At 44.1% G+C, this 288,358-nt stretch overlaps 1 protein-coding gene and 1 long non-coding RNA gene across 5 annotated transcripts; one reads left to right on the plus strand and one right to left on the minus strand.

Annotated features, from left to right (window-relative positions):
• Window positions 1-81,057: 81,057 nt before the first annotated feature.
• Window positions 81,058-206,635, plus strand: IGF1 (insulin like growth factor 1). Of its 4 annotated transcripts, none has more exons than XM_063927794.1 (4): window positions 81,058-81,361; window positions 87,955-88,111; window positions 203,978-204,159; window positions 206,284-206,635. In XM_063927794.1, the coding sequence occupies exons 1-4, from the start codon at window positions 81,299-81,301 to the stop codon at window positions 206,341-206,343; spliced, it is 462 nt and encodes a 153-aa protein (XP_063783864.1). In that variant the 5' UTR covers window positions 81,058-81,298; the 3' UTR covers window positions 206,344-206,635. The 4 variants fall into 4 exon arrangements, with proteins under 4 accessions (XP_063783864.1, XP_063783866.1, XP_063783867.1 ...); XM_063927796.1 differs by lacking the exon at window positions 81,058-81,361 and adding an exon at window positions 86,410-86,512; XM_063927797.1 differs by lacking the exon at window positions 81,058-81,361 and adding an exon at window positions 86,421-86,518.
• On the minus strand, window positions 82,733-88,451 carry LOC134932934 (uncharacterized). The gene is made up of 4 exons (XR_010179537.1): window positions 88,014-88,451; window positions 86,279-86,539; window positions 84,488-84,653; window positions 82,733-83,166 (listed from the first exon to the last, which is right to left on the minus strand). It is a non-coding gene; the product is annotated as an uncharacterized LOC134932934 (long non-coding RNA).
• Window positions 206,636-288,358: the final 81,723 nt, after the last annotated feature.

Genomic DNA, 288,358 nt, shown 5'->3' on the forward strand with positions numbered 1-288,358 from the left:
ACCCCTGACTTACATTTTTCTCCTTTTGAAATGTTTTAGAAGGTGGCAGTTATTATTGACTGCCAAAGGGTGGACTGTCAAAGTCAGAAAAATGTCTCTATGCACGTTGCCATATTTGCACCGCACACTGGTCCGCGCTGCGCATGCGTACGCTCTCCCGTGAAGACGCATACCCGCAATAGCGTGCACCCGCGGGCGCACGGTATGCGTATTTACGGTAGAGTTTATGTAGTCGTAGCGTGCGACTCATTCGTTACATATTTTCACAATTAATGTAGTTTGTAGATCATGGTCCCTTTGATAGATTCTGAAAGTTTGGTTAATATAGAATGTCCCTGAGCAGAGGAATCCCTCTTTGTATTGTACGAAGGGTCTAACAGGAATCATACAGCAGTGTTTGGTACCCATCGGAAGAGTATTTAATTAGCGATATTCCGGTGTTGGTTTGGAGCGTATTAATCGCTCGTGCGAATAGTTATGGACATAAGAAGTTATGTCCATTTTATTTGTTCTTACTTAGTCATGCATCTGAACAGTTGGAGACAGGCATCAGTGGGTCTCAAATGGCTCTTTGACCTCAGAGATCCCCCAAACAATAGTTTGCATGTTAAGAGGGCCTCATATCTACACATGCATAAGGTAAACACAGGAATAGTAATTGAAGATCAATTGTACTCCAAATCAGTATCTTTCCCGCAGACGGAGTGCAATAGCCTTTAATTACACTGAGCTTTGAGACTCAATGAAGAAGGCCAACACCTGTGTTTACAAATGGGGCTGGATTTGTATACAGGAAAATAAGGGCTGAGACGTCATTGTCTCAACTGAAAGTGGACATCATGAATATAGAACAGAACCCAGACAGGATTCTGTTTTATATTCGCCAAACAATAGCTCTCCAGAAGACAGGAATGTGTTAGTTATCACCCATTGTTTTGCATAACCAAGACCACTGATACAGTTTACCTGTATGAATCAACCTATGACCTTTGTTATAATGCGAAGCCGAGTTCCTGCGTCCAATGGACAGTGAGACTGTAGGGACCATTAGATTGCATTGTGTGAGTAGCATAAAAGACGGGTCTGTGACATCCAGCTTTCACTTCTCTTCAAATGGTTCTCATTGCTGATAATCAGGAAGCTGGATGTCCAGAGGCGCTTGCGATCGTTTCCCCTTGTGCGTAAGTTTCTCTCCGTAATCATTGTCTTACTGTGAGCCAATTTCTCTCTCTCTCTCTCTCTCCTTTCTCTTTTCTCTCACATCTCCCCTAGACTAGTATTGTATTGTATTAGATAGTATTGTATTTTGGTTAGGAAGTCTCTGTTATATTGTAGTGTATCATTTGTACTGTTATTCTCTTTTTACAAGTATATTAGACATAATACAGTTAATAGGCTTTGGACCCTAAACCAGCATCTGTGTATTTCCTATAGTGTTAAGTGTTCACTTGAGCGTCGGTAACGCTCAAGCAGCTTTGTAGTTAGTCAGGTTACACAAGGTTGCACTTACACCCTGTATTCACATTAAGGTATTCTGTGTATATCATTGGTATAAGGTTTAGACATAAAGGTATAGCGTTGTGAGCGTCTGCGCCGCTGGTGATCTCCTCGTGGTCTCGAGCGAACCGCTACGCCATAGCGAATCATTCTGTCCTGTAATCTCTGGGCCGTGAGCGAACGTGACGCTTGAGCGTCTCGCCTACGGCTGAGCGATCGTTACGCAACCAGCGTACCCTTACGGTACTTCTTAAGTAAACAGCGTACAGTGTTCTTAGACTTCATAAAGGGTTGTAAATACATAAAGGAATTCTGCTTTGTTATTACAGTCACCTCCCACCATCCAGAGCCATCTGCAAGCAGACACATACCAGACACAACCAACTTTATACCCCACACAGTACACATTACTTACTGCAGCTGATCGAAATCATCCACTCATCCATCCGCGGCGTACGTCTCACCTCAATGCGCATGTGTCAACCAACACTATATGCTCAATGTACTGCAGCAACGCGACGGGACGTTCATGCGTTCCATGGCGCCAGGGGTTTCCGGATACAACACGTGATCACCCTCATCCCACCAATGTCGTACACGCATATGCGTTCCACGGCTTGGTAGGCCCCCAGGTGTCACATGACACATTTCCTTATCCCCACAACAGACGAATCATAGCAAAACAAATAGATAGGGCCGTTGCCATGGTCACCCCGCGATGGATACAACAGACTACCGTCTCAGTGTATCCTCACGAGGAATTACCTAGGCACTGTCACCCAAAAGCTGTTGTGTAATAATACAATTGGATCCACCAATTCAATTTGAACATGCTATACATTATTATCGGCAAGATAGCACATCAGACGTAGGTGTGAGGAACATGATCATGCAGCCTAAACAATAGTATGTAATATTAAAAGCATCAATAAATGCATATCATAATAATATATGTCATCAAATGTCTGCTTGCAGAAAAGACTACTGGATAGTGATCCCATCCCAAAATGCAATATGCAAAACATGACAATCCACAATAAACAAAAATATAATAAATAATTAATCTTATATAAGGCCATGAACCCTAATAAGGGCATATCCTATGCAGAACAAGTTAAAGTATCCAATCATGGTTCAGCACTATAAAAAGCACCGAAAATTGTTACTCTCATTTAAGCCCCTAGGGGACTTAGTGTCCAATGAATGAATCCAACGAGATTCAGATTGAAGTAACTTTCTTCCTCGGTCTACACCCCTAGCCAACTTGGGGATATGGTCTATGATCATGCACTTTAGTGCTGCAAGTTGATGTCCATTTTGAAAAAAATGCCGAGCCACCGGTTTATCACTCTTTTGATTCAAAATTGCCTGCCGGATGGAGAGGCGGTGGTTCTCCATCCTCTCCCTAAAGGTAGTAGTGGTCTTGCCCACATAATAGAGTCCACATGGGCATAGTAAGATGTAAATAACAAAGTCCGATGTACATGATGTACATGTAACTTGATGTTTAATTGGGATTTTTTTCCCGGTGTGCGGATGAGCAAACACTTTTCCTGTTAGCATACTGTTGCATGTAGTACATCCAGAACATCTAAAACAGCCCGTCCTACGAGTAGTGAGCCAAGTGTCCTTTGGTTTGTTATTGAAATTCTTCATAGGTTGCATCAATATTTGTTTCAAATTCGGGCCCCTGGAAAAGGATATTAGTGGCTTCTTCACAACTTTTTGGAATGCTTTATCGGTGGCAATAATAGGCCAATGTTTTTTCACCGAACTTGCAAATATTGGAGCATTGATATCATACTGGGTAGTAACCACCATTCTATCCATCGTTTTTAAACCTATAGGTTTTTGTCTACCCATAAAAATAAACCGTGCCCTTTTAAGAGCCTTTTTGATCATTCCAGATCCATATCCTCTTTCCTCAAACCTGGTAGCCATCTCAGCAAGCTGTACTTCACGTAAATCAGATTGTGTGTTGTTGCGCATTACGCGTAAAAACTGAGAAATTGGCAAACCATTTTTGAGGGAACCAGGGTGATGACTCGTGGAATACAAAAACGTATTCCTATCCGTACTTTTACGGTACAGAGTAGTTCCTAACCGATTTCCATCCCTGAACACCAGAACATCAAGGAACTCTATTCGGTCAGATTGAACATTAAATGTAAAACGAATGGGGCTAGAAAGCCCATTAAGTTCAGACACCATTTCCATGAAACTTTCACAGGAACCCTTCCATATGATGAAAATATCATTGATATATCTATAATAGTGCAGAATGCTGGGACCGAATCTGGGATAGATGTTAGTCTCTTCATACTGGGTCATAAATATATTAGCGTAAACAGGCGCCAAATTCGAACCCATCGCGGTCCCAGCATTCTGCACATAAAAAGAATCTGCGTATTGGAAGTGGTTTTGTGTGAGGATGACCCGGATCATGTCACACACAAAATCAACCGGAGGACCACAAAACTTAAAAGCAGACAATGCTCGTTCCACAGCCAAAATACCAAGATCATGGGGTATGACAGTGTACAACGGTGAAACATCCAACGTTGCAAACACATATTCAGCTGGTTAAACCTCTATTTGAGTGAGCTTATTCAAAAAGTCCCCAGTGTCCTGTATGTAACTCTTACTGCTAACAACCACAGGTTGCAATAAAAAATCTACATACTTGGCTAATAGTTGTAATACCGAGTTTTCTGCAGATACTATTGGCCGACCTGGAGGCCTATCGGCTGATTTATGTATCTTAGGGATACAATACAGTATCGGGGTAACTGGATGTTCAACTGTGAGAGCTCTCACCAGGTGCTCATCCAGATATCCACTGGTTAGACCTCTTGCCAACAAGGCATCAACTTTAGATTTTATATCATACATTGGATTAGACCTTCTCTTAGAATAAGTAACAGTATCACTCAATTGTGTTAAAACGTCATCGTGGTAATATTGATAATCAAGCACCACCACCGCCCCACCCTTGTCCGCTGTGCGTATTACAATCTCAATGTTGTTCTGTAGAGACTTAATAGCCATTCTCTGTTCAAAAGATAAATTGTGATAATAGTTTGACTTTCTAGTGGACCCGTCCAAATCGTTCTCAACCATCCTTAAAAAAGTCTTGATGCTTGAATTGGCTGATACAGGATCAAAGCCACTAGATTTTTTCAAACAAAATTTGTTTGTACTCACATCAGACTCCAATATGTCTTTGAAAAATTCCCTAAGCCGCAGTTTACAGCCTAGTTTGTACAGATCCACACGAGAGTCAAACTCATCACGTCTAAACGTGGGCACGAACGAAAGCCCTAAAGATAACACAGATTCCTCAGCTGGAGACAATGTATATTTTGACAGGTTAAAGACATTATTAGTATCCATCACCTCCTTCGTCTTCCCCTTCTTCCTTTTGCTCCGCCTTGTGCGGCCCTTCCGCCCCTGTTGCCACCAATCCCTATGGGATCCAATTGAGCTCCTAAAAAAGCCTGACCACTAGGGGGCAGCTGTTCACTATTCTCTGTTTCAGAGGATGAATAGGAGGAATCAACAGTGAATGGTATCCTGTGCTTATTGACCGGAAAACGCTGTCTAGATGTTCTCAAAGACTCCCCTGTGAGCCATCTGTATACCGTATGGTTGCGGTAGTCATTATGAACAGTCTCAAGCTTATTTTTCTTGAATGTTATTAAATCAGTCCTGTACCGGTCGATCTGTGCAGTAAGTTTTTCAAGCCACTTTTCAGATTTAGCATCAGCAAGTTTAGATTGGTGATGGGTCCTGAAGTTATCAAGGTCAATTCGAGTACGTTTTAACTCATTCCCAACCTCCTCCACTACCAACAGAATTAAATCAAGGGAACACTTATTTAAAACACCACACCATTTACTGCAAAAACTAGGGTTGGTGCGCCCAATGGTGGGAATATTATGAACCCTGAAACCACGTGGGATCTTTTTTTGTTGGTAGTAGTCAGACAAAAATTGACCATGGAGGACTAAATCTACTTCCCGTTTACTCAATCTTAACAATTTGTAATAAAGGTCTACTGCACTATCAGCCGGTACATGACTGAATTCCTCCTGCTCAAATAATACTTTTTCTGCGTCATCGTCTGTTAAACTAACCTGTGCATTCTCCGCTAAATTTTACAATTCTTCGTCAAGTAACCTGGCTCCTTGTGACATGATTCAAGGGACATCCACACCGGTGTGAACCAACAGATAAATGCAGCTATCAAATACTGACCAGATAGAGTTCCCCTAAATGTTCATGCAAAAAGCCATAGAGACAGCTCCCAAAAAGGCCATAGCCTCAAAATAATGATAAAAAAAACTAAACAAATAAACCAAAACTATAAATCAAATAAACAAATAACATAGCAATAAATCAAAAACATAGCAAACAATAATGATTGTCAAATATTGCACAATACCCTAGGCATATTTAAATATCAATTCATAAAATGAGCATAAGGTGCTAAATGTAAGGAGCTGATCAATAACCAGCACATTAGATAAAGCCGTATATAAACATTTGCACACTTTTAAACACTAATAAATCCAGGTGCTCCCTATAATCTGTTCCTTAATGGTCCAGTAAAGATATATTTTAAAAAAAGAGGCACTCAATCAATAATAATATATGAAAAAAAGTCTTTATAAATTTCGATCAGCTGCAGTAAGTAATGTGTACTGTGTGGGGTATAAAGTTGGTTGTGTCTGGTATGTGTCTGCTTGCAGATGGCTCTGGATGGTGGAAGGTGACTGTAACATGTTGTGCGGGTCTTGAACGGTCCACATGGGACCGAGGTCGACGGACGTACTGGTTTGATCTTTTCATGTCCTCTTAATAAGCAAACACTTTTTCATCAAAAAGCACTTTATAGTGCTGCATTTGTTGTAAATTATACTCAAGATTTTTTGCTGAGCCACCACCATCAGTGTGATTCCACCCGAAATGCCCGTTGTTGGGTGAAAATAAATTTATAAAGACTTTTTTTCATATATTATTATTGATTGAGTGCCTCTTTTTTTTAAATATATCTTTACTGGACCATTAAGGAACAGATTATAGGGAGCACCTGGATTTATTAGTGTTTAAAAGTGTGCAAATGTTTATATACGGCTTTATATATATATATCTATATATATATATATATATATATATATATATTTCACTTCAAATAATGTTTTAAACTGCTAACAAAAATCGAAGACAGCTGAGCTCTACCACAGACAGACAATGGGATTAAGTCAAACCTAAAGAAACTACACAGAATTGAAAAGCTGTTCATAGAACATGTACTGTACATAAACATGGTCATTGTCCTGAACGTTAGAACTGTGTCCCTACAGAATCAACATAAAGATTGTACTTCTGGTCAGTATTGCATTAAATAAACATTCCACGTATTTCACAAAATGTTCACGTTCAATATAAACAATAATTTATGTCATTAAAGTAAATTTCATCCTTCTGAAATGTGTTAAAATAAATATTGCATCATTCAGTAAATAATCCCCAGGACATGATTTAGCAAAGTAAAGGAAGCAACTCAGATGAAAAAGAAAACAAGAAAAAAAAATAGTTTGAGGTATGTGCTTTTTTGATAACATAGCCTGCTGTACTTATGAAGAAGCAGTGAGTATGTCTGGTCTTATTGTTTGTCTTCATCGTGTATGCATACCTCCCAACATGACCCTCCCCAGGAGGGACACAATGCTCTGCTCCTGTACTTTCCTCTTAATGTATCATTGCCGGCACCTGTGTTGATCAGGTTAATGGATAAGAAAGGTGTTTCACCACAAGTGAGGGCAATCATAAATTCAGAGGGAAGTCCAGGAGCAGAGCATCCTGTTCATCCTTGAGAGGGTCATGTTAAGAGGTATGTTATGACTTAACAGTATTTTGTAACTAACCCCTGTATTATTCAGGTGCTGGGCCTTGTTACCTACATTAACACACACAGGCTAATCCTGAAATTAGTCCTAATGACCATCCACAGGATCACTCCTAATTTGGTCTCATACATGTGGATTGTTCTGGATGAATAACTGTAACACCTGGTAGTAAAGTTGTCAGGTGATCATAAACAAAGGTAGTTGGTGAACATCTACAAATATGCCAGAACATCCAAATGCTATAAACTTGCTGATATTGGGCCAACCAGTGCATGTGTAATCAGCTTTATGCTATCCAAATGTTCCTTATAGTCTCTCATTTACTAATGCATAATTCCAAACAACCCATATATTTTTCCTTTAACGATTTCTAAATGATTTGAACTCTACTTATTCCTGACAACCTCTCCACAGCCTACACATACTTCCCACAAGCCACCAAGAATACAATTTCAGAAATACTTTGGGTTGATCACTTTAACCTCTCACTTCAACCTATACAATATGTAAATAATTGTATGCAACAGGGCATTGTGATAGACACAATGTATCGGCTATTGTTTCATTCATATCACATATGTAATTTATTTATTCCAAATATACCATTATACACAATTTCTATACCCTATAATAACTTTATATGTTAGATGGAATGATGACACTCTTTGTACTGTCCTAGACAGAATGAAGCTAGCAGCAATTGTGGACACAGATCTCAAACACCAAATATGTTTCATTGTTGTTGACTTCATCAGGGATGGTGCAATGATGGATGGTGTGGCTACTTCCAATTAGTATGAAAAGTCCAATTAAATATCACGACATGTGATTAGATGATCAATCACTTGTTGATAAAGTGAATAACAACTCCCAGCTCTTTTAACAGAGTATCAATATATCCAACAAGCGATACATTGAATTTTCAACATAATTTAGGATCCATGTGCACTGGTCAGCAATCAGATAGTGTTTGAGCTTGCATTCTGTCTAGGATGTTACAAAGGGTGGCATCATTCCATCTAACAGGTATGGTGGTACCAGACCTCCAGCTACTTAGTGCAAAGAAAAAAGTGACTATGGGCCTAATTCAAGGTTGATTGCAAAACAACATTTTCCTCTAATGGGCAAAACCATGTGCACTGCATGTGGGGCAGATATAACATGTGCAGAGAGAGTGGGGTGTATTTAAACTGAAATCTAAATTGCAGTGTAAAAATAAAGCAGCCAGTATTTACCATGCACAGAAACAATATAACCAACCAAAATAATCTAACTCTCTCTGCACATGTTATATCTGCCCCACCTGCAGTGCACATGGTTTTGCCCATTAGAGGAAAATTTTGTTTTGCAATCAACCTTGAATTAGGCCCTATATATACAGTAGTATTGAAAGCTTTTTTATATATATGAAATAGTTTTTAATAAAATTGTAATATGATGTTATTATAGGGTAATCAGATTGGAATAAGGTTATATTAACATTCATATTTGGAATAAATGGATTACATATGTGATAAATTAAATGATAGCCAATACATTGTGTTCATCACAGCACCATTTTGAATGTAATTATTTAAGATATTGTTAGGTGGAACTCAGAATGGTGGGTTCTATTCAAGATCTTTAAAGATCTATAGTGCCACTTTTGTTAAGAGGATATTTAGTTAATTATACTAAAGTGCATTTGGGACTACATTTTCTATTAATATGATATGTGTTCATCTCTGTGATAGCAGTCAGCACTATAGAAGTAGCAGCATCAAGTGCTTCTTGACTACAGCAACCTTTGGCTAGGTGTAGTATGAGTGGCCGGCGGCCAGGATCCCGGGGACCAGCATACCAGCGCAGGGATCCCGACCACTGGCATACCGACAGCTGGGCGAGCGCTAATGAGCTTCTTGCAGGCAAGGTAGCGCGCTACGCACGCCACGCTATTTATTCTCCCTCCAGGGGGGTTGTGGACCCCCAAGAGGGAGAATATATGTCGGCATGCCGGCAGTCGGGATACCGGTGCCGGTATGCTGGTCGCCGGGATCCCGGCCGGCGGCATACTGAATACCACCCCTTTGACTAGCTCATCAGCCTGGTTACCTAAGGCACAAATGTACTTACTCATATAGTGATTAATACTATTTATCTCCTATATATTTGCCCTGTGACTCTGTGCTTGGCCCTCTAACGCTGGGTGGAGTCACAGTGGTGGGCGGAGTTAGCAGCTCCTGCCCTGTGCCAGCACACCACTAGCAGGACGGAGCCGCAGACACATAATCCGCCCACCAGCCAGAAGCCACCAAGGCATGTACACCCCACACTGCCAGGTAACCATAGACCCCTCCCGTGCCACCTACACCCCAATGCCACTCGTACCACACACACCAAACCCCCCTCCAGCAGCTCCCACATGCAGCCACTAACAGCCCAGACACCCCCGACCCCGACGCCTGCATACCTCACCAGCACACACTGCCCAGCCTAACCCACCGCACCAAACCCACCCGTCGCACAAGCCCACCTCCCACAGCCATCCACAGCAGGGACACGGTGGCCGGGCCCCGCTGCCCACACCACGGCTGACCACACAGCCGCAGCCCGCACCACCCCTCCCGCCCTCCGCACACCCCCAATGCCAGCTCCCGCACTGCAACTGCGCCTGGGACCCACTGTCCCGCCAGACGCCGTCCGCACAACAGACGAAGAGAGTGCAGTTATGGATCAGCATCACCCGCGCCTGCAACTGCTGCCACCGCCGCCATACACATCGTGAGGGACGGGTGGTGCAGGAGAAGGCTTCATAGCCCCCCTGCGCCGGTACAGACATCCGCTGCCTCCTCCGCACACCGAACACAACGCTGCCTCCCACCATCCCCAGAGACCCGGACTGTACACCAAAGGGACTGGGCTGCCGGCTCCACAGGCCAGAGACGGGGGACAGCGCGCCTGCTACTGTGGCCGCTACACCAACTTCACAGGTGAGAGAGAGTGCACAGGCAGCTCCGCCTCTCTGCGTCCCCTCCCTGCCGCCCGCGTCTCTGCATCCCCTCCATGCCGCCAGCGTCTCTGCGTCCCCTCCCTGCCCCGCCTCTCTGCGTCCCCTCCCTGCCGCCCTGCATCTCTGCGTCCCCTCCCTGGCGTCCCACGTCTGTGTCCCCTCCCTGCGTCTCTGCGTCCCCTCCCTGCGTCTCTGCATCCCCTCCCTGCCGCCCCGGCTCTCTGCGTCCCCTCCCTGCCGCCCCGCGTCTCTGCGTCCCTTCCCTGCCGTCCCGCGTATCTGCCTCCCCTCCCTGCCGCCCCGCCTCTCTGCGTCCCCTCCCTGCCGCCTCTCTGCCGCCCCACATCTCTGCGTCCCCTCCCTGGTACCCTGCGTCTCTGCGTCCCGTCCCTGCTGCCCCATGTCTCTGCGTCCCCTCCCTGCCGCCCCGCGTATCTGCCTCCCCTCGCCTCCCTGCCGCCCCGCCTCTCTGCGTCCCCTCCCTGCCGCCCCGCCTCTCTGCGTCCCCTCCCTGCCACCCCGCCTCTCTGCCCCCTCCCTGCCACCCTGCGTCTCTGTGGCCCCTCCCTGCGTCTGTGTCCCCGCCCCGCATCTCTGTGTCCCCTCCCCGTCAGGGCCGTCTTTTCGTATGGGCTCAATGGGCTCTTGCCCAAGGGCCCCAGGAGTATAAGGGCCCTAGGCTGATAGCTGAGGGTCCCCTCTTTCCAGGGGTACCAGATTTTTGAAAATCGGCCCTAGGGAACCAGAGATATCTGACTTCAAAGCAGTGGTCCCCATCCAAGCCTGGTAATTGCTCTTCCCAGCCAGATATCTCAGGCTCTGTATGACTTAGAGTTTTTATGAGGGTACATTTCAAAAGCTGAGACTCTCCCCTTTCAGTGGACACTAGCAGTCTGTCTCTACTGTGCCAAGAGCCAGAGATATCAGCCTTCAAGCAGCTGGTCCCTGCTCCAGCTCCACACGCCTAACATGCAGTTTTATATATTTGTTGGTGGATTGCTCTGGCTCCTGAACTCTGATCTCCAAGTCCCCAATACCTCCTGACAGGTGAGACACTCTAATTTTTTTTATCCCATTCAAAGCTAAGAATTTTTTTCCAGGAACTTGAGATATCTGTAGTCAAGCAAGCTGCTGTCTGACCAGAAAATGATAAATATTAAGCCCACTCCACTGTCGACCCCTCCCTTACGTATTAAACACCCCATACCACCCTGGAAGTCATGTATCGGGGCCCCTCCATTCAGCCCAATGCCACCTTCTACAGTTTAGTGTTCTCCCTCCCGCCCCATCTGTGCAGTAAAGGAGTAATTAGCAGAAATTACTGCTCCAGGTCCTACATGCTGAGCGGAAGATAGAACATTCCATACCGCCCACGGGACATCAAAGCTGCCGCTGATAGCACCCCCTCCCATAGAGGATGGGTAGGGGCCCCAGTGCATTGCTGTGCCCAGGGGCCCACACTGCTGTTAAGACGGCCCTGCTCCCCGTCTGTCTCCTCCCCGCCGCCCCGCGTCTTTGTGTCCCCTCCCCGATGCCCCGCGTCTCTGCAGGTGTTAAAGGGGCGTGGCCCCTTCCGACGGTGTGAAGAGCGCTCGTAGGGCGCGATGAAGCACCTAGTGTTCCTATAATACTCCCATGTTGCACTATTCTGCCCTCACCCTTCCTTTTAGAATATCCTCATTATGGTTTGTTATATCCATAGAGTGATATGATCAAAAAGTACACTGTGCTGCTTCTGTTGAGAATATATTGCCTTAAATCATTTGAAACCATTATTTTAACTGCCTACACTGGGTGTAAATAGTAGCTCTCACTAGAATAATTGTAGTTCTATTTGGATCAGTCTTTTTTTACATTTTGCCGATCACCAACTCTAAGACGGGTTTTCATAAATCACTTGTGAGTTGCCAAGCCTTCTCTCTTGATATCCCATTAGCACTCCTGTTGTATATCTGAAACATTCTATTATATTACTGTGTATCATGCAAAAGAGACTTTTAAATTAATTAGATACAGTAGTTCTGTTGCACATAATCACATGTGTTACGGTCCGGGTAATTAGACAGACATTCTTACCTCTCAAGTGCCTGTCCAAGCTGTCACTGCGCTCCAGGTCCAGTCGCTATCAGCATTGTCTGCGTCCACTGCATGGTGTGACAGACCTGCATTCATGTCTAGGGTCACTTGGTAACATGGGCCCTCATTCCGAGTTGATCGCTAGCTGCTTTCGGTCGCAGCGCGGAGATTAGGTGAAAAAGCTGCATTTCTGCGCATGTGTACGGGCCGCAGTACGCACACGTGAAGTACTTTCACACAAAACTATGCAGTTTTTCACAAGGTCAAGCAACGCTTTTCTGTCGCTCTGTTGATCGGTGAGTGATTGACAGGAAGTGGGTGTTTCTGGGTGGTAACTGGCCATTTTCAGGGAGTGTGCTAAAAAACGCAGGCGTGACATGTAAAAACACAGGCGTGCCTGGGGAAACGGGGGAGTGGCTGGCTGAACGCAGGGCGTGTTTATGACGTCAAAGTAAGAACTAAACTGAGTGAAGTGATCGCAAGGTAGGAGTAGGTTTTGAGCTGCTTAGAAACTGCATGAAAATTTTTCCGAGCAGTTCTGCTAACCTTTCGTTCGCACTTCTGCTAAGCTAAGATACACTCCCAGAGGGCGGCGGCCTAGCGTGTGCACTGCTGCTAAAAGCAGCTAGCGAGAGATCAACTCAGAATGAGGGCCATTGTCCCCACTGCTCTACAGTATCATCAGCCCATCATGTCTGACTCACAGTCTCAGTTACCCGCGGCTTCCATGCCGCCGCAGCCACATGTGATACAAACATAGGCCCTCATTCCGAGTTGTTCGCTCGCAAGGCGAATGTAGCAGAGTTACACACGCTAAGCCGCCGCCTACTGGGAGTGAATCTTAGCTTCTTAAAATTGCGACCGACGTACGCGCAATATTGCGATTACAAACGAGTTAGCAGTTTCAGAGTAGCTCCAGACTTACTCTGCCTGTGCGATCATTTCAGTGCTTGTCGTTCCTGGTTGACGTCACAAACACACCCAGCGTTCGCCCAGGCACTCCCACCGTTTCCCCGGCCACTCCTGCGTTTTTTCCGGAAACGGTAGCGTTTTCAGCCACACGCCCCTGAAACGCCGTGTATCCGCCCAGTAACACCCATTTCCTGTCAATCACATTACGATCGCCGGAGCGAAGAAAAAGCCGTGAGTAAAAATACTTTCTTCATAGTAAAGTTACTTGGCGCAGTCGCAGTGCGAACATTGCGCATGCGTACTAAGCGGATTTTCACTGCGATGCGATGAAAAATACCGAGCGAACAACTCGGAATGAGGGCCATAGTTTCCCTCCTAAACCAAACGTGGGTGCTGCCATGTTTGGTCCGGTCACCTGATCCCAGTGAGCCTATCCTGAGCATCCTGCTGTCCAGCTGATTGTCCCAGCCAATCCCCACACACTGGCTGCTATAAGAATGCTGGGTAAGGACTGTCTAATCGCCAGTTCTATGATGGTCATACCCTGTATGGTTGTTTGCTCTCAGCTGCTTCCAGGTTATCTTGCTCCAGGAGATTCCATTCTGCCCTGAGACCTGAGTTCCATCCAGCTTGCAGCTCTGCCTGGCCCATCGGTGTTCCACCATCGATCTCTAGCTCCATCGGTGTTCCGCCATTGATCATCGGTGTTCCCATGGCCGGATTGAGCCTTAGGGGTGCCCGGGACACTAAAGACAGGGGACCCCAGCATTGACAGATCCAGCTGGGGGTGATGAGGGCGATCGCCCACCGTAACACATCGACACAGCCCCGCCCACTTGATCCTGCGGGCAGCAGAGGTCACGGGAGCTGAGTGCTATGGCCGGGACCTGGCCTCATTGACAGGGCAACTGAGACGGCACCGGGAGCCTGACGGAACCACCCAGTGTGCCCTTGCCCCTGCTTGTAGTGGCAGCAGCAGCACAACTCTCCGCGCCACATCCTTGTTCGCTCCTTCAGCCGCGGAGGAGCTGCTGCCACCATGTCTACCAGATCGTGAACCACACAGACACCCGACAGGTGAGAGGCAGGAAGAGTACGGGAGTGCTGTGCTGGGGAGAGCCAGGGCAGGACAGACAGGGGACCTGTCCCGGCAGATGGAGGAGGAGGAGCGCTGCATGGACGGAACTCTATCCTATTGTGTCTGTGTATATACTTTATAGTACATCACTAGTGTTACTAGGTGTTCTGTGTGCTGTGTATCACTAGTGTCTGTGTGTGTGTGTGTGTGTGTGTGTGTGTGTGTGTGTGTGTGTGTGTGTGTGTGTGAGAGAGCATTGTATGTATGGTGTATCACTAGTGTGTGTGTGTGTGTGTGTGTGTGTGTGTGTGTGTGTTAGTAGTGTATGTATGGTGTATCACTAGTGTGTGTGTGTGTGTGTGTGTGTGTGTGTGTGTTAGCAGTGTTTGTATGGTGTATCACTAGTGTATGTATGTGTGTCAGTAGTGTATGTATGGTGTATCACTAGTGTCTGTGTGTGTTAGTAGTGTGTGTATGGCTTATCACGTGTGTGTGTGTGTGTGTGTGTGTGTGTGTGTGTGTGTGTGTGTGTGTGTGTGTGTGTGTGTGTGTGCAAAAACGCACAGCAGCGATCAGGTCTGAATTACCCCCATAGTTCAGCCATTCATTACACTTCACTGGGTCACTGGCAATATCTTCTGTCTGCTCTGAAGCAGGGACGACCAAAAGATATCACTAACATGCTGCAGGAGCATTTAATCATCCCGACTCATGCAGGTGTGTACCCGACTTAACAGTGTCAACACATTTAATCAAAAGCATCTTTGCTATTATTTCAAGTCATTGCGTATCATTTATTTGTATCATTCCTCAATGTATAGTGCAGTGTAATATATAGGCTTTAATTGCCATGACCTGAATTAACAATTTGTTTGTCATGGATATTTATTACACAATACTACATAACTATACTAGAGATGAGTGGGTACGGTTCCCTGAGCACTGAACCCCCCCAAACTTCACGCTCCAAGCTGGTATTTGAGCCTGGCTTGGGACTCCCTGCCAGACTCGGAAACCAGAACAAGGCAAAACGTCATCATCCCGCTGTCAGATTCTTGCGGGTTTTGGATTCCATATAAACAGCCACGCGTCACTGCCATTTTCACTCCGGACTTGGAGAGTGAGGGAGACAGACCTCTGTCTCTCTGTGGGTGGTGGCATCAGGTGGCGTCAGTGTGTGCTCTGTAGGGGTGCTGTTCCTGTCACTGTGGTGTACCTGTGCTGTCCTGGCTGGTGTTTCATGTGCTGTTAAGGGTGCTGCAACTGTACATGGGTGTTACTGTCCTGGCTGTCACTGTGTTGTACAGGGGGCAGGGGCACTGTTGTGCTGTATGCTGTAAAAATTCAGGGGTGCAGTTGTTAAAATAAAAGCACACTGGTCCTGTATGCTGTGAAAATACAGTGGTGCTGGTCCAGTCTTGTATGCTGTAAAAATTCAGGGGTGATTCTGTTGTTCAAATAAAAGCACACTGGTCCTGTATGCTGTAAAAAGCATAGGGGTGCTGCTGTTAAAATAATATTACACTGGCCCTGTATGCTGTAAAAATAAAGGGCTGCAGTTGTTCAAATAAAAGCACATTGGTCCTGTATGCTGTAAAAATATAGGGGTGCTGCTGTTAATATAATATTACACTGGCCCTGTATGCTGTAAAAATGATGGGGTGCAGTTGTTCAAATAAAAGCACACTGGTCCTGTATGCTGTAAAAATATGGGGGTGCTGCTGTTAAAATAATATTACACTGACCCTGTATGCTGTAAACATTCAGGGGTGCTTCTGTTCAAATAAAAGAACACTGGTCCTGTATGGTGTAAAAATTCAGGGGTGCAGTTGTTCAAATAAAAGCACACTGGTCCTGTATGCTGTAAAAATATTGGGGTGCTGCTGTTAAAATATTACACTGGAACTGTATGCTATAAAAATTCAGGGGTGCAATTGTTCAAATAAAAGCACACTGGTCCTGTATGCTGTAAGAATACAGGGGTGCTGTGAAAATAAAGGGGCACTGTTCTGTGTGCTGTAATAATAAAGGGGTGCTGTTCTGTGAAATGAAGAACAACAATTTGGAGGAAAAAATTGTGGAAGAACAGGAACCACTTCCAGTTCCTAGTACTAGTGCTGAAGCTGCTGCTGCCACCAGTCATGACATTGACGATGCAATTTCATCAACGTCGTCTGCTAAGGCCGATACCCAATGTCATAGAGGGCATGTAAAATCCAAGAAGCAAAAATGAATAATCAGAAAAAAAAGAAATTACAGTATCTGACGAGAAACGTAAAATTGGCAATATGCCATTCACGACACGAAGTGGCAAGGAAAGGCTAAGGCCTTGGCCTATGTTCATGACTGGTGGCTCAGCTTCTCATGAGGATGGAAGCCCTCCTCCCACTCATAAAATAAAAAAATAAGCTTTTTAAAGCACAGGAAAACACAACTGTGCATTCAGAGATATCACAAATCCCTGAGGTGAGTCCAAGTGTGTCCGCGGTTGCGATGTCTAGTCCTGACCTCTCCAAGACTGTATGGAAATAGGAGGCTCCTACCACTGTTTGCTCACCCCCTGCAAGTACTGGGAAGAGCACCACCAGTCCAGTTGCTGATATTGAGATTGAGGATGTCACTGTAGACGTACACCAGGATGAGGAGGATATTGGTGTAGCTGGCTCTGAGGAGGAAGTTGATGATGAGGATTCTGATGGTGATGTGGTTTGTTTGAATAAGGCTCCAGTGGAGACACTTGTTGTCTATGGGATGAGAATGGCCATTGTCATGACTGGGCAAAATACCAAAAAAGCCACCTATTCGGTGTAGAATTATTTCTCCACAAATCCGGGCAACAAGTGTCAAGCCATGTTTTGCCTTTATCAATCCGTAATAAGTAGGGGTAAGGACGTTAGCCACCTAGGAACATTCTCCCTTATATGTCACCTGCAGCGCATTCATCAGAAGTCACTGTCAAGTTCAGAAACTTTGGGTAAGAGCGTAAGCAGTCCACTGACACCTAAATCCCTTCTTCCCATTGTACTCAAGCTCCTGCAAGCCACACCACAAACTCCCTCAACATCAATTTTCTCCTCAGTCAGAAACATAAGTAGTCCTGCAGGCCATGTCACTAGCATGACTGACGAGTCCTCTCCTAACAGGGATTCCTCCAGATGATCCTTGAGTGGTACGCCTGCTGCTGCTGCTGCCGCTGCTGTTGTTGCTGCTGGGAGTCGATCATCATCCCAGAGGGGCCGTCGGAAGACCACTTGTACTACTTCAACTAAGCAATTGATTGTCCAACAGTCCTTTGCGAGGAAGATGAAATATGACAGCAATCACCCTGTTGCAAAGCGGATTACTGAGGCCATACCAACTATGCTGGTGTTAGACGTGCGTCCAGTATCCACCATTAGTGCAGTGGGATTTAGACTGTTAATGGACGTACTGTGTCTCTGGTACCAAATCCTGTCTAGATTCCACTTCACTAGGCAAGCATTTCCCGGACTGTATAGGGACATTAAGAAAAGTGTCCTCAGTGTCCTGAAAAATGCGGTTGTACCCACTGTCCATTTAACCACGGACAAGTGGAGCAAGGCAAACTAAGGACTACATGACTCTGACAGCCCACTGGGTAGATGCATTGCCTCCCGCAGCAACAACAGCAGTGGTGCAGTAGCAGCATCTCACAAACACCAACTCGTTCCTAGGCAGGCTATGCTGTGTATCACCGGTTTCCGTAAGAGGCACACCGCTGAGAACCTCTTACATAAACTGAGGGACATCATTGCACAATGGCTTACCCCACTCTCCTGGAGATTTGTGATATCAGACAATGCCACCAATATTTTGCATGCATTACATCTGGGCAAATTCCAGCACGTCCCATGTTTTGCACATATAATTAATTTGGTGGTGCAGAATGTTTTGAAAAATGACAGGGGTGTGCAGGAGATGCTGTTGGTGGGCAAAAAAATTGCGGTCTAATTTCAACATTCAGCGACTGCGTGCCGAAGACTGGAGTGCCAGCAAACACTCTTGAACCTGCCCTGCCATCACCTGAAGCAAGAGGTGGTAACGAGGTGGAATTCAACACTCTATATGCTTCAGTGGATGGAGGAGCAGCAAAAGGCCATTCAAGCCTATACATCCACCTACGCTATAGGCAAAGGAGGAGGATTGCACCTGACTCAAGCACAGTGGAGAATGATTTCCATCTTGTGCAAGGTTCTCCAACCCTTAAAACTTGCCACACATTAAGTCAGTTCAGACACTGCAGGCTTGAGTCAGGTCATTCCCCTCATCAGGCCTTTGCAGAAGCAGCTGGAGAAATTGATGGAGTAGCTAAGACGGACGTAAGAAGTATGTGGGACTTGTGGAGCCCTTCATTTACTTTGCCAGGATTCAAGAGTGGTCAGTCTGTTGAAATCAGAGCACTACATTTTGACCACCGTGCTCGATCCTAGGTTTGAAGCCTACGTTGTATCTTTCTTTCCGGAAGACACATGTCTGCAGAGGTGCAAAAACCTGCTGGTGAGACAATTGTCAACTCAAGCGGAACGTGACCCATCAACAGCTCCTCCTTCATTTACTGCCGCAACTGGGGCTGCGACAAAAAGGATAAAATTTCCTAGCCCACCTGCTGTCAGTGATGCAGGGCAGTTAGGAGCAAGTGTTGACATCTGGTCCAGACTGATAGACCTGCCAACGATTACTGACATGTCTACTGTCACTGCATATGATGCTGTCTCCATTGAAAGAATGATGGCGGATTATATTGGTGACAGCATCCAAGTAGGCATGTCAGACAGTCTGTATGTATACTGGCAGGATAAAGAGGCAATTTGGAGGCCCTTGCACAAAATGGCTTTATTTTACCTAAGTTGCCCCTCATCCCCCCCCCCTCTCCAGTGTGTACTCCGAAAGATTAGTGCAGCCTGTAACCTTGTCAGCGATCGGCATAGGAGGTTACTTCCACAAAATGTGGAGAAGATGATGTTCATCAAAATGAATTATAAATTCCTCCAGGAACACCTTTGCCAGCAATTGCCTCCATAAAGTACACAGGGACCTGTGATGGTGGATTCCAGTGGGGACGAGTTAATACTCTGTGAGGAGGGGGATGTACAAAGTGAAAGGGGTGAGGAATCGGACGATGAGGGGGAGGTGGACATCTTGCCTCTGTAGATCCAGTTTGTGCAAGGAGAGATTGATTGCTTCTTTTTTGGTGGGGGCCCAAACCAACCAATCATTTCAGCCACAGTCGTGTGGCAGACCCTGTCGCTAAAATGATGGGTTTGTTAAAGTGTGCATGTCCTGTTTATACAACATAAGGGTGGGTGGGAGACCCTGTCGCTAAAATGATGGGTTTGTTAAAGTGTGCATGTCCTGTTTATACAACATAAGGGTGGGTGGGAGGGCCCAAGGACAATTCCATCTTGCACCTCTTTTTTTTTTTTATCTTTGCATCATGTGCTGTTTGGGGACTATTTTTTTAAGTGCCATCCTGTGTGATACTGCAGTGCCACTCCTAGATGGGCCAGGTGTTTGTGCCGCCCACTTGGGTCGCTTAGCTTAGTCATCCAGCGACCTCGGTGCAAATTTTAGGACTAAAAATAATATTGTGAGGTGTTCAGAATAGACTGGAAATTACTGGAAATTATGGTTATTGAGGTTAATAATACTATAGGATCAAAATTACCCCCAAATTCTATGATTTAAGCTGTTTTTGAGGGTTTTTTGAAAAAAAAACACCCGAATCCAAAACGCACCCGAATCCGACAAAAATTCGAAAGGGAGGTTTTGCCAAAATGCGTCCGAAAACAAAACACGACCGCGGAACCGAATCCAAAACCAAAACACAAAACACAAAAAATGTCCGCTGCACATCTCTAGTGAAGAGCCACCCAGAAATGTAAAAGATGCCAACCGAAGTATTCATATGTCTTCTTATGCACTCGCAGATGTGTGATCCATATGCAGAAATCAAGTACCGTAGAGAAATTCCGTTTGACCCATGCATACGCAGGATATATGAGGCAGTAGTCGCAGCGGCACAATGTTTATGATTGCAGCTGACCTCAGAGGCACGCCCCAAAAACAGCCATGACACTCCTGCTTTTTCCCAACCACTCCACACAAATGGCCACTTCCTATCAATCACATTTCGGTCTTCACGCAGTTGTCCGATAATCGTCCGATTTGCTATTTAGCAATTTTGCAACTGAAGCTGAATAAGGCCCCCGGTACAGTAAGTGCACTGTGAAAGTTCATAGCACATTTTGATAATAATGTGTGATTGAGGCTGTTTTAGGCTTTTCAGGCTACTATGAATGCCCCCCCTGTCATCTTCTGCTCGTCAAGGAAGCCAGAATAACTTCTGGCATTGGCCATCACAGCAAGAGGTGCCAAACTCACACTAATAGATATTTCAGATCCTTGTATGTTCCAGGCTCCAGTTGATTTCCATATTAAGGGTCACTCAAAAATCAGTTCACTTGATAAGTTCCTAGTGGGGTTTGACCTGCTTAGAGATTAGTCAGATCCTGACATGTAGCAGACAGAGAGGAGGATGGGGGGGGGGGGGGGTGCGGGGGGGCTTTCCTCCCCCCTGGTATGCCCCCCAGCACATTGAAACAAACAGCAGTCTGTTGTTTGTTTGTGACCCCTCCCCTTTTCTATAACCTGATATATAATTATCTCCAGGAATGATTGGGCAGCTAACACTGTTTGTCTGTATGTGTGAGAAGGCATTTGGAAGGCAGTTGGTCCTTGTAGTACTAATGAGAGATCCTGGGTAAGCTAGCCCTCTGTATGCATTTTGTATGAGCCTTTATCATGAGGCCTTACTGTAGACAAATCACATGGCCCTATGTGGGTACTGCTATTATGTAGTGTTAGGACTGCTGATATCGGATAAGCCTTGACACGACCAGCAGCTAAACATGTCTTTGCAAATGCATGTGACCAATTTCTCTGAAATTATACAACCAGATAGGTTCAGGTATTGTTACAGGTAATTTTCAGTGTGTTAGGGGGATATATCGGGGGGGGGGGGGGGAGGGGAGAGCACACCCCCTCTCTTTCTGCTCTTTGTGACCCCTCCCCTTTTCTAGCACCTGATATATAATTAACTCCAGGAATGATTGAGCAGCTACCACAGTTTGTCTAGTTCCTGATATGTGTCTAGTGGAATGCCTATCTACTTACCTCAGTTTCACAACTTTCCTTAGAGGCAGCATTTGCCAGCACTTCATCACATGCTGAAGACCTTTCCCGATCTCAGGCTGGAACATTTCTGCATGAGGGCACAGTGCTGGCAGTCACTACTGCAGTTGCAAGTGGATTGCCATTACAATCGATAATGCAGGCCGCCCATTGGTCTTCCAGACATACCTTTCTTAAGCACTATTGGAGACCATCCAATCATCAGAGGATCCAGTTTCTTAGAGCCACACAAAGGGTCTGGTACTCTGCCCATCAGCTGTTGCTATGTGGCAAACATCCCAATGAACAAACAGCAGTTTTCAGGAGTTTATGACCTGCAAACTTTTTTTGTTTTATTTAATAGGACTGCCAACAAGCAACAGACAGGTTTCTCTGCTGATTTTGCTTTGTTCTAATGCCTGATATATGATTTTCTATTTAACAGGCACTCCATGATAGAAGTCATAGGTGCAGCCAGCTAAAGAAGAGAAGCTCTATACCATTATCTGGGAAGGTCTAGTTTCAGACTTTTTTCCTGAAGTTTTACATTACATCAGCGGGAAACAGGCACAAAAAGCATTCTATGATTAATCAAATGTATTCCATTTGCTGCTCAGATTTGCAATTATCTTTGCCCGAGCTCTACCCATCCTATTCTACATTGCATTTCCAGAGTTCTAAGTTATGTTTTAGCCATTTGGAAATACATTTTAAATTAGTGATCCAAGCTGAATAATGCACTTCACTTCCTCTGGGAGGTAACAAAACATAAGTGGTTTGACAGTCGCAATGTTAAAGTTTAACTAGCCAGTATGTGTTGATTAAGAACTCACTGCTTAGATCCCTAAAGATTGAGATGTGAGAAACCTTTCAGTTAGTCTAGAAGCTGGATGAATTTACATCTGTCTGAGGGGAGGGGGTGGGGGGCAATGTGTCAACAGTCGGTAATGTGCAGTATAGAATGGATTCAATACTGTATTCTTCAAATACACACATGACTGCTTGGCATCAAATTTTTGTTTGCACAGATTGTAAAAACTGCAAAACTGGAAACACAAAATAGGTAAATATAAGAGCCATGCATGAAATCAGTACGAGAGCAATAAATACCATGTGCACACATTCACACCCACTGTTGTCAAATGAACAGTGCTCTCTCTCTCTCTCTCTCTCTCTCTCTCTCTCTCATTTTGGAAATTAACTTTTTCAAGTTCTTTTTTTTTTCTAGACATTTATTTTAATCTATTCACTGTTTCTTATTCAATAATATATAATATAAACACTGGAAGGCTGTTATTAGTAGAAAACACAATTAATAGTTAGATAATATCAATCTTAGATTTTGGAGATTGTTGAAGTCTAATTTGTCACGTTTACAATTTTGGAGCTAGTATTATTACTAAATGTAGGTGTCCTCAAAACCACGGTTGCATCTCTCTGACTATTGTTATGGTTTACTAAACAACAACATTTTGATGAACAGTGAAAAGAAGCAGTAAGCTCAACCACTGCCAATGGCAGAACTTGCAGGTGGTGGGCCCAGGTGCAAACATATGTTTGGGCCTACTCTCCTCTAGGGAGTGAAAGAGGGTTACAGGGAGATGAGGAGAGGCAGAGGCTGACTGTGGGAGGCAGGGGGAGATGCAGCGGGTGACAGGGAGATGCAGGGAAAGACTGGGAAAGGCAGATGATGACATTGAGAGGCAGATGGTGACAGGGAGAGGCAGAGGTTGACAGGGAGAGGCAGAGGGTGACAGGGAGAAGCAGAGGGTGACAGGGAGAAGCAGAGGGTGACAGGGAGAGCCAGGTGGTGACAGAGTGGCAAAGGGAGAGGCATTAGGTGACAGGGAGAGAAAGTGGATGACTGGGAGAGACAGACAATTAAATGGGGAGGCAGAGAGTGACAGTTAGATGCAGAGGGTAACAGTGCGAGGTACAGGGAAAAGCATTGGGTGACACGGAAAGGCAGTTGGTGACAGGGAGAGGCAGACAGTAACAGAGAGAGGAAGAGAGTGACAGGGAGAGGCAGATGGTGACTGGGGGATAAGTACACAGTTTAGTGCATGGCGACATACATATCTGTTGAAAGGCACTAATCTGGTCTGCAAATAGTTGCTCTCTGTGAGTCTGGAGGTTGGTCAGTAATTTATGAGTGTAAGAATCCGGCCAGGGCCAGTATTTACTAACAATCCGAGTTTGTCCGATTTGTGTTTTTTTTTCTAAGTCCCAATCCGGGAATTCACTAAGCACCAATCTCGGCAGTGTTTGGACTATTCGTAATGGTTTGAATGACAACGTTCACAAATACGAATGAATAGACCATCGGTCAAACGCGGCTGTTATTACATAGAATACGGGAATTCACTATTCATTCGTATTTGGGAGTTAGTCTCTGAGTGCTCAAATACGGTCGTATTTTTTTGCGATTCGTTAAAAAAAGTGGCAAAAAATAGACCTGCTTTTTTCAGTCGTGTTTACATGTGTTGCAAATAAAAAATTACTCACACCTGAATTAGGATGCCTATAAAAGGATGTTAGGCCCATTTCAATACACCTACACTCAGAAATGGCAGCAGGACTGTGGGCCAGTGACATTTATTAGGGGGTGCACCGCCTTTTCGGTGTGTCTAGCACCGCCTTTTGGGTGTGTCTAGCACCATCTATTGACGGTCAATGCAATATAAAATATCCACCCTTGTACCAATCCTAATAAAGCAGATACATTGTCAGATGTTGTGGTGTGCACCAAACTGTTAGGTTCCTGGTGCTCAGAACAAGGGAGATGTTCATGAAGTGAGTCCAGAGCACCAGGACGTAACGCTGGGAAAGGGGAATGGAAAGGGAATAGCCCCTGGCGCCCTAACTCTGTTGTCTCACCCGTGCTATCGGAAATCCCTTGCAAGACTATGGTTTCTTGAGCCCTTGGCAGCCACGTTTGAAGGGCGGATTATGTCTGCCCAACTCCGGTGCCCCCCGGTCTTAATGAGAGACAAAGGGAAATCCGAGGCAGAATGATAACAAGAGGACCTCTAACTAAGCAAACAGGCCAGGGGCTACAAGCTAACTAAAAACCTAAAGTATGTGCGGAGAAACCGCCAAAGGAAAAGAACAACAAAGGAAATGCTGATCACACGCCGACACAATACCTTTGTGTACCGGCGGTGACAGCATAAGCAGAACCCTCTGCAAAACACCAGGGACAGAAACAATAATGGAATACAGCGGCCTAGGCCAACGGACGCGGGAGAGCCGCTACTCACGGAACCGGTACGAATACTGGCAAACGGACAGGAACTTCTAATGCTGCCGACACCGACTCTCAGAACTGGAGGACAGGCAGAATCCCAAACGACAGACCGGTGGACACCAGGAAGCCAGAAGACTTGACCAGGGACAGGCAAAGCCACTGGAACTCAGGGCAGGAACGCCTCACAGCAGGACACGGGATCAGACACAGGAATCGACACAGGGACTGACACAGGAATCAACAGAGGGACTGACACAGGAATCAACACAGGGACTGACAGGAACCAGCTCACACTTCAAGCAGACTGCAAACCAAGGAATATCACCAGCGTCTGTGAATTGCAGTCAGCCAGCATATAACAGAGAGGCCTAATTAATAATCCCATGCAGCTGCCCTGTTGCATGATTCCAAACTGACAAGATGCAATTAGCAGCCAGGTGAGGCTGAACACATGTGAACAAGCTGCAATTACACAGACTCACCAGCGGCAGCAGACAAGAGTATTCTAAAACAGAGCAACAGGAAATCCTGGCATGCAAGACAACTTTAAAAACATAAAATAGGAATGAACCACTACCTGTGGTTCAAAACAGTATCCCCTCCTTAAGGGTGAGCTCCGAGCACCCCATGACACCCACGGGGAACATAAACAGAAGTATAACATGAAATACAGAACAAAACTGCAAAACAGGAATGAGCCACAGCCGTGGCTCATAACACAAACAAACACCTCTGGTGGCACTCACTGCAATTACACTGCTCCTCCTCATCCTGGTCTGGCTCCCCCTATCTTTCCCCTGCAAGCTGCAGCAGCTTACTTACAAACCAGTCACTCACTGACACTGACAGTCGCAGACTAGTACTGCTGCTGCTGGAAAAAAAAGTGACATGTCAATGCGTGACACGTCACTCATGCTGCTGCCGACCGCCTGCCAGTATTGTATTTGTTTTCCTAATGGGAACGCTGGCTGCATGCTGCGCCTCATCAGTGGCTGGCGTTGGCATAGCATAGAAGGAGAGAGGTGGGCGTGTGGCGGGTGTGACGAGTGGGCGTGCGAGCAGCATGATGTAATTACGTCACATTACGCTGTTTTATTACACGGAGATGGAGCCGAGAGTTTGAAAGCCGGTGACAGTGGCACCCTTGATTAACCCAGGCGTCCAGTCAGTAATGCAGTCCTGACAGGGTGCAGCGCAGAGGAGACAGTAATCAGCCTGCTCGGCGATCGCTGCATTAGGCATGTGAGATCGGGGTGCCGAACAATTGGGGTCATTACGAGTTGTTCGCTCATTGCCGATTTTCGCTATACTGCGATTAGTAGCTTACGGCGCATGCGCAAGGTTCGCAGAGCGCATGCGCTTAGTTATTTTACACAAAAGTTAGGTATTTTACTCATGGCATAACGGAGCTTTTTCATCGTTCTGGTGATCGTAGTGTGATTGACAGGAAGTGGGTGTTTCTGGGCGGAAACTGGGCATTTTCTGGGAGTGTGCGAAAAAACGCTGGCATTTCTGGGAAAAACGCGGGAGTGTCTGAAGAAACGGGGGAGTGTCTGGGCGAACGCTGGGTGTGTTTGTGACGTCAAACCAGGAACGAAACTGACTGAACTGATCGCAATGTAGGAGTAAGTCTGGAGCTACTCAGAAACTGCTAAGAAATTTCTATTCGCAATTCTGCTAATCTTTCGTTCGCAAATCTGCTATGCTAAGATACACTCCCAGAGGGCGGTGGCTTAGCGTGTGCAATGCTGCTAAAAGCAGCTAGCGAGCGAACAACTCGGAATGAGGGCCCTTAGGGGGTGCCTGTGCGCACCAGGCAACCCCCCTGCGCACACCAATGGCCAGTGATCTTTTGTGTGCTGTGGGATTCCTCAGACTCAGACATCAGCCTTTAAGTAACCAGGGCCAAGAAACTGAACATGGTCAGCAGGTTGTACAGGTTCCGCGGAGGCTGCGCAGGCCTCGTTATTTTAGGGGGCGTTTAAACTTGAACGCATTGTCCGATGATAAGGTCATACAGATGTTCCGTCTAAATCGTAACAACATTTTCCGTCTGTATGACCTTGTCAAACTGGGCCTAGACCCTGAGACAGCACGCTCTCGCTCTGTCTCAGGCCTGCACAAACTCCTGGCTGTGTTGCACTTTATGGCTACTGGCAGCTTTCAGGCTGTGTCTGGGGATGTCATAGGAATCTCACAGCCCTCATTTTCCAGAATCTTAACACAGGTGATGTATACCTAACTACCTCTTCTGTTTTGTGTTTGTTTTAATTTCTCGGTGGCCAGTTCTGTCCTAAAATCTCATGTTTATTGTTCTTTTAAATATACACACAGGTGTTGGGTGTTTTGCAGCCCCACATCGAGGCCTCAATCTGCTTCCCTACCCAGGAGTCTCAGTGGCATGCCGTCAGGGTAGATTTCTATGAGCTGGCTGGCATGCCCAATGTGCTTGGAGCCATAGATTGCACACACATTCAGCTGAGACCACCTAGGGGCAGGCAGCACATATATACAAACCGCCATTTCGAACACTCCACAAATGTGCAGGTGGTGTGTGATGCAAATCTCAAAATAATGAGTGTTGTTGCTGGTTACCCTGGGGGCTGCCATGACTCCTTCATCCTCAGTCAGTCATCCCTCTTTGACAAGTTTGAGGACGGACAAATGCCAGATGGATGGCTGCTGGGTATGTAATTTGATATGTGTAGGCCTGCGTATACTTTGTCCAAATATAGGTGCAGATGTATTAACCTGTAGAAGGCATAAGGAAGTGAGAAACCAGTGATCTGTGCAAGGTGAGAAAGGCACCAGGCAATCAGCTCCAATATGTAAATGAACATTTAAGAACAGATTGTCTGCTGCCTTTATTACCTTGCACATATCACTGGTTTTTCACTTCCTTATGCCTTCTACAGGTTAATACATCTGCCCCACAGTGTGCTACTTATGTGTTGCTGTATGTTAACATGAATCACGTTACTATATCTATATCTGTCTTTTAGGTGATGGAGGATATGGCTGTTTCTCTTGGCTTCTAACTCCATTGTCCCGACCTGATACCCCTGCTGAACACAATTACAATCATGCACATAAGTCCACGCGGAATGTGATAGAAAGATGTTTTGGTGTGCTGAAATCTAGGTTTCGGTGTCTGGATAAGTCTGGTGGCCTTTTGTTGTATAGTCCCTCCAAGGTGACTCAAATTGTGTTCTGCTGCTGCTTTCTTCATAACATGTGTTTGCAACAACATCTGCCACATGTTGAGGAGGAGGAGGAGGAGGAGGAGGAAGAAAGCAGCCAGCAAGCAGAGGAATTAGAGACATCTGGTGATACGTGGAGTACAGATGTAAGGAGGCAGGTTAGGCAGGAGATCATCAATCGCTATTTCTAAGGTAAGCTTGGTTTGCTTATTGTTAGGTTCCTGGTGCTCAGAACAAGGGAGATGTTCATGAAGTGAGTCCAGAGCACCAGGACGTAACGCTGGGAAAGGGGAATGGAAAGGGAATAGCCCCTGGCGCCCTAACTCTGTTGTCTCACCCGTGCTATCGGAAATCCCTTGCGAGACTATGGTTTCTTGAGCCCTTGGCAGCCACGTTTGAAGGGCGGATTATGTCTGCCCAACTCCGGTGCCCCCCGGTCTTAATGAGAGACAAAGGGAAATCCAAGGCAGAATGATAACAAGAGGACCTCTAACTAAGCAAACAGGCCAGGGGCTACAAGCTAACTAAAAACCTAAAGTATGTGCGGAGAAACCGCCAAAGGAAAAGAACAACAAAGGAAATGCTGATCACACGCCGACACAATACCTTTGTGTACCGGCGGTGACAGCATAAGCAGAACCCTCTGCAAAACACCAGGGACAGAAACAATAATGGAATACAGCGGCCTAGGCCAACGGATGCGGGAGAGCCGCTACTCACGGAACCGGTACGAAATACTGGCAAACGGACAGGAACTTCTAATGCTGCCGACACCGACTCTCAGAACTGGAGGACAGGCAGAATCCCAAACGACAGACCGGTGGACACCAGGAAGCCAGAAGACTTGACCAGGGACAGGCAAAGCCACTGGACCTCAGGGCAGGAACGCCTCACAGCAGGACACGGGATCAGACACAGGAATCGACACAGGGACTGACACAGGAATCAACACAGGGACTGACAGGAACCAGCTCACACTTCAAGCAGACTGCAAACCAAGGAATATCACCAGCATCTGTGAATTGCAGTCAGCCAGCATATAACAGAGAGGCCTAATTAATAATCCCATGCAGCTGCCCTGTTGCATGATTCCAAACTGACAAGATGCAATTAGCAGCCAGGTGAGGCTGAACACATGGGAACAAGCTGCAATTACACAGACTCACCAGCGGCAGCAGACAAGAGTATTCTAAAACAGAGCAACAGGAAATCCTGGCATGCAAGACAACTTTATAAACATAAAATAGGAATGAACCACTACCTGTGGTTCATAACAGTATCCCCTCCTTAAGGGTGAGCTCCGAGCACCCCATGACACCCACGGGGAACATAAACAGAAGTATAACATGAAATACAGAACAAAACTGCAAAACAGGAATGAGCCACAGCCGTGGCTCATAACATTACCCCCCCCCCCCCTTGAGGAGGGGTCAAAAGACCCCAAAATTCAGACTATCCAGAACAAGGGATACAAAAAAAAAAAACCTGACACACTGGTCTAACAGACAAGAAAACAAAAAACAAGCTGTAGCAACAACTTGTAACAGTGCCCTCCCCTTGATGGTGGCCACTGGACACAAGACAAGGGGAAAAAAAAAATCTCTCTTTTTTTTATCAAGGCAAGAGTCAAAAATTATTTATTTTTCTTCTTCTTCTTTTTACAAGGCTCTTTAGGTCTGACCAAGGTAATTCCCCAAACATTGTCTGAACTGATGGTACCACCCAGCAAGGCTGCGTTCAAATCAGAGACAGGTCTCTTACCCTTGGGAGCTGAACTTTCTGGTAAAGTACTATTATTAGAAGAAGAAGTCAAAAAAGCACATCCTGCAGTCAAAACAACGGGCTGGGACTCTTGTGCCGAGTTTACAGTATTTGGTGGACTCTCAGCAGACAAGACGGGTGACTTAGAGGAACCTGAACCAATTTCTTTGTAACCATATCTTTTAATAATTGCATCACAGAATGCTAGGGGATCCTGAAGAATGGGATCTTCAGCTTTCATTAGGCTGGTCGCCCACTCAGAAGGCTCTCCTCTAAAAGAATAAATCAGATAGAGCCCAAGGTTTTCTGAAGTGATGCCCAGAAATGGTCTAGACAACATAATAGTGTAATAGTGTTTGAAAAGCGCCAGAAATTGGGCTAAGTCCCCATCAAAGGTTATGGATGTTGAGATATCAGAGTCAGGATCTGTTTCCTTCTCATCTGACTGACTGGAGTGCTTTGCTAGGACCTGGTCACTATTGACCTTACTCGAGGCTGAGACTCTCTGAACCCCACCCGGGGCAGTGACTTTCTGAACCCCAACCGGGGCAGTGACTTTCTGAACCCCAACCGGGGCAGTGACTTTCTGAACCCCAACCGGGGCAGTGACTTTCTGAACCCCACCTGGGGCAGTGGCCTCCGGGAACCCCGCTGGGGCAGTGGCCTCCGGGAACTCCGCAGGGGCAGTGGCCTCCGGGAACCCCGCTGGGGCAGTGGCCTCCGGGAACCCCGCTGGGGCAGTGGCCTCCGGGAACCCCGCTGGGGCCAGCACCTCGGATTCTTTTACTGGGACCGGGCCGTTGGCCTCCCTGACTGGGATCGGGCCATCGGCCTCCCTCTCTGAGTCGATAATTATCGAAAGTTCTCCCGGGACTATGACTTCCGGGACTTTTGCTGAAGCAATAACGTTCAGATCCTCCACTAATGCAATGCTTCTTAAGTTCTTTCCGGGGGAAGCGACTTCTAGACCCTTCTTTGGGGCTGCGTCTCTCGAGACCCCACTTGGGGATATTACTTCAAAGATCCCTTCAAGGGTTTTGCTTCTCGAGTTCCCCTCAAGAACTATGGTTTTAGAGACCCTTTCTAGGGTTGCGCTTTTCAAGTCCCTACCTGGGGTAACAGCTTCTGAGACCCCTTCCGGTATGGACACCTGAACTATAATATTTGATGTCCCTCTATAAGCTAGGGCATCGGGTACCGCTCCAGCACTCTGGGCATCGGGTACCGCTCCAGCACTCTGGGCATCGGGTACCGCTCCAGCACTCTGGGCATTGGGTACCGCTCCAGCACTCTGGGCATCGGGTACCGCTCCAGCACTCTGGCCATCGGGCACCGCTCCAGGACCCTGGGCTACGGGCACCACTCCAGGACCCTGGGCTACGGGCACCACTCCAGGACCCTGGGCTACGGGCACCACTCCAGGACCCTGGGCTACGGGCACCACTCCAGGACCCTGGGCTACGGGCACCACTCCAGGACCCTGGGCTACGGGCACCACTCCAGGACCCTGGGCATCGGGCACCACTCCAGGAACCTGGGCATCGGGCACCACTCCAGGAACCTGGGCATCGGGCACCACTCCAGGGACTTGCAACTCCGCTTCCACAGGAACCTCAAGAGAGGAGAGAAACATTCTCTTTTGATTCCTGAATTTATAATGGGGCTCCCTTGCCCAAGGACCCCAATTATAGGACAGAGAGCTTTTTTGTGTGGGTTGTGTGACAAGTACCTCTGCCACAGTAGAGACAGGAGTAGGTCTTGTATCATGACTCAACTTGGCCAGAGGGCAAGACTCGTCACCACACTTTGGCTTGCGCAACTCACAGGTCTGCAGATAGTGGCCTAAACCCCCACAATATAGGCATAAGTTTAAGTTTCTGCGACGCAGACGCTCCTCTTCTGAGAGCCTGGGCCGCAGAAAACTTTTAAACCTTTTCTCTTCAATTAAACCAGAGGATTCTCTTGTCACCATACTGTGAACAAGAGTCTCTTTAGAGATAGATGTACTCTCAACGACTTCTGGCAAGATGAGCAAGATTTTAGTCAGAAGAATTTGCAGTTGCTTTAGGGATTGCTGCAAAACTTCTAGTCGCTCTGGTCTCAAAGCACTGAATACAGAGTTCAGGGCTGCGAGAGATGCCTGCAGGGCTTGCATAGTAGACATAGGAGGATTTAAAACTAGACAAGACAAGACAAGACAAGACTAAATTTTGCTAAACAAAACAAGACTTTTTTTTTTTTTTTTTTTAAACACCGGACTGGATTCTAAACACCGGACTGGATTCTAAACAACGGACTGGATTCTAAACACCGGACTGGATTCTGCACACTGAATTCTAGACAGGACTGGATTCTAAACACCGGATTGGATTCTGCACACTGAATTCTAGACAAGACTGGATTCTAGACTAGACACTGGACTGGGCCAAAAAAGAAAAAAAAGTTTTATTTCTTTTTTGTGGTAAGGCTGGTGATAATGTTAGGTTCCTGGTGCTCAGAACAAGGGAGATGTTCATGAAGTGAGTCCAGAGCACCAGGACGTAACGCTGGGAAAGGGGAATGGAAAGGGAATAGCCCCTGGCGCCCTAACTCTGTTGTCTCACCCGTGCTATCGGAAATCCCTTGCGAGACTATGGTTTCTTGAGCCCTTGGCAGCCACGTTTGAAGGGCGGATTATGTCTGCCCAACTCCGGTGCCCCCCGGTCTTAATGAGAGACAAAGGGAAATACGAGGCAGAATGATAACAAGAGGACCTCTAACTAAGCAAACAGGCCAGGGGCTACAAGCTAACTAAAAACCTAAAGTATGTGCGGAGAAACCGCCAAAGGAAAAGAACAACAAAGGAAATGCTGATCACACGCCGACACAATACCTTTGTGTACCGGCGGTGACAGCATAAGCAGAACCCTCTGCAAAACACCAGGGACAGAAACAATAATGGAATACAGCGGCCTAGGCCAACGGACGCGGGAGAGCCGCTACTCACGGAACCGGTACGAAATACTGGCAAACGGACAGGAACTTCTAATGCTGCCGACACCGACTCTCAGAACTGGAGGACAGGCAGAATCCCAAACGACAGACCGGTGGACACCAGGAAGCCAGAAGACTTGACCAGGGACAGGCAAAGCCACTGGACCTCAGGGCAGGAACGCCTCACAGCAGGACACGGGATCAGACACAGGAATCGACACAGGGACTGACACAGGAATCAACACAGGGACTGACAGGAACCAGCTCACACTATAAGCAGACTGCAAACCAAGGAATATCACCAGCATCTGTGAATTGCAGTCAGCCAGCATATAACAGAGAGGCCTAATTAATAATCCCATGCAGCTGCCCTGTTGCATGATTCCAAACTGACAAGATGCAATTAGCAGCCAGGTGAGGCTGAACACATGGGAACAAGCTGCAATTACACAGACTCACCAGCGGCAGCAGACAAGAGTATTCTAAAACAGAGCAACAGGAAATCCTGGCATGCAAGACAACTTTATAAACATAAAATAGGAATGAACCACTACCTGTGGTTCATAACACTTATTTCATTTGTTTTGTAATCATAAATAGATGTTTTGCCTTTTATTTCCCAAAACCATTACTCAGAATGTGTCTGTCTCCTTGACACATACAAACATACCCTCGCTTTATGAAAAACAAATGTCGCATGTGTATTGTGTGTATTTTTATTCATAAAACAACAGATTATGGGTGGCATGCATTAAGTCTGGATAAGTGATCGTAAACTTGCAGTGCTAATTTCTTACAAACCCACATAATCCATTTAGTATTTCACTTTATCATTGTGTGTAATGTCCTAATGCACAGGTTCCCAAACTTGGCCCTCAGGACCACACACACAGTGCATGTTTTCACGTAACCCAGTAGAAGCACAGGTGTATGAATTACTCACAGACATATGTTAAAAGGTTCACAGGTGGAGCTAATTATGTCACTTGTGATTCTGTGAGGAGACCTGCAAAACATGCACTGTGTGGGTTCCTGAGGGCCAAGTTTGAGAACCTGTGTGCCAAAAAAACACTCCTCAACATATAATATGTTAGCCTTGAGGAATACATGTGTCCCTATGTGTGATGCACCATCATATTTAAGACACACAAACTTACTGTAATCAGGAATAATTTGTTTCCTAATGTTTGATGCTGTAAACTTGATGATGTGTAAGTAAATACACAGTTTGCCACACATATACGTTTTTATACACATTCTTTGATTTTTGATGTAAAAGTACATATTTGTTTGTTTAAGCATCATGTGTAAAAACATTCTAACTAATTTTTAACACACACAAACATGGCCCAACAATACTGACATTCATTTTGACAATGTTTTTAAAAAAAAAACAAAGGCAACATATTACAAGTTTTTTACGCAACTCAATTGTGTTCTTCTTGTAATGTTGTATAGAGAAGAAAGCTAAAATATGTATCAATAACATTGTAATTTGGATTGTCTGCAGGAAAAGAGAATGATTGGAATCTAGAAAGAGTAATGATTAGAAAAAAATCAAGTGGTCTGTTTACTTCCTGCTAAAGACATTCTGCCTGGCTGCCAATTATTGTGTCTGCAGGAAAAGTGAATGATTGGAATCTAGAAGGAGTAATGATTATAAAAAAATCAAGTGGTCACTTTTCTTCCTGCTAAAGACATTCTGCCTGGCTGCCAATTATTGTGTCTGCAGGAAAAGAGAATGATTGGAATCTAGAAAGAGTAATAATTAGAAAAAAATCAAGTGGTCAGTTTACTTCCTGCTAAAGACATTCTGCCTGGCTGCCAATTATTGTGTCTGCAGGAAAAGAGAATGATTGGAATCTAGAAAGAGTAATGATTAGAAAAAAATCAAGTGGTCAGTTTACTTCCTGCTAAAGACATTCTGCCTGGCTGCCAATTATTGTGTCTGCAGGAAAAGAGAATGATTGGAATCTAGAAAGAGTAATGATTAGAAAAAAATCAAGTGGTCACTTTACTTCCTGCTAAAGACATTCTGCCTGGCTGCCAATTATTGTGTCTGCAGGAAAAGAGAATGATTGGAATCTAGAAAGAGTAATGATTAGAAAAAAATCAAGTGGTCACTTTACTTCCTGCTAAAGACATTCTGCCTGGCTGCCAATTATTGTGTCTGCAGGAAAAGAGAATGATTAGAATCTAGAAAGAGTAATGATTAGAAAAAAATCAAGTGGTCACTTTACTTCCTGCTAACATGTATGTGTGGCTCCATCAACATTTCCCTCCTCCAATACAAAAAAAAATGGTAAAGAATAAATGTGCGTACAAATGTTTTGTTTTTGTTTGTAGCACTTATAATTAATGATGTTGAAAAAAGTGTCAAGGAGCTAAGTGTTTTATTTTTTTCACCAAAAATACACTTACTAACTATTTTGAGTTACTTATCCCAAATGTCTATCTTGTATTTTTTTCACGTTTTTTTTGGTGGCTGCTTGTCCTGCCCTTTGCCTTTAGTACTGTCATGTTGTCGTGCTCTGGTGGAGCGTCTTGGTGGTGATGAGACTGGCGTGATATTTGGAGTAGTCGTACCAGAACTGCTGCTTGTTTGCTGTTGGTGCATGCATCTGAGTGTTTCATTCAGGTTAGTGAGGGTGGCATTGAGTTCACGTGTAGCAGCATTTTGATTGTCCACTATTCGGAATAAACTTTCATTAATCTTTTGATTGTTTTGAAAAATGCTCATATAACTTTGCTGTTGTCTGTGCTGTTCTTCCATTATGCGCTGTAAGTTGCCCATGACCTGTGTAATGTCTGTACGCATGAGTTCCATGGTATTGCCTATTCTGGTTGTTTGTTCATTTTGTCTACTCAAATTTCTTGATATTCTTCTGAGGTGAGATGGTAGGCTTGCAAACATTTGTGTCTGCTTACGCAGGCAATCTTCATTAGTGGCCTGCTGTCTAGCCCAAATGGTCCAAAACACCTGATCAGGGCCTTGTGTTACAGAAGGGCCTTGTGTTACAGAAGGAGAGGGGGATGCTGCAGCGGCGCTTACTACCAATAACATAGCGCTGCTGCGGCTCCCTGCTCCCCCTCTCTCCTCCTCCTTCTCATCTCACTGCCTGCACCGAGGGAGCAGCACGAGGAGCCTGTCAGCGGGGAGAAGATAAGTATATCCCCCCCCCCTCTCTCTCTCTCTCTCTCTCTCTCTCTCTCTCTGTTTCTCTCTGTCTCTCTCTCTCTGTCTGTCTCTCTCTCTCTCTCTCTCTCTCTGTCTCTCTCTCGGACACCGCCTGCCGCAATGTGTAAAAAATGGGATTGGCTGCCGCAATGTGTAAAATGGGGTCCTGGCTGCCGCAATGTGTAAAATGGGGCAAGCTGCCGCAATGTGTAAAAAGGGTCTATCTGCCGCAATGTGTAAAAAGGGGGACTGGCTGCCGTAATGTGTAAAAAGGGGGACTGGCTGCCGCAATGTGTATAAAGGGGGACACCGTCTGCCGTAATGTGTAAAAACGGGGACGCTGTCTGCTGTAATTGTAAAAAAGGGACGCTGTCTGCCGCAATGTGTAAAAAGAAGGACCGGCTGCCGCAATGTGTTAAAAGGGAGACTGGCTGCTGTAATGTGTAAAAAGGGGGACTGGCTGCCGCAATGTGTAAAAAGGGTCTATCTGCCGCAATGTATAAAAAGGGGGACTGGCTGCCGCAATGTGTAAAAAAAGGGTCTATCTGCCACAATGTGTAAAAAGGGGGCCTGGCTGCCGCAATGTGTAAGAAAGGGCCCTGGCTGCCGCAATGTGTAAAAAGGGACACTGCTGTAATGTATAAAAGGGGCTCTACCTGGTGTAGTGGCGCTACTGTGCAGCGTAATTTGAATAATGTAGACTACTGTGCACCGTAGTATGAATTGCTATTATTTTGTGGCCACGCCCCTTCCCTGTGAAGCCACGCCCCTAGAATTTTTTTTTGCGCGCCCGCGGCGCGCACTGCCCCTCTCTTACATGGGGGGGGGCGCGCCACCGTCGTTTCTTGCACACAGCGCTAAAATGCCTAGTTACAGCACTGATAGAGAGTACCCCTTCCCATATCTTGTGGCCTGGAACTAAAATATAGTTTTACTATCAATTTGTAAACAGTCAGGTTGCATATCTCCTATATAATAGCCCAGATCTGTGACTTTGTGATTCATTTGCTAACGCTGGGCGGAGTCACAACACTGGGCGGAGTTAGTCAAATGAGTCACAGATTTGGCCAAATCTATAGGAGACTAGGAGCAGAAGCAGATGGTATGGGCATGGCACAGGCAGGGGTGCACACCTCCCAGCTTTCTGCAGGAGCTTTCTTCAGGCAGAAGGAGGGACACACACTTGGAGAAAAGGGGGCGTGGCTTAACGGAGGGCCCCCGTTTTCGTCAGTGAGGGGGCATGCCCAGCGCTCTGTGAGCTGCTGGCATGCCCCCAGGGGCTGATTATGAGTCCGGGGGGCCCAGGGCACTTGTGACAGGGGAGCCCTATCTCATTGCTGTGCCTGCTGTGGGGTTGGGGGCGTGGCCTAATCGCGGGACGCGCGGCCACGCCCCCTTACGCAAATTCCGATTTTTATATTTATTTTTTAATGGGATTTTGGCCCCTCAGCTAGGGCTAAATCCAGAGGAGGTGGTCGCTCCCCCCTACACACCCGCACAGGCAGAAGAAAGCAGGAAGACTGCTGCCTCCCTGTAACACCACAGACCTGCCAAAACGTAGCAGCGTGTGCTGTCTGTAGCACAATGCTGCCGTTGTTGCTGGCAGGACGAGGGGGGAGCTTCTGAGCTGGGACAGAGCTACTCCAGCCGGGGGGCCCCCTAAAACTGTGGGGCCAACGGTACGTACCCCCTGCCCCCCCCCCTTAATCCGGCTCTGCTGCTGGAACCCCCCTTAATCCGTACCCCCTGATGCCCCCTCTCCCTCTGTCTCCACTATTCACTGCTGCTCTGCTAAGCAGAACACCGAGTACAGGAGCTTTTCAACTGCCCCCCCCCCCCACCGCGGGACGCTGCGACCCACGGGTGGGACAGCGGGACAGACCCCCAAAAATGGGACTGTCCCACGAAAATCGGGACAGTTGGGAGGTATGGGGGTGTGTGAGGGGTATGTCATACAGACAGACAGGCACCGGCTCACTGTGTGCTTGACCCCCCACATCGGCATACTCAGCAGGGTCTCTCTGGCGCGGAGGAGCGTCACTTTCTGGCACACTCCACGCTTCTTAGCTGCAGTTTTGTGGGGCACATGCCGCTGTGCAGGTTCCGTACTGCCTCTGTTATCTCCAGCCCCGGCAACCCCACCGCTAGCTGCAGCGCTGCCACCCGCAGTGAGGTGCGCCCAGCTCATTCACACACTTTAGCTGGCGGGTAGCGCTGCAGAAATCCGAGCTGCTTGCAGGCTCCGACCCACTCCTCCCTCCAGCCACAGCGTCTCCAGGGAGCTAACCAGTCACTCCCAGTCTCCCCTTACCACAGTGCCCGGCAGCCGCGAGGTCCACGCCACGTGCATGCTATGACCCCCTCCTCCCTCCAGCCGCAGCATCTCCTGGGGGCTAACCAGTCATTTCCAGTCTCACCTTACCACAGTGCCCGGAAGCTGCGCGAGGTTTGCGGTGTGTGACTGAGGAGGGGGGGAGGGATGCGGACGGGCAGAAGAAGCAGGACTCCAGCCTGAGAGAGTCAGCCATGCCAAGTCTCCAGCAGCAGCAGATCCCAACAGGTTGGAGTGGAACAGCAGCAGCCAGCAGCAGTGACTCCGGTAAGACACATCTGTCTGTCACCACTGTTTTGTCCCTAATACCAATCTCTCCCGTGCCCTGTGTTCTGTCATGTCCCTGTCACCCCTGGCCTTGCCCTGCCACCCTTATCCTGGCCCTTTCACCCTTATCCTGGCCCTTTCACCCTTATCCTGGCCCTGTCACCCTTATGCTGGCCCTGTTACCCCTATCCTGGTCCTGTCACCCCTGTGCTTGCCCTGTCAACTCTATACTGGCCCCGTCACCCCTGTCCTGGTCCTGCCGCCCCTACCCTGGCCCTGTCACCCCTATCCTGTCCCTGTAATTTCTGTCCTGGCCCCGTCGCCCCTGTCCTGGCCCCGTCACCCCTGTCCTGGCACCGTCACCCCTGTTCTGACCCTGTCACCCCTGTCCTGGCCCCGTCAACCCTGTTCTGACCCTGTCACCCCTGTCCTGGCCCTGTTACTGCATACCCTCCAACTACCTTTTATGGCATGTACAGTACCCGCAGCGCCTCCAGACCTCTCCCCAATGCACTACACCTCCGCACCTTCCCCTCCACCACATGCGGCACTCCACCCCTCCCCCACATGCTGTGCCTCCAGACCCCCTACAACACCCGTGGCTCCCACTCCTCCGCCCCTTCACCACCCACAGCACCTCCAAGCCCCCTCCACCATTCACCCCCCTTATATGTCTCCCCCCACACCTGCCCCCCTCCACCCACAGCATCTGCAGACACCCTCCTCCATCCGCGGTCCCCCCCTCACCCACCCCTCCCCCACCAATGGCACCCCCGCACCTGCCCCTCCACCACCTGCAGCAGCTCCAGACCTCCTTTCTCATCCACTGCACCACCCGTACCTGCCCCTACCCTACCCATGGTGCCTGCGGTCCCCTACCCCACCCCCGGCACTCCCGTCCCTTCCCATCCCACAGCACCTCCGGAACCCTTCACCCATCCACAACATCCCCACACCTGCCCCTCTCCCACCCGTGGCACCCCTGCTCCTCCCCCACCTGCAGTGCCTCCGGACCCCTCCCCCATCTGCATCCCCCACTCCTCTGCCCCTCCCCCACCCGCAGCACCTCCCAATTCTTCCCCATCCGGGCCCTACCCCCACTTCTGCCCCCCCTCCACCCGCAGCATCTACAGACACCTTCCGCAGTCGTCGTCCCCCCCCGCACCCGCTACATTCTGTACATCGTGCCCTGCAGGTGCTGTTCACGCCGTCGCAAGGGGCTGCGCCTCATTCACCATCGTACGCCCTTTCATTGTGCAATATTTAACCACTAACAAAGGAATGCAGGTAATACTCCATATAATACAAATATTAAACCCCAGAAAGGCATGCAAGGGTTAAGGGGGCGTAGCCCCTTGCGAAGGTGTGAAGAGCGCCCGTAGGGCGCGATGAAGCACCTAGTAAAGCATATGTGGAAAAGTCTGATGGAATATAAATAGCATATAGTTAATATTATACAGTAACTAATTCTTAAATGCCATCTGCCCCACTCCTTATATAATGTCTAATTAATGTGTGCAAACTGTTACCTTTTATGTATAATTAATGTGTGTTTTTGTCACATGCCCCCTTATATGTTTAATAAATTTGTGCCACCTCCCATCCCAACATATATATATATATATATATATATAATTATGTTGTGCCCATGGGCTCCCCTTATATATTTAAGTTGTTCTCCCTGCCCCCCCCCTTTATATTTAAATTGTGCCAGCTGTCTCCCTTTATTTAATTATTGAACTTGCACTTCCTTTCCCTCCCCCATTTTATATTTGTCTAACTTGTGTCCACTGTCCCCATTATATACAGTAATGTATTTATTTAACTTGTGCCCCTTGTCTCCACTAAAATATTTTACTTGTCCTTCCTGTACTGTCCCCCCTTATATATTTTGTTAACTTATGACCCTGTCCCCCCTTAGATAATATATTAATGTGTATTTTAATTAATTTGTGCCACCAGCCCTCCCCTTACATATTTAATTACGTTGTGCCAGCTGTCCCCAATTTTTAATGTGTACAATATGCTTAAGTTGTGTCCCCTGTCCCTCCTTATCTAATATGTTTAACTTATGCCCCCTGTCTCAGCTTAATAATATATTAATGTGTGCTTTAATTAATATATGCCACATGCCCCCTTTACATATTTAATTACGTTGTGACATCTGCCCCCTTATATATATTTATTTAAGCTGTGCCCCTTGTCCCCCTTATATATTTAAGATGTGCCTCCAGCCCACCTTATATAATATATTTATCTTGTACCCCCTTACATAATGTTTATTTAACTTGTGCTTCCTGTGCTGTCCCACTTTATATATTTATTTACCTTATGCCCCTTGCCCCTTGCTTCTGTATTCATTTAAGTTATGCCCCATTTGCCCCTTACATTATATGTTTTGAAGTTGTTGTGACACCACCCCACCACCTTCCTTCCTCTTCTGCTGTCCTGTCCCATTCATTATGTGCTGCTCCACACCAGACAGAGTGAACAGGGAAAAGGGTCAAGTGCTACCAGTGTCAGCAGCCAGCAGCATGGTCTGAAGTGAAGGATGCACTCTGCACTACCGTTTCCTGTAGTCAGCGATGTGATTTCAGTCAGTGTTTAGCCATGGTAGCAGCTAGACCCCCTTCAGACAATGTAGCCTATGTTGTCATGAGACCACATGAACCAAGGGACATACTAAATGAACCACGATGGCAGGGGGAAAAGCAAAGTCGGTCGGCTACCATTTTTATTATCCTGGTCAACATCTGTGCCCTTTAGTAATCTGTGGCAAGCAATGCGGAGTGGAGCAAGCCACCAAGCCTGATGTGTGGCGAGTGTAGCGAGCCTGCAAAGGTACACTTTGAGTCACCATGTTACACTTTGGGTACCATGTTCTGAACCTTTCTACTCTAACCATTGAGGTTCACATGGTTTGTCCCATGGTTCATGTGGTCTGATTCCGTCTGAAGCAATATTCACTGAAGGTGAGTTCAGCTCCAGTCAGAATGTGTGGACAGCAGAGGGATTCTGCACCTCTGCAGAATCCTAGACACAACTGACTGTTATTAGTTACTGATGCAGGGTCTGGAAAGCTGTGTGCATCTGATGGGCCAGGGCTAACACTGATTGACAGTAGACAGTTACATCACAAAAGTGACATTATTATCTCTACGTTGATTATGGGGGTTATCCAGAGTTGTTAGCAAACAAAAATAGTTAGCAATTGGGCAAAACCATGTTGCACTGCAGGTGGGGCAGATTTAACATGTACAGAGAGATTTAGATTTGGGTTGGTTATATTGTTTCTGTGCGTGGTAAATACTGGCTGCTTTATTTTTACACTGAATTCAGTTTTAACACTCCCCAACCAAATCTAACTCTCTGTGCACATGTTACTTCTGTCCCACCTGCAGTGCAACATGGTTTTGCCCATCAGTGTACTTTTTTTGTTTGCTAACAACTGTGAATAACTCCCTATGCTCAAACTGACCTATTTTCCCCTGACTCCTCCCCCTCTGTCTTTACTCATGTCACCAGCTGTCTCTCTACCATTGTCTTCTGGATATCTCAGCAGTTCCTTAATGGTCTAAGGAGATACGTTTGTCTCTTCTCCAGTGGCAGTTGCAGTGCATTCTAAAATTTAAATAGGGGAGCCACACCAACTGCTAGTGAGTCCCAGACAACAATGTTTGGCAGTGATTTCGGTGACAGTTGGTGTGGCTCTCCTATTTGAATTTTGGACTGTGCTGCAACTGCCACTGAAGAAGAGACAAACTTATCTCTATCTCCAGAAAACAAAATATCACAATTTCCAGATTTTAGTTTAGATAATTATGTTTATTAAATAGTCCCCTAAGACTGAGCTCATCATCTCCCCATCTTCTTGAGTCTTATGCATTCCTATAATTTCACCTTTGACAACCTTACCTTCCAAAAGGCTCTAGAATCATACCCTTACCCTGGTTGAAAAAAAGCTCTTTATCCACTCACTAGTTAACTCTCAGCTAGTTAAAACCTCCTCTTTTTTGGCATTGTCGACTTCTACCTCTCTACACTCCAATTAAATCATCAAAATACTTAATTAATGTAGTCATTTTTCACTGTGTCACATTACCACTTACTGGTGTTCTATGTATCCTTTCTGTTTATGTCAAATCTCATATTGATGTGGTGATTGATGTACAAGCAATCATTAACTTTTGCAGGGTACTGGCAATGGTTGTGGCTCGTTGGGTTGACAGTAACTAGGTCGACAGTAGTTACTGTCGACAGTCAGTAGGTCGTCCACTATTGGTCGACAGTGACTAGGTCAACACATGAAATTGGTAAGACACGGTCACTAGGTCGACATGGAAAGGTCGACATGAGTTTTGGGGGGTAAGTGTAATTTTTTTCGTAAAGTGACTGGGAACCCCAATTAGTGCACCGTGCCCTTCGCATGGCGAGCTTAGCTCGCCATGCTTCAGGCAAGGTGCCTTCACTCCACTACCACCGCGTTCGGCACAGGTTACTATTTCCAGTCGTAGTCCACGTGGATCGTAAAGTATGAAAAAGTTCCGATTTTTTTTTTCTTTTAAAAACTCATGTTGACCTTTCCATGTATCGACCTTTGCCATGTCGACATAGTGACCATGTCGACCTAATGACCATGTCGACCTAATGCATGTAGACCAATAGTGGTCAACCTAATAAGTGTCGACCTAAGCGTTGTCGACCTAAAGACCGGATACCATTGGCGATAGTCTGGCAAAGAATAACTTCCTCCAAAATATGAACAAAGTCAGATGTTTCTCTTGAAGTAGGAGGAGCATGTTCTTATGAGCATTTTTCAAAATTATTTTGAGCTTGAATGGTCCTCCCGTGAAACCACGCCCCTTTACGTAGGCCACGCCCCTTTTCGAGAGCGTGTCCCTCTTACTGCAAAGGGCAAAGTTGGGAGGTATGGTGATGTAACTTATCTTATGCAGTTATTTCCTCCCTGTATGGTATGGGTTTATTCAGTGGTGCAAGTAGAGAAAATGTCTCATAGGTACTGTGTGCGCAAAAAAAAATGGGTGTGGCCAAATGCAACATAGGGGCGTGGCCAATGAAAATGAGTGCGTGATACACATGTGGGGGTAGGGGCAGATACACATATGACCCCAATAGTGCCAGATACGCGTTGCCCCACAGTGCCAGATATACATTGCTCCACAGTGCCAGATATACATTGCCCCACAGTGCCAGATATACATTGCATCACAGTGCCAGATACACAACTGCCCCCACTGTGTCACATATACATTGACCCCCAGTGCCAGATACAGAAATGCCCCCACAGTGCCAGATATGCCCCCAGTGCCAGATACACATGTCGCCCAGTGCCAGATATGGCCCCAGTGCTAGATATGCCCCCAGTGCCAGATACACATGTCCCCCCAGTGCCAGATATGCCCCCAGTGCCAGGTACACATGCCCCCCCCCCTCCCCTGCTGCTCACTGCTGCTGCTGTCCTGTTTCTGTGTGTGAGGGGAGTCTCCGGCGGTAGTGCGGGTGTCTACCTTAAATTCAGCACCGATCCATGAGCCAATCAAAGCTTGCAGTCCAGCAGCCAATCAGGAGTCTTGGTTGCCGGTCCGCGAGCTCTGATTGGCTCATGGGCCAGTGCTGAATTGAAGGTAGACACTGAGGGGCAGGAGATGTGCATGCTGCGGAGGGAGGGAGGGAGCGGCAGCCCGTCGGCGGTGGGTATGGCGTACCCAGAGCCAGCGCTACCCACTCAGCAAAGGGATGCAGAGCAGGTAGGCGCCGGCCTGGAGAGGCGCTCTGCATCCCTCCTTCTATACATGACTGATGTTGCCGCGCTTGTCACACAGGCAGCATTTACTAAAAATAATTAAGTGGCCACCAGTTATAAAACAAAACAGTGGGCAAACCAAACCCCCCACCCCAGTGTAATAGAAGCAAGCTCCACCCCATTTCGATCAGCAGCGCCTCATCTCTCGCTGCTGCGGCTGGCCCCTCCCCGGCTGCTAGGAAGCCCCCAGCTGCGGGCGGAAGTGCGCTATTGTGGTTCTCAGCTTCGTGGCCGCCGGCACCAAGGACACAGGACACGCCGGAGACAGAAACGCCGCATCCTGGCTCAGTAAATATGCACAGCAGGTGAGGTCACTGGGCGGAGGAAGGGAACGGGGGCACCCAGAAGTCCGGTACCCGGCAGATACCACGTTAGTCTCCAATACACTGATAATCGTGAGGGGAGCGGATCCTGCGCCCTCTTCTTACTTCTTACTGTGTCACCCTTGCTTCGGGCCCTTCCTCTCTGTGTTCTGACCCAGCTTTGTGTCTCTACCTCCCCCTTTCAGTGTCCTGTCACTGTGTCACCCCCCCCCCGTGTTGTCACTGTGTCACCCCCCCCCCCCATTTTGTCACTGTGTCACCCCCACCATGTTGTCACTGTGTCACCCCCTGTATTGTCACTGTCACCTCCCTGTATTGTCACTGTCACCCCCCTGTATTGTCACTGTGTCACCCCCCTGTATTGTCACTGTGTCACCCCCCCATGTTGTCACTGTGTCACCCCCCTGTATTGTCACTGTGTCACCCCCCTGTATTGTCACTGTGTCACCCCCCTGTATTGTCACTGTATCACCCCCCATGTTGTCACTGTCACCCCCCCGTGTTGTCACTGTGTCACCCTCCCGTGTTGTCACTGTCACCCCCCCCGTGTTGTCACTGTCACCCCTCGTGTCCTGTCACCCCCCTGTATCCTGTTACTGTGTCACCCCCTCATCCTGTCACTGTGTCACCCTCAAGTGTTTTGTCACTGTGTCACCTCCCCCGTGTTGTCATTGTGTCACCCCTTGTGTCCTGTCACCCCCCTGTATCCTGTTACTGTGTCACCCTCAAGTGTCTTGTCACTGTGTCACCCTCAAGTGTCTTGTCACTGTGTCACCCTCAAATGTCTTGTCACTGTGTCACCCACAAGTGTCCTGTCACCGTGTCAGCCTCAAGTGTCCTGTCACCGTGTCAGCCTCAAGTGTCCTGTCACCATGTCACCTCCCCGTGTCCTGTCACCGTGTCACCTCCCCGTGTCCTGTCACTGTGTCACCCCCCCCAGGTCCAGTCACTGTCACCCATGCCCGGCGCTGGCCTTGAGAGGCGCTCCCCACACTGCGTCCTTGCTGATACTGTATGCTTTTGCTGCCGACTGCCACTGTCTGCGCCTCTTATACTGTATGACGGGCAGCAGCGGCGCCAACAGCACGGAGAGCGGTGCCATTCTCCTTCTTTCTGGCTCCCTGCCTTCTTGATTGTGCTCATAGGTAAAAGTAAGGGGTGGTCCGAGTGTGTACAGGACCTCCCGTTAGGCATATCACTAACATCAGCTGTCCGCCCAGTGAAAACAAGGAACACGACTACAGTACAGCAGTTGCTCTGGGTCACACTTCAGCATGCGTTGTCCCCTTACGAGTTAAGGGAGGGAGGGCGCAAAATTATAGTTTGCAGGAAGGCGCCGAACACCCTAGCACCGGCCCTGGGCGTACCCATAGCTAAATTCTTAAGGGTACGCCGTACCCGCCCACTTGCACCGCTGGGTTTATTGGAGACTCTCGCTGATGCTTTTACCACTGGGCTCAACAGGCGCGGATCTCCTGTTCCCCATTTGTCTGTTACTGGTGGTGGTTATCAACAGCGCGACCGATGGTATGCAGCTCTCCACTCCCGATCTGGACCTGTATACCGGGACAGCAGTGGTGTCGTGCACGTGCGCTATCTATCCGACGTGCACGTTTCACCTGGGTGGCTTTGTCTGGGACTTTTCTACATTCAGTCAGCAAAGAACACGGAAATCTACCCTGCTCCTATGCAGAGGTGGTTTAAGAGAGGAGGGGGCCCGTGTGCAGTCTCCGATAGGGGCCCCTCCTCTCCAGTCATGCAGTAGACTCTGGCATTGTGACAGAGTCTACTGAGCATGCGCAGGTCTCTTGAAACATGGTGCCTGCACCACATTCTCCGGGACATCTCTATTGTGCATGCGCAAATCACCGGAAAATAGCCATGCAGCTATTTTTCGAGTGATATTTGTCGCTCGGCAGCCAGCGCTGGGCGGACAGAGTGGTGAGTATAATTAATGGAGTGTGTGGTGTATGGAACACTGCACTCCTTGCATCCATTATAGATACACCAGTGCTCCTATGAATAGAAACATTTTGCTCCACTGCAGATCCAGGATCTTTACACACTAAACCACATACTTAGCCATGTAAGCAGCGCAGCCAAGCATGCTTAGCCATGTAAATGGACACAATTGTTCAGAAATTTATATCACAAAATACCAATTGTGTTCTGGGACCACAATTTTTCAGCTTTATAAGTGAAAGATAGCATAATGTGCTTGCTTGGGATTGATGCATGATTGTATCAAGATAAGATAAATCTTAATACTGTACTGTTTCCTCTGAAATAACACTGATCTATATAATGTAATGAAATAATATCAGAGATGTGTAGTGCGGTTTACTTGGAAACTTAAATCGCCCGAACTTCCACTACCTGAGTATTTCCGAGTCTCAGCTCTGAATTACCCGCAAGACTCGGATTCCAAAACAATGCAAAATGCCATCCTCCTGACATCAGATCTTACTTTTGGATTCGATAAAAGTCCTTACCTCCTGGTCCAGGTGCCATTTCACACAGAATGACGGAGAGAGGGTGCGGGGTGGGCTGCAGTGTGATTAAGGGCTACTGTGACTGTTAGCTAAGAGCTACTCTGACTGGGATTAGGGGCAGTTAGATACTGTGTAACCTCAGACTCGGGGGGGAGGGGGGGGGATTTTACTTGTGTCCAGTGTCGGACTGGGGCATGAAGTGCCCACCAGGGAAATGCAATCACAGGGGCCCACTAAGGGGCGTTGCCATATTCTGGAAGGGATGTGGCAACGTGACCAGAGAGGAGTGGCCAGCCATTATAGGCACCACCTAGCATAGTATATAAAGGGCTCTTCCTCTCTGCCCACTTCAAGCTGTTGTGTATGTGCCTGGGTTTCACTGGGAGAGAACAGTAGTATATGTGCCAGATACAAATAATGACCCAGTAGTCTGTCAGATACAGATAATGACCCCAGTAGACTGTCAGATACAAATAATGACCCAGTAGTCTGTCAGATACAGATAATGACCCCAGTAGACTGTCAGATACAAATAATGACCCAGTAGTCTGTCAGATACAGATAATGACCCCAGTAGACTGTCAGATACAAATAATGACCCAGTAGTCTGTCAGATACAGATAATGACCCCAGTAGACTGTCAGATACAGATAATGACCCCAGTAGACTGTCAGATACACATAATGACCCAAGTAGACTGACAGATACACATAATGACCCCAGTAGAGTGCCAGATACATATACGCCCCCAGCAGTGCCAGATACACATATGCCCCCAGCAGTGCCAGATACACATAATGACCCCAGTAGAGTGCCAGATACATATACGCCCCCAGCAGTGCCAGATACACATACGCCCCCAGCAGTGCCAGATACACATATGCCCCCAGCAGTGCCAGATACACATGTGTCCCCAGCAGTGCCAGATACACATATGCCACTAGCAGTGCCAGATACACATACAACCCCAGCAGTGCCAGATACACATACCCCCCAGTAGTGCAGTGCCAGATACACATACGCCCCCAGCAGTGCCAGATACACATACCTCCTAGTAGTGCAGTGCCAGATACACATACCCCCCAGTATTGCAGTGCTAGATACACATACCCCCCAGTAGTACAGTGACAGATACACACACCCCCCATTAATGCAGTGACAGATACACATACCCCCAGTAGTGTAGTGACAGATACACATACCCCCCAGTAATGCAGTGACAGATACACATACCCCCAGTAGTGCAGTGACAGATAAACATACCCCCCAGTAGTGCAGTGACAGATACACATACCCCCTAGTAGTGCAGTGATAGATACACATACCCCCCCCTAGTAGTGCAGTGACAGATACACATAACCTCCAGTAGTACAGTTACAGATACACATACCCCCCCAGTAGTACAGTTACAGATACACATTCTGTCCCCACAGTGCTGCTCATATATATATATATATATATATATATATGTGGCACACTGAACAGCTCACAGTAGCTGGTGGCTGGGACTGCCGCTGGCAGAAGCTCCCGATATTGACAGCACCGGAGGACTCCCTCATCTGTATCACCAGAGGACCCCCTCAGCCTCCTCCCACTGGTGATGCCTGCTGACCGCACTCACCAGCTCAAGAGCATGCCTCCTCCTCCTGCGGACTGTGGTGGTGGAATCCACGGCGGGACTGTGCAGTGCAGTGTGATGTCATGCCGCTGCTAGACATCATGACGCTACAAACCCACAGTGCTCCTCCGGGAACAGTGCCTGCCACCTAAGTCCCATCCCCCTGTAGACATGGGCGTGGCTATCAACTGGTAGGGCCTACCGGTGGATCCCTTGGTACTCTGGCAGGCCAGTACGAGCCTGCTTGTGTCTCACCTGTGCACACCCAAGATTAAACACAGGTGGGATCAATCGGACATGGGTGCTTTTTTCAAACTTTAACATGGGAATTTATTACGCTCCCGTGTTTTAGGCAATCATGGTTTTGATGGTGTATGCATTCGTGTTTCATGGCATAGCCAAACACTCCCAAACATGAAGCTTGCACAGATCAGTCCTGGTTCAAAAAAAATGCAGGGGGAAGATTGTGTAACATTTCCCTGTATTTATTGAACCAGCACTGGGCTCTTGGACCAGTCCTGGCTTCAAAAGTTTAGGCAAAAAAGGATGTAGGGGTTCCCTGTATCTTTAAAACCAACACCAGGCTCAACTAGCCAGGGAGATAATGCCACAACCAGGGAACAAGCATGCATTGACCCCTGTGGCCGTAGCATTAACCCCCCCTTACTAGTCAGGCCTGGCCAGGGTTTCCTAGGGGAGTTGGGTATCCACCAATAAAGGGGTCCCCCGTCCGGGGCACCCAAGCCCAGGGCTATCCCCATCACCAATGGGCTGTGGGTGCGAGTTGATAGCATTTCAGTGAGCTAGAGTTGTTAAATAATATTGTCATTTCCCTACAGTTCCCAGCAAGCCTCCCTGCATGCTGGTGCTTGGAAAACCATAAAATCCAGCATGTGGGGCATTAAGGGCTCACTTGTACCTATAGTCCACCTATAAAAGAAACATATTGAAAAAACAATACACGCACACCATAAAAGTACATATTTAATAAATACACCTACACACTCACACATACTTACCTACACTCCCTGTAGTCATTCTCTTGTCCAGTAGCATCCTAGTTAGCTGTAAAAAAAAAATTATACTCACCTATCATTTGTGTAGATCAGTTCCTCTTCATTTCAAGTAGACATCCAAGGGGTTAAAAATAAAAATAAAATGCAATTCCCAAACCAAGATGGACACAAGGAAGTGTATGTGTTAACACATACACTTACTCTTCACAAATGACAAGACCCGTGGTAGTACTGTCATTATAAGACAGAGGTTCCCAAACGCGGTCCTCAAGGCACCCCAATAGTCCAGGCTTTAGGTATATCCATGGCTCAGCACAGATGGTTAAATCAAATTGACTAAGGTGCTAATTAAGTCACCTGTGGCCAAGCATGGATACATTTAAAACCAAGACCGTTGGTGTGCTTTGAGGACCGTGTTTGGGAACCTCTGTTATAAGAACAACAGCCAATCAGTGGGTGCCTTTGTAGGAGCAGCCCACTGACTGGCTATGAGCAGCCACACTGTCAATCAAACCTTTCCCCATAGACTTCAATGGTGGGAAACCTCCATTGAAGTCAATGATGGGAACCACTACATTGTATCCAAAGATGGGAACCACATGGTTGATCTCTAGTAACCTTGTTGTTCCCATCATTGGATATAATATAGTGGCTCCCATCATTGACTTCAATGGAGGTTTCCCACCATTGAAGTCTGTGGGGGAAGGTTTGATTGACAATGTGGCCCCTCACAGACACTCCATAATAGCAGATCACTGACTGGCTGGTGGCTCTTATAATGACAGGACTCACGTGGGTCTCATCATACGTGAAAAGAAAGTGTATGTGTCAACACATACACTTACTCGTGTCATGGTTCTGTTATTGCGTTTGTTTTTTTTAGCCAATTGGATGCCTACTTGGGATGAAGAGGACGTGATTTACACAAGAGGACATGATCAACACAAGGGATAGGTGAGTATGGAATTTTCTTTACAGCTAATAGGAATGCTATTAAACAAGAGGACCGAATGGCTACAGGGAGTGTAGGTAAGTATGTATGAGTGTGAGAGTGTAAGTGTTTTTATTAAAGTTCTACTTTCATGTTGTGCGTGTACTGTTTTTTTTTTAGATTTATTTTACAAATGGACTTAATTGCCCGCATGTTGATACTTGTAGTTCTCCGCTTGCATAGGAGGCTTTATTGGGGGAGGGGGGGGTTCCCACACCTCAGGAAACACTGGCCAGGGATGACTAGTTAGGGGAGTTAATGCTACGACCACAGGGACCAATATACACTTGTCCCCTGACTGTGGTAATACCTCCCTGGCTAGTGAAGCCCGGTACTGGTACAGTATTTAAAATATGAGGAACCCATACTTCTTTTTATCCTTATATTTTTTAAACCAGGACTGGTCCAAGAGCCCAGTGCTGGTTCAAAAAATACAGAGGAACCCTACACAATTGTCCCCCTATATTTTATGAACCAGGGCTAGTTTAAAGTGCAAGGGGCTGGTTATGATTATGTGAGGGGGGACCTCACGTAATTTATTTATTTTTTCAGTTTTTTAGCAATTTTCATGCCATTTACATAAACAGAGAGCACTTCACAGATCTCACTGATCTGTGCATGCTTCTCTAAACATACTGCTGAGGGAGATGTCTTTTTGAAAAGTATATTTTGGTCCGAGTTTGCACAATTCACGGGTGTGTTTGCAAACATGGGGGGTCATTCCGAGTTGTTCGCTCGTTATTTTTTTCTCGCAACGGAGCGATTAGTTGCTAATGCGCATGCGCAATGTCCACAGTGCGACTGCGCCAAGTAAATTTGCTATGCAGTTAGGAATTTTACTCACGGCATTACGAGGTTTTTTCTTCGTTATGGTGATCGTAATGTGATTGACAGGAAGTGGGTGTTTCTGGGCGGAAACTGGCAGTTTTATGGGAGTGTGTGAAAAAACGCTACCGTTTCTGGGAAAAATGCGGGAGTGGCTGGAGAAACGGAGGAGTGTCTGGGCGAACGCTGGGTGTGTTTGTGACGTCAAACCAGGAACGACAAGCACTGAACTGATCACACTGGAAGAGTAAGTCTCGAGCTACTCAGAAACTGCACAGAGAAGTCTTTTCGCAATATTGCGAATCTTTCGTTCGCAATTTTGATAAGCTAAGATTCACTCCCAGTAGGCGGCGGCTTAGCGTGTGCAAAGCTGCTAAAAGCAGCTTGCGAGCGAACAACTCGGAATGAGGGCTATGATTCTAGGCAGTTTCCCTGGTTTCAGTGTTGTCTTTGCAAATTACATCCAAGTTTGGCCAATGGTGTATTTGATCATATATCTATGTCCACCCATGTTTTGAATATCTATTTCATGCAACACTTTCCGTGTTTGTAAAAATGGGCAAATACTCCTGTGTTTGTCAAATCGGGCAAACATGGAGCTTAGTAAATTTACCCCTCAATGTCATCGGTGAAGGGCTGTGGGCTCCAGTGTGATTAAGGGCTGCTGTGACTGCTTATAATTAAGATCTACTGGGACTGTGATTAAGGGCAGATGGATACTGTGTCAAACCACAAATAATCTAATCAGGTGCAAAAATATGTATTAAAAAATTATAAATTATATACTTCAATTAAAAATTCAATGATCACTTTTGATAATCTCATTAGAGCATGCTGTTCCCTAACAAGCAACTCTGAATTGTTTAAGAAAAATAGTTACATATAATAAAATGGTATTCATTAAAAGAAAGTGCATATAAAACAAATATAACAAGTTATTTAATATTCTCATTAAAACTGTGAAATATAATAAAACAGATTATACTATCCATGATCAACGGGAGTCCAAATTAATATAGTATATTAATAAATCTGAATTATGGACAGGTCTACTCCAGAAAGAGTCTTTAATAATGCTGGAGGTTAAAGTTCCTTGGTTCAGTTAAGTGGAGCATTAAAACCAGATTATTGGCGTGATGCAATGGAGTCCAAGCTGAACGGAGGTGAGGGATGCTGGACGATCTCGAACATTTTTTTTAAAGAGACAATCACTTACAGTTACAAGACACGGTTTTGCCTTGTAAGTGTTTGCCCCTTTTAAAAAATGTCCAAGATTGGCCAGCCTCCTGGACCTACAGTGATCTCAGACTCCATTACATCCCGCCGAATAACTTTACCCACTTGCATAAGCCTGCTGATTGGTATTGCCAGAAAACACCCAGCGTAATGAAGCAGTTACTTAACAGTCCTGTGAAATCCAGACATTGGCAAACAATCAGGCCTGCTCTATGCTCAACCTCCCCTGCTGCAGATGTGACCTACGGGAAAGGCAGCTGGATGTTCTCTTACCCTGGCCGGGTTCCAGTGTTGCAGTGTAGATGTTTCACGTGATGATAGCGGGGAAGGAGACCATGGCCGTTCAAGCAATCCAGCGGGCTGGCAAATACCACAGAAGGACTGTTAAGTAACTGCTTTATTACACTGGGCATTACCTGGCAAACATCTACACTGCAACACTGGAACCCGGCCAGGGTAAGAGAACATCCAGCTGCCTTTCCCGTGGCAATACAATTCAGCAGGCTTACAGAAGTAGGTAAAGTTATAATCTCCTTTTAATGCTCCCAGTCTCAGCTCTGCACACTCGCGCACCAGGACTCTGTCTCTCAGTCTCTGTGTGCCACACTCTCCTCACTCTCTCTGAGATGGAGGAACAGGAACTAACATCATATAACTCCGCCTCCAAGTGACTCCTGGCACTAGAGGTCTAACAGTAGGAGATGCACCCATTGACTGATACACAGAAGGAGACAGGTACAGAGCGCACCATATCCTAACACTCCCCCTCGCTCAAGACTGTCTTCGGTCACAAGTTTAAAGAACATGACATTTTATCAAACACATTAATAAAGTCACTCCTGTAACTGAAAACATAACGTGAAGCAAAAAATACTAAGAATAAATCGACAGTAACCATATTCTAGTCCACATTCCATCAGGAATGCAAGTAGCAAGTGTAATGACTGTCCTTTTGTCAACATGTAGGCAACATTTTCTTCACTTGCAACATATTCCACATTGCCGGACTTGTTTTCCACCAATTCACAAATGAAATTGTCTTATACAAATGTGCTTAGACCATCCATGATGCTTTGTGCTACAAGAAAGAGCAATTGCTCCCTTGTTATCAAACTTTATGTTGATGATCTCACTGTGGCAAGGAAGACCTTATTCACATAAAGTCTTTCTTATCCAAAGCGCCTAATTTTGAAGTTTCTGTGAACGCCATGTACTCTACCTCTGTTGTAGAAAGGGCAACTGTGGGTTGTTTCCTACTTGCCTAGCTTACGGCTACGCCTGCTAGTGCAAACAGGTATCCAGTATAAGAACGTCTATCATCCTCATCTGATCCCCAGTAGTTGTCACAGAATACTTTTAAACTGGTATCTGATGATCTTGCAAATTTCGGCTTTAGTTAACTTGTACCTTTGAGGTACCTTAATATTCTCTTTACTGCAATCCAGTGTTGTCTCCCAGGATTATTTGTGAATTGGCTTGCTCGACTCACTGCATGTGTGATGTCTGGACGTGTCCCAATGCTTGCATACATCAAACTACCAATGGCATTTTGATAAGGGATTTCTTGCATTTCCTCTATATCCCTTTTGCTGCTTGGTGACATGGCCTTGACCATCTTTGTGCTTTTATCAATGGGGTTACTTACTGGTTTCGCATCTGTCATTCCGTACTTGGAAATGATTGCCTCATTGTATATTTGTTGGTCAATTGTGACAGTTCCCTCTTGCAGGTTTTGTACAATTTTCATACCTAATAGATGATTTTCAGGGCTTAGATCTTTCAACTTGAATCTTTGTTTAAGCTGGCACTTGATGTCAGTGATGTGATCTTCTTGACCTGCCAAAAATAAATCATCCAAATAAACAGCTATAATGAACAACTTTTCTTTGATAGTTTTGTGGTATAGGCAGTGATCAGTCTCTGACCTCACAAAGTTAATTTCTAGTAACGCTGCATCCAACTTTACATACCGGCAATGACCACTTTGCTTGAGGCCATATAGCGACTTCTTTAAGAGACAAACCTTTCCAGTTTGGAATATGTTCATATCATAATGTTCAGGTGGTTCCATATAAAATTCCTCTATCAATTCTCCATTAAAAAATGCAGAATCAAAGTCTAGCTGATATAACAGTAGATGATGTAGTGTAGCAACAGCATTCACTAACCTTAAGGTGCTATACCTTGCGAATGGTGAGTAGATCTCTCCGTAATCGATTCCATACTTCTAGGTATATCCCTTGACAACAAGGCGGGCTTTGTAATGAGTTACTGTCCCATCTGCATTCAACTTCTTGCAGAAAACCTACTTGTTTTTAATTATTTTACAGTCGCTTGGTCAATCAACCATAGTCCATGTACTGTTATCATTTAGCGCTGACAGTTCTGTATCAGTTGCTGACTTCCACTCTTCCACTCTGTGCTTGACTTTGCTTCCTGTATGTTTTGAGGTTCACAGTAAGCTATGTTTGCATACTCCTGACTTATTGTCTGCTTTGACACTATCAGATTCAGACACGCTTTCTGCTGTTTGTACATACAATAATACATTTTGTTGTTGCTCCACTGCTCCAGTTAGTGGTGCTGTCTCATAGAATACCACATCTCTGGATTTAAGAAGACGTTAATTGTAACATCCCAAAGTCTGTATCCTTTGCTTTCGTCGCAGTATCCGAGCATTATACATTCTATGGATTTTGGATCTAGCTTTCTCCTTTTCTCCTTTGGTATATGTGCAAAAGCTTTACTCCCAAAGACATGAAGATGACTGATACTTGGATTTTTCCTGTACCATGCCTCCAGTGGCATTTTTCCTTTGACAGCCACTGTGTGTGCACGATTCTTTAGGTATACTGCAGTAGATACTGCTTCTGCCCAAAACTTCTTTTCCATGCCAGCATTATTTAACATAGTTCGTGCTCTTTCAACAATTGTGCAGTTTGCCCGCTCATTCACACCATTCTGTTCTGGTGTGTAGACAATTGTTAGCTGATGCGTTATGCCATACTTCCTAAGGAATGTGGCTAAGACTTTATTATCATACTCTCCACTGTTGTGTGATCTCAGGCTCTTTAGTTTCAAACCTGTCTGATTATCCACCAGGTTTTTGTACTCAACAATTTTGATGACCAGTTCACTCTTCTATTTAAGAAAGTACAGTGTGTCATTCTTGTGGTGTCATCAATGAGAGTCATGAAATACCTGTAGCCACTGATTGAGTCTTCCTCCATTGGACCACACATGTCTGTGTGAACTAGAGCTAACGGTGTCTCTGCTCTAATATCTGAATGTGGAAATGGGTTGTGAGTGTGCTTGCCTTTTATGCAACTGTCACACATGGGTCTTTCAGCGTTGCTTACTTTGATCCCTGTTACCATTCCATCTAGCAGTTTCTGGATGTTGTCATTACCCAGATGACCCAAGCGTTTGTGTTACAGCTCCATTGACTGTTTTTCATCAGTAGCCATCATTGCAGAACACTACACAGTGTCCAGGACATAGTTGATTGCACTGGGTTGCTGAAGCAATAACTGTCCCTCTTTTATTCTGCACCATACACTTGCCCTTCTGAAATTGGACTTTGTAGCCTTTTTTTCTCTAGGACGCTAATAGCAATGAGATTACTTCCTAAATCAGGCACGTACAACACATCTTGGATATCTGTAACAACTGTCTCACCTCTAATTCTTAAATTCACCATGATTGTCCCAGCTTGTAATGCAATAAGGCCTTATTTCCAATCCCTGTAACTGTAGTGGGAACACACAGCGTTAAAGAACTGAACCAATGTTTATTGCAACTGAAATGTCTAGTGACCCCCGAGTCCATGCACCAGCAATCCTTCCTGTGACTGTCTGCTACATTCAATGCTGACTCACCTGGCACATCATGCTGCTTCTGCGCACCACTGAAATTTCTCATCTTGCAATCTGAAGCTTTATGTCCTATCTTGTGGCATACAAAACACTTGAATTTGGGCTTTTTGGACTTTCTGCCCTTCGTGATCAATTCAGAACCCTCAGCTATGGTCTCGATGGCAATACGCTCTTGGAACTGCAGCAACTTGGCTCTTACAATCTCCGTTGTCAATTTAGTTTAGTGTCGTTTGACTCTAACGCAACCACCCAAAAAATCAAATTCTGGCATCAGAATCTGTAACATAGCCATTGCGACTTCTTCCTTGTCCACCGGTGCCCCCACAGACGCCAACTTCTGAGTTATCGACAATAACTTATCAATGTAATCGTTCATGTCCTTGCAGGCACTTAGTTTCATTCCACATAGCATGCATCTTAAACCTATCCCTCTCATTAGACCTTTATCTTCATATGCATTTTGCAGGGCTGTCCACTTGTGCTTAGCTGACACTTTCCCGCTGACTATTGAATAGACATGCTATTCCACAGCTAAACCTATTGTCCCGATGGCTCTGTCTATGTCATCTAGGTTTGAACTTGTTCCCGGGTCTATAGTTGCCTTCCACAACTCTTCCTGCTTAAGCCTCATCTCCATGACAAACTTCCATGTAGCATAGTTCTCTGAACCTTTAATCTTAGCAAAGTTCATGCTGTGTCATGTGCTATACATCCTTTCTGCACTTGTATAAAATGTCACTTTAAACTGTGTCACTGTAATTATTCAACAGCACTCAGGGGGTTAATTTTCAGGCACACGTGGCCTGTTGGCAGAGTGTACTGGGCTATCTGGTGCAGTGACGTCAGTCCACACACTAGATGACTTAAACAGTAATGCAGGTTTATTTAGTGTACACATTTGACTCAGATGTAACAAATCAGGAGCCCATATACGTATCACACAAGGTAACAGCATTAGGTAGTGGTACTTATCAGGAGATGTCTGTTGTGGTGAAGCATGGAGGACTGCACAGCCGTGCAGTCTGAGTCACACTGTAGAGAAGATGATGCATGCACTGGAACACTGTGAGCCTCTGTAGCTGAGATCTGCTCCCAGTCTCAGCTCTGCACACTTGCACACCAGGACTCTGTCTCTCAGTCTCTGTGTGTCACACTTTCCTCACTCTCTCTGAGATGGAGGAACAGGAACTAACATCATATAACTCCGCCTCCGAGTGACTCCTGGCACTAGAGGTCTAACATTAGGGGATGCACCCATTGACTGATACACAGAAGGAGACAGGTACAGAGCGCACCATATCCTAACAACTCTCAGTCAGACTGTGACATTGGTGAAGGGCTATGGGCTGCAGTGGGATTAAGGGCTACTGTGACTGTTAATAATTAAGAGCTATTGTGATTAAGGGCAGTGGGATACTGTGTCACCCTCAGACTCAGTGTCATTGGTGAAGGGCTGTGGCCTGCAGCACTGTGACTGTGTCAGAAAAATCATCATTATAAAATATAAAATAAAACATGTGTCTTGTTGATAAAAAATAACATTCAGTAGGTGTCACCATTAATAAAACATGTGTTGTTGTTGTTGTTCAGGGCAGGCACTATACTTAAAAAATAACGTTCAGTAGGTGTCACCATTAATAAAACATGTGTTGTTGTTCAGGGCAGGCACTATACTTAAAAAATAACGTTCAGTAGGTGCCACCATTACTAATAGCTCTCTGAGTCCATATGGATCAGTCGATAGAAGAGCAGGAGTAGCACTAGTACTAGTGCTGCGCAGGGCTGCCAGCAGAAATTGTGGGGCCTAGAACTGACCAAATAGGCAGGGCCCCCCATCAACTCAACTTCACACCCTCCACATCCACCCCTCCCCCTTCCACTCCACTACCAGGGGAGGAGTAGTGGAAAAAGTAATGAGGAGCTGAATGGGGCACTTCAGGGGAGAATGGGTGAATGACCTAACAGAGAGGTGGCTGGCTGGCTGACAGGATCACTGGGGGTAGGGGTGATCTTAGGGGCACCAGCAAGGGAAGCAGGAGCAGATGGGGCATCTGCTCTGAATGGATGACTTTTCACCCCCTCTCATCTCTACCCAATGTGCTCTTTTCTGTTTTTCTCTCACTACTGAGCTTACAGGCTGGCCGCTGGCTGGTCTAACTGGTGGGGAGCCACACTGGAGCATGTGGCAGACAGTGTGTGTGTGTGTGTGTGTGTGTGTGTGTGTGTGTGTGTGTGTGTGTGTGCATGCAGGGCTAGGCAGACGGGAGCTGGAAGGAGTTGTGATAGGGGTGTCACCAGCAGCCAGCCCCTGCTTCCGGGTGCCCGGAGGCTGAGCGCACTTTGTACAGTATATGGATGCAGCGGCTGCTCACTGAGCACACCCCCCTGCCTAAAGCTGCAGCTATGTTATCAACCTCTGGATCAGCTGCTGCAAGGATTAAGCCCCCTGGCTGTCCACCCCTTGGATGACAGTCCCAGCAGCACTCTCCTGATGGCTGTCCTTGAAATGTGGCTCCTGCCAGTCATCATGATAGTATGTCAACATCTACTAAAGGTGGTCGAGGGGACAGAAAGTTTAAGAAAGGGCACCTGAAATCTAAATATTTTACAATGTAATGAATAGAGGTAGAGGTGTCACCTTTAAAACAGACAAATCAGTGCACAAAAAAAAGAACACTAAGGCTGAAGAAATAACTGTGTATTTACAAATCTCTGAGAAGACATTTATAATTGTACTCATAGAGGATCCTCCTTCCAGCATTTCTGCATGCTTTGCAAATATGGGGATGAGCACAAGTATAGATTGTAATATAATAGAAATTGAAAATTCCATTGTGGAAGTGCAACAGGATGAGGGGAATAGTTGTGTACTATCTGACATTAATGAGGATGTTGAAGACATCTGTACCCTTTGTGAGGCCAAAGTTAGCAGAGGGACATCTAGGCACCTCCTCCCTGTTGCATCATTTGCAGCTAGTTTATGCAACTTATTCAACAAAATTATAATAATTTGTAAATTAATAACCAGTCCAGTATCAGTTACCAGCATTTTGTACCAGCACATGCAATCTCAACCACCAACACCCTCATCATCAACCTCCTCATTAATGATCATAGGTGGTCCTTCCAAAAAAATGTTTGTGGGAGCATAAACAAACCCTTCAACTCTTCAACCACAAAAGTGTAGTGCTTGGTTTGTTAAAAAGAGCATGTCATTTTTAATATACAACAAAAGGGTGAGTGAGAGGGAGGGTCCAAGGACAATTCCGTCGTGCAACACTTTTCATGATGGGCTGTATTTTAAGGGGGCATTGGGGACAGACATTTTTGGACAGACAAACATTTTCATTGGCTATTTCTCTAATACATTATTAATTTGTAACACATTTTTAACCAGAAAAAAATTAGAGATGTGCGAGTTCGTATTTACTCAGTTCTTAATGCCAGAATTAATGTCAGTTCGGATTTATCCAAATTTTTCTTATTGGCTATCCAAAAAACATAACATCCAAGAGCCAATAAGATGCCATTTTGACAACCGGGTAAATCCGAACCAGCACATATCTAAAAAAAACAATGTTAATACAGTAGCCAAGGATTCCTGACAAGGTTTGAAGAGCAATGTTAATAGCCAAGGATTCCCAACAAGGGTTAAAAAACATAGGAGGCTGACCAACTGGCCATACTACCCCCCCCCCCCCTCCAAATACCACCACCTCCTCCTCCCTCATACATTTTCTTATTCAGTCAAGCAATTAAAATAAATTACATTAACTAACTTAATAATATTTCCTTCCTTTACCTGCCTTCCACTACATATATGCTTCACCTCCATTTCCCTGTTCTGCCCTGTGGCCTCTTCTTTTCAAAACATGAATTCTATATTGTTGTATAGTTTATTAAACTACCATGGGCCACTGCTCTGTTGCAGCTTTTGGTTAACAATACTGCTATCTGTGACTTAGTAAAATTTGACTGGAAATTAATGTTATTGACATGATTTTAGTCCCACTTGAAGGCTGCAGTGTCAGGCCATATGGGGGCAGTGGGGAGACGGTGAATAGATGCTGTGTGCATGTCACAGTGTCTATTCACAAGAGACAGAGGGACTGGGGTTATGCAGCAGCTCATAGAGTGTTGGGCATGCCCCCACAGTGATGAAATATGGGGGCGTGACTCACGATCACAGCTTTCCGTAAAGCTATGCCCCCTTTTGCAGTGGCCATACCCCGTCCCGGCTCCATGTTTCAAAATGTTGAAACACTGAGTAATGGCCCACCACCTCCATTAGGGGTCAGGCTCCAGACTGTGCACTTAAATTATACATTGTTAATTTATTGGAGGGTCAGTTGCATGGTTGAGCAGGATCATGGATGGACACAGGTGCTTAGTTCACTTCTAAAGAATCTACACCAAGATTCACCATCCTGCCAATCAAAGTAGACATTTTATTATTAGTTTGTATTTATTTATTAAGTTTCTTACATAGCGCAGTAAATTATGTTTGGGTAATAACAGAATCACATAGGTAGGAAGGCCCTGCTCGCAAGCTTACAATCTATAGGGAAATAGGCATTGATACACAAGGGTAGGTGTGTTATGCACTCCAGTGCCTGCAGGAATGTACTGGTGTTTGAACTGTTATGCAAAACAAATGGACTTACAGACAGACTGGGGAATATGACATAACGTACACAGAAGGTGATAGGGTAACAAAATACACACAAAGTGAACAGAGAAGCCCAGAGGCTAAGGAACTGGGTATCTCCCTTGTATTAGAACTGCTCAGATGAGAAAAGCAAGATGTTGTGTTTTAATACGTAGAGAACCCGGAATGCTGTTGCTAATGGCAACAGCAAAACCCTAAAGGGTTACCAACGGGTGTGGCAGTAAACTCCTTGGTCAGAGATGGAATGATAGACACAAGGAGAGTCTCCACAATCCTAATTCTCACTTGCAGTGCACAGGTTCACCTTACTGCCACTAAACTGACCCCTGACACCTAGCAAAGTGAGACAGGATTAGACAGGCAAGTCTTAGAATACAGCCGCAAACTTGCTAAGTTCACAGAGTAGTAACAGAACCCCAGCAAGCTAAACGACTGACTCCAGTCTTACTGCTAGGTCTGGATTGGCAGAGTGTAATACCAAATCCCCAGGCCTATTTGCAGTAAGCAACAAACAAATACAAAGCTACACAGTACTGGCTAACTTTCAGAAACTGACTAACCAACAAAGATTCAGCAGCATCTGCTTACCCTGAGAAGAGGCCTTATAAAGCAGGTGCTGTCCACGCCCCACTCAGACCTCACAGACTGTGAGCACAAAAACCAGCACCGGATCCCCTGCCATGCACAGAGCCTATAACCACTGCACAGCAAAAGACCCGAACCGGAGTATCAGCTGCGCTCAGGTCACTCCGCTAGCACTTGTCTCCCGGTTGCCATGACGACGTGGCAGCACAGGGCAGGAGACCCTAACAGTACCCCCCCCTCTGACGAGGGGTCAAAGAACCCCTACCACCGGGTTTATCGGGGAACTGCGAGAAGAAAGAGCGTATCAGTCTGGGGGCATGAAGATCACAACTGCGCACCCACGACCGCTCCTCCGGGCCATACCCCTTCCAGTGCACCAAAAATGACAGCCGACCCCGAACCACCTTGGAGTCAAGAATCCTTTCAACAACAAACTCCCTCTGGCCACATATCAGAAGAGGGGAAGGTCTTCCACTGGAAGAAGGATTACTAATCGCCCGTTTTAAAAGGGAACAATGAAATGTTTTATTGATACCCAAAGAACGGGGCAGATCTAACTGAAATGCCACCGGATTGATAACCCTGGTGATCTTATAAGGGCCGATGAACCGGGGGCCTAACTTATGAGATGGCTGTCTCAACTTCAAATTCTTGGTAGACAACCAGACGAAGTCTCCTAATTTGAAGCTGCAGGGTCTTTTCCGCTTATCAAAAACCCTTTTGGTCACTAATGACACAGACACAAGGGCTTTCTTCACTTTCCGCCAAATACCTCTAAGGACCGAAACCACAGAGGAACCACCAGGCATGGAGTCCAGGGGGTCCAAAGAATTGGCCTTAGGATGATGCCCATACACACAAAGGAAGGGAGAGATCCCTGTAGCAGAGTGAGCCGCGTTGTTATAGGCAAACTCCGCCATGGACAGATGAGCAACCCAGTCAGTCTGACACTTGGAGACATAACACCTGAGGAACTGCTCCAAGGACTGGTTCACCCTTTCAGTCTGCCCATTAGACTGCGGATGGTAGCCCGACGACAAGCTGACAGAAATCTGGAGATCGGAACAAAATGCCCTCCAGAATTTGGCCACAAACTGGGATCCGCGGTCAGAGACCACATCAAGTGGCAACCCGTGGAGACGCACAACATGCAGCATAAATAATTCAGACAGGCGTCTGGCCGATGGCAGCCCAACCAGTGGAACGAAGTGCGCCATCTTCGAAAACCTGTCAACGACAACCCAGATGGCTGTCATCCCCGAGGATTTGGGCAAGTCCACCACAAAATCCATTGAAATGTGGGTCCATGGCTTAGATGGGATAGAGAGTGGATGTAATGGGCCAACAGGAACCCCTCTAGGAGTCTTATTTCGGGCACAGATGTCACATGCCCGAACCCACTGATCCACATCCTTAGCCACCGAGGGCCACCACACCGCCCTAGATAGCAACTCCCGAGTTCTGGCAATAACCGGGTGACCTGCAGACTTCTTGGCATGGAATTCCAGGAACACTCGCTGTCTTAACCTAGGAGGCACAAACAAAAGACCTACCGGAAGGTCTGGAGGAGCCTGCTCCTGTGCTCTAAGGACTAATGATAAGAGGTCCTGGGTAATGCCCACTTTAATACATGATGGGGAAACAATGGGCAACGGCTCCTCGGTGGTCTCCTGGATTGGAGCAAAACTCCGCGAGAGCGCATCAGCCTTGATGTTTTTTGACCCAGGGCGATATGTTATCAAAAAATTAAAGCGAGCAAAAAACAAAGCCCATCGTGCCTGCCTGGCATTGAGACACTTCGCTGACTCTAAATATGCCAGATTCTTATGGTCAGTGAGAATTGAGACCACAAACTTAGCCCCCTCAAGCCAGTGTCTCCACTCCTCGAGTGCATCCTTAATAGCCAACAATTCCCGGTTACCCACGTCATAATTCATCTCGGCAGGCGAAAATTTACGGGAAAAGTAAGCACAGGGATGAAGGCGATTATCAGACACTCCCATCTGAGAAAGCACTGCCCCAATACCCATCTCAGAGGCATCCACCTCCACCACAAAAGGACGCTCTGGATCTGGGTGTCGCAGCACCTTGGCCGAAACAAATGCCCTTTTGAGACGGGCAAAAGCCGCTTTAGCCTCACAAGACCAGTGAGCAACATCCGCCCCTTTCTTAGTGAGTGCCACCAAGGGCGCCACTATAGACGAAAATCCAGCGATAAATCGTCTATAAAAATTCGCAAAGCCCAGGAAACGCTGAAGCGCCTTCAAACTAGTGGGCTGCACCCAATCCAGGACTGCCTGTACCTTGGAACCCTCCATTTGGAAACCTTCTGGGGAGATAATATATCCTAGAAATGCGATTTGCTGAACTTCAAATTCGCACTTCTCCAGCTTCGCCCCAAGCCGGTGGTCTCTGAGTTTCTGGAGGACTAAGCGTACATGCTTCCGATGTTCCTCCAGGGAATGGGAGAAGATTAGGATGTCATCTAAGTATACAACTAAGAATCTATCCAAATATTCCCTGAGCACATCATTCATGAAATCCTGGAAGACTGCCGGGGCATTACAGAGCCCAAAAGGCATCACCAAATATTCATAATGCCCTGAGTGGGTATTAAAGGCAGTCTTCCATTCATCCCCCTCTCTTATTCGGATTAGATTGTACGCACCGCGTAGGTCAATCTTAGAAAAAATGGTGGCAGTACGAAGCTGGTCAAACAAGACCGAAATGAGAGGCAGTGGGTATGAGTTTTTAATCGTGATACGGTTCAATTCCCTGAAGTCGATGCAGGGTCGCAACGAACCGTCCTTTTTACCCACGAAGAAGAACCCCGACCCAACTGGAGACTGTGAAGGTCTGATAAATCCCTTAGCCAAGTTCTCCTGAATGTACTCTGCCATAGCCTGAGTCTCAGGACGTGACAGGGAGTACAACCTGCTCTTGGGAAGCTTAGCATTTGGCAACAAATCAATGGCACAGTCATAGGGGCGATGGGGAGGTAGTACCTCTGCAACTTTTTTGGAGAACACGTCCGCAAAATCTGCATAACACCCTGGCAATCCTGGCAAACTTAGCTGCGAGAGCCTGACTGGAAGGCTCAAGCAACTCCTGAAACAATCAGTACCCCAACTAAGAATCTCCCCAGAGACCCAGTCAAATTGAGGATTGTGGGCCCTTAACCAGGGTAACCCCAACACCAATGGGGCAAAAGTACAGACAGTCACATAAAAGGACAATTTTTCAGAGTGTGTGGCTCCAATAAACAAAGAAATCTGGCTAGTGCAAGAGGTAATTTTACCTTGGGAAAATGGTTCCCCGTTTAACCCACAAATCTCAATTTCCGATGCCAAGGGTACTAAGGGAACAGAGTGTTTCAGGGCGAATTGGCGGTCCATAAAAACCCCGTCGGCCCCACTGTCCACAAAGGCCTCAGTCTTGACAGTTTGACCGAGGATCTTCAAGGTCACCGGAATAATAAAAGTCTTCTTGGGAAATTCTGACTTCTGGCCTGACAGGATATTTCCCATCACCCTCAGGCCCTGAAGTTTTCCGGCTTTTCTGGGCATGATACTACCACATGACCTTTATTCCCACAGTACAAACACAACCCCTGCTGTCTCCTCCGCGTCTTCTCACGCGAGGAGAGGCGGGTAGCCCCAATCTGCATAGGCTCCTCGGAAAATTCCTCAGAGTCTGAGGATCCCTTGGGAAGGAAGGAAATCTCAGTCTCCCTTTCAAGCCTACGCTCTCTCAGCCGTCTATCCACCCGGATGGATAACTGCATGAGCTGATCCAAGCTATCAGGCAAGGGATATTGTACCAGTTGGTCCTTTATCTGGTTAGAAAGACCTCTTCGGTACTGGTGTCTCAGGGCTGGGTCATTCCACTGGGTATCATGGGCCAACCTCCGAAACTCCGTACAGTAAACCTCAACTGGCCTTCGCCCTTGCTTAAGGATCGAAATCTGAGCCTCGGCTGAGGCCGTCTTGTCAGGGTCATCAACATGCCCAGTGCCGTAAAAAAAGCATCAACACTTTTAAGCGACGGACAGTCAGGCTGCAACCCATATGCCCAGACCTGTGGGTCTCCTTGTAGCAAGGAAATCACTATGCCCACCCGCTGAATCTCCGACCCAGAAGACTGAGGCCTAAGCCGGAAGTATAGCTTGCAGCTCTCCTTGAAACAAAAGAACTGCGAGCGATCTCCAGAAAAACGATCCGGGAGATTTACTTTCGGCTCCTTAACCCCTGCAGGTGCTGCTGCTGCGGGAGCTCCGCCAGCAGCCTGGGAGGTGTGCATTTTAATGGACAAATCATTAAATTGTCGAGTCAGGACCTGCACCTGATCGACCACCTGTTGCAACGTATTTTGAGGGGTATGCTCCATATTCCCACAAAATTTCAACAGGAGTATTAGGCTGCTGAATATGTTATGCACTCCAGTGCCTGCAGGAATGTACTGGTGTTTGAACTGTTATGCAAAACAAATGGACTTACAGACAGACTGGGGAATATGACATAACGTACACAGAAGGTGATAGGGTAACAAAATACACACAAAGTGAACAGAGAAGCCCAGAGGCTAAGGAACTGGGTATCTCCCTTGTATTAGAACTGCTCAGATGAGAAAAGCAAGATGTTGTGTTTTAATACGTAGAGAACCCGGAATGCTGTTGCTAAGGGCAACAGCAAAACCCTAAAGGGTTACCAACGGGTGTGGCAGTAAACTCCTTGGTCAGAGATGGAATGATAGACACAAGGAGAGTCTCCACAATCCTAATTCTCACTTGCAGTGCACAGGTTCACCTTACTGCCACTAAACTGACCCCTGACACCTAGCAAAGTGAGACAGGATTAGACAGGCAAGTCTTAGAATACAGCCGCAAACTTGCTAAGTTCACAGAGTAGTAACAGAACCCCAGCAAGCTAAACGACTGACTCCAGTCTTACTGCTAGGTCTGGATTGGCAGAGTGTAATACCAAATCCCCAGGCCTATTTGCAGTAAGCAACAAACAAATACAAAGCTACACAGTACTGGCTAACTTTCAGAAACTGACTAACCAACAAAGATTCAGCAGCATCTGCTTACCCTGAGAAAAGGCCTTATAAAGCAGGTGCTGTCCACGCCCCACTCAGACCTCACAGACTGTGAGCACAAAAACCAGCACCGGATCCCCTGCCATGCACAGAGCCTATAACCACTGCACAGCAAAAGACCCGAACCGGAGTATCAGCTGCGCTCAGGTCACTCCGCTAGCACTTGTCTCCCGGTTGCCATGACGACGTGGCAGCACAGGGCAGGAGACCCTAACAAGGTGTTATTCATTGCATAATGGCTTACAAAGGGCAGGGGGTCCTAGTTTGCACACCATAATTAGGTAATGAGGTGCTTCTCTGCTTGAGACTTAATACAGTATACAAGGGGAAAAAGGTGCAGGTGAACTATCTCACACTAGCTCAACCTGTAATAACCAGAGGCATTTGGCTTAATCCTGGCCAGGGCTATGAGCTTACCCACCGTGCCAAGGTAACCTCTCACTGAGTAAATCCCTAACACTAACTATATGGTTCAGGTCTGGGGGGGGGCAGGACCACCCCAGAGCCACCAAGCCAGACAACACCAGGGCACCGCACGAGTGATACAAATAAAAAGTTAAAGAAGTTGGAGCAGCTGTTGATGCATGTGTGAGTGATGTGAGGCGTGAAAGAAAATGATGTGAAGGTGTTACATATATATATATATATATTTAGAGTTCCAATATGACCGGCACTCCAAACAAAAGTTTTAAATACCTGGGTGCCCTCCACGGTCCAAACGGAGCAAACACAGAGAGAGAGATACTGGCGGCACTCCACGGGTTTTCAAAAAAGGTGTGATTAAACAGCACCTGAAACGTTGACATTTAAAGCTTGTGTAGCTGTCTCTTTTTTGAAAACCCGTGGAGTGCCGCCAGTATCTCTCTCTCTATATATATATTTATATATAAAACAAACTGTAAGTGCCATAGTGTATTGAAATAAGTGTTAGATTGTGATGCCCCGAGGATGGCCAGCCACGGCAGGCACAGGGAGCCCCACACCCCAGAGAATCCCCCCAATATTGACTACCATAGTAACAAATGTAGGAGTCTTACCTCAGTGTGCTCACTCCACATATGTAGATCAGAGTGCTGGGCTATCTATTTAAAATCAGTGAGGGGTGGGTGGGGCAGGGTGCTAAACTAAGCTGAAGGTATCTCATGCCTTCAGATATATGTATAAATACGTGGAATCAGTTACAAAGGGAGGAGGGCCCTAGTTTTTACACCAAAATTAGTTAATTAGGTGCTACTTTGCTTGAGACTTAATACAGTATACAAATGCCTCTGGTTATTACAGGTTGAGCTAGTGTGAGATAGTGCACCTGCAACTTTTTCCCCTTGTATATTGCATAATGGCTTATCAGACTGCAAAGGTTCTTGGTGGGCTGTATGAATGTTGGCCAGAGGTCAGAAGGATAGGAAAGTGAAGAAATAAAAAACATGTGAGGATATGTGTGGACTGTACAGTGGGGAGGCAATTGTATAGCAAAGTTTATGAAGATTATGTGGGCGGTTCCAGAAATTGCTAAGCTTACCTAAAGAGGTGAGTTTTCAGGAAACACTTGAAGGTTTAGAGACTAGAGGAGAGTCTTATTGTGGGTGGGAGGGCATTCTACAGAGTGGGTGCAGCCCAAAGAAAGTCCTGCAATTGTGAATGGGAGCGAATAATGAGTATGGATGAGAGACATAGCTCTTATGAAGAGCGAAGAGGTCGGGCTGGGAGATATTTTGAGATAGGTGAAGAGATGTACGTTGGTCTAGTTTGGATAATGGCCTTGAGTGTGAGTAAAAGTATTTTATATTGAATATGGTAGAATACAGGTACTGACAGAGTGGATCCGCAGACGATGAACATCTAGCAAGGAAGATTAGCCTCGCAGCTGCATTCAGAATGGATTGTAGTGGTGAGAGTCTCTTTTTGGTAAGACTGGAAAGAAGACTATTGCGGGAGTTAATGAGGATCATGCATTAGAATTTTTGCATTGTAATATGTAAGGTATGGTCGTATTTTGAATATGGTTTTTAGATGCGTGTAACATGATTTTGAGACAGATTGAATGTGGGGAACAAAGGACAGTTCAGAGTCAAAGATGACAACTAGGCGGCAAGCTTTTGGGGTAGGACTGATTGACGTGCTCTCAACAGTGATAGAGATATCAGGTTGGTAACTACTATTGGTAGGTGAAAATATCATTAATTCTGTTTTGGAAATATTAAGTTTGAGGTGGTGAGATGACATCAAAGATGAAACGGCAGAACAACATTCAGTGACACTGACCAATAGAGATGGTGACAAATCAGGGGAGGATAGGTAGATGTGGGTGTCATCCATGTACAGATGATGCAGAAATCCAAAAGAGATGATTAGTTTGCCAAGAGATGTGGTATAGAATGAGAAAAGCAGAGAACCTTAGACTGAGCCTTGTGGTACAACTGATAGAGGTAGCGAGGTGGATTCAGAGAAGTGGACACTGAGAGACCGATTAGGGATGTGTACTAGGATGAGAACAAAGAAAGGGCTGTGTCCTCTAGACCTAGGAATTGTAGTGTTAGTATGGGAAGAGAGTGGTCAACAGTGTTAAAAGAAGCAGAGAGATCTAGAAGAATAAGAAGTGAGTTATGGTCTTTAGACTTAGCAGTGACCAGATCATTCACTACATTAGTCAGTGCTGTCTATGTGGAGTGTTGGGAACGAAAGCCTGATTAAAGTGATAAGTTGTGCGAGTTAATAAAGAGTGTGAGACGACTGGAGGCAAGTCTCTCAAGTAGCTTGGAGGGGCATGGGAGCTGAGAGATGGGATGGTCGATTGAGAGAGAGTTAGGGTCAGATTTTTTTTTAGAATGGGAGCAATTACTGCATGTTTGAACAGGGAAGGAAAGATACCAATACAGAGAGAGATTACAGATTTTAGTTATGGTTGGGATGAGCACAAGTGACAGAGCATTATTTATTTGTGAGGATAAAGGATCAAGAGGAGAGGTAGTAGAGTAGAAGGATGAGAAGAGCATTTATACATCATCTTCATTTGTGGGATAAAATGAAGAGAAGGTGCCAGGGAGTTCAGGTAGTCAATTGAGCAGATAACTGGCTGAGGAAGAGCATACAATTTCATCTCGAACCTTATCAATCTTGTCTTTGAAGTAGGAAGCAAGATCTTGTACATTGATAGTGGCTGGTTGGTTGGATGAGGGAGGGTTGAGAAGTGATTTAATAGTAATAAAATTCACTTGGACTTAGGGGCTTGAACAGAGATGAGAGTTTGGAAATATGTTTATTTGGCAGTGTCCAGGGCATTACAATAGGAGTTGCAGATAGTCTTATATGTGAGGAAGCCACTTGGAGCATTTACGACACTGACGTTCAACTTTATGTGAGAGTTTTTGTAGGTGTCTTGTTAATTTAGAGTGCCACAGTTGACAAATAGGCCTATGTAGAATGTTATGGGTAGCTGGAGCCACTTCATTAAGGGCTTTTTCTAGAGTCTGGTTCAGTTGAAATACAGCCGTCTAAGAAGTGAATGCAGAAATAGGTGAGAGCAGTTGTTGCAGACAGTTGGAAAGTTCTTGAAAATTGTGTTAATATTTCTGCAGGTTTGAGAATGATTGAAGGACTTCAGTGACAATGAGTCTGAAGTAATGGAAAACATGCAGGTGATAAGGTTGTGATCCAAGAAAGGGAAAGGAATGCTAGTGAATTCAGAAATTGAGCATAGTCTGATGAATACAAGATCAAGGCAGTGGCCCTTCTGATGAGTAGAGGAGTCAATCCATTGGAAGAGGTCAAGAGAAGAGGTTAGAAAGAATAGTTTGGAGGCATGAGCAGCAGATTTCAGCTATCAATTGTGATATTGAAATCACTTATAATGATGGTGGAGATGAGGATAGGAAGTCAGGAAGAAAAATTTTCCAGAAATTGTTTGGGTTGCCAAGGTGAGTGATTGATAGCTGCAACACAGAGAGAGAAAGGAGTGTAAATCACTTCAAATTATGTGAATGTGAATGATGGGACCAGTGGCAGACCTGTGTATGTAAAGGATTGGTATAGCAATATTCCAACCTCACCTCCTTTGTTATTGCCAGGCCTGGAGGTGTGTGAAGTGGAGATCATTGTTTGACAGTGCTGCAGGGAAGGCTGTGTCTGATTGTGTGAGTCATGTTTCTGTTATAGCCAGCAGGTTGAAGTTGTTAGTTATGAAATGGACATGGATGGATGTTAATTTGTTACAAACAAGCGTGGATTCCATAAGGCACATTTTAGTGATTTGGAGGGTGATGGGAGAGATGTGCCTTAATGCAAAGGTGTTCAAGATCACCAGAGGTGTGGGATGCCGGCCGATCTAGGGCATTTTTTTAAAAGGAGTAATCACTTACAAGGCATGGTTTGATAATATAAAAAATATTAAGTTAGAGAGCCCTTGGGAAACAGCGATCATAATATGGTCTCATTCTAAATAAGTTTCCAAAAGCATCAATATAAGGGTTCAACTAAGACCTTAAAAAAAAAGCAAATTTTGCTATGTTTAAGTACTCTCTAAAGGACATAGATTGGGATAAATTGTTTAAAGGTAAGAGCACTGCAGAAATGTGGAAACCCATTAAAATGTTGCTAGACAAATTTACACTTAAGTTCATACCCATGAGCAACAAAGGCAAGATTACCAAGTGTAAACCAATGTGGCTTAATAAGAAGGTAAAGGTAGAAATGGATAAAAAGAGGAGAGCATTTAAAGCGTTCAAATCTGATGGGAATTTGGAATCTTTCCACTACTACAAAGAATGTAACAAAAAGGGAAATCAGAACTGCTAAAAGAGAAAACGAAATGCAAATTGCTAAGGATAGCAAAACAAATCCTAAAAAGTTTTTTTTTAAGTATATCAATGGAAAAGGGTAGAAAGATGACAACATATGACCCTTAAAAAGGGGCGGGGGACTGCTCTGAGCAGACACATAAACAGCCAATCAGCACCTTTTTATGAGACCCGGGTTGAATATCCCAGGTCAGAGGCTTTCACACCAGGGTCCGACCTGTATTTAACCCTTCTTTTAATCCAGGTTGAAATGCAGGGTTGCTCGACCCGAGTTATTCACTTTGGCGCTTTCACACTGCACCTCAACCCAGGTTGACCCGTGAACAACAAACCAGGAATAACTCAGGTTATTTTGGCAATGTGAAAGGGGTATGAGAGTGTAATAAAGTTGCAATTATTAAAGTTAAACATTTAATACCTGTTTACTGGTGATGTTCAGCTGTTCATTTCAAACACTTAGGGCTGGATGTAATGATGCACTCGGATGTTTTTTTTAAAGCGGCAATCATTTACAAGACTAAACCATGCCTTGTAAATAATTGCCGCTTTAAGAAAATCTGAGTTCAGCTGGGAACCAGCACCTCTGGCCAACTTGGACATCATTACATCCGGCCCTTAGTGTTATGAACAATTTGTGTATGTGAACACACATTGACCAGCACGGCTGACCCTAGACTGACCCTAGACTAGAAATACTAGTGAGTAAAATGTTTAGTTGATGAAAGGTGATGAATTACACTGTATTTGACAATGCAAACATCAGCCCAGTATTCTTCATTAACTGTGCCTCACTGAGCAAAATGGGTAATGGGTGGATATTAAAGTAGACAATGGGATGAGAGTCAAGACAAAAGATATGGGACTAACAGGGGCATAAAGGCAAATTGGCACAGATTTGCTGCATGATTGTTCTAAAAAGAAAAAGCCAGTACAAATAGTTATAAGCAAGGATGAAAGTTTTTGCAGTGACCAAACAGGGGAGTTCAGTGTTGAGCATCCAGGTTGTAGAGACAGCTGGTTTCTGTAATGGAGAGTTAGTGAACTCACATCTGTTGCTTTAAATCAGTCCTTCTGTAGTTGAGATTGTTTTGTTTTTTACATTTTCTCTTTCTGTTCTCCTTTGGTTTAACTTCGATATAATGCTGAGATTATATTTAAAATCTAAAGTACGCTTTTAAATGTTTGCACTTCTAATATTATTCTAGCCAAAGGCCTTCCAGCCTTCTAATGACCCTTAAATAGAGAATGACCCTTCAATAGGGAATAGAAGGCATATGTATGCAATGATATCAACTCCCAATACCCTCCCACTAGAATGGCCGCAACAAATGACCTTTAATAAAAAGATAACATACAGTAGGTGTCTATATGTCTATAAACTACAAAAAATATGGGTGTGGTTCATAGGGTCGACCATACTTAGGTCGACAGTGTCTAGGTCAACAGTGACTAAGTCGACACCTTAAATAGGTAGACACAAGCATTAGGTCGACGTGAGCAAGGTCAACATGACAAAAGGTCGACATGAGTTTTTTAAAAATCTCTTTGATGTTGTTTTCTTCATAGAATGACCGGGAACCCCAATTAGTGCACCGTGTCCCCTGACATGGCTCGCTTCACTCGTTCCCAATCGTAGTCCACGTGGATCGTAAAGCAGTGCTTAAAGTGGTCCTAGAGAGGTGGTGGAACTCACCCCCCTTCCCACGGTGCCCATGTAATAAAGGTATTGTGCGCGCAGCAAAAAGGGGGTGTGGTCTCAAAAAGAAAGGGGCGTGGTCACACAATAGTAATAATAGTAATAATGTACACAGTAGTAGCACCCAAGTGTAAATTTTGTAGTGGGGGTATGGAAAAGTAAAGGTTGTAATTATGTGTGCGCCGATGGCGCGTGCGCTCCTGAAAAGGGGGCGTGCCTTCAGTGTAGTTTACCACACCATATACCCCTTATACCAGGGCTGGCCAAACCAGTCCTCGAGATCTACCAACAGTACACATTTTCCAGACCACCTAGCTGGTGCACAAGTGTAGTCATTACTAATTAAGATGTGCTGCATTCATTCCTAACTGACAATTCTACAGATCTCCAGGAGGCCTGGAAAACATGTACTGTTGGTAGATCTCGAGGACCGGTTTGGCCAGCCCTGCCTTATACACATTATGCACCACAATAATAGGACCCCTTTCACATTATAGCACACAGTATGAGCTGAAATTCACATTATACCACACAGTATGAGCCACATTCATATTACACCACACAGTATGAGCCAAATTCACATTACACCACACAGTATGAGCCGAAATTCACATTATAGCACACGGTATGAGCCGAAATTCACATTATACCACACAGTTTGAGCCAAATTCACATTACACCACACAGTATGAGCCGAAATTCACATTATAGCACACGGTATGAGCCGAAATTCACATTATAGCACATGGTATGAGCCGAAATTCACATTATAGCACACGGTATGAGCCGAAATTCACATTATAGCACACAGAATGAGCCGAAATTCACATTATAGCACACGGTATGAGCCGAAATTCACATTATAGCACATGGTATGAGCCGAAATTCACATTATAGCACACAGTATGAGCTGAAATTCACATTATACCACACAGTATGAGCCACATTCATATTACACCACACAGTATGAGCCAAATTCACATTACACCACACAGTATGAGCCGAAATTCACATTATAGCACACGGTATGAGCCGAAATTCACATTATAGCACACAGAATGAGCCGAAATTCACATTATAGAGTGACAGGGAGAGTGACAGCAGGGACATGGAAAATGACAGCAGCAGGGACATGGAAAGTGACAGGAGGGGCATACAGTAGGGACTAGGGAGAGAGAAAGGCAGCAGGTTAGATTACCTGTTTAGCAGCGGCAGTGGTCTGCGGTGCGGTGGATGAGTAGGCTGTGGTAGGCATGGAGTGGAGGAGGCTGTGGGCCTCGGAGATAGTGCGGAGGAGGAGGCTGTGGGCATGCAGAGGTCTGAGGGCAGGGCGGCAGAGGAGGCTGAGGGCGGCTGCAGTGGATCTGATACAAGGCTGGCTTTATTATCCCTGCTGCCGCATCGAGCTCCTGTGACCACGGCGCTAATATTTCAAAACTGCTGCGGTCCGGCAGCCAATCAGTAACAGATTTGAACTAGTAGCGCCGTGGTCACTGGAGCTCGATGCGGCAGCAGGGAAAATAAAGCCAGCCTGGTCCCAGATCCACTGCAGCTGGGAGTCTGGAACCAGGGCTTCCAGTGCGGCAGCGATGGTAGGGGAGGAGCAACGGAGGGCGGACCGGGAGCTCAGCTTCTCTGTTGGCCCATACAGTAATGCCCACAGCAGTAGCACCCCTTATACTATGCCCACAGTAGTAGTGCCACTTATGCAATGCCCGCAATAGTAGTGCCCCTTATGTCCCCAGGAGTGGTGCCCCTTATGAAGTGCCCCCTTTACAATGCCCTCATTAGCAGTGCACCCCATCAGTAATGCCCTTAATGGTAATGCCCCTGTGTAGTATTGCCCCCAGTAGTAATGTTACATGTAGTAATGCCCCCAGTTGTTTAGCCCCCTGTAGTTTAGCCCCAGTAGCCATGTCCCCACTGGTAATGCCCCTGCAGTTATGACCCCAGTAATTTACTCCCCCCCTTTAGTTTAGCCTCCCAGTGGTAATGCCCCCAGTAGTTTTGCCCTCATGTAGTTTGCCCCATGTAGTTTAGCCCCCAGTGGTAATGCCCCCTGCAGTTGTGCCCCCAGTTGTTTAGCCCCTGTAGTTTATCCCCCATGTAGTTTGCCCCCGTTAGTAATGCCCCCGTAGTTTGACCCCTTGTAGTAATGTCCCCCTGTAGTTATACCCCCAGTAGTTTAGCTCAGGTAGTTATGCCCCCTTGTAGTTTAGCCCCCAGTAGTAATGCTGCCAGTAGTTTGCCCCTTTGTAGCTTGCCCCCTTGTAGTTTGCCCCCTTGTTGTTTGCCCCCAGCAGTAAAGCCCCCCAGTAGTTTGCCCCTCTGTAGTTTGCCCCCTGTAGTATAGCCCCCCCAGTAACAGCGCCGCTACTAGTACACATATGGGAGGGGCGGGGAGAGAGGCACCATACTTACCAAGCCCCGCTCCCGCCGCAGTCCTCTCTTGGCGCCCGCTCCTCGGCACTGTGAGAGAGATGTCATGACGTCTCTCCCATAGCGCGTACTGACAGAGCCGGAGGCAGGAGCTCAGTACTGAGCTCCTGCCTCCGGCTGCCGCTATGCGGGGAGAGCCGGGCGCTGCTTATAACAGCGGGCGCCTGGCATCTCCCTGCAGCGCCGGTACATCGGGTTAGGTGAGCCGGGGGGAGGCGGAACTGCGTTCCGTCTCCAAGTGGAACTGACGGAATGCAGTTCCACCCCGTTCCGGCTTACTTTAACCCCTGTCGTAAAGTATAAAAAAGTTTAAAAAAATGAAACATTGTGAAAACCTCATGTCGACCTTTTGTTATGTTGACCTAGTACATGTCGACCTAGTAACCATATCAAACTAGAAACCATGTTGACCTAATGCATGTCAACCAATAGTGGGCGACCTAATGACTGTCGACCTAAGTGTGGTCGACCTAGAGACCGGATTCCAGAAAATACATCAGGATGCAATACTATGCAGTGATGCTTGAATTTTGTTTACCCATAATAGTTTTTAAATCTGGACTATATAAATACAAGACATGTAGCAAACACTGGAAGTATTAGTAATTTACCTGTAGATGACAAGAAGAGAGGAGGCGTCACTTCACAATCAATGTCAGTTATGACACAACCTGTTCCTGCCTATCGTTGGTTGTGGGTTTTAGCACAGGGAAAACAGTTCCAGCCAGTGCTTGGAATCATATATTACAGATGATGCCTTCCTCATCATGGCTACATCTCGGCGAAGTTGCGCCTTGTTAGAAGTGACCGCGTGCATGTCTAAAGTGCGCCCAATTTACAATGAATGGGGTGGCTAAATACGCAGCTTGGCATGGCTAGAGAGCAGACGCGCCTAGCCACACTGAGAGTGCTCATCCGCCGCAGATGTAGCCACATTGAGCATGACTACATCTGTAGCTCTGAATTTATTTACTAACCTACAATTAAGTAAACCCAGTGGTAATAGCTTAGTTAGTTGCATTGTTTTTACAATGGCATGTATTTCACCTTAATTAGACCTAATTCAGTTCTCATTGAGTTTTAGACACTGGTTGGTCAGTACCAGGGTCCCCTATGGCATGTACAGTGCAAGAATGTGGTATATGTAGATCACCATAATTTGCTTAACTATTGCTAAATTAAATAATGCATTACCAGAACTATGGTATATTCATTACAATGCATTGCTGTTATCAATCTGGCACATTATCATGAATGCACTATCAGTATTTATTGTATACTGTATGTTTATAAAGGGGCTGGAAGCATGCATTCTATATATGTTAGTCAAACCTCTGTAGTGACCACAGCCACATCTGGCTGGCAACATGCCTTAAGCATGCGCCCCTACCACTGCATTCTCTGGGGGACCCTTCATGCTTCAACAATGGCTAGTAATAAACTAGGCGCATATTCTAATTCGGTTGCTGCATCTCAAGCTGTGTTCTATTGCTTGTGCAGGGCTGTCTTTTTGTATGGGCTCAATGGGCTCTTGCCCAAGGGCCCCAGGAGTATCAGGGCCCTAGGCTAATAGCTGAGGGTCCCCTCTTTCCAGGGGTACCAGATTTTTGAAAATTGGCCATGTGGAACCGTAGATATCCAACTTGAAATCAGTGGTCCCCATCCAAGCCTGTTAATTGCTCTTCCCAGCCAGATATCTCGGGTTCTGTCTGACTTAGCGTTTTTATGAGGCTATAATCCAAAAGCTGTGACTCTCCCCTTTTGGTGGATACTTGCAGCTTGCATCTACTATGCCCAGAACCAGAGATATCAGCCTTCAAGCAGCTGGTCCCTGCTCCAGCTTCACACACCTAATATGCAGTTTTAGATTTTCATTGATGAATTGCTCTGGTTCCTGAACTCTGATCCTCAAGTACCCAGAACTTTCTGAAAGGTGGGACTCTCTAGTTTTTTTTATCGCATTCAAAGCTAAGAAATATATTTTCAGGAACTTGAGATATCTGCAGTCAAGCAATCTGCCCTCCCACCGGAAAATGATAAATATTAAGCCCACTCCGCTACCCACCCCTCCCCTACGTATTAAATACCCCCTACCACTCTGGAAGTCATGTACCAGGGCTTTTTCATTCAGCCCAATGCCCCCATCTGTGCAGTAAAGGAGTAATTAGCAGAAATTACTTCTCCAGGTCCTATAAGCTGAGCGGAAGATAGAACACCCCCTTACCGCCCGTGGGACATCAAAACCTCTGCCGATAGCACCCCCCACCCCTACCGCTGGAGGATGGATAGGGGGCCCAGTGCATTGCTGTGCCTACACTGTTGTTAAGATGGCCCTGTGTATATGCGAACATACACTAATTTACATGCTTGTACCTTTATACTAATGCATGCTCATTTTATTTCCAACTCTACAACTGCTCCTTGTGTGAGGTGTGTGTTACTTTCCATCTAAGTGTAACATTTGCATAGTACATAGCATTATTTTTTTAAATGTTATTGTTAATTTGCACAATATTTCCTACAATCATATAACATGCAGTTTCATCAGCCATGTTAGTATTACAAATATACAATGTATCACAAGGTGCACATGACGTCGCATAAGAAAGCGGCTTTGCTGCTCCATCATGTGGGGTCATCCAAATGGGGATCAGTATGAGCAGGGGTCTATCGAGGGTGGCTCCGGTGGAGCGCGAGCTCTGGGCGCTGGAAAAGTTAGAGGGCGCACTGCCACCTGCTCACCCCCTCCTTCTGCCCGCTATACCACGGGTCGCTGTACAGGCAGCCACTGAGCAGGAGGAGGAGAAGTAGAGGGGCGCACACTCACTCGGACTCAAAGTCTAGGTAGGGAGCAGGGCAGGTCAGAGGAGACAGCAAGAGACCATAACAGCCAGCAAATGCCGGAGCTCTGCTGCCCTCTTTATAGGTATCACTGTCTGCTTGTAACTGTACAGCAGGGTAACTTCTGTCCTGCTACACCACTCTCTGTTCTGCCTGTTGCCACACCTGTTTCTGCTCCAGCTGCTGCAGCACCTCTCTTTGTCCCAGCTACTGCAGCATGTCTCTCTGTCCCAGCTATGCAGCACTTCTTTCTGCCCCAGGTGCTGCAGCACCTTTCTCTGCCCTGGCTGCTGCAGCACCTCTTTCTGCCCCAGCTGCTGCAGCACCTCTCTCTGCCTCTCTCTGCCCTGGCTTCTGCAGCACCTCTCTCTGCCCTGGCTGCTGCAGCACCTCTCTCTGCCCAGGCTGTTGCAGCACCCCTCTCTGCCCCAGTTGCACCAGCACTTTCCTCTACATTAGTGCTGCAACACCTCTCGCTGCCCCAGCTGCTGCTGCTGCAGCACCTCTCTCTCCATTATAAGCTGAAGAGTGACATGTATAAGCAGCTCTACTGTGGCATAACCTCCCCTATATTTTTGTTGCGCTCCTTTGGCACACAGTGTCCCTGTTTTAAACATGACGGGCACCCAAAAGAAACTTTCACCCTGAGATCCACAAGGTCTATGACTGGCCCTGTCGCCAATTTTGGATTTTTCTATATTTTTTCTTTTCAAATGTAATATTTACCCAATTCAGTACAGGAGAGGGGGTGCCAAATATACTGTTGCTCCGGGCACCAAGGCACCTAGCTACACCTCTGAGTATGAGATACCTACAATCAAAATCAACAACAATTGACCGATGGTCAAAATACTGACATTTAAAATGTTGACAAAGTCAAAATACGACATTTGAAATGTCGATAGGTCAAAAAGTTGACATGTGTTTTTATTATTTTTTGTTGCTGTGTATGCTGACATAGGTCGACATGGACACCGTCTAAGTGTACCACGTCCCCACGCATGGCTCGCAGTATGCTTCGGGCACGGTGCCTCGCTGCGCTCAGCACACTATTATATTCCCCCTCTAGGTCCACTGGGAAGAACAAGTCAGTGTAGATGAAAAAATCATGAAAAACTCGTGTTGACTTTATGACCTGTCGACATTTTAAATGTTGATATTTTGACCATGTCGGTATTTTGATCTTGTCGGTATTTTGACCGTTGGTCAATGGTTGACGGTATTATGACTGTTGGTATTTTGATTGTAGGTAAATTGATTGCATCCCTTCCAAATGTATATGACCTCCTTTATATCTAGCCAAATTCAGGCTTCTAGGCAACCTAGGTATGTAGGGTTAATCTTCTGTAAAGCAATCAAAGGCTATCCCTGAACGTAACTGGAAACCATAGTAACACAATGGACAAAAGTCACAGCATACCACTATAAAACTCTATAACTCAATGGTTAAACATTGCAATGCTGTACAATATAAATAGAAAAAAAAAGCTGAGTTGAGCTTTCATGTACTAACTCAGTTAAGGCATATGGATGACATCATAGCCTGTGAGCGCATACTGACGACCAGCTGCTATTAGTTAAATGATGCTGTTATTGTTGTTTCATATACAATGTAGGTTCAATATTTGTCAGACGTTTATTTTTCTTGGAATAAAAAAATCTCACATTTCTCATGGCAAGTAATGTGATTTCATATGGCAACTTATTATTGTAATGTTTATAAAAACAATGAAAAAAAAAACATCTGTTATCCCTAGCAAAGAGTTACCATGACATGTTGCATGTTGCAATAAAAATAAATTTTAAGTCATCATATTTTCCTTCTGAACTTTTATCACTGTGTACGTCAAACAGACTGAACTGATTACTTGCAGAATATTACCTACATCATGGGAGCTTCATAAGAAAAAGATGTGAGGACAGGCAGCAGAATGCAAGGCAGCAGACTCTTCTGTAGGCTTTTTTTTTTACTATGTCACTAAAGTGCATTCTTTTAAGTAAAAATAAATATGCTTTGCGATCCAGTCCTGAAATGCTAAGGTATGATGATGTTATTTGTCAAGCAGCCCAAAAAAGTCCTCGCTCAGAAACTTGCCAGAAGAGGGAGAGAGAGAGAAAACAACTGTTCTCCCAGCTGTTTCCTGTCTACAGTGTCTGTAAATGTAGATAAATGTGAGGATTTTCTGTAAATCCTTCTTCTGTTTGCTAAATCTGACTGTCACTGCTAAAATCAGAGCAGATCCTACGCAATGGAGTAAAGTCCTAATATTCAAATGTGACATAGCTCTGAATCTCTCTCTGGATTTCCTTTTTTTTTCTAGTTATCACAGCTAGCAATCTCATTTCAGACCCTGTACTTAAAGAAGCCATGGAAAAAAACAACTGTCTCTCAACACAATTATTTAAGTGCTACTTTTGTGATATCTTAAAGGTAAACTCATTTCTTATTTCATCTAATTTTTTTTATTATTTCTAATTAATGGAAACATTGGATGTGTCTCTCTCATTTCTAAGAATGCTTAAAGTAGACTCTTTCCATCCCATCTGTCATAGAGCTGTGGTTTTAGCATTAAAAAATGCTGAATGAGCATTTGTTGCATGTGATCCACAATTGTATAGATAGATAGATAGATAGATAGATAGATAGATAGATAGATAGATAGATAGATAGATAGATAGATAGATAGATTGTTGCTAATGTACTATACTGTAAATATTATTTAATGTATGCACTCCTTAAAATTCTTATGGATAACATGAATAATTGACAATTAAATGATTTGCATATATTTGCATTATTATGCATATATTTTGATACTTGTGCATAAATGATATAATGCAATGTGTTACACCTGTGCAAGAGCATTCCTATTGAAAGTATGTATACACTATCTTGGCAAGTGGACAAATGATTTTCCAGTTACAGTACTTACCAACTTTACAATATGTCTGGGTGCAAAGTCTTGTAAAATAGAAACATCCAGATCTGTCTTTTAGAATATTTATAATTAGTGTATTAGTTTCATTTGTCTACTTCAGGACTAATATTGCTGCCTGGAAAGCATTTTCACCTGCCTTAAGTGCAAATGCAAGTTTAGGATATTGAAATAGTTAACAGAACAATCTCTTAGTTCTTGATATTCCCTGAAAGCTGTGAAAATGCTTGCAGATGTGTGATTTAACATCATTTTGTAATTATTCACCCTGTTAGTGGATCATTTCCACTGCTCACATTGGGGTAAATTTACTAAGGTGGGAGATTTTTAGAACTGGTGATGTTGCCCATGGCAACCAATCAGATTCTACTTACCATTTATCTAGCTGCTTCTAGCAGATAATAGATATAATCTGATTGGTTGCTATGGGCAACATCACCAGTTCTAAAAATCTCCCACCTTAGTAAATTTATCCCATTGTAGTGGTTTCAGAGGAGAAGTTTGTTTATTGCAGTGTGAACTGTTCATGTGTTGCATTAAAGATTTTAAGGCTTTTATTCTGCATCATTTATATCTTTGTATTTAAATACATTTCATATATTTGATCTAACTGGATTTAGTGACCTTTCTAGCAGTTGCTGGCCAGGCTTCAAGTTTCCTTTCTCAGCATAAAAAAGTTTATGAAAGCTGAAGTTTTCTTTTTTACATAGTTGGAATGCGCTAATGCATTGGATCAGCCACTTCAAGTATTCGCTTTAGGCCCAATCCATAAAACACGTGATCACTGTGACTGCACATTTGTAATGTATTTGTTTTAGGCACAAATAAAGTGACAAACATATTGTAATGATCATTAAAACAGAGTCTTTTATCTTGGCTGCCAGATTTTTATACTGTTCTGTTTATTATTCGGAATATGGAATGATGATATTTTTTTATTTGAATCTGAGTTAAAAATGCTTAAAGTCAACATTAACTATTTCAGTATGTATGTCCTCTTATTGCGATGCAAGTAATAGAAAAATCTAGAGTAATGGCTGAAAACGTACAAAGGTCTGATACTGTACAACATGAATGTAAAGTTGCTGAGTGTAGCATGTGTAGTGTAGAATGTGTAGCGTGAACCACGTAGCGGTCAGAATGTGTAGAGCACAGGTTCTCAAAGTCAGTCCTCAGGATCCCCAACAGTTCATGTTTTCCAGGTCTCCTCACAGAATTGCAAGTGAAATAGCTTCACCTGCAGTGGCAAACGCAGGATTTCTAAAGGGGGGTTTCCAAATGCAATCCACAATCTCCCACTCTGTAGAACATGGAATACAGCATTAATATTTAACACTATAGAATACACTATAGAATAGATGTTCTAAGTTATAGACTGTATCAAACATATTTAAATAATATAAATAAGTAGCCAGGAAACGGTTAAATATACTATAATAAGTAAATATACAAATATAATAGAACAAGTACTGCACTTTCTAAGCACACATTCTCCCACCTCATGGTAAGGTACCTGTGTCTTCTTCCTGGTAGCTACTATCTGTTCCAGGTCACTGATTGAGGACTCACATCCATACACACCGCAATATGGTAGAAGAAGCTGCTACCACTGGGCATCTGCAGGAACTATGCTCTGTCCCTTAAACTGCATGATGTGGTGGCAGCTCTAGTAATCATATTATATACCATTGCTATTGTTGTCATAATTTGAGCCACTTCCCAAGAAGAGGGGGTTTCCGGGCAACTGGAACCCCCCTCCCCTGCGTTTGCCTATGACCTGTGAATCTCTTGAAATGTGTCAGTGACAAATGAATACACCTGTGCACCTGCTAGGTGACCTGGGAAATATGAGCTGTTGGGGGCCGTTTAGGATTTACATTGGGAACCACTGTTCTAGACACTACAGTACACTTAACTTTCCACATTCTATACTCTACAGCAGGCATTCCCAACCGCGGTCCTCAAGGCACACCAACAGTGCAGGTTTTAGTGATCTCCAGGCTTCAGCACAGATGGTTAAATGAAAATAACTGAGCTACTAATTAAGTCACCTGTGTTCTAGCCTGGATATCACTAAAACCAGGACTGTTAGTGTGCCTTGAGGACCGTGGTTGGGAAACACTGCTCTACAGAGTAGAGGTTGGAAGACACTGATGTACAGTATATACTGTGCAGAATGCGGAAAGCTAAGTGTAGTCACAGTTTCCAAAACGCTGTCATTACAGTTCAGATTTTAACATGATCCATGCTTGAGCACAAGTGACTGAAATAGTACCTCAGTCTATTTGATTTAACCATCTGGACTCAAGCATGGATATCCTAAAATCCTGCACTATAATGGCAGAGTTTGGGAATCTCTATAGGGGTGGTGTATGAAACACCGGCTAGTGGGATGCTGGCGGTCAGGAGACCAACAGCGGCATCCTGACAGTCTAAATCCCGACATGGGTCAATAAGTAGTCTCCCCCTTCCCTAACCTAACCCTCTCTTTTGGGTGCCTAACCCTACCCCCACTCCCTGCACCTTGAACCTAACCCTCCTCCCTGCACCCTAAACACCCTAATTCTCCCGAGGATCACCTAAACCTAATACCCCACCACCACCCCTGGCATAGTACTTACCCTCCGTGTTGTCTTGATGATCAGGATCCCGACAGTCGAGATTCTGGCATCGGTATCCTGGCCCCTTTAGGGATTCTGTCAATGGCATTCTGTTGTGTGTTGGGATTGCAGCACTGGTATCTTGTGTGCCGGGATCTCGGCCGCCGGGATTGTAATGGCATCCCCTCTATAGTGTAACAGAATGTGTAGTGTAGAACTTGTAGAACACAGTGTAGAATGCATAGAGTGTACATTGTGTTATGTATAGTGTACAATGTATAGTATGTAACATATGTATTATACAATGTAAGATGGATAGTATGGAATGTGTAATATACAGCGTAAAATGTGTAAAGTATGTAATATGTGTATTATGCAATGTAGGATGGGTTGTGTAGCATGTGGAATGTCCAGTTTATGTTGAGTGTGTTTCCATCACCATGTAGTATAAATTTAAGGACCCCCGTACATCAGTTGTCAATTGGTGCATTTTGCCAATTTGAAGATAATTGTGCAAATAAATCTGCAATGTATGGGCTTCACAGATTGCGGATTCAGACCAAAAATCGATTGGGACTGTTAAATCAGGTTGTCCAACATGTTGGATTTCACAGATCACTTAGTGCTGTAGATTGCTAGTGTATGTAACAATCAGCAGATTTACAGGGGTGGTCTTCTGTATGCCGAATGTCGGGATCCCGGCGCACAGTATACCGGCGCCAGATTCTCGACAGCCGGCATACCGACAGATATTCTCCCTCGTGGGGGTCCACGACCCCCCTGGAGGGAGAATAAATAGCATGACGCGCATAGCGCGCCACCGTGCCCGCAGCGTGGCGAGTGCAGCGAGCCCGCAAGGGGCTCCTTTGCACTCGCCACGCTGTCGGTATGCCAGCGGTCGGGCTCCCGGCGCCGGTATGCTGGTCGCCGGGAGCCCGGTCGCCGGCATACCATACTACACCCATTTAGAGACCATTTCTACTAAACTGATGGGCCTTTCCAGACTGTCAAATCTGTATTTGCTAAAAATGATCTGCAAATCACTGAAAATATCTGTAATGTGTGGGCGTAGATTGGTTGATTGGGAAATCTTTAAATCTGTGGAAATTTTTTTTTTTTTTGTGATTGCTGATGTATTGCTAATGTATTGGTGCCTTTAAACTATGTCTACACATCCTTTTTCAGACATAGAAGACTGAATGGGATCAAGTACTGTTAGTGGAGTGACTAAGTTGGAGTCACCCAGTGCGGATTCCTCATGTGTGCCAAACATGCGCATGAATGGGAGGTGGCCTCATGTCAACAATGCCACACCCACTGGAATATGATGTTTTGAGGGCATGACCATGCATCATGCCCCTGTTATCGTCATGCTGGGGGCTTGTCCAGCTCTCCTTGAATCTAACCCCCGCCCCCTTAGTGACGTTACTGACAATTGTAGAAGAATGTGAAATATGTCAGTATTATTTCCCATGCTATTTCACACTCTAAGAAAATGTCAGACATGGCCTTACAGAGATTGACTAGTAGTCCTGAAAGACAATGTTTTGCCTGTCTGTGGCCACTAATACCCCTTTTCCACTGCAATACCGGGATGCACCCGGGACCTGTACACGCGTCCTTCCTAATTGAGATCCGGTATGAGACCTCTTTCAGACCAGCAGACCAGCCTGGCAATATTTTTTTCCTGAGGTAACTTTGGCTGAATTAATGTTGGTCAATAACACACTTTAATGAAGGTCATTTGTTTGGAGAAGAACAGGTTTGCGCAACAGGGAAATAATAACAAATAAAGAGAAGAGGATTTAGTACCTGGTAAAATGGGCCATGTTAAAAGTTCATCTGCTGGGGAAGGGTCATTGCAGTAACAAGTTGCATTGCACATGACACGGTCTTCAATTATTTGCAAAGTTAAAGGCCACCTTCTTCAAGTTTTAATGCCAGACAGGTACCAGCCACTCCCAGACAGACAGCTAACTTCTGTATGTGGGACGGTTTTTCTGTGACATACAACATCAGCAGCAGTGCAACACTCCAGTCTTTCAGGTAGCTGTAAGTCACATTTTTTTGCACCTGTGGAGAGGGCAATCCTGATATAACCATGGGGAGAATGTCACTGGACACTGCTGGTATGATTATATAGGCACTGGAAGAAGTACACAGTTAAATAACTTTCCCTAGTTTCCAGAGACACTCCTACTCTAGGTTTTAAAGCTGTGTCCCTTTCAATCTGTGTTCTCAGACTGGCCCCTATTTTTCAATTCTGACTAAGTAGGTTAATCTAGACTGTGAGGAACTTGATGAGTTTAGGTTTGCCTGCTCAGTGGGGAGGTATTCTTGAAAATTATTTTAACATTTTGCCAAGTATGGAAATTGCTGTTATAATCATGTCAAGGGTACAGTAGGGCCCTACTTGTATAATAATAGTTAGCTAATGCTGATGTATCACTAGTGATAAAATGGGTAGTCACTGGATATATTCATGTGTTAGCAATACTGTTATAATGAGGGTTGGCCACAGCTGCTACTATGATGTACGGAGAATGGATTTCATAATATGTGAAAACTGTTATCATAAATATGAATAGGCACTGGTAATATATTGTAGAACACTGGCAGTATACAATATATTGTAGAACACTGGCAGTATATAATGTATTGTAGAACACTGGCAGTATACAATGTATTGTAGAACACTGGCAGTATACAATATATTGTAGAACACTGGGAGTATACAATGTATTGTAGAACACTGGCAGTATACAATATATTGTAGAACACTGGGAGTATACAATGTATTGTAGAACACTGGCAGTATACAATGTATTGTAGAACACTGGCAGTATACATTACAATATATTGTAGAACACTGGCAGTATACAATGTATTGTAGAACACTGGCAGTATACAATATATTGTAGAACACTGGGAGTATACAATGTATTGTAGAACACTGGCAGTATACAATATATTGTAGAACACTGTGAGTATACAATGTATTGTAGAACACTGGCAGTATACAATATATTGTAGAACACTGGCAGTATACAATGTATTGTAGAACACTGGCAGTATACAATATATTGTAGAACACTGGCAGTATACAATGTATTGTAGAACACTGGCAGTATACAATATATTGTAGAACACTGGCAGTATACAATGTATTGTAGAACACTGGCAGTGTACAATATATTGTAAAACACTGGCAGTATACAGTAGGAGCACCTCTGGTACAACATTGTGTGGAGAACTATCCCTGACACAGTTATAGAATTGTCCTCAAGCTTGCTACCCTGAATAAGCATGAGTTCTTCTCTTAGGACATAGATTTTTGTCATTATCTTTATTGTTATCCATAATTATTTTACAGCACAGTATATGAAATTAGGAAATATTATACAAGTATATTTTACAGAATGCAAACTTAGCTATTAATGATGGTTAATGTTATCATATGTCATTTTTTTATTATTATCATTTGGCAGGTTAAAATGCACACGATGACCTACATTCATCTCATTTACCTGAGCTTATGTCTACTCACCATAAGCCAGTCAGCGGCTGCTGGTCAAGAAACACTCTGCGGTGCTGAATTAGTGGATGCCCTTCAGTTTGTATGTGGAGACAGGGGCTTCTTTTTCAGTAAGCAGTTTTTTTCTTATTTGTTTCCTTAAACTTCAGTGTATGTTAAATGAAATCCTATATAAAGTTCAGATAGCCCTATTAGGGAAAACGTGACAGAGAAGGGCTGTGAAGTCTAAAGGGATAGCGCCCTGTAGAGTGGATGGTTGGAAAGTTTTAGAGTGGGTGACAAGTACAAATAAGTGGCCCATGGCACCACACCATAGGCCCAAGTTTACAATAATGGGAATATGGAAAGTGTTCATTTACAACCCATAATGTTGTGGAAAGTTGGGAGGTATCTACAGATCATTGCAGCTCTGCATAGCACCTGTCACTTGTCACGGCAATGAAGGGTGTTTTTAGTAGGGGGGAGGAGGCATAAGAGTTTGGAAGTGAAGGATATGCTTCCAGCGATACGTGGCCACACCCTGGCGATGTGTGCTCATGAGCCTTCTCAAGCACACATTGTGGGAGGTACTGTATGTAAATGAGAGAGGGGCTCAGTAACTGTTATACCCTGTTTGCCAGCTCTCCACTGGGTCTTTACTTGCTTTTGACACCAGAGTGGGATTTTTCAGCTCAGTCATTAGACCATTAATTTTTCCTGAATGAATGATACATTGATGAATGAATTCAAAATTGGGGCTTATTTAACAAAATGGTGCTACAGTATGGCATAAATGTGCTTTACCTCTGAATGTGTGTGCATGTACATGTGATAGAGAATATAGATTGTAAGCTCCACTAGGGCAGGGACTGATGTGAATGGCTGTGTATTCTCTGTAAAGCGCTGAGGAATATGTGTGTGCTACTGTATATAAATAACTGGTAATAAATAAATAATAACAACCAATCAAATGATAAATATCTGTTGCTAAGGGGTACAGCAAACAGTGCACTATGTTATTACTGCACATAAGCCTTATTGCTTTCTTTAGCATCCCAGTGGAAGGAAAAGATACTTTTATTTTCTGTGTATTGCATAAGAGGGTTCCTGGAACCCTGGACTTCACAATGCACGCAACTTCTGTAAAACTGGTCTGTTGCTCCCTGTTATCACTGCTTTCCATATGGAATTCAATATGTCTATACATTTTAAAAGAATGCAATAACAGTGTGAAGCTTATTAAAACATATTTTAAAATGGGGCAATAAAAGTTTCTATTTTAATAACCTTTACAAGAGCCGAAAATGTCCTTTTGACTATGTTACTTTTGTTTTGTTTGTTTCTGTGGCCCAATATGATTGGTTTACAAGTTTACAGTCACCAGTTTTGTGTTTTCATGGAACTGCAGGACCAATCTGAATCACAAATTTCTTAATTGTGTTGATTAGGGATAAAGGGGGGAATTCAATTGTGGGCAAAGGGTGTGAATTTGTGAATTGCCGTTGCTGTGGTGTTTAAACGCCGGCAATGGCAACCCGACTTGAACTTTTCACCCAGCCAATTCGCCCCCAATTTGCTCAGAAGTACTCACTACCTTATGTGGAACAAACACTTTTGAGTGAGATCCTGCAGCCATAAAGTGTGGTGGGTGTCCTGAGAATTTGCCTGGGCAAACAAATAGCCGCAAGTGTATTCCTCCCATGCTCTTTATAAAGGAATATCAGAGGTTGGTATAACATGATATCAGACATGGATAGGAGAGAGCAGTACAGCTCCAGATATGCCTAAGCAATGTAAGCATGTTTAATTACACCACTGTGTACAGTCCTTTTATTGTACAAGTGTCCAGGCAGTACTCTCCACTATGTAGCCTATGCTTACCCTTCACTCTGTCCTGAACCTCATAACTCAAAGGCTATGCCATGAATATTTTTCTAGTTCGCAAAATACTTAGCTAGATATGAATGTTCACTTATGCATGTAGTAAAAATAATTATACATATTTTTGCTCTTCTTCATGTGACATTTTTCATGTAAAACAATGTACATACCTTTCAGTCGGTTTTATGGCTCCTTATCAAATACAAGAGGCCAAATACTGATGAGCTAAGAAAGATAATAAAAATGAGCTGTTACTAGGAGATCACAACTGCTCACAATGGGCACCCAGCAAGCCATAAGGGTAAACCTCAGCACACGTGCTCTTTTCGTGATACCATGCACCTAGTCTTTCCAATTGCACCTAGTTTTACTGGGAGCTATATGGAATTATGGGCCAAAATGGTGGCAGTATGCAAATGGATTGCACAAAGAATGCAAGTGCTAATAGAAGCACATCTCAATGGGTTTTCCATTTGCTATTGCAACTGACATTATTATTATCAGAACTTAAGGGTCATACACACGGAGCAATACTAGCTCTATATCGTTAGCAAAACTAGTGCGTATCGTTCCGTGTGTATAACCAACGATGAACAATACGCGCTCCTGCAGATCGTTATTGTTGCAATAAATAGATTGTGCATGCACATAATTTTGCCTAGAAACTTGACTAGATAGTGCACAACGTTACGTATGTATGGTACATAATGATTAAAGCCAACAATACCAATTTACGTCATTATACCCACTCCATCATAGCTTGGTTTCTAGTATAGACAAAATCGTTCATAGCCAAAATCACTCCATGTGTATAGTCAATATCATTGGTTCTGGACTGGAAATTCAAGGGAAATCGTTAACCCAAAATAATTCATAGCCAGAATTGCTCTGTGTGTATGCACCCTTACACCTACTAGCTTAGTAAGTGGTATGACTGAAAAAGGCATCCCCTTGACATATGCACATCCCATATATGGTGCAATTCTGGATACACCGTCAGTGCACACTCACTAGACACACACAACACTACCTGAGGATGGTGCTATTCTGTTAATACACCCAGTTGCTGCTCAGAAATGCCCATTTACGGATGGGAAGAATGGCTGAGTTCTGCCTGACCCAGATCACCTGGCAATATGCAAAGATGCATAAATTCACTATAGCTCATGTACAGTTTGAGTACACTCACTAGACACAGCCGCATTCAGACCTGAGTGCACCTAGAATCAGACCCTATATCTATAATAAATCTGATAACACATGGCATATCTTCTGTGTCCTCTTCCTAACATGAAAGCTATGGAACAAAGCACAGTAATATGGCGTGAGTAGGGGATCTCTGTATAAAGCTTACAATTACAGTCAAACCTCAGAAAACATCTGCTGAAGAAGTCCCTATGGTGATTGCCATTAATGCTTCAGTTTAAAAAAACCAAACCATATTTTTCAGGTTCATAACGAATATAATAATAAATAGGCCCTTATACCATTTCATCTCATGTTTTATTACAGTGATTTGTTTGCAGGAATCATTCACATATATATATGGGGTATATTCAATTCATGTCGGATCCTTTCCGACGGTAAGGATCCGACATGTGTGTATTCAAAGCACCGCCAAATCCGACAGGTTTGGCCCATTCCCAACAATGGTAATCCAACTTTTTTCAAAGTCGGATTGACATTGTCGGAAACGGGGCTAAAACCTATTGGGTTTGGCCCCGCTTCTGGAAATACATGTGGATCGGCGGCTTAAGCCTCCAATCCGCGTGTATTCCGGCAGGCTTCCGACAAGTCGGATTTCACTACTTGTCGGGAAAAAAGGGGCTGCATTGAATAGGTCAGAACCCCTTCCAACCTAAACCTGTCAGAAACTGCCATCTTTCCAACAAGACGGCAGTTTCTGACAATAATTGAATACTCCCCATACTGTATATATAAAAATGCAGCTCTTGACAAAATCCGTTATTTATAAATACACATGAAGTTTTTTAAATCTGGAAAGTTAAGTGCCCAAATTCTACACATACAAGGAAACATCCTAAAACACCAGCATTACATTTGCATAGTATGTAACATTACAGATGCATATAAAAACTAAGATGAGTAGATTACCAGAATTAACATACTGTATGTGCATGCTTCACAACACGCACATCTAGAAAGTGAATATGTGGTATTCATTTTCACTGACTCATAGTGACTGTAATTGTAATTTTTCACTATAAGTACTAGTGATTTTCCTGATCCATAGAGGAATATAGAAAATGTGGCCGCTATATACTTTTAAAGCTGGTCATAACATAGCCAATAACTTTAAATTTATGGCTCTTTATAGAATTCATTACCATCTTAAAGGAGGTGATAGGTGAAGAGCTGGCGTGTGAAACTACAGAAGTACAATATGCGTTTGAAAGCAATCAGAGATGCAGACTTGGCACGATGCGGATGGGTTTTTTCCTAATTCTTTTAAAGAGTGATCATTACATACTTGTTTCCTACCTGTTTCCTGTAATGTATTAAAACACAGTTGGCCTGATTGTGAGTCGCACATAACACGGTAGCAGTTATGGACTCTTCCTGTGATCAGAAGTACTATGCAAGTATTCATACTCCAGTATTCTGAGTCAGACAAATCTACAGACCCTCATTGCCCACAGCCCTCCAGCTGGGAGAGCAGCTGCCATTACTGGTAATGGGACTTACACCTACCTCATGCTTGTTGCAGAGGATCCGACTGATGGTGTGAAGTTGGCATACTGTCATCTCATAGTAGGTCGTAACTGTCTACACTCCTACGACATGTTTAAGGTATGCTTTTCCTATGTGTTGACCACTTTGTTGCTGCCCAGTTACCAGCTAGTAACATCCATTTATGTATCTATCTATCAATCTATCTATCTATCTATCTATCTATCTATCTATCTATCTATCTATCTATCTATCTATTGAGTATTAATTACCTGGGCCCGGGCCTTTTGCCTTCCAGTCTGCAGCACTGCAGCATCTCTTCCCAGACCACTACATGCTGCTGTGTGCTAGGCAGCAGTGGGTCCTGGGAGGCTGCTGCTGCTGAGTGCAGCAGTCTCCTCTGTCTGCAGAGGGTATTAGCGATCGCACTGATCATGTCCCCTCCTGAATCTGTCCCTGGTTGAGGGATGCACAGCGCCCCCCCTGTGCAGGCCGGCACATAGTACTTTATTCAAGGTTATTTTTTTTAAAAAGGGGCACAGCCACTCCTCCATGATTAGGACATGCCCCTGCATTAATGGGGCCACAGCAGCTTCTAATTCAGGTTACTCACCCTCACCTACAGTACAAAGCTCTTACTGCACTGCTTTATACTCTACATTAAGCCTAAGGCTGGGTACTCACAGTGCAATTTTTTGCACTACTGTATATCGCACACTATCTGGCTAGAGTGCAATATAGTGCACTATATCTCACTGTGTGTACGCACTATATTGTATGCGACATAGTTTGGTGCCCACTACCGCGGGTCGTATCCAATGTTCTATTTCCGATGAACATGCAGCTCAAGTATAGCGAGACAGTACACTAGCTAGTGCATATTGTACCGTGTATGTGACGTAAGATTTTGTATCTGATTTTCGTCATCACAATAAAGTGAGAAGCCATATCTTATGCTATATCTTATACTAAATCTATTGTGCTAAATCTTATGCTATATCTTACCATGTGTATGCACTATTTCGTATGTTCAGGAGCTCAGGGATTTTCAAGGGAAATAGTGTAGGATATCTTAATATAACCAAAAACTTGCCACAGCACACGTGCCAAAGCCGCACTGTGCACATGCAATGATTTATTTGCGATAGCGCAGGCAGAGAGGATTTACTCCCAAAATGAGTGACAGGTAGTCAGCATCTGGAGGAGGTAACGGGTAGGTGGCTAGAGAAAAGCAGGTGTCTCGAGACCATTTTCTGGGCGTGCCAAAATCAGCCACGGAAATTTGCTCGCAGCTGGAGAGCCCACGTCGTCTTAGGAGAGCCGCTCTGTCTGAGACAGCATAGATTTACTCAAAAGTTCATTGGTCAATCAATCTGCTTCCGTTGTTTCCATTTTTGTACATAAGCGGTAGATGTGAGATGCTGGCATTGGGCTTCTCTATTTACAAGGTGAAATTAGCATAATTTAGCAATTGCACAGCTAGCAAAATCACATATGCGAATGTATTTGCGTTCAACTCTGAATCATGCCCTATGACTGTTACTAATTACTGCTACTGGTAACACCAAAGAGGTCTAGATCTATAGTATGAGATACTTTCTAGTAAAATACTTTTAATTTATAAACATAACAATTCTTCTGAGAATTTTCATATACGTCACATCTGTTCTTGGAAAATGTAATTGCAAAGCAATGATTTTTTTTTTTTTTTTTAACTGTGAATTTATTTTATCTGTAATCTGACAGCTCACATGGAGGATGTTTGAATTATGAATCATACAGCATAGGGTCAAATAAAGGACTCTTTCCATCTTTACTGATAAAAAAAACAGCTGCATATTTATTAAAACATGTTTGAAAAGGGCCAGTATTTGGGGAGCGTAAAGAGGGCAACAAACTGAGTTTAATATTTTATATTCTATATTTCCATTATCATTATGTGTATATAATTGGTTCATGGACATGCGGTGAGGTAAATGGTTCAGGAGGCACTGGCTAGTACCAGAGACAGATTTACACACAATATATGAGCCAAAGTTTTCATGTGGGCATTATGCACAGGTGCAACAGTATATACATGTGGACATTATACACAGGTGCAGCAGTATATACATGTGGGCATTATACATAGGTGCAGCAGCAGTATATACTGCTGGAAATCCGGTGAGTTTTGATCAGAGATGTACGGAAAGGATAGGCAGGGTAGGCACTGCCTCACCTACTGTACCATAGACTTTTTACTCTAGAGTTTTGACTATAAAAATTATTAGAATTAAACAAAGAAGATTTTTCTAATATGTTGGTTTATATGTTAGTTGACATGAAAGACTCTGCCTCACCTGCCTCACTCCACCACACGTCATTGTGATTGGTTCTACCACTGGTTCACTGAAAAAGAAAATAGTGGTAGTAGATTGCATTCTGGTACTGCTGATGAAAGCAGGAAGCACTCTCCTAGGAGTGTAATATTAGGCCAACACAAAATGGTTGACCATCTTTTCTTTTGGGTGTTTTTTTTTTGTTTTCACTTTTCTGCCACAAAAAAAGCCATGCTTGCCATGCTTTGGACAAGGTTACTATTCCCAATTGTAGTCCACGTGGACAGTAAAGTATGGAAAAGTTGAAAAAAGAAGAAAAAGAAAAGAAATTGTATCGGCCATTGTCATGTAGACCTTTTGAACCTATCGACCATTTGAACCTATCGACCTTTTGGCCATGTCGATCTTTTGACCCTGGTGACCTAATTCATGTCGACTCCTTGTGAGAGTTGAAGAGCTCAGATTTGCCACCATCTTAGTTGTCACATATCAAATTTTACCAGTCATAAATAATGATCATACAGTGGGGGAGATTCAAATGTTTGAAAAGTCAGTTGGGAGTCTGTTTTTTCCTATCTAATAGACAGGAAAAAACAGACACCCAACCGACTTTTCAAACATTTGAATCTCCCCCAGTATGTCTTAGAGGCTGTCAGAAGAGGTTAGCTACATTTTCAGAACTGTTCTGTGACACCTTCGCACTGTGCTGTATTTATATGTATGTGTTTACACCTTAAAGAGTAATTGTTATGTTGCATATAGCCGTTAATGCATATCAATAAATTTCATTTATTTTACAACTGTGTATTCTTTAAGTGTGCCCCCCCCCCCCAAAGATAGTTTTGTTTTTCTTTCTCCTGTGCATGGTATAATAGTCATAAGAATTGGCTCTTACATGCAGGGTTGGACTGGCCCACAGGGGTACAGAGGAAATCCCCGGTGGGCCCCAGGCCCTTCATCCTCCTCTAGGGATCAGGTTCCAGATTGTGTACTTGAATTATACATATTTTACCTTATACTACAAAGATCTATTATGTATTTTCTAACCATTAGAGATCCCATGCACTCTCTAATGGTTAGGAAAACCAATGGGGCAGCTGGCCACACTCCCCTTTGTAGACTGGCCACGTCCCTAAACATGGGCCTCTACAACTGCATCCCCCCGGTGGGCCCTTCATGCTTCAGTCCGACCCTGCTACCATGGTATACTAATCACCAGAATTGGAGCTCACATGACATACTGCCGCTTACATGGCAGAATGGGCACTTAAAAGTTATATTAATCAATAAAATCGGCTCTTACATGGTATAATAGTCACAAGAATTGGTATGTGGATGGTATACTGGCCCCAGAAACAGGATTTGCATGATACATTAATCAGCTAAATTGGTATCTGAATGGTAGACAAAATACCAGAATTGTAGCATGTAGGATACAGTATACTATCCAGCACAATTGTGGTCTGTATTACATACCAGTTACCAGAATTGGTATCCGCTTAGTATATTAGCCACACAAATTGGTTTCTCCATGACATACTAGCCCTTAGAATGGGCATCTGCATAAATATCTTATCCACTAGTGCTTGATTCTTTGTGGTACACTGACCTTTAGAATGGAGGTCACTATGGCATACTGGCCACCAGAAAAGGACCTAGGTGTTGTTTCATAAAATATTTTTTACTTTCTATGTTCAAAGCCTAATATAAAATATAGAGTGCTCCCTCTTTTTTCCACCACTCCCCTTTACAGCATCACATTCACTTACCATCAGGCATATGCCTTGCACAAAAATGCAATCATTTTTATTATCACGTCATGATAACAGATCCTCCTTATATCCACTGTTATAGCACTAGTTTTATCCTGTGTTTTAAGCATATGGTATAGAAAGGAACACTTGTTTAAGTATACGCAGTACATGTATCCATTGGGTGGCTTTTTTGTCAGGATCCAGTGAACTGGGCTGATGTACCAGATTAAATCACTTCCAATGTGATGCTAAATTGAGTGGAAAATACTGCAAAAGAATGATTACTTGACATGATTATTTAAACTACTGTCAGTTTTATTCATATTTAACGCATTGTTTAGTCTCTCATTGGCAAAAGTCATCTAAAGAAGCACTTGGCAAGCTTAGAAATGATTCTTGGCACAAAGACTACTTTTACTTTTCCCTAGACTGAAAATACCAAGAAAAACCCTTGTATTACTTAACTTCTGGCAATTTACTCTCTGCAATTGGACACAAGTTTCTGCATATGGTTTTATACCCATTTCTGTCACAATTAATTGCTTTGATTAACCTTTGTGGTCACTGGGCCAAATTATACAGTTGACAGAGACCACACAGTATTTTAATTAAAATCATTTGCCTTTCTGGTCATACGTATATTTAAGTGACCTGCATAGCAAGTATTTTAGTGGAAAAGGATCAATATTACACATGTGGGAACTGGAAGCAAACATTAATAAACTGAACCCAGTGTTACAATTCCCTTTGTACATGCTGTAATTCTGCTGTTATTCACGACATGAAGAAACATACATCAAAAAGACTGAGGCAACAAGAATTAAGTTCCTCTTAAGTACTTTCCAAGGAACACTGGAAATCATTTTTCATGTTGTCATTCTTTCCTGGAATGTGAGAACTGTAGTGTACTGGTATGGAGTGTAGCAGTCCTGGTGGAGAAAAGCTCACTGAGTTGCTGAACTATGACTAAAGTAGGATGGGAAAGGACAGACCTAGGGCAATATGTAATATCCGGCGATGTGCAGGCTGTTCGGGAAGTTTTGTGAAGTTGCCCGCATTTTTAAAGCGCCAATCGTTTACAAGGCAAAACCAGGTCTCTGTATGAATCAGCCAGTCAGTCCACATAGTGCATTTCTGCTAAGTCATGAGTCTATACTATATGTTCTGTTAGAGAATCCCCTTTCTCCAGACATGGCAAACAGTTATAGAAATGTGACAGAGAGAATGATGGACATATTTAACTAAGAAAAAAACACTACAGTTATGACATGTATTGACTTTGAAAGAAAGTACAATGGAACATGCTAGCGCTACATAAATGTTAATAAATAAATTAATATATAGATGTTACAGCCAAGAATTATAAAACCTCTTGGTGTCACTGGGCCTTTCAAACAGCAGTGGAAATTTGAAACAAATTGTAAAACCAAAAGCTATATTATGCATTTATTTTTTTTCCCAGTGGGGGCAAATTTGTTATATTGTTTCTATGAGGGCCAATATGTGTGTTTTTTCCTATGGGTGCTAATGTGTTTTATTTTTTTTCTTGTGCAATGTTTTTCACCTGCTCTTGCATTCGAATTGCATTGCGCATGCATGCACCGCAATGGTGTTAGTACAGATTCCGACACACACACCAGGAAGTATATAAGGAATGTGTTGGGCATTCCTGTGTGGTTACAGGGGGTTGGATAGTCAGACGCAGATATAACGTAGTATGGGCGTGTTGCTGTAAGTGGTTACGTATAGAGACATTGAATTGCTCACATTGGTGGTCATAGTCAGATGGATGATCTGCACCTAGCATAGTGCTGGTAAAAGTTACAATGGTGTGACCGATGGTGGGGTATTTAAGACGCACAAAGTATGATTGCAGCCTCTGCAGACAGTGAAAGTAGGCGCCTCAGTCCTTGCATATTTGAGTGCACAGATGTACACTAGGGAACGGCATTGTAACAGCAATAGCATAAAGTCACAGATGCAACTGCAGCAAAAGAAGCAAGGAAGTCCGCAACTGCTCCCAACTCAGAATCAGACCCTATGAGGAGGAATCCCATCCCACCAAAAGACTCCACCCCCACAACAGACCCCGCCCCCATTAGGGCTGCTTCCATAAATTTCCTGGGCTGGTTTTCCATCCCAATATGCCCCTGTATCTATATCAATCAGCTCAGTAATAAGCAGATGTGTATATATATATATATAATTATGTCATACCTCCCAATATTTAGTTTGCGGGAAAGGCAAGCGGCAGCGGTAATTCATCATATGTCAAGTGCTTCAATTCGCTGGATTGCCACCTCCGCCTGTACTGTTCCCTTCCGTTAAAACCACACTTTGAATGCTGTGCACACCATGCCAATTGTGATCAGTATAGCAGAGCAGCGATGAATGGAGTATACCTTCTAGTCCTAGAGGGACATAGCTGTCTCAATATGAGTAAAAAAAAAAAGTAGTCTTTGTGCCAAGAATCATTTCTAAGCTTGCCAAGTACAAATTTAAAGTAGGTAGATAGAAGATAAAATAGCAATAAGCGTCCTGCCACAAAAAGTCTGTGGGTGATAATAGGCTGTTGTCATCCACAGACATTTTGTCGGAAGTACGTTTATTATTTCCTTGCCGAACTTATACAGAAACTTGGAACTTGTTTTCCCCTTGAGGGATATTCATTTCTGTGTTTTACAGCTGACGCTTGATTAACAAGTTAATTATATTTATATACTTTTATGTCCTTCCTCATTTTATTTATTGACTATTGGACCTTATTGCTAATTTAGCAAAACTGCAACTGCTAACACTCGTATGCTGGAGGCTGAACAGCACAGGGCAAGGCCGCCCAGCATACTAAATGCTGCCAGTGATGCGCTCACAATACAATCGTGAGTGCATGGCAGACCCAGTAAAATAAGGGTAGCCTCCTGCCTGTGCAGCCTGGCTGCGAAGGCAGCCGCCGCCATGTTTTTTCTTGCAGTGACTGTGTGTGAAGTCACATGCGTCCATCTCGGAAACTCCCCGAACCTGTCGACAGGCGCCAGCAATACCGAGTTGCTGCCCCCGACCTCGCTGCAAACGCCCCGGCTTGTCAATCAGGCAGGGGTATTCACATCACTGCAATGTGGTTGCACTGGGCCAAATGTGTTTTTATATTTTTCAGCATTTATTATTAAATTATTACTGATATGTTTGTGCTCCCAGTATAGCATTTGTCTTTTACTTGTGTTGGTTCCACACCAAGAGGGATCAGCTCCCACCACACCGAGTGAGCAGCATCTAGATATATTTATACTTCTCTCATCAATTCTAGAAGCACCTGGTTGTTTGTTTGTTTTCTTTTGTCTGTTTCAATAGGAGCAGAGGGACAGGTCCCTCAAATCTGGACATAGCTGGCTAGATCAGGACTCTATGTACTAAGCTTTGCTGATAAAGTATAAGCCAACCAATGCCTGTCATTTTTAAGCACAACCTCTAACATGGCAGTATACTTTAGCTCACTCTACTTTATTTCTCTCCAAGGCTTGGTACATCTATCCTAAAATACCAGCCAACCAGCTCCTGTCATTTTTTAAACACAGCCTGTACCATGGCTATTAGGAGCTGATTGGCTGGTACCAGGGGTGCTTCTAGAGAAGAGGAGGTTCGTGTGTAAGATCCTTCTGGGCCCCATCCTCTCTATCCGGCAGCGCTGTAGCTCAGGGCACCAGAGTCACTATGTGACCCTAGCCCTGTCCCAGAGTCTAGAGTGCATGCACAGGTCTCCAGGAAAATGGCGCAGTGACCATTTACCCAGTGTTTTTCCAACTGCGCATGCGCAAAACACTGGAAAAATGGACACTGCGCCATTTTCCCAGTGACTTCTCCAGCGCTGCGGGACTCTGGAGGGTATTATAAATAATGGGTGCAGGGTGTACACCCATTATAAATACACCAGTGGCTGGTACTTTATCTCTGTCTATTTCATCTCCTTCCAAACCTTAGTAAATGGACCCCTAAGTGCCGTCTGCACCAATTGTAAAAGTACAGTGTGTTTTATTTCTTCAGACCAATGATGGCTGCTACCCCTGGGGTGCAGTGCCGTCCAAAGTGTGCAGGTGGGAGCTGGCCAGGACATATGAACAGTGTTGGACTGGGGCATGTATGGCCCACCGGGGGAATGCAGTGGTAGGGGACTATGTTAGGGGTGTGGCCAGGCTGCAGAGGGGGTGTGGCTTGCCACCTTATTGGTTTGACTGACCATTAGAGAGTGCAATGTCTGGGCCCCTTCATAAATATATACAGTAAATTCAGCTGCTGCATGCATGATAATGTACCAGATTAATAACAGCAATGCACTGTAGAAAATATACCATAGTCCAGTGCAGTCTGCAACCTGATCCTTAGAGCAGGAGGAGGGCCCCCAGGCAGTAGGTCCCACCGGTGGTTTCCCCTGTACCCCTGTGGGCCAGTCCAAGCCTGCATATGAACATACATGTGAAGTTGTATGTAACATATGTCCTGGCTTCCTTCCCAGGGAATCAGCAGTCGCCGCAGCATGGCACACACTGGTCAGCCTGTTAATCATTATTTAACCCGCCTGGGACTCCTTTGAAACCGGCCAGTGGAAGTCCGAGGGCAGCCTAAATGATGATTGACAGGCTGAGCAGTGTGTTCCATTCTGTGGCCCATCCCGGACTCCTGTGAAACCAGCCAATGGGAGTGGGATGCATTGCTCATCTAACCTATCATATACAGTCCTTTTTTCTCGCCTGGTAATGCAGCAAGTTAAGCTGCCTCTGCGAAAGTCAGTGCATCGATAATTTGCAGCAATAGCAAATTCTTTATTGTTGCAATAAGTGGTGATAAAAACAAAACATCATTGTAAGTCACATTTGTTCTAAACAGGTCCCTAAGATAGAAAAATATATGGGTAACACGAATTGGTAGTGAAGCAAATATATTATGTCCCTTAACACATAAAAAAAATTTTTTTTTTATAGCTTTCAAAAAGGTTTCTAGGAATTGGTAGGAAACCCAATCTGGTAATTATAAAACTACCTGCAATAAGGTTGGAAAACCAATTGGCATGGAATAAATATTTTTTAGATCCAATTTCTTTATTTTAAAAAATTTACGTAGTTTTGATATAAATTAATTTTCCTTGGCCTAATATTTTGGTACTTTTCCCTCTAAAAACTGTTCTTCACGTCAATGCCAAAACAAAGTAACATATTGCATTTTATGATTCCCTGCATGTAGAAAAAGACATTTCCATTTTAGCATGATTTTTGATGTTTTGTGTTTTTTTTTTAGTATTTCACCATATTAATTCACCAAAAGGTATGACAACTATGGAACTAGATATAGATATGTCAGAGTACTGTGGGAGTAGCCACTTTATTTGTACAATCAATTTGTCATCTCGATTATCAGCCTAAAGCCTAGTCCCATATTGTATTATGTTTCTTTTCTTTGCCCCCTTGAATTGTACTTTGGGGTTGATGTATTAAGCAGTGAATAGGGTAAATAGTGCAGTGATAATAATGTATCAGTGCACCCATAGCAAGTGACTTAACAAACTTGCTGAATACATTTACAGCCCATAACTCCCTAGTGTCATGCTGTTGATTGAAAATTCAGATGCAGATGTATTTATAGACAGATACTGATGATTGGTTGTAAAGTGTTATTTTTAGTTTGGTGTGTGTCAGCTCTTAGTAACTCTGAGCGTGTCACTACTTAGTCAGTGTCAACTTGTTTCTTTTTTACATAAATTTTCTCTAGTACTCTTAATATATGATCTTTACACCAGTAAACAGGCTATTTTGCACTGGTGCACTGTTTCAGTTCCAGTTTCCGTTTGCCATTTATGCACTGTGGGGCTGATTCTGAGTCACACGCAAAGTGTTTGTTGTAGCAGGCAACCACAGAAGCCGGTTTTCTACCTTATGCTAATGTGAGCATCCGTTCAACTAATATGGGGGTTCATGCATGGGTAAGCGGACACCCGTGTGGCTAATTGATTTTTGTGCTGGTTGCCATAAACAATCTCTAGTATTGGCACTAGCATCATTCCCATGCTATGTGCTAGTGCTGATCAGAAACAGGCTTCCCCACCCTTATACGCACGACTCAGAATCACACAGAGCTTTAGATACTGTACACACTCATTACGCACCCATGGCAGTCCCACGAGTCAGGGTGGTTATGTGTGATAGCTTTGCAACTACCCATTTCCCACTTGGAAACTCCCTATTTCATGGAAAAACAGACCCAGCGAAGTTCTACCTGACTCAGAATAGGATGGGCATACTCAAAGATGTGTGAATTCACATCTGCACATTCGCTGTATTCAAAGACTCGCCATTTGCATCAATGAAGAGAGATCCCTGCAAATCAGTATCAGCCTCTGTATTTGTAAATTCTCATTTTCAATGAAGAGACCTTTGGGGTGGTCATTCCGAGTTGATTGCTAGCTGCATACGTTCGCTGTGCAGCGATGAGGCTAAAAAACAGCACTTCTGCGCATGCGTATGTGGCGCAATGCGCACGCGTGATGTACTATTACAATGAACGATGTAGTTTCACACAGGGTCTAGCGAAGCCTTTTAGTCGCACTGCTGGCCGCAGAGTGATTGACAGGAAGTGGGCATTTCTGGGTGTCAACTGACCGTTTTCAGGGAGTGTTCGGAAAAACACAGGCGTGCCAGCAAAAATGCAGGCATGGCTGGGCGAACGCAGGGTGTGTTTGTGACGTCAAATCAGGAACTGAACAGTCTAAAGTGATCGTAAGCGCTGAGTAGGTCTGAAGCTACTCAGAAACTGCACAAAATTATTTTGTAACCGCTCTGCGATCCTTTCGTTCGCACTTTTGCTAAGCTAAAATACACTCCCAGTGGGCGGCGGCATAGCGTTTGCACGGCTGCTAAAAACTGCTAGCGAGCGAACAACTCGGAATGACCCCCCTTGTACAATGGTAGGCTGCAACGATTAGGTTGGTTCCTGTCTGTCTACGTGAAGTCTTCTACCTAGTATAAAGTTGTCTGTCTTCAGGCTCTGCTGTATTGTAGCAGCTGCCCTAGGCTAATACTCTCATAGCACCCCTCCTTTGACGTTTACATTCAGTGGTACTATACATACAGGTACCTCCCCGCAGTTCCAGCCACCTTCCTTAACACCCTCTATAACTTAGTTTACAAGTGAATTGCACTTTGCTATCCAGAGATTCCCATTTACCCACAAGTAGAGATGCAAGTGAGATGCACAAAGTTGGATTGGCATTGTCGGGAATGGGCCAAATCTGTCGGGTTTGACTGGGCATTGAATACACACATGTCGGATCCTGGATTCCGACATGAAATGAATACCCCCCTAAACCTTGGATGGAGATAAAGTTGTCGGCGATATAGTACCAGCCAATCAGCTCCTAACTGTCATGCTACAGGCTGTGTTTGAAAAATGACAGTTAGGAGCTGAGTGGATAGTACTTTATCTCCATCCAAGGCTTAGTAAATAGACCCCTAACACTCTCCTACCTTTTCTTCTAGCTTCACTAACTGCTGTGTGTTTATTAAGCCTAGTGGCTGCTTTACTGGATCCTGGGTAGCTGAGGTCCTGTTTGGAAAAATGGGATAGATACAAGAAATATAGAAGACCTAGCAATGAGTGTACTTCCCCAGCCAGCCTTGCTGTTAACTCAATGTCAACCACAATCAATAGATGCTCTCCTGCAACCAACTCTGTCATAAAATATATACGGCCTAATTCAGACCTGCTCACAAAAGTAATATCTTTCCCTAACGGGCAAAACCATGTACACTGCAGGAAAGATGGGGGGGGGGGGGCAGATATAACATGTGTAGAGAGAGTTAGATTTGGGTGGGTGATATTGTTTCTGTGCAGGGTAAATACTAGAGATGAGCGCCTGAAATTTTTCGGGTTTTGTGTTTTGGTTTTGGGTTCGGTTCCGCGGCCGTGTTTTGGGTTCGAACGCGTTTTGGCAAAACCTCACCGAATTATTTTTGTCGGATTCGGGTGTGTTTTGGATTCGGGTGTTTTTTTCAAAAAACCCTAAAAAACAGCTTAAATCATAGAATTTGGGGGTAATTTTGATCCCAAAGTATTATTAACCTCAAAAAACATAATTTACACTCATTTTCAGCCTATTCTGAACACATCACACCTCACAATATTATTTTTAGTCCTAAAATTTGCACCGAGGTCGCTGTGTGAGTAAGATAAGCGACCCTAGTGGCCGACACAAACACCGGGCCCATCTAGGAGTGGCACTGCAGTGTCACGCAGGATGTCCCTTCCAAAAAACCCTCCCCAAACAGCACATGACGCAAAGAAAAAAAGAGGCGCAATGAGGTAGCTGTGTGAGTAAGATTAGCGACCCTAGTGGCCGACACAAACACCGGGCCCATCTAGGAGTGGCACTGCAGTGTCACGCAGGATGTCCCTTCCAAAAAACCCTCCCCAAACAGCACATGACGCAAAGAAAAAAAGAGGCGCAATGAGGTAGCTGACTGTGTGAGAAAGATAAGCGACCCTAGTGGCCGACACAAACACCGGGCCCATCTAGGAGTGGCACTGCAGTGTCACGCAGGATGGCCCTTCCAAAAAACCCTCCCCAAACAGCACATGACGCAAAGAAAAAAGAGGCGCAATGAGGTAGCTGACTGTGTGAGTAAGATTAGCGACCCTAGTGGCCGACACAAACACCGGGCACATCTAGGAGTGGCACTGCAGTGTCACGCAGGATGTCCCTTCCAAAAAACCCTCCCCAAACAGCACATGACGCAAAGAAAAAAAGAGGCGCAATGAGGTAGCTGTGTGAGTAAGATTAGCGACCCTAGTGGCCGACACAAACACCGGGCCCATCTAGGAGTGGCACTGCAGTGTCACGCAGGATGTCCCTTCCAAAAAACCCTCCCCAATCAGCACATGATGCAAAGAAAAAGAAAAGAAAAAAGAGGTGCAAGATGGAATTATCCTTGGGCCCTCCCACCCACCCTTATGTTGTATAAACAAAACAGGACATGCACACTTTAACCAACCCATCATTTCAGTGACAGGGTCTGCCACACGACTGTGACTGATATGACGGGTTGGTTTGGACCCCCCCCAAAAAAGAAGCAATTAATCTCTCCTTGCACAAACTGGCTCTACAGAGGCAAGATGTCCACCTCATCTTCACCCTCCGATATATCACCGTGTACATCCCCCTCCTCACAGATTATCAATTCGTCCCCACTGGAATCCACCATCTCAGCTCCCTGTGTACTTTGTGGAGGCAATTGCTGCTGGTCAATGTCTCCGCGGAGGAATTGATTATAATTCATTTTAATGAACATCATCTTCTCCACATTTTCTGGATGTAACCTCGTACGCCGATTGCTGACAAGGTGAGCGGCGGCACTAAACACTCTTTCGGAGTACACACTTGTGGGAGGGCAACTTAGGTAGAATAAAGCCAGTTTGTGCAAGGGCCTCCAAATTGCCTCTTTTTCCTGCCAGTATAAGTACGGACTGTGTGACGTGCCTACTTGGATGCGGTCACTCATATAATCCTCCACCATTCTATCAATGTTGAGAGAATCATATGCAGTGACAGTAGACGACATGTCCGTAATCGTTGTCAGGTCCTTCAGTCCGGACCAGATGTCAGCATCAGCAGTCGCTCCAGACTGCCCTGCATCACCGCCAGCGGGTGGGCTCGGAATTCTGAGCCTTTTCCTCGCACCCCCAGTTGCGGGAGAATGTGAAGGAGGAGATGTTGACAGGTCGCGTTCCGCTTGACTTGACAATTTTGTCACCAGCAGGTCTTTCAACCCCAGCAGACCTGTGTCTGCCGGAAAGAGAGATCCAAGGTAGGCTTTAAATCTAGGATCGAGCACGGTGGCCAAAATGTAGTGCTCTGATTTCAACAGATTGACCACCCGTGAATCCTTGTTAAGCGAATTAAGGGCTGCATCCACAAGTCCCACATGCCTAGCGGAATCGCTCCGTGTTAGCTCCTTCTTCAATGCCTCCAGCTTCTTCTGCAAAAGCCTGATGAGGGGAATGACCTGACTCAGGCTGGCAGTGTCTGAACTGACTTCACGTGTGGCAAGTTCAAAGGGCATCAGAACCTTGCACAACGTTGAAATCATTCTCCACTGCACTTGAGACAGGTGCATTCCACCTACTATATCGTGCTCAATTGTATAGGCTTGAATGGCCTTTTGCTGCTCCTCCAACCTCTGAAGCATATAGAGGGTTGAATTCCACCTCGTTACCACTTCTTGCTTCAGATGATGGCAGGGCAGGTTCAGTAGTTTTTGGTGGTGCTCCAGTTTTCTGTACGTGGTGCCTGTACGCCGAAAGTGTCCCGCAATTCTTCTGGCCACCGACAGCATCTCTTGCACGCCCCTGTCGTTTTTTAAAAAATTCTGCACCACCAAATTCAAGGTATGTGCAAAACATGGGACGTGCTGGAATTGGCCCAGATTTAATGCACACACAATATTGCTGGCGTTGTCCGATGCCACAAATCCACAGGAGAGTCCAATTGGGGTAAGCCATTCCGCGATGATCTTCCTCAGTTGCCGTAAGAGGTTTTCAGCTGTGTGCGTATTCTGGAAAGCGGTGATACAAAGCGTAGCCTGCCTAGGAAAGAGTTGGCGTTTGCGAGATGCTGCTACTGGTGCCGCCGCTGCTGTTCTTGCGGCGGGAGTCCATACATCTACCCAGTGGGCTGTCACAGTCATATAGTCCTGACCCTGCCCTGCTCCACTTGTCCACATGTCTGTGGTTAAGTGGACATTGGGTACAGCTGCATTTTTTAGGACACTGGTGACTCTTTTTCTGAGGTCTGTGTACATTTTCGGTATCGCCTGCCTAGAGAAATGGAACCTAGATGGTATTTGGTACCGGGGACACAGTACCTCCAACAAGTCTCTAGTTGGCTCTGCAGTAATGATGGATACCGGAACCACGTTTCTCACCACCCAGGATGCCAAGGCCTCAGTTATCCGCTTTGCAGTAGGATGACTGCTGTGATATTTCATCTTCCTCGCAAAGGACTGTTGAACAGTCAATTGCTTACTGGAAGTAGTACAAGTGGGCTTACGACTTCCCCTCTGGGATGACCATCGACTCCCAGCGGCAACAACAGCAGCGCCAGCAGCAGTAGGCGTTACACGCAAGGATGCATCGGAGGAATCCCAGGCAGGAGAGGACTCGTCAGACTTGCCAGTGACATGGCCTGCAGGACTATTGGCATTCCTGGGGAAGGAGGAAATTGACACTGAGGGAGTTGGTGGGGTGGTTTGCGTGAGCTTGGTTACAAGAGGAAGGGATTTACTGGTCAGTGGACTGCTTCCGCTGTCACCCAAAGTTTTTGAACTTGTCACTGACTTATTATGAATGCGCTGCAGGTGACGTATAAGGGAGGATGTTCCGAGGTGGTTAACGTCCTTACCCCTACTTATTACAGCTTGACAAAGGGAACACACGGCTTGACACCTGTTGTCCGCATTTCTGGTGAAATACCTCCACACCGAAGAGCTGATTTTTTTGGTATTTTCACCTGGCATGTCAACGGCCATATTCCTCCCACGGACAACAGGTGTCTCCCCGGGTGCCTGACTTAAACAAACCACCTCACCATCAGAATCCTCCTGGTCAATTTCCTCCCCAGCGCCAGCAACACCCATATCCTCCTCATCCTGGTGTACTTCAACACTGACATCTTCAATCTGACTATCAGGAACTGGACTGCGGGTGCTCCTTCCAGCACTTGCAGGGGGCGTGCAAATGGTGGAAGGCGCATGCTCTTCACCTCCAGTGTTGGGAAGGTCAGGCATCGCAACCGACACAATTGGACTCTCCTTGTGGATTTGGGATTTCGAAGAACGCACAGTTCTTTGCGGTGCTTTTGCCAGCTTGAGTCTTTTCAGTTTTCTAGCGAGAGGCTGAGTGCTTCCATCCTCATGTGAAGCTGAACCACTAGCCATGAACATAGGCCAGGGCCTCAGCCGTTCCTTGCCACTCCGTGTGGTAAATGGCATATTGGCAAGTTTACGCTTCTCCTCCGACAATTTTATTTTAGGTTTTGGAGTCCTTTTTTTTCTGATATTTGGTGTTTTGGATTTGACATGCTCTGTACTATGACATTGGGCATCGGCCTTGGCAGACGACGTTGCTGGCATTTCATCGTCTCGGCCATGACTAGTGGCAGCAGCTTCAGCACGAGGTGGAAGTGGATCTTGATCTTTCCCTAATTTTGGAACCTCAACTTTTTTGTTCTCCATATTTTATAGGCAGAACTAAAAGGCACCTCAGGTAAACAATGGAGATGGATGGATTGGATACTAGTATTGGATACCTGCCGACTGCCGACACAGAGGTAGCCACAGCCGTGAACTACCGCACTGTACACTGGTTGATAAAGAGATAGTAGTATACTCGTAACAACTAGTATGACACTATGACGACGGTATAAAGAATGAAAAAAAAACCACGGTTAGGTGGTATATATTATAATAATAATACAATTATGGATGGACGGACTGCCTGCCGACTGCCGACACAGAGGTAGCCACAGCCGTGAACTACCGCACTGTACACTGGTTGATAAAGAGATAGTAGTATACTCGTAACAACTAGTATGACACTATGACGACGGTATAAAGAATGAAAAAAAAACCACGGTTAGGTGGTATATATTATAATAATAATACAATTATGGATGGACGGACTGCCTGCCGACTGCCGACACAGAGGTAGCCACAGCCGTGAACTACCGCACTGTACACTGGTTGATAAAGAGATAGTAGTATACTCGTAACAACTAGTATGACACTATGACGACGGTATAAAGAATGAAAAAAAAACCACGGTTAGGTGGTATATATTATAATAATAATACAATTATGGATGGACGGACTGCCTGCCGACTGCCGACACAGAGGTAGCCACAGCCGTGAACTACCGCACTGTACACTGGTTGATAAAGAGATAGTAGTATACTCGTAACAACTAGTATGACACTATGACGACGGTATAAAGAATGAAAAAAAAACCACGGTTAGGTGGTATATATTATAATAATAATACAATTATGGATGGACGGACTGCCTGCCGACTGCCGACACAGAGGTAGCCACAGCCGTGAACTACCGCACTGTACACTGGTTGATAAAGAGATAGTAGTATACTCGTAACAACTAGTATGACACTATGACGACGGTATAAAGAATGAAAAAAAAACCACGGTTAGGTGGTATATATTATAATAATAATACAATTATGGATGGACGGACTGCCTGCCGACTGCCGACACAGAGGTAGCCACAGCCGTGAACTACCGCACTGTACACTGGTTGATAAAGAGATAGTAGTATACTCGTAACAACTAGTATGACACTATGACGGTATAAAGAATGAAAAAAAAACCACGGTTAGGTGGTATATATTATAATAATAATACAATTATGGATGGACGGACTGCCTGCCGACTGCCGACACAGAGGTAGCCACAGCCGTGAACTACCGCACTGTACACTGGTTGATAAAGAGATAGTAGTATACTCGTAACAACTAGTATGACACTATGACGACGGTATAAAGAATGAAAAAAAAACCACGGTTAGGTGGTATATATTATAATAATAATACAATTATGGATGGACGGACTGCCTGCCGACTGCCGACACAGAGGTAGCCACAGCCGTGAACTACCGCACTGTACACTGGTTGATAAAGAGATAGTAGTATACTCGTAACAACTAGTATGACACTATGACGACGGTATAAAGAATGAAAAAAAAACCACGGTTAGGTGGTATATATTATAATAATAATACAATTATGGATGGACGGACTGCCTGCCGACTGCCGACACAGAGGTAGCCACAGCCGTGAACTACCGCACTGTACACTGGTTGATAAAGAGATAGTAGTATACTCGTAACAACTAGTATGACACTATGACGGTATAAAGAATGAAAAAAAAACCACGGTTAGGTGGTATATATTATAATAATAATACAATTATGGATGGACGGACTGCCTGCCGACTGCCGACACAGAGGTAGCCACAGCCGTGAACTACCGCACTGTACACTGGTTGATAAAGAGATAGTAGTATACTCGTAACAACTAGTATGACACTATGACGGTATAAAGAATGGAAAAAAAACCACGGTTAGGTGGTATATATTATAATAATAATAATACAATTATGGATGGACGGACTGCCTGCCGACTGCCGACACAGAGGTAGCCACAGCCGTGAACTACCGCACTGTACACTGGTTGATAAAGAGATAGTAGTATACTCGTAACAACTAGTATGACACTATGACGGTATAAAGAATGAAAAAAAAACCACGGTTAGGTGGTATATATTATAATAATAATACAATTATGGATGGACGGACTGCCTGCCGACTGCCGACACAGAGGTAGCCACAGCCGTGAACTACCGCACTGTACACTGGTTGATAAAGAGATAGTAGTATACTCGTAACAACTAGTATGACACTATGACGACGGTATAAAGAAAGAAAAAAAAATACCACGGTTAGGTGGTATATATTGTAATACAATTATGGATGGACGGACTGCCTGCCGAGTTCCGACTGCCGACACAGAGGTAGCCACAGCCGTGAACTACCGCACTGTACTGTGTCTGCTGCTAATATAGACTGGTTGATAAAGAGATAGTATACAATACATACAACAATATACTACTATACTGGTGGTCAGGCACTGGTCACCACTAGTCACACTGGCAGTGGCACTCCTGCAGCAAAAGTGTGCACTGTTTAATTTTAAATTAATATAATATTATGTACTCCTGGGGGCTCCTGCTATAACAACCTGCAGTGCTCCCCAGTCTCCCCCACAATTATTATAAGCTTTGCCTTTTATACATTGATGTGCAGCACACTGGGCTGAGCTGAGTGCACACAGACTGAGTCACACTGTGTGACTGGCTGCTGCTGTGTATCGTTTTTTTTCAGGCAGAGAACGGATATAGCAGAGAACGGATATATTAAAATAAATAAAAGTTAACTAACAACAACTGCACTGGTCACTGTGGTAAACTCTGTCTGACTCTGCACAATCTCTCTCTCTCTTCTAATCTAATTTCTAATGGAGAGGACGCCAGCCACGTCCTCTCCCTATCAATCTCAATGCACGTGTGAAAATGGCGGCGACGCGCGGCTCCTTATATAGAATCCGAGTCTCGCGAGAATCCGACAGCGTCATGATGACGTTCGGGCGCGCTCGGGTTAACCGAGCAAGGCGGGAGGATCCGAGTCTGCTCGGACCCGTGAAAAAAACATGAAGTTCGTGCGGGTTCGGTTTCAGAGAAACCGAACCCGCTCATCTCTAGTAAATACAGGCTGCTTTATTTTTACACTGCAATTTAGATTTCAGTTTGTATACACCCAACCCAATTCTAACTCTCTCTGCACATGTTATATCTGCCCCCCCCCCCCCAAAGCCCCCCCCCAGTGCATATGGTTTTGCCCATCAGAGAAAAATTTTGCTGCTGTGATCAGGTCTGAATTAGGCCCTAAAACCGTAACCACACTATGTACAATATATATAAAGGTAGCATTAACATCAAGGTACATTTAAGACTATTTTAAGTGAGACCCACATAAAGGAACCCTTTTACCGCTAGACAGTCAATAATCACCTCAGGGAATATGTGAGCTGGAATCGTGCACACTGAGAGACTCCTGCATGGAGCTGCTTCCTGGAAGGGCGCTGGTATCCGTGTTTCTGATCCCGGACGCGCGGCCTGTGTGGTCCTCTACTCCTGAGTGTAGGATGCGCTGGGAATTCACCTGGCTTTTGGCTAGCACACTAAGCCAGGCACCTAGGACCGCTCCAGATGGAGCAAATGCTTGGCTGCATATACTGGACCCTCTCCACAGCTTCAGGTCCCCAAATGGCAGGCTGACAGGATTTCCCAACAACTGGCAAAAGCCCTACAAGCCTCCTGTCTCTCAGACCAGGAACAACAACTCTCCTCTAGAGCCCTACATTTGCCATTATAAAACTTCTGTTTCTACCTGATGTGGTGACACCCCTGGGGCCTGGCATTGGGTGATTTGAATGAACAGGCTGGCTACAGAACAGTCACGGAGCCTGTTTTTCACCCTCACCTCTGCAGATTTTGGTGCCTCGCTGTCTAGAGAAAGGCCTGCTAGTACAAAGGACACCTAATTATGGTGAAGGGATGCGGTCATGACCGGCGCTCGGGATCCCAGCATCACCATGCTGACGTCGGAATCCGGAGCACTCAAAATGCCGAAATGCCTACCCACAGGGTCTATTCACACTCGTGGGTGTCCAGAATAGAATAGAACCTGTGGCGAGTGCAGTGAGCCACCGAGCCCGCTGTATGGTGAGCTCAGCGAGCTCGCAAGGGGCTTTGTTGCGCTCGACCCCCTGTCTGCATTCTGCTGCCAGGATCTCTGGCTATGCTGAACACTGGGATCCCAGCAGCCGGCAATGTGTGCCCAACCCATGGTGATAAGGAGGTTGGCTTCCCTGGGGCCATAAATGAGTCCCCACTCCCCATTAACCCCTTATAGTCATTTGTGATGTCAGAGACCATTCAGCTGATCAGGGCTTCCTGTAAGGGAGAGGAGAGAGATGGAATCTGTGTGGGGTGACAGCTTTCAGTGACATATCACAGTGTTGTCTCCCCCATGATAGCTAGGAGCACCGCAAGTCACATCTCTGGCTGCATAATTCCACTATACAGTGTATGGTGCCATGATGGCAGCTATGGTACCTTCTCACATGGTAGTGTTAGCTAGCAAGAGTAGGGTTTACTTTATTTAAAAGTTGAAGTGAAAACGGGCATGGTCAGACTTGTTGGCATGCCATCTTACTTTTGCATAAAGAATTCTGATAACACTACACATGATAGAAAGCATGCCTCTTCCTAAGCACTAATCCAAGAAAATTCACATTATGGGGCAGATGCAAAGTTGGCTGCTGTTTTTGCTATGTGCATGTGCCGTAACCTAGTGTTGGCCACAATGGGTAACACAGAGTTATATGTAAACTGAAGGAATTTCCTCCTGCAGTTGGGGTGTAACTGAGTTTCCTCACATCAACAAACTTTAGTGAGGGTGTATGTACATGTCATTATGCCTATTTGCAAAAACATATTTTGCTCTAGGGACAAGTAAGATGCACGTGTGTACCGATGATGATGATGATGATGATGATGATGATGATGGCTATAAAACAAGCATTCGGATAGGGGTGGTCTGGCCTCAGAGGTGCATACACCTCTGCATATGGGTGAATATACACGGTCGAGTCACATTATTATGACTACCTCCTACATTTGACGTTGATAGCGCTTAGCAAATGAAGTAAGTCACATGTTATGCGCTGGCCTGGTGGGTATATAAGGTGTGCAATAAACCATCTGCACACATATCACTAGTTGCTGTCATGGGTAAAAGGGGACATTTATCAGATTTGCAAAAAGGGATGATTATCGGCTTTCGGGTCAAGGGTGGAAGTATTTCTGAAACAGCGCAGTTTGTGAACTATTTGTGTGCTGCTGTGGTGAAGGTGTATCGTGACTGGACAAATGGGTGGTCTTCTGTATGCCGACTGACGGGATCCCGGCGCACAGTATACCAGCGCCGGGATCCCGACAGCCGGCATACCGACACTTATTCTCCCTCGTGGGGGTCCATGACCCCCCTGGAGGGAGAATAAAATAGTGTGGCGCGTGTAGCACGCCACCGTGCCCGTAGCGTGGCGAGCGCAGTGAGCCCGCAAGGGGCTCATTTGCGCTCGCCACACTGTCGGTAAGCCGGCGGTCGGGCTCCCGGCGCCGGTATGTTGGTCGTCGGGAGCCCGACCGCCGGCATATCGTAGTGAACCCGGACAAATGGCACCATTGTAAATAACTGATGTGGAAACTGCAGAGCACCACGTGCCACTGATATGAAAGGTCAAGGTCGGCCTCGAAGGTGCGTGAGGGCGACCAACATGCTACAGTAGAGCAGCTCACCATCAAAATGTACCTGTGGCAGCCTACCAGCACCTTACTGAGTCACTCCCAGCCTGTCTAGCTGCTGTCCACGCTGCACATGGTGGTTACTCTGGCTATTAGCTGGGGGTCATAATAATGTGTTTCGACAATGTATAAATTAGTTCCATGCAGGCAATGTGGTACAAATACGACAGACAACTCTGCATCTGTCTCTTCTGTATATCTGTATTGAATACTCTGATATGAATCAATAACAATGACACAAAGGGGTATAGTCACTATAATAAATTTTTGACAAACTGCTTTGATGTGCACTTTCTACATTGTATAATCTTATCCTACATTTAATGCTCTAATAAAAGAAGGCTAGTAGCATTGATATCCTTATATTTTGATAGAGGTCATAAAGGTCAAAAGCACCGTGGTAGGGTATGACTGAGCTTCATTTGGGACCAGCAATAATGTTAATGATGACAACTAAAATGGCATTTACCCATCCATTACCACATATGACTGAGCCAGATAGTAGGTGAGGAAAGTGGCTATGCACTAGATTGTTAGCTCTTCAGAGCAGGGCCCTCTTTCCTCTTGTTGTCAAAGCCCTTTTCTCAACACATTTCACTCGCAGCTCTCTCCTACTCAGCGACCATTTTTACCTGCTTTCTCTCCTACTGGTAAAGGCTCATCTCTATCTATGACCACCAGCCCCAAGTAGTACAATGATTACTCCCTCGCTACTTACATCTAAGCTGTATTATTTTTTGAGAATTGTGGTGCTCTTTGTTACCTGCACTCCATTTTTGTTATTTATTTACTGTAATGCTAAGTTTTGTCTCCCTGTACTGTCCTTTGTACAGCGCTGCAAAACACTTGTGGCGCCCTATAAATAAAATATAATAATAATAACAATAATATGCAGACCAATAGCGTAAAGTAGATCTATATTCCCACATAAAGTTATAGAACACTGATGTAAATAAAAGTTTTTAGAATACTAGTAAATTTCTCTCTTCATTACCTTATATTCCATGTGTTGAACATTTTTTGATAAATGGGTTTCAGTCAGTTGATAAGATGCAGTGTATATGTAATACCTTCAGTGTATCTTTCATATGGCATGAACCACTTCAGCTGGTTCTCAGGACTCTAAAGCTGGAATGGGGTTTGTGCATATCTTTGTTTATCTGATTCATAGAGCTATTGTATGCAAAAACCAAACCTTGAATATTGTGTCAAAGTGGGCACACGGGAGATCAGTCTGTAGCTCCACAGAATAAAGTACCGTATATACTCGAGTATAAGCTGACCCGAATATAAGCCGAGGCACCTAATTTTACCACAAAAACCTGGAAAAATGTATTGACTCGAGTATAAGCTTAGGGTGGGAAATGCAGCTCTAGCCGTACACAGCCCTCATAGTGCCAGATATGCCCCCACAGTGCCAGATATGCCCCACAGTGCCAGATATGCCCCACAGTGCCATATGTGCCAGATATGCCCCACAGTGCCAGATGTGCCAGATATGCCCCACAGTGCCAGATATGCCCTACAGTGCCAGATGTGCCAGATATGCCCCACAGTGCCAGATGTGCCAGATATGCCCCACAGTGCTAGATACTTACCCTCCGTCGCTCCCGCGCTGTCTTCTGAAGGAGGGACACAGAGAGCACAGCGCATGGCTCTCCTGTGTCCCTCCTGCGTCTCCGGCGGCAGCGGCGTGTGTTAAAGGAAGTGCCGGTTCGTGCACTTCCTTTAACACACACACGCCGCTGCCGCCGGAGATGCAGGAGGGACACAGGAGAGCCGCGCGCTGTGCTCTCCGTGTCCCTCCTAACGCTGACTCGAGTATAAGTCGAGGTGGCTTTTTCAGCACAAAAAAAAGTGCTGAAAAAGTCGGCTTATACTCGAGTATATACGGTAACTTTAATTGTGAAAATGCACGCTATTACTTAATGGGTCAGTGTGGATGTGTTATAAATTAAAGTTCACAGATTTGAGGTTCCAACCAATGCCATTCACTCTCCAAATTTATGAGAAGAGTTCTCAGCTGTGTCAAAAAGTACATTGCAAACCTGTTGTAATTTGCTTGGCAAACATAGTGAGAGTTTTATAGCTATATTTGATCTGGAACTGATAAAACATCAGGACCTGTAGTTTAAGAACACCAAGGGAATAGGTTTGTGCGTCAATTTATGACTGAATTTTTTAATCCTGCTGAGCTTGTTATGTGGAAGAGATTTAAAGATGCAGGAGCATCTAAAATGTACACTTGGGAGCATAATACATTTGTCTTTTGTTATGTTCGGGTTGTTGTGTGATGTTATGCAATAGAATCATGGGAAGTCTTGAGAAGGTTCATTTCAATACCAGCTACCATTTTTAAAGGCCTATTCTAATAGGTGTATGGAAATTTTCCAACTCCAGTTCTTAAGATTGTCATTTTTATAAAACCATTTACATAAATTTTTTGATCAATTCTAGCATTATAACTAGATATTACCTGCTTCCCTCAAATATGTGACAAGGGGATCTGGTCAGCATTCCAGCGTTCTGGATGCCGCAGTAGGAATCCCGACACTGGTCAGAAGACCAATGTCGGGATCCCGACTTGGATCACAATGCCGTCACCGGGAACCCAACTGCCGGCATCCTGATCGTAACTATGCCAGGACAAGTTAGGGTCAGCTTGCGGGGAGGGGGGAAGGTTAGGGTTAGACTGCAGGGGGGGAGTGTTAGGTTTAGGCACTAAGAAGGGGGGCTAGGGTTAGGCACTAAGGGGGGTGGGTTAGGGTTATGCTGCGGGGAGGGAGGGTTAGGGTTAAGCACCAACGGGGAGGGTTAGGGTTAGGCTACGGATGGTGGGAGAGTAAGGGTCACACTGCAGGGAGGGAGGGTTAGGGGAGTAGATGGGGAGGCTTAGACTACTTATATACTAGATGTCGGTATTATGTGCTTTGGGATGCCACTGATGGTATTTCCACTCTAAGCTCACCTCTGGCAAAGATTACTTCTTGTGTCAATTTTATGGATTATTCAGTCTTCATTTACTGAACAAAACCCACTGAGTGCTCTCTTATTGGCAGGTAGGACACTCCAGCATCCAACTATGTGGCCAGCTGAATTAGGTTTGGTTACAGTTTGGAGGCACTTGATGTAAGTAGATCATTGATCACTTTTGTGAGTGCCGTCTCACTGGAATGTTGGGTGTAAAAGTGAGTGAGAGGAGGGAAAGCGAGATAAATTACTGTATACATAACTTGTTCAAATAGTTTGGAGACAAAGGGGAGAAGACACACGAGAAGACAGTGGCTGGATTGGAAGTTGGTTGTTTTAGTATTTAGGATGGTTTTATTTCTTCAGTCCAATTCCTTAATCTATGTTACACACAAATGTTTAAAAATTGAGTATTGAAATAATATATATTTAAATGTTGATTTAACATTGTTGATTTAACATTTTCATTTACTGTACAATATTTTCTGATTCAACCAGCACGGTCTGCAATTACAAAGACAATCTTAATGCCCAAATAAGGCAATTTGCTTTCCTGCAAATCATAAGTGTGGGGAACTGTAAGTGTCTGAATTTCCCTCTCTACAAAATTAAAACATACTGGCCAGTGTCAGACTAGGGCATGAATAGCCCACCATGGGAATATAATGACAGAGGCCCATTTACTGAAGTGACTTGGCCAGTCACAAGAGGTGGTATGTTCAGCCCACAAAGGACATGGAATGACATTCTGCAGTCTCAGATTCGCAGGCAGAGGACTTTACTGTAAAATGCACTAGCATCTGTGTACTCTGTGATACTAGAAAGAAATTATGCGTGTGTTCATTCTATACTTGCCGATAATCCGGTGGGAGTAGAAGCCAAGTTGGAAGTGCAGGAGGTGAAGGCTGTTAATATGTCAGGGTGGCCCCACCAACCAATTTACAAAGCTAAAGTTGGGGGATTGTAAAGCGCGGGTGGGCAAACAATGATAACATTTTATAACAAATTGCAACATCAAGCCTCCGGACTACCCACTTCACTTGAGAAGTGGGTATCATCCAGGAGTCTGGCAATACTATACCTGGAGTCCAGGGGAGACATCTGAAATTCAAGTGTCTTCTGGGTATTCCAAGAAAGAAGGGAAGTATGGTTCAGTCTTACTGGAATTTGTATGTTCTTCACATGTTTACAGGTAAAATGATAAAAGTTTATGGCACAATAATAAAGATATAAAACATTAAAAATGTAGATGTAATACAAGTTCATAATGTCGTTCATATATGCAATCATATGATCAATTGCTGACTAATTGCCAGGCCCAATAATTAAACCAAGACTTGAACATGGCATGGTGTAGCAAGTAATGATTAATGCAGCTCGTACTTACAATCAGTCATCCCATTGCTAGATGACCATGTGTCTAGGCAGAAACATTTGGAGCCATCTTTTGTGTTTTGCTGCTCTTGTTCGTAGTGGACTAGTGGACCTTCTGAACCCTAACTTTTAAATAGAGCCAAAGCTGGTTGCTAGTAGGCATACCTAAACTTGATACAGCAGCTAGTGCACACTACCTAACCAAATTTGGAGGCTACTGGCCATCACTGAGCCCAATCTAGCTAGAAATAAATCTATATATTAAGAGAGGCATGCAGAGATAACAGCCAAACCAGTTTGCTAAAAATGCCTTAAAGATCTCTCAAAATCAAATATATAATGATTTCACTTATTTGAATATCTTTATTAAAGTAAAGCAATCCCATGGATTGACCAGAAGTCAACATTTTTGCTGGAACATATTTGATCCTCAATAAATAAATAAAATTGAAAAAAAACACAAGCACTTGTGTTCGTTCAATTTTGTTAGGGATAGCTTTGGCACGATAATGTATTTAGTCATTTGTGGTTCAAATCAGTTGTATTGCATCACATAAACATTTGCAATGCTGTAAGAACAGTGATCCTACATCAAGCATTAGCATCAACATGTCTCGCAACTTAGTGTATTTTTTTACTTAATATATAATTTTTTAATTACATGGAACACATTTAGTTTTTGTCTGTATTACTATAACTTAACTTTAAGAGCTTTGTGGTGTATAATGGTGGTAATATGAAATGCTTACTTGACTTCCTGTGTTAAGGGGTCAGGGTGCAGACACCACAGATACAGGGCTGTAACTAGGTGTGTGCGGAGTGTGGCACATAGCGCTGCAGGGTAGGGGGCGCTGTTGGCATCACTTGTCAATTATGAATTATCTAATTACTAGAGATGTGCGGCGGGCACTTTTTGTGTTTTGGTTTTGGATCTGGATCCTCGCTCGTGTTTTAGCTCTGGATTGGTTTTGCCAAAACCACCCTTTCAGGTTTGGTTTTGGATCTGGATGATTTTTGAAAAAAACATAAAAATAGCTAAAATCACAGAATTTGGGGGTAATTTTGATCCTACGGTTTTATTAACCTCAATAACATTCATTTCCACTCATTTCCAGTCTATTCTGAACTCCTCACAATATTGTTTTTAGGCCTAAAAGTTGCACCGAGGTCGCTGGATGACTTAGCTTCGGGACACAAGTGTGTGCGGCACAAACACCTGGCCCATCTAGGAGTGGCACACAGTGGCAGACAGGATGGCACTTAAAAAAAACTAGTCCCCAAACAGCACATCATGCAAAGAAGTAAAAGAGGTGCAATGAGGTAGCTGTATGACTAAGCTAAGCGACACAAGTGTGCGGCACAAATAATTGGCCCATCTAGGAGTGGCACTGCAGTGGCAGACAGGATGGCACTTAAAAAAAACTAGTCTCCAAACAGCACATCATGCAAAGAAGTAAAAGAGGTGCAATGAGGTAGCTCTATGACTAAGCTACCTCATTGTAGCTCATTGTACCCAAGTGTATGGCACAAACACCTTGCCCATCTAGGAGTGGTACTGCAGTGGCAGACAGGATGGCACTTAAAAAGAACTAGTCCCCAAACAGCACATCATGCAAAGAATTAAAAGAGGTGCAATGAGGTAGGTGTATGACTAAACTAATTGACACAAGTGTGCGGCACAAACATCTGGACCATCTAGGAGTGGCACTGCAGTGGCAGACAAGATGGCACTTTCAAAAAACTAGTCCCCAAACAGCACATCATGCAAAGAAGTAAAAGATGTGCAATGAGGTAGCTGTATGACTAAGCTACCTCATTGTAGCTCATTGTACCCCAAGTGTGTGGCACAAACACCTGGCCCATCTAGGAGTGGCACTGCAGTGGCAGACAGGATGGCACTTAAAAAAACTAGGCCCCAAACACCACATCATGCAAAGAAGTAAAAGAGGTGCAATGAGGTAGCTCTACGACTAAGCTAAGCGACACAAGTGTTCGGCACAAACACCTTGCCCATCTCGGAGCGGCACTGCAGTTCGACTGCACTAATGGCAGATACCGGACGCATGTCTAACACCAACATAGCTGTCAAGGCCTCAGTTATCTGCTTTGCAACAGGATAACTGCTGTAATATTTCATCTTCCTCGCAAAGTACTGTTGGACAGTCAATTGCTTAGTTGAAGTAGTACAAGTGGTCTTCAGACATCCCCTCTGGGATGACGATCAACTCCCAGCAGCAACAAAAGCAGCAGTAGAAGGAAGTGTTTCTTAATTTTTCCCTATTTTATCCTCCAAATTTTTGTTCTCCATTATTTTTCTGGAGTTATATAACAAAATGCAGCACAGGAGATTGTACCTCTACACCACACAGGGCAAACCCTGTAAAAATTATTTGGATTAAATATTAATAACCCCTTTTATTTTGAGTAAATAATATACAGCACATGACAGCACCACTGGACTGGACTTATATAGCAGTACCACTGGACTGGACTTATATGACAGTATCACTGGACTTATACGGCAGTTCCACTGGATATATATGGCAGTATCACTGGACTGGACTTATAAGGCAGTACTACTGGACATATACAGCAGAATCACTGGATTTATACGGCACTACCACTGGACATATACAGCGGTATCACTGGATTTATATGGCAGTACCACTGGACATATATACGGCAGTATCACTGGAATTATATGGCAGTATCACTTGACATATACGGCAGTATCACTGGATTTATACGGCAGTACCACTGGATATATACGGCAGTATCACTGGAATTATATGGCAGTACCACTGGACATATACGGCAGTATCACTGGATTTATACAGCAGTACCACTGGACATATACGGCAGTATCACTGGACTTATACAGCAGTATCACTGGACTGGATTTATATGGCAGTACCACTGGATTTATACAGCAGTACCACTAGACATATATGGCAGTATCACTGGACTGGATTTATTTGGCAGTACCACTAGACATATATACGGCAGTACTACTGGACATATATGGCAGTATCACTGGATTTATATGGCAATACCACTGGATATATACAGCAGTATCACTGGACTTATATGGCAGTATCACTGGACTGGATTTATACAGCAGTACCACTGGATTTATACGGTAGTACCACTGGACATATACGGCAGTATCACTGGATTTTATACGGCAGTACCACTGGACATATATGGCAGTATCACTGGACTGTATTTATATGGCAGTATCACTGGATTTATACGGCAGTACCACTGGACATATATACGGCAGTGTCACTGGATTTATATCGCAGTACCACTGGACATATACAGCAGTATGACTGGACATATACGGCAGTATCACTGGACTGGATTTATACAGCAGTACCACTGGATTTATATGGCAGTACCACTGGACATATAGGACAGTATCACTGGACTGGATTTATACAGCAGTGCCACTGGACATATATGGCAGTATCACTGGATTTATACAGCAGTACCACTGGACATATACGGCAGTATTAATGGACCTATACGGCAGGATCACTGGATTAGATTTATATGGCAGTACCACTGGATTTATACAGCAGTACCACTGGAAATATACAGCAGTATCACTAGAATTATATGGCAGTACCACTGGACATATACAGCAGTATCACTGTATTTATATGGCAGTGCCACTGGACATATACAGCAGTATCACTGGATTTATATGGAAGTATCACTGGACTGGATTTATACAGCAGTAACACTGGATTTATATGGCAGCACCACTGGACATATACGGCAGTATCACTGGACTATTACGGCAGTACCACTGGACATATACGGCAGTATCACTGGATTTATATGGCAGTACCACTGAACATATACAGCAGTATCACTGGACTTATACGGCAGTACCACTGGACATATATGGTAGTATCACTGGAATTATATGGCAGTACCACTGGACTTATACGGCAGTATCACTGGACATATACGACAGTATCACTGGAATTATATACAGTACCACTGGACATATACGGCAGTATCACTGTACTTATATGGCTGTATCACTGGACTGGATTTATACGGCAGTACCACTTGTCAGGCTCTGTCTAATTTGTGTTCCCGGAGAGGGCACTAGTGGGTCAGTGGAGATGGGATGGAGAAAACGAGGAGGCTGGATAAGATGCGTGCGCTGTGTTGTTTATTTAGCAATTGATTCAAACAATATGGCAGCAGGAACACTGATGACAACAGAAGATATGCAATTGTGGGTGGAACAACGTGGAAGCTGAAAGTCTATGGCAAAGTCTGTGATGTGGGTAACAATCGATCAGGGGACCGATGTATCGGTTTGGGAACCGATGGTTCCTGGATCATGGAGCACAGCAGGGATGATGGTGGGAATAGCGAGCCAGGTAACTGTTGCAGGAGACAGGAACAAGTGGTTTAAATCCTCAGTGCAGGTTGGAATAACACTGGCAGCTTGCAGGCTGATGAACAGGTGTAGGTTAACGAGATGCACCTGGAGCAGAGTCTCTACTGCAGAGGGCTGGAGCACACTGTAGCTGGATAAGGTGTGAAGCTGATCACAGGTACCCGGGTTGCTGGTGCTTGTGGTTCCTCGGCAGTGCATGACCAGACTGGAAGGCAGAGCAGGTACAAAGAGGAACTGGATAATGGAGCCAGAGACACAGGTCAGAGGAATGACACGAAGTCCAAGGCAAGGACTGACTCACCCTGCTGCTCCTGATATACCCCCCGGTCTGCAGGTATTAGTTGGGAGTGAATGGGAGGTGCGGCCAGGCTCTGGATTGGCTGATGCAGAAGAGCTGGCGGATACTGTCATGGCGGCGCCCATGCCGTGGTTTGGCGGGAATGCGCCTGCTGACAACAGGAGTGTCCTTAGGCCCGGAATGGCATTTAGCGACAAGGTGACCAGTGGCAGCGAGACATGGGAGCCTCAGACGGAACAAAGTGGGCCATTTTGGTAAACCTGTCGACAACTACCCAGATGGTATTGAATCCTTGAGAGGAGGGTAGATCAGAGATGAAGTCCCTGGACAGGTGAGACCAGGGACGGCTGGGTATTGATAATGGCTGTAACTGACCTGCCGTAAACTGACGGGGAGTCTTATGCTGGGCACATTTGGGGCAGGATGCCACGAAATCCTGGATGTCGACCTTCATTTTAGGCCACCAGTAAGTTTCAGACAGGAACTTGAAAGTCTTTAGGACACCAGGATGCCCTGTGAACTTAGACTGATGAGCCCAAGACAACAACTTGAAACGAATCTCAGGAGAAAAAAATATCTTGCCAGGAGGCGGAACAGGAGTGACTTGTGCCGAGGCAAACACGACTGGATTCAAAACAGAATGAGGAACTGGATCAGGAATCTCCTCTTCAGATCCCTTAGAATGGGACAGGGCATCAGCTTTGGTATTCTGGGAACCTGGACGGAAATGAAGCTTGAAGTTGAAACGAGAAAAGAACATTGCCCACCGGGCCTGGCGAGGATTGAGACACTGGGCTGCCTTTAAGTAGAGCAGGTTCTTGTGATCAGTGTAGATGTTAAAAGGATACTTTGCCCCCTCCAGGAGATACCTCCACTCCTCAAGGGCCAGTTTGATTGCCAGTAATTCTTGGTCACCGATGGAGCAATTAGCTTCCGCAGGAAAAAAATTGCGAGAGAAGAACCTTTCCATTGGCCCATACTTGGGAGAGAACAGCTCCAACTCCTACTGTTGAAGCATCTACCTCCAACTCGAACGGCTTGTTAATATCTGGTTGTGACAGAACTGAAGCGGACATAAAAGCCTGCTTAACTCTCTGACATGCGGCCAAGGCATCTTCTGACCAGTTGGAATGGTCTGCCCCTTTTCGAGTTAAGTTGGTAATAGGAGCGATGAGAGTTGAGAATCCACTGATGAACTTCCTATAGTAACTAGCGAACCCCAAGAATCGCTGGATGGACTTGAGTGTACTCGGAGTGGACCAATTAGCAATAGCTTCTAATTTTGTGGGGTCCATCTGGAGATCTGATCCGGAAATTACATACCCTAGGAAGGGTATGGAAGGATCTTCGAAGGTACATTTAGACAACTTGCCGTAGAGACGATTCTCACGAAGATGTCGGAGGACCTCATGAACTTGCAGACGATGCGAGGAGAGATCTTGAGAGAAGATAAGAATATCATCCAAATAGAATACAAGATATTTGTACAGGACATCACATAAAATTTCATTAACAAAGTGCTGGAACACTGCTGGGGCATTGCTCAACCCGAACGGCATTACAAGGTACTCATAATGACCATCCCGAGTGTTAAAGGCGGTCTTCCATTCATCGCCACTTCGAATTCTGATGAGATTGTAGGCACCTCGGAGATCTAACTTAGTGAAAATGCGGGTCCCCTTGACTCTATCAAATAATTCAGTGATGAGAGGTAATGGATAGCTATTTTTGATGGTAATATCGTTGAGCCCCCGATAATCGATGCACGGACGTAATCCTCCATCTTTCTTTTTAACAAAGAAAAAACCCGCTCCAACGGGTGAAGACGAAGGGCGGATGAATCCTTTCTGTAAATTCTCCCTGATGTAGTCACTCATTGCCTCGGTTTCAGGTACAGATAACGGGTAAGTACGCTCCCTAGGTGGCTTCTTGCCGGGGATGAGATCGATGGGACAATCCCACTCTCTATGGGACGGCAGAACATCGGTGGCCTTTTCGCTGAAGACGTCAGTGAACTCTTGGTAGTCTACTGGGAGACTTGACTGAATTTTTACTTCTGAGGACCTTACAGGACGAACTTGGGCTAGGCAGAACTGATGACAATGTGAACCCCAAGAAGTCAGTTGTAACGTGGGCCAGTTAATCTGCGGATTATATAGCTGGAGCCAGGGCATACCCAAAACGATCTCCTGAGTTGCCTTAGGGATGACGAGGAACTCTATTAATTCGGAATGCAGGAACCCAACTCCCAAAACAACTGGCTTGGTTTGATGGGAGATGGAACCCTTAGAGATTGGGCTACCATCCACTGCAGTGATATAGACTGGGTATGTGAGTCCGCAGATAGGCAGACGGAACTTGTCAACTGCGGCTTGAGTAATGAAGTTTCCAGCAGCTCCACAGTCCACTAACGCGGATACAGACTGGAGTCCAGCACTAGTCTCTAAAGTCACAGGAAGGATAAGGTCTCGGTTTGAAGGAGCTTGTCTAGAAGATCCCAACTTGACTCCTCCTTTACAAGTTCGGATCTGGCGTTTCCCGAACGCGCAGTACAAGAACTAATTTGGTGACCTGTTGCCGCATAATAAAGGGGTTAAGCGGGACCTATTTATTTGCATAGGCTCATCGGAAGATGGAGGCTGAAATTGTGTCGGGGGTACCATTCTCGGCTTGCGGGGCTCACTGCGAGCACGCTCACTGTTGCATTCGCGAATGCAAGAGTCCAACTTAATACACAAAGAAATTAGGTCTGATAATTGCTCAGGAATGTCACGAGTGGCTAGTTCATCTTTAATTCGGTCAGAGAGTCCATACCAAAAGGCTGCTACCAGCGCTTGATTATTCCATTGAATCTCTGAGACTAACGTCTGGAACTGGATGACGTATTAACCCATGTTACGGGTACCCTGACGAAGTTGAATAAGATCTGCAGAGGTTGACGTTGCGCGACCTGGTTTGTCAAAGATGCGTCTGAAGGTTGACACAAATTCGGTATAGTTATTCATAAGAGGGCCAGCACGTTCCCACAGAGGAGACACACAACTCAGGGCTGGTCCAGAGAGCAGTGATATAATGTAATCAACCTTGGATCTTGGCGTGGGGAAATTGTGCGATAGCAACTCAAACTGAATTTCACATTGATTGAGAAACCCGTGACATAACTTGGGGCTGCCATCATATTTGGCGGGCACGGGCAGATGCAGGTGTGACACTGGAGTACCCACTGAACTTGCAGGTGCAGAGGTGACTGGAACTGAAGGAATGACAGCACTGGGCAGTGACTGTTGCAGTGTATCGAGACAGGAGGACATTCCCTGCAGGAATTGGATTATCTGCTGCTGCGCAGCCTCTTGACCATCCAGGCAGGAGACCAGATTTTGTAAGGCCCCTGACCCCACATTCTGACCACCGTCTGAGTCCATTGGCCTTGGACTTACTGTCAGGCTCTGTCTAGTTTGTGTTGCCGGAGTGGGCACTAGTGGGTCAGTGGAGATGGGATGGAGAAAACGAGGAGGCTGGATAAGATTCGTGCGCTGTGTTGTTTATTTAGCAATTGATTCAAACAATATGGCAGCAGTAAAATACTGATGACAACAGAAGATATGCAATTGTGGGTGGAACAGCGTGGAAGCTGAAAGTCTATGGCAAATTCTGTGACGTGGGTAACAATCGATCAGGGGACCGATGTATCGGTATGGGAACCGATGGTTCCTGGATCGTGGAGCACAGCAGGGATGATGGTGGGAATAGCGAGCCAGGTAACTGTTGCAGGAGACAGGAACAAGTGGTTTAAATCCTCAGTGCAGGTTGGAATAACACTGGCAGCTTGCAGGCTGACGAACAGGTGTAGGTTGACGAGATGCACCTGGAGGAGAGTCTCTACTGCAGAGGGCTGGAGCACACTGTAGCTGGATAAGGTGTGAAGCTTATCACAGGTACCCAGGTTGCTGGTGCTTGTGGTTCCACGGCAGTGCAGGACCAGACTGGAAGGCAGAGCAGGTACAAAGAGGAACTGGAGAACGGAGCCAGAGACAGGTCAGAGGAATGACACGAAGTCCAAGGCAAGGACTGACTCACCCTGCTGCTCCTGATATACCTCCCGGTCTGCATGTATTAGTTGGGAGTGAATGGGAGGTGCGGCCAGGCTCTGGATTGGCTGATGCAGAAGAGCTGGTGGGGACTGTCATGGCGGCGCCCATGCCGTGGTTTGGTGGGAATGCGAAGTGCGTGCACGCCTGCTGACAACAGGAGTGTCCTTAGGCCCAGAATGGCATTTAGCGACAAGGTGACCAGTGGCAGCGAGACATGGGAGCCTCAGATGGAGGTTGCACCGGCGGACAGGCGCAGCTGCAGTAAGTCGATTCCTGACACCACTGGATTTATACGGCAGTACCACTGGTCATATATGGCAGTATCACTGGAATTATATAGCAGTACCACTGGACATATACGGCAGTGTCACTGGATTTATACGGCAGTACCACTGGACATATACGACAGTGTCACTGGACATATACGGCAGTACCACTGGACTGGAATTATCCGGCAGTATCTCTGGACTTATACAGCAGTATCACTGGACATATATGGCAGAACCACTGGACTTATACAGCAGCACAGGGACACCACCACTGGACTGATGCAGCACAGCACCACTGGACTAGACTTATACAGCAGCACTGGACATATGGCAGCAGAGGACACCACCACGGTGACTGGACTGATGCAACACAAGACACCACCACTGGACTGATGCAGCACAACAAAGCACCACTGGACTGGACTTATACAGCAGCACTGGACATATGGCAGCAGAGGACACCACCACTGTGACTGGACTGATGCACAGGGCCGTTTCTTGGGGCAGGCGAGCAGTGCAACCGCACTGGGCACCCGCCGCGGCACTAACTGTGGATCCCTGCTTCCCCCCCCTATTTCTCCCCAAGTAACCCGCTCAGGGGGCGGAGTGTCATGGAATGACGCGTTTGCGTCGTTACGTCACGACGCAACCCTGTCACTCCGCGAAACTCCCCCCACCCGAGCGGAGTACAGAGGGGGATCCAAATTAGGAAGAAGGAAAGGCCGGCGCGAGGAGCGACTGGTGAGGCGGGCCGAAGAGCGGTAATCGCCTCTGTAAGTATTCTCTCTCTCTCTTTCTCTCAATGTGTAAAATGGGGACACCTGCCGTAATGTGTGAAATGGGGACTCTTGCCTGCCGTAGTGTGGGGATTTAATGTATCAAGGGCATTGCGGTGTGTGGCATAATATGGTGCAGGGGGCATTACTGTGTGGGGCTTAATATGGTAGAATTTTTTTTTCCTGTGGTGGTTGTGATCTGTTGGAGCAGGGTCAAAAACTGGATTGTGAGGTAGTCTTTTCAGAAGAGGCCATGCCCATTTAAATGAGGCCACACCCATTTAGATGAGGCCTCGCCCCCTTCTCGGGTGCACACGCAAGTGTTTTTTTTTTCTAGGTGTGGGGGGGGGACATTTTTTTTTATGTCATGGGGGGCGCATTTTTAAATCTCGCACTGGGAGCCAAATTGGCTAGAAACAGCCCTGCTGATGCAGCACAAGACACTACCACTGTACTGATGCAGGACAACACAGCACCACTGCACTGGACTTATACAGCTAAACTGGACATATGGCAGCAGAGGACACCACCACTGTGACTGGACTGATGCAGCATAAGACACTACACTGGACTGAGCAGCACAAGGCTGGAATCGCCACCCCACTTTCCTGCACAGACACTGAGGACGTCCTCTCGCTACACTCTCCAATTCTGGAGTAAAAATGGCGGCGACGTGCGGCTCCTAATATGGAATCGAAAAACAGTGAGAACCCGACAGTGGGATGATGATGTTTTGCCTCGTTCTGGTTTCCGAGTCTGGCGGGAAGTCCCGTGCCGGGCTCGGATACGGGCTCGGGACGTGAAGTTCGGTAGGGTTCGGTTCTCTGAGAACCGAACCTACTCATCTCTACTAATTACTTTCATTTGCAGCTTGCACCCTTTTTGGAGCCCTAGCATTTCATGACCACCCCTGTCTCCTAACCCGACCCCTTTTGTCACTAATACCTGTACAGATTCATGGAGTTAACTTGATAGCTCTTTGATGTTCAGTTGCACTGTCCTTTATTCAATTTCGGGATGCTGATGTACCTGGGATTCGAACCTATTGCCTATGACATTGCGGTCGGACACTCAATTCCTTGTGCTATCTGCCCTTGCATAGAAAGCTGGAGAATTCCAAGCTGGAGAGTTTTAACTATTTGAAGTTTATCTTGTACTTTGTGATGGGGTGAACAGCGTTGCAACTGGGCGTGTGTGGATTCATTTAAGGAATTGTATGTATGGCTGCACACTACATGGATCTGCTCAATGATCTGTTTATGTGTTTTTTTGGTTCCAGTATGAATGGTCGACCATGTTATGGTCGACAGTCATTAGGTCGACCACTATTGGTCGACATTGACATGGTCGACATGGACACATGGTCGACGCATGAAAATGACCGACACATGAAAAGGTCGACATGAGTTTTTTAACTTTTTTTGGTGTCGTTTTTTGCGTAAAGTGACTGGGAACCCCAATTAGTGCACCGCGTCGCCTCGCATGGCTCGCTTCGCTCGCCATGCTTCGGGCATGGTGCCTTCGCTCGACTACCGCTGCGCTCGGCACAGATTACCGTTCCAATCGTAGTCCACGTGGATCGTAAAGTATGGAAAAGTTCCCCCCCCCAAAAAAAAAAACTCATGTCGACCTTTTCATGTGTCGACCTTTCATGTGTCGACCATTTTCATGTGTCGACCTTGTGTCCATGTCGACCATTTCAATGTCGACCAATAGTGGTCGACCTAATGACTGTCGACCATAACATGGTCGACCATGTGAACGGATACCTGTTTTTTTACGGGGTACAGGTAGCTTCATATAGTTAAAAATCTTATAGTGTTTATGCGGGATTAAGTGGCTCGGTTAGTGGGGTGTTTGGCTGGGATGCAGAAGGTTGTGGGTTTGAGTCCTGGGTGTGGCAGTATATTGAAATGTGTTATTTAATGACGGGTATTGTGGCTGAATGACGGCAAGCTCTTGGGATGAGTGCATGAATGTGGTATAAAGAGGATTTGTGTCCATAAGTATGTGGGAAGGGGTATGACCCTATGTCTCTATTGGAAAAATAAGGAAGGGGGGTGCCAATTCTCTTTCTGGCATAGGGCACTAAAAAGTCACAATACATCCCATCCCCTTCTAAATCCCGACAGTTAACATGCTGACTAGCATGAACTATTCCCACTCGTGAGTTTCCACGTCACCCATACAGTGGGAATAGCCCCGCCAGGGGCTTTGTTGCGCTTGCCTTCAACCTCACCACCCCCCCACCCCCACCCCCTGCCAGCATTCTGCTGCTGGTATGCTGATCCCCAGTGCTAGTAAACCATACCCAATCCCCTATTTCTTGTTAATTTCATTGTCTAGTGTATTTTCTGGTCCTATCACATATAGGAACAGACATGAGCAGTGTCGGACTGGGGCATGAAGAGCCCGCCGGGGGAATGCAGTGATAGGGGCCCATACTTAGGGCTGTGGCCAGCTCCTAGAGGGGGAAGTATACCAGATTAATAACAGCACCATAGTTCCGTGCAGTATAATGTAACATATGCATAATATATAATTTAAGTGTACAGTCTGGAACCTGATCACTAGAGGAGAAGGTGGGCCCTCAGGCAGTGGGGCCCACCGGAGATTTCCTCTGTACCCCTGTGGGCCAGTCTGATCCCGGACATGGGGTATTTTTGTTCTTTCTGAGTTACTCAATGTGATTTGATACTAATAACTGCACCTTAAGCTATAAATGTCTCAAGAGAACCTGACATTTGAGGTGCTGTTTCCATTGGTAAATGCCTTCAGTTAGAGTTTCCCACTCATTCACTTGGCTTAGCTGTCAATAGCAATGGAATTTGTAGAACATAACCGCAGTGTATTGCTTCTCCCGGCCAGTGCTCAGTTTATAATGTATGGATGCAGTAAAGCTACCAGGCTGATCTTTCTGTTCTGGTTCCTGCTCAGATTTTTTTGTTTGATCTTTGCCTGGACCTTGACCTCATTTTGGAGTATCCTGGGATGCCCACCTACCAGCAGAGAGAAAAACAGAACTGACCAGAAGCTATTCCTGCATCAAGTCAACTATTTCACTGCCATCCTAATGGATCCCACTGCTTTGTTGGTAGTCACTAGTTAAGAACCCCAGCCGTTAGCAAATATGATACATTGCTTCTGAATAAGTAGAGTTGAGAGGAGTAAGGGAAACATATAACCTGTAATTGTATATGATAACTGGCAACTAGGATGATGAGGTCAGACAGTGTACAGTACTGTATGTCATATACAATATGTGTACACTTGGAGCAAGAGTACACTATTAGCAATATATTCATCTGGCACATAGAAAATATTCAAGTCTACAGATCATATAAAGCAAATTAGCTGGGACATGCTTTAATTGTGGATTTTATTCCATCTGTGGAATTCTTAATCGACAGCTACTTCATAAGCAAATGATTTTGATCTGCATGTTTGCTGCTTATTTTTTTAACCACTCTTTTTTCCAAAGGATATATTTTGCTTGGCATAGGTGAACTAGTGACTCACAGCATGAAAAGATTCTGCGGAAAGCTACTGAAAATGGATTTTATCCCCTTGAGAGTATACAGCGAAACATGATATTGACATTCACATGGCTTTTCCTTCATGAAATGCCGAGTACTATCGCTCAGCGAATGCTAACATACTGTAACATTCCTTGTGAAGACGTGTGTAGCGCAGCTGCACAGGTGAGGCTTCTCAGCCTCTGTCACATTTCCTAGTCCCTCTTATAATCCATCTACCATTTTTATCATCACTCCTGTTAGTGCTGTGTTTCCATCCTCACAGTGAGACAGGAAATCCCTATTGTGTCATTCCCCATACTTTCCATCAGTAACGCTGTAAATGGAATGCAACATTAAGACTTGTGAGCAGCTACACTGGTGTTTTTCCATCTCTCTCTTTGCATGTTTCTTAAAACGTGAGTTCTGAGAAATGTTATGTTTTATTCAAAGGTAAAATATACATAAATAATATATTTTGTTACTGATAATTGAACTTCTGCTGTACTGTTCATGGGGGGTCATTCTAAGTTGATCGCTCGCTAGCAGTTTTTAGCAGCCGTGCAAACGCTAAGCCGCCTCCCTCTAGTAGTGTATTTTAGCTTAGCAGAAGTGTGAACGAAAGAAAAGAAATTGTGCAGTTTCAGAGTAGCTCCAGGTCTATTCAGCGCTTGCGATCACTTCAGACTTCAGTTCCGGATTTAACGTCACAAACACACCCTGCGTTCGCCCAGCCATGCCTGCGTTTTTCCTGGAACGCCTGCGTTTTTTCGAACACTCCCTGAAAACGGTCAGTTGACACCCAGATACGCCCACTTCATGTCAATCACTTTGCGGCCAGCAGTGCGACTGAAAAGCTTCGCTAGACCTTGTGTAAAAATACATTGGCCGTTGTGAAAGTATGTCGCTCGTGCGCACTGCGCCGCATACGCATGCGTAGAAGTGCCGGATTTTTCCTTAATCGCAGCGCAGCAAACATTTTTAGCTAGCGATCAACTTGGAATGACCCCCATGATACTGAACATACAGTAGCTACAGACTTGGATTTACATCTTGTGTTCCCAGGGCATTTTTTCTTTGCAGCTCCCCTACCGCCATACTGTAAGTCTCCACAGTTCCAAGCCCTTGTCATTCCATCTTAGCAAATAAATGTTTGGACATTTTTACAGCCTAAACTGAACAATGGCTTAAATGATTATAATGTGCACATAACAAAGTCTTACAATATTAAATAAAAAAATATAACAACTGCTCGATTAGGTCTATGGTCACGCAGACTGGCCACGGCAATAGCGGCGCAGGCACCATTTTTCTCTGCATACATGATTGCAGCTTTAGTCAGAAACATGCCCCAATAATGGCCATACCATGACTGCGCTTTTGCCTCCACTCCCCATTAACACCCCTCGAATCGTTACTTCCTATCGATCACTCTGCAAAGAAATCCTCCCTGCAAGCGGAATTGCTAAGGCACCTTTACACATGCGCAGTGCGATCGCAGTGTATTTGCAATCTGACGATAATCGTTCAATTGCGAAAACATCGGCATTGCGTACAACTCTGAATTAGGCCTGAAGTATAAATTTAGCAAATTTCTGCCTTTACAATCTCTTCACTAAACCCAGACACCAAAAGGGGCAAAACCACTTTGTGACATGGCTACATTTGCTCAAATGCACTCATTTTCTTTGTAAGTGTGTCACCCCGGAACTGTGTGTGTGTGTGTGTGTGTGTGTGTGTGTGTGTGTGTGTGTGTGTGTGTGTGTGTGTGTGTGTGTGTGTGTGTGTGTGTGTGTGCGCCCCTTTAAGAAGTGTTGGGGCAGGAGGAGTTAATTGCAGCTCTGACTGGGTCTGGGTCTGGTTATGTGACCTCAAGAGAGTTCGGGGATTGGCGAGAGGCTGCTAGAAGAAGCAGAGAGTGCTGGGAAGAAGAAGGTGGAGATGGCGGTGTGTGCTTGCAAACTGAGGAACACAGAGCAGAGTGGAAGTTGTAAGCTGGAGAGAGCTGCAGAATGCTGGGCGGTGAGAGCAGCGCTGTTAAGGAAAGCAGAGGAGTGTTGCTCGGGCGCAGGTGTTGAGATGCCATAGTTGGAGGAACGGACACCCCCTGGCCTGGTAATAGGTGCAGACGCTGCTGCCATCTTGAGGGAGAGAGTGAGGAGCCATTACTGTGGGAACAGCCAGCTCGAAAATTCCGTTCCCTGGGTTCTGATTCAGTACTGTTTGAAACTGACAGCAAGCAACAGACAAGTGGGCTTTTCAGACACCACCACCTGTGTTACAAACTAGTCAGTGATTAAGAAGTGTGCAGCAAGCAGTGCCATATTGTACCAACTAAGACCCATATAAGGAGGACTAAACCAGGACTGAGTTTATTACAAGTTCAATAGAAATGTTTGTGCTCCAGAGCAGAGTTTACTTTTAATGCAAGGATAAAAAAGATACCTGTGCTAAAGGACTGAGTTTGTGCGATGCAGATAGCTAGTTTGTTCCTGGAAGGACTGAGCTAATCATACAAGTGTTGATCAAGACCTGCAACTGAAAGAGACTTAGTTTGTTTCATACAAAAAACCCTTATTGCAACATAAGGGCCATGGGCAAGAGACATTGCTATTCCTTGCACTAGGTACATCCTCTTTGAGAGAAAGAACTGAATTGTATTGACATTTCCCATCCCAGGATCACCTCAATTACTGTGTGCCCATTTCCCCCATTGACACGCTGTGGCACAACAAACTTTAATAAGAGCTCCAAAGTACATTGCCAGTAAAGATACTTGTTACCTTGGTTACAGAAAATTAGAGAGTCAGTATTTAGGATTACTGAAACGTATTGTCCTTATTCTTCTTGTGATCACATTGTAGAATGGAATGCAAAGTCTGATATTATTTCATGATTTCAATAATGTTATGTTGATTTTGTGATTCCAGGTTTTTTTTATCCTGATACTTATTATTCTTCTTAGTGATTCTAATAACGTGTCCTTTGCAAATTGGATGATCTTTTGTGCTGTGAACTATAGGAAAATTGCACATTCCTGTTTGTCTTGTATGCCAAAGACTGCTTTTTGCGATTTACAACCCAAGCAATGCTCTTTAATTAACCAATCATACCAAATCCAGAGTTCATTGCAGATTAATAAAATACTTTCTGCTGGAATTGCTGAATCACATCTGATTCATATCAATCTTTCCTACCTCTCTGAGCATGGTACTATGAGACAAGGTACGGGGAACAACATTTCAGGGGAAAGGTCAGTCACACAGCTACCAAACACCTGTGATACCTCTCTCAACCACTTAGACATACCCTGCCAACCTCTGGGGGTGTTACATAAGCACATAGATGTCTATGAAAGATAGAGGCAAGGGGATGTAAAGCAGTATCATTTCTGATTGGAGGAATTGGGCATATGATCAGAGATGTTTTGGAGTAGGATTAGGCACATGAGCATAACTAATTTTATACTTCATTGGAATTTAAATACTTAACTTTGATGGATATGATTAATTAAATGAGCTCACAGTGTAGGGAAGGTGTTTTGAAGGATGTGTCTGTTATAAATGCTGGAACAGTCTTTTCCTCCCCATAAAACATCATGCCAGCGAGATGGGGCCACCAGCTGCTGGGAAAAACAGCACTGCCTGGAGCATTCCTAGGATGCTCTGGGCAGCATTGCAGCAGTGATCCTTGCTGTAGGTTGCCATTACAGGCACCATGCTAGCCAGATGCAGGGACCATGGGGCAGCAACAGTGCCACCTGCAGAGCCCTGCTAACTGTGCAACAGCACATCTCTCACACCCCTACGGCCCTGGCATCTATATTCATATGCAGTTTGCAGCCTACCATTGTATCCCTTGTGATTGCCTGAGATAAAAAACACATGTGATCTAACTAGCTACATCTGATTGACTGATTGCAGATTGGCTTCTGAAGCTGAAAGTACTATATTCAGTGATCATGGCATTATTAAATTATTTTATGGAGGCATTTTAGCATAAACATTTCTGTTGCTTCCATTTGTATATGAGAAGATTCTATTTACTGTTTATTAAAGAGTTTTATTTAGATCAAACCTAATAGGGAATGTTTGCTGACCCGGTAGGTTGTTAGTATGTCTAATGTTTGTCTGACGTAAATCTAGTACATGTGTTACTACATGTACAGCTAGATTCATCCTGTGATTCCCTCAAGTCAGCATGTGGGAGTAAATACTATTTTTATGTGCATTTGACTTGAGCATATGTGACTAACTCAGCATCATCCTTAAAGGGGTATATTGAATTGACGTCGAAAGCTGCCGTCTGTCGAAAAGACGGCAGTCTTTAACTTTTTTTAGGTCGGAAAGGGGTTCCAACCTATTCAATATTTTCGACAAGTTGAGAAATTTGACTTGTCGAAAAGCACGTGGATCGGCGGAATAGCTGCCGATCCACGCGCTTGTCGGTTTTGGCCCCCTTTTCGACCATCTCAGGAGGAGAGGTGGAGAGCCGCAGGGAGACGGGCGACAGCCGTGGGCAGCCAGAGGAGATCAGCGCTACAGCACAGCACAGCGCTGTAGCAGGATGTCACACAGCCGCGCCGCTCATAGCAGCGTCCACCCGGCTCCAGCAAGCTTGCTGGAGCCGGGTGGACACTGCCGTGAGGTCGGGCAGCTGTGTCACTTCCTGCTGTAGCACTGATCTCCTCTGGCTGCCGGCGGCGGTCCCCCGTCTCCCTGCGGCTCTCCCCCCTCTCCTCCTCTGGGTCCCACATCTCAGTCCGCCATCTTTTGATGTCGGACTGAGATGGTCGAAAAGCACGTGGATCGGCATGTCTCCCCGCGGCTCCCCCCGCCCCTCCTCCTCTGGGTCACTCATCTCAATTCGACTTGAAAAAGTCGAACTGAGATGGGATAGAATAGGGGTTGTCGGATCCATTCCTGACAAATGCATGTCGGAATGGATCCAACGCCAATTGAATATACCCCTTTATGTGAAATAATGTTGCAAATTCCTACAATGAATTCTTTACTGTAATAATGATTGAGCAGTATTACCACATATTTTTTTCTTTTTCATTTATGCATTCTTTTTTTTATTTTGTAGGTGGTTTTATGCATGAAGTTTTTTTTTTTATTTCCTAGAAGTCTTTTTGCATTGCAAAGGGATTAATGCCACTGATTGATCAATGGGCGAATGAATGGTTATTGTATTTTCTTTTTTTAACATAGTAACATAGTATCTAAGGTTGAAAACAGACAATTGTCCATCGAGTTCAACCTTTTTGTGGTCTCCTATGAAGGATTATTTTGTATAAAATTTTGACTGATGTTGATGACTGCCATTACGTTTTACCCCTCTTTTTTATAATAACCATAGTGCTTGACTATGCCCCGTAACCCTGGATATCCTTATCCATTAGGAATTTATCTAACCCATTCTTAAAGGTGTTGACTGAGTCGGTCATTGCAACTCCCTCAGGCAGGGAATTCCAAACACGTATCGTCCTTACCGTAAAAAAGCCTTTACGCCGTATTGTGCGGAATCTCCTCTCCTCTAACCGGAGCGAGTGTCCACGAGTTCTCTGTGTTGATCTAACCAAAAACAGGTCCTGTGCAAGATCTGTATATTGTCCCCTTATATGTTTGTAGATGTTGATCATGTCCCCTCTTAATCTCCTCTTTTCCAGTGTAAACATGCCTAGTCTTGCAAGCCTTTCCTCGTATTCCAGCGTCTCCATACCCTTAATTAGTTTGGTTGCCCGCCTCTGAACCTTTTCTAGTTCCAGGATATCCTTTTTGTAGTATGGTGCCCAGAATTGTACAAAGTATTCAAGGTCTGGCCTCAGAAGTGATTTATATAACGGGAGTATAATACTCTCGTCCCTAGCATCAATTCCCCGTTTTATGCATGCTAATATCTTATTAGCCTTCTTTGCTGCAGTCCTATTTTGGGTACTACTGCTTAGTTTGCTATCTATGAGGACACCAGTACAGAATCCCCTAATTTTACCCCATTTAGTATGTAGGTGTTATTTTTGTTCTTGTTACCACAGTGCATTACCTTACACTTGTCTGTATTGAAGCGCATTCTCCATTTCGCTGCCCAAGCTTCTGATTTAACTAAGTCGTTCTGAAGCGACTCAGCATCCCCCTCCGCATTTATAACTTTACACAATTTGGTATCATCTGCAAAAATTGACACCATGCTCTCTCTCTCATGCTCTTCAGTTCTGGAGGCCATATCTTCAAAAGGATATTAATACATTAGAAACTGTACAAAGGAGGGCAACTAAAATGGTGCATGGCCTACATCACAAAACATACCCAGAAAGACTAAGAAATCTCAATATGTATAGTTTGGAGCAGAGAAGGGAAAGGGGGGACATGATAGAAACTTTCAAATATATCAAGGGTTTTAACAAAGTCCAGGAGGGAAACATTCTCCAAATGAAGAGAAGCAATAGGACATGAGAATATGCACTGAGACTGGAGGGGGGGAGGTTCAGGGGAAATTTGCGGAAAAATTATTTCACAGAAAGGGTAGTGGACAAGTGGAATAGCCTTCCATCAGAGGTGGTAGAGGCTAAGACAGTAGAGCAATTTAAACATGCATGGGATAGACATAAGGATATCCTTACAAAGAAATAAGGATCAAATAAGGTTAGAGATAAAAATAATATAAAAAAAAAAAAGGGGGGCAGACTAGATGGGCCAAGTGGTTCTTATCTGCCGACAAATTCTATGTTTCTATGTTTCTATGTTTAGACCTTCTGTTAGGTCGTTAATGAAAATATTGAACAATAGCGGTCCTAATACTGAGCCTTGCGGCAGACCACTTAGCACTTCCCTATTATCTAACCAGTTTTTGACCCAAGTGCATACTGTGCTTCCTAGCCCTGTTTCTTGTAGCTTGTAGATAAGTCTCATGTGTGGTACAGTGTCGAATGCTTTGGCAAAATCTAAAAAGATTACATCCACCTCTTTACCCTGATCTAGGTTTGCGCTTACTGTTTCATAAATGCCAAGTAAGTTGGTTTGACAGGATCTGTCCTACATAAACCCATGTTGATTCCTTTTAATGACCTTATTGACTTCAAGGAACTTCTGAATACTATCTCTTAGAATACCTTCCAATACTTTCCGCACTATAGATGTAAGACTAACTGATCTATAATTACCTGGTTCAGCTTTACTTCCCTTTTTGAATATAGGCACTACTTCCGCTATACGCCAGTCTTTGGGAACCATGGGGGTCATTCCGAGTTGTTCGCTAGCTAGCAGATTTTAGCAGCATTGCACACGCTAGGCCGCTGCCCTCTGATAGTGTATCTTAGCTTAGCAAAATAGCGAACGAAAGAGTAGCAGAATTTGCAAATAGAACATTTTTAGCAGTTTCTGAGTAGCTCCAGACCTACTCACAGATTGCGATCAGCTCAGTCCGTTTCGTTTCTGGTTTGACGTCACAAACACGCCCTGCGTTCGTCCAGCCACTCCCCCGTTTCTCCAGACACTCCCGCGTTTTTCCCCAACACGCCTGCGTTTTTCCGCACACTCCCAGAAAATGGCCAGTTTCTGCCTAGAAACACCCACTTCCTGTCAATCACACTCCGATCACTTCAACGATGAAAATTCTTCGTTCGGACGTGAGTAAATCTACTAAGTTTTGTGCTAAAATACTTAGCGCATGCGCACTGCGTACCATGCGCATGCGCATTTTTGCCTTAATCGCTCCGTTGCGAAAATCGGCAACGAGCTAACAACTCGGAATGACCCCCCATACCTGATATTACTGAATCCTTAAAGATCAAAAATAGCTGTTTTGCAAGTTCAGAGTGAAGCTCCATTAGAACCCTTGGGTGAATACCATCGGGACCTGGTAATTTATTAATCTTTAAATGTTTTAATCGGTCACAGACTACTTCTTCGCTTAAATAAGAACCTATCAGTGGGATATTCTCATTATTGAGATTATGTGTTAGTCCCTGAATTGGGTCCTCTCTAGTAAATACTGTTGAAAAAAACTCATTTAGTGTGTCCGCTATGTCATTATCATTTTTGCTTACGACTCCCAACTTGTCTTTTAAAGGGCCTATACTCTCCTTCTTTAATCTCTTGCTATTAATGTATTTAAATAATTTTTTGGGATTCGCTTTGCTTTCCTTTGCTACTAGTTTTTCAGTTTCTACTTTAGCCGCTCTTATTTCCTTTTTGCATAATTTGTTACATTCCTTATAGTGCTGAAATGATTCTACTTCCCCGTCAGATTTGTATTTTTTAAATGCTCGCCATTTCTTGCCCATAAGTTCCTTTATCTTTTTGGTAAGCCACATCGGTTTATGATTTTTATTCCTTTTTTTGCTGCTCGTAGGAATAAATTTGAGAGTATTTTTAGCTAGCAGGAATTTTAGTACCTCCCATTTCTCCGTAGTATTTATTCCTAAAAACAAACCTTCCTATTCAATATCCCTGAAAAATACCCTCATCTTTTCAAAATTCGCTTTGCTAAAGTTTAGAGTCCTAGTTGAGCCAGTATAGGGCTGTTTATGGAAACGGATATTGAATGTGACCATATTGTGGTCGCTGTTTCCTATGGGTTCCCCTACTATAATAGTATTTTTATATAATTTAAACACACAATAAGACATACATAGATATCTTGTTTATAAAGTACATATTTTCTCCCAAGACCTTTTCTTTATCATTGAAATGTAAGAAAGAGATACAAAGGGTCTCAAAGAGGATAGTCCAGTATAACATGGAATTTGAGGAAGAGACCACTGAGCAATCACTCTGTGGTACCAGAGATGCTAGTGCATTGTCACGGCAGATTTACTGCTTATATTGTACTTGTTAAGCAGTTGGCGTGATTGCACTGTGGGCTTTCAGCTGTTCCTTGAATTTTGCCAGTTGCAGTGTTTGAGCTTTTGGCATGACCGTTTCCTCACGCATGTAATCTTTCCTCACACATTTTTATCCCTGCTGCAGCTTTTAAGTATTACAAATATTATTAGTCTTGTCAGCTTTATGCCTATAAATTTATATTTCATTATAAAGCATTTTTCATGGTTGGAAAACAAATCATAAAGTAAGCCAAGCATAGACTATGATGAACATGCATTTTTCCACAGAACTACAGAGGTCAAATACAGTAAGCTACAGTTACTGTTTATTTGTTCCGGGAATTGTGCAACTTTCTTAATATGTCATTGCCCATAAAATGTAATCTAGGGCAATTTCATTATATGTTTCATGACTTGAAGGCTTTCAGGATTCAAAGAAGGGTGAAATGAAACCATCAATAAATAATCTCTATACTGTATATACAGAGAAGACATTTACCAAGTTTAAATTGTCTGTTCCATAGCTGTTCACCCTTTGAGCACCTCGATTAGAATTTAGAATAGCAAACCAGGATACATAGTGGAAGAATGGTCTCTTCTAGTCTAGTGAAAGCTATTAATACAGATTGGGTGTTTATTTCAATTCATGTATAGACCATGGTCTGAAGTTAAACTGTGTCAAAGCAATAGAAGGTAAGCACATTAGTATACATACATATTTCTAGATGCATCTCCTTATCTCAGCCAGGGTTGGACTGATCCAAAGGTGTACAGTGGAAATCCCCAATGGGTGCCTGGAGACACCCCCCCCCCCCCCTCCTCTAAGGATAAAGTTCCAGACCATGCACACAATTATACTGTATATAGTTACTCTACCAGAGGGTCAGTAAATGATGGAGCAGGGCCATGGATTTATTTAGGTGCCTGGTTCATTTCTATGAAAACTACATAATAATTAGCCATCCTGCCAATCAAAGTTGGCAGTCCTGATACACCGCCTTCTCCTCCTTTATACACGGGCCCCGTTCTTTGCAGGTCTTTGTCCTTTCTAATGACTGTCCAAGTCCCTCTGGTGCTGCTGGCGACACTCCTTAATCATGGGCCCCTACCACTGCATTACCCTGTGGGTCCTTCATGCCCCAGTCCAACACTAATCTCAGCCACACATAAAAAGGGAGATGAAGTACCTGTGCTATCTAAACAATTTGGTTAGGTAAGTTCTGTGCCAAGTAGTGAGATGCAGTGATTAGATAATACCCAAAGTTCCATGACATTTACTGTAGTAGGACAACGTTGTTAAAGTCAGGGCTGGATTCTAGGAGCCAGGGGCACTTAAGACAGGTGGACCTGCCTTCACCCTATTGTCAACGCCGTCCACCTGGCTCTGCCCGCTGTGTTTGCACCCTCTGAGGCTGGAGACAATGGAGACAAGCAGGGAGACAAGCAGTAGAATCATCCCTGAACAACAGTGCCATAACTTGGGCAGAGCAGCTCTGGTCAGTGACAGAGGGGCCCTGAGAGCATCTGCCCTCCCCCACGCTACCCCATTCCCTGTGTCCCCCCTTAATTTAGCACTGGTTAAAGTTCTGATGCACTCGTGTTTGTATCAGCAATGCTCTTTCTAGCTGCTTTACATTGTCCATTTTAATGCTATAATAACATATCTATCTAACATAAGTTTTCAGAAGAAGACGGTCACATTTGAAGTGCCTAAAAGTCTTTATATAGATGTAGTGAATCATCACCATTGATTTGTATGGTGCCACATATTCCTGACACATGCATAACTAATTATCAGCCTCTGTCCCATGTGAGCCTACAGTCAAAATTCCAAAACACACACACACACACACACACACACACACACACACACACACACACACACGTCCATTTTTGGCATAAGCCAATTAACCTACCAGTACTGTTTTATACTGTATGTTTTTGACTTTATGAGAAAATCAGAGTGTCTAGAGGAAACCCACACATACCCCATGGCTTTCTTCAGAAAGTACAGGGTTGGTGCACCCTCATGTTGCAGAGCAGTGTGCAAATCAAAATTGTTTTAATAGCAGAAATGTATGCGAAGGGTGAATGTTTAAGGGTGTGCTTTGGCATGCATGGTCATTCCCTGCACAACAATACTTGAAAAGTTTGCAGAAGATGGGTCTCATCTAATGCTTTTAATAAGAGAAAATACTTGCACAGTGTTGTGTGCAAATAATTCATTAAAAAAACCCTCTTGGCTGCCTTAATCACAAATGACATTGCGCTCTCCTTCCTCAACAAGAATCCTGGGATTTTTCCCAAACATCTGGGTGTTGAGGTGGGGACATGTGGCTTTTGCTATTACAACGTTTCTGTCGTTTTTTGTAGTGCAAAATCACTCTGCCAAACATCCCACCGTCATACTGTAGTGCGAAATCACTCTGCCAATAGCGACAGGTGCAATGGGATACTTATGCAGCAGAGTGTGTGTGTGTGTGTGTGTGTGTGTGTGTGTGTGTGTGTGTGTGTGTGTGTGTGTGTGTGTGTAGCCGAAGCACTCCACACACATGGTATCCCTGTCATAGTGATAGCCATCCCAAGCTGTCTAGCACTAGTATGGTTGAGGATTGAGAGGAGCATACTGTCCTTTTTTATACAGTATTTGTTTTATTGTAAACAATATACTGTACATGCAGACTGTATCATAAATGCAAGTCTCTACTGAATGGCTCCCAATACAAATAGAAGCACTCATATCAGGGCCGAAACTAGGATTTTCGTCACCCGGGGCAAGACAGTTATTTGGCGCCCTCCCCCCCAAAAAAACAAAAACAAAGCACAAACCAAAACAAACATACAAACAAACAAACCCTATCAGACTAAAATTATCAGATTATCAAAAAAATTTTGGGGGAAAAAGGGGATACTACTGGACAATATTCCCCTATGTGCCTAAAATGCCCTATGTGTCACATGCCCCACGAGCTTGTTCAACTACATGCTCCTCTGTGTGTCCCCATACATTGCACTATATCATAACACTTCATCACTGCGCTATTCCCCTATCCTATCCACTGCACTACATCACTATACTACATCCCCTACACGCTGAACTACATCACTACACTACATGCCCCTATGCACTCCACTACATACCCTATATGCTACACTACATCACTGTATGACATCCCCTTATATGCTATACCACATTGGTGCACTACATGCCCTATATACTGCAATACATTACCACACTACATACCCTATGTGGTACATTACATCACTGCACTACACCCCCCTATAAGCTACACCAAATCTCACATCTGGGAGGCAAAGCAGAGAGCACAGTGCGCTTCTACAGCTTGTACGGTGCACTGCACACTAGTTGCAGCACTGCATGGCAAAGAAGAGCGTTTAAGACAGAAGCCGACATAGCAGAGATCCCAGGTACTGGAGCTCCCCGCGCAGCATCGGAGCCAGCGGGGGGCAGACAGGTGGGTCAGATACATTGCCCTGGGAGCTGTCTACTGTCTCACAGGAGCAGAACAGCACTGCCGGTAAAAAAAATAAAAAATCCTGCTCCTCTGTAACCCCTTGGCGCCCCCTCAAATCCTGCACCCGGGGCGCATGCCCCCTTAGCCCCCCCCCCCCCCTAGTTACGCCCTGTCTAATCACTCCAGCGTGGCTCAGACGGCATTGGTTCTCAGACCTGCAGGGTCTCGATAGAGCGTCCTCTTCTACTTCCGCAACGTCCCAACCTCCTCGTTCAGCGCCCTTGTGTATACCAGGATTTGGCCCAACTGGCTTTGACGGCACGTCTCTTGAAGCTTCCGTACTGAGGACCAAAGGTTTTTCTGAGGAGGTCATTCAAACTATGTTGAAGGCCCATAAGCCGGCCTCTGCTTGGATTTACCATAGGGTCTGGAATTCTTATTTTGCTTTGTGCGCATCTAACAATCATGACGTTTACAAGTTTAGTACAGACAAACTTTTGGCCTTCCTACAATAGGGCCTGGACTTGGGCCTTCAGCTGGCCTCCCTCAAGGTTCATATTTCTGCCTTGTCGGTATGGTTTAAGAGAAAAATTGTGACTCTGCCTGATGTTCATACATTCACTCATGGTGTTTTAAGGATTCCACCTCCCTATGTCCTACCTGTGGCTCCTTGGGATTTTTCGGTGGTTCTGGAGGCTTTGCAAGAGTCTCCGTTTGAACCTCTTGAATCCACGGACCTTAAGTGGCTTTCCCTCAAGGTCTTGTTTCTGGTGGCTATTACCTCTGCTAGACGAGAATCAGATTTGGGTGCCTTGTCTTGTAGGTCCCCCTATCTGATTTTTCACCGAGACTGGGCGGTTCTTCGAATGCGCCCTGGTTATCTACCTAAGGTGGTGTCTTCTTTCCAAATTAACCAAGAGATTGTGGTTCCGGCCTTTGTCTCTCCGGATTTATCTTCCAAAGAGCGGTCTTTGGATGTGGTACAGGCTCTCCATATCTATGTGAAGAGGACAGCCTCTGTTAGGAAGTCTGATTCTTTCTTTGTACTGTTTGTTTTCCACAACGTGGCTGGCCTGCTAACAAGCAGACCTTGGCCAGATGGATTAGAATGGTGATTGCACATGTTTATGTACAGGCTGACCTTTCAACTCCTGCTACCATCAAAGCCCATTCTACTCGGTCTATTGGACCTTCTCGGGCGGCCCGCCGTGGTACGACCCTTGAACAATTGTGCAAGGCAGCTACGTGGTCCTCAGTGAACACGTTCATAAGGTTCAATGCCTTCGATACTTCCGCCTCCCAAGATGCTTCCTTTGGACGCCGGGTTCTTGTGCCCGCTACAGTGCGTCCCCTCCCATGAGAAACTGCTTTAGGACATCGCCGATGTTATTCCCTGTGGAATACAGTATACCCCGCTGCAGAAAAGGAGATTTATTGTAAGAACTTACCTTTGTTAAATCTCTTTCTGCGAGGTACACTGGATTCCACAACCTAGCATCTTTGGGTTGGTATGGCATTAGCTTCTGATACCTTCTCCTGTCATGAGAATGTGGTGTCTATGGCTACTAATACCCCTTTTCCACTGTAACATGGGTCGCAGCCATGTCGCCTGACACGGCTGCGACCCGTGCTACAGCCCCCTCTCAGACAGCTCTCACCAACCCGGCATATTGCTGGGTTGGTGACGCTGCTGGTGACGCGGCAGGGGTGGTCCTGGGAGATCACATGATCTCCCAGCGCCGCCCTCCCATACACTGTGTACGGGAGCCGTGTCGCCTCGACACGGCTCCCGTTCACACTACACAGCTTACCGGGTTGAACACGTGTTCAACCCGGGTAGCTACCCGGGTAGGATTCCTTGATCTGGGAATTTGAAGGGGAACCCTTTTCCACTAGGGAAAAACACGGGTAAATGTGCGCCCCCGCGCATTTACCCGTGTTTAAAAAGCTAGTGGAAAAGGTATAACTTGTCTCTTTTACCTGCTACTGCATTGGACTGGTTTACAAGACTTAGCTCCTGTGCACGGAGGTGGTGTTATAGAGGAGGCGGCGCTGTGCATCTTGGGAACAGTCAAAACTTTTAGCCTGCTGGTGCCTCGGATCAAGATCCTACTCTACACCCAGATGTTATTCCCTGTGGAATCCAGTGTACCTCGCAAAAAGATATTTAACAAAGGTAAGTTCTTACCATAAATCTCCTTATTTTCATCATCCTAGAACTGTCAATGATGAGACCAATGTGAACAGCAATGTGTACAGTATGTTGATGTGCAAGCCTGTCTTTCCGATTGTGTGTGTGCCCTTCTTTGAAAATGAGTGTGTCTATGTGCAACTACTGTACAGCATGTCTGTCTCTAAAAGTATGCATAGGTGTGCGAAGGGGGGTGCCTGGTGCGCACAGGCACCCCCTAATGTCTGGCACCCCGATCTCACATGCCTGATGCAGCAATCACCGAGCAGGCAGATTACTGTCCCTTCTGCGCTGCACCCTGTCAGGACTGCATTACTGACCGGACGCGTGGGTTAATCAAGGGTGCCACTGCCACCGGCTTTCAAATTCCCAGCTCCACCTCCACGTACAAAAACAGTGTGATGTGACGTGATTACGTCATGCTGCTCGCACGCCCACCCATCACACCCGCCACATGCCCACCTCTCTCCTTCTATGCTATGCCAACATCAGCCACTGATGAGGATCAGCATGCAGCCAGCGTTCCTCTTAGGAAGACAAGTTCAATACTGGCAGGCGGTCTGTAGCAGCATTGACACGTCACTCATTTTTCCAGCAGCAGCAGTAACTAGTCTGCGACTGTCAGTGTCAGTTTAGTTACCGACTTGTAAATAAGCTGCTGCAGCTTGCAGGGGAAAGAGAGGGGGAGCCAGACCAGGCTGAGGAGGAGCAGTGTAATTGCAGTGAGTGCCATCAGAGGTGTTTGTTTGGTGCACACCACAACATCTGACAATGTATCTGCTTTATTAGGATTGGTACAAGGGTGGATATTTTATATGCGTTGACCATCAATAGATGGTGCTAGACACACCCCTCCAATGGTGCACCCCCTAATAAAATGTGCTGCGCACGCCAGTGAAAGTATGTTAGCGTGTCTGTTTGTTTACGTGTACTGTACATAATAAAGTGTATATATGCTTGTAATCGTATCATATATATTTCTATATGTTTCTAATTTATTTGTATTTGTGTATCTCTTTGTATATATTTGCATTGACATTGTGTCAACTATGTTAACTGTAAATAAAAAAAACAGCAAATGTCCCTGCTCCTCCTCAATTACGTAGGAAAACTGTGTATATCAATGTACTTTATACTGATTGTGAAACAGCATGATGTCACCTGTGCTTTGTATGAAGCGGCAGTATGTTGTGTTTGGTTTGGATTGCTACTGAATTCTGCACGTTTCATGTGTCCTGATTTCCCTTTATAATGATGAAAGCCAGAAAAGCAACACACAATAATTTTGTGATAAACACTCTAGATCAGTGATTTTCAACCTTTTTTTACTCGCGGCACACTGAACAATATTTTAAAATTGCCAAGGCACACCATCAGTTCCCCACAGAAAAAAACAAAACACACACATTGGCCCTCACAGTAAAAATAAATAAATCTACACATACATTGGTCTACACAGAAAAAACAATCACATTGCTCCCCACATAAATCATGTTGCTCCCTACATAAATCCTATTTCTCCACACATAAATCAATCACATTTCTCCCCACATAAATCCTATTGCTCCCCACATGAATTATTCATTTTTCCCCCCATAAATCCATAAATTCTTATTCTCCACACATAAATCCTATTGTTCCCCACAGGAGAAATAAAATAACAAATATTATCAGCTGTCCTTCTCCTTGTCCCTCAGTGGCAGGGCTTGTTCATAGTGAAGTTCTGCTAATACTGTGCAGCGGGCGGGCAGGCAGATGTGGATGTGGGTTGGCAAGGAAAGCTGTGTATGCAGGCGGGAACTGGAAGATGTGTATGCAGGCAGGCTGGCTGGGTGGTGAGACGCGGCGGCCGTGACCTATAATATCACACCGTTTTCAAGGCATAGGTCATGGTTGGAGCACGACTGATCCTCTAAGAAGAGCCTGTGCCAACAGTTCACTCTGAAGGTGCAGGAAGCTGCTCTGGCTCCGCGGCACACCTTGCAACTGGTCACGGCACACTGGTTGAAAAAGCCTGCTGTAGATATACACTAAAGATAGGTGGTACACAGAATAAAGCAGATGGTGTGTTCATTCAGTTATAAAGTTAAAAAAGTGTACATTTTTGCAATATTTGAATGTACCACGGTGCACTATAATTAACTGTGAGAAGTTATATTAAGCACTCTCTTCATGGTGTAGTAGAGGTGTGAGGGGGCATTTACTTTAAACTTGGTGCATGAAACAGTTTGGTGCAGTGCTTAAAACTGACATGCCCTAGACGTGGAAGCTCCACCAGAGCTAATCAGGGCTGTAGAGAGCTCCACCGGGACCCAGTACTTGCATGGGGGCGTGGCATAAAAGGTGTGCGTCCATACCCCCTAAAAATACATTTCTTAAAAATATGAATTGCCCTGAGTGCTCCACAGGGGTGCCTTCAAATTCAGGATGGCAGGGGAGCACGGGGAAGCAAGCCCCCACTCCTAGACCAGTGCAATCTTCCCAGTGATATTTGGGAAGATGGAGCATGTGCACTACAAAGCAAATACCCTCCAGAGTCTTTGCTCTCAATGTGCCATCTTCCCAAAGATACTCTGCGGGCGGCAGCAGACCCGGGCCCTTACCGATCCCCTCCATCAAGCCCGAGTCCGGGTAATTAGTACCCACTCCCCACCATGCCCCCTTGGGGCTAATTTTGTTCTTTTGAAGACTTGCTGGAATCATTTCTGTTTCGTATTATATAAATGTACCCTATTTAGTTGCAAATTATACAATATTTCTTCTCAGAACTTCAATTGTCTCCTAATTGGCTATACCACACTATAGCTGATATTGAAGAACAAAGTTTAATTTATCAATATTGGGCATAATTAGTATAAAAATTAAATTGAAGAGTCTGAAAGTGTGGTCTACATGAAATATAAAAACATTTATACCATGTACAATATATCTTAAAATCAAAAACACAAATACTGACTTCCCATCTCTACACTGAGCTGAAAAAGTACAGCCATCAAAGCTAAACTCCCTATGGGGGTATGCAAGTACTGTAGGTCTGTATTTTTGCCTAGGCAAAAAAATTGACTTTTTGCTACTTTAGGGCGAATGGGAATTCATCCTATTCAATAGCAGGGCCATTTTTTAGCCTAGGCAAAAAAATCATCAGGAGCGAAAAACATGTGGATTGGCGAATCCACATGTTTTCTCACCTGCACTGGCAGAAATTCGGGCCATTTTTGCAGATTTTTAGGCATTTTTTGCCAATGCCTTTTCACTAAAAAAAGGTGAAAAGGCATTGGTAAAAACTTCCCTAAAAATATGGGTGAAAACGGCCTCGTTTGAATATGATGTGGGGCGCAATCAACAGCTCCAAGACTACTGGAGCAAATTGCATACCCCTTTATACTAAACTCTGTATAAGTATCAAATATTAAATAAGCAATAGAAACAGGCAGCTGTAGTGTCTGCAATATGACTAATCCTACAATCATTTTCACAATTTCTAACGTGCCATCTATACAAAGAGAGCAGGTAAATCATTTATTGTAAATATATTCATTCTTATTTGTGATTGATTTATCTAAGTTATCTCAATCAACTAAACTGTTTATACTTGAATAAATCTATAAATATATCAATCAACTAAACTGTTTATACTTTAATAAATCTGTAAAGCAATCTATCTGTTTGCATAATATATAACAATGAAACTTAAAACTCATAGAGGGGTATTCTATTGTTTGAAAAGTCAGCTGGGTGTCTGTTTTTTCCTATCTAATAGACAGGAAAAAACAGACACCCAACCAACTTTTCAAACAACTGAATTCCCCCCATAGATGGATTGTACCATATACCAAAAAGGAATCTATGAGAATATTTACCTCTCATTTCTTACTTATGGTAATATAATGTATTATTTGCAAAGAACATGAAAGAAATGATGTACTAAGCCTTTGGGGGGCTAATGGATTTGCACCAGGTTATCCTATTGTCCCTGACAAGCAAGCAGGTGGAGACGCAAAAGCGAAAACACACAGGCTTCACCGAACCTGTGTATTTTCATGTGAGAATGTTTTTTTTTTGGGGGGGGGTTTAGGCACCCTAACAGGATTGCCCCCCCAAAAATTGTCAAAAAATCTAGAAACATTGCGAAAAACTTCAGTTTTTCACACCTGATGATTTTTCGCTGATAATTGGACATCGCCCTTTGAGAGAGATAAAGTACCAGCCAATAAGCTCCTAGCTGTCATGTTACAGGCTGTGTTTGAAAAATGGCAGTTAGGAGCTAAATGGTTGGTACTTTATCACTCTCTACTTTATCCCTCTCCAAGGCATAGCACATAGACCCCTATATCCCCTACAGGACTGTTTCAAATGGGGATTAGGAATAAAAACATATATATATATATATATATATATATATATATATAGTAATTCATGATGTTTGTAACTTGTATTACCGACTATGAAATCCACAGGTGAAGCATTTACTGTACTTACTTGCATCCATGCAAAACTAAAATGAATACATGACTCTCCACAGTTCAAATTGCCACTTCAGTTTACTTGGTCGACATTCATCATGTCGATGTTGATTAGGTTGGCATGGGAATGTTTACAAGGCCATAATGTTGACATTGTGCTTTTCACATAAGTCTATCCCTAACTCCTAACCGTAACCTCTGAATCTTAAGGTCCATACACACGGTGAGATTTGGGCTATGCCCGATTCTCACTGTGCGACATGGACTGTGGTCGGTATTGCAAGCCAGGGCCGCCATCAGTGGGGTGCTGGGGGCACATCTGTCCCGGGCCCAGCCTCTCTGACAAAGAGAGGAGGGCCCGGGATGCTCATGCAGCCACCTGCCCACCCACCACCGTCCGCGTCGTTCTGCGATCTTCCCCGCTGTTCTGCCGCTGTCCTCCGACCCTCCAGCAGCTGTATTGAAAACTTCCCTCCCAAAATGGCCACCGCCACAGAAGAGACAGTTATTTAAGATACTAGAGGAGCGCTCCAGTATCTTGAATAACTGTCTCCTCTGAGGTGGCGGCCATTTTGGGAGGGACGTTTTCAATACAGCTGCAGGAGGACGGAGGAGAGCAGCAGAACAGTGGGGATGGAGGCGGGCAGGCAGCGGCACCAGCATCCCGGGCCCTCCCGACAGCGGCACTTGCATGTATGTATTCATTCATTAACTGGTGCAATTCTAAAGCTGACTCCTCCACAGTGTGTGTGGGGGGGTCTGCCTATTTTGTCAGTCCCAGGCCCCTCAATTTCTGATGGCAGCCCTGTCGCAAGCAAAGATGCTTGCGATACCGATTTTGGCAAAGTGACAATTTTGACTATCTTTTACACGAGATAGTCAAAATTTACTTGCCTGCACAGTCTATTTTTGCTTGCGATGCCGATCCCGCGAGACCGCGCATCGGCATCGCAAGCTGTGTACACACGGTGCAATATGCAGTAACTTTCCTCACAATTTTGACTATATAGTCAAAATCGTAAGGAAAGTTAAGTGCATATCGCAACGTGTGTATACACCTTTAGCCTAACCCCAACCTGACTTTTTAATAATATTGATATTTCATAGATTGACATTCTGTAAATGTTGCCTTTTCCAGGTGTCGACATTTATGATTGCAACATTTTAACCATCAACATCATAATTGTCAACATACTGACTGGCTCTGGCAAAGTTCACTAAGTGAACATTACAAGTGTAATAACATACAGCATTTATACTAGAAGTCAAACGTACACTTCTTGAAGCCAATGAAAAGTTTATATATACATTAGAACCAGGCAGTTGGGAGGGAAATGTTTTTCTAACAACCTTTATTAGGAGTAAATGTTACATTATAATTGTAGTTTTCAAAATCTTGCTGACTCCTACAATTTATTGGACAACAACATAGTTCCAGGCAAGCCTTTAAAATAAAACGACTATTCCATCATACAGGAATGTGTAAGGCTAAGTTATTACAAATAAACTGTATTTAATGGTGCTGATATGATTAACATGTCAAATTCCCTGCAAATCACATAGTGGACAGTATGTTGAGATCAAGGAATTTTAACCGGAATGTTTTACAGGACCCTCTGGCAGAAAAGGCATTTAAGTATGAAGTTTCATTCCAGTATCAGATTCACAACATTTATAATTCATTTAAATCTAATTAGACCAAGCTATAGACAGTGACGCATGGAGCCAAACCACTGCTGACTTGAATTGTATGAATATAACTGATAATGGGGAGTGCTGTATTTCAATCACACAACTTTATTTATAAATTACAAGGGTTTCCATAGAGCAACATGTTCAGTAAATAGTATACAAGCATAAGTTGCTTCCAATATTGGAAATTTACTTTTATAATAGCTGGAGAATGTTTAATATATACTGTATTTATACTATGTGTGTAATTATGCAGTAGTTTGGACAAACATCATAAAAAAAATTAAGCAAGATGTTTATATGAGGTGATATCTAGGAACGTTTCACTTTAGTTGATTCTAAAATATATTTTCTGGTAGAAAGCTTTACACCAGCGTGATGTTAGTTATTGTTTAGTCAGTAAATACAGACAGACCAGCCAAGAAAAAAAAAACTTTGTTGCCAGAGGAAAAGCACATAGATATGATAGCCTAGAGGACAAACGCCTATGTAGAGCCCTATATTTTGTTAAAAAAAGAAATTTTGAAAAATGAAGATTGCTAAGTCCATCGAGCAGGCATGGCAAACCAGTAAGAGACTAAAGGTGGGTACACACTAACAGATATATCTGCAGATCAATTGATTTGCAGATATATCTATGGACGGATCGAGCAGTGTGTTCAGCATACACACTGCCCGATCCGTCGGGGCCTGACGTCATGAACTGGGCGGGCGTGTACACACGCCCGCCCAGTTCACCTGTCAATCACCGCCGACCGCCGCAGCATGTGTACGGGCGGTCGGCACAGTAGTCTCCATCAATGGAAGAAGTTTGGAACCACCAGGACTCTTCCTAGAGCTGGCCAGCCGTCTAAGCTGAGTAATTGGGGGAGAAGGGCCCTAGTCAGGAAGGTGACCAAGAACCCGATGGTCACTCTATCAGAGCTACATCATTCCTCTGTGGAGAGAGGAGAACCTTCTAGAAGGACAACCATCTCTGCAGCAAAACAAAATTCTCTGGTCTAATGAGACAAACATTGAACTCTGGCGTGAATGACAGGCGTCATGTTTGGAGGAAACCAGCCACCGCTCATCACCAGGCCAATACCATCCCTACAGTTAAGCATGGTGGTGGCAGCATCATGCTGTGGAGATGTTTTTCAGCAGCAGGAACTGGGAGACTAGTCAGTTTACAGGGAAAGATGAATGCAGCAATGTACAGAGACCTCCTGGAAGAAAACCTGCTCCAGAGCGCTCTTGACCTTAGACTGGGGAGATGGTTAATCTTTTAGCAGGACAAAGACCCTAAGCACACAGCCAAAATATCAAAGCAGTGGCTTCAGGACAACTTTGTGAATGTCCTTGACACATGTGATTTCTTTTTGTTGTTAATAAATTAGCAAAAATCTAAAAAATGGGGTATTGTATGTGGAATTTTTCAAGGGAACCAATGAATTTATTCCATTTTGGAATAAGGCTGTAACATAACAAAATGTGGAAAAGTGAAGCGCTGTGAATACTTTCCGGATGCACTGTGTGTGGATGTTGAATGTACTGTACAGTACTGATGCATTTCTACTGTGGATCCATGTTTGGATGGTTTTGTAACACTGGATATGGGACTAATTCAGACCTGATCGCAAAAGCAAAATCTTTCTTTAATGGGCAAAACCATGTGCAGTGCAGGTGGGGCAGATATAACATGTGCAGAAAGAGTTAAATTCGAGTGGGTTACTTTGCTTCTCTGCAGGGTAAATACTGGTTGCTTTATTTTTACACTGCAATTTAGATTTCAGTTTGAACACATCCCACCCAAATCTAACTCTCTCTGCACATGTTACATCTGCCCCACCTGCACTGCACATGGTTTTGCCCATTAGAGGAAAAAGTTTGCTGTTGCAATTAGGTCTGAATTAGGCCCTTGATGTGTTAGCAGAGCATCTGTTCTTAATTCAGGTAGAGGATAGTTTTATTTTGAGTTCTATATTGTGAAAGACAAAAGGCCCACCGTCCTCATGACAAACCAGGGGAGCAATGAACTGCACATGTGCAGAAGTTATTATCCATAGTTGTAGCCAAATTTAATCTTGATGAGTTGGATCAATGCAGTGTACACCGCTCCCAAATCACACATGACATCACCAAAGTGCTTCCAGGCACCTGTGTAGGAACAAGTTGGTGACAGTAACTGGGAGCTCCATGGTTACACACACATGACACTTACATGATGAGTGTTTGATGACCAAGTAACACTAGGAGGAATGTTCGGTAATGGAAGGGAGCTGATGCTAAATGAAACCCCAATCAAATCTCCAAAATCAACCTTTATGTAGGTCCTGCTGGAATGCCGTTTCACAATATGCTGTTTTTTTGTTTTTGTTTTTTTAAATGGTCATGGTGGAGTTGGGGAGAGAATGGTGAAGTTGGGAGGGGAAGAAGAGTAATTGCCTTACTTAACTGGAGTTACTAGATTTTATATTTAATGTGACATTAATTTAAATATTTCCATGTCACCCTATTTGATTGGAGTACAGAGACTATGGAAAGAGTGTGTTCTTGTGTTTGTTCTAATAAGCCTTGTTGTGTGCACTCATGAAGCTGGTGGTCCATCCAGTCAGTAAAGGTTACTTACAAGATTCTAAAGAGAACTAAATCATAACTATGTGTGTAAGACAAAACACTCCTATCAGTCTGCATTGTCTGCAGCATGTAGACAGTACAGCCACTTCTGCAGAGTACATATTATCCAAAAAGACAAACCATATACCAGTTACAGCACTTAATTTATGCTTTATTACGTATCTTCCAGGTATGCATCTTCTGGGTACATGTGGTGCAAGGTACAGGTTACAATGAGTTTTTCAATTTATGTCAATTGTTTTGGTTTTTCAAAGAGGTTTTTCATACAGGGAAGTGAGTTGGGAATGGGAAAATATGATTGGTTGTTCAGTAAATATTTTTCTGAACTTTGCCATTTTAGGTGATGCAAATTGGTAAACTGTCAAAGTTTAACTCTATTTATATTAACGATTATTTTTTTTAAGTGGTGATGTCATTTTGTAAGTGGAATAAAGAAAAATAACAGCCTTCTCTGCACTGTATATAAAAAATGTGACAATATCAGATATATGACCTTAACTTGAACTGGCTGGCACCATTTGTATGCAGGATTTTGAAACACAAATATTAACAGTATTATTTCACTGACTGCCATCCTCATTGCTTGCCAAACGACTGCAGTACGTGGTGCAATATACAATAGGTCCTATCTAAGCACTACTAGGAATATTGGGGTTCACTATGATGTAATACTTTTTGCCTTTTGCTACTTATGACGTTTTAAAAGCCAATGTAGAATTCTATCTAATGGGGAAATTGAGTGTTTAGTGGGAAATGTGCTTGCTGACTGCTGGGGTAAACGTTAGGTTAGATGCATATACACATGGTAGCCATGATTACAGAGATTGGAGCTCTATATGTTTCAATGTCTTATTTTAATATACAGTAGCAACATTCATGTGTTTTTTTTAGGTATGGAGACCTTATACTTTATATTTCAGCAATTTGCTGAGTTCCAGAGTAGTGGAGAATAGGGTGGAGGAGGCAGATTGGTATTGACAATCATCATGGTCTCACTCTATCATGGGCTGATTTATCATGCCAGCAATTTCCTCCCGATTACTATTACTTCCTATGGCCACATATCGCAGCCATAAGAAATTACTTTTCAGGCCAATTTGTCAAAAATGTCTTGCCATGTCAGTGGTTCGATAAAAAGATAAAATAGTTTAGTAAACCCTATTACTTAACTGCCGGGTTGTCTAATGTGCAGATGCGGAAATGTAGCCTAGAGACCCCAATGATTAATGCCATTTAAAGTAGAGATGAGCGGGTTCGGTTATCTGAGAACTGAACCCCCCTGAACTTCACGCTCTGAACCCGGATCCGAGTGCGGCTCGAGAATTCCCGCCAGACTCGGAAACCAGAACGAGGCAAAACGTCATCTGCTGTCGGAATCTTGCGGGTTTTGGATTCCATTTAAACAGCTGGGCATCGCTGCCATTTGCACTCTGGACTTGGAGAGTGAGGAAGACAGACCTCTGTCTCTCTCTGTGGGTGGTGGTGTCAAGTGGGGTTAGTGTGTGCTCTGTAGGGGTGCTGCTGCAGTCACTGTGATGTACCTGTGCTGTGTTAGTGGTGCTGTCCTGGCTGTCCTGGTTGTCACTGGTGTTTCATGTGCAGATGTACATGGGTGTTGCTGTCATTGTGTTGAACAGGGTGCATGGGCACTGTCCTCCTACTGTATGCTGTAAAATATAGGGGTGCTGCTGGCCCTGTATGTTGTAAAAATTCAGGGGTGCAGTTGTTAAAAATTAAAAGTACACTGCTCCTGTATGCTGTATAGGGGTGCTGCTGTTCAAATAACATTACACTGGCCCTGTATGCTATAAAAATTCAGGGGTGCAGTTGTTAAAAATGAAAAGCACACTGCTCCTGTACCCTGTAAAATATAGGGGTGCTGCTGTTCAAATAACATTACACTGGCCCTGCATATTGAAAAAATTCAGGGGTGCAGTTGTTAAAAAATCAAAAGCAAACTGCTCCTGTATGCTGTAAAATATAGGGGTGCTGCTGTTTAAATAACATTATACTGGCCCTGTATGCTATACAAATTCAGGGTTGCAGTTGTTAAAAATTAAAAGCACACTGCTCCTGTATGCTGTAAAATATATGGGTGCTGCTGTTCAAATAACATTACACTGGCCCTGTATGCTATAAAAATTCAGGGGAGCAGTTGTTAAAAATTAAAAGCACACTGCTCCTGTATGCTGTAAAATATAGGGGTGCTGCTGTTCAAATAACATTACTCTGGCCCTGCATGTTATAAAAATTCAGGGGTGCAGTTGTTAAAAATTAAAAGCACACTGCTCCTGTATGCTGTAATATATAGTGGTGCTGCTGTTCAAATAACATTATACTGGCCCTGTATGTTGTAAAAATTCAGGGGTGCAGTTGTTAAAAATTAAAAGCACACTGCTCCTGTATACTGTAAAATCTAGGGGTGCTTGTGTTTAAATAACATTACACTGGCCCGGTATGCTATAAAAATTCAGGGGTGCAGTTGTTAAAAATTAAAAGCACCCTGCTCCTGTATGCTGTAAAATATATCGGTGCTGCTGTTAAAATAACATTACACTTGCCATGTATTCTATAAAAATTCAGGGGTGCTGCTGCTGTTAAAATAACATTACACTGGTCCTGTATACAGGGGTGCTGTGAAAAAGGGGCACTGTTCCATGTGCTGTAATAATAAAGAGATGCTGTGCTGTGAAATAGAGAACAACAATTTGTAGAAAAAAATAGTGGAAGATCAGGAACCACTTCCAGATCCTAGTACTAGTGATGAAGCTGCTGCTGCCACCAGTCATGACATTGACAATGCAATTCCATCAACGTTGTCTGCTAAGGCCGATTCCCAATGTCATAGAGGGCATGTAAAATCCAAGAAGCAAAAATTAATAATCAGGAAAAAAAAGAAATTATCTGACGAGAAATGTAAAATTGACAATATGACATTCATGACACGAAGTGGTTAGGAACGGCTAAGGCCTTGGCCTATATTCATGAACGGTGGCTTAGCTTCTCATGAGGATGGAAGCCCTCCTCCCTCTCAAAAAAATGTAAAAAATTAAGCTTGTTAAAGCACAAGAAAAAACAACTGTGTGTTCAGAGATATCACAAATCCCAAAGAAGAGTCCAAGTGTGTCCGCGGTTGTGATGTCTAGGCCTGACCTTACCAAGACTGTATGGAGAGAGGAGGCTCCACCATTTGCATGCCCCCTGCAAGTGCTGGGAAGAGCACCGCCAGTCCAGTTGCTGATAATGAAATTGAGGATGTCACTGTAGACGGACACCAGGATGAGGAGGATATTGGTGTTGCTGGCGCTGAGGAGGAAGTTGACGATGAGGATTCTGATGATGTTGTGGTTTGTATGAATAAGGAACCAGTGGAGACAGTGGTTGTCCGTGGGATGAGAAAGACCATTGTCATGCCTGGGCAAAATACAAAAAAAGCCACCTCTTCGGTGTGGAATTATTTCTCAACAAATCCTGATAACAGGTGTCAAGCCGCGTGTTGCCTCTGCCAATCTGTAATAAGTAGTGGTAAGGACGTTAACCAACTAGGAACATCCTCCCTTATATGTCACCTGCAGCGCATTCATCATAAGTCATTGTCAAGTTCAGAAACTTTGGGTAAGAGCGTAAGCAGTCAACTGACACCTAAATCGCTTCTTACTGTTGTACCCAAGCTCCTGAAAACCACATCACCAACTCCCTCAATGTCAATTTCCTCCTCAGTCAGGAACGTCAGTAGTCCTGCAGACCATGACTGACGAGTTCTCTCCTAACAGGGATTCCTCCAGAGGATCCTTGAGTGGTATGCCTACTGCTGCTGCTGCTGCTGCTGTGAGTCGATCGTCATCCCAGAGGTTAGTTGGAAGACCACTTGTACTACTTCGACTAAGCAATTGACTGTCCAACAGTCCTTTGCGAGGAATATGAAATATGACAGCAGTCACCCTGTTGCAAAGCAGATAACTGAGACCACAACAACTATGCTGGTGTAAGACGTGCATCCACTCTCCGCCATTAGTGCAGTGGGATTTAGACAGTTGTTGGACGTACTGTGTCCCCGTTACCAAATCCCGTCTAGATTTCACTTCCCGGACTGTACAGAGACATTAAGAAAAGTGTCCTTAGTGTCCAGAAAAATTCAGTTGTACCCACTGTCCACTTAACCATGGGCATGTGGACAAGTGGAGCAGGGCAAACCAAGGACTACATGACTGTGACAGCCCACTGGGTAGATGTATTACCCCACGCAGCAACATCAGCAGGTCACCAGTAGCATCATCTCACAAACGCCAACTCGTTCCTAGGCATGCTATGCTGTGTATCACCGGTTTCCGTAAGAGGCACACCACTGACAACCTCTTACAGAAACTGAGGGACATCATTGCACAATGGCTTACCCCAATTAGACTCTCCTGGGGATTTGTGATATCGGACAATGCCACCAATATTGTGCGTGCATTACATCTGGGCAGATTCCAGCATGTCCCATGTTTTTCACATACAATTCATTTGGTGGTGCAGAATTTTTTGAAAAAATGACGGGGCGTGCAGGAGATGCTGTCGGTGGCCCGTAAAATTGTGGGCCACTTTCAACATTCAGCACAGTGTGCCGAAGACTGGAGCACCAGCAAACACTCCTGAACCTGCCCTGCCATCACCTGAAGCAAGAGGTGGTAACGAGGTGGAATTCATCACTCGATTTGCTTGAGAGGATGGAGGAGCAGCAAAAGGTCATTCAAGCCTATACATCCACCAATGATATAGGCAAAGGAGGGGGAATGCACCTGACTCAAGTGCAGTGGAGAATGATTTCTGTGTTGTGCAAGGTTCTCCAACCCTTCAAACTTGCCACACGAGAAGTCAGTTCAGACACTGCCAGATTGAGTCAGGTCATTCCCCTCATCAGGCTTTTGCAGAAGCAGCTGGAGAAATTAAAGGAGGAGCTAATACAGAGCGATTCCGCTAAGTATGTGGGACTTGTGGATGGAGCCCTTCATTTGCTTTGCCAGGATTCAAGGGTGGTCAATCTGTTGAAATCAGAGCACTACATTTTGGCCACCGTGCTCAATCCTAGGTTTAAAGCCTACGTTGTATCTCTCTTTCCGGCAGACACAATTCTGCAGAGGTTCAAAGACCTGCCGGTGAGAAAATTGTCAACTCAAGTGGAAAGTGACCCGTCAACAGCTCCTCCTTCATTTTCTCCTGCAACTAGGGCAGCGAGGAAAAGGATAACATTTCCGAGCCCACCTGCTGGCGATGATGCAGGGCAGTCAGGAGGAAGTGTTGACATCTGGTCTGAACTGAAGGAGCTGCCAACAATTACTGACATGTCTACTGTCACTGCATATGGTTCTGTTACCATTGAAAGAATGGTGGAGGGTTATATGTGTGACAGCATCAAAGTAAGCATGTCAGACAGTCCTTATGTATACTGGCAGGAAAAAGAGGCAATTTAGAGGCCCTTGCACAAACTGGCTTTATTTTACCTAAGTTGTTCCCCCTACAGTGTGTACTCCGAAAGAGTGTTTAGTGTAGCCGGTAACCTTGTCAGCGATCAGCGTAGGAGGTTACTTCCACAAAATGTGGAGAAGATGATGTTCATCAAAATGAATTATAAATTCCTCCAGGAAGCCTTTTACCAGCAATTGCCTCCAGAAAGTACACAGGGATCTGTGATGATGAATTCCAGTGGGGACGAATTAATACTCTGTGAGGAGGAGGATGTACACACTGAAAGGGGTGAGGAATCGGAGGATAAGGACGACATCTTTCCTCTGTAGAGTCATTTTGTGCAAGGAGAGATTAATTGCCTCTTTTTTGATGGGGGGGATTAATTGCTTCTTTTTTTGTGGGGGCCCAAACAAAGCAATAATTTCAGCCACAGTCGTGTGGCAGACCATCGCTGAAATGATTGGTTTGTTAAGTGTGCATGTCCTATTTATACAACATAAGGGTGGATGGGAGGTCCCAAGGACAATTCCATCTTGCACCTCTTTTTTTTTCTTTGCATTATGTGCTCTTTGGGGCCTAGTTTTTAAAAGTGCCAACCTGTCTGACACTGGAGTGCCACTCCTAGATGGGCCAGGTGTTTGTGTCGCCCACTTGTTTCGCTTAGTTTAGTCATCCAGCGACCTCGGTGCAACCTTTAGGCCTAAAAACAATATTGTGAGGTGTGAGGTGTTCAGAATAGACTGGAAATGAGTGGAAACGAATGTTATTGAGGTTAATAATACCGTAGGATCAAAATGACCCCCAAATTCTGTGATTTTAGCTGTTTTTATGTTTTTTTCAAAAATTATCCAGATTCAAAATCAAAACCCAAAAGGGTGGTTTTGGCAAAACCGATCCAGATCCAAAACACGAGTGGGGATCCAGATCCAAAGCCAAAACACTAAAAGTGTCCGCCGCACATCTGTAATTTAAAGATGGTGTTAGTTATCAGGGCCAAGTTCTAAAAAGCTAAGCTTTTTTAGGAGCTTGTAAACAAGGACATTCTCTCAGTCCTAATAGAAAGCTCTGGAATCAAACATTTGTGAACAGCCACAGATATCTGCATTTCAGAGGTTTAACTGCACATAGACTTTAATAAATATGTCCCTCAGACAGACAAAAGGCTACACTACTGGTTTATTTTCCTGCATCTATTTTACAATCTGGCTACAATCAGAGTTCACCAAGTTGTGTCTGACTATGGAACTTGCCATTTTTAATAGATTGTGCATATGCAATTTGTGGTAATTATGGGCAACTTACAGTCGTACAGATCTCTGCTAGACGTCCATTAGAAGCCATCAGTTTCAAAAAGTAATTTCAATTAATGAGATTATGCAAAAGCTCTACCTCCATCATATTCTCTTGAGAAAGGTACAGAGTACAGAAATGGTGTGTAATGGAGAGCATACAGCAGGATGGACCATTAGCTGTCACAAACACTGGACTGAAAGAAACCTGGACCTGCCGAGAAGATACATGTGTTACGTCATATCCTGTTGCTGGGCTAGTAAGCAATTAATAACATTTAAAAATCCTCTCTGGTCCATCCTAATTCTACTACTAAGGGATTTTAACAGTGGAATCTATAGAACACCTGAAATTCCATCTATGTACAAAAAGGGGACTCTTTATTATTTGCATTTTGAGATACTACACTTATGTTTTTTTGTTGTTTTTATCACACAAGTTTCTCAAGTTTACAAGTTAGAAATTAATGAAAGAAAACTTAATCAACCTATTTGTGAGCACAGCTTTCTCATGTACCCCTGTCTAAGCTCATCTACTTTAAACCTGTGTAAACTGCTTCATTAATGGTAATTCAGGAGTTGTGTTGGTGACTGTCTCACCTTTTAAAAGCCGTAAGTTAGTTGGCAGGTAGCACATTTTCAGTTTGGCTTTGATGTGATAGCAGTTGCCAGGTTCTCAGAAATCTGGATGATAGAGTAGGACATGCAGTGAGATGGAGTCCCATGAAGTTGGGTTGCAAGCTTAAATGCATTGATCAATCCATGAACCAAAACTCCATTATTTATTTAGTTATTTAGTTATGTATTTATGTATTAAGGTGAGTGAGCTTATTATGGTGAGTGCTGGGCTCTATGGATTTTATGTTTATGTAGATATATTATATATATGTAGAGAGACATATCATTTATATATATATATATATATATATATATATATATATATAAAACTTTTTTTAAGACACTGTAATGGCCCGTACACACCTAATGCATAGGTTATCTCTCAAGGATATTCAGCTCAGCTGTTAATTGCATGGCAACAGCTTGGAATTGCACGTTTGGATATGACTGTAAAATGTTAAGCCTATTTTAAGAATAAATCTGTGTAAATTACAGTTTTATATAGTATTTCCACCACCAGGAGGAATAATATAGCAATATGTTTGTCATGGAAATTGATAATAAAACAAAAACATTTGCCTGCTGTCAGCATTCATTTGATAATAACCTCTTCATGGCAACATAACCAAAGTGGTGTTGAGCACAGGCATCTTGGTGGGTAGGAAACCAGATTGGGCATATCATATGCCATTGATTTGAAGCACCAGCATGAATTACATGTTGTATTAGTGGTCCTAGGAGTGGCTGCTTAGACTTGTGCTTTTTAAACTAACAAAAGATAATAAGAAAGCAAAGGGATTTGAGAGAAGTGAAAAGAGCCAAGCATTTGACGTATCCCAGTAATAAACTTTAACCACACAAGGAAAAAATCAGATCAGCCTTAGTCAGGGATAAGTAATTTAATATTTAATTGCAGGGAAACACACTTTAAAAGGGCTTCACAGAACACACATGCTTTGTGGGCCTGGGCTTTAATCTACAAGTGTGCGTTCTTTGAATGCTACCCAATATGTGCTTGAATATCAGGCAACAGCAGAAAATGGGAGGACAGCTTATTGAAAAAATGACCTTGCGTTTATAGTTAAAGGTATATGGCTGCCAGAGACACAAAAAGACAAATCCTCTTCAAGCTTTTAACTTTATATTGAAAGTGAAATATAAATTGTTAAAATAATTCTTGATGAATAAATTGTATAGCTTCTTCACAGATAGCTCATTGGCATTCATCCATAACATCTGCAGAAAATCTACGGGTCCAGGCTCAGATTCCTAGCAGTAGTGACTCATCTCTTTTTTTCTGCTGTGATAGACAAAAATGTTTTTTCTTTTTCTCTATTGAAGAGCAACAAAAAAAAAAAGAATTGTGTCCCTGTTATATAAAAATGACTTTGTATTAAAAGAAGTCAGCTTCCATAAATACAGAATATCAGAAGTAAAGCTAGTTGAGATAAGACTGCAATCAGTAATTAATTATATGTATTGTTTTGTGCATGTCAGACAACTTCATTTTATAGAGAGCATTATTTGTATGGGAATATCTGTGTTTGTAAGGTGGATTTATATAATGAAAATGGACTAGTAAAATAGTTGTTAAAAATCATTGAGAACAAACTTTGGGGCTGATTTAGAGTATGCGCTTACATTGGAGTTGAGTATAAGCAACTTTGAGCAATTGCATGCACACCTCAGCTGTACCTTCATTTGTGCTTGAGTGACTGTAACTGGGGGGCGACAGTATGTGTTCGGCATCCCGATGGCCATGCGACCGATGCCGAAATCCCAACATCGGAATCCCGACACCACACAGGAGACCGGTGCTGGAACATTGACAGCTGATATCCCAAAGGTGAGGATCGTGTTAGTGTTAGAACCCAGGGTAGGGGGGTTAGGATTAAGCACTAGGGGGGTTAGTCACGCGGAGGGGGTTTAGCTCTAGCCGCCACCACCTCCTTAGTTGGGATCTTCAGTGTTGGGATGCTGCTGTCAGGCATCCTGACCACCAGTATTTCATACTGAACCCTGGGTGGCAACTGGATTTTGGTACATAGTCTAAGAGCTCTGAGAACATGTAGGTGGCAGTTCATTCAGAGTTAATCATATGTAAACATAGGGGTACATTTACTAAGAAGTGATAAGAGCGGAGAAGTGAGCCAGTGGAGAAATTGCCCCATCAACCAATCAGCAGCTCTTTATAATTTTATAGTATGCAAATTATACATGTTACTTCAGTGCTGATTGGTTGCCATGGGCAGTTCTCCACTGGCTCACTTCTCCGCTCTTATCACTGCTTAGTAAATGTCCCCCATATATCTGATTACACACAGATCACTTGCACCATGGAAAGAGCTGGTGCAAATGCTTGCTGATAGTGATGACAGCAATTTTCACAAGCTAATAGATCTTAAGGAACAGTGACCATAATAAAAATGTCATAGAACACAATAGAATACTTGATTGTATTGATTAAACAATATCTTTATCCATAGATAGACTTTGTAATAGCTTTTTATCCCTCAAAAGAATATTTGGGCTTATTTAGAGTTGCACATACGTTTTTGCTTTTGTACATTATATATTTTATATACATGTATATTTGATGTCTTCCCGTACTGCATGTGTGTACCAAAATTGTGTATTGTTATCTGTTGCCTCCTTACACCAGGAGAGGCGGAACAGGAGTGGATAAACTGAGTACAGTAAGTACATGTTCAGATAAATGCATATATGTTATGCACACCAGTGCCTGCAGGAATGTACTGGTGTCTGAACTGTTATGCACACCAGTGCCTGCAGGAATGTATTGGTGTTTGAACTGTTATGCACACCAGTGCCTGCAGGAATGTACTGGTGTCTGAACGGATAGGGATGCAAAACAAATGAACTCACAGACAGACTGGGGAATATGACATTACGTACACAGAAGGTGATGGGGTAACAAAATAAACACAAAGTGAACAGAGAAGCCCAGAGGCTAAGAAACTGGGTGTCTCCCTAGTATTAGTAATGCTCAGATGGAAAAAGCAAGATGTTGTGTTTTAATACGTAGAGAACCCGAAATGCTGTTGCTAAGGGCAACAGCAAAACCCTAAAGGGTTACCAACGGGTGTGGCAGTAAACTCCTTGGTCAGAGATGGAATGATAGACACAAGGAGAGTCTCCACAATCCTAATCCTCACTTGCAGTGCACAGGTTCAGCTTACTGCCACTAAACTGACACCTGAACACCTTGCACAGTGAGACAGGATTTAGGCAGGCAAGTCTGAGAATACAGCCGCAAACTTGCTAAGTTCACAGAGTAGCAAAAGAACCCCAGCAAGTTAAACGACTGACTCCAGTCTTACTGCTAGGTCTGGATTGGCAGAGTGTAGTACCAAATCCCCAGGCCTATTTGCAGTAAGCAACAACAAATACAAAGCTACACAGTACTGGCTAACTTTCAGGAACTGACTAACCAACAAAGATTCAGCAGCATCTGCTTAACCTGAGAAGAGGCCTTATTTAGCAGGTGCTGTCCACGCCCCACTCAGACCTCACAGACTGTGAGCACAAAAACCAGCACCGGATCCCCTGCCGTGCTCAGAGCCTGTAACCACTGCACAGCAAAAGACCCGAACCGGAGTATCAGCTGCGCTCAGGTTACTCCGCTAGCACTTGTCTCCCGGTTGCCATGACGACGTGGCAGCACAGGGCAGGAGACCCTAACAATATATGCATTTAAAGAACTGATGTAACAATACATGATGATGATGATGATGATGATGATGATGATGACGACAGTTGTCAGCAGCACTGTCCAGCCACATTGCATATTGACCTCTCCAGTTTACACTACTTAATTTGTAAAATTATAATAGGCTGAGGATGTCTATTTGTATTACTTAATTGACATTACCATTTGGATTACTGCAAAAAGTACATTACCATTTGATTTTAAGTGAGGAAACAAAAGATGATTGCAACTGTCAAGACAAAATTTTCTGTTGCATATGTGACATATCATTGCCTTAGTATTTTGCATAGAAATGAGTTAATGCGAATTTATAATTTATTACTAACACTGTTAAGCTGCACCTCCACATCTCTGTGCTATAATTGGGCGTAAGAATACATGCATTACACCTGACGTATGCCTGACTACTTATTTGGGGCTTAAAAAACATATGTAAATCCGCAAACATTGGCATTGCGTCCAAATCTGAATTAGGTCCATGACCTGGCACCTCTGGAAGTAGGGAGAATGCATGCTTCTGCGTAACACTATGGGGTCTATTCAATTGTTGATGTAGAAAATTTCGACTTGTCGGAAAAATGACAAATTCCAACATTTTTAGGTTGACTCTTCATTCGACCTATTAATTTGTCATCCCGTTTTTCTGACTTGTCGGAATTTTCGACTTGTCGGAAAACACGTGGATAGGCAGATTAGCAGCGGATTCACGTGTTTTTGTTGAATTTGTGGCCAAATCCAACAGGTTTTTGGTTCGTTCTTGACAATGTCAATCCAACGTTAAAAAAGTTGGATTGACATTGTCGAAAATGGCCAAAACCTGTTTGGATTTGGCCTCAAATTGAATACTGAACTGTCAGATCCTTTCCGTCGAAAAGGATCTGAGATCAATTAAATACACCTATATGCATGCCACCAATGGTTACTGCTCTAAGATGCAGATCAAGATGCAGGCATGTTGTGGGCATCTTGCTGTCAATAGCTGCATCTGAAGATGCAGCAGCGCTGATACAGAGGCCATGTTAAGATGGCGAAATTGCAATTGAGCAGGGCTGGTGCAAGCTTAGATACTGCTATGGTGTGTCTATGTACGTACCGAGACAGAATACCAGTGGGCACAAATCGGCACAAAATCGGTTTTGGCATTAGTACTTATTGGTTGCGGCAAAAGACACAGTCGCGGCGACACTTGTGTGCAACTCTGATCAAGCCCTATAATGCAAATTGTACAAATGTTGCTTAAAGTGGATTTCTACAAAAGTGAAACAAAAGTATGAGTATTGTATAGCCAATTCCACACCTCTGCAAAGTGATCTGTTCTACTGTCATTTTGTTCATCTCTAATCTATTGAAATCATGCTATGTCTGTATGATGACTTCAGAATCTACCTTCACATATACCAGTGGTTCTCAAACTGGGTGCCTGAGGGCACTTGCAGGGGTGCCTTGGACTGGTGGTCCAGCACCAATTCAAATTATTTATGGTCAATGTAATAGGGAAAACCAGTGCTGCTGGCTGCCAACCATAAAATATGCAGACAAACTTGTCTCTCACCACATAATTGAACCGGAGAATGACATATAAACACAATTTACTTAATTTAATATTCCTTTTTAAATTTCTCAATAAGAAAGTTTTAGCCTATGGGTGTCATAAAAATAATTCTGATACTCTAGGGTGCTGTGATTCAAAAAAGTTTGGGAACCACTGACAAATACAGCTATAAGAAGAACCTGACATGACATGTCCTATCTTCTGTCAACAAGAACATTTATATAGATAAATAGAACAGAATTGGGCAATGTCACAGATAAAACTTACACAGTTTTACGCAACCGTACATATAAGTAATCAGCTACACTTAAATTGGGATATTACGAAAATATTCTGACACAAATACAGTATTTGGGGTCATTTCTGGAAAATGCATCCCCCCCAAAAAATTAAGCACTTATGCACATATTAGTCCATAATATATGCAAAAGTTGCAAATGTCCCATGCAGAAAGAATTAAAATGTCTGTTCAAAGTTCAGCCTATTATTACTTTAAGGTTACTGTCTGTTCTCAGTTCAGTTTTTCATTATCTCTCCTAAAATTTGGCTTGTACATGCATTGGAACTATCTTTATGGCATACATTCATACCTCCCGACATTGTATTTTGGGTGGACTGCCCCACTCTCCTATGTTGTGGAGTCTCCAAATTATGTTATGTTTAGACATATTGTAAGTTATAGATTTTTTGATGTTAGGTTATAAGTACACCCTACACTCATCAATAGAATGTTAATACCCTCAGGAAAGCCTGAGGTGCTCCTGTGTAGTTTTAGTTAAAATGTACATTCGTTATGATGTTCTGAGACCAGGAAAATGCAATTACCTGACAGAAGATGGGTAAACAAAGACATTTAGGGGGACAATTAGGGGGACATTTACTAAGCAGTGATAAGAGCGGAGAAGTGAGCCAGTGGAGACGTTGCCCATGGCAACCAATCAACACTGAAGAAACAGCTATCATTTGCATAATATAAAATGATACAGAGCTGCTGATTGGTTGATGGGGCAAGTTCTCCACTGGCTCACTTCTCCGCTCTTATCACTGCTTAGTAAATGTCCCCCTTAATCCATGTCTGCATATACTGTATATGACTTGGAAGCTGGTTAACTGGTACATGAATGGCATCTTTGGCACCAAAATCATGGGTGCTTGGTTTGTTTCTATAAAAACTATACTAAGATTTGCCCTCATGCTAATAAAAATGAGATGTTGGGTTAACAGATTAACAGTAGGGTATGAGGAGGAACAGCAGGGAGGTAGGGGGTTACTCGGAGCTCAGGAGCCCTAAAGTTCTAGAAGCGTGGTTCTCATGGTGCAGTAAAATAGCTTCCTTTGCTGTGTGAGTGTGTGTATGTGGTGTATGGTATAATGTGGACATGTGGTGTATTTTGATGAACACAATTTTAAAATATATTTAAGAGTCTGATTCAGATCTGGTTGCTATTGTGGAAATCACGCAGAGTGCTGATGTTCTGAGTACAGAGTACCTATGCACATCCGTAGGACTCATACTGCGCATATGCAGTATGGGTCCTGCGTCCTTGCTTGCAAAGCAGCTGCAGACATCGTTTGGGGGTGGGGAGGAGGCGGCGATTGCCTCTGTTTCCCAAAAAGGAGACTTGTCACCTCCTTTTTTGGGAGCGCCGAGGCCAGGGTCCCTGTCATCTGATGGAGATTTCCTGCCCTCAGTGATGGAGCTGTGGTGGCCAGACTACATGACTCAGGGTTACTCAGCAGGTGATCCAATGCTGCGTCCTTGGATGCAACAAAGGATTACATATGCATGCAGACTCTTCCTGAAGCATTATCATATGTAAACATCGCTGCTGTTATGCAGACTGAATCAGGCCCTAAGTCCAAAATTGAAACCAACTGCCACCTTCTGAACTTGGGACATCTTGCAAGTATTTGGGTGGAAAATGAAACTCTTTTAAATACTGTAAACATCAAAGGGAACATACACCAATCAAGGTGTGAAAAAATATCTATATATATGGATACTGTAGTTCTTATTGTTCCCTTGACGATGGACTGCATCCTGAACTCCCTAAAACAAGTCTTCTTTTCCGTTGTGCAACTTTCATAATTTGTGCCTCTGTTTTTCCTCTTATTTGGCTCCTTTAGCTCTAATGAGGTTTATTTGCTTCCTTTTTCTTCACACACACACACACACACACACACACACACACACACACACACACACACACACACACACCTTTTTGCCTAACCCCACTAGTTCTGTATTGTATCCTGTTACAAATGTTTAACTTTTTGTACCTGCTTTTTCTTAGTGCCTCCTCTTTCTCTGTTAGACCGCAGATTATTCACTGGCTAGCTGGGATAAGGAGTACAGTAATGAGCTCATGAATTCAGTGACCCTCTTCCTCCTGCAGGATCTCCGTGCAACACTTCCACCTGTTGCTTCCTGCAAAACACCTCACCCAGTCCTACCCCACTACCGGGTAGTATGCTGCCCGAATTACAGAGACTGTGTCAAACCCCTGTCGTCCGGGAGCCTAGCCTAATGTGGATGGTCTACCATTATTCCGTGAGTCTCCCATACATTCCAGGAGTGTAGGCAACTATGATTGAGGTTGCAGCTAGAGAGGCTAATCCCGGGTCTGAAAAATTATCAATCCCGGGATTCCCAGGATTGGATTGAAGTTTATAAAATTAAAGTTACATGTTTCTTAAAATGTGTGTAGAGACATGGAAAATTGTGTGACGTTACGTGTTTGCAGGCATGCTAATTGCCAGTTTTTTTACATTCATCGTTAAACCTGCACTGTTGTATTTATCTAGTGACTGCATAAAGTGACCTTGTAATTAAATGCTGCATAATTGATTCACCATCATTCAATGAACTATTACTTTCACCAGTTGTATATCTGCCTCACCTATCTAATATACATGACATGTGCAGGTCAGAGCCGGATTAAGGCTATGGGGAGCCTGGGGCACTTCAGACAGTGAGGCCCCTAATAAAGAGGCAGGAAGATGAGTTTATATATATATATATATATCTTTATTTATATCAACATAGATATGTATATTAATGTGTATATATGTACATATATGTATATGCATACGTGTGTGTGTGTGTGTGTGTGTGTGTGTGTGTGTGTGTATACACACGCATACACACACACACACATATATATATACACATATACACACATATATGTATATATATATGTATACATATATACACGTGCATATACAGTATATATTTAGTTATACACATATATGCAACACACACAGGTATATATATATATATATATATATATACACAAACATATATATATATATATATATATATATATATATATATCAACCAGTCAGGTGGCACACCATAAATCTCCGAATCCTTCAGGTAAACTGCCGGTGCCTTCCCAATGGGAGAGGAATATACTAGAGATGAGCGGGTTCGGTTTCTCTGAATCCGAACCCGCCAGAACTTCATGTTTTTTTTCACGGGTCCGAGCGACTCGGATCTTCCCGCCTTGCTCGGTTAACCCGAGCGCGCCCGAACGTCATCATGACGCTGTCGGATTCTCGCGAGGCTCGGATTCTATCGCGAGACTCGGATTCTATATAAGGAGCCGCGCGTCGCCGCCATTTTCACACGTGCATTGAGATTGATAGGGAGAGGACGTGGCTGGCGTCCTCTCCGTTTAGAATTAGAATAGATTAGAGAGACACTTGATTTACTAATTTTGGGGAGCATTAGGAGTACTCAGTAGTGTACAGTGCAGAGTTTTGCTGATAGTGACCAGTGACCACCACTTTTATTTATAATCCGTTCTCTGCCTGAAAAAAGCGATACACAGCACACAGTGACTCAGTCACATACCATATCTGTGTGCACTGCTCAGGCTCAGGCCAGTGTGCTGCATCATCTATTATCTATATATAATATTATATATATCTGTCTGACTGCTCAGCTCACACAGCTTATAATTGTGGGGGAGACTGGGGAGCACTACTGCAGTGCCAGTTATAGGTTATAGCAGGAGCCAGGAGTACATAATATTATATTAAAATTAAACAGTGCACACTTTTGCTGCAGGAGTGCCACTGCCAGTGTGACTAGTGACCAGTGACCTGACCACCAGTATATAATATTAGTAGTATACTATCTCTTTATCAACCAGTCTATATTAGCAGCAGACACAGTACAGTGCGGTAGTTCACGGCTGTGGCTACCTCTGTGTCGGCACTCGGCAGCCCGTCCATAATTGTATATACCAGTGACCTAACCGTGGTTTTTTTTTCTTTCTTTATACATACATACTAGTTACGAGTATACTATCTCTTTATCAACCAGTCTATATATTAGCAGCAGACACAGTACAGTGCGGTAGTTCACGGCTGTGGCTACCTCTGTGTCGGCACTCGGTAGCCCGTCCATAATTGTATATACCACCTAACCGTGGTTTTTTTTTCTTTCTTTATACATACATACTAGTTACGAGTATACTATCTCTTTATCAACCAGTCTATATTAGCAGCAGACACAGTACAGTGCGGTAGTTCACGGCTGTGGCTACCTCTGTGTCGGCACTCGGCAGCCCGTCCATAATTGTATATACCACCTAACCGTGGTTTTTTTTTCTTTCTTTATACATACATACTAGTTACGAGTATACTATCTCTTTATCAACCAGTCTATATATTAGCAGCAGACACAGTACAGTGCGGTAGTTCACGGCTGTGGCTACCTCTGTGTCGGCACTCGGCAGCCCGTCCATAATTGTATATACCACCTAACCGTGGTTTTTTTTTCTTTCTTTATACATACATACTAGTTACGAGTATACTATCTCTTTATCAACCAGTCTATATATTAGCAGCAGACACAGTACAGTGCGGTAGTTCACGGCTGTGGCTACCTCTGTGTCGGCACTCGGCAGCCCGTCCATAATTGTATATACCACCTAACCGTGGTTTTTTTTCTTTCTTTATACATACATACTAGTTACGAGTATACTATCTCTTTATCAACCAGTCTATATATTAGCAGCAGACACAGTACAGTAGTTCACGGCTGTGGCTACCTCTGTGTCGGCACTCGGCAGCCCGTCCATAATTGTATATACCACCTAACCGTGGTTTTTTTTTCTTTCTTTATACATACATACTAGTTACGAGTATACTATCTCTTTATCAACCAGTCTATATATTAGCAGCAGACACAGTACAGTGCGGTAGTTCACGGCTGTGGCTACCTCTGTGTCGGCACTCGGCAGCCCGTCCATAATTGTATATACCACCTAACCGTGGTTTTTTTTCTTTCTTTATACATACATACTAGTTACGAGTATACTATCTCTTTATCAACCAGTCTATATATTAGCAGCAGACACAGTACAGTGCGGTAGTTCACGGCTGTGGCTACCTCTGTGTCGGCACTCGGCAGCCCGTCCATAATTGTATACTAGTATCCAATCCATCCATCTCCATTGTTTACCTGAGGTGCCTTTTAGTTGTGCCTATTAAAATATGGAGAACAAAAATGTTGAGGTTCCAAAATTAGGGAAAGATCAAGATCCACTTCCACCTCGTGCTGAAGCTGCTGCCACTAGTCATGGCCGAGACGATGAAATGCCAGCAACGTCGTCTGCCAAGGCCGATGCCCAATGGCATAGTACAGAGCATGTCAAAACCAAAACACCAAATATCAGTAAAAAAAGGACTCCAAAACCTAAAATAAAATTGTCGGAGGAGAAGCGTAAACTTGCCAATATGCCATTTACCACACGGAGTGGCAAGGAACGGCTGAGGCCCTGGCCTATGTTCATGGCTAGTGGTTCAGCTTCACATGAGGATGGAAGCACTCAGCCTCTCGCTAGAAAACTGAAAAGACTCAAGCTGGCAAAAGCACCGCAAAGAACTGTGCGTTCTTTGAAATCCCAAATCCACAAGGAGAGTCCAATTGTGTCGGTTGCGATGCCTGACCTTCCCAACACTGGACGTGAAGAGCATGCGCCTTCCACCATTTGCACGCCCCCTGCAAGTGCTGGAAGGAGCACCCGCAGTCCAGTTCCTGATAGTCAGATTGAAGATGTCAGTGTTGAAGTACACCAGGATGAGGAGGATATGGGTGTTGCTGGCGCTGGGGAGGAAATTGACCAGGAGGATTCTGATGGTGAGGTGGTTTGTTTAAGTCAGGCACCCGGGGAGACACCTGTTGTCCGTGGGAGGAATATGGCCGTTGACATGCCAGGTGAAAATACCAAAAAAATCAGCTCTTCGGTGTGGAGGTATTTCACCAGAAATGCGGACAACAGGTGTCAAGCCGTGTGTTCCCTTTGTCAAGCTGTAATAAGTAGGGGTAAGGACGTTAACCACCTCGGAACATCCTCCCTTATACGTCACCTGCAGCGCATTCATAATAAGTCAGTGACAAGTTCAAAAACTTTGGGTGACAGCGGAAGCAGTCCACTGACCAGTAAATCCCTTCCTCTTGTAACCAAGCTCACGCAAACCACCCCACCAACTCCCTCAGTGTCAATTTCCTCCTTCCCCAGGAATGCCAATAGTCCTGCAGGCCATGTCACTGGCAATTCTGACGAGTCCTCTCCTGCCTGGGATTCCTCCGATGCATCCTTGCGTGTAACGCCTACTGCTGCTGGCGCTGCTGTTGTTGCCGCTGGGAGTCGATGGTCATCCCAGAGGGGAAGTCGTAAGCCCACTTGTACTACTTCCAGTAAGCAATTGACTGTTCAACAGTCCTTTGCGAGGAAGATGAAATATCACAGCAGTCATCCTACTGCAAAGCGGATAACTGAGTCCTTGACAACTATGTTGGTGTTAGACGTGCGTCCGGTATCCGCCGTTAGTTCACAGGGAACTAGACAATTTATTGAGGCAGTGTGCCCCCGTTACCAAATACCATCTAGGTTCCACTTCTCTAGGCAGGCGATACCGAGAATGTACACGGACGTCAGAAAAAGACTCACCAGTGTCCTAAAAAATGCAGTTGTACCCAATGTCCACTTAACCACGGACATGTGGACAAGTGGAGCAGGGCAGGGTCAGGACTATATGACTGTGACAGCCCACTGGGTAGATGTATGGACTCCCGCCGCAAGAACAGCAGCGGCGGCACCAGTAGCAGCATCTCGCAAACGCCAACTCTTTCCTAGGCAGGCTACGCTTTGTATCACCGCTTTCCAGAATACGCACACAGCTGAAAACCTCTTACGGCAACTGAGGAAGATCATCGCGGAATGGCTTACCCCAATTGGACTCTCCTGTGGATTTGTGGCATCGGACAACGCCAGCAATATTGTGTGTGCATTAAATATGGGCAAATTCCAGCACGTCCCATGTTTTGCACATACCTTGAATTTGGTGGTGCAGAATTTTTTAAAAAACGACAGGGGCGTGCAAGAGATGCTGTCGGTGGCCAGAAAAATTGCGGGACACTTTCGGCGTACAGGCACCACGTACAGAAGACTGGAGCACCACCAAAAACTACTGAACCTGCCCTGCCATCATCTGAAGCAAGAAGTGGTAACGAGGTGGAATTCAACCCTCTATATGCTTCAGAGGTTGGAGGAGCAGCAAAAGGCCATTCAAGCCTATACAATTGAGCACGATATAGTAGGTGGAATGCACCTGTCTCAAGTGCAGTGGAGAATGATTTCAACGTTGTGCAAGGTTCTGATGCCCTTTGAACTTGCCACACGTGAAGTCAGTTCAGACACTGCCAGCCTGAGTCAGGTCATTCCCCTCATCAGGCTTTTGCAGAAGAAGCTGGAGGCATTGAAGGAGGAGCTAACACGGAGCGATTCCGCTAGGCATGTGGGACTTGTGGATGCAGCCCTTAATTCGCTTAACAAGGATTCACGGGTGGTCAATCTGTTGAAATCAGAGCACTACATTTTGGCCACCGTGCTCGATCCTAGATTTAAAGCCTACCTTGGATCTCTCTTTCCGGCAGACACAGGTCTGCTGGGGTTGAAAGACCTGCTGGTGACAAAATTGTCAAGTCAAGCGGAACGCGACCTGTCAACATCTCCTCCTTCACATTCTCCCGCAACTGGGGGTGCGAGGAAAAGGCTCAGAATTCCGAGCCCACCCGCTGGCGGTGATGCAGGGCAGTCTGGAGCGACTGCTGATGCTGACATCTGGTCCGGACTGAAGGACCTGACAACGATTACGGACATGTCGTCTACTGTCACTGCATATGATTCTCTCAACATTGATAGAATGGTGGAGGATTATATGAGTGACCGCATCCAAGTAGGCACGTCACACAGTCCGTACTTATACTGGCAGGAAAAAGAGGCAATTTGGAGGCCCTTGCACAAACTGGCTTTATTCTACCTAAGTTGCCCTCCCACAAGTGTGTACTCCGAAAGAGTGTTTAGTGCCGCCGCTCACCTTGTCAGCAATCGGCGTACGAGGTTACATCCAGAAAATGTGGAGAAGATGATGTTCATTAAAATGAATTATAATCAATTCCTCCGCGGAGACATTGACCAGCAGCAATTGCCTCCACAAAGTACACAGGGAGCTGAGATGGTGGATTCCAGTGGGGACGAATTGATAATCTGTGAGGAGGGGGATGTACACGGTGATATATCGGAGGGTGAAGATGAGGTGGACATCTTGCCTCTGTAGAGCCAGTTTGTGCAAGGAGAGATTAATTGCTTCTTTTTTGGGGGGGGTCCAAACCAACCCGTCATATCAGTCACAGTCGTGTGGCAGACCCTGTCACTGAAATGATGGGTTGGTTAAAGTGTGCATGTCCTGTTTTGTTTATACAACATAAGGGTGGGTGGGAGGGCCCAAGGACAATTCCATCTTGCACCTCTTTTTTCTTTTCTTTTTCTTTGCATCATGTGCTGATTGGGGAGGGTTTTTTGGAAGGGACATCCTGCGTGACACTGCAGTGCCACTCCTAGATGGGCCCGGTGTTTGTGTCGGCCACTAGGGTCGCTAATCTTACTCACACAGCTACCTCATTGCGCCTCTTTTTTTCTTTGCGTCATGTGCTGTTTGGGGAGGGTTTTTTGGAAGGGCCATCCTGCGTGACACTGCAGTGCCACTCCTAGATGGGCCCGGTGTTTGTGTCGGCCACTAGGGTCGCTAATCTTACTCACACAGCTACCTCATTGCGCCTCTTTTTTTCTTTGCGTCATGTGCTGTTTGGGGAGGGTTTTTTGGAAGGGACATCCTGCGTGACACTGCAGTGCCACTCCTAGATGGGCCCGGTGTTTGTGTCGGCCACTAGGGTCGCTTATCTTACTCACACAGCGACCTCGGTGCAAATTTTAGGACTAAAAATAATATTGTGAGGTGTGAGGTATTCAGAATAGACTGAAAATGAGTGTAAATTATGGTTTTTGAGGTTAATAATACTTTGGGATCAAAATGACCCCCAAATTCTATGATTTAAGCTGTTTTTTAGTGTTTTTGGAAAAAAACACCCGAATCCAAAACACACCCGAATCCGACAAAAAAAATTCGGTGAGGTTTTGCCAAAACGCGTTCGAACCCAAAACACGGCCGCGGAACCGAACCCAAAACCAAAACACAAAACCCAAAAAATTTCAGGCGCTCATCTCTAGAATATACCTCCCTCAGAAATATCGCGTCTGTACGGGCGGCACTCTCTGCAAATAAAGCAAGACAAAACTCCAAGGATAGTATCCTTGGAGTTTTGTCTTGCTTTATTCGCCGAGAGTGCCGCCCGTACAGACGCGATATATATATATATATATATTAGTGATGAGCGGGTTCGGTTCCTCGGAAACCGAACCCCCCCGAACTTCACCCATTTTACACGGGTCCGAGGCATACTCGGATTCTCCCGTATGGCTCGGTTAACCAGAGCGCGCCCGAACGTCATCATCCCGCAGTCGGATTCCGTCGCCGCCATTTTCACTTGTGCATTGGAAATGTTAGGGAGAGGACGTGGCTGGCGTCCTCTCCGTTAATTTATGTTGCTGCATATATTTGTGCTTATTGCTTAATCGTGGGGACTGGGGAGCAGCTGTATTATATAGGAGGAGTACAGTGCAGAGTTTTGCTGATCAGTGACCACCAGTTTTATCCGTTCTCTGCCTGAAAAACGCTCCATATCTGTGCTCAGTGTGCTGCATATATCTGTGCTCACGCTGCTTTATTGTGGGGACTGGGGACCAGCAGTATTATATAGGAGGAGTACAGTGCAGAGTTTTGCTGACCAGTGACCACCAGTATTATACGTTGTCTGCCTGAAAAATGCTCCATATCTGTGCTCAGTGTGCTGCATATATCTGTGCTCACACTGCTTTATTGTGGGGACTGGGGACCAGCAGTATTATATGTAGGAGTACAGTGCAGAGTTTTGCTGACCAGTGACCACCAGCATTATACGTTGTCTGCCTGAAAAACGCTCCATATCTGTGCTCAGTGTGCTGCATATATCTGTGCTCACACTGCTTTATTGTGGGGACTGGGGACCAGCAGTATTATATAGGAGGAGTACAGTGCAGAGTTTTGCTGACAGTGACCACCAGTATATATAGCAGTACGGTACGGAAGGCCACTGCTCTACCTACCTCTGTGTCGTCAAGTATACCACCCATCTAGATTCTATACCTGTGATGCATTTTAGTTTTGCAGTTTGCTGACAGTGACCACCAGTATATATAGCAGTACGGTACGGAAGGCCACTGCTCTACCTACCTCTGTGTCGTCAAGTATACTATCCATCTAGATTCTATACCTGTGGTGCATTTTAGTTTTGCAGTTTGCTGACAGTGACCACCAGTATATATAGCAGTACGGTACGGAAGGCCACTGCTCTACCTACCTCTGTGTCGTCAAGTATACTATCCATCTAGATTCTATACCTGTGATGCATTTTAGTTTTGCAGTTTGCTGACAGTGACCACCAGTATACATAGCAGTACGGTACGGAAGGCCACTGCTCTACCTACCTCTGTGTCGTCAAGTATGCTATCCATCTAGATTCTATACCTGTGATGCATTTTAGTTTTGCAGTATGCTGACAGTGACCACCAGTATATATAGCAGTACGGTACGGAAGGCCACTGCTCTACCTACCTCTGTGCCGTCAAGTATACTATCCATCTAGATTCTATACCTGTGGTGCATTTTAGTTTTGCAGTTTGCTGACAGTGACCACCAGTATATATAGCAGTACGGTACGGAAGGCCACTGCTCTACCTACCTCTGTGTCGTCAAGTATACTATCCATCTAGATTCTATACCTGTGATGCATTTTAGTTTTGCAGTTTGCTGACAGAGACCACCAGTATACATAGCAGTACGGTACGGAAGGCCACTGCTCTACCTACCTCTGTGTCGTCAAGTATGCTATCCATCTAGATTCTATACCTGTGGTGCATTTTAGTTTTGCAGTTTGCTGACAGTGACCACCAGTATATATAGCAGTACGGTACGGAAGGCCACTGCTCTACCTACCTCTGTGTCGTCAAGTATACTATCCATCTAGATTCTATACCTGTGGTGCATTTTAGTTTTGTAGTTTGCTGACAGTGACCACCAGTATATATAGCAGTACGGTACGGAAGGCCACTGCTCTACCTACCTCTGTGTCGTCAAGTATACTATCCATCTAGATTCTATACCTGTGGTGCATTTTAGTTTTGTAGTTTGCTGACAGTGACCACCAGTATATATAGCAGTACGGTACGGAAGGCCACTGCTCTACCTACCTCTGTGTCGTCAAGTATACTATCCATCTAGATTCTATACCTGTGGTGCATTTTAGTTTTGCAGTTTGCTGACAGTGACCACCAGTACATATAGCAGTACGGTACGGAAGGCCACTGCTCTACCTACCTCTGTGTCGTCAAGTATACTATCCATCTAGATTCTATACCTGTGGTGCATTTTAGTTTTGCAGTTTGCTGACAGTGACCACCAGTATATATAGCAGTACGGTACGGAAGGCCACTGCTCTACCTACCTCTGTGTCGTCAAGTATACTATCCATCTAGATTCTATACCTGTGGTGCATTTTAGTTTTGCAGTTTGCTGACAGTGACCACCAGTATATATAGCAGTACGGTACGGAAGGCCACTGCTCTACCTACCTCTGTGTCATCAAGTATACTATCCATCTAGATTCTATACCTGTGGTGCATTTTAGTTTTGCAGTTTGCTGACAGTGACCACCAGTATATATAGCAGTATGGTACGGAAGGCCACTGCTCTACCTACCTCTGTGTCGTCAAGTATACTATCCATCTAGATTCTATACCTGTGGTGCATTTTAGTTTTGCAGTTTGCTGACAGTGACCACCAGTATATATAGCAGTACGGTACGGAAGGCCACTGCTCTACCTACCTCTGTGTTGTCAAGTATACTATCCATCTAGATTCTATACCTGTGGTGCATTTTAGTTTTGCAGTTTGCTGACAGTGACCACCAGTATATATAGCAGTACGGTACGGAAGGCCACTGCTCTACCTACCTCTGTGTCATCAAGTATACTATCCATCTACATTCTATACCTGTGGTGCATTTTAGTTTTGCAGTTTGCTGACAGTGACCACCAGTATATATAGCAGTAAGGTACGGAAGGCCACTGCTCTACCTACCTCTGTGTCGTCAAGTATACTATCCATCTAGATTCTATACCTGTGGTGCATTTTAGTTTTGCAGTTTGCTGACAGTGACCACCAGTATATATAGCAATACGGTACGGAAGGCCACTGCTCTACCTACCTCTGTGTCATCAAGTATACTATCCATCCATACCTGTGGTGCATTTTAGTTGTGCGCAGTATATATAGTAGTAGTCCATTGCTATTGATACTGGCATATAATTCCACACATTAAAAAATGGAGAACAAAAATGTGGAGGTTAAAATAAGGAAAGATCAAGATCCACTTCCACCTCGTGCTGAAGCTGCTGCCACTAGTCATGGCCGAGACGATGAAATGCCATCAACGTCGTCTGCCAAGGCCGATTCCCAATGTCATAGTAGAGAGCATGTAAAATCCAAAAAACAAAAGTTCAGTTAAATGACCCAAAAATCTAAATTAAAAGCGTCTGATGAGAAGCGTAAACTTGCCAATATGCCATTTACGACACGGAGTGGCAAGGAACGGCTGAGGCCTTGGCCTATGTTCATGGCTAGTGGTTCAGATTCACATGAGGATGGAAGCACTCATCCTCTCGCTAGAAAACTGCAGTGCCACTCCTTGATAGGCCAGGTGTTTGTATCAGCCACTTGGGTCACTTAGCTTAGTCACACAGCTACCTCATTGCACCTCTTTTTTTCTTTGTGTCATGTGCTGTTTGGGGACTATTTTTTAAATCTGCCATCCTGTCTGACACTGCAGTGCCACTCCTTGATGGGCCAGGTGTTTGATTCGGCCACTTGGGTCGCTTAGCTTAGTCACACAGCTACCTCATTGCACCTCTTTTTTTTTCCATCATGTGCTGTTTGGGGACTATTTTCTTGAAATGCCATCCTGTCTGACACTGCAGTACCACTCCTAGATGGGCCAGGTGTTTGTGTCGGCCACTTGGGTCGCTTAGCTTAATCACACAGCTACCTCATTGCGCCTCTTTTTTTCTTTGCATCATGTGCTGTTTGGGGACAATTTTTTTAATCTGTCATCCTGTCTGACACTGCAGTGCCACTCCTAGATGGGCCAGGTGTTTGTGTTGGCCACTTGTGTTGCTTAGCTTAGTCACACAGCAACCTTGGTGCGCCTCTTTTTTTCTTTGCATCATGTGCTGTTTGGGGACAATTTTTTTGAAGTGCCATCCTGTCTGACACTGCAGTGCCACACCTAGATGGGCCAGGTGTTTGTGTCGGCCACTTGTGTCGCTTAGCTTAGTCACACAGCGACCTTGGTGCATCTCTTTTTTTCTTTGCATCATGTGCTGTTTGGGGACTATTTTTTTAATGCCATCCTGTCTGACACTGCAGTGCCACTCCTAGATGGCCCAAGTGTTTGTGTCGGCCACTTGTGTCGCTTAGCTTAGTCACACAGCGACCTTGGTGCGCCTCTTTTTTTCTTTGCATCATGTGCTGTTTGGGGACTATTTTTTTGAAGTGCCGTCCTGTCTGACACTGCAGTGCCACTCCTAGATGGGCCAGGTGTTTGTGTCGGCCACTTGTGTCGCTTAGCTTAGTCACACAGCGACCTTGGTGCGCCTCTTTTTTTCTTTGCATCATGTGCTGTTTGGGGACTATTTTTTTTAAGTGCCATTCTGTCTGACACTGCAGTGCCACTCCTAGATGGGCCAGGTGTTTGTGTCGGCCACTTGTGTCGCTTAGCTTAGTCACAGAGCGACCTTGGTGCGTCTCTTTTTTTCTTTGCATCATGTGCTGTTTGGGGACTATTTTTTTGAAGTGCCATCCTGTCTGACACTGCAGTGCCACTCCTAGATGGGCCAGGTGTTTGTGTCGGCCACTTGTGTCGCTTAGCTTAGTCACACAGCGACCTTGGTGCGCCTCTTTTTTTCTTTGCATCATGTGCTGTTTGGGGACTATTTTTTTGAAGTGCCATCCTGTCTGACACTGCAGTGCCACTCCTAGATGGGCCAGGTGTTTGTGCCGGCCACTTGTGTCGCTTAGCTTAGTCACACAGCGACCTTGGTGCGCCTCTTTTTTTCTTTGCATCATGTGCTGTTTGGGGACTATTTTTTTGAAGTGCCATCCTGCCTGACACTGCAGAGCCACTCCTAGATGGGCCAGGTGTTTGTGTCGACCACTTGTGTCGCTTAGCTTAGCCATCCAGCGACCTCGGTGCAAATTTTAGGACTAAAAATAATATTGTGAGGTGTTCAGAATAGACTGAAAATGAGTGGGAATTATGGTTATTGAGGTTAATAATACAATGGGATCAAAATGACCCCCAAATTCTATGATTTAAGCTGTTTTTGAGGGTTTTTTATAAAAAAAAAACACCCGAATCCGACAAAAAAATTTCAGGGAGGTTTTGGCAAAACGCGTCCGAATCCAAAACACTGCCGCGGAACCGAATCTAAAACCAAAACACAAAACCCGAAAAATGTCGGGTGCACATCTCTAATATATATATTTATATATATATATATATATATATATATATATATATATAAATAAGCACATACTACCCAGAGCCATAATAATACAGCCAGCCTTACTTTTTGCTGGCAGGTTGCTGTGACACAGGAGACAGGAGAGCTCACTCCTCTCTGTCTCCTCCAAGACTCACGCTGATCCACACGCTGCCAATGTCCTGCAGCCTGCATGCTCAGCCAATGACTGAGCCGCAGGCTGCTACTGTACACTGTATTGGACAGCTGAGCCGTCGCTCAGCAGTCTTGTACTGTTAGGCGGCTGTGGTGCCAGTGCCGTGGCTGTTAAGTTGCCAGGGCAACCAAAACGGGAGCCGGAAGTGCAGAACAGTGCCACAGATCGGTAAGAGCTCCGATGTGTGGCAGGGGGCCCTTTTAGGAAGGTGGGCCCGGGGTACTTACCACCAGGGCACACCCCTTAATCCGGCTCTGGTGCAGGTGTCATTGGATAAATTAGTTATCAGTAGTTTGATAAAAGAAACTTAACTGACATATATACAGTGACACTGCAAATTTTTCAGTTTAAAAAGAAAATGTAAACTAAGCACAAAAAAATGCTATCTAATTATCTTATCTCAGACCTTGAAATTGCAGTTTCCTAGAAAAGTGATTCTATTATGCAAAGCATTTTTGTTGCCAGGGAAATATTCTTGGCTGTTTATTTCACGTTCTACCCTGGAATCTGACCTGGTCTAGAAAATAGTGCTGTGCTTGCTAGGCTTTCGTCCTCTGGAGCATTTATTTTATCTAGAGAAATATGTAGCCTGTCATGCAAATCTTCACATTGTCACCTTTTCATCCCTTCAGAAGATTATCTAAATAATGAGAGGTTGATGCCTTTATCAAATCAGTGCTTACTAGCGGTGAAAGTTTTCACTACAGGGCTATGTAAGTGCATATGCGTGAACTGAGTTCCAGAATGTGGACACAGAGAGCCATTCTGGTACTTCTTGTTTTGCATGTGTCCTGTAGTATTGGCTGGCTGGAATATAGTAGTAAAAATTATTAAAGTACTTTTATATCTTTCAAACACTGCCAACTTAGGTGCTTATGTTAGTGTTTGGTTTTATCCAATGTCAGCTTTCAGGATTTGTTTGTAATGGCAAGTTCAAAGTAGTTAAAACTTCCAGCCTAAAAAAAATAAAAACCCACATATCTTGTTGGAAGCATATTTCCACATATAAAAGTCTATTATCTTGCCTCATAACATTGGCCCAGATTTATCAAGCCTTGGAGAGTGATAAATTGCACGGTGATAAAGTACCAACCAATCAGCTCAAAACTGTCATTTTTGAAATACAGAGTGTAACATGGCAGTTAGGAGCTGATTGGCTGGTACTTTATCAACGTGCAATTTAACACTCTCTAAGGCTTGATAAATCTGGGCCTATATAGTATGTAAGCTCTCACAAGCGGAACCCTCTTCCCTCATGCTTTTGAATTCTTTAATCTCCATCATGATAACTGATAGCCGATAACTGTACAGCCTTTTCTTCCCCCCAACAAATACAGTGAACTCCAGCAAGAGTCAAATTAGACATACTAGGGTATTCAATTGTAGTCGGAACTGCCGTCTTGTCTGAAAGACAGCAGTTTCTGACTTTTTTAGGTCGGAAACTGTTCCAACCTATTCAATCCCTCTGCCATTTTTCAGCCAAGTCGGCAATTCCGACTTGTCGGGAAAAATGTGGATTGGCGGAATAGCCGCCAATCCACATGTTTTGTCGGAAGCGTGGCCAGATTTGGCAGGTTTTATCCCTGTTTCTGACAATGTCAATCCGACTTTCAATGAATTCTGAGGTGTCGGATCCTTTTCGACGAAAGGGATCCAACATCAATTGAAAATACTTCATAGGGGTATATTTAATTGAAGTCGAAAGCTGCCGTCTGTCGAAAAGACGGCAGTTTTCAACTTTTGTAGGTTTGAAGGTGTTCCGACCTATTCAGTATAACCCCAAATTATTCGATAAGTCGAGGAATTCGACTTGTCGAAAAGAGCGTGGATCAGCGGAATAGCTGCCTGTCCGCATGCTTCTGTCGAAAACGGGGTCAAAACCGATAGGTTTTGGCCCCCTTTTCGAACATCTCAATTCGACTTTCAAAAAACAGTCACATTGAGATGAGGGAGCCGAGAGGAGGAGAGGGGGGAGACCAGCGGGGAGACGGGGGAGAGCTGCGGGCAGACGGGGAGAGCAGCGCTACAGCAGCGTAGCCGGAGGATGTGTCACAGCCACCGCTCACAGCAGCGTCCACCTGGCTCCAGCAAGCGAGACCTACTGGAGCCGGGTGGACGCTGCCATGAGCGGCGGCTGTGACACATCCTCCAGCTATGCTGTTATAGCTGCTGCTGTAGCATTGCTCTCCCCCGTCTGCCCGCGGCTCTCCCCCGTCTCAACTCCCGCATCTCAATCCGACTTTTTTTAAAAGTTGAATTGAGATGGCATTGAATAGCCCTTGTCGAATCTATTCCGACAAATGAATGTCGGAATGGATCCGACTTCAATTGAATATACCCCATAGTGTAGCAATCTCTTTAGAAGGCCTGTTCAAGGCACTCTGTCTGCACTCATTCGGGCATATATATTAAAATAATTTTTACTAAAATAATGTGAAAAGGGGTGTTTTCACACCATTTTCACATTATTTTAGTTTCACTGAAATGTATTAAAGGGCATTTTGATTAATTTTTGTGAAAAAACTACTTCAAGCCCTTTAATTTAATTTCTTTTTAGTAATCAGATTACATTTCCTATGCTTGTAATGGGAAACGTAATTTGGCCAATTTACTAAATAACAAAATGTGAAAGAAATACCGGAGTATTCCTGTGATAATAACGCTGGTTCCTTCCGGTTCCCGGCTCTGTTCTCCACTGTGACAGGCAGAGCAGGGACCGGACATTTGTGTTAAATAAAACCACAGGCTGATCACCGCAAAAAAAATAATAATTAGTAATTTGTTTCTAAGCATACTTAAATCCCCTGGTGATCGGTGTCCCTGGTGAGCTCCTCAGTGCCTCCGGTCATCTAATTGCCGGCTTCCAGCACTGTGACCCCGGTCATCTGGTGTCTGTTGTAAACCGCCATCTCACTTTACAGCAGTCATCAGACGGGTCACAGAGCTGGAAGCCAGCAATCAGATGACTGGAGCCGCAGGAGCGCACTGGAACACCAATCACAGGGTAAGAGCAAGGGGGAGGGATACTCGTCGGTGCCCTGAGAAAGCTGCGGAGTGCATTCGCACGGACAGAGCTTTTTCGCAAGCTTTGTCCCTGCATGCGATAATTGATACATCCCTGCAATGTACTGTATTCAATTATCGCATTGTGGATTGAGTTGATTTTATCACATTGCATGAGCATATGGGATGCGGATTGTGCGAAATATGTAGCAATGTGAAATTGTGCTCCTCGTGAAAGCTTGATTTCTACAATATAGTCTGATTCTCAACAGGAAAATAATGATCATGAATGAAAAATAGAGCTAAACCCCTACACAAGGAGGATGCTTGCGGAAAAAACATAGGGAGGGATTCACATACAGAAAGCAGCAGTAATAAGCCACTAGTTAAATGTACAGGTGTAATGTAGTGCAATAACTTCATATCCTTAGTATTTGCCAACAGTTACAGTAATGCCCATCAATTTCAGTAATATCCTATAAAACATCAGCAGTAGTAGTAATGTCATATCTATGTCACCAAAGTCCTGTCACTAATCACTGTTTTATAGGTGTTATTGGCAGAAATACTGCCACAGGTGTTTCTTCATTTCAGGTCAAATATTTTGGGGGATATTTATTAATTTGACGGTTCTAGACCTGATAATTAAAATTTCATATCGCCAATTATCACAGCAATCACTAGAATGTATTAAAAACCACCCGCAGGAAAAGAGGCTCCGAGAAGTAACCCATTTCTGCAGTGTTTAAGCAATCACATAATTTCTCCTGCGGGGCCTCACAGTGTGACTGCAAGTGCATGGAGGGATCTGGTAAATGATGTGGTAAGCAGCCTATAGGCTCCAATTACCATAGGTGTGCGCAGGGGGGGGGGGGCCTGGTGTGCACAGGCACCCCCTAATATCTGACACCCCCATCTCATGTGCCAGATGCAGCAATCACCGAGCAGGCTGTCCCCTCTGCGCTGCACCCTGTCAGGACTGCATTACTGACCGGACCCCTGGGTTAATCAAGGGTGCCACTGCCATCGGCTTTCAAACTCCCGGCTCCACCTCCATGTACAAAAACAGCGTGATGTGATGTGATTACGTCATGCTGCTCGCATGCCCACCCACCACATGCCCACCTCTCTCCTATGCTATGCCAATGCCAGCCACTGATGAGGATCAGCATGCAGCCAGTGTTCCTCTTAGGAAGACAAAAACAATACTGGCAGGCAGTCGGCAGCAACATTGACACGTCACTCGTTTTTCCAGCAGCAGCAGTACTAGTCTGCGACTGTCAGTATCAGTGAGTGACTGACTTGTAAGTAAGCTGCTGCAGCTTGCAGGGGAAAGAGAGGGGGAGCCAGACCAGGCTGAGGAGGAGCAGTGTAATTGCAGTGAGTGCCATCAGGGGTGTTTGTTTGGTGCACACCACAACATCTTACAATGTATCTGCTTTATTAGGATTGGTACAAGGGTGGATATTTTATATTGCGTTGACTGTCAATAGATGGTGCTGGACATGCCCAAAAGGCGGTGCTAGACACACCCCTCCGACGGTGCACCCCCTAATAAAATGTGCTGCGCACGCCTATGCCAGTATCTAATGTCATCCAAAGATCACATTAGCTACCACAATAAAGCAGCCCCCATAGAAACCTATACAAACTTATGGAGGATGCTTTTGCGATTGAAAATGGTTGATAATGGGAGACTGCAGCAAAAATCTCTGATACTGCATAAGCTATAGTTGCATATTGAATATTCAGCCAGCAGAAAATGCACTAACATTTATGCAATATTTATGTTCCCCGGGAAAATGGCTGTGAAGTTTAAAATATTGTCTCTTAACTGAACATCTGCTCATTGAATCAAAAGAAAACAGCCAATGAGTGACTCATGTATTCTTTAGCTTGGATATCCTTTAAACGTGACCTGTTACTGACCTGATGTAATAAATTTACTGTTTTGTCTGGGATTTTGATGAAATGCTGATTGCAAATCTGCCTGGAATACTTCCACCTACTGGAATCATTTTTGTTGCTGTAGATTGTGTACATTGTTCAGGTCAGAGGGCAGTATTTACGCTTTATTCACAGCCGCCAGCAGATTGCTAACAGACAGTTACTGATGCACTGACTGAAAATGGAACAGCATTTGATCACGTCATTATGCGCTGGGTTGCTGTTATGAAGGTTTCATTAAACTCAGTCACTTATGCCCCTTTCACACCGACCCTTTTCCCGTGTCCTGGCTTGGTGCGAAAGGGTCTAGCCTAGTTCAGTGCCACCGGAACTTGACCCAGGTCATGACCAGGGTTGAACCCAGGACCGGTCTGGATAGTCTTCAGTGTGAAATCTATAGAGAGAGCAGGATCACCGGTGCTTTAAGATCATGTCATCTCCAATCACCGGCAATGGGATGACCTGAAAATAACCTGGGTCCAGCTTGCAATGTGAACATGGTTTCAAACAGCTAGACACAGCTTGAAACAGTGTTCAATAACCATGTTAGAGCCAAGTTATTGGTATGATTGGGGTATCAGAGTTTCATGCAAGTTGACCACAATTGCATTCGTGTTGCCTGCATGGAACTAAGGGCCTAATTCAGAGTTGATTGCAGCAGCAAATTTGTTAGCAGTTGGTCATAACCATGTGCACTGCGGGGGGGGGGGGCATATATAACATGTGCAGAGAAAGTTAGATGTGGGTGGGGTGTGTTCAGGCTGAAATCTATATTGCAGTGTCAAAATAAAGTAGCCAGTATTTACCCTGCACAGAAACAATATGACCCACCCAAATCTAAAGGCCCGTACACACTGGTCGATATATCGGCCGTTCTCCTGAACGGCCGATATATCGCGGGACCGTCGGCCAGTGTGTATGGCCGATACGTCTGTGAACTCCGTCGTTCACAGACGTATCGCGTCGGCTGTGCAGCACAGCCGACGGCCAATATATCTAACGATATATTGGCGCGTCGCTGTGTGTGTACGGGGCGGTCGTCCGATCGCCCGTACACATGCTGCGGCGGTCGGCGGTGATTGACAGGTGAACTGGGCGGGCGGGCGGGCGCCCGCTTGCCCGCCCAGTTCATGACGTCAGTCCCCCGACGGATCGGGCAGTGTGTATGCACAGCACACTGCCCCCGTACATAGATATATCTGCAGATCAATTGATCTGCAGATATATCTACTGGTGTGTACCCACCTTAACTCTCTCTGCTCCAAATGTTAGATCTGCCCCACCTGCAGTGCACATGGGGGTCATTCCGAGTTGTTCGCTCGCAAGGCGATTTTAGCAGAGTTACACACGCTAAGCCTCCGCCTACTGGGAGTGAATCTTAGCTTCTTAAAATTGCGAACGATGTATTCGCAATATTGCGATTACAAACTACTTAGCAGTTTCAGAGTAGCTTCAGACTTACTCGGCATCTGCGATCAGTTCAGTGCTTGTCGTTCCTGGTTTGACGTCACAAACACACCCAGCGTTCGCCCAGACACTCCCCCGTTTCTCCAGCCACTCCCGCGTTTTTTCCGGAAACGGTAGCGTTTTTATCCACACGCCCATAAAACGCCGTGTTTCCGCCCAGTAACACCCATTTCCTGTCAATCACATTACGATCGCTGGAGCGAAGAAAAAGCCGTGAGTAAAAAAACTATCTTCATAGCAAAAATACTTGGCGCAGTCGCAGTGCGAACATTGCGCATGCGTACTAAGCAGAAAAACGCTGCGATGCGAATAAAAATACCGAGCGAACGACTCGGAATGACCCCCCAGGTTTTGCCAAATTGCTAGCAAACTTGCTGCTGCGATCAACTCTGAATTACCCCCTAAATACCAAATTTTGAGCATCTATGCAACTGCACCGTCCCCATTCCATACGCTTTGTTTCATAGTTGTTATGCTCATCATTGTGCACTTGCACAAGCCATAGATCTGATACAAGAGACCCATCTGAATGCACACTGATCTCTGCATATATATACCTCTACAGAGCCCACAGTAACGACTACATGCTCCATTAAGTATTCAGTTAACATAGCCTATGTATGAAGGCCACCAAGTTCAGCCTTAAGTGTGGAGATGCAACCGAGTTTCATATGACTGTGAATCGTTAGTAGTTTCATACGTTTATCTCCAGAGCATAAGCACTGTGAAAATATACTAGATCTGTAAGAAAAACTATTTTGCCTTCAGCCCTATGTCTGTACCAACATCTAATGTATTTAGGGTTCTATTTATATTTATCCACATTTTTATCCGGCTATTTAAAATATGCAATCCCTGCTATTCACAGTAATAACAGATGACATACGTAATGAGGTCATTTAACATTACAGTCATGACAGGACAGAGTATCCAATAGGAGGCTGTCCCAGCAATGACAGTGCCCAATTGACACTTCGTCACCACTTGCATAATACAGTCATGAAATAATTGACTTCCAGGTTCAAAAACCGCGTTTGTACAATCAAGTAGCACATGCGCATAATCAAGGCTACCAAGAATGAGAAGAAGATGCCTTTTGCCAAGGGCGTAGCTACCATAGGTGCAGGAAGTACAGCTGCTATGGGGCCCAGAGCTGAGAGGGTCCCACCTTCCCTGTCACAGTTACATATGTTATATACTGGGGCATAGCTACCATAGGTGCAGGGAGTGCAGCTGCTATGAGGCCCAGAGCTGAGAAGGTCCCACCTTCCCTATCACTGTTACATATGTTATATACTGGGGTATAGCTACCATAGGTGCAAGGAGTGCAGCTGCTATGAGGCCCAGAGCTGAGAAGGTCCCACCTTCCCTGTCACTGTTACATATGTTATATACCGGGGCATAGCTACCAGAGGTGCAAGGAGTGCAGCTGCTATGAGGCCCAGAGCTGAGAAGGTCCCACCTTCCCTGTCACTGTTACATATGTTATATACAGGGGCATAGCTACCATAGGTGCAAGGAGTGCAGCTGCTATGAGGTCCAGAGCTGAGAGGGGCCCACCGTCCCTGCCACTGTTACATATGTTATATACAGGGGCATAGCTACCATAGGTTCAGGGAGTGCAGCTGCTATGAGGTCCAGAGCTGAGAGGGGCCCACCGTCCCTGTCACTGTTACATATGTTATATACAGGGGCCTAGCTACCATAGGTGCAAGGAGTGCAGCTGCTATGAGGCCCAGAGCTGAGAAGGTCCCACCTTCCCTGTCACTGTTACATATGTTATATACCGGGGCATAGCTACCATAGGTGCAAGGAGTGCAGCTGCTATGAGGCCCAGAGCTGAGAAGGTCCCACCTTCCCTGTCACATATGTTATATACAGGGGCATAGCTACCATAGGTGCAAGGAGTGCTGCTGCTATGAGGCCCAGAGCTGAGAAGGTCCCACCTTCCCTGTCACAGTTACATATGTTATATACCGGGGCATAGCTACCATAGGTGCAAGGAGTGCAGCTGGTATGAGGCCCAGAGCTGAGAAGGTCCCACCTTCCCTGTCATTGTTACATATGTTATATACTGGGGCATAGCTACCATAGGTGCAAGAAGTGCAGCTGCTATGAGGCCCAGAGCTGAGAAGGTCCCACCTTCCCTGTCACTGTTACATATGTTATATACAGGGGCATAGCTACCATAGGTGCAAGGAGTGCAGCTGCTATGAGGCCCAGAGCTGAGAAGGTCCCACCTTCCCTGTCACTGTTACATATGTTATATACAGGGGCATAGCTACCATAGGTGCAAGGAGTGCAGCTGCTATGAGGTCCAGAGCTGAGAAGGTCCCACCTTCCCTGTCACTGTTACATATGTTATATACAGGGACATAGCTACCATAGGTGCAGGGAGTGCAGCTGCTATGAGGTCCAGAGATGAGAGCGGCCCACCGTCCCTGTCACTGTTACATATGTTATATACAGGGGCATAGCTACCATAGGTGCAGGGAGTGCAGCTGCTATGAGGTCCAGAAATGAGAGGGGCCCACCTTCCCTGTCACTGTTACATATGTTATATACCGGGGCATAGCTACCATAGGTGCAAGGAGTACAGCTGCTATGAGGTCCAGAGCTGAGAGGGGCCCACCGTCCCTGTCACTGTTACATATGTTATATACAGGGGCATAGCTACCATAGGTGCAAGGAGTGCAGCTGCTATGAGGCCCAGAGCTGAGAGGGGCCCACCTTCCCTGTCACTGTTACATGTATTATATACAGGGCATAGCTACCATAGGTGCAAGGAGTGCAGCTGCTATGAGGCCCAGAGCTGAGAGGGGTCCACCATCCCTGTCACTGTTACATGTATTATATACAGGGGCGTAGTTACCATAGGTGCAGGGAGTGCAGCTGCTATGAGGCCCAGAGCTGAGAGGGTGCCCACCTTCCCTGACACTGTTACATTTGTTATATACAGGGGCGTAGCTACCATAGGTGCAGGGAGTGCAGCTGCTATGAGGTCCAGAACTGAGAGGGGCCCACCTTCCCTGTCACTGTTACATGTATTATATACAGGGCATAGCTACCATAGGTGCAAGGAGTGCAGCTGCTATGAGGCCCAGAGCTGAGAGGGGTCCACCATCCCTGTCACTGTTACATGTATTATATACAGGGGCGTAGCTACCATAGGTGCAGGGAGTGCAGCTGCTATGAGGCCCAGAGCTGAGAGGGGCCCACCGTCCCTGTCACTGTTACATATGTTATATACAGGGGCATAGCTACCATAGGTGCAAGGAGTGCAGCTGCTATGAGGCCCAGAACTGAGAGGGGCCCACCTTCCCTATCACTGTTACATGTATTATATACAGGGCATAGCTACCATAGGTGCAAGGAGTGCAGCTGCTATGAGGCCCAGAGCTGAGAGGGGTCCACCATCCCTGTCACTGTTACATGTATTATATACAGGGGCGTAGCTACCATAGGTGCAGGGAGTGCAGCTGCTATGAGGCCCAGAGCTGAGAGGGTGCCCACCTTCCCTGACACTGTTACATATGTTATATACAGGGGCGTAGCTACCATAGCTGCAGGGAGTGCAGCTGCTATGAGGTCCAGAGCTGAGAGGAGCCCACCATCCCTGTCACAGTTATATTGGGTGGTACATAGGGGCTCTTACAAACTTTTGTTCTAGGTATCTAGGTATGCCCATGGATCTGCTCATTGTATTATAGTATAAATTAATAAACTGCAGGACATTATAATGTTATATATTATGAACTGCGGCACAATAATGTGGCACAATATGAAGTGAGTGCACTATACTATGGCATAATATGAAATGGGGGCAGCACAGTAATGTAGCACAATATGAAGTGAGTACACTATAGTGTGGCATAATATGAAATGGGGGCAGCACTGTAATGTGCCATAATATGAACTGGGGACACTGTATGTCATAATGTGAATTGGGAGTAGTGTATTGCAGCCCTAAAATGTGACATAATATGAACTAGGGCACTACCATGGTTCATATGAAAAAAAAATAAACTATTGCACCACTGTTGGACATAACATTAACTAAGCCACTAGTATGGTTCAGAACATGAACCATGGCACTATTATATGGTATAGAATTAACAACTGCTGCAGGGAGGTGTCTCTCTAGAAGCATTGGGACAGGGAACCCTTCAGAATGTTGCTATGAGGCCCACAAAGTTCTGGCTATGCCCCCTGCTTTCTGCTATTACTGTAACCTACTATATACATCTTACATTCAGCTTTTAGCAACTAGACCAGATGCCTAAAAAGTGCCTTAATGCAGAAATATCCATTTCTGTATAATTTTATTTTGAATTGGTACAAAAGGAGTTGTTACGCCAAGACTTAGACTTTAGAGCAAGCCAAGCCATGACTGAAGGGTACTGCTGTATGATGTAACATGAATAAGGGGTACTACTGTGTAGCATAATGTTGATAAGAGGTACTACTTTGTGACATAATGTGAATAATGGTTACTACTGTGCAGCGTACTATATATAAGAGGTACAAATTTGTGGCATAATGTGAATAAGGGGCTCGTCTTTGAGGTGTAACATGTATAAGAGGTACTACTGCGCGGTGTGACATGTTCAAGGGGTACTACTGGTTCGCATAATGTGAATTATGGGATACTTCTGTGTGGCATAATGTGAATAAGGAGCTCTACTGTGTGATGTAATATGTATAATGGGTACTACTGTGTGGCGTAACATGAATATGGTGTACTTCTGTGTTGTGTAAAATGTATAATGGGTATTTCTGTGTGGTATCAGGGTTATTACTATGTGGCATTATGTGAATAAGAAGCTCTACTGTGTGGTGTAATGTATATAAGGGGTACTACTGTGTGGTGTAATGTTGATAATAGGTACTACTTTGTGACATAATGTGAATAATGGTTAATACTGTGCAGCATACTGTGTATAAGAGGTACAATTTTGTGGCATAATGTGAATAAGGGGCTCTTCTTTGTGGTGTAACATGTATAAGAGGTACTACTGTGTGGTGTGACATGTTCAAGGGGTACTACTGCTTGGCATAATGTGAATTATGGGGTGCTACTGTGTGGCATAATGTGAATAAGGAGCTCTACTGTGTGATGTAACATGTATAAGGGGTATTACTGTGTGGTGTAACATGTATAAAGTGTACTTCCATGTAGCATAATGTGAATAAGTGGTAATACTATGTGGTGTAACATGTATAAGGGATACTACTGTGTGGTGTAACATGAATATGGTGTACTTCTGTGTTGTGTAATGTGTATAATGGGTACTTCTGTGTGGTATAAGGGTCATTACTGTGTGGCATTATGTGAATAAGAAGCTCTACTGTGTGGTGTAATGTGTATAAGGGGTACTACTGTGTGGTGTAATGTGAGTAATGTGTACTACTGTGTAGCATAATGTGTATAAGGGGTACTGCTGTGTGGCATGATGGGAAGAAGGTTACAACTATATGGTATAAGCAGTACTACTGTGTGGTAATATGTGAATAAATAGCTCTACTATGTGGTATAACAGGTATAAGGGGTACTACTGTTTGGCGTTATGTGAATTAGATGTACTACTGTGTTGCATACTGTGTATAAGGGGTACTGCTGTATGCTGCAACCTGAATGAAGGATAATAATATGTGGTATAATACAAATAAGAGGAACGACAGGGTGGCATAATGTGTATAAGGGATACTGCTGTGCGGCCCAATGTGAAAAAGGGGTACTACTCTATGGCATAATGTGGATAAGGGGTACTACTGTATAGCATTATGTGTATAAGGGTTACTACTGCGGGGCATAACATGTATAAGGGGAACTACTGTGCAGTATAACATAAATAAGGGGTACCACTGTGTGACATATTGTAAATAAGGGGCACTACTGAGTGGTGTAACATGAATAAATGGACAGAGGCAAATTTAGGGTTTAACCAAGAAAAAAAGGATAGTATGACTTATCCAGTGCTACTGTTTAGTTCAATCCATATGTTCAATCTTCAACAAGTATTCCTCATTCCAGGTTGTACCCAAAATATTAAAAGGAATTTGTATAGTGAAGTACAGTTTTTAATGAATGACAATAACATATACATCAAAAGGTACAATAAAAAAATCACATATAAAACTCAAGACTAAACTACACACATAGAATTAAAATATAGCAGCCTGGAAGGCTGTGATATGGCAATTACCAGATATATATGAACCGACACACTAGCCAGTTCAAAAACAGCCTGATCATTATCTCGCTTCCCGTATCCTGCCACAATAGCGCCTCCACTTGCTGCTATAATCCTGGTGCCCCAACGCGTTTCTACCCCAGCACTGGGGTCTTTTTCAAGGAATCCAGATGAATGAGTGTAGAGTGTCCATCATGCGGGCTTTAAAAAGGATACACTGTCCAATAACAAGGCGTCGGACGCAGCGTATCCCTATACAGAAACCAACTACAAGTCCTGTGATCCTAAGCTGCATCCGACGTCCGTGTGGTTCTATACGTATAATACAGCTTCCTGTTCATAATTCCTGATCCGTCACTTCCGGGACATTACTACGGTAATGAATAAACATTACCGCCTACTCGCTGATCTGTTTTACAGTTCTGTGCACGTAATACAGCTTCCTATTCTTGAGTCCCGATACATCACTTCCAGGACATTGCTATGGTAACAACTAAACATTTCCTCCTCCTCACCGATCTGTTTTACAAAACGCAGTTCATCAGCATCGTCCTTCTTCCTGTTATAATAGTAACAATAAATAGTATCGCTTTATAACTTATAAACAATCATCCGCATGCTAAAAGAATCTAAAAATAGAGAATATATGTATATATATATATATATATTTCACAAATAAACACACATGGGTATTTTTTAAATTTATTTACGAGAAAAGACAGAGAAATAAACAGAGATTCCCATTCACGTCAGGTGGACATATAAAAGCTCAAACATGACCATCACAAGAACCACTTTATTTCAAAGTCCAAATTAAGATCCCCTGGTTGTAGTAGCCCTAATTCAAAAATTGTTCTCCTCTCTGCTTTTGCTAATTGACTGGCCAGATCTCGTTGTCTCCAATGGCCTGATACCCACTTTAAACTAAAGAACGTCTAAATCTCATTGGTGGAACTATTATGTTTCCATCTAAAATGCTCTGACAATGTGTGGGTTTGTACCCCTTTTTTATTATGTACGTGTTCACTTATGCGCACTCCTGCGACCAATGTAATATAATCCACATGAACACTCTATACCATATATTACATTTTTAGTATTACAAGTCATAAACTATTGACCGCTAAAAGTGGTGATGAATGCCCATTCATGTATAGAATTGTCAGTAGATATAGGTGCTTTGGTTAATAATAGTCCTTTCCTATCTACCTCTTTGATTTTTTCCGCTTGTTTTTCTATTTTATGTGATTGATATCCTGAGGCTATACATTTTTCTTTCATTATTTTAGCTTGCTGTATATAGTTCTCTTCTTTTGAACAATTTCATTTCACTCTCCTCAACTGGCCATCCAGGATCAATCACAACCAATTTCGATGGTGGCAACTATCCAAATTGCCCATAGGAATGTTCCGGAGTCAGTTGGTTTAGTGAAGCACATGGTATGTAGTTGATTTTGTCCTATATAGGTGGTAACATCTAAAAAAAATTGATTGAAGTCTCATTGCTTTCAAAAGTAAATTCTATATTAAAACTATTAATATTTAAATATGTATAAACTTCATTTCAAAGTTCTATACCTCCTCTCCAAATCAAAATAACATTGTCTATGTATCGGGACCAGGACACCAGGTTCGCCCCAAATGGGTTGTTGTTCCATATCATCTTGTTGTCCCATTGACCCATGAAAAATGTAGATAACTTGGAGCAAACCTGGTGCCCATTGCAGTCCCAACCTTTTGCAAATTGAAAATATTGTCAAAAAGAAAATAATTATTCATAAGAATAAACTGCACTAAATGGCTTTTAAACCATGAATATGTTCGATGATTGTGTATAAAGATCAAACGACATCCGTCACTACCATCCATCCTTCTTTCCATTTAATCTTATCTAAACAATTTAGAAGATCTTTGGTGTCCTTTAAATGGGAGCAATTTTTAATCACCAAAGGTTGTAAATAATAATCTATAAACTCAGATAGATTAGCCGTGACCAAATTAATGCCGGATACTATAGGTCTCCCGGGCGGGTTGGTTATATCCTTATGAATTTTTGGAAGAATATAAATTACTGCTGTTACCGCTTCTTGATTCAATAAAAATGTATATTCTTTCTCTCCCAGGACCTCCAGTTTCCCAAATTTGTCTAGCAAAATCTCCAAATTACTTATTATCCCATTTGTGGGGTCTGTTCTCAGTTTATGGTATGTGGTCTGATCTTCCAACTGTCTCAAGATCTCGTTATCATTCCATGCTTTGGACATAATCACAATTCCACCCCCCTTATCAGCTGGTTTAATAACCAGCTCTGCATTTTTTCTTAGGTTTTTTAAAGCTAATCGTTCTTTCTTAGTGAGATTAGGTTTAATATATTTTGTCTCTAAACTTTGAACCTCATCTGAACACAGACTCAAAAATGTTTCTAGGAAATTCCCTCTCATATGTGTAAGATTAAAAACTGATTTCGGCTTAAACTGTGTATTCTGTATTTCTACATCAACCGTCTCACCACTATTCTCTTTGCTCATAAAGAATTTTTTGATAGACAATTTCCTCATGAATTTATTTAAATCCAAAGCCATCATCTGCAACTCCCATGCCTGCTCCACAGGTACTGCAGTTCAGCATAGCTGCAAAGCCTCTCAGCAGTGACAGGCATCAGCAGGCTGCGCAGCCTCTGCGTGTCACAACTTCATGAATACATTACTGCCACAAGACCATGTCCCTGTTCAAAATATGGCGGGTAACACCAGTGCTCTTTCTGGAAAAAACACCAAAATGTCTAGTTACGGCTCTATTTTACAGTAAACATATCACTACAGGTTAAGCCTCCCATATCCAAAATACTTGGGGCAAGAAGTATTTTGGATATCGGATATTTACATATTTTGGAATATTTGCATACCATAATTTCACATTTTAGGGATATAATTATTATTACAGCCTGAAGGTGTTTTTATACAATATTTTTAATCATTTTGTGCATGAAACAAAGTTTGTGTGAATACATGAAATTCATTTATGTTTTATATACACCTTATCACACAGACTGAAAATAATTGGGGGAGTTGTATTAAGCCTGGAGAAGTGATAAAGAAGTGATAAGTGTAAGGTGATAACGCACCAGCCAATCATTACGTGTTTGAAAAATGACAGGAGCTGATTGGCTGGTGCATTTACAGTATCACCTTCCACTTATTACTGCTTTATCACATCTCCAGGCTTAATACATCTGTCCCGTTGTTAGTAAGGCAGGGATGTGCTGCTGTCAGTGAGACAGGGATGTGCTGCTGTCAGTGTGCATACAACTCAACATGGGCCACAAAATACTCTTTGTATGCTGAAATTCATAACTGGTAACTGTGCATCCAGAGCACAGTACAGTGGGTGGTCAGTAGCAGTGCTTGGCATCAAAATAAAAATAAATAACAGCATTTTAATGAGAAGCAGTGAGACATATTTCCATTTACTCTCTGTCTCAATGATCCTTATTTATATCCTGCCTCTGTATTTCATATTCTATTTATAGTCTGGTTGAAGCAATATCTATACAGTACTTACCTCTGCGGGGTGGCTGGCTGGTTCTTGTGACCACTGGACGACTCTAGGGATGCTGGGGTCCTCATTCTTCTCCTGCAGCCTGCTGACTGTTGTGTTTGGGGACTCAGAGGCTTTGTAGATTTGTGATTTGGAGTAGTGCTGCCTTGTTTCTCTTCAGTGGCTCGGACTTCTCTAGCGGTGTGTCATCATGGTCACAATTGTCCTGGACCTTACAGCTGCCATTGCTGAGACCACACTGTGGGTCGGATTCTCTTGCTTGCTAGGAGCAGTTGCAGCAATTTGCTACTCTTCATTTGTTATTTAATATCAATATGATACTGACAAATGTTCCTCTGGTATTTAACATACTTTACCTTTCTGGCAAGTGCTGTTAACCTTCACAGTGATGTCTTCTTCTGAGGTAACATAAGCCTACCACTGCCAGATAAGGACTGCTAAGGGCTGTCTGCACATGTGCATAACACTACAACCCAGTGGGGACAAAGCAAAGCCTGGAATATTATGTTGGACACAGAAAGTAGTTGCTTGGTCTCTTTTGTTGGCAATGGAGACTGTACCACTTACGCCATTTTGTGACTTGCTTTTAAATGGAGCCTTTGGTTACACCCCAGTACCAGTGCACTGCCTGTCATAAATGACCCTATGTGCTGCCCACTACTGAAAGTTACTCTATACTTAAAAAAGATCTACAAAATATCAAGCAAAACACTGATCCAATCTAAGAACATACAAGTGACTACATTATTATGACTATACAGTGGCACAGATGTAGTATAAATAATGAAACAGTGCAAAGGGGAAAGAAGGTGACAAAGTAACTGAATAATACACGTACAGTATATAATTTATGAGCAATAACAAATAATATAATGGTACTGCAAAAATACCAGGATTGCAGTAACATAAAATATTCAGTTTGTTTATCACTAAAGTGCTGATAGTTATGTCTGTTTATGCTGTAGTAACTGGAGCGTAAAGGTGTGAATTTATTATTCATACCTAAAAGCATAATTTTCATGTTAACGTTCACTGATGTTTATAAAATAGGAAGTATTAAAGCTATATCACCACAATAAAGTGGCATAATGTGAGCATATATCGCCTTTAAGTCATATAGAATGGATAGCAGCTTCATATTATTCCAATAGGTACAAGTTATAAGGGTATGCGGTTAACATACCGCCCGTCAGGATCCTTGCTGTCTCAATACCGATGCCGGTATCCCAACGGGGGTACTATACCGCCACCGGAATACCGGCGACCTAGGTGATTGCCCCTCTATGAGTGTCCACGACACCCATAGAGGGAGAATAGAACCTGAGGTGAGCAAAGCTCACCACCAAGCCTGCAAGGGGCTTTGTTGCACTCACCCCCCCCCCCCCCCCCGCCATCATTCTGCCAAATGGGGGTGCCAATGTCGGGATCCTGATATTTGGCATCCCGAGCGGCGGCAGTACATACCAATCCCAGTATAAGACATTGCAAACAAATATAGGATAATGTGAAAGGATAGTGTCTAAAAGATTAATAATAAAGTAATAAGGTAACAACCAAATGACGGGATGCCAGCAGTCAGAATACCGACGCCGACATCCCAACTGTTTAAATCCTAACAGGGGGGAGGTAAGACTGTACCCCCCTTTCCCCTAACCCTAACCATCTCTTTTTCCGCAGCCTAACCCTAACCTCACCCCTTGGTGCCTGACCCTAACCTCCCCCTGGTGGTCCCTAAACCTAACTCCCTCCTTTCCTGCAGCCTAACCCTAACCCTCCACCCTTAATTGCTAAACCTACCCCCCCCCCCCCAACACCAGTTGTGCCTCACCCTAAACCCCCTGCCTGCAGCCTAACCCTAACCTCCACCTTCCCCCCACATTCTAACTCTAACCCCCGGCGGGTGGCACCTAAATTTCACATTCCCGCCCTTACCTACTCGCCATACTTATGGTTGTGATGCCGGCATACAGTACCTTGCTATGTAATTCATAATTAGCACATTTTCAAAATTTCTATGTGGGCTGGTTTCTGGGAGCTTGTTTACTAAAGGTCAATTTTCATTTATATCAAATCAAAGAAAATCAATTTAAATTGTTTCCAGGGCTAAAATACACATTTATTAACATCAATTAAGATCGGTTTTCATTTATTTAATATAGATAAAAATCAATGGAAAACGATTATTTGTAAATTTACCCCCTAGAATGTAGAGCCAATTTTTTAAAGGACACAGCTTATGTTATGGTTAAGCTCTGTGACAGCTGAAGACTTATATACTGTAGGTTATGCATGCCAGGAGACTGCATATCGGCACACAGAGTTCTTTAGTAGATTTTATTAAGACTATTAATACAGTATTAAGAATATTAATATGAATACAGTATTTAAGAATATTAATACAGTATACAGTTCTTTTCTAATCTGTTAGAGAACTGTGTGCATGCTACTATGCCATCCCATAGAAGTCAATACATTTTAGGTAGCTTAATAATAACTTAGCAATAAATAGACACTAGACTGTAAACCCGCATATACCCACTGATAGCATTAGTAATAATGCAACATAGTTTTCTTTATTAAATATAATTTAGTAATTTATTATCAACAGAGTATAATTAGCGTCTCACTTCCCTGGATACTTATATAGATAAAGGCATTTTACTTTCACTACCTTTCATTACCTTACATTAAAGTAAAACAGTAACAAAACATTATTTACTGCACTACCCATTTCCGCGAGTACAGTAAATGAAACCCAGAACTCATCTCTCCATTCAAACTCTCATTTATAAGATGACCAAGGGGTATATTTACTAAGCAGCAGCTTTTCAAAGCTACCTCTTGTTGGCAGTTCTGGGTATGGAATATAAAAACCAATAATATTAACTCCAAATCCAGGAGTGTTTTGCATTTAATGTTGTTGCCCTTTTAAATCCAGCACCCAGAACTGCCAAAAGAGGCATCTTTTAAAAGCCACGGCTTAGTAAATATGCCCCCAAGAAACAATCAACTCCCCATGACAACTATCAGGACTCATTTATGAAGCAAAACTATATATGTTTCACAGAGTTTTTGGAACGTCAATTCCAATAACTCCGATAATACTGCACCGATGCTGTGCTTTAGAAGCTTATCATATGGACATGAAGTGAGCACTCATACCATATGTGCAGTCATTTGACAGCCTGCCTGCTTCTTACAGGGCTTTAATTCTCTGTGTCTGCACATCAGTGATATGCGGTCAGGTGAGGCAGGTGACCGCATACTCCAGTATAGTTTTTACTATAAAAATTATAAGAAAAATACATAGAAGATATTATAAATATTTTTTTGTATTATTATATAAATTTTTATAGTTAAAAAACTCAAGATTACACTGGACTATGGGGTCATTCCGAGTTCATCGCACATAGCAAGTTTTTGCTGCCCGTGCGATCAACTTGACGCCGCCTATGGGGGAGTGTATTTCTGCATAGAAGGCTGTGAACGCTTGTGCAGCCCTGCTATGCAAAAAAAGTTTCCTGTAAAAGAAAACCAGGGTAAGACTTACTTACCCTGTGCGATCGATCCAGCGATGCAGGTCCCGGAATTGACATCAGACATCCGCCCTCCAAACGCTTGGACACGCCTGCGTTGGACTCACCACTCCCCAAAAACGGTGAGTTGCCGGCGAGATCCGCCTTCCTCCTGTCAATCTTCTTGTGGTCGCCCCTGCGACCGCTTTCCTCGCTAGCAGCGTCGCTGCCTGGTGACAGCCGTCACTGGGCAATGACGCGCCTGCGCAATGCGGCCACCGCATATGCGCAGTTCCGACCCGATCGCACGGCTGCGAGGAAGCGCAGCGTGCGATCAGGTCGGAATGACCCCCTATGACCTTACTACTTTGTCCACACATCTCTGATCAAAATTCACCAAATTCCAGCATTATATACTGCTGCACCTTTGTATAATGCCCACATGAACCCTCGGGTTCATATATTGTGTGTATATCTGGCTCTGATACTAGCCAGTGCCTCCGCAGCCATTACCTCACCACACGTCACTGTTGCACATCACACTAGTGCCCCAGGTGATTGCAGTTGTGAAACAAGTATGAATAAGAAAAGTACAATATTATCTCACTGTGTAACAATATGACAAGTGTGTGAAATATTCAATGGGCTTTCATTTGCTTAGTTTTTTTTATGTATATTTAACAACTGATAAGATTCAAGTGAAATATTTTTTTTAAATAAGAATAAATGAACATTGTCTACTTTAGCGTTTGTTTTACAGCATGTTTTCTTCTCCAGGCAAACCTGTAGGGTATGGATACAGCAGTCGACGATCACATCACAGGGGAATAGTGGATGAATGCTGCTTCCAAAGCTGTGATCTGAGAAGGCTAGAGATGTACTGTGCTCCTGCCAAGCCAGTGAAATCAGCACGGTCTGTACGTGCTCAGCGTCACACTGATATTCCAAAGGCCCAGAAGGTAATCTAGCATTGCAATTACAGATGTACACATGGGATGTAATGTTACAAGAGTATATATGTTACTGATATTATCAAAACATGTGTATATGGATACAGCGTCACTGGCCAAGGAAGCGTGGGTTACTCAGATGACCAATGTTCACGCAGACTGATCCGATGCTGCATTTTGGGACGCAGCAGCAGATCATACAAACATGCAGGAAGCCTCTATGAATGCAAGACGCCTCCTGCTGCTTTTGCATACTATTGTATAGCAGCTGTGTCCTATGACACAGCTACTGTACCAACTGCGTCCATATCTGAATTAAGCCGTAAGTCTACACAAACCGCCAATTTGAAGCAGCTAGCCAGTGCTACTGATGGTTATCATCATCACCATGTATCTTTGAATCAGATCATCAGTGTCAACACCTCCTAAGATTCATTTTTGGGGCTGAATTCATTTATTTGTTCATTATGTCTTGCATACTGTCCGTGAACTCACGCTCAAATTAGAAATATTTTCTTTGGGATTCGGGTGCTTGTTATTTCTATTTCGTTATATCATTTATTCATAATATATCCTAGCAGCAGAAAATATAAATGTGTCTGTGTATACACATTCAATATAGAAGAACAGTTAGACTCCACCAGAAGCCGCTAATTCTACTAAAGACTAGAACACTTTTATTATAAATTCTACGCTATTATAACCAAGTGCATTTATGGCAGAATAAACATGACAATCAACTTTGCATATATAAGCAAGAAACAGTTTTATTACTGCAGTAGTAAAAAACTTATAGGTAATCGATTGCAACAATAAAATAGTATCAAATTAATAACATGTGGCCACTTGAAAGTAACAGCATATCCAATATTACCCAGACATCTTCTATTCCTCACTTATAGCGGTAAACGGATAGAATTGTTGGATAGAAGAATTAAAAATATACTTTATTTGAATTATCCTAGAAATACTCTGGACAAGTCTCTCAATATAATTGTTCCTCTCCAATAATACAGCCATTTGTGGAGGTAGGTATATATAGAGAAATGTCTGTCTGCATCTCCGTACATGTCAAAAATGGACCAAGTTTTTCAAATGGTCATACACAATGAGATCGCTTTTATGAGGGAGCCTACCAACATGCTGTGCGTGCAGTTAACCTCACCACTCCTGGTTGTTTATATCTTGCTGCTGTGTAGCCGCTTACAGACGTGCCCAGCGTGCTGCAAAAACTATCTCAGTGTGTATTGTTGTGGTAATGACAGAACCCCCCCCCCCCCCAGAATAACCTAGCCTCCTAGCCTCATCACCCTGCCGTGCTGCCCCAGGCACGTGCCTCACATGTCTCACGTGCCTAGTGGTAAATCCAGCACTGCTAAAGGCGGGATGTAGTTATGTGACTGGTGGTCAGGAGACCATCGGTCACAATACCGACCACCACATCCCGGCCAATCAAAATCCAGCCGGTCGGCATGCTAACCAACAGGGACTATTCCCAGTCAGGGCTGACCATGACACCCACAGGGTGGGAACAGAACCTATAGCAAGCCACCAAGCCCGCTGTGTGGTGAGCTTCATTGTGCTCACCCCCTGCCGGCCATCTCACAGCGTTGGGATTGTGACCGCCGGTCACACATACCCAAAACCTGAAGGACGTGCATTCTAAATAGTTGATCAGATTCAAACAGAAATAAAATGAATATATTACAATGGCTTTCATGTAATGCAGTTAACATTCACTACTGCTTGAAGTAGTTACAGGTGTGTGCAGCGATTTAGCAGTGCGATTGATGGGTTTTACATTTGATATGGACAGTTGTTAAAGAAGTATGAAGTTCCTTGGATTCGGAGTAAAATAGGAAAGCAGGAGAATGGTGCAGATAGGAGACAGCTTTGAGTGGAGCAGCCTTCCCATCTATGTAGATAGGGAGAAATAAAATATGTAACATAAGGAGGTGTAATTTGTTATTTTTCTGACATGCAACAAATCACTATTATAGTTTTGGCCTTTAGACTTTTGGTGAGGTGTATAGTTCATAAGCAGAAATGTCACTGGAATTTTGGAATGGTTGTTAATGTTTTCTACAGTGATGCAGTCTGAGCAGTAATATATCTATCTCCATATTCTAACAGGAAGTACATTTGAAGAATGCAAGTAGAGGAAACACAGGGAGCCGAAGCTTCAGGATGTAAATAATATTACCACTCAAAGTCTTGAAGAATGAATGTGCCATCTGCAGGATACATTACTGAAATGGAACAAAATCAGATAAAACAGGGAAAGACTTTACTTATCTCAACCAATGGGCATTCTTCCTTTGAACAATGCAAATACACATTCCAATAATATGTATTCCAATAGATTCATGTCAACTCACATAGCTGATCTAATACTGTGTAATCTTTCACCTGTTTAATAGCCTGCATCTACTAGAGGTCCAGAAATAAATGGCCTTCTCGATGGCTCCTATTGCACTAAACTTAACCAATGTTTCAAGAGTGCTGGACATATGACCCAGACTTATCTAAGAGAGTTCTTTCTTATATTTGCACTTCTCTTCATGGGCTGTTTATTATCCAGAGTCCGATAACATTTTTTGCCTGCCCTTCTGTATTTGCACAGTTTTGCTTTTCAGTAGCAGAAGCAGGTTCTCTTTTCATATCCCAATGTTCATGAATCCAGTCAACCATATTCTGATTGTGGGTCAGGTTCATATATGTCACAGAAATGGCTTCGTTTATCCACCGCTGAATATGTTATGATACAACAGCTAAACACTTGTCTACGCTCATAAAAGTCACTGATCTGTCTAGGTAACAAGCCAGTTAATTGTCCAATGGTATACGCTTGTTTTCAATACATGCAGTACCTGTATATCACTAATGCACATATATCATTTGGTATGTAGAACTGTAAAATAGTACAATGGTGCTACCGTATGTTGTAGTGAGTGTTGTGTAATGATCTGGTCACGAAAAATAACTGGTAAAAGCAAACACATCTCTTGCAAGCAAATCTCGGGGCCTTATTACTTGTAAGTGTCTCTTGGCAGGTTGATAAGCTATGGCTTCAACTTGAATTGAACTTGAAAGTGGGAAATGTGAAAAATATATTAACTATTTATCATTGCTAAGTGAGCTAGCCTTCATGAGAGTTCTTTAATATCACATTAGTGGAACTATCGTGGATTTGAGGGTTGTTGTTTTTTTATTTGTTTTTATTATCAGATAACTGGACAGAGACTGTTTAAAACAAACTTTTTTCCTCAAATTAAAGTTAATCTACAGTGAAGGCACCACTGTTATGAACCAATTTTCAATTCACTAGAAACATGTGCCTCAGTGCAACCTGATTGTCTGGATTCTGGCTTTGGTTTAACGGTCAAAAATGTGTTTCCACTATGAATAAGTGGACTGGTACACTTTAAGAAATGCCACAACAGCGAGCATGAAAAATTGTCAATGTGCGTCATTCCATTTGAATGGATGTAACCAACAATGAACCTTTGTGCTGATATGATGAAATGTTCACTCAACTATTAGCTAAAACACATACAGTCTCAACAGACAAGGGAATTAACCATATGTAAAGCTTAATTACAGGGTTGTGCTACTTCCAAAACCACACAATGTATAGAAACTATTTCCCATCAGTTACTACAGTATAAATGTTTCTCTTTTCTTAACCTCCCTTACTTTTCCAGATTGAAATGTTATTTATCAGTATCCGATATGAAAAAGTGGTTGCAATCACTAATTCATAACAAATGAACACATAGTTCTTCTCCAAGAGGGTTCTGTCATAGTATTTAAATAATTGTTTCAGTCATCTCCCGCTAAAGTATCTGTACCATTTAACAGTCTTGTTGTGCTTAACTTGTACAGCAGATGTCAGAAAGACCTGATCCCTTGAGTCGATTTACGTCAATTCATTGAATCATGACCCTTATTCCATATGTGACTTGAGGAGGCGGAACGATCAATTTATGGGAAAGGAACTGCCTGCTTTACTTGCATGCTTAAAAGCTATTAAAAGTTAATATTTCTACAGTAAATTAAAATCATGCCATTCCAATAGTTTTTATCATGACTTTAAACATGTCTAACAAATATAATTCTCTCCTACATAAAAGGCCAGGAGCGATCATTAAACAGAGTATTTACGACAAAAACAATATGGGAAGATTGCAGAAACATTACATAGATATATATGAACAAATATGTTTTTTCTTCGTATGTAAAAGCGTTAAACAATTTCATGTCTAAATCTCAGCTAAAGAAATGAATTGCACTCAGAATTTTACATTAACAGTTGCATATAGCAAGTATTCATTGAGGGGTATGCTTTGGACAACTATATGAATAGTTCAAATGTTCCAATTAAAATACACTGATTTTTACAGTAATGGACAAATAAGAATAGAATATGTGAGGGATACATGTTAGTGTATATGGTATCAGGTACAAGGAAATTTAGGAAAATACAGGTTATAGATTAATATTGTACAAATTAGCAATGTCAACCACACCAAAAAGTCTGTTTTTTGCCAATAGTAAATGAACAGAAGGTCCATGTTCCCCATAAAACATTATTACTGGTTGTATATAATTTTATAAGATCTGACACTGGCCCTCATTCCGAGTTGATCGATCGCTAGCTGCTTTTAGCAGCAGTGCAAAGTGCAAACGCTAACCCGCCGCCCTCTGGGAGTGTATCTTAGCTTAGCAGAAATGCGACCGAACGGATCGCAGAACGGCATCTAAATTTTATTAAGCAGTTTCTGAGTAGCTGCAGACCTACTCCTACCTTGCGATCACTTCAGACTGTTTAGTTCCTGTTTTGACGTCACGAACACGCCCTGCATTCTGCCAGCCACACCCCTGTTTCCCCAGGCACGCCTGCATTTGTATCTGACACGCCTGCGTTTTTCAGCACACTCCCTGAAAACGGTCAGTTACCTTCCAGAAACGCCCGATTCTTGTCAATCACTCAGCGGCCAAGAGTGTTACTGAAAAGCGTCGCTAGGCCTTGTGTGAAACTGCATCGGCTTTTGTGAAAGTAAGTCGCGCGTGCGCACTGCGCCCCATACGCATGCGCAGAACTGTCGCTTTTTTACCTAATCGCCACGCTGCGAACGAAAGCAGCTAGCGATCAACTCGGAATGAGGGCCCCTGTCTTGCCACATTTGACTGCAAGCTACACGTATCTGTGAAGGTGACTGCCCATAACTTTTAGGGAATTAATAATGTGAGATTTGGACACATTATTATTAAAGGATTCATTTCATAGATGACTGTGTACAACTTGCAATATTGTGTTTATTGTTCCATTATCTTGAATGGGAGTCCTTTAAATCTGCGCTTTGTACTAGCAAATAAGGCAGCAGGTGCAAGACTTCATCTCACCTTTTGCACCTTATTTTTTTACTTTTCCAATAATGAATTAGTGGCATATTAAGGAGGAATTCAATTATCAGGCGCCTGTCGGAGCTATTCAATTGTTTTGCCAATTGGACGTAAGTGCCACCATCTTCTGATGGGCACTCGCTACCTCCGATGAGCACTCACACCCATTGGGCGTCCATTACTTACGGGCATGCAATAAAACAATTGATTTCCCCCCTAAATATCATATGGGGGTCATTTGCAAATCCAAACACAGCCAAATTTTGGAGATGCTGAGAAACATCCATTACTTCTTATTTTGTACTTATCATTTCTATTTATACATACTTGTGCCTTTGGAGTGTTTATTACAGGGGTGAACAAGTTGCTGTATAAGCACAGCATTTTTGCACAGGTGATAGGATGACCTAATACATCAGAGGTGCCTGTAGATTGGGGTGTTCCACAGGAAATAATAGGACAGATACAATACTGTGCCTGTGTTTACACACAAAGAAGAAAGACTTTAGAGATTGGAAGATTGTCATTAGCATGTGTCTGTATAATCGTTTTATAACATTCTTTGTAAACCACCTAAGGGGTGGTAGTTAGACCACAGCCACTACTTTCAAGGGGGCACCATTTGCTTAATCCTGACATATTTTCAAATTGATGCATATTACAGCTTGAGTCTCCCATATCCGAAAACCCAATATCCAAAATATTCTAAAATCCCCCAAAAAATTTGTGCAACTGAGATAGTGACACCTTTGCCTTCTGATGGTTCAGTGTACAGTACACAAACTTTGTTTCATGCACAAAATGATAAAAACATTGCATAAAACTACCTTCAGGATATGTGTATAATACAGGATGAGTATCCCTTATCCAAAATGCTTGGGACCAGAGGTATTTTGGATTTCGGATTTTTCCGTATTTCGGAATAATTGCATACCATAATGAAATATCATGGCGATGGGACCTAAATCTAAGCACAGAATGCATGTATGTTACATATACACCTTATACATACAGCCTGAAGGTCATTTTAGCCAATATTTTTATAACTTTGTGCATTAAACAAAGTGTGTCTACATTCACACAATTCATTTATGTTTCATATACACCTTATACACACAGCCTGAAGGTCATTTAATACAATATTTTTAATAACTTTGTGTATTAAACAAAGTTTGTGTACATTGAGCCATCAAAAAACAAAGGTTTCACTATCTCACTCTCACTCAAAAAAGTCCGTATTTCGGAATATTCCGTATTTCGGAATATTTGGATATGCTATACTCAACCTGTATGAGTAGGAAACATTAAAGAATGTTCCTATGTGTACACAAACTTTGTTTTACGCACAAAATAATTCAAAATTTTGAATAAAATTACCCTTAGGCTCTGTGTATAAAGTAGAGATGAGCGGGTTTGGATTTACTCGGTTTTACTCGGCTTTACTCGGTTCTCAAAACGGCATCTTATTGGCACATAGATATCACGTGTTTTGGATAGCCAATAAGAAAAATCCAGATAAAACCGAACTGGCGTTAATTCTGGCGTTAAATCTGAACCCGCTCATCTCTAGTATAAAGAGTATATGAAAGATAAATGCATTTCATGTTTAGACTTGTGTACATATGATATCTTATGCAAATATTCCAAAATACGGTACAATCCAAAATCCAAAGGACTTCTGTCCCCAAACATTTCCAAAATGGGGGACTCAACCTGTAATTTGCTCCGATAAACTGAAGGTTAAGAAATGTATTACTAATTAGTAGTTGGACCAAATGAGTTAGCAGGATTACCTGTGGCATGGGGTCAAGGGGACAGCCCATGACACCTGTATTTGGCATGCAGGGGGTATCTGAAATGGCACCATACAGGCTAGCAGGCTGCCACCCAATGCATCCTGCACTGAACTTGTTTCTGATACAGCCCTGGGATTCAGTACTAACATTAATTGTGATTTGTAATTATTGCCAATAAGCAGTTTTATATTGGTATAATGTTTCTGCACAAGCAGCTACATTAAATGAAATACAAATTAGTGCCTTCATTTAGCAAACGACCAAGTAGTGTAAAGAAATAACGTTTCAATAATTGATCGGCAATCTCAACTAAAGCTAAAATTGTATTGGTAACCCTCTTTCACTAAAGCTATCGAGTGATTTATACATATTTTCATTTTCACTAATAGCTCGCATGCAGTAAGCGCACAGCAATACAAATACACTGATATGTAGCAGATTTGCTTTTACCAGTTACTATGGCCATGAGTGGTAAAGTGGTGCTATTGTTTTTATTAAATGAAGTACTTGACTAAAATAGAAAAATAAAGCATATAAAATATATTTTTGAAACATAGGAACTGACAACCCTTGTGTAAATAGAATGCTTATTGAATTGTTTTTTTATGTCAATATATTTTGAAAAATATCTTGTGCCATCTGAAATCTAAATATTGTCATCTTAATTAATGTGTCAGCTGGAACCAAATCTTTGCAAGGTTCTATACATTCAGAAATGTGGACGTTAATGTCTAATCGCAAGACCAAAAGCTGTGCAACAGACAATTTTGCCTTTGTTGGTAATGTTTATTTTTTTACTTAGTGCTGTCCAAGCTTCCTGCACTTTAATAGATATATTTGGAATATTATGTCATTTTGTGGCAAACTGGTAAAGAGAAGAAACAATACAGATTCAATCAGTCTTCTGTCGGTTGTCTTTTATAATCCCTTAAATGTCTGGAGAGACCACTAGAGTAAAGAATTTGTCTACCATTAAGCGTGGTACTAGCTGGGAGAGCCTACTAGAGTTTAACTGGATTAAACTAGATTTCCCAGTGAAACATTTACATTTATGCACTTTGATGTAAACATTGTAACTTGCTACTACCACCATCAGGTGTCTTTAATTTACTATATATATATATATATATATATATATATATATATATATATATATATATCAAAAAAGAGATGGTTGTACGGAGAGTGCTCTATTGTGTAGACAGTCTCTTTGTGGTTCCTTCAAGGATACTCCTAAACGAATTTGACCACGGAGTGGTGATTATCGATCTTAACAATCGTGGGGTATGATCTTAAATGGACTTGCTGTCCACCCCAGCCGGGGAGGAGCTCATATGACAGCCAGTCCGCCCACAATGTTTATCACCCAATTAATTTAGTACCACACTAGCTGGGAGAGCCTACTATAGTTTAACTGGATTAAACTAGATTTCCCAGTGAAACATTTACATTTATGCACTTTGATGTAAACATTGTAACTTGCTACTACCACCATTAGGTGTCTTTAATTTTATATATATATATATATATATATATATATATATATATATATGTTCTCCTGCAAATTTAGTTAAATACATGGCTTTGACTTTCAGGCATCTTCCAAAGTGTATAAATCATTAGAGAGAAATGTTTATTTTACTTGGCCTGTGATACCACACAAATTTGTTCTTTTAATGCCAATGTATTCAATGCAGAGGGTATATCAGAACTGTGTTGTATCCCATGGCAATTAAAAAGGTGTGCGGTTAGCATACCGCTCGTCAATATCCCGGCTGTCACAATACTGACACCGGGATACCGTCAGGGGCACCATACTGCCGCCAGTATACTGGCGAGGTAGGTGATACCCCCTCTATGGGTGTCCACGACACCCGTAAAGGGAGACTAGAACCTATGGTGAGCATAGCCACTGAGCACGCAGCTTTGCGAGTGCAGCATGGCTAGCGCAGTGAGCCCTCAAGGGACTTCATTGCTCTCTCCCCCTGCCAACATTCTACCGCCCGGGATGCCAATTTCGGTATACTGACATTCGGCATACCGTGCAGCGGTTAAACATACCGAACCCTTAAAATAATTATGCTTCAAAGCATGAAAGGTAGAAAGAATGAAAAAACAATGCCATAGGTAAAAATGGCAGGAGGGTGCGCGCAAATGAATACATTAAAATTACTTGAAGGTTATAGTTTCAAAGGTCTGTAAACTTATAACACAAGCTTTCATCTATAACAACACTAATAAGAACATGACTCACACAGAGAAGCTACCTGCTCCATGGCCAGTCACATCACAGCAACACCACTATAAATGACACAACAAGCAGTAGAGGGACTATGGCCTCAGCCTTTTATGTATTAACGTCCTTTATAAACATAACGTTTTTCTTCATACATATGGCGTTAGTAATCACCAATATGAATGCATCGAGTGGCGGAATGCATCGCAAGCCCATAATAATATCAATAATAGTGTTCTGTTTTTGATTATCTATGGTTTGGTGAACTACACAAAAATCTATCCAAAAATATGAAGATCATGAGTTATTAGTGCATAGTTTGTATATTTATCAAGAAGTACTGAAAGTCAGTATTGTCTTGAGTTAATAGATTTTGTTGGGAAGGTGTAAATGAAGAGTTTGTAATAGTGACACATTGCACTGCAACATCCGTCATTTTGCCTGCCACTCCTATAGGGGTTAGCAGGAAAATTAGTGATATCTCATCATTCTGGGGGATGTGCACTGTCACACATCACAACGGCTCATACTGTAAATCAGAATAGAACTGGCACTGTGCCAGAACTTTCCTCTTCTCCGCACATGCCATATTTCCGATTATATCCCCAGATGGATGGCATAGCAGAAGCAAGTATAGGAGGCCTCCATCATGTACACTCTTGTCACCTGAAACGTGACACCTAAAGTAGGCACAAATATGGGGCTGTATGGCAAGTGGGTCCGCTTGCCTTATAGGACTAAGCATCTATATGTTGTGCAGTTGTGTTATGATATGTGTCATGCAAATACATTTGTCCATACTCACAATACAGTATGTGTACATTTTCCAAAGTGTCTCTCTCCTATGATGGGAATGTAGCACTTACTATCAGGGATACACATGCACAGTCATGCTTAGGCTGAGCGCGGATATACTATATTGATATACTTAGCTTCTGTGTGTAAAAAAGGCATCTGTCAAATAAGATATAGATCTAACAAGCCAGGGAGCCCTGTTACTAGAATTTGAATTGCACTTCCTCGCAAAGTGGTAGTCAAAATATCAAATTAAGCATCAGGCATGGATGTGGTATAGAAGATCTTCAATGTCTAGTTCAACAGTCATTAGGTCGACCCCATATGGTTAACCTCAACATGCATTAGGTCGACACTGACATAACATCAACATGGACAAAATGTTGATGCAGGAAAGGCCGACAGGTACAGAGGGTCGACACAGGAAGGTCAAGTGTTACAAAAGGTCAGCACATGAAAAGGTCAACACTTTAAACACTAGGAATACTTATAATCAGAATAATTATAATTGTTAGGTTCCTGGTGCTCAGAACAAGGGAGATGTTATGAAGTGAGTCCAGAGCACCAGGACGTAATGCTGGGAAAGGGGGAATGGAAAGGGAATAGCCCCTGGCGCCCTATCTCCGTTGTCTCGCCCGTGCTGTCAGTACACTCTTGCGAGACTATGGTTGCTTGAGCCCATGGCAGCCGCGTTTGAAGGGCGGATTACGTCTGCCCAACTTCGATGCCCCCTCAGGTCTTAATGAGAGACAAAGAGTGTACCGAGACAGGGTGATAACAAGGGGCCCTCTAACTGAAACAACCAAAGCCAGGGGCTACTAACTAGCCTAAAACTAAATGTATGTGCGGCTTGCCGCCAAAGGAAAAGAACAACAAAGGAAATGCTGACAACACGCTGACACAATACTCTTGTGTCCCGGCGGTGACAGCATAAGCAGAACCCTCTGCAAAACACCAGTGACAGAAATAATAACGGAAAACAGCGGCCTAGGCTGACGGACGCGGCAGAGCCGCTACTCACGGAACCGGTACGAATACTGGCAAACGGACAGGAACTCCCAATGCTGCTGACACAGACTCTCAGAACTGGAGGACAGGCAGAATCCCAAACGACAGACCGGTGGACACCAAGAAGCCAGAAACTCGACCAGGCACAGGCAAAGGCACTGGACCTCAGTACAGGAACACTTCACGGCAGGACACGGGATCAGACACAGGAATCGACACAGGGACTGACACAGGAATCGACACAGGAAGCAGTTCGACAGACACTGCTACACAGGAGCTCAGGAATTGGCAGGAACAAGCTCAGAACTCAAGCAGACTGGAAACCAAGAAATATCACCAGCGTCTGTGAATAGCACTGAGCCAGCATATAACAGAGAGGCCTAATTAATAATCTCATGCAGCTGCCCTGTTGCATGACTCCAAACTGACAAGATGCAATTAGCAGCCAGGTGAGGCTGAACACATGGGAACAAGCTGCAATTACACAGACTCACCAGCGGCAGCAACCAAGAGTACTCTTAAACAGAGCAACGGGAAATCCTGGCCTGCGAAACAACTTATAAACATAAAATAGGAATGAACCACAACCTGTGGTTCATAACAGTATCCCCTCCTTAAGGGTGAGTTCCGAGCACCCCATGACACCCACGGGGAACATGAACAGAAGAATAACATAAAATACCTAACTGACATGCAAAACAGGAATGAGCCACAGCCGTGGCTCATAACAATAATAAACTACAATTTAACATGGAGCAATGATAATAATAATAATAATAATTAATGATGATAATAATAATAATAATAATAATAATAAAAAAGCAGGTGCTCACTTCAAACACTAAAGCCCCGTACACACTGGGCGACACAATAGCCGATATGAATGATAACAATCTTTTTTAAAGATCTATTGTTCATATCGTCTAGGGTGTATGCCTGAACGATGCGCGCACCCGCAGGTCGTTCTCGTTCAGGCATTATCTACCAAACATGCAGCTCAACTTATATCGTTTAGCTGCATCTGCTGGGAGTGCAGGGGATGACATCACTGAACGATATCATTCATTGATATCGTTCAGTGTATATGCACTGGCGATCTCCCCTAATTAGCAATCAGTGATATAGCTCTGATTGCTAATTAGGGGAAGTCGCCCAGTGTGTACGGGATTTAAGAATACTGTAAATCAGAATAATTATAATAAACTCTACAATTTAACATGGAGTAATAGTAAGGTTTCTTAGCACATGATTGGCCAAAAATGTGAGCCCACCTACCACGGCAAGGTGATCCTTTATTAGGATGGTCCCTAATACTGACACACTGTATAAATATATCCAGGACTTTTCATAGTGCCCATTTAATATCTTCAGTACAGTTATTTAATATCTTCACCAAGCCTGAAGCGTGGTGAGCGAAGCGGGCCCGCAAGGGTGTGCTTTTCAACAAATTTGTGTATTTTTTTTTTTTTAAATCACAAAATAACATACACACCCCCCCCCCCCCCCCCCCAAACACACACACACACAAAAAAAAAATGTGTCGCCTTTTTGACTTTCTACCCTATGGTGTAGACCTAATGACTGCCTATCTTTTCAATGTCTATCTTCTGTATAACACCTCATGGAGCTTACATACAGCAAAAGGATTCTTCTGCTTTTTTTGATGGCCAATAATAGTGATTGCCATCATATCAGGAGAGAAGAGGTGTGTTTTAGCATACAGGATAGTGGGAACAAAAGAAATAAAAGTTAATCATTTTCATTATACGCTCTTGGCCAGTACCCATAGTAGCTGAATAATAGCTTTCAACAGTGGAGTGTTTATTATGGAGCCATGTGGTGAGAGGGACAGTTAATGCTTAGCTCCACCAACTTCCCCTGTATGGATATGAGGATCACAGGTGATAGCACTTGTGCAGTAAGGCCATGTTTGGGATTTCAGGAATTTGCAGAGGGGATATCACAAGCAGCCCACAAAAGTTATGCATAGAGCCTGGTGATTATCGCTTTGTATAAGCTCAGCAAGGAATTTGCATATGCAACATGTAATATATCTAAAATATTACTATAGTTGTGTACTGTAGTAATTAGCTCCACACAAATTACAAAGAATAGCAGCCTGAATGTATATCGTAAATTCACTTTTCTTGCAGAACCATAATTACAGAAATAATATTTGACATATCATTCCAAGAATAAAAATAAATAAATGAAAAATACAAATATTGTTTAGAGCAGATGTGAAAAGTACTGTGTGGGATACAGTACCGAAAAGTTCACACCTTCTCTACTGCAAGCCAAAAAGAACAACCTAATTTATTGTTCAGAGTCTCAAGAGAGGAACTGGCTGTAATGCTGAACCTACTTAATATCCACAGGGATGAGCCCTTTTATAAATTCCATGCTTTAGTGTGAATGAAGTACTGTGTTGTATTATATCTCACATAAAAACAACTCAAGTAAGTGCTTTACAAGATTATTACAGTTCTTTACATATAACAAATTAATACCATTCAATGCAGTAACAAAAATATAAACACAAATTTTTCTATTATATACTGTAATCTAAACATCATGGGAAATGATTGATAGTGTCTTTGTATGGATACAATTTATTATTTCTACATATTATAGAATGTTACAGTTTTAATAACTTTTTAGAATAGGAAAGTAATTAATCTATATTTTATATGTAACTGGTTGGGCTTCATGAATACGATTTAACATTTTCTGATACATTTTTACAACACAAAACCATTTAGTGCTCTGGTAAATTGGTAAATTGCAGCCAATCAGATGCCTCCCTGATGGTATTGCATGATCGATAAGTACCTGCCTGTATTTCTCAGCATTGAGGACACAATCCTGTTGCCTGCAGACACTCATTATTGTACTGCTCTCCTTCCCTACTGGAAACTGCCTTCTACAGGCAAATGTTTCAAATTTTGACTCATCAGTCCAGAGCATGTGCTGCCATTTTTCTTAACCCCAGTTCCTACAGGTATGTTTCGGGCATAGTTGAGTCACTTGGACTTGTTTCCATGCCAAAGATATGGCTTTTGGCCGCAATTCTTCCATGAAGACTACTTCTGGCCAGACTTTTCCGAACAGTAGATGGGTGTACCTGGGTCCCACTGGTTTCTGCCAGTTCTAAGCTGATGGCACTGCTGGACATCTTCTGATTTCAAAGGATGATGTGTCTTTCATCTGATGTACAGTTTCCTTGGCCGACCACTGTGTCTACAGTCCTTAATGTTGCCCATTTCTTTGTACTCCAATGCTGAGAAATATAGACAGGTACTTATTCATATTGCAATACTATTAGTGAGGCGTCTGATTGGCTCCAAATTTATACTGCAGCAGGACAACAACCCCAAACATACAGCCAATGTCATTAAAAGCTATCTTCAGCATAAAGAAGAACAAAGAGTCCTGGAAGTGATGATTTGGCCCCCACAGAGCCCCAATCTCAACGTCATCGAGTCTGTCTTGGATTATGTGAAGAGACCGAAGGATTTGAGCAAGCCTACACCCATAGAAGATCTGTGGTTAGTTCTCCAAGATGTTTGGAACAACCTCCCTGCGAGTTCCTTTAAAAACTGTGTGCAAGTGTATCTAGAAGAATTGATGCCTTTATAAAGGCAATGAATGGTCACACCAAATATTGATTTGACTTATATTTCTCTTCTGTTCATTCACTTTACATCTTGTTAATTAATAAAAATAAATTATTAATACTCCTATTTTTGAAAGCAATATTACGTTTCAGCATTTTTTCCATACCTGCCTAAAACTTTTGTACTGTGCTGTATATATATATATATACATATATATATATAGACAGACAGTCCCGGCACTCTTTACGCGAGGTGAAGATACTGCGGTGCCTTCCCAGAGGGGTTACCTCATGGATACATGTGGGGAATAAAGGCGGCACTCACGCAGGTTTTTGCTGAAGTAAAAAAGTTGTCAGTTTTATTATAAAATATATATATATCTCCATATATTATAATGGCACTCACTGTCCTGATCTCATCCACCAGGGTGCCTTCCGCCACTAGTACAACGCAATACTGGCTCTCTGGGATGGATTGCTACTCTACTCCTCCATGCAATAAGAACCAGGCGGCACTCCATGGATTTTAGAAAGCATGTAAACATGTATTCAAAGCATTAAAAAAACAGGTGCAGGCATAGTTACAAACACCAACGTTTCAACACCTCTAAAGTGTTTTTGTCAAGGTTCTATGCTGTGTAGAAATAACAAAGACCAAAAAACATCATATAAAAACGTTTCTTACCTTATTAAGGGTTGTGATTAAGACCAGCCTCCTCCATGCCGGCGTCCTCCTGGGACCGGGAGCCATGGACCGCGGCACTTCCGGTAGCGGCAGTGGGCGTAATGATGTCTCTCACTGCGGCCTCTCCGATTGTCACACTGCCACCAGCTCCCTGTTGCCAGGGTCGCCGTCACTATGGAAACAGGGGGCGGAAGACACTATACTACATGTGCATTTCAACGATTTATACATAGAAGCTGTGACGCTCCGTGAAGTGCTAGACAATATTTAAAAGTGTAAAAGAGTGTAACACATACCTTTACCACATGCAATTAAAAACAATTCTGGAAACATATTGTTTAAATATAGCGCTGATTCTTAAGAGGACACAGCTAGGAATTAATATACTAATTACTGTAGATATTTAAGTTAGATCCACAGCCTAATAGATACAATGCGGCTAAACCCTGCTCCTACTGTACCTCTATTAAATGTATTTAACCAATAGGTAGACAACTTCCTTACCAAGATCTATAAAGGTATTAGAAGAATAAGGGGTAAGATTTAGAGCTGAATAGATTGCTCATAAAGCCAATGGCCACTAACGCCACCTACAGTATTTATAGTACTTTTAACCTAATTGTAACCTATTGTAGGTCTTAGTGAGTATATAGAGGCCTGAAACCAGATGGGGCTGGACCTAAGTGGATGGCTACAGATAAACATTCCACTGGATCTGCTCATTAAGTCCATTGGGAGTTAAAGCATCCAATAGATAAATCCATTTGGTTTCTTTCTGCGACAAGATCTTAGCTCTGTCTCCCCCTCTACTCATTTTGGGCACATGGTCAACTCAATAATGGTATATCTGAGTTGGCCCAAATGATGATTGGCTGCCTTGAAGTGTCTAGTCACCGGCTGGTCTTTCGCCTTTCCTTCCAACGTACCTCTGATGGCCGATCTATGTAAGGCCATTCTCGCCCGGAACGTCCTTGTGGTCTGGCCCACATAGATCAATCCACAAGGCCATACAATGGCATATATTACGTAGGAAGATGTATCCTGACAAAATGTCTAATATCAAATTCTCTATTGGTACGAGGATGTTTAAACGTAGATCCCGGGGCCAAAAAGTTACAGGTCTCACACTTCAAGCACTTAAAGCAGCCCTTTTTGTGAATCGCTTCTGGTTTCTTAGTAACATCTAGTTTGACCACCAGATCCTTTAGGTTAGGGCCTCTCTTGTAAGAAGTTTTGCCTTTGAAGCAGGGGGTTTCTGGGTCCGTTGACACACTTTTACACTTTTAGATATTGTCTAGCACTTCACGGAGTGTCACAGCTTCTATGTATAAATCGTTGAAATGCACATGTAGTATAGTGTCTTCTGCCCCCTGTTTCCATAGTGACGGTGTCCCTGGCAACAGGGAGCTGGCGGCAGTGTGACAATCGGAGAGGCCGCAGTGAGAGACGTCATCACGCCAACTGCCGCTACCGGAAGTGCCGCGGCCCACTGCTCCCGGTCCCAGGAGGACGTCGGCGTGGAGAGGAGGCTGGTCTTAATCACAAACTTTTATAAGGTAAGAAACGTTTTTATATGATGTTTTTTGGTCTTTGTTATTTCTACACAGCATAGCACCTTGACAAAAACGCCTTAGAGGCGTTGAAAAGTTGGTGTCTGTAACTATGCCTGCACCTGTTATTTGAATGCTTTGAATACACGTTTACATGCTTTCTAAAATCCGTGGAGTGCCGCCAGGTTCTTATTGCATGGAGGAGTGGAGCAGCAATCCATCCCAGAGAGCCGGTATTGTGTTTTACTAGTGGAGGAAGGCACCCCGGTGGATGAGATCAGGACAGTGAGTGCCATTATAATATATGGAGAGATATATATATATATATATATATATATATATAATTTATTTGAAAGTCCGCACTCACATCAGAAAAATCCATATATATGGGTGCTCCTCAAAAAACCCCAAAGAGAGTTTCACATATACCAGGTATCCGAGACCAAAGAGATCTCAAAAGAGGGCACTCACCAGTCCAATAAATTAAAAGGCTTTTATTAGTTCATCGCAGTCATCAATAAATAGTCGACGTTTCGACCTATAAGGTCTTTTTCAAGACAGTCACCGCAGACATCCAGTCAGCATGCCAGCTAACAGCATACTGACTATGCCTACCGGGTCCCCTTATATAGCAACACAGCAAACATTAATTAGACAATCATCAGTAATCAATGACCACACCTGACAATGCTGGCGCCCCAACACTGCATAAAGTATATCACAAGATAACACTAACACAAAGGTCTGTTACACCATACATATCAGCAGGTTCAATTATACACACCTGTTCCTAACCACCATCAGCCGGGGAGGCACAGTGCACACCCGGAAATACCGGAAGTGCATCATATGCGTTCCACCGGCTCACTACAAATAACAACAACGTAAGACACAAGCTAAACGTTCACAGATGCATATAATACATACCCACCAACTCACCAGATGCACTATACAGTGCATCTACAAATAATGCTGCAGTATATTTCACCCAATGTTGAAGACGCAAAAGCACAGTATATACACCCGGAAGCACCCGGAAGTGCTTCTATTACACTTCACCAGCTAATGAGACACATCCTGTCATCCTCGTGGAACGCAAACCCGGAAGTGCCGGACGCGCATCACACGTACAGCGGGCTGCGTTCCACTATATAGTTATAATAAACCATCAATGCCATAAATCTCAGCCTAGCCAATGTCATTGCTGCATGTAGACAAAACACCTATATATCATAGTTATCTAGTATTTTAAACAAATAAAATCTATTTAAAGCTCAATATTAACCATATAGGTGGAGGTAGATGAGAGAATGTAAGGCACTCCACTCCAATACAGCGACTATATGGAGCGCTCAACACAAAAGGTACCAGCAGGTGGATCCCTCTACATCAGGCATGTCCAAACTGTGGCCCTCCAGCTGTTGAGAAACTACACATCCCAACATGCCCTGACACAGTTTTAGCATTATCTGACAGCAAAACTGTGTTTGGGCATGCTGGGATATGTAGTTTTACAACAGCTGGAGGGCCGCAGTTTGGACATGCCTGCTCTACATGTTACGTAGACGTATATTAAATATATTTATAAAAATATTCTAAGACTGCTATAGTATATATATATATGAGAGAGAGAGAGAGAGAACCATACAGGGGCACTCACCAGGGTTTGTTAATCCGGAGGTATAAAACAAATACTTTATTGCTTATGTATCCATAAGATTCCTCCCCAATGTTTCGTTCCTGGCACGGACCTATTTCAAGAGGCACATACATACAAACAAACATATATAATCGAGCACCACTGAACCAAGAAGGGGAGTAATTCAGACCTGATCAGACCTGATCGTAGCAGCAAATTTGTTAGCAGTTGGGTGAAACCATGGGGGTCATTCTGAGTTGTTCGCTCGCAAGCTGCTTTTAGCAGCTTTGCACACGCTAAGCCGCCACCTACTGGGAGTGAATCTTAGCTTATCAAAATTGCGAACGAAAGATTCGCAATATTGCGAAAATACTTCTCTGTGCAGTTTCTGAGTAGCTCGAGACTTACTCTGCCGGTGCGATCAGTTCAGTGCTTGTCGTTCCTGGTTTGACGTCACAAACACACCCAGCGTTCGCCCAGACACTCCTCCGTTTCTCCAGCCACTCCCGCGTTTTTCCCAGAAACGGTAGCGTTTTTTCACACACTCCCATAAAACGGCCAGTTTCCGCCCAGAAACACCCACTTCCTGTCAATCACATTACGATCACCAGAACGAAGAAAAAACCTTGTAATGCCGTGAGTAAAATTCCTAACTGCATAGCAAATTTACTTGGCGCAGTCGCACTGCGGACATTGCGCATGCGCATTCGCGACTAATCGCTCCGTTGCGAGAAAAAAATAACGAGCGAACAACTCGGAATGACACCCCATATGCACTGTGCACTGTGCAGATATAACATGTGCAGAGAGAGTTAGATTTGGGTGGGTTATTTTGTTTCTGTCCAGAGTAAATGCTGGCTGCTTTATTTTTGCACTGCAATTTAGATTTTAGTTTGAACACACCCCACCTTAATGTAACTCTTTGCACATGTTATTTCTAACCCCCCCTCCCCCCACTCGCAGTGCACATGATTTTGCCAACATTTGCTAATAAATTCGCTGCTACGATCAGGTCTGAATTACCCCCAAGATTCAATGGTTCAATGGTGCTGTGATTATATACGTTTGTTTGGATGCGCCTCTTAAAAAAAGTCCGTGCCAGAGCACTGTATAAAAAAGAGCAAGTACAGTACCGTAACTTTGCAAATGTCAAATTCATGTTGCTATGCAAGGGGTGCTAATGCATTTATTATTTCTGTATGCAGGATAAATACTGTCTGCTTTTGCATGTAGCTGCAATGCAAACCAGCTTTATTTTCACGCTGCAATTTCCATTTAAGTTTGGACACACCCTTCTCACATCTAAAGCTCTCCTTACATGTTCCATCTGCAACACCTGCAGTGCAGTATGGTTATACCAATGCGCACTGTTATACCCCTTTTCCACTGCTACAATAACCTTGATTATTGCCAGGTCTACCCAGGTCGTGACCTGGTATACAAATATAAGAAATATGAAAAACAACCCGAGTCCAGTTACCTGGGAATCCAAACCTGGTAGCTACCAGGGTCAGACCTGGGAAACACCAGAGTAACCTGCGGTGTAAACAGGTAAATCACTCAAAAAGTCTATGGAGAGCCAGCTCACCGATGCTTGGAGATGACATCATCTCCAAGCGCTAGCAGGAGTAAGTCTAATCAGTAACCTGCCTGCGGGGTGAAGAGGGGTTCAAGCAACTGTGACATGTCTGTGACACGGCTTGAAACCATGTTCAGATACCTGGGGAGGACCCAGTTTTTGGTGGACAAGGGATATTACTTTTCTGCTTCACTCCCACCATAGAATCAGGCTCATTGATTGTTTTGTCTTGTTTTTTATCTGTCTGTGAAATCTTTACAGTACTGTGCTTTTTTTTTGGTCAATATTGTTTTAATTGTATGTGAGTGGTATGTGTTTGCAAATGTTTGTTTTGTCTTTAAAGATTATGTTCTGTGAGTTGTCTAAAAGGAGATGGGCTAGGGAGAGTGAGAAGGAGCAGGAAGCTGAAGCATCCAAACCAGAAGGCAGGGAATCAGCTTGCACCAAGGAAAAGCAAAAGTGGACACATTGGGCTCGATCCAATTAGGTACAAATCTGCAAATGTGTTGTACATACCTCAGAATTGCCAAGATCCAATTAGAAATGCTAATTTGCGGTGGTCGTGGTAAGAGTGTGCACATTTTTCTACAAAATGCGACCTGAGAGAAGTGCATGAAAAAGTGGAAAGACCTTCCAGGACCCTACAAAAGTGACTACTTCCTTAGCAGCATTTAATAGAAAGCTGTTGGTGGGCAAGGAAAGTACTGGAAGCTCTTAAAAGAAATTAAACAAAAAATCCAAATAATTACTAGGGATGTACTGCGGACACTTTTCAGGTTTTGTGAATCCCTGCTTGTGTTTTGGATGTGGAGTGATTTTGCCAAAAACACTCTTTCGGGTTTTGGTTTTGGATCTGGATGATTTTTGAATAAAACATGAAAACAGCTAAAATCACAGAATTTGAGGGTAATTTTGCTCCTACGGTATTATTAACCTCAATAACATTAATTTCCACTCCTTTCCAGTCTATTCTGAACACCTCACACCTCACAATATTGTTTTTAGGCCAAAACGTGGCACCGAGGTAGCTGGATGACTAAGCTAAGCGACACAAGTGGGCGGCACAAACACGTGGCCCATCTAGAAGTGACACTGCAGTGACAGACAGGATGGCAGTTTTAAAAAATAAGCCCCAAAGAGCACATAATGCAAAGAAAAAAAAGAGGTGCACCGAGGTCGCTGGATGACTAAGCTAAGCGACACATGTGTGCGGCACAAACACCTGGCCCATCTAGGAGTGGCACTTGAGTGGCAGACAGGAAGGTAGTTTTAAAAACTATGCCCCAAAGAGCACATAATGCAAAGGAAAAAAAAGAGGTGCAAGATGTTATTGTCTTGGGTGCTCCCACCCACCCTTATGTTGTTTAAATAGGACATGCACAGTTTAATAAACCCATCATTTTAGCAACAGGTGGTCCCCCTGGAAAAAGCTTGCCCAGTTCTCCGAATCATAGCTAGCTACAAACATACCACCTCCATATTTGATGAATTGACACCAGGAACCCTCACTGCAAACGCATGGACACGCCTGCATTTTTCCAACCACTCCCAGAAAATGGTCAGTTGACACCCACAAACGGCTTATTCCCGTCATTCTCCTTGTGAACGCCTGTGCAAATGGATTCTTCACACAAACCCATTGCTGAGCGGCGATCTGCTTTGTACCCATGTGACGCGCCTGCGCATTGCAGTGCATACACATGCGCAGTTTAGACCTGAACGCCTGCTCTACGAAAACGCAGCCTAGTGATCGGGTCTGCATTAGGCCCAGTGTCAAGAAGATGATTAAAAATTAGAGAGGCACATGCAATCAGGAACAACACACAAGCTTTCACCTCCACTCCTATTTTGGTGTGGAACAGAAGGGACTTCAAGCAAATATATAATTATTAATTACACATTACTGTACAAACTGAAAAACTAGGGGCCAAAGCTTCCAAAATTGTACTCCCTTCTCCATTTTCAGGGATTAAGATAACAGTGCTGGAATGCAAATAAACTGGGGTATACCACAGGATCAAGATTGGATACTTATTTTGTTAAAATCTCGTGGGTTTCTTTTTTTTCCATTTTTTTATTGCATTTTTATTTACATATTTTGTGGCAGATGCCTTAAATGTGTTTTTCACAGTTCCCAGTTACACGCATGTGAGCATACCTGTGTGCCCCAGTTACACGCATGTGAGCATATCTGTGTGTCTTGTTTATTTTATTCAAATTTTATTTTTAAATAAAAATAAAGCAGTCCCTTAGATCTTTTAGCAGCCCCCACAGCTGCCCCAGATGTGGCAAGTTGAGTTAGGGTGGGTTCGGTGAAGTACTCTATAGTCCAAACTAATTTCAGACTATAAGTAGGACTGTGGGAGGAAGCAATGCTAACCTCTGTGCCCACAGCATGCCTCAGCCTGGCAAGCCAGACATCTTCCTGACTGTAAGCCACCATGAGACTCTATACTGGGCCCTTATTCAGTAACTGTTTATGCCTCACAGGAGCTCCTGGCCCATCTAGTGCTGCAGTGCAATGGAAAGCTGTTGCAATGCAAAATCACTGAAACTCTGTTATTCTAACACCGCAAGGTCTTGTGAAAACCCTACTCAGCCCTTAGGAAAAAAAGAAGAAGAAGAATCCCAAAATGTGGAATATCAATAATAAATCAAAAATAAGGTTGACTAACTGGAGCTATTCATTTGAGTGAGTCCCTAACATGAAATAATTGAGAAGAACCTCTCTCTAATGCTCCGGCAGAAAATATAACTTTTATCTCTCCAGCAGTTGCACTCGATTATGATTCAGTTTCTTCTGAGTCACACTGACTTTGGCCACAAATGTGGTTTCTCCCCACTTTATTTAACACTTCGGCAATTTCCATTTCCACCTTTGCTGCTAGTTTTCACAAATCTGTTTGTGATGTTGAAGCTTGTTTCATGTCTGCTCTAAACTTTAATTTAAACCTAGGATCAAGTACAGCAGCCCCCCTAGAATTATACGTCAGCACCCCGGACTTATACAGCATAGTCAGCACCCCTGGAGAATTACACAGCACAGCAGACAGGCAACAGCACCCCTGGACTTAAAATGCAGTGGGGCAGCACCTCTGGACTGATAGGGAAGAGGCACGGCACCCCATGTAGGGCAGAACCCCTGCAATGATGTGGCAAATAAAAGACGTGCAAGATGGAATTGTCCCTGGGTCCTCCCACCCACCAACCCACCCTTATGTTGTATAAACAGGACATGCACACTTTAACAAACCAATCATTTCAGTGACAGGGTCTGCCACATGACTGTGGCTGAAATGATTGGCTTGTTTGGGCCCACACAAAAAAATAAGCTATGAATCTCTCCTTGCACGAACTGGCTCTACAGTGGCATGATGTCGTCCTCATCCTCAGATTCCCCCCCCCCCCCTTCAATGTTTACATCCTCACAGAGAAATACTATTCAAACAAACAAACCGCATAATTTACAGTAGGTGTCAGTGGAATGCTGACGCTATTACCCAAAGTTTCTGAACTTGACAATGACTTATGATGAATGCGCTGCAGGTGATGTATAAGGGAGGATGTTCCTAGGTGGTTAACATCCTTACTCCTACTTATTATGGATTGACAAAGGCAACAGATTGCTTGAAACCTGTTGTCCAGATTTTTTTGGAGAAATAATTCCACTCCGAAGAGGTGGCTTTTTTGGTATTTTGCCCAGGCATGACAATGGGCTTTTTCATCCCATGGGCAACAACTGTCTCCACTGGTGCCTTATTCATACAAACCACATCACCATCAGAATCCTCATCTTCAACTTCCTCCGCAGCGCCAGCTACACCCATATCCTCCTCATCCTGGTGTACTTCTACAGTCACATTCTCAATCTCAATATCAGCAACTGGACTGGTGGTGCTCCTCCCTGCACATTCAGGGGGCATGCAAATGGTAGTAGGAGCCTCCTCTTCCCATACAATGTTGTGAAGGTCAGGTCTAGACATCGTAACCACGGACAGTACCAGCACCCCAGTATTTTCACAACAACCCTGTAGTTTTACAGCATACAAGATAAGGCCAGTGTACATTTATTTTCACTGCACCCCTGTATTTTTACAGCATACAGGACCAGTGCACTCTTTTATTTTAACAACTGCACCTCTGAATTTTTACAGCATACAAGACAGGGCCAGTGTTCATTGATTTTCACAGCACCCTAGAATTATTACAGCATACAAGACAGGGCCAGTGTACATTGATTTTCACTGCACCCTAGAATTATTACAGTATACAAGACAGGGCCAGTGTACATTGATTTTCACTGCACCCATGATTTTTACAGCATAAAAGGCCAGTGTACATTGATTCTCACTGCACCCCAGAATTTTTACAGCATACAAGACAGGGCCAGTGTACATTGATTTTACGGCTCCCCTGAATTTTTATAGCATACACGGCCAATGTAATATTATTTTAACAGCAGCAAAACTATATTTTTACAGCATACAGGACCAGTGCATTTTTACTTTTTAAAACTGTACCCCTGAATTTTTACAGCCAGTGTAATGTTATTTTAACAGCAGAACACCTATATTTTACAGCATACAGGACCAGTGTGCTTTTAGTTTTTAACAACTGCATTCTAGAATTTTTACAGCATACAGGGCCAGTGTGATGTTATTTTAAACAGCAGCACTCCTATATTTTTACAGCATACAGAACTAGTGGGCTTTTAATTTTTAACAACTGTGCCCTTACATTTTTATAGAATACAGGGCCAGTGTAATGTTATTTTAACAGCAGCACCCTTATATTTTACAGCATACAGGAGCAGTGTGCTATTCATTTTTAACAACTGCACCTCTGAATTTTTACATCATACAGGGCCAATGTAATGTTATTTGAACAGCAGCATCCTATATATGTTACAGCATACAGGAGCAGTGTGCTTTTAATTTTTAACAACTGCACCCCTGAATTTTGACAGCATACAGGGCCAGTGTAATGTTATTTTAACAGCAGCACCCCTATATTTTACAGCATACAGGACCAGTGTGCTTTTCATTTTTAACAACTGCACCCTTGAATTTTTACAGCATACAGGGCCAGTGTAATGTTATTTTAACAGCAGAACCCCTATATTTGTACAGCATGCAGAACTAGTGTGCTTTTACTTTTTAACAATCTATGGCCTTAAATTTTTACAGCGTACAGGGCCAGTGTAATGTTATTTTAACAGCAGCACCCTTATATTTTACAGCATACAGGAGCAGTGTGCTTTTCATTTTTAACAACTGCACCCCTGAATTTTTACAGCATACAGGGCCAGTGTAATGTTATTTTAACAGCAGCACACATATATTTTACAGTATACAGGAGCAGTGTTCTTTTAATTTTTAACAACTGCACCCCTGAATTTTTACAGCATACAGGGCCAGTGTAATGTTATTTTAACAACAGCACCCTTATATTTTTACAGCATTCAGGCAGGGCTGCCAAGATAAATCCTGGGCCCCGGTACAGTAACTTCCCTGGGCCCCCCTGCAGGGGGTGTGGCCAGAGTAGGCCCTAATCAATATGATGCCCTAGGCAAGATTTTGTCTGGTGCCCCCTAGCACCGCTGCTAGTTCTGCCTCTGACCCTTCACCCCTTTCCCATCACCATCACCCCTCAGTCATAGTAGTCCTCATTTTGGTGCTCCTTCTCCCTATATTTTAAATAGGAACAGTTCGCACATTCGGCATGCAGCCCAAAAAGGGGCGTGTTCTTTTGGGAAGGGGCATGGCCACACAATAGTACCCCCAATTCAGATTATACCACACAGTAGTGTAACTTTATTCACATTATATCATGCAGTAGTAGTGTCCCTTCTTCACATTACATCACACATTACTCCTCACAGTAATGTTCCTTATTCACATTACATCACACTGAATTGATCCTTATTCACATTACACCACACCATATTGCTCTTTATTCACATTAGACCACACAGTAGTGCCTTTTCTATACATTACGCCAGACAGTAGAGCACCTTATGCACATAATGCCACACATTAGTAATGCCTTTATACATACAATACCACACAGTAATGCCCCTTACACATATGCCACACATTATTAATGTCCTTATAAACATAATGCACCTTACACATTATGACAACCTTTATTAATGCCCTTAAACACATATTGACACACATAATACCCCTTACACATATGCCGCACATTATTAATGCATTTATACACATGACACGCATAATGCTCCTTACACATATGCCAAATACTATTGCAAAATGAACCTACCCACACACACCATTCACACGGCCACTAACACTGTGACCTTTGCCTCTGCTTGGATACAGATGTGTCCTCATACAGCTTGCCTCAATATGCCATGCAGCTCCCGTCCAGCTCTGCTAACATTGGTGCCTTTTTTTTACAGAAAATGTGTCTTATTTTCATTGCTATGTGACTAGGATGCACAAGCAGCTTCTGCTGATTAAAATGATATGCGGTATGTATATGCATACGAAATGCTACGTTACAGTGATTTCCAGGAATACACTATAACATAGTATTTTGTATGCAGATACAGTCGCAGTCACACACAGAATATAGGCATGCCGCATATCATTTTAATTAGCAGAAGCTGATAGTGCCCCTAGGCATGTGCCTAGCTTGCCTATGCCTATCAGAGCTGGCCCTAACCAATATGATGCCCTAGGCAAGATTTTGGCTCGTGACTACCCCCCCCCCCCCCCCCCCCCCCCCGGCTCATTTTAGTGACCCTGCTCCCTATATTTTAAATAGGAAAAGTGCGCACACTCAGCGCACAGCTCAAAATGGGGCATGTTTGTGCTAGGAAGGGGCATGGCCACACGATAGTGCAACTTTATTCACATTTTATCATGCAATAGTGTCCCTTATCCATGTTACATCACACAGTAGTACCACTGTACCTTATAAACATTACTCCTCACAGTAGTGACCCTTACATTACATAACACTGAATTGCGCTTTATTCACATTATACCACACCATATTGCTCTTTATTCACATTAGACCACACAGTAGTGCTCTTTTGTATACATTACGCAACACAGTAGAGCACCTTATACACATAATACCACACATTAGTAATGCATTTATACACATAATATCACACAGTAATGCCCCTTACACATATGACACACATTATTAATGTCCTTATAAACATAATGCACCTTACACACCAACCTTAATTAATGCCCTTATATACATATAATGCCCCTTACACATATTCCGAACACTACTGCACAACCAACCCACCCGCACACAAACAACCACATGTCCGCTAACACTGTGACCTCTGCCTCTGCTTGGATACAGATGTCACCTTATACATCTTGCATCAGTATGCAATGCAGCAGGAGATGCCTGGTATGAGTCAGCTGGCAGCTCTGCTAACATTGGGCGTCTTTTTTATGAAAATGCATCTTATTTGCATTACTATGTGGCTAGGATGCACAAGCAGCTTATGCTGATTAAAATGATATGCAGCATGCCTATATTTTGTGTGCAACTGTGGCTGTATCTGCATACGAAATGCTACATTACAGTAATTTCCAGGAATACACTGTAATGTAGCATTTCGTATACAGATACCGCCGCAGTCACACACAGAATATAGGCATGCTGCATATCATTTTAATCAGCAGAAGCTGCTTGTGCCCCTAAGCATATCAAATGCCCTAGGCATTTGCCTAGTTTGCCTATGCCTAGTTTGCCTATGCCTAGGGTCGGCTCTGATGCCTAGGGACGGCTCTGGGTGTGGCCACAACATATTATTTGCATGGCTGCACCACTTTGGGAGCATGTCTAGAACACAAGAAGTACCCACTCACAGGAGCATGACATACCTCCCAGCAGTTGGGACAAAAGTTTTCGAAGTTGAATAAACTGAAATGTTGACTTACACATTAGTGGTCATCACCAGAATATATTGTTACATTAGTAAGTCCCGAGAGTGCCACAGTATTTCTGTTTATACTACCTGTCATCCCTCTAAGGGCACCTGGGCAATTATGCAGTATTATGGACAGAGTGCCAGCCATGACATATATAGATATACATATACATATACATATACATATATAGATATATATAGATATACATACACACAGGGATGCAGTTATGTGAGCTGCATGGGACTCAGGAAATGGCAGGTGAGTCTACAGTGCAGAGGCGGTTGAGATTAGATCGTGTTTAGAGAAGTGTCAGAAATTCCATCTGACCCGTGACGAGAGGGGGGAGCAAGGTTCAGAACATGGGACCCAAAGTGTACCCTTGATGGCTTGCTGGTTCACCATACTTCGGGCGCTTTGGATCACTACGCTCGCCACCAGGCTGCTAAAGGAAATAAATGGTGACGTCTTTTCCCCTGTAAGATGGTATTTCTCATTCTCTGAAGAGGATCTAGCCACTACCGTGCAGAGGCAAAATGTGTCTGTGTGTTCATAGCCAAGGGGGTAGCTTTCCATTCACCCAATTTGACAGGGCCGTTCTTACTTGCGGTAGATGCCTCCTGCATTGCATGGATAACATTAACTTCACAATAAGTTTCTGAGAAGGAAGTCAAACAAATAATGCTCCCAGGGACTCAACATTAATTATATGGATAGACCCCTAAGCATCTTCTGTATCTGGTACACACATCATATTTGTTTGTAAACCATACACATTATTTTTTTATATATATATAAACAAAAACAGCAATACTTTGTGTGGTATAGGAAGTATGTTATGTTTATATTAATTTTTCATTGTAAAATAGTTGTTTTTTTCTAGAAAACGTTCACATTTTGCAAGACCATAATACAAATTAAATGACCATACTTCTGATTTTGTACACAAAGTAATGTGAACAGGAAAATGGCACATAACTTACTTGTCCATTCTTCTAGTGGCAAGAAAAATAACAACAATATACTGTTGGTGTTCCATATAGACTATTAGATTGCAGCAGTTAAGGTAGTCTTATATGCTAATAGTATTTTACCGTTGGTTTTTTAACAAGACACTTGATGCATAATTTATTCCTTGTTCTTGATCTGGTGTAATCATTTACAGTTGAGAAGGCATAAATCTGACTGCCTGAAGGAGATGGGGTGTGTGTTATGCGGGGCAATCACCCTGATTTTATCCCCACCCCCCTGGATCCACCACTGGCTCAGCCTCAGCCTCTTACTGCCCCTCCACTGCTCTCATTGTCCCTCTATATCTCTCACTGCCCCTCCACTGCTCTCACTGCCCTCCATATGCATCACCACCCCTCCATATCTCTCACAGCCCTCCGCTGCTCTCACTGCACCTCCACATGTATCACCTCCCTTCCATATTTCTCAAAGCCCCTCCACTGCTCTCACTGCCCTCCATATTTCTCACAGCCCCTCCACTGCCCTCACTGCACCTCCATGTGTATCACCTCCCCTCCATATTTCTCATAGCCCCTCCACCGCTCTCACTGCCCCTCCATATTTTTCACAGCCCCTCCACTGCTCTCACTGCCCCTCCATGTGTATCACCTCCCTTCCATATTTCTCACAGCCCCTCCACTGCTCTCACTGCCCCTCCATATTTATTACCTCCCCTCCATATTTCTCACAACCCCTCCACAGCTCTCACTGCCCCTCCATGTATATCACCTCCCCTCCATATTTCTCACAGCCCCTCCACTGCTCTCACTGCCCCTCCATGTGTATCACCTCCCTTCCATATTTCTCACAGCCCCTCCACTGCTCTCACTGCCCCTCCATATGTATCATCTCCCCTCCATATTTCTCACAGCCCCTCCACTGCTCTCACTGCCCCTCCATGTGTATCACCTCCCTTCCATATTTCTCACAGCCCCTCCACTGCTCTCACTGCCCCTCCATATGTATCACCTCCCCTCCATATTTCTCACAGCCCCTCCACTGCTCTCACTGCCCCTCCATATGTATCATCTCCCCTCCATATTTCTCACAGCCCCTCCACTGCTCTCACTGCCCCTCCATGTGTATCACCTCCCTTCCATATTTCTCACAGCCCCTCCACTGCTCTCACTGCCCCTCCATATTTATTACCTCCCCTCCATATTTCTCACAGCCCCTCCACAGCTCTCACTGCCCCTCCATGTATATCACCTCCCCTCCATATTTCTCACAGCCCCTCCACTGCTCTCACTGCCCCTCCATGTGTATCACCTCCCTTCCATATTTCTCACAGCCCCTCCACTGCTCTCACTGCCCCTCCATGTGTATCACCTCCCTTCCATATTTCTCACAGCCCCTCCACTGCTCTCACTGCCCCTCCATATGTATCATCTCCCCTCCATATTTCTCACAGCCCCTCCACTGCTCTCACTGCCCCTCCATATGTATCATCTCCCCTCCATATTTCTCACAGCCCCTCCACTGCTCTCTCTGCCCCCCATGTGTATCACCTCCCTTCCATATTTCTCACAGCCCCTCCACTGCTCTCACTGCCCATCCATGTGTATCACCTCCCTTCCATATTTCTCACAGCCCCTTCACTGCTCTCACTGCCCCTTCATATGTATTATCTCCCCTCCATATCTCTCACAGCCCCTCCACTGCTCTCACTGCACCTCCATGTGTATCATCTCCCCTCCATATCTCTCACAGCCCCTCCACTGTTCTCACTGCACCTCCATATGTATCACCTCCCTTCCATATTTCTCACAGCCCCTCCACTGCTCTCACTGCCCTTCCATATTTCTCACAGCCCCTCCACTGCTCTCACTGCCCCTCCATGTGTATCACCTTCCCTCCATATTTCTCACAGCCCCTCCACTGTTCTTACTGCCTCTCCATATGTATCACCATCTCTCCTTATCTCTCACTATCCCCTCAACAGCTCTTACTGCTTCTCTACAGCTCTCACTGCCCCTTCATAGCTCCATCACTGCTGAGGACGTGTATCAAGACATCTAAAGAGTGAAGAGGTGGACAAGTGGGGAAGTTGCCCATAGCAACCAATAAACTTCTGGCTAGCATTTATCAATTACATTGTATAAAATCATAGGTAAAAGCTGATTGGCTGCTATGGGCAAATGCTCCACTTTTCCACTCTTTAGAATGTTTGACATCACCCCTGCCTCTTCACAGATCTCATTGCCCACTCATAGCTCTCTTTGCCTCCTCATTGTCCTCTTACCTATTTGGAGTGGGACAGGCTCTGCTGCATGGGTATGTGGGGCTGCCTGATGTCACTGCTGCTCGCTCAGTGAGTGATCCAAGGCGTCAGATTAGTGCTAATAACTTTGCAGTGCCCTATGTTGTGCCACTAGCTAATACTGTACTTCAGTCAAAGCACACTGTTACCCCCATTGGTGCCACCCCCATTTGCCATTCTATTTACCGATTATATCTATGATTGATTTGCTTTATCCTGTGTGCTATCACCCTTCCTTCTAAGTCTCCTTCATGTCTTTTTATCTCTTTTATTATGTATTGTTATATTTTTTATGGCCATCACAACTTTTTTATGTGTCATCTGTACTTTGGTATTCTTCAGTACCTCTTCCCATTGCAGCCTTCCCTCACACTTTACCCTTTTCCTTTCACCCACCTTTAAGGTGTATTCATGCACCTTTTGTACTGTTCAAACTTTTCATTTTTTGTGAACTCCAAAGCAGCCAGAGTTCATATACTGTAGATAAGGTTTTTATCTAGCTGGACAAACTCTGAAACAAATCTGTCAGTAATTAGTTCATAAAGTTCATGAAGTTATTAACTGAATTCCACTTGGCCGCAATTTACCATATCTCAGTGGAGATGTAGAATGTAACAGAGTAGAGCAGTGCTTTCTGTGTATTAGTATACAGTAATATGTATAGCTTCTATAGGTACTAATGATGGTCTAGATGTGAAAGTGCTATCGTGTGCACACATGCTCCTGCAGTTTACATTTTTTCATAGTGAGTCATTGACACATTTCCACTACCAGACAAATTTCTATGTACCTGGCAACCAGAAAATACATTGTGTATTTTATGTTATTCAGATACAAGTTGAGTATCCCTTATCCAAAATGCCTGGGACCAGAAGTATTTTGGATATCATGGTGGTGGGACCTAAGTCTAAGCACAGAATGCATTTATGTTTCATATACACCTTATATACACAGCCTGAAGGTAATTTTAGCCAATATTTTTTATAAGTTTGTGCATTAGACAAAGTGTGTGTACATTCACACAATTCATTTGTTTCATATACACCTTATACACACAGCCTGAAGGTCATTTTATACAATATTATTAATAACTTTGTGTATTAAACAAAGTTTGTGTACATTGAGCCATCAGAAAACAAAGGTTTCACTATCTCACTCACACTCAAAAAAATCCGTATTTCGGAATATTCCGTATTTCGGAATATTTGGATATGAGATACTCAACCTGTAAGGATTTTTGTATTATACAGGTGACATCAGAAAGTGGATTTTGTATTATACTGTACATGAGGCAACTGGTTATAAAATGCTAACTAGTTGCCAAAGAAGAAACTCTGAATTGTAATGTGTACTGATACATCACTATGAAAAGTATTCATTAGAAAGCTCTTTTGTATTCTTGTGATTAGAAAGTGTTGTTGTATTTTAATAGTTAAATTAACTGTATACTATTTTAATTTAGTTATTTGAAGTAAAAAAAAATCTAATTGGGCGTGTTTAACTATGTCCACATACTGTAGCTATTTGCCATACTTGGTATACTGTATTTTGTTGCGAAAATGTCCCTTATATTGAGTCTCCTAGATTGATGTATGTAATTGTTATTTTGATGTATCTTAAGATACACTGAGCATAGTAGGCATACTTCCTAACTGTCCTAATTCAGCAATCCCACTTTGAGGATGTTCCTTTTGGCTTGTGGTAGGTTGGAAAACACAATAAAAATAAATAAATTATGTGATAAACAGTGATTGGGCACATCGCTATGCACACCATTATATATGTGTATAGCCACAGCAACTATGGCTGGTCATGGCCCTCTGGAGATGTGCTATAGCATTTGGCTTCTTGTGAGATTGATTGGTGAATAGAGGTAAAATAGTTTGCATGGATGTACCTCCCTGTCTCATAAAATGGATGTCACTGTGTTAGAAGAAAGGTACGTTCTCAATTAATAGGAAAGAAATGGTATACTTACCTTTTGATGAAGCCATCTCTAATGATGAAACATGTTAAGGGCTCTCGTTGTTACAGTTGCACTATTACGAGGGGTGTGCAATAAGTTTCCAGATGTGTAGTGCAGACAAAATCTGACTGTCTGGTTGTACACAATCTGACTGTCTGGTTGTGATCTGTAGTCTCTGACTTAAGCTCTTGTGAACTGTCAAGGCACAGAACTGTATATAAGCAGTACTGCACACCAAAGAAGTCAGCATGTTCACTTCCTCCACATACTCATTATGAACAGAGGCCACTGGAGAGCCATTATCTTCTAAAAGTGAAATATACAGAAGGCAGCGCTGCTAATGAAGTGATTGGAATTGAACAATGCTGAAGAGTATAACAATTTATTATAATATAAACAATAAAACCATTAAAAATGGCAATTTCTCTCCTCAGAATACATGATAAAAATGCATACACCACATTCAATTAGATTCTCTGTATATCTTTAGACCAATAAGTGTCTCTTCCTATATAGTATACCCAGGTAAGTCCACTAGTCCATAGAGGATATATTGTATCAGCACAGTTCGGTTTGTAAATATTTACCGGTCACCAAATTAGATGTGGAAAAGCTTCCATACATGAGAGTCCATGTTAGATTTGTGATGTCCTCATTGGTAATGGTGAGTGCTAAAGTTGTCCTCTTGTTACTGCACAGCGGGCTGATAGTGGATCCGGGGGTATCTCCAGTCTATCAACTTATATAGCCAATTGAGGCGTTTAACTTCTAGTCACCATGGTAATACATAATAAACAGTGTTACCTATTGGTTGAAAAATGTTTTATACATGGTTTTTAATTTTAGAGTGTGAATTAAATTAAGGTTTATAAATATACCGGATTACAATATTACAATCCAAAAAGGTTTATGTATTGAACATATATAATAGGTCTGCCTCCTATATATTATATATGTGTTTTGATTTCTATCTGAAGTGATTGGATTGATTACTAGCACAAGTGTCATTAATCCTCCTCATTAGTAAGGGTATTTAAACCCCACTCATACACTACATGGTATCCTTTGATAAAGCTGCAAAACTTCTTGGGGAGCAGCGAAACGCGTCAGGACCCCTTGCTTCACACCACTTCTTTCCTGGTGACCATCACTACGTGTTTGAACCAACCCTGGATCCACTATCAGCCTGCTGTGCAGTAACAAGAGGACAACTTTAGCACTCACCATTACCAATGAGGACATCACAAATCTAACATAGACTCTCATGTATGGAAGCTTTTCCACCTCTAATTTGGTGACCGGTAAATATTTACAAACCGAACTGTGCTGATACAATATATCCTCTATGGACTAGTGGACTTACCTGGGTATACTATATAGGAACAGACACTTATTGGTCTAAAGATATACAGAGAATTTAATTGAATGTGGTGTATGCATTTTTATCATGTATTCTGAGGAGAGAAATTGCCATTTTTAGTGGTTTTATTGTTTTTATTATAATAAATTGTTATACTTTTCAGCATTGTTCAATTCCAATCACTTCATTAGCAGCACTGCCTTCTGTATCTTTTTCTTTGTTTTCTCAGGAGTGACTCTCCTGTATATAAGGCAGATGCTTGGTGCAGCAACTTTATAACAAGCACCCATTCTTCTTGTTAAGGGGTCTTTATTGCAATTTCACATAGTCATTCAGGCTGCTATTATGAGTTGCATCTCCAATTTTGACAATAGATCCAAAAGGAGGCAGACCTATATTTCCCAATGGGAATCTATACAAGGGGAAGCGATCTAGAAACCAAGTTGTGAACTAAGAGAGGAATTCTTTAAATTAGAAGCCTTGTTGAAGTCAGAAATGAAACATTGGTTAGATAGCGTAATTCTTCAAAAATATCTTGACAGAAAGATGATTCTAAGGGGTCTTAGACTCTTTAAACCTTCGGTGTTTTCAAATGATGAACACTTCCAGAAGGAATGGGAGGACATATTAGATCGGTGTTCCTTCTCCCTTATGGAGGTAGTCATCAGATATAGAAAGGAGAAAACAACATCTATAGAAACAGAGATTGAATCACTGAAGAAGAGTCTAGAACCCCACAGTCACACAAGGGAATACAAAGAAAGGGACCGTATAATTATGGAGAAAGTCAATAAATTTAAACACACACTACTTGAAACCAAGTGTAAGAAGTTCAAACGAGACCTAGAGGATTATAAAGAAGGACAAGTCAGAACATATAGGGATAAGGATAGAATTAGAGGGAGGGAATATACCAGATTTAATCAGGGAAACCAACGATCCAAATATTCTAGTAAGGAGCAGGACTCCTTCAGGAATAAGAGATATGGTGATTCTGAAAGGGGGCGGCATGGTTATAGATCTTATGCCAACCAATCCCCAGCAAGAGAACCCAGAGATAGATCCTTCCATCCAACAGACTCCCACTCTATCAGGAAAAAAGAGGTTAGAAAAGATCGGTGGACTGAATATGATACTCTCAATCACATGGGAGCAAGATCTAAAGAGAGAGGTTTAAATGTAGAAAAAGTCCCTATTGAAGAACAAAGTTTTTTTATACAAACGCCTAAAGAAACCATTCAGAGAGTCAATAACAAACAGAGACAGAACACAATTCACACCCAAAAGAAGAAGAAGCAGAAGTTCAGAGGGAGGAGAGCAGGAAAGAGAGACATTAAAGAGAAATAGAACAACAAAGAGTAAAAATACTACTAATAATATTTTAAATCTTTCATCTAAACAATTGACTGAAGCAGAGATTTCCTTATTAAATCTGGGTTTAAAAGTTGCCCCATCATCGACACCAAATATGTTTTCCCTGTTTGTAGAACTAAACAGATTTGTTAGGACTTTGTGTCGGAAATGTTTTTTTGCTAAACAAAATCTTATCAAAAGTAAGGACAAAGCTTCACCCATATTGTTAGATGTAAATGAACTTCCTGCAATAGAAATTCTTAATGGATTATGGAAAGAAAATAATTAGAATTTTACTCAACAACCAGAAAAGCTATTTGATATTTCAAGGGGTCAGTTTAGAACAAAGTCTGATTTTTCCCCGATTAAATCTAAAGGTTCCAACATTGAAAGTTTTTATAAAACAACTCTTAGTGATTTTAATAATCTGTGTTCCAATACCTCAACCAATAAAAAGAGACCCACCAATTTGTCTAGACGAGAGAAGAAGGCCTTAAAAGATCTCACAAGTAATACAGCTCTAGTAATCAAAGAGGCAGACAAAGGGGGGGTCTAGTTATACAAGATAGAGCTGACTACATTTTGGAAGCTAGACGTCAATTAGACGACCCCTCCTTTTATAGGAAACTTGAAGGGGACCCCACTCAGAAATTTAGAATTGAACTATTTGAACTTCTGGATACAGCACAGATGAAGGGATGCATCTCTAAAGAAGAATTTCATTTTCTGTATGTAGAACACCCTGTGGTTTCGATATATTACCACCTCCCCAAAATACACAAATCCCTCACCTCACCTCTTGGGCGTCCCATCATTTCTGGTATAGGTTCCCTCACTTCCAATCTTTCTTTTTATGTTGATTCTTATTTACAGCCACGAGTATTCACTCTTAGATCACATGTTAAAGACACTATGCACTTCCTTAAACTCATTGATGGATTAAAACGGAAAAATTCTTATAATTTTCTGACTCTTGATGTTAAGAGCTTATATTCAAATATACCACATGATCTTGGTATACAAAGTATTGCAAATCATTTACGTCTTGACGATGATCTGACAGAGGATCATCGTTTATTTCTATTGGATTCTATCTCTTTCATTCTACGTCACAATCATTTTATTTTTTTGGACACACATTATTTACAAATCATGGGGACAGCCATGGGCACCAGGTTCACGTCGAGTTATGTCAACCTCTATATGGGGGAGGTGGAGGACACCCTCATCTGGGGGGGCAACTTTGGTGCGAACCTGGTCCTCTATGGGCGCTACATTGATGATTTATTTATTATTTGGGATGGGGATTTCCAATCAGCACTTCACTTTATAGATCACCTTAATCACAATTCTTTTCATTTATAGTTCACTTACTCCTTCCGCCCCTTGCAGATTCACTTTTTGGATTTGACTCTAACAGTGCATAATAATATCATTATCACCACAAATTATACAAAAGAAGTGAGCTCTAATACGTGTTTACATTTTAAAAGCGCCCACTACCCACCGTGGAAACAAAATATTTCAAAAGGGCAACTAATCCGCCTTCGGAGAAATTGCACAGAGAAAAAAGATTTAGAAAAACAAGCTGTACCAATGCTGGATTCTTTTGAACAGAGGGGCTACCCGACTATGATTCTCCAGTCAGCCTTTAAAGATGTACTTACTACAGATAGGGAAGACATATTAGTTCCAAAAATAAAATCTCCTAAGCAGCTAAATAGTCAAGTTGCGTTTATATCCACCTATAATGATCAGTGCTCGGAAATTAAACAAATTATTAAAAAGAACTATAATATTCTTAAACAGGATCATTTACTGATGAAAGACCTACCATCTGAACCCTGTTTTATCTTTAAAAAGAATCTATCTCTAAAAAATATATTAGCTCCCAGTTTTCTTAAAAATGAAGATAGAATTGTACAATGTGAAGACAGCCTTTCTTGGCTTCCACCTAAACCAAAAGGATTCTTTAAATGTGGGGGAAACAAATGTATCACATGCAAACATGTACAGGAAACAAAATCAAAAACCAGTAACAGCCACCAGAACTTTTGGGACATTAAAAGTTTTATTAACTGCAACAGTACCTACGTCATTTATATATTAGTTTGCAGTTGTAATCAAAAATATGTGGGTCGAACGACTAGAAAATTACGGGTTAGATTCTTAGAACATCGGAGGAATATTTTAAATTGTATTTTGACACATAGTGTATCTAAGCATTTTTTTGACCATCATAATGGGGATCCAGGAAGCTTAAAAGTAATAGGAGTAGAACATATACCAGCTACAAGCAGAGGTGGAGATCGTTTTAAGAAGCTTTGCAAACAAGAAATTTACTGGATGCATAAACTAGGTTCCATCTACCCTGAAGGGTTGAATGAAGCTGTAGACTTAAATGTACTCTTATAATGTCTATATATGCATTGGATCCTCTTCCTATTATTCTTTTTACTGTTCCTATTAACTAATAAGATATATGTAACAGTGCAGTATTCTATATAAATTATTATATTGTTATATGGGATTTATAACATTGCCACATGACTAGATTGATCTAAGTCATGCGATACTTCATAACTTATGTAATACTTACTTTTGTTTTCCATTGGGCCCTTATATATGTAATTAATTGAATGGCTTATCCTAATAAGTGACGTGGAACTCTATAATGTCCCCTCAAGTGAAGTATATTATTGTGGAGTACTGAACCTTCCCCATCAAAATTAGACTGGGACCTCCTCTCTCCTCTTTCTCTTCTATAAGAGGCCCATTTCCTGGTCACGGACTAGCGCCGGGACACGTGACTCGGTCATGTGGTCGGCGCGAGTCACGTGACCAGGAAATGGATATAAATTAATGTATAGTGACATCAGCGGTCATGTGACCGTGATCGAAATTCATATTTTATTAATTAAAGTCTTCGTGTCTGAACAGCAGGTTTACTTCCCCTCTTCCTTTCTTCGCTATTTATATATGAAGATTCTTCCCTCTTATTCTCATAAGCTGTGTCTTACAGCCTGGTCGCATGTCGGAGCCGAGTCATGTGACCCGTCCGCATGACAGGCGTGCGTCACGTGACCGGGAGGTGAGACATAGTAAATAATGAATGTGTCATTACAACTTGCGGTCATGTGACCGCTACTGACCAATCAACAGATCAAGTCCCTATTGGTTATATCTCCAGTCTATCAACTTATGTAGCCAATAGAGGCGTTTAACTTCTAGTCACCATGGTAATACATAATAAACAGTGTTACCTATTGGTTGAAAAATGTTTTATACATGGCTTTTAATTTTAGAGTGTGAATTAAATTAAGGTCTATATATATATATATATATATATATATATATATATATACCGGATTACAATATTACAATCCAAAAAGGTTTATGTATTGAACATATATAATAGGACTGCCTCCTATATATTATATATGTGTTTTGATTTCTATCTGAAGTGATTGGATTGATTACTAGCACAAGTGTCATTAATCCTCCTCATTAGTAAGGGTATTTAAACCCCACTCATACACTACATGGTATCCTTTGATAAAGCTGCAAAACTTCTTGGGGAGCAGCAAAATGCATCAGGACCCCCTTGCTTCACGCCACTTCTTTCCTGGTGACCATCACTATGTGTCTTAACCAACCCCGGATCCACTATCAGCCCGCTGTGCAGTAACAAGAGGACAACTTTAGCACTCACCATTACCAATGAGGACATCACAAATCTAACATGGACTCTCATGTATGGAAGCTTTTCCACCTTTAATTTGGTGACTGGTAAATATTTACAAACCGAACTGTGCTGATACAATATATCCTCTATGGACTAGTGGACTTACCTGGGTATACTATATAGGAACAGACACTTACTGGTCTAAAGATATACAGAGAATTTAATTGAATGTGGTGTATGCATTTTTATCATGTATTCTGAGGAGAGAAATTGCCATTTTTAGTGGTTTTATTGTTTTTATTATAATAAATTGTTATACTTTTCAGCATTGTTCAATTCCAATCACTTCATTAGCAGCGCTGCCTTCTGTATCTTTTTCTTTGTTTTCTCAGGAGTGACTCTCCTATATATAAGGCAGATGCTTGGTGCAGCAACTTTATAACAAGCACCTGTTCTTCTTGTTGAAAAAGCTGCAAGGTCTATGCAGCGAAACGCATCAGGTACTTACCCTTTGGAACAGGACATCTTTGAATTTGACCCGAACCAGCCCAAACCGTTGACCAGCTATCCAGAGGAGTCCGAGAGAGGCACCATCCTATCTCCGCACTGCATGAGGTACTCACCATTTATGGGACACTGCAATAATCCTCTAGCGGCATATGGAACTTTTTCATGGACTCTCTTAATTACCATCTAAAAGGGACTCTCCATAGTGGATTATAACTGGACGCATGATTTATGGGCAAAATGTGGAACGGATCCTAGAGAATATAAACCATCAGTCCTGTACCAATACCTTGGGTAAATTCCAACTCTTGCATATAATTGGTAAAATCCATTTTTTGCATATATTTGGCATATTATCTTGCACAGAAGTACTGCTTTTTAAAGAGTTATTGTTTTTTAATAAATTGTTTTAAATTACACATTTAGTGATTGACATTGTTCTTTCCTCTGATAGCGCAGCCTCCTTCTTTCTTTTAGTTTCCTTCTTGTTAAGGAGTCTTTTTTGCATCTTCTAAAAGTGGTCTGGGACAGCAGGAGTCATTTGACCAATTGCAGGTGCTTTTCGGGAGGAAACACCATCTTGAACCACTGTGTTTGAGTGGTTTGCAGAATTTAGGTGTGGGAGGCGGTCCCTGGAAGATGAGGAGTACTGCTTCCGACCTCTGTCCGCAATCACTGAGGACAACGTTGCTGCCGTGCAGGCCCTTTTTGATGTGTACGCCATGGTGATTGTGGGTAGAGAAGAAGTTAGGCATCTCAATGAGATTAATTTGCTTGATATTCCACAACAAGCTTGGCCTGAACAAGGTTTCTGCATGCTGGGTGCACCATCAGCTGACTCGAAAGCAGAAGAAGGCTGCAGCAACATGCTGGCAAGGTTTGATGGCGGTCACTCAAACTCTGTCTGGGAGGTCATCAATGGCAATGAATCCTGAATCTACAGTTTGCAACCCAAAACCAAACAATAGTCGGCCCAGTGGACTTCAGTTGGAAGTTCACCACCACAGAAGTTCTGACGTGAGCAGAGCATGTCCAAGGAGATGTTGGCTGTTTTTGTAACTATGGGGCTAATTCAGACCTGATCGCTGCTGTGCGTGTTCGTACAGCAGTGATAAGGTCTGAAGTGTGCATGCGCCAGCGCCGCAGTGCACCAGCGCATGTCAGACAGCCAACGGCTGTCTTTACCCTGCGATCACCTCTGCATGATTGACAGGCAGAGACGGTCGCTGGGTGGGCCGGCAGCGTTTGGCCGCCCTTTAGGGGGCACGGTCCGAGCAATGCAGGCTTGCCCCGACCTTTGGGGAGCAGGCCGTAGCGGCTGCGTGACGTCACACGCAGCCGCTGCGACTCGAGCAGCGACAAGTAGCTCCTGCTATCATGCAGGAACTGCGCTGGCTGGGAGCTATTAATGCAGTACAAAAGCATCGCTTGTCACATCTAGCAAGGTTTGAGGATCCGGCAGCTGAGACTCGCCCAAGGAGGGATTAGACTGGGGATGAACAAGACGAGGGGGTTGGATATAGTTCCTTCTCATGAAGCAAGGGGTAATGAGGGACGTAGGCGGTTCTCAAAGTCTGTGGGTTGTAGTTCTTGAGGACGGGGCTGAGGATGAGAACTGTGGCTGGTGGACGATGACTTAGGGACGTAGTTGTAGACAAAGAACTGCGGGTTTGTGGCTTGAAAGGCGAAGTTGTAAATAATGAACTGCAGAACTGTGAATGATGGTTGTAGACGTAGCTGAAGACAAAGAACCGTGGACGGAGATTTGCAAGACGAGTCTGTGGATAAGGAGCTGAGGACTATGGACGGTGGTTCTAGGACGTGGCTGAAGACTGAGAACTGTAGACTGTGGCTTGAAAGACGAGGCTGGGGATAATGAGCTGAGGACTGTGAACGGTGGTTCGAGGACTTGGCTGGAGACAAGGATCGGCGGACTGTGGCTCGAAGGACGAAGCAGGAGACCCGGGGTCGTCCGTGCCCAGAGGGTCTTACTGGACCGGGTTTTCCAGGAGCGTCTCCACAGGCAGCAGCAGGCTAGGGACGGCTAAGCAGGGTTAGAAGTACCAGAATACAGCAGGAATCCTGGAAGCACAGGCTAAAGCACCTATAACAGGGTTGTAACTTGAAGCACTGGCATCCCTGTCCTAAACCAGCCCCCTTTTATAGGAAGAAGTTTCCCTGGATTGGCTGGAAGAACCACTTCACTGACCTGGGTTCGGAGTGTTGAGAACTCGGGGGTTCTTCCGATGATCGGAAGGAGGAACCACAGCTGGGCCGGAGCAGGGATGGCCGGATGTAGGTTTTCCTCATGCAGAACTAGCCGCAGTAACTGGAGTATAAAGCTGAAGAATTAAATGATGATTTGAGAACGATGGGGAAGCATACAGAAGAATGAAGAACTTGTAAGCGATGCTGAAGAGATGAATGAGGATTTGAGAACGATGGTGAAGCACACAGAAGAATGAAGAACTTATGAGCGATGCTGAAGAAATGAATGAGGATTTGAGAACGATGGTGAAGCACACAGAAGAATGAAGAACTTGTGAGCGTTGCTGAAGAAATTAATGAGGATTTGAGAACGAAGGTGAAGCACACAGAAGAATGAAGAACTTGTGAGCGTTGCTGAAGAAATGAATGAGGATTTGAGAACGATGGTGAAGCACACTGAAGAATGAAGAATTTGTGAGCGATGTTTGAAGAATGAGAAGCTTGTGAGCGATGTTGAAGAAATTAATGAGGATTTAAGATTCAGTGTAACTCTGGAAGTATGGAAGGCGTTCCACTTGGAGATATCATGTAATACAGGAAACACAGGAGGTGTCCCCCTAAGAGAAACACTGTAACTCAGAGAATGTCCCACTGAGTGATACACTGTAACGCTGGTAGCACAGTGAATGTTCCACGGAGTGATACACTGTAACACTGGTAGCACAGTGAATGTTCCACTGAGTGATACACTGTAACGCAGGTAGCACAGTGATTGTTCCACTGAGTGATACACTGTAATGCTGGTAGCACAGTGAATGTTCCACTAGGTGATACACTGTAACGCTGGTAGCACAGTGATTGTTCCACTGAGTGATACTCTGCAAACGCTGGTAGCACAAGGAATGTTCCACTGAGTGATACTCTGCAAACGCTGGAAGCACAAGGAATGTTCCACTGAGAGATACTCTGCAAACGCTGGTACACAGGAGACGTTCAGTATAGAGAACTCACTGAACGCTGCTAGCACTGGTGATCATAGAAGAGACAATACTCAGGCGCCGGAGCTCTGCATGGCGTCTTCCTTTGAACTTCCCGCTCTCTCCCGGGGCCGATGACGTCACTCGCCCACCACGCTCCCGTGAACGCCAGGTGCAATGGTGGCGCCCACACCCCGGGAACCCGCCGGAAACAGTGCCAGTAAGACGCAACAACCCGGTGCCCACCGGGGGCGGCGACCGCCGGTAGACCCAGCGCACCCGGAGCGGTAAGCGCGGCAGCCGCAGCGCCGCGAGTGTGACAACCACGAACAAGAACTATACCAGAAACTTGGTCTCCAACATGGTGGCGCCCAGTAATGCAGACCTTTTCCATGACAATGCTGCTCCCTGTCCCTGGTCTCCTAGGCAACGGTTTAGCGAGAGGGAGCTGCTGCAGCGGCGTCTTGCCACCACGAGCGGACCCCCTCACTGCCATTACCGCTGCCTTCCCCCCGGACCCAGCGCTGCAGCCCTCCTCCGCCACTGCCCAGCCGCCCGTGAAGCCAGCCCAGCGGCCCTCAGCATTTCGGTAAGACCCCAGACGCTGACAGTACCCCCCCTTTGCAGGTGGACTCCGGACACCTATATGGTTTAGCTGGAAATTTTGCATGAAATGTCCGAAGAAGTCTTGGGGCATTGACGTCAGCTGCCTCTACCCAGGACCTTTCCTCAGGTCCATATCCCTTCCAATCAACAAGGTACTGGAGGTGACCATATCGTCTGCGGGAGTCAAGGATCTTGTGAATCTCTAATTCATCTCCTTGTGCTGATTGGATCTTGGGTGATTTAGGCAGAGCAACTCTGAATCGATTGAGTATCAACAGTTTTAAGAGAGAAATATGAAAAGCATTAGGGATTCTCAAATGCGGAGGCAACTTCACTTTGTAAGCCACAGGATTCAAAACTCTCTCAATTGGGTAGGGCTCAATAAACCTGGGAGCAAACTTTTTAGTAGGAACCTTCAATCTTAGATTACATGTGGAAACCCAAACCCGATCTCCCACTTTAAGACTTGGTACAGCTTTTCGCTTCAGATCCGCGTAGGTCTTATATTTTTTGGATGTCTTGAGCACGGCCTTGTGAACCTGTTTCCAGGTTTTAGCAAACTGTCGAAGTGCTGATTCTGCGGCAGGGACCTCAAGGGTAGGCAAAAGTTGGAAGTCGTGAACTTTCGGATGATAACCGTAATTAATGAAAAATGGAGAAGATTTTGTAGCAGAGTGATAGAGATTGTTATGGGCAAATTCTGCGAATGGGAGAAAGTCCAGCCAGTCGTCCTGAGAGGAGGACATGAATAAACGTAGAAATGTCTCCAGGTCCTGGTTCACTCTCTCTGTTTGACCATCCGTTTGGGGATGATATCCTGAGGAGAAATTTAATTTTACGCCAAGAGCAGACCATAGGGATCTCCACAACTTAGCCATAAACTGGGGACCTCTATCAGACACGATTTCCTGCGGCAGACCATGGAGTCGGAAAATCTCTGCTATAAATAATTTTGCCAACTGAGATGCTGATGGAAGACTAGCCAGGGGAACGAAGTGTGCCATCTTAGAGAACCGGTCAACTATGACCCATACAGTATTCCGTCTGCCAGATATAGGCAAATCAGTAATAAAGTCCATGGTCTTTGCGGCACAGGTAATGGATGGAGCAACCCGGCTGGATGACCTTTGGGACTTTTATGCTGAGCACACTTTGGACAGGCAGCCACGAATTCCTGAACATCAGTCCTAAGATGAGGCCACCAGTAGGAGTGCTGAATGAATTTGAGCATTTTATGACCACCCGCATGACCCATGAAGGAGGAGGAGTGAGCCCATGTAAGCAGTTTCTTGCGAAGATTTGGTGCAACGAAGATTTTTCCTGGAGGAGGAAGTGGAGAGGTTTTAGTTGCTGAAAAAGAGGTGGACTCCAAGATGAATGGTTCCTTTGAACAGTCAGAGGGTTCTTCAGAACTTAGGCAACGGGATAATGCATCTGCCTTTTTGTTGAGGGAGCCTGGTCGGTAACTAAGTTTAAAGTTGAAACGGGTAAAGAAGAGTGCCCATCTTGCTTGGCGTGGGTTCAGACATCGAGCTGACTGTAGATACAGGAGGTTCTTGTGATCCGTGGTTACCGAGATTGGATGCTGAGCTCCCTCCAACAAGTACCTCCACTCCTCAAAGACTAATTTGATTGCCAGTAACTCTTGTTCCCCAATAGCATAATTCTGCTCAGCGGGGAAGAATCTTCGTGAGAAGAAAGCACACGGATGGACTTTCTTGTCCTCAAATAGCTGGGATAATACTGCTCCTACTCCTACCGTGGAGGCATCGACCTCCACCGGGAATGGGCAGCTGAGATCGGGTTGTCGAAGAACAGGGGCAGTCATGAAGGTCTTCTTTAATGATGAGAAGGCTTATAAAGCCTCTGGAGACCACTTGGCCGGATCGGCTCCTCTTCTAGTTAATGCTGTTATGGAAGCTATGACAGAGGAATAATTCTGAATGAATCTTCGATAGAAGTTGGCGAACCCCAAGAAACATTGAACTCCCTTAAGGGTAGCTGGAAGCGACCAATCCTGAATCGCCTGGACTTTAGCGGGATCCATCTGTAACCTCTGCCCTGAGAGGATGTAACCAAGGAATGGAATTGTGGGTACTTCAAAGGTGCACTTCTCTAACTTACAGAATAATTGATTTCTCCGTAAACGAGTTAGAACTTCTTTGACTTGTTCTCGATGGGTCTTCAGATCCCTAGAAAAGATGAGGATGTCATCCAAATACACCACCAAGCAGTCATAGAGGAGATCTCTAAAGATGTACCCCATGTGTCTCACCCCTATCTGTCTACCCCTCCCCTTTAGAATGTAAGCTCTCACGAGCAGGGTCCTCTTCCCTCATGTGCTTATCCTTTTCTTACTCTAATAATATTCAACTGCACCAAATCCAGCAGTCTTCTGCCACCTGATACTTATTCCAGTGTCATCTGCTGATGTTGCTATGTTTATTTACCCTGTACTTGTCCTATATTGTCGTCAACTGTAAGTTGCTGTTTTCCTGCTTGATTATTTGTTTATGTACTCTGTAATTGGGCACTGCGGAACGCTTGTGGTGCCATATAAATAAAGAATAATAATAATAATACTAATAATAATGTCATTAACAAATTCTTGAAAGACGGCTGGGGCGTTACATAGGCCGAAAGGCATTACCAGGTATTCGTAATGGCCGTCGTGGTTATTAAATGCCATCTTCCATTCGTCACCTGGGCGAATACAAATAAGATTGTAGGCTCCCCTGTAATTCCAACTTCGTGAATACAGTAGCTCCTTTAACACGGTCAAACAGTTCTGGAATTAGAGGCAACGGATATCTGTTCTTAAATGTTATGTCGTTGAGACCTCTATAGTCAATACAGGGCCGCAGACCCCATCCTTCTTTTTGACAAAGAAAAACCCCGCCCCGGCCGGAGAGGTGGAAGACCCGATGAACCCTTTATCCAAGTTTTCCCGGATATACTCCGACATGGCCTGTGTCTCAGGGAGGGAGAGAGGGTAGATTCGTCCTCGAAGAGGAGTCTTGCCTGGTACCAGATCAATGGGGCAATCCCAAGTGCGATACGACGGCAAGGTGTCCGCCCCATGCTTACTAAAAACATCTTGGAAGGCCTGGTATTCCGCAGGAAGTCTGGAAGGGCTAGAAGAACAGAGAGGTCTTACTGAGGGCAAACAGTTCTGGAAGCAGTTCCGTCCCCAGGAGAGAACATCCATGGTTTGCCAATCTATGTGGGGATTGTGTTTAACTGACCATGGAAATCCTAGGATCAGTTCGTGAGAGGCTTTAGAAATTACTAGGAAAGAGATGTATTCCGAAGGAAGAACTCCGACCTTCATCTTAAGAGGGATAGTACGAAGAGTGATAATCCCCTCAGGAATATGACTTCCATCCACAGCAGTAATTGAAATGGTACGCTCCAAACGGACCGTTTGTATCCCAGACCGTTTGACCAAAGCTGATGTAATAAAGCTTTTGGCGGCTCCGGAGTCAAGTAGTGCAGGGATGAGAAGAGAGGAAGAAGGGAGTTCCAGGTGAGTTAACAGGACGGCCTCTTTCTTGACAAGTAATTCTGAGAATTCTCCTAGCTTGACCTCTCTGGCACAACCTAGGAGTGGGCGTTTCCTGGACATTGGCTACAAGATTTAACAAAATGATCAGATGCACCACAGTACAAGCATAGGTTCCCTTGTTGCTGTCTCTGACGTTCTTCGTTGGAGAGACGGGAACAATTGATCAGCATGGGTTCTTCTGTGGTTGGAGATGATGGGGTTGGCGGAAGAAGGACTCGAGGCCTGGGACGATCAGACTGTGATCTCTCCATACAGCGTTCTCTGTATCTCAGGTCTAATTTATTGCATAGCGAAATTAACTTATCCAACTTATCAGGTAAGTCCTGAGTCGCGAGGTCATCTTTGATCTTTTTGGAGAGACCGCTCCAGAAAGCTGCGATGAGAGCCTCCACATTCCAGTTCAGTTCTGAGGAGAGAGTACGAAACTGGATCATGTACTGACTGACCGTACGCGTGCCCTGATGCAGGCGCTGGATCTCCAATGAAGCGGCAGACGTCCTGCCCGATTCGTCGAAGATTCTTCGAAAGGCGGCCACAAACTCTGAGTAGTTAGACAGGATGGGATCCGACCTCTCCCACAACGGTGATGCCCATTCCAATGCTTGCCCAGTAAGCAAAGAAATTATATAGGCCACCTTGGTTCGTGCTGATGGAAAGTTGACCGACTGTAATTCGAACTGGATTTCGCACTGGTTGAGAAACCCGAGGCATTGCTTTGGATTCCCATCGAACTTACTGGGAGATGGCAAATGCAACCGTGGAAGTGGTACTGGTACCGGAGGAAGCGGAGCCGGGGGTGCTAATGTGGGAGCAGCCGTAGATACACAGAGAGAATCGAGATGTTTGGACATACTCTGCATGAACTGCACAATTTGAGACTGGGTGGCGTCCTGTTTACTCAAGTGAGACCAGATATGTGCGGTTGAATCCCCTCCTGAGGCCTGATCACCCGTCGAATCCATTGGGCCAGTGCTTACTGTCACGTCTAGCAAGGTTTGAGGATCCGGCAGCTGAGACTCGCCCAAGGAGGGATTAGACTGGGGATGAACAAGACGAGGGGGTTGGATATAGTTCCTTCTCATGAAGCAAGGGGTAATGAGGGATGTAGGCGGGGCTCAAAGTCTGTGGGTTGTAGTTCTTGAGGACGGGGCTGAGGATGAGAACTGTGGCTGGTGGACGATGACTTAGGGACGTAGTTGTAGACAAAGAACTGCGGGTTTGTGGCTTGAAAGGCGAAGTTGTAAATAATGAACTGCAGAACTGTGAATGATGGTTGTAGACGTAGCTGAAGACAAAGAACCGTGGACGGAGATTTGCAAGACGAATCTGTGGATAAGGAGCTGAGGACTATAGACGGTGGTTCTAGGATGTGGCTGAGGACTGAGAACTGTAGACTGTGGCTTGAAAGACGAGGCTGGGGATAATGATCTGAGGACTGTGAACGGTGGTTCGAGGACTTGGCTGGAGACAAGGATCTGCGGACTGTGGCTCGAAGGATGAAGCAGGAGACCCAGGGTCGTCCGTGCCCAGAGGGTCTTACTGGACCGGGTTTTCCACAAGCGTCTCCACAGGCAGCAGCAGACTAGGGACGGTAGGACTGCAGCAACAACTGAGAACCGGCTAAGCAGGGTTAGAAGTACCAGAATACAGCAGGAATCCTGGGAGCACAGGCTAAAGCACCTACAACAGGGTTGTAACTTGAAGCACTGGCGTCCCTGTCCTAAACCAGCCCCCTTTTATAGGAAGAAGTTTCCCTGGATTGGCTGGAAGAACCAGGAACAAGAACTATACCAGAAACTTGGTCTCCAACATGGCGGTGCCCAGTAATGCATACCTTTTCCATGCTGCTCACTGCCCCTGGTCTCCTAGGCAACGGTTTAGCGAGAGGGAGCCGCTGCAGCGGCATCCCGCCGCCACGAGCGGACCCCCTCACCGACATTTCCACTGCCTTCCCCCCGGACCCAGCACTGCAGCCCTCCTTCGCCGCTGCCCAGCCGCCCGTGAAGCCAGCCACGCGGCCCTCAGCGTTCCGGTAAGACCCCGGACACTGACATCGCTGCTGTGCAATGCTTTTGTACTGGTGCGACAGAGCAGGGACTGACATGCGGGGCGGACTAACCCTGTGCTGGGCGTTCCCCCGCATGTCAGGGAAGCTGATCGTAGATGTGCTAAATTTAGCACATCTACAATCAGATATGAATCACCCCCTAAGACTGTTCTTGTAGCTATGGTAGTGTATGGTACTGTTCTAAACTGAAGAATATGTGACTGGGACCATCTTGTTAATTATTCGGAGCCCACCTGGCACCATTTAAGAAACACAGTAATACAATGCAATGTTTAAACACAGAAAATAAAGAAATATTTTTTAATGATACTGTCAATGGACATTGTGATTGCACAGATGGTTCAGTATGGGGAACCTTTGGTCCTCTAGCTTGTGTTGAACTACACATCCCAGCATGCCCTGTAACAGTTTTAGCATGGCCAAATATCAAAACTGCAGCAGGGCATGCTGGTATGTGTAGTTGTAGTACAACATCTTTGGGTTACCTAACGTGAGAGTGATGGTGTCTAATGGGCTAAAACAATTAGTGAATGGGCCAGACTTGTATACTTTGTATACTTTCTAAACAATAATTATTTATGGAGTACTAATTCACATCCATTTCTTTTGTAATATGAAATAGAGTGCTCAGTATATAGGGGGAGAGCTGGAAAAAGCATAGAATTCACATTAGCTAGCTACTGACTAGCAGCATAACCTTAGGAGTTTGATAGTTAGATAAGCACCTGCAGGTGTCGGGCATAGGGTATCTATACTAAAAATGAGTGATCCGTCTATTCTGCACAGTGTATGTATTTACTCTTTTCCTTACTATACACATTCAGAATTAACTCATAATTTAAGATGCTTATATAAAATGGACTAAGAACATTCTTTTTACCTTAACACTCATGCCAACTGTTCTCTTCACGTACTCATTTCATGAACTTAGTCTCCCATTAAGTCTGGCAGTAGACCTGCCTCTCAGATCCCAAGTGAAGCTGGTGGTCCAGGAGCTTGATGCAGTGGTGGATTTCCCACTAGGCACATGAAGCATGTGCCAATGGTGCAACTTGCTTGGGTTCAGCACAGTAGTCTTCCCTGTATCCTGTGTCGTGATGGTTCACTGGAGATCCACTTCTGGTCCATTTATGCCGGGACAATGTTTAGAGGCACCCGTTTCTCTGCACTCGCACCTGCAATAACCTGTGATGCAGGTAGCTGGTGTATAGAGCCGGGTGCTTCTAAACATTGTCCTGGCATAAGTGGAACACAGTCCATCCATGATCATCCTCTCTCAGCGTGTGCAGGACAAGTCCGTTGTTCAGCAGAGAATGGGGTGATTATTGCAAGAAATACGTGTGTCTTGTTAATAATAATTTTCAATTTAAAATACACAATACACATCATTTTAATCTGGAGACTCAAACATCAGACCTCATGTGACATAAACAAACACTGACTGTAACAGGTTTTTGAGGGAGGTTATAATGTGTCTAGAGATGGCATGATGCCTTAAGCCGGCCCTGGCTTGATGACAAGATTTGCTGTGAAATTCATCCTTACGGTCCTACTCCCCACTACTCCAGGGTACAAATCAATGCATTGCACAGCGGGCTGCAATGACGTAGGGGAAGATATAAAAGTATGCTTATTTGACAGGCTGTGCTCGGTTTTTTTATCTATAATGTTTTTGTTTGGCCAGTGCTCAGATTTTTTGCTGGAGATCCACAAACAATCTAACCCTTATAAATAACAATATACTATCCAAATAAAATAATTAACGGCAATTTGTAAATGGTCTAATTATGCACTGAAGTCTAGCTATGAGAACCATGTACTTTCAATTGTAAGATCAACAAATCTTTTTTTATTGCACTTCAACTGTAAATTTTCCTTTTACATATTTAACGTAATGCTGTAATGAAAATAAGACTTACACACGGTCATGCTCTTTAGGTTAAATGATATGTTAAAATTATATGAGCTGGGGCATAAAAGGCCCACCATTGGAATGCACTGGTAGGGGCCCATTCTTAGAGGTGTGGCCAGTCACAAGAGAGGGTGTAGTCAGCCAACATAGAGGCTTATCTAACTAATAGAGAGTGCATGGACTGGGCACCTGTATATATATATATATATATATATAGATATAGATATAGATAGATAGATAGATAGATAGACAGACAGACAGACAGACAGACAGACAGACAGACAGACAGACAGACAGATAGATAGATAGATAGATAGATAGATAGATAGATAGATAGATAGATAGATATAGTAAGCACTAATAGTGCATGCATGATAATGTACCAGATAAATAACAGAAATGCACCATAGTAAATACACCATAATCCTGTGCAGTATAATGTAGCAGTATCTGGATGATAGGTCGATAGTGTGTAGATCAACAGTCATTAGGTCAACACTATACTGTCGACATGCATTAGGTTGACAGGTACAAATGTCAACAAATGAAAGGTTGACATGCATTAAGGTTGGCAGGTTCAAAAGGTCAAGATGATAATGATCAATACACAAATGGTAGGCGCAAGTTGTTTTGGGGTTTACATGTTTTCCCAACTATTGCTTGATTTACTATCCACGTGGACTACGATTGGGAATAGTAACATTGCCCAAAGCGTGGTGAGCGTACATGATTGTGGTCACATATGATAAAGCATACAAAATGACACTCAAATACCTAAAAACAAACCTTGTGTTGACCATTTCTAAGTCAACCATGATCATGTCGACTTTTGAGCATCTCAACATTATACCTGTCGACCTTACCCACTGTCTACCTATTACCTGTCAAGTGGTGGCTTTTGCGTGATGCTGCATCGTGACATGTTTAACCCCAAAGTTAAAACATAATTTCCATTTTCAATTTTGGGGTTAAACACACAAAGATCTAAATTTACCTTAGTCAATAAGTTAGTTATAAATAGTTATAAATCTACAGCAAAATAGAATTTACACAGAACACACCAGCAAATAAAAAACCCAGGAACAAAAATCAATAGCTTGAGTCAAGATATAAAAAAAAGTCAATAATGAATAATATTCCCTGTTCTGTTGGCCAAATCCAGTATAAAGCAGTAGATTATTAAATTGAATATTTTCAAATACTGGTAATACGAAAAAGTTCCAAGCATGTCAGGTGCTTGAACTCTTGTCCTCAGTCCTATTAACCGCCTGTGAAGTCACCATGTAATACTGCCAACAATCATTTCTTAGAAAGAAAGTTTGTTTAGTAAGATAAATCCCACTAATGTGATTGGGACAGAAGCCTTGACAATCACGAGAGCTGTATTTTTCCATTGCAACAGCCACAAGGCAGTAATGTCACAGGGTGCTAGCATACCTGGCATTGTATATATAGTGGTAAAATATGTATCTCATAGGGAGCCACTATAATTAATTATCATTGAAAAGTGATACTTACATACTGCAGTTCAGCAAGACCTGAACTAAAGTTTTCAGAGGTCTATGTATCATAATGCAGTGATAGAAAATCTACTATTGCCACAAATAGGGTTCTAAATATTATTTTTGCAGAATATCCCTCCACAAGACCCGCATATGCGACCACTTTACTTCTTACTGATCCCAAGGATGGGTGAGCCTGTCCCGGCGACTCAGGAATGATACATTCTGGCAATCAAAGATTCCTCACTGCCCTCAATTGTGTCAATAAAGACTCTTTGATATTGGGACACACTTGCCTACTCTCTCGGAATGGCCGGGAGGCTCCCGAAAATCAAGTGGTGCTCCCGGTCACCCGGAAGAGAAGACAAGTCGCCCATTTACCGAGTAAACCCGGAAGTCCGGGAGGCATTGAATAATGGGGTCGTGGCCACGATGACACAGCCATGACTACCACACCCCCTGTGATGCCTCATATGTGGAGTCACGCCTCCACCCCACCCCCTATGCCACATCACGCCTGCAACGCCCTGCTGCGCTGAGCTTGATGCCCTATCCCGGAGGGGGCAGCTAGAATGTCAGCAACTCTGTATTGGGGGCACACTGCAACTACAGTATTAATAAATAGGAGTCCAGTCTCTGCACAGCCCAGGACTACTCTTCGAGTGCGATGATCGAGGCTGGAGCTGACATCAGAAGCCCTCCCTTCAAACGCCTGGTCCCTCCTGCGTTTCTCCGGACACTCCTTAAAAACGGTCAATTGCCACCCATAAACTGCCTCTTCCTGTCAGTTACACCATCCCATCGCTACCGGCGATCCCCGTCGCTGTGGACCGACACGCCTGCGCATTGCGGTGCATACGCATGCGCAGTTCAGACCTGATTGCAGGATGTCTGAATTAGGCCCAATGTTGGCTTAGAGTAAAAGTAAATGGCAACATTATGTCATTAGGGACATAATGAATGTCGACATTTAACATGTCTACATTCTGTACATGTCGGCATTCAGAATATTTCAACATTTTAAATGTCGAGAAAGTATACCACACCCCTTGTAATGTTGGTAATGTGGGCTTGTAATATGCAAATGTGTTTAAGGATAAACTGAATGTCATTATTTTTAAACAAGGTCTATCTAATATTAAAGATTGTATTGGTTTCCTTGTGTAGTAACCTACAGCTGTCTGCATGATGAAGAGAATATACATACATTTTCACCAAGGCCCAACAGTAGCAACTCATTTTGCACTATAAATGAGTGAATAGCTCCAGAGAGGAGGGGGGGGGGAGCTTGTGGGAGGGTTCGCTTATCCATAAGTTTACTAGAAAGTAATTCAATCGCTGGGATATGTAAAAATAGAGCTGAGTGGTACTGGCTTTCAGAAAACCAAACCTGCCCACACTTAACATTTTCTGAGTGGATCCAAATCAGGATTTAGATCTCCCCGCCATTTTTGGATTCCAAAACAAGGCAAAACGTCATCTTACTGGTTTCGGATCTTGCATGTTTTGGATTTAATATAAGTCTCTCGCATGGTAATATGGGCGCCATTTCACACAGGACCACCGGAGGTCCTTTGGCATTTATTGATTACAACGCGCACTAGAGTTCACCCACATCTTCCTTTAGTGTTAATACTGTACAAGCTATTTTTGATGTAGGCAGTTAGCAAAACATTGTTTTTTTATTTTTATAGCGTAGGAACATCTATATTACTTGTTTAATTGGATTGTGGCTAAGTGTGTCACACTGGTGCAATAACTTAACAACTAATTGACGTTACTATTAAAGCAAAATCAATACAGGCGCTATAATAAATAAAATAAATGTGTTCACACTAATATATTAGTACATAAACTGCAGCTCCCATATAAGGTGTCTGTAACACCTAAAAACACAGTATATTTTTTTGATATAATTATAATTATAACTATATAAGAGAGCGCAAGGTGCTGAATTGATAAATACAATTTATTAAAATGTTTAAAAAATATTAAATACAATCAATAAACAAGAAATTAACTGATTAAGGAGCATAAGATCGACTGACCATCCTAGTGATTAATAGGAATGTCCCATTTTTTGTGAAGCATGGGGTATCCAATTAGTATTAGTGGAACTAATACAGAGTATTAATGAAGAGACGTCTCACTTCAAGCTCTGTTTAGAATACAAAGTCCACCGTGGATTAAAGTGCCTCCGTATAAGTTATACTGGAAAAGGTATGTACTATAAGGGAATTTAAACGCCACCCTTGATGAGATTGATATTGATATCTCCAAGCCAACGTACTGCTTCACTTTTCAACCCCCACACATAACACTGGAAGCTCACCACAAAAATGATGAACAGAAGCCGTGTCCTGTAGCAGTCAGGAGGCCAGATGATGCGGGAGCAGCGGTGTGGAGACGATGGCAGGTCTCAGATATCGATAACACCGCAAGAGTGGAGACGATGGCAGGTCTCAGGTGTCTGCAGCACCGCAGGTGTAATGATGGAAACTAGCCGTATCCTGTAGCACTCTGGAGGCCAGGCAATGCGGGAGTAGCAGTGTGGAGACGATGGCAGGTCTCTAGTGTGGTAATGGGCGGACGTTGGCAGGTCCCGGGGGGGGAAGCAGACGCGGCTGTTGGTGGCGGAGATGGTCGACAGTCAGCCCAGCAACAATTGTAGAGATGGTCAGGACCATAAAGTTGTAGCTCCAGCCCTAATTAACGCGTTTCTCCGACTTAGGGGCAGTCGGTTTCATCAGAATGAGTTCCTGTGCTTTAGAAGTAGCTGATATTTAAAGGGATCATCATCCAATGAGAGACGCCTCCTAAGCACTTACTTTGGATTAAATGCACCTGAATCAATTAATGCCAGTGTGAACCTAGTTATACATATAATTCAAAATACAGACCATAACCATTGTGCTTTCAAATTTATAGCAAGACCATTACCATTCATTAGATAACATCTTACAGTTTCTAACTAAACAAATATAACTATCTAATAATTAATAAATAATTAATAAATAATTAGTTAAGTAAATAAAATAAATTACAATCTAGCAGGCAGCACAGAGAGATAAATAGCTTACATAATTCTTATATAATAATGAAATATACCTATTGTTAGCATTGGGTGGTAAAAGTCCCTGTGGCTCACCACACTAATACCACAAGCCCCCAACTTTACAGACCCGGGTTCAAATACCACCACAGAGACACTTAAAATTAGTCATTATTATTTTGTTCTATAATTCCATTATTACTATTATGAACAAAAAATAAATAAAAATATAGAACCCAAGTACACATTAGGTTTTTGGAACATAAGAATAATATTAAAAGAGGTACTAGTCAACACAGTCTAGTTAGGCATTTTTTAGATAACCATGATGGAGATGTCAAATGTATAAGTATACAGGGTATTGAACATATTGAACCTACTACTAGGGGTGGCGATAGATATAATCGCCTATGTAAGCGAGAGGCCTTTTGGATACATACGCTTGGTACTCTCTTTCCAGATGGTCTAAATGACTGTATCGAAATGAATAACATCTGATTTAGGGGATTCAATATATAAACATGATAAAGTGGTTGTCATTGGACGTATCTATACTAATGATTTCCCTCAACTGATGAGTGAATACCAGTCAACTTTCAAGGTTTCAAATACATCTACATTGCGAGCTGTATCAATTTGGTGGACATTATACTAAGTAAATATTCTGTATGTATATATATCCATTTACAGGTGCTATGCATCATCATTCTTATAAAATATATTTTTTTCATATGTCCTTTCTGAATTGTAATGGACAATGGATTATGACTCTGTAAGGGGGTTAATTTAAATAATTTAATTGAACTTGGGTTCTATATTTTTATTTATTTTTTGTTCATAATAGTAATAATGGAATTATAGAACAAAATAATAATGACTAATTTTAAGTGTCTCTGTGGTGGTATTTGAACCCGGGTCTGTGCAGTTGGGGGCTTGTGGTATTAGTGTGGTGAGCCACAGGGACTTTTACCACCCAATGCTAACAATAGGTATATTTCATTATTATATAAGAATTATGTAAGCTATTTATCTCTCTGTGCTGCCTGCTAGATTGTATTTTATTTTATTTACTTAACTAATTATTTATTAATTATTTATTAATTATTAGATAGTTATATTTGTTTAGTTAGAAAGTGTAAGATGTTATCTAATGAATGGTAATGGTCTTGCTATAAATTTGAAAGCACAATGGTTATGGTCTGTATTTTGAATTATATGTATAACTAGGTTCACACTGGCATTAATTGATTCAGGTGCATTTAATCCAAAGTAAGTGCTTAGGAGGCGTCTCTCATTGGATGATGATCCCTTTAAATATCAGCTACTTCTAAAGCACAGGAACTCATTCTGATGAAACCGACTGCCCCTAAGTCGGAGAAACGCGTTAATTAGGGCTGGAGCTACAACTTTATGGTCCTGACCATCTCTACAATTGTTGCTGGGCTGACTGTCGACCATCTCCGCCACCAACAGCCGCGTCTGCTTCCCCCCCCGGGACCTGCCAACGTCCGCCCATTACCACACTAGAGACCTGCCATCGTCTCCACACTGCTACTCCCGCATTGCCTGGCCTCCAGAGTGCTACAGGATACGGCTAGTTTCCATCATTACACCTGCGGTGCTGCAGACACCTGAGACCTGCCATCGTCTCCACTCTTGCGGTGTTATCGATATCTGAGACCTGCCATCGTCTCCACACCGCTGCTCCCGCATCATCTGGCCTCCTGACTGCTACAGGACACGGCTTCTGTTCATCATTTTTGTGGTGAGCTTCCAGTGTTATGTGTGGGGGTTGAAAAGTGAAGCAGTACGTTGGCTTGGAGATATCAATATCAATCTCATCAAGGGTGGCGTTTAAATTCCCTTATAGTACATACCTTTTCCAGTATAACTTATACGGAGGCACTTTAATCCACGGTGGACTTTGTATTCTAAACAGAGCTTGAAGTGAGACGTCTCTTCATTAATACTCTGTATTAGTTCCACTAATACTAATTGGATACCCCATGCTTCACAAAAAATGGGACATTCCTATTAATCACTAGGATGGTCAGTCGATCTTATGCTCCTTAATCAGTTAATTTCTTGTTTATTGATTGTATTTAATATTTTTTAAACATTTTAATAAATTGTATTTATCAATTCAGCACCTTGCGCTCTCTTATATAGTTATAATTATAATTATATCAAAAAAATATATGGTGCAATAACTTACCTGAAGCATTAACACTTGGTGCACACTGGTGTTTGTTTTTTTGTCACTGCCCGCAGTGCAGCCCAGAGCTCCTAATACAGGGGCAGCATTAACCCTTGGAACACTGGGGTTGTTTTTTGTCACTGCCTGCCGTGCAGTCTAGAGCTCCTAATACAGGGCAGCATTAACTCTTTACTAGTGCACTCTGGTTCTTTTATTGACCACAGTGCAGCCCAGAGCTTTTAATACAGGGGCAACAGTAATCCTTGGTGCACACTGTTTTTTTTTTTTTTTTCACTGACCGTATTGCAGCATCAACTATTTATTGGTGCACACTGGTGATCGCAAAAGCTTTTGGTGTGGCAATAAATACTATAAGCGCAGTGATTCACAGAAGAGCGTAAAAAAAATACCAAATATATTATTATATATTAAGAGCCAGGCCGTGCCATTAATAATAATAAGCATTGTAAGTCGCAGTGTTAAAACTGTGTGTGTACAGGGCCAGGACATGACACTGCATTAATAATATAAGCGCTGTGAGTCGTAGTGTGAAATTGTTGTAATTTACTTTAAAATAAAAAGTAAAAAATTAACTTGTGTATGTTCAGGGCCAGGCCATGCCACTACATTAATAATATAAGTGCTGTGTGAGTCGCAGTGGGAAGTTGTTGTCATGTGTTAAAAAACTGAAAAAAAAAATTAGATTTTTTATTTTTTTTGTCAAACTTGTGTTTGTTCAGGGCCAGGCAGTGGCATTGTGTTACAATAATGCCCAGTAGGTGCCATGCCACTGCGTTAATAATATAAGTGCTGTGAGTCAATATGGATCACGAGTAACCTATAGAAGACCAGGAGCAGCAACCAAGTACTAGTGCTGTGGCTGCTTCCAGGAAGTAAACAAACCTTTTCCCAGAGACTCATTGGTGATGATCAGGTCTCAAAGAACTACCCAACATTAGTGACACGTCTATGGTGACTCAATCTGATACAGTAACCATCCATAGAATGGTGAGGATTATTTTAACATTGTACAAATGAGCATATCAGACCGTCCCTTTGACTACTGGGAGAAAAAAAGGCAATTTAGAACCGCTTGTATAAACTCACTATGCTTTACATAAGCTGCCCACCCTCTAGTGTTTCCAGAATTTCCAGCACAGCCTGTAACCTTGTGAGCAACTGGCATAGGAGGCCACTTCCTCAAAATGTGGAAAAGATGATGTTAATAAAAATGAACTACACTTCTGTAATGGTGGTATATGATAAGGGTGGGGTGATATGTGATGAGCGTAAGGCTGAGCATGTTAATGACAACATCTTCCCACTGTAGAGAAGAGATCAGTAACAAAACAATACTGTTAGCTTTCTTAAGCTCATTGGTAGCTTGTTTTGTGGGGGCCCAAACAAACCAAGCATTTCAGTCCTTGTTGCTGAAGTGCTGTGTGGCAATGTTTCATATATGTGTTGTACCACTGCTCTGCTGCTTAGCAACCAGCAAACTCATTCCAGCCTTTGGGTAATATAGGTGAAAACAATATTATGAGCTGTGAGGTGGTCAAAATTGACTAGAAATTACTATAAATTAATGTTATTGAGGTTAATAATACTATAGGAACAAATATAGGCCATCATTACAGTATGTGATTTTAGCTGTTTATAGCATTTCCAAAAAATAAAACACAGATCCAAAACTCATGAAAGTGGTTTAACAGAATTAGAACCAAAACACAAAATTAATACAGATCTAAAACCAAAACACGAGGGTTGGCACAAATCTCTCGTAAAAAATACAAATTTGAGATTGTGATAACTACTTACTGGTGGATTTATCTCAGACTAGTTACCATACTTAAGGTGCATTTAGAAATACTTGGTTCCTTCTTACAATAGCTACAGGAAGTACAAGTGCTTTGGAGTACGTACAAACTCCAAGAATACGAAGGGTAATATTTGTTTTATACTGTGCTCCTTTATATTGACTTGCATGCTGTCTTTGAAATATAAGAGATGTACATGGCTAGTATGAGTCCTGTGGCGATGGACACACTACGGCTGCACACAACAGTAGATTGTCTTCAGCATTTTTGGGGGCGTACAGGGGTGGCAACTGCTGCCGTTTCCCAAAATGGGAAAGGCGGATATTAACTGGCCTCTTGGTAGCAGCTGTGGCGGCTGGCTTGTGTGACCCCATGGGTCACGCAGCCGACCGATGAAGTCACAAGTGATCCAATGCTGAGTCCTAGGATGCAGCATTGGATTACAAATGCACGCAGGAGACATCTACTTGTACCAGACTCCTCCTGCTGTATTACCATATCAGAGCAAACAGCAGCAATCCACATCCGAATCAGTCTACACACAGGCCCCCTCCTCTCTAAACCACACCTACAGCTAAGGCCACAAGTTGATAGAAGATTTAGAGTATAGTAGCTTTTAAACTGTGTTTTTCATACCCTTCATGTATTGATTTCTGAAATAACTTCATTGATTTCTTCCTGTTTCCAAAACTAGTTATAAGGATTAAAAATGATACAAAATAAGGTGCTGCTTCTGCATACTGTAGAGAACCACCAGAGAGAAAGCACTGCTTCTAAATAATACTTGGTGATTTGTATAGTGAAAACTAAAACTGCCAGCAATAACAGCAGGTATAAAACCCATTCTTCGCCAGCGGCTTAAACAGTATGACGCTGTGACCGGACAGCACCGAAAGCCCTCGCCACCTCGCGTCCCACTCCAGTCACGGAATGGAGTTTAGGTCACGCGGAACCTGGCCAATTAGGGGATTCACGATTACCGTCAGCAACCGCCTGTTATTGACTCCACCCACTGCACAGTGGGTGGGTACTATGCTGCCACCACCAGACTCCTCTTTGCTGTGGCGTCTGGAACCACGGTTCTGCTCTGCATGCGTTGACACGCTGTCTTACCCCACCTGTATAATGTTGACGAATCCCCACTAGTTGCTTGCCCAAGCACGGCACGGTAGCAGGCGGGAGGCGAAGCTTGGAGATGCTGGGTGTACCCAAAACAGCTCAAAGAACAGAGCTATGTTTGGCATAGCCCTGCAGGTCACAAGGTGAAGTGGTCCTCTTGAGGCTGAAGATGTTTATTTGCCCGAATAGTTCTGAAAAGAACTCAGCAATACAGCAGATGTTTACAGCAGAAATTAGATGGTATAATACACACTGGAGACTCACAGGCCTCCTCTTTTTATCTTACTCCAATACACATACTACAGGGGGTAAGCCCACCTTGTTGTTCTCAACCAATCATTGTTTACTCATGTGCTGTTCCGGACTCCCAGCTGTGGCACCGGGCAGCACTCTCCTCCCTGTCTGCGTCGATGTTCCGAGAGCGGAGCTACCATCCCCCAGCAGCGGCACACACAGCCCTGCAGAAGTGGGAGCAGATCTCCCGGCTGCAGCAGCTCCCTCTACTTCCCTGCCATGGCTGCTGGAGAGCATCTGGGCCATGGCAAAGCAACATAGAAATAAAATACATTTACTTTTTAAAACATTGAATACACGTGCCTAGCGCCCCAATACATTTAAAGATGACACCTAGCGCCAGTGCATTGTGGTGCCAAGAGCCCATTGTCCATTAAAATGGCGCCAGGCAGCTGAGGGTTAACCCCTTCAGCTTTGCGGCCACCATTATCCACGTGGCAGGGGGGTCTCTGGCCACAGACGCATTAAGAAAAATAATAAGTAAATTAATAATAACACTGTTTCCTTTATAAAAATAGTCATACTAAACTAATTTGAGGTACAAAAAAACAAATGTGACTTCAGATTGTATTTATTGGGTGGTCTTCTGTTTGCCGGCGGTCGGGCTCCCGGCGCTCAGTATACCGGCGCCGGGAGCCCGACAGCCGGCATACCGACAATTATTTTCCCTCGTGGGGGTCCACGACCCCATAGAGGGAGAATAAAATAGTGTGGCGCGCGTAGCGCGCCACCGTGCCCGTAGCGTGGCGAGCGCAGCGAGCCCGCAAGGGGCTCATTTGCGCTCGCCAAGCTGTCGGTAAGCCGGCGGTCGGGCTCCCGGCGCCGGGATGCTGGTCGCCGGGAGCCCGACCGCCGGCCAGCCGTAGTGAACCCGTATTTATTAGCTCTAGTTTTTGAGCTACACTACTTGCACTATATGTACTCCAGTAATATAGTCATAGTAAAAAGCTATTTTAAAATAATCTGATATTTTCTTGATATAGCATAAATAATAGTTATTTCAATACAATGAATCACAAATAAGAACACAAATAACATACAGCAACCAAAAGAACTATTTGAATTAACCTCATATAGTCTGAGGATTGTCCGTAACATAAACCATAACATCTTAATTATAATAAATAAGGACACGGAGACTTGAATTTGGCAGAAAATGTTAGCTATTTATTTAAGTGAACCATTAACTGTGAATAATTAAACTAAAGTATGGTGGCCAGAAAGAACGGCTAAACAACCCTATCCCATAAACAAACTATCTCATAAAAAAATGACGTAACCTTCCAACAAACAATAGGTATCCGCTCAACCTCCATCCTGACTACCCACCCGTGAAGGTGATGAGGCTGCCACCCGAGAATGCGGTCCAGCAGATGTAAAACCAGTCAGCGTAGGAGAGCGCACTTAAAAATCAAACACCAAACGACCTCCAATCCACTCTTTAATACAACAAATGTTAACTTGCCATTCTTTCCCGCCACAACCAAACCGTGACAACCCACATCACGAAAATAGCCAACGCAACAGCATAAAACAAACACCACCAGTAGGGAGGGAGGGTGGGACGACAAAAGCAGAAGAGGCTGACCCAGCACCTTTCCCAGGCTTAAGAACCCATTCCACCTACCCCCAACATTCATTCCTATTGGCTAACCATAAAACTCCCATAATGCCTTACCGTCCTGCCCCCAGACTAGCTGAGGTTTAACCCACTCCTCTCCTATTCTGTCAATTTGTTCTCTATAGTGGCCTATTTATAGTGGCGTATTCATCAGAACAATTTCTGCTGCGGGATACACTGGGCTCCACAAGGATTAACATCGGGGTGTAGAGTAGTATATTGATCCGAGGCACCAACAGGCTCAAAGCTTTTGACTGTTCCCAAGATGCACAGCGCCGCCTCCGCTATAACCCCGCCTCCATGCACAGGAGCTCAGTTTGTAAGTTGTCACCATGTAGTAAGCAGGCACTTAACGGGGCTGCCTGAGGTAGCCTATTGATAGCTTAAATTGACAGAAAAGAAGAAGATTTTTCTACAAAGACTTCAAGGGCTGCAGCAGGCAAAGTCTATTAGACTTTTCTGCCTGCAGCTCCATCACCCCCAGCGACGCTGTATACTCCCGCGCCCTGGTTGCCGGGTCACTGCAGCGGAGGCTCCGGTTCCTTCCTACACTTCAGTCACACACACAACCGTCCTCCTGGATCGTGGGGCCGCAGGAAGGGGGAGGTAAGGGGTCTCCTTGACCGCGCTTTACCGCGATCCAGCGTGGCCGTGGGAGGTGGGCCGCGCGCGCTGGCGTGGACTCTGATTACTGGGCAGCCGCTCCACTAGCCACCAGGGATGATTATAGGGCACAGGTCTGGGGGTTCTTTAGTTAAAATTACCCCGTTTTGTAAGGCCCGCAGCGCCTGGTGCGGATGCCAGCTGGGGGAGTAGGCCTGAACTGTAGCCCCTCCCCCGGGCCCAGGGCGCCATTTCTGCAAATGTTCCCGCCCAGGAGCTGCATTTCTCTCCTTCAATCCTGGTCAGCAGGCATCACAGACAGAGCTGAACTGTTCCTGGGAATGCTGGAGCAAATCCTCCTCTGTAGAGCCGACAGATTGCCAGTGCTGTGCCTCATACAAGACACTTAAGTATTCTACCTGTCACTGGGACAGTGTTAGTTAAGAAAGAGTGCTAGTCAGGGTTGTGTGGTACAAACACCCTGTGATATACATCCAGTATCTACTGTGCTTTGTTATATCTATTGTTGACACATATAGCCATACTGAGTATTACTTTGTATTGCTAGTCCAGTGCAGTTTTATGGTGCATCATTTCTGCACGGTATGCTTGTGACTGTGTGTGTGTGTGTGTGTGTGTGTGTGTGTGTGTGTGTGTGTGTGTGTGTGTGTAGCTGCTGCGTGGCTGCCTTAATAAAGGGTATTTAATTCAGTGGGCTATTCCTATATCGATATACCTGAGGTGGCTAAGTGTATCAGGTCTCTCTGTATGATATAGGATTGTATCACAATCATAGGTGTGCGCAGGGGGGGTGCCTGGTGCGCACAGGCACCCCCTAATGTCTGGCACCCCGATCTCACATGCCTGATGCAGCAATCACCGAGCAGGCAGATTACTGTCCCCTCTGCGCTGCACCCTGTCAGGACTGCATTACTGACCGGATGCCTGGGTTAATCAAGGGTGCCACTGCCACCGGCTTTCAAATTCCCAGCTCCACCTCCACGTACAAAAACAGTGTGATGCTCGCACGCCCACCTGTCACACCCGCCACATGCCCACCTCTCTCCTTCTTTGCTATGCCAACGCCAGCCACTGATGAGGAGCAGCATGCAGCCAACGTTCCTCTTAGGAAGACAAGTTCAATACTGGCAGGCGGTCTGCAGCAGCATTGACACGTCACTTGTTTTTCCAGCAGCAGCAGTAACTAGTCTGCGACTGTCAGTGTCAGTTCAGTTACCGACTTGTAAGTAAGCTGCTGCAGCTTGCAGGGGAAAGAGAGGGGGAGCCAGACCAGGCTGAGTAGGAGCAGTGTAATTGGAGTGAGTGCCATCAGGGGTGTTTGTTTGGTGCACACCACAACATCTGACAATGTATCTGCTTTATTAGGATTGGTACAAGGGTGGATATTTTATATGCATTGATCATCAATAGATGTGCTAGACATGCCCAAAAGGCGGTGCTAGACACACCCCTCTGACAGTGCACCCCCTAATAAAATGTGCTGCGCACGCCAGTGATCACAATATATACTTGCTGTGTATTTGTACTTGTGATTTATAGTCACCATATAGATTTATATCTCTTGAACTCCCGGTCTGTGTTGTCATAGTCACACTTCACCGAGTGTTCTTGCTAGGTATATTGCTGCTACACCTTGTACCATGTCTGCTACACGTGGCAACTGTCAAAGTCGAAAAATATCATGATTCACATGCCTTGTACTAACCCCATGCACATGCCCGCTGAACGTGCACCTGGTCTGCGGTGAGTGCGCATGTCCGCAAATTGCGTAAGATCGCTCCGGCGATCACGCGCGTGTTATGCGCATTTACGGTAGAGTTTGTGAGCGTGTAGCGGGCGGCACGATCGTAACATATTTAACCTATATAGTGTGTTTTGTAGATAATATTTCCCTTAACAATGTCAGTAAAAATGTTTAGTTTAAATGGTTCGTGGACATGGGGATTCCTCTTTGCATGATATGAAGGGTCAGGCAAAGGTTGGAAGGTGGTGTTTAGTATCCAGCTGTAGAGTATTTTAATAGTAACGTTTCGGTGTTGGTTAGGAAGAGATTGTTCGCTGCTGCGTATAGTTATGCACAAAAGTATGTTTGGAACATTAAATGTATTTGCAGTTTAATTACACATGCAGGGGGAATCCAGAGGATACCTCCCACCTGGGCAGTTGGAGAAGGACACAGCCCACCTGTTTAAACCCACCTATGACCTTTACTATAATGTGGAGACACATTCTTGTGTCCAATGAACAATGAGATTGTAGGGACCATTGTATTGTGAATGTATGCTGTAAATATAAGGACCACCATTGCTGGGACACTCACTCACTCTCTGCAAGGTTTTCACACTGAAGGCTAGAGGCCTGGTCCAGGAGCACTTGCGAATCATTCCCATGTGTGTAAGTTCACTGTAGCCATTTCTTCCCTTTGTGTATGCCATTCATTCTCTCTCTGTGTACTTGTGTTTGCAATCGTTAGCTATAGTTTATATTTCTTTTATGTTATTCTGTTTAGATATTAATGTTAGGTTTGTAGTGTATAAGCTGTAACTGTTTTTCCCCTTTTACATACTAAAATCATCTAAGAAGGTGTTGGAACCTTACCAAGTGTTGTGTGTTTCACCATTTATTACTAAGGGTTTCTGAGCATCTCAATCGCTCAAACAGCTTGCTTAATAACAAGGTTAACCAGTGTTATATCATTGCAGTATCTCAGTACTAAGGTTTACAGTATAAGCATTTTCTGTATTTAAGGTTTAAAAGGTTATTAACTGTGTGTACGCTCGCTGTGTGTATTCCGTACACCCAGCGCAGCGTGTGTACGTAACTTGCGTACCACGTGCAAAGTCTTTGTACGCAAATAGCGTACAAAGTGCGTAGCACATGCACGTGGTTTAGCGGCCATTACGGCTCCACGGTTTTAGTATATAGCTTATGTTAAAAGGTAAATATTTGACTCTATCACAACGATGCTGGGGCTTCTCCCACATTGCGTGGTAGTGAGGCCGCGGACGTGATGGAGGATAATATGGCAGATGAGAGTTCAGGTTTAGGGGGTTCCTTACCCCCTAGTGGGTCGGTAGCACCTGGGGCTTCACAGGACCCACCTTGGGCTACATTTTCCATGCTGTTAAACATGCTTGTAACTAAATTGGCACCCCCTGTTGGACCACCTGTGCCACTGCAGCAATTTATGGTTCCTCCTATTAATCCACCATGGGCAGATTAAATCTCCACTCAGTTACAGTATTTGAACCGGTCATTGACTAAATCTAAGTGTCACTCTCATCTGCCTAAGACTAAGTTGTCTTCTAAATGGGCCATTACCTCCTCCCAATCCATTGCTATCCCAGACACGTCCTCTGACGTGGATGGCGCATATACTGATCCCACAGACACTGACACAGATGTTTCTGATGGGGAAGGGAAGTCATTGGTGGATGTCCCGGATTTGATTGAAGCTATTAGGCTCATTCTTCAGGTGTCTGATGATCCTGAGCCTGAGGCTGTCTCTAAGAAACCAGCTAGGTTTAAACGTAAGAAGGTGGTTAAACAAGTTTTACCTCATTCTGAACACCTGGTAGACATACATCAGGAATCCTGGGAAAATCCGGGGACAAAATTTACACCGAATAAGAGACTGTTGGCTCTCTATCCTCTCTCTGCGGAGATATGTAAGATTCTCATGTGGCATGTATGGTTGTTTCCTCTGCTCTACCAGTAACTACCGTCACCTCTCTGAAGGAACCGACGGATGTCACGTCTAGCAAAGTTTGAGGATCCGGCAGCTGAGATTTGCCCGAGGAGGTAGCAGACTGTGAATGAACCAGATGAGGGGGCTGGATATAGTTCCTTTGTATGGGACACGGAGCAATGAAGAATGTAGGCGGGGTTTGAGAGTCAATGGAAAGTATTTATTATGTACAGGGCTGAGGTAGAGGACCGAGGCTGGAGCACGATGGTTAAAGACGTGGCAGGCGGCGAAGAACTGTAGACTGTGATTTGAAAGACGAGACTGTAGATGATGAACTGTGGAACTGAGGATGGTGGTTGAAGACGTGGCTGGAGACAAGGACTGTGGACTGTGGTTTGTTAAACGAGGCTGAAGATAATAATCTGCAGGCTGTGGTCGGTGGTACAAAGGCGTGACTGGTGAAGGAGATCTGTGGAGTGTGGCTTGAAAGACGAGGCAGAAGACCCGGGGCCGACTGTGCCCAAAGAGGCTTACTGGACCGGGTTTTCCAGGAGCGCTTCCACAGGCAATAACAGGCTAGAGACGGCAGGGCTGCAGCAGCAACAGAGAACCGACCAAACAGGATCAGGAGGAACCAGAATACAGCAGGAATCCTGGGAGCACAGGCTAAAGCACCTACCACAGGGTTGTAACTTGAAGCACTGGCATCCCTGTCCTAAACCAGCCCCCTTTTATAGGGAGAGCTTCCCCTGGATTGGCTGGAAGAAACAGGAACTATGCTTAAAACTTGGTCTCCAACATGGCGGCGCCCAGTAAATCAGGCCTTTTTGCAAAGCCACAATGCTCACTGCCCCTGGTCTCCTAGCAACGGCTCAGCAAGAGCGACCTGCAGTAGTGGCGTCCCTCCGCCATGAGCGGACCCCCTCACCGCCGCTACTGTTTCCCACGGATCCGGCGCAGCAGCCCACCTCCGCCGCTGCCCGCACATCGCCAAGGAAGCCAGCCCCACGGCCCCAGCGTACCAGAAAGACTCCTGACGCTGACAGTACCCCTTCCCCCCCCCGCTTTGCGGGTGGACTCCGGACACCTATGTGGTTTAGTTGGAAACTTGGCATGAAATGTCCAAAGAAGTCTTGGACATCCTCTGCATCTACCCAAGATCTTTCCTCTGGCCCATATCCCTTCCAATCAACAAGGTACTGGATGCGACCATAACGTCTGCAAGAATCGAGGATCTTGTGAATCTCAAATTCGTCTCCATGTGCTGATTGGATCTTGGGTGATTTAGGCACAGCGGCTCTGAACCGATTAAGTACCAATGGTTTTAAGAGAGAAATATGAAATGCATTAGGAATTCTCAACTGCGGAGGTAATTTAACTTTTTAAGCCACAGGATTCAACACTTTTTCGATTGGGTAAGGCCCAATAAATCTGGGAGCAAACTTTTTTGTAGGAACCTTTAATCTTAGGTTACATGTGGAAACCCAAACCTGATCTCCTACCTTAAGGCTTGGTACAGCTTTTCGTTTCAGATCTGCATAGGTCTTATATCTCTTGGATGTCTTGAGCAAAGTCTTGTGAACTTGTATCCAGGCTTCAGTAAATTGTCGAAGTGTTGACTCTGCGGCAGGAACCTCGAGCGTAGGCAGAAGATGGAAGTCAGGAACTCTTGGATGGTAACCATAATTAATGAAGAATGGAGAAAATTTTGTGGCAGAGTGATAAAGATTGTTATGGGCAAATTCTGCGAATGGGAGGAAGTCCAGCCAGTCGTCCTGTGAGGAGGACATGAATAAACGCAGAAAAGTCTCCAGATCCTGGTTCACTCTCTCTGTTTGACCATCCGTTTGGGGATGATATCCTGAGGAGAAGTTTAATTTCACGCCTAGAGCAGAACATAGGGATCTCCAAAACTTGGCCACAAATTGAGGACCTCTATCAGACACGATTTCCTGTGGTAGACCATGGAGTCGAAATATCTCTGCTATAAACAATTTTGCCAACTGGGATGCAGATGGAAGATTAGCCAGAGGAACAAAGTGTGCCACTTTAGAGAATCGGTCAACTATGACCCATACGGTGTTCTGCCCACCAGACGTAGGTAAATCTGTAATAAAGTCCATAGAAATATGCGTCCATGGTCTTAGTGGTACCGGCAAAGGATGGAGTAACCCAGCTGGTGGACCCTTGGGACTTTTATGCTGAGCACATTTTGGACAGGCAGCTACGAATTCCTGAACGTCAGTCCTGAGATGAGGCCACCAGTAGGAGCGCTGAATGAATTTAAGTGTCTTATGACCGCCCGCATGGCCCATGAAGGAGGAGGAGTGAGCCCATGTAAGAAGTTTTTTGCGAAGATTTGGTGCAACGAAGATCTTCCCTGGAGGAGGAAGTGGAGAGGTATTAGTTGCAGAAAAAGAGGTGGATTCCAGGATAAATTGCTCTTTTGAATGGTCAGAGGGTTCTTCTGAACTTAGGGAGCGAGATAATGCATCTGCCTTTTTGTTGAGGGAACCTGGATGGTAACTGAGTTTAAAATTAAAACGGGTAAAGAAGAGTGCCCATCTTGCTTGGTGTGGCTTCAGACATCGGGCTGACTGTAGATACAGGAGGTTCTTGTGATCCGTGGTCACCGAAATTGGATGCTGAGTTCCCTCCAACAAATACCTCCACTCCTCAAAGGCCAATTTAATTGCCAGTAATTCCTGTTCCCCAATAGCGTAATTCTGTTCAGCGGGGGAGAATCTTCGCGAGTAGAACGCACAAGGATGGACCTTCTTGTCCTCGAAAAGCTGGGATAATACTGCTCCCACTCCCACAGTAGAGGCATCAACCTCCACCAAGAACGGACAGCTGAGATCGGGTTGTTGAAGAACTGGAGCAGTCATGAAGGCCTCCTTTAAAGATGAAAAAGCTTCCAAAGCCTCAGGAGACCACTTGGCAGGATTGGCTCCCTTCCTAGTTAATGCGGTTATAGGAGCTATGATAGAAGAATAATTTTGAATGAATCTTCGGTAGAAGTTAGCAAACCCCAGGAATCGTTGAATTCCTTTAAGGGTAGCTGGAAGCGCCCAATCCTGAATCGCCTGGACTTTAGCGGGGTCCATCTGTAACCTCTGCCCTGAGAGAATGTAACCGAGGAATGGAATCGTGGGTACTTCAAAGGTGCACTTCTCTAACTTACAGAATAACTGATTCCTTCGTAAATGAGTTAACACTTCTTTGACTTGTTCCCGATGGGTCTTCAGATCCCTAGAAAAAATGAGGATGTCATCCAGATACACTACCAAGCAGTCGTAGAGGAGATCTCTGAAGATTTCGTTAATGAACTCTTGAAAGACGGCTGGGGTGTTACATAGGCCAAAAGGCATTACCAGGTATTCGTAATGGCCGTCGCGGGTATTAAATGCCGTCTTCCATTCTTCCCCTTGGCGAATACGTATAAGATTGTAGGCCCCCCGTAGGTCCAATTTAGTAAATACAGTAGCTCCTTTAACACGGTCGAACAGTTCTGGAATCAGAGGTAACAGATATCTGTTCTTAACTGTTATGTCATTGAGACCTCTAAAGTCAATACAGGGTCGCAACACCCCATCCTTCTTTTTGATGAAGAAAAATCCTGCTCCGGCCGGAGATGTAGAAGACCTGATGAACCCTTTCTCCAAGTTCTCCCGGATATACTCCGACATGGCCTGTGTCTCGGGAAGTGAGAGAGGGTAAATTCGTCCTCGGGGAGGAGTCTTACCGGGTACTAGCTCAATGGGACAATCCCAAGTACGATGCGGAGGCAAGGTGTCCGCCCCATGCTTACTGAAAACATCTTGAAAAGCTTGGTACACCACAGGAAGGCTGGAAGGGCTGGAAGAACAGAGAGGTCTAACTGAAGGTAAACAGTTCTGGAAGCAGTCTTGTCCCCAAGAGAGAACATCCATAGTTTGCCAATCTATGTGGGGGTTGTGTCTAATTAACCATGGAAACCCTAGGATTAGTTCATGAGAGGCTTTAGGAATTACAAGGAAAGAGATTTCTTCTGAATGGAGAACTCCGACCTTCATCTTGAGAGGAATAGTATGAAAGGATATAATCCCCTCTGGGATATAACTTCCATCCACTGCGGTAACAGAAATGGTACGATCCAAAGGAACCGTTTGTATTCCAGATCGTTTGACCAGAGCTGACGTAATGAAACTTTCGGCGGCTCCAGAGTCGAGTAGTGCAGGGATGAGAAGAGAAGAAGAAGGGAGCTCCAATTGGGTTAACAGGACAGACTCTTTCTTGGTATGTAATTCTGAGAATTCTCCTAGCTTGACCTCTCCAGCACAAACCAGGAGCGGGTATTTCCCGGACGTAGATTGCAAGTTTTAACAAAGTGATCAGATGCACCACAATACAGGCAGAGGTTCCCTTGTCGCCGTCTCTGACGTTCTTCATTGGAGAGGCGGGAGCGATTAATCTGCATGGGTTCTTCAGCAGTTGGTGATGATGGTGTTGGTGGAAGAACAAATCTAGGCCTAGGGCGATCTGACTGCAACCTCTCCATACAGCGTTCTCTGTACCTTAGGTCTAACTTATTGCATAAAGAAATTAGTTTATCCAACTTATCAGGTACGTCCTGAGTTGCGAGGTCATCTTTGATCTTTTCGGAGAGACCGCTCCAGAAAGCTGCAATGAGAGCCTCCTCGTTCCAGTTCAGTTCTGAGGAAAGGGTGCGAAACTGGATCACGTACTGACTGACCGTACGCGTGCCCTGATGCCGGCGCAGGATCTCCAATGAGGCGGCAGAAGTCCTGCCCGGTTCATAGAAGATTCTTCGAACGGTGGCCACGAATTCTGGATAGTTAGATAAAATGGGATCCATCCTCTCCCACAATGGTGAAGCCCATTCCAACGCTTGCCCGGTAAGTAAAGAAATGATATAGGCTACTTTGGTTCGTGCTGATGGGAAGTTGGCCGACTGTAGTTCGAACTGGATTTCGCACTGGTTAAGAAACCCGCGGCATTGTTTTGGATTCCATCGAATTTACTGGGAGGTGGCAAATGCAACCGTGGAAGTGGTACTGGTACAGGAGGAAGTGGGACCGGAGGTGCTAATGTGGGAGCAGCTGTAGATACTTGAGGGGCCGTCATGGCAACACAGAGAGAATCGAGACGTTCAGACATACTCTGCATGAACGGCACGATTTGAGATTGTGTGGCCTCCTGCTTATTTAAGCGAGACCAGATATCTGCAGTTGAATCCCCTCCTGAGGCCTGATTACCCGTCGAATCCATTTGGCCAGTGCTTACTGTCACGTCTAGCAAAGTTTGAGGATCCGGCAGCTGAGATTTGCAGGCTGTGAATGAGCCAGATGAGGGGGCTGGATATAGTTCCTTCGCATGGGACACGGAGCAATGAAGAACGTAGGCGGGGTTTGAGAGTCAATGGAAAGTATTTATTATGTACAGGGCTGAGGTAGAGGACCGAGGCTGGAGCACAATGGTTAAAGACGTGGCAGGGGGCGAAGAACTGTGGACTGTGATTTGAAAGACGAGACTGTAGATGATGAACTGTGGAACTGTGGATGGTGGTTGAAGACGTGGCTGGAGACAAGGACTGTGGACTGTGGTTTGTTAAACGAGGCTGAAGATAATAATGTGAAGGCTGTGGTCGGTGGTACAAAGGCAGAGCTGCAGCAGCAACAGAGAACTGACCAAACAGGATCAGGAGGAACCAGAATACAGCAGGAATCCTGGGAACACAGGCTCAAGCACCTACAATAGGGTTGTAACTTGAAGCACTGGCATCCCTGTCCTAAACCAGCCCCCTTTTATAGGGAGAGCTTCCCCTGGATTGGCTGGAAGAAACAGGAAACAGGAACTATGCTTAATACTTGGTCTCCAACATGGCGGTGCCCAGTAATGCAGACCTTTTTGCAAAGCCACAATGCTCACTGCCCCTGGTCTCCTAGGCAACGGCTCAGCAAGAGCGACCCGCTGTAGCCGCGTCCCGCTGCCACGAGCGGACCCCCTCACCGCCGCTACTGCTGCCCACGGATCCGGCGCAGCAGCCCACCTCCGCCGCTGCCCGCACATTGCCAAGGAAGCCAGCCCCACGGCCCCAGCGTACCGGTAAGACTCCGGATGCTGACAACGGATAGACGTGTGGAGGGTTGTTTAAAAGCGATTTATACCCTGACGTGGGCTGTGCATAGGCCAACCATTGCAGCAACTCGGGCTTCTCAAGCTGTTGAGGGCTCAGGAGCTTGAGGCGGAACTGCCTTCCAACGCATCTGAGCATGCTCGACAATGTCTCTCGTATATTACCACGGCATCTCTGTACCTTAAGGAGGTGGCCTCCGATGCCGGGGTGCTCTCGGACAAGGCTGCTACTACGTCCGTCTTGGCCAGACGTATCCTTTGGTTGAGATCCTGGTTGGTGGACATGGAGTCCAAGAAAACCCTGGTGGTGCTTCCTTTCAAGGGAGACATTCTCTTTGGAGAAGACCTCAATAAGATTGTGGCTGATCTGGCTACTGCTAAAACAGCTTGCCTACCTAGTACGGCTCCTTCCGCACAGAAGGCTAAAAGTACTTTCCCTCGGCCCTTTCGTCCTCCATGAAAAGCAAAAGGTCAGGCGTACCCAAAGCAAACTCGTGCTTCCAGACCTGCCAAGCCCAGACCGAAGCATGCCTGGGCCACCCGTCAGCCAGCTTCCAAAACTGACAAGCCTGCCGCATGACGGGGCGGGCCTCCCTCAGGGGGATCCCAGGGTGGGGGGCTGACTTCTAGGTTTTGCCCAGGAATGGTTGAAGATCAGTTCAGATACCTGGGTGTGGGAAGTCGTCGCTCGAGGTTACACCATACCCTTCAAGAATCGTCCCCCGCATAAATTTTGCCTGACAGATGTGCCTCTGGATCCGGCAAAAGCAAACACTTTGCATTCGGTGGTACATTCCCTCCTGACCACAGGAGTGGCAGTACAGGTGCCTCTGGATCAGAGAGGCAAGGGGTACTATTCACCGCTGTTCCTAGTCCCGAAACCGAACATGTCCTCGCGGCCCATTCTTAATCTGAAGTCCTTGAACAAGCATGTGTGGGTCTCCAAGTTTTGTATGGAAACGCTGCGCTCTATTGTTCTGGCCTTGGAGCCTGGGGACTATATGGTCTCCCTGGACATACAGGATGCCTCCCTACATATTCCTATTGCGGTATCTCATCGGCAGTACCAGAGGTTTGCATTGGGCAACCTTCATTACCAATTTCAGGCGTTACCCTTTGGTTTGACAACGACTCCCCTAGTTTTCACCAAAGTTATGGCGGTCATGACGGCTACACTCTGCCGTCAAGGGGTCAGGATCCTACCGTATTTGGACGATTTGTTGATCCTGGCAAATTCCCCAGAACTTCTCCTGTGTCATCTCGATCTGACGGTCCAGTGCATGAAAGCCCACAGGTGGCTGATCAATTGGAAGAAATCCTCCCTGGTTCCTGCTCGAAGCATGTTACATCTGGGAGCGTTATTGGACACTGAAAACCAACAGTTGTTCCTGTCTCAGGAGAAGGTCCTGAAGCTTCAGGATAGGATTCGATGCTTCCTATCTCGTCCGCAAGTGTCGATACATTCGGCAATGCAAGTGCTGGATCTCATGGTGTCAGCTTTCGACATGGTGGAATATGCTCAATTCCACTCTCGCCCTCTGCAGAAGTTAATTCTGACCAAGTGGGATGGCCTGCCTCACCGGATCAGATCTCACATGAGCTCATTGTCTCTGGAGGCCGCCTGTCACTGTGCTGGTGGCTTCAGGACCAACGACAGAGCAGGGGCCGGCCCTTCTGGATATCCAACTGGGTCCTTCTGACGACGGATGCCAGTCTGAGAGGTTGGGGCATGGTGTTGGAACAACACTCACTTCAGGGTCGGTGGACCAAGGAGGAGTCTCTTCTCCCGATCAATATTCTGGAACTGCGGGCAGTGTTCAATGCGTTGACAATGGCCCAGCATCTAATACAGAACAGACCTATTCAAGTACAGTCGGACAACGCCACCATGGTGGCGTACATAAATCATCAAGGCGGCACTCGAAGCCGCATGGCAATGAGGGAAGTATCACGGATTCTTCAGTGGGCGGAGCACCATCTGCCGGCCATATCCGTAGTGTTCATTCCGGGCATCCTGAACTGGGAAGTGGACTATCTCAGTCGTCAGGACGTGCACGCCGGAGAGTGGAGCCTCCATCCGGAGGTGTTTAAACTTCTCATGGACACGTGGGGTCTTCCAGATGTGGATCTGATGGCATCTCGACACAATCACAAGGTTCCGGTCTTCAGAGCAAGGACAAGGGATCCTCAAGGTGCATTCGTGGATGCTCTGGCAATTCCATGGAACTTTCAGCTACCGTATGTGTTCCCTCCAGTGTCACTGCTGCCCAGAGTAATACGGAAGTTCAAGCAAGAAGGAGGAAACCTGCTTCTGGTCGCTCCAGCGTGGCCCAGACAGCACTGGTTCTCCGATCTACTGGGTCTCTCGTGGGATCGTCCCCTTCTACTTCCACAACGATCAGACCTCCTCATTCAGGGCCCTTGTGTTTACCAGGATTTGGCCCGTCTGGCTTTGACGGCATGGCTCTTGAAGCTTCTGTCCTGAGGGCCAAGGGTTTTTCTGAGGCAGTCGTTCAAACTATGTTGAATGCCTATAAGCCGGCTTCTGCTCGGCTCTACCATAGGGTCTGGAATGCTTACTTTACTTGGTGTGCGTCTCACAATCATGACGTTTTCAAGTTTAGTACGGCCAAACTATTGGCCTTTCTACAACAGGGCCTGGACTTAGGCCTGCGTCTGGCCTCCCTCAAGGTTCACATCTCTGCCTTGTCAGTTTGGTTTCAGAGAAAAATTGCTACCCTACCTGATGTCCATACATTAACTCAGGGTGTGTTGCGGATTCAGCCTCCTTATGTGCCACCTGTGGCCCCTTGGGATTTGTTGCTGGTTTTGGAGGCCTTGCAAGTGTCTCCGTTTGAGCCTCTTGCCTCTGCTGACCTTAAGTGGCTTTCCCTTAAGGTCCTATTCTTGCTGGCAATTGCTTCAGCTAGAAGGGTCTCGGACTTGGGTGCCTTATCCTGTAAGTCTCCCTATTTGATTTTTCACCGTGACCGGGCGGTTCTTAGAAAGTGGCCAGGTTATTTACCTAAGGTGGTGTCTTCCTTCCACCTTAACTAGGAGATTGTGGTTGCGGTCTTTAATTCTCCTGAGTTGTCTTACAAAGAGCGGTCTTTGGATGTGGTACAGGCTCTCCGTATCTATGTGAAGAGAACTTCCTCCATTAGGAAATCTGATTCTCTTTTTGTATTGTTTGGTTTTCACAAACATGGCTGGCCTGCTTCCAAGCAGTCTTTGTTTGGCCAGATGGATTAGAATGGTGATTGCACATGCTTATGTACAGGCTGGTCGTCCGGTTCCTGCTACCATTAAAGCCCATTCTACTAGGTCGGTTGGACCTTTTTGGGCAGCCCACTGTAGTGCGACCCTTGAACAATTGTGCAAGGCGGCAAAATGGTCCTCAAGGAACACGTTTATAAGGTTCTATGCCTTCAATACCGCCGCTTCCCAGGATGCTTCCTTTGGACGCCGGGTTCTTGTGCCCACTACAGCGCGCCCCCTCCCATAAGGAACTCCTTTAGGACATCCCCAATGTTTATCCTTGTGGAGCCCAGTGTACTCCGCAGCAGAAAACGAGATTTATGGTAAGAACATACCGTTGTTGAAATTTCTTCGAGGTACACCGGGCTCCACAAGGCGCCCACCCTGACGCACTTAGCTTCTTTGGGTTGGTACTGGCATAGCCGCTGACACCCTTTCCTGTGGTGAGTGTGTGGTGTAATTGGCTACGAGCGATTGTCGTCTCCGGTACCTGGCTACTGCATTGGACTGGTTAATGAAACTGAGCTCCTGTGCATGGAGGCGGGGTTATAGAGGAGGCGGCGCTGTGCATCTTGGGAACAGTCAAAAGCTTTGAACCTGTTGGTGCCTCGGATCAAGATCCTACTCTACACCCCGATGATAATCCTTGTGGAGCACAGTGTACCTCGCAGAAAGAGATTTAACAACGGTAAGTTTTTACCATAAATCTCGTTTTCTCTCTGCTTGTTTCTTGTACTCCACTTCTGGGACATCTCTTGTCACTGTCCGACGTTAGTCAGCAAGCATAGAAGCATGCCACCTACCCCGATATCTTCATTCCATTGCTGAAAAGTCTTGGTGGAATTGCTTACCATGCTTGCCACTCACTGCACCACATTTGCCAGAGAAGAAGTCCAGATGAGAGTTGAGAAAATAAATTTTGAGTGACATGTTGCAGCCTAATTAATTATACTTTTCAAGAAGGTTGCTCATAATCTCAACATAGATTTCAGCTCTTTTGTGACCCAAGAAGCCATGCACAACACCTATAAAAGGCTTCCCAATAGAGATGAGCGCCAGAAATTTTTCGGGTTTTGTGTTTTGGTTTTGGGTTCGGTTCCGCGGCCGTGTTTTGGGTTCGACCGCGTTTTGGCAAAACCTCACCGAATTTTTTTTGTCGGATTCGGGTGTGTTTTGGATTCGGGTGTTTTTTTCAAAAAACCCTAAAAAACAGCTTAAATCATAGAATTTGGGGGTAATTTTGATCCCAAAGTATTATTAACCTCAAAAAACATAATTTACACTCATTTTCAGCCTATTCTGAACACATCACACCTCACAATATTATTTTTAGTCCTAAAATTTGCACCGAGGTCGCTGTGTGAGTAAGATAAGCGACCCTAGTGGCCGACACAAACACCGGGCCCATCTAGGAGTGGCACTGCAGTGTCACGCAGGATGTCCCTTCCAAAAAACCCTCCCCAAACAGCACATGACGCAAAGAAAAAAAGAGGCGCAATGAGGTAGCTGTGTGAGTAAGATTAGCGACCCTAGTGGCCGACACAAACACCGGGCCCATCTAGGAGTGGCACTGCAGTGTCACGCAGGATGTCCCTTCCAAAAAACCCTCCCCAAACAGCACATGACGCAAAGAAAAAAAGAGGCGCAATGAGGTAGCTGACTGTGTGAGAAAGATAAGCGACCCTAGTGGCCGACACAAACACCGGGCCCATCTAGGAGTGGCACTGCAGTGTCACGCAGGATGTCCCTTCCAAAAAACCCTCCCCAAACAGCACATGACGCAAAGAAAAAAAGAGGCGCAATGAGGTAGCTGACTGTGTGAGAAAGATAAGCGACCCTAGTGGCCGACACAAACACCGGGCCCATCTAGGAGTGGCACTGCAGTGTCACGCAGGATGTCCCTTCCAAAAAACCCTCCCCAAACAGCACATGACGCAAAGAAAAAAAGAGGCGCAATGAGGTAGCTGTGTGAGTAAGATTAGCGACCCTAGTGGCCGACACAAACACCGGGCCCATCTAGGAGTGGCACTGCAGTGTCACGCAGGATGTCCCTTCCAAAAAACCCTCCCCAAACAGCACATGACGCAAAGAAAAAAAGAGGCGCAATGAGGTAGCTGACTGTGTGAGAAAGATAAGCGACCCTAGTGGCCGACACAAACACCGGGCCCATCTAGGAGTGGCACTGCAGTGTCACGCAGGATGTCCCTTCCAAAAAACCCTCCCCAAACAGCACATGACGCAAAGAAAAAAAGAGGCGCAATGAGGTAGCTGTGTGAGAAAGATAAGCGACCCTAGTGGCCGACACAAACACCGGGCCCATCTAGGAGTGGCACTGCAGTGTCACGCAGGATGTCCCTTCCAAAAAACCCTCCCCAAACAGCACATGACGCAAAGAAAAATAAAAGAAAAAAGAGGTGCAAGATGGAATTGTCCTTGGGCCCTTCCCACCCACCCTTATGTTGTATAAACAAAACAGGACATGCACACTTTAACCAACCCATCATTTCAGTGACAGGGTCTGCCACACGACTGTGACTGAAATGACGGGTTGGTTTGGACCCCCACCAAAAAAGAAGCAATTAATCTCTCCTTGCACAAACTGGCTCTACAGAGGCAAGATGTCCACCTCATCATCATCCTCCGATATATCACCGTGTACATCCCCCTCCTCACAGATTATCAATTCGTCCCCACTGGAATCCACCATGTCAGCTCCCTGTGTACTTTGTGGAGGCAATTGCTGCTGGTCAATGTCTCCGCGGAGGAATTGATTATAATTCATTTTAATGAACATCATCTTCTCCACATTTTCTGGATGTAACCTCGTACGCCGATTGCTGACAAGGTGAGCGGCGGCACTAAACACTCTTTCGGAGTACACACTTGTGGGAGGGCAACTTAGGTAGAATAAAGCCAGTTTGTGCAAGGGCCTCCAAATTGCCTCTTTTTCCTGCCAGTATAAGTACGGACTGTGTGACGTGCCTACTTGGATGCGGTCACTCATATAATCCTCCACCATTCTATCAATGGTGATAGAATCATATGCAGTGACAGTAGACGACATGTCCGTAATGGTTGTCAGGTCCTTCAGTCCGGACCAGATGTCAGCATCAGCAGTCGCTCCAGACTGCCCTGCATCACCGCCAGCGGGTGGGCTCGGAATTCTGAGCCTTTTCCTCGCACCCCCAGTTGCGGGAGAATGTGAAGGAGGAGATGTTGACAGGTCGCGTTCCGCTTGACTTGACAATTTTCTAACCAGCAGGCCTTTGAAACCCAGCAGACTTGTGTGCGCCGGAAAGAGAGATCCAAGGTAGGTTTTAAATCTAGGATCGAGCACGGTGGCCAAAATGTAGTGCTCTGATTTCAACAGATTGACCACCCGTGAATCCTTGTTAAGCGAATTAAGGGCTCCATCCACAAGTCCCACATGCCTAGCGGAATCGCTCTGTCTTAGCTCCTCCTTCAATGTCTCCAGCTTCTTCTGCAAAAGCCTGATGAGGGGAATGACCTGACTCAGGCTGGCAGTGTCTGAACTGACTTCACGTGTGGCAAGTTCAAAAGGTTGCAGAACCTTGCACAACGTTGAAATCATTCTCCACTGCGCTTGAGACAGGTGCATTCCACCTCCTATATCGTGGTCAGTTGTATAGGCTTGAATGGCCTTTTGCTGCTCCTCCAACCTCTGAAGCATATAGAGGGTTGAATTCCACCTCGTTACCACCTCCTGCTTCAGATGATGGCAGGGCAGGTTCAGGCGTTTTTGGTGGTGCTCCAGTCTTCTGTACGTGCTGCCTGTACGCCGAAAGTGTCCCGCAATTTTTCTGGCCACCGACAGCATCTCTTGCACGCCCCTGTCGTTTTTTAAAAAATTCTGCACCACCAAATTCAAGGTATGTGCAAAACATGGGACGTGCTGGAATTTGCCCAGATGTAATGCACGCACAATATTGCTGGCGTTGTCCGATGCCACAAATCCACAGGAGAGTCCAATTGGGGTAAGCCATTCCGCGATGATCTTCCTCAGTTGCCGTAAGAGGTTTTCAGCTGTGTGCGTATTCTGGAAACCGGTGATACAAAGCGTAGCCTGCCTAGGAACGAGTTGGCGTTTGCGAGATGCTGCTACTGGTGCCGCCGCTGCTGTTCTTGCGGCGGGAGTCCATACATCTACCCAGTGGGCTGTCACAGTCATATAGTCCTGACCCTGCCCTGCTCCACTTGTCCACATGTCCGTGGTTAAGTGGACATTGGGTACAGCTGCATTTTTTAGGACACTGGTGACTCTTTTTCTGAGGTCTGTGTACATTTTCGGTATCGCAACCCTAGAGAAATGGAACCTAGATGGTATTTGGTACCGGGGACACAGTACCTCCAACAAGTCTTTAGTTGGCTCTGCAGTAATGATGGATACCGGAACCACGTTTCTCACCACCCAGGATGTCAAGGCCTCAGTTATCCGCTTTGCAGTAGGATGACTGCTGTGATATTTAATCTTCCTCGCAAATGACTGTTGGACAGTCAATTGCTTGGTGGAAGTAGTAAAAGTGGTCTTACGACTTCCTCTCTGGGATGACCATCGACTCCCAGCAGCAACAACAGCAGCGCCAGCAGCAGTAGGCGTTACACGCAAGGATGCATCGGAGGAATCCCAGGCAGGAGAGGAATCGTCAGAATTGCCAGTGACATGGCCTGCAGGACTATTGGCATTCCTGGGGAAGGAGGAAATTGACACTGAGGGAGTTGGTGGGGTGGTTTGCGTGAGCTTGGTTACAAGAGGAAGGGATTTACTGGTCAGTGGAGTGCTTCCGCTGTCACCCAAAGTTTTTGAACTTGTCACTGACTTATTATGAATGCGCTGCAGGTGACGTATAAGGGAGGATGTTCCGAGGTGGTTAACGTCCTTACCCCTACTTATTACAGCTTGACAAAGGGAACACACGGCTTGACACCTGTTGTCCGCATTTCTGGTGAAATACCTCCACACCGAAGAGCTGATTTTTTTGGTATTTTCACCTGGCATGTCAACGGCCATATTCGTCCCACGGACAACAGGTGTCTCCCCGGGTGCCTGACTTAAACAAACCACCTCACCATCAGAATCCTCCTTGTCAATTTCCTCCCCAGCGCCAGCAACACCCATATCCTCCTCATCCTGGTGGACTTCAACACTGACATCTTCAATCTCACTATCAGGAACTGGACTGCGGGTGCTCCTTCCAGCACTTGCAGGGGGCGTGCAAATGGTGGAAGGCGCATGCTCTTCACATCCAGTGTTGGGAAGGTCAGGCATCGCAACCGACACAATTGGACTCTCCTTGTGGATTTGGGATTTCGAAGAACGCACAGTTCTTTGCTGTGCTTTTGCCAGCTTGAGTCGTTTCATTTTTCTAGCGAGAGGCTGAGTGCTTCCATCCTCATGTGAAGCTGAACCACTAGCCATGAACATAGGCCAGGGCCTCAGCCGTTCCTTGCCACTCCGTGTGGTAAATGGCATATTGGCAAGTTTACGCTTCTCCTCCGACAATTTTAGTTTAGGTTTTGGAGTCCTTTTTTTTCTGATATTTGGTGTTTTGGATTTGACATGCTCTGTACTATGACATTGGGCATCGGCCTTGGCAGACGACGTTGCTGGCATTTCATCGTCTCGGCCATGACTAGTGGCAGCAGCTTCAGCACGAGGTGGAAGTGGATCTTGATCTTTCCCTAATTTTGGAACCTCAACTTTTTTGTTCTCCATATTTTATAGGCAGAACTAAAAGGCACCTCAGGTAAACAATGGAGATGGATGGATTGGATACTAGTATACAATTATGGACGGACTGCCACGGTTAGGTGGTATAAAAAAACCACGGTTAGGTGGTATATATTATAATAATAATACAATTATGGATGGACGGACTGCCTGCCGACTGCCGACACAGAGGTAGCCACAGCCGTGAACTACCGCACTGTACACTGGTTGATAAAGAGATAGTAGTATACTCGTAACAACTAGTATGACACTATGACGACGGTATAAAGAAAGAAAAATACCACGGTTAGGTGGTATATATTATAATAATAATACAATTATGGATGGACGGACTGCCTGCCGACTGCCGACACAGAGGTAGCCACAGCCGTGAACTACCGCACTGTACACTGGTTGATAAAGAGATAGTAGTATACTCGTAACAACTAGTATGACACTATGACGACGGTATAAAGAATGAAAAAAAAACCACGGTTAGGTGGTATATATTATAATAATAATACAATTATGGATGGACGGACTGCCTGCCGACTGCCGACACAGAGGTAGCCACAGCCGTGAACTACCGCACTGTACACTGGTTGATAAAGAGATAGTAGTATACTCGTAACAACTAGTATGACACTATGACGACGGTATAAAGAATTAAAAAAAAACCACGGTTAGGTGGTATATATTATAATAATAATACAATTATGGATGGACGGACTGCCTGCCGACTGCCGACACAGAGGTAGCCACAGCCGTGAACTACCGCACTGTACACTGGTTGATAAAGAGATAGTAGTATACTCGTAACAACTAGTATGACACTATGACGACGGTATAAAGAATGAAAAAAAAACCACGGTTAGGTGGTATATATTATAATAATAATACAATTATGGATGGACGGACTGCCTGCCGACACAGAGGTAGCCACAGCCGTGAACTACCGCACTGTACACTGGTTGATAAAGAGATAGTAGTATACTCGTAACAACTAGTATGACACTATGACGACGGTATAAAGAAAGAAAAAAAATACCACGGTTAGGTGGTATATATTGTAATACAATTATGGATGGACGGACTGCCTGCCGAGTTCCGACTGCCGACACAGAGGTAGCCACAGCCGTGAACTACCGCACTGTACTGTGTCTGCTGCTAATATAGACTGGTTGATAAAGAGATAGTATACAATACATACAACAATATACTACTATACTGGTGGTCAGGCACTGGTCACCACTAGTCACACTGGCAGTGGCACTCCTGCAGCAAAAGTGTGCACTGTTTAATTTTAAATTAATATAATATTATGTACTCCTGGGGGCTCCTGCTATAACAACCTGCAGTGCTCCCCAGTCTCCCCCACAATTATTATAAGCTTTGCCTTTTATACATTGATGTGCAGCACACTGGGCTGAGCTGAGTGCACACAGACTGAGTCACACTGT

This window comes from Pseudophryne corroboree, chromosome 6, assembly GCF_028390025.1.
Source record: "Pseudophryne corroboree isolate aPseCor3 chromosome 6, aPseCor3.hap2, whole genome shotgun sequence".
NCBI classification, from domain to species: domain Eukaryota; kingdom Metazoa; phylum Chordata; class Amphibia; order Anura; family Myobatrachidae; genus Pseudophryne; species Pseudophryne corroboree.

Coding starts and splice junctions, on each gene's coding strand:
- IGF1 (XM_063927794.1), top strand. CDS start 81,299: ATGGAAAAAAACAACTGTCTCTCAACACAATTATTTAAGTGCTACTTT. Junction 81,362..87,954: donor ACTTTTGTGATATCTTAAAG/GTAAACTCATTT, acceptor ATCATTTGGCAG/GTTAAAATGCACACGATGAC. Junction 204,160..206,283: donor ATATTCCAAAGGCCCAGAAG/GTAATCTAGCAT, acceptor ATATTCTAACAG/GAAGTACATTTGAAGAATGC.